Below are 288,358 nucleotides of genomic sequence, written 5' to 3'. Positions count from 1 at the left end.
TATGACCCATTTTATACAAAGAAATTGATATTATAGGTCAGCTGGTTGATCTCCGAGGCATTCTTAGTCGATCGCCAAACATTCCTGTAAAAAACTAACGCTAAGCCTTGCGTTCCTAATTTTTTTAATTTGTCTCATGCTGTTGGCAGTAGGTGCACCCGATTCAGCTGCCCTGCCCGCAGGGTAAGCTACGTGTTCCCATTTTGAACCATTTCAAATGTCTGAAGGTACGAACTCTGCCTTCCCGGGGGGAGAAAATCAAGTGCACTATAGGCCAATCGGATGGCTCAGATTACCGGGTCTTCAGTAACGTAGCAGGCGTAAAGGAAAGCTACAGCAAAGTTGATACTGTGAGATTTCAAAACTTTTAAAACCATGTCTAGAGACTGTCAACGAATACAGCAAAGAGATGCTGTTTGTATGAGTGAGTTCATGTTAAGTTTTTACTCAGCACTGTCAACACTTTCTATTCAACACTTTTTCTTTAAGCCATAAAATGCGTGTTCTCCCTACGTCCACTCAAGCTACAACCAGCACTGCAGCTGCAATGAATCAGTAGGAATGTGTATCAATAGGCTTGCGTTACTATTAGCGGCATGACAGTGGTGTAAAGTATTTAAGTAAAAATCCTTGAAAGTGCTCCTTAAGTCGTTTTTTTTGGGTAACTGTACTTTACTTCACTATTTATATTTTTGACAACTTTTACTTTTATTTCACTACATTCCTAAAGAAAATATTGTACTTTTTACTCCATACATTTTCCCTCACAACCCAAAGTACTCGTTACATTTTTAATGCTTACCAGAACAGGAACATTTTGAAATTCATGCACTTATCAAGAGAACATGTGGTCATCCCTACTGCCTATGTTCTGGCAGACTCACTAAACCCAAATGCATCAATTGTAAATAATGTCTCAGTGTTGGTGTGTGCCCCTGGCTATCCGTAAATTAATTTTTTTTTTTTTAAATGTTGACATCTGCTTTGCTTAATATAAGAAATCTGAAATGATTTATACTTTTACTTTGATACTTAAGTATATTTTAGCAATTAAATGTACTTTTGATACTTAAAACCAAATTATTTTAGACCTTTACTCAAGTAGTATTTTACTGGGTGACTTTCACTTTTACTTGAGTCATTTTCAAATAAGATATCTATACTTTTACTAAAGTATGACAATTGGGTACTTTTTCCACGGATCATTTTTCCACAGGTCATTTTTAATATTGAGGAATATTTAATTTTCTCTGCTCATAGGAGTAACAACATGAATTTGTGCATGAGGCATAAATAATGCAGTGCAACTCACGTTTGGCCATCAGCTGGAAGACTGTGTCCCTTTTTGGTCAGTGTCAGCGGAGGAGAGGGAGAGCGGAGGGACGTTGAGAGGTGAACCCTTAGTGTGCTGCCCACTCCCTCCACCGAGACTGACAATCAGAAGTAGGCTCCATCAGCCCAGTAAAATAAAAATAAAAAAGCTGTGCCTCAAGTAATACAACTGATCTATTACCGGTGTGATCATATAGCCTACCTCAAATAATGAAATACATTTTTTTTTTTTTTATGGTCCGAGAAGAACAACAATGCATTGGCAGGGCAATTCAAGCAGAGTCAATATGCGGTGATAATGTTTTGGGCCTATAGCCTACTGCACAAACTTCTTTACTACAGTACTGTTCTTAATAGGCTAATGTTGCATATGCTTACGTTTATTAAGTAATGTTAAAAAACTGAAATGTACATCTTGGCTTGCATTTTGACTCAAAGTGATCTCAACTCAAAGGTTGGTGACTACTGTTGTAGGTCATTAACCAATCACAGCCCTCCTTTAGGATTGCACATTCAATAAGTCACCAGCAGAGGGAGTTCCCTTTTAATCCAGTTTCCCACTCACTGTGTTGGTGGTGCTCATAAAATTTATTATACTTTCAGAATTAGCAGAGCACCCACTCTGGAAAGATGATGTACTTGTAGAGTATATTGTCCCAAACACCAAGATGTCTGTATCATGTATGGTTCACAGATCATGGGTCTTTCAGGAGGCATGTATAGGTCTAAAAAAAGGGCCTAAAATAGCCATTTTAATCATCAAAAATGATTTGTGATGCAAATTTAAAAAGGATTTCAAACATCCTTCCTGCCAATGAAGTTTCCTATGTGAGAATTGCCGGAACAATCTTAGATGCAAAAAATATTTTCTGCTCCCGCTGGCGTGGCTAAGACATACCTTCTTTTTTTAACTAACATTAGCTTTAAGCAATACATAACTGAATAACATGAATCAATGATTGTCTATTATATTAAAAGGATATTAAGGTGACCGCTCTAACAATGAAAATGCATGTCCTCAAAGATGGGACCACTCTAGCCAAGGAAAGGGCAGAAACGCGTGTGAACAGGCCATAGAGATGGATAGAGGACTCATCTTTGTATCTGTGACATTATAGCATCTGTGACAGCGTGGGCAGCACCATTGAGGCTATCTCAATTTTAAAGTAGTCAACTTTCTTTATTGGCTGATTGTGCATAAATCATAGGAATCCCACCAAGTTCACTACTTTAAAATGGTGGAAGCCCTCAATGACTGTCCATGCTAAAAGGGGTTATACAGTGCATTCAGACAGTATTCAGACCCCTTGACTTATTCTAAAATGGATTAAATGTACACACAATAACCCACAATGACAAAGCAAAAACAGGTTGTTAGACATTTTTGCAACAAAAAAATAAATACAAACAATAAACTGAAATATGACATTTACATAAGTATTCATACCCTTTACTCGGTACTTTGTTGAAGCACCTTTGGCAGTGATTATAGCCTTGAGTCTTCTTGGGTATGACGCTACAAGCTTGGCACACCTGTATTTGGGGAGTTTCTCCCATTCTTCTCTGCAGATCCACTCAAGCTCTGTCAGGTTGGATTGGGAGCGTTGCTAAACAGCTATTTTCAGGTCTCTCCAGAGACTCTGGCTGGGCCACTCAAGGACATTCAGAGACTTCTCCCAAAGCCACTCCTGCGTTGTCTTGGCTGTGTGCTTAGGGTCGTTGTCCTGTTGGAAGGTGAAGCTTCGCCCTAGTCTGAGGTTTTGAGCGCTCTTGAGCAGGTTTTCATCAAGGATCTCTCTGTACTTTGCTCTGTTCATCTTTCTCTCAATCATGACTAGTCTCCCAGTCCCTGCCGCTGAAAAACATCCCCACAGCATGATGCTGCCACCACCATGCTTCACCGTAGGGATGGTGCCAGGTTTCCTCCAGACATGACGGTTGGCATTCAGGCAAAAGAGTTCAATCTTGGTTTCATCAGACCAGAGAATCTTGTTTCTCATGGTCTGAGAGTCCTTTAGGTGCCTTTTGGCAAACTCCAGTGGGCTGTCATGTGCCTTTTACTGAGGAGTGGCATCTGGCCACTACCATAAATGCCTGATTGGTAGAGTGCTGCAGAGATGGTTGTCCTTCTGGAAGGTTCTCCCATCTCCACAGAGGAACTCTGGAGCTCTGTCAGAGTGACCATCGGGTTCTTGGTCATCTCCCTGAACAAGGCCCTTCTCCCCCGATTGCTCAGTTTGGCCGGGCGGCCAGCTAGGAAGAGTCTTGGTGGTTCCAAAATTCTTCCATTTAAGAATGATGGAGGCTACTGTGTTCTTGGGGACCTTCAATGCTGCAGACTTTTTTGGAATCCTTCCCCAGTTCTGTTCCTCGACACAATCCTGTCTCAGAGCTCTATGGACAATTCCTTTGACCTCATGGCTTGTTTTTTGCTCTGACATGCACTGTCAACTGTGGGGCCTTAAATAGACTGGTGTGTGCCTTTCCAAATCATGTCCAATCAATTGAATTTCCCACAGGTGGACTCCAATCAAGTTGCAGACACATCTTAAGGATGATCAATGGAAACAGGATGCACCTGAGCTCAATTTCGAGTCTCATAGCAAAGGGTCTGAATACTTATGTAAATAAGGTATTTCTGTTTTTAAGTTTTAATACAATTGCAAACATTTCTAAAAACCTGTTTTTGTTTTGTCATTATGTGGAATTGTGTGTAGATTGATGAGGAAAATGTGTTATTTAATCAATTTTAGAATAAGGCTGTAAAGTAACAAAATGTGGAAAAAGTCAAGGGGTCTGAATACATTCCGAATGCACCGTATCCATGAGTCCTCTATCTCTATGACAACAACTCTGATATAAAATAGTTTTTTTTTCTCCAAAGTTGCAGAAATGCCACGTGCGTTACTTATATCAGTGCATCTGTAACAACCTAACCATTATGAAACGTCTATTATATCAAATAAGCCTCACGTAGCAAATTAGCAATTACATTTGTTGTTGACCAAATTTTACATTATCTCATTGACCGATTTTGGGCGGAGTTAAACCTTTTGCTTCGCCTCCTTCTCTCTGCATTATCTAATGGTCTGTTATACCTTCTTCCTGTTTAGGGGACATCCACAGCATGAACCATGCCCTCTTGTTCTATAGTTCACAGTGCATCTGTCTTACTGTGATATGATGTCACCACAGGTGGAATTTAAAGCTGCTGCCTCATTTCTTTTTGATGGGGGAAAGAGGTGCTCTTCTCTGTACTTACCATAACCTATTTCTGGAGGCAGACAAAAGTATTTTTTGGTACAATGGCTGTGCGGTTAGGGACTGTACGTTATTTATAATGAGACATACCTGGAAAAAAATCAGACCTCTCTGAAATGAAAATGGGTGGTCCTCACATCAGTAAAATATATTTTTACCCAACCCTCCATGGATGCTTGAAATAAAACGATTGACACTCTCCTATACCCAAAATAATAATTAAAACAAAGTGGATAGCAGAGAACATGTCTACCGTTTACCCTCACTCCTAGGACAGACCAGGGCTGGGTTTCCCAAAAGCTTAATTCCATTGACACTAAATGGACAGAAGATTATCTTAGTGAAACGATGCTTTTGGGAAACCCAGCCCAAAGCTTTAGATGTGCAGTTTTAGAAACTGCTCTTCGTTTTGTAAGCATTACTTGGCAAAGTAGCCAGAAGGTTGTGGATTCGCAGACCGCTGCGGACAAGGGTAGCGGTGAAAAGATATCCATTATAATAAAAGCACTGCATGAATCTATAATCTTACAGTGGCTTGCGAAAGTATTCACCCCCCTTGGCATTTTTCCTATTTTGTTGCCTTACAACCTGGAATTAAAATAGATTTTTGGGGGGGATTTGTATCATTTCATTTACACAACATGCCTACCACTTTGAAGATGCAAAATATTTTGTCTTGTGAAAAAAACTAAAAATAAGACAAAAAAACAGAAAACTTGAGCATGCATAACTATTTATCCCCCCCCCCCCATACCACAGATACTCAATTGGATTGAGGTCTGGGCTTAAACCACTCAAGTGTTGCCCCCTTAAACCACTCAAGTGTTGCTTTAGCAGTATGCTTAGGGTCATTGTCCTGCTGGAAGGTGAACCTCTGTCCCAGTCTCAAATCTCTGGAAGACTGAAACAGGTTTCCCTCAAGAATTTCCCTGTATATAGCGCCATCCATCATTACTTCAATTCTGACCAGTTTCCCAGTCCCTGCCAATGAAAAATGGATGGTGTTCTCGGGGTGATGAGAGGTGTTGGGTTTGCGCCAGACATAGTGTTTTCCTTGATGGCCAAAAAGCTAAATTTGAGTCTCATCTGACCAGAGTACCTTCTTCTATATGTTTGGGGAATCTCCCACATGCCTTTTGGCGAACACCAAACGTGTTTGGTTATTTTTTTCTTAAAGCAATGGCTTTTTTCTGTAATTGGTTGCACCAGATCTTATTTAGGGGCTTCATAGCAAAGGGGGTGAATACATATTCCACTTTTCCGTTATTTATTTTTTAGAATTTTTTGAAACTAGTAATTTTTTTAATTTCACTTCACCAATTTGGACTATTTTGTGTATGTCCATTACATGAAATCCAAATAAAAATCCATTTAAATTACAGGTTGTAATGCAACAAAATAGGAAAAATGCCAAGGGGGATGAATACTTTTGCAAGGCACTGTCTTTGCAGTCAGAGGAAAAGAGTGCCTTTTATAAACGTGTTTCATGTAATTCTACGTCATTTTAAATGACTGGAGACAAGCAGAATCATTTTTAATACCACAACAGAGCATGACAACGAATGAGTTCATGCTGCAGCACTGGAGACATTTCGATTTCTATACAGGCTATTGTTAAAAAAGAGGAGTCTATGTTTGAAAGAGTGCTAAAGTTGTCTATCAACAAAAAAAAATTGTGCAACAGAACCAGTTACAACTGAGGTATCTGAACATCAATGAAGTCGAGAAAAAGCCATTTGTTGTGTAACACAGCAGCCGCATATCATCAGGAAGGCCTATATGCACTTGTAACCTTTTTTCATTTGGGAAAATATCGTTTTCTAATTTATTCTATTTTATTCCATGATGTTGTTGTTACAAAATAGATTTGTGTTGACTGTGATTAAGGCATGGGAATATAAAAGCATCTGCTAGGCTAAATTAACAAACTAGTCATGCATAGCTCACCGCATGATCCTCAAACCAAAGAATGGCCAAACTTGTGTTTCTAAAAGTGAATTTAAAGGCACTGTAGAATGACTGTATAGCCTAAGTAGGCATTTTTCCCCCCATTATTATTTCATTCTAAGTCATTATTATTATTGTTGTTTTTTTATACAGCCTAAATGCGACATTCAAAGGCATGATGTTGATGTGCTGTTGTTGAATTGCTGAGCACTCCTGCCAGCCTGTAGCATGTCACAAATGCTTCACAATTAATTTCTTAAATGGCACGCTAAAGCCTTAAAATAAAAATAATAATATAGCCTAAATATTTCATTTTCATTCCTCCTTAGGAGTCCTGACAGATTTTAGAGTTAGTATGTTGTTTAATAGCCTGTTGAAATGTTGAACGTCAATTGATAGTGACAGGATCATACATTACATCCCAAGCAAAGTCATTTTTTATCTCCTTGGCTATAGAAGGTTGTAGCGCAGCGTCTGAATATCATAGATAAACCAAAGATATCCCATATGCATTGGAATCACATATTTTCCCGGCATTTTACAGCATTGTGGACTAAAGCGTTGTTATAGATCGCTCTATATAGTCAGGTCCAGTTAACGTTTTTCTAAATCTTAAGCTAACAAGGGGTAGGCCTATGCTTTTAGCCATTTTCTTTAACAAAAGCCACAATATCCTCTCATACCCTCTCAATTTGAGCCACGGTTTTAACTTAACACACCAAGCTCTTCACTGACACAGATATTTAAGGAGTGCATGGTGACTGAAGGAATTGGCTGACAAAAAGGAAGGAATTGGCTGACAAAAAGGATGGATAGTAGATTATAATTTCTACCTCTTATTTCTTGAAAAGGGAGAAATAGGCTCCAACACATAAAAATTAAATAAAAAAATCCAATAAATAAAATTGTTTGACTTCATAGGCGGCGTGTGAGTTTCAAGTTTGGGGAAGCTTACGATTTATCCTACCATTTCTACCGTTCTGCATGCCAGTTATGATTTTCATATGTGCATTTTCGTGGAACAGTTTCATTTCAACAATAACGTTTTTGTTTCTCAAAGTCATTATCACGTGGTTAATCATAAAAATATGAATTAAAATGATAATCTAAAAGTTAAGTCAACTAATGCGAGATCACCAGCCTCTGCGATATGGACACATTGATACACCATGATCCATTAGCAGCTAAAGAAATGAGCGCATGGAACTCATGGCCTATAGGCCAATGCAGCAGTAGGCCTATAACTTCCATTGCTCATTCACACCGAGGATTGGTGATTATCGAATGGATGTTAAAAAAACACTTTCCTACATTTCAGCGCAGCATGCCAGGTACTTCTATGCATGCTCAGGCACGCACGCTCCCTCAACATTATCAGGACAGAGAAACCAGACACATGCTCATTGTTCACATGGAGCACTCCAAACAAAAGACATTGAAAAAATTGACAATTCTCGTAAATGATGGTTATGAAATAAACCAAAACATGTTTTTTCACAAGTGTAGCAGGTTGTGAACTCTTCAAACAACATTTCCACTCCAAGAATGAGCGGCGAATGACTGTAATTAGACACACCCAAATCTAACTGCCTGTAGGTCAGGACCTGAAGCAAGGATATGCATATTCTTGATACCATTTGAAAGGAAACACTTAGAAGTTTGTGGAAATGTGAAATTAATGTAGGAGAATATAACACATTAGATCTGGTAAAAGATTATATAAACAAAAAACATTGTTTTTTTTCATCTTTGAAATGCAAGAGAAAGGCCAGAATATAATATTGCAGTTTAGGCTCAGTTTAGATTTTGGCCACTAGATGTGTGCAAAGTTCGAGATTGATCCAGTGAAGCGTTGCAATACTGGACTATTTTGTATCAAGTCTGCCCAAATGTGCCGAATTGGTCAATTGATAAATTTTCAAGTACATACAGTGGGGAGAACAAGTATTTGATATACTGCTGATTTTGCAGGTTTTCCTACTTACAAAGCATGTAGAGGTCTGTAATTTTTATGATAGGTACACTTCAACTGTGAGAGACGGAATCTGAAACAAAAATCCAGAAAATCACATTGTATAATTTTTAAGTAATTAATTTGCATTTTATTGCATGACATAAGTATTTGATACATCAGAAAAGCAGAACTTAATATTTGGTACAGAAACCTTTGTTTGCAATTACAGAGATCATACGTTTCCTGTAGGTCTTGACCAGGTTTGCACACACTGCAGCAGGGATTTTGGCCCACTCCTCCATACAGACCTTATCCAGATCCTTCAGGTTTCGGGGCTGTCGCTGGGCAATACGGACTTTCAGCTCCCTCCAAAGATTTTCTATTGGGTTCAGGTCTGGAGACTGGCTAGGCCACTCCAGGACCTTGAGATGCTTCTTACGGAGCCACTCCTTAGTTGCCCTGGCTGTGTGTTTCGGGTCATTGTCATGCTGGAAGACCCAGCCACGACCCATCTTCAATGCTCTTACTAAGGGAAGGAGGTTGTTGGCCAAGATCTCGCAATACATGGCCCCATCCATCCTCCCCTCAATACGGTGCAGTCGTCCTGTCCCCTTTGCAGAAAAGCATCCCCAAAGAATGATGTTTCCACCTCCATGCTTCACGGTTGGGATGGTGTTCTTGGGGTTGTACTCATCCTTCTTCTTCCTCCAAACACGGCGAGTGGAGTTTAGACCAAAAAGCTCTATTTTTGTCTCATCAGACCACATGACCTTCTCCCATTCCTCCTCTGGATCATCCAGATGGTCATTGGCAAACTTCAGACGGGCCTGGACATGCGCTGGCTTGAACAGGGGGACCTTGCGTGCGCTGCAGGATTTTAATCCATGACGGCGTAGTGTGTTACTAATGGTTTTCTTTGAGACTGTGGTCCCAGCTCTCTTCAGGTCATTGACCAGGTCCTGTCGTGTAGTTCTGGGCTGATCCCTCACCTTCCTCATGATCATTGATGCCCCACGAGGTGAGATCTTGCATGGAGCCCCAGACCGAGGGTGATTGACCGTCATCTTGAACTTCTTCCATTTTCTAAGAATTGCGCCAACAGTTGTTGCCTTCTCACCAAGCTGCTTGCCTATTGTCCTGTAGCCCATCCCAGCCTTGTGCAGGTCTACAATTTTATCCCTGATGTCCTTACACAGCCATCTGGTCTTGGCCATTGTGGAGAGGTTGGAGTCTGTTTGATTGAGTGTGTGGACAGGTGTCTTTTATACAGGTAACGAGTTCAAACAGGTGCAGTTAATACAGGTAATGAGTGGAGAACAGGAGGGCTTCTTAAAGAAAAACTAACAGGTCTGTGAGAGCCGGAATTATTACTGGTTGGTAGGTATGTCATGCAATAAAATGCAAATTAATTACTTAAAAATCATACAATGTGATTTTCTGGATTTTTGTTTCAGATTCCGTCTCCCACAGTTGAAGTGTACCTATGATAAAAATTACAGACCTCTACATGCTTTGTAAGTAGGAAAGCCTGCAAAATCGGCAGTGTATCAAATATTTGTTCTCCCCACTGTAACTACAGAGAACATACAAAAATGATATGGTAATACAAAATGTAAATTTACACACTCCCAGGAATGTCATACATGATGGATCTTTATCTTATACACTAACTTTAACACATCTAGATGGTGTGGAGCCAGAGACAGCAGGGGTTCAAACTGTAGAACCCAGTTTCTACATTTGAATATGGAAATTGATTTTATCAAACAAAACAATGCTACATTTTATCTCTGGGACCCTTAGGATGACAAATCAGAGCAAGATTACTGAATGTAAGTACATTATTTACCTTCAGAGGTGAATGTATCAACCCAGTTGCATTGATACTTATTTTGTTGTTGTGCACTCTCCTCAAACAATAGCATGGCATTTTTTCACTGTAATAGCTACCGTAAATTGGACAGTGCAGTTAGATTAACAAGAATTTAAGCTTTCTGCCCATATAAGACATGTCTATGTCCTGGAAAGTTTGCTGTTACTTACAACAGTCATGCGAATCACATTAGCGCACTTTAGCTCAAACGTCCCGTATACGGGACAACGATCCCGTAGAGGTTAACAGAAATTAATATATCCAAATGACGGGGATTAACGGTATATTTACTACTGGTGATATATGTAATAGGGAATTAACCCAAAAAGTCAAAGGGCAAACAATTCACACAATTAATCAATGAATGCGCAAGAATTGGCGGTAAACAGCTGAGCCATTCTGGAGAAAGGCTCGCATATATCTTCGCCACACACCCTTCCCCTTGTCTCAGCATTTTAAATTATACTCAAGACGCATTATCTTCACACATATTTTAGATGCTTTTCACTGATAGCCGCAACTCAATAGTCAGCTAGGCCTATTGCCACTCGAATTGCCCAAATTGTGAGATTCCCAAATAGGCATACAAACTTGATTTGAAACAATCCACAGCAATTTTTTAAAAGAAGCTAATGGTCCTCGATTCCTCTGTGGCTAAGTCATGCTTTCTGGTGAAGTATTTTGAATGATTTTATTTATATCTGTATAGACAGGGGTGGTTATATAATTTTGGCAAATGTATTTCCATTCACTTCCCTATTGGACCCACCACTATGCCATTTCTCTCCTGTTCTACTAGTTTTCATAGCCACTTTCTTTCGTTGTCCAGAAGCCAAAAGCACAATCCTTGTCATATTAGCAACCCATCCTAGTTGTTCAATCTTTAAATTCCCCCTCTTTCTAAGTTTCTAACAGAGATTTGAATCTGTCACGTATGAAACTGCTATCAGGTGTGCTGTTTAGAATGGTGTTTTCCCAGGTTCGCTGTTTAGAATGGTGATTGCATTTTGGCAAATGTTTGAAAATGCTGTTTTATTGGCTGCTTCATTACGAGTTGCATGTTCTGTTACCATGCATTACCATAATCTAAATGTGATTTCTGTCATTCTGAGCACTGTGGGTGGATGCCCTAATGGGTTATGCACCCAATGTATATGGGTCCGGTAAATTTCTCAAATGGCCAGTAAATTTAAATATCCCCGGTCACGTTATCCTGCGCCACATTATCCTAAAGGAAACACTGGCACAGATATTGCATTTTTTGGACAAATAAACAAATATATTTTTGGAAGAAGCTTTTGACTCACCTCCTGAAGTGCCACCAGCACAGTCATTGGTTAGGCAAGACAAAGGGTTTACCTCAGCAAGAGCAGGGCAAGCCGGGGCTCATGATTGAGATAGCCTATCCATTGCAGTGTAATGCAGTGTAGCCTAGTTTTATATACACCATCCCAACAGCACAAAAACTCGGGAAGGAAGTACATTTTGTTCGAAATATACCTTGACCTGTGCTTCTCCAAGCATGCTCTTCATATAGCCTAGGCCTATAGCCTATAGTATAGGCTATGGATCATTTTATTGAAGCCACACTAGGCACATTTGATATTGCTCGCCCAGCAGAGAATCAGGGATGAGGGGCATCATCAGGCACACATGAGATACTATAATAAGCAACTAATTCTCAAACCCTGAGCAATATGACATTGAATCGATTATAAATTATATGACCCTGCCTTGGACTAAATAAAAAAATACTGAAATTGAAAAAGCATGACCCTCCCCTAGTTTACTCCGGGTAATAATTGTGTCAATTCCGGCTGCTCCCTTAGCCAACTGAATGTTTTTTGCATATCCGATTCGAATCTGTTCTTTTTCCTGCAGTCTGAACAGCAGGGGCGGTGTGTTCATTAGGGCGATATGGGCGACGCACTGCCAAACGGGAAAAGGAAGGGATTTTTTTCCTAATCAATTATATCACGGCAACAGTAGTTATCAGTGTTCTAATCTAGACCTCTGATCTGCCACTAAATGTCCAATCAGGCTAAAGTCGTGCTTCAAATGGCCCCGCCCCTTTTGGGGCGATTTCAGTCAGGTTGAAAATCGCCCCAGAAGTCTCTCATAGACTCTCATGTAAAATCTTTTTTTTTCAAATATCAGAGCTTTCAATACAATCTCTATGGGTTCCGGGGGGGGCTTGCACTTACGCGCTTTCGTCATATGTAACATAACCATGAACGTAACTAAGAAAAGAGCGGGTAGCAGCGTCAATCAATTCACGTACTACTGTCAAGATGGCTAGCGTTCAGTGCAACTCGATTGTCTCTTTGAAAGAAGTTCCTTTTTGTCGGCGAACAAATCAAGATAAATTGGCAACGAAACAATTAGGACCTCCCAGACCAAATTTAATAATTCAACAGGTTTCTACTAAAGGGGGAAAGTCCTACACCCGAGGATTTTCCAAAAATTGGTACGAACGAAAAACCTGGCTAGCAGGCTGCGATGTAGCTAATGCAGTCTTCTGCTACCCCTGCTTACTCTTTCACCCTGAAGGCGGCACGGCAGACAGCACCGCTTGGACAGCGACTGGTGTAACGGACATGCACCATCTTTCAGAAAAGATTAAGAAACATGAGCTGTCAAAGACCCACATGGATAGCTGTTTGAGATTGTCTGCTTTGGGGAGAGTGAACATTGCCACTCAACTGGATGAGGGATACAGGCTAGCTGTCCGCCGTCACAACGATGAGGTTAGCAAGAACCGCCACATCCTCAGCCGGCTAATCCAGTGTGTGAAGTTTTTGCGGAGTGTTTGAGTTAGCTTTGCGAGGCAAAGATGAAACTGAGGGCTCCACCAACCCTGGTATTTTTCTTGGACTTGTCAACTTTGTGGCACAATTAGATGAGGTGTTTTATGGAAATGCATATTGTTTATGCAGTGTTGAGGAATGTGAAAGAACACCCTTGATTATTTTTACTGTGATAACTTATTTTGCTTTGTAAGCCAACACTTTTGAGATCAGTCAATAAATGCTTCTGGTATTGACTTATATGCTGCCCCTGTCTTCATGTTGTTGCTGGACATATCTTTTTTAAAATGTGTGTAGGTCACCTAAATCATCAGAAAAATTCCCCCCCCCCTGAGAATTTTTTCAGGACACTGCTGAACAGCCAAAAAGCGCATGGAATCAGATATTTTAAGATACAAATCTGATTCCTGGCCATGCGTCTGAACGGTCAAATCTCATTTATTTGCCCTCAAGTGGTTTTTAGACTATTTGGCGTACAGTATCTTGTTGCCAGCTACTCTGTTGACAGTTTGACAAGAACATGTGGCAGCTAACTAGCTTGTTATTGTTCACAAACAAATTAGTGAATGTGCTAGAAAGCTAAACAGCTACCGAGCTAGCTAGTTGACTGCTGTGGTTAGCCAAAAGGGGCTTGTTTTGAAAGATTTGTGTTTTAAGTGTTCTTACACTACAATTTTGACCATTCAAAGCAACTTGGAAACATCCATGGCAGGAATTTATGTCACGTTACCTTGCTACATAACCTCTGTGTGATAGGAAGCATGAGCACCACCACCAATCAGCCTACACAACTGCGGACACACCCATCATTACTATGACAATTTATGTAGCCATGTCAGCAAATTACTGCTGTCTGAACACACACATATCCGATTTGGTCACTTGTAAATTGCTGTTTTTGGACAGTCAGTATTCCTAAACGGATTTGAGCATTAAGGTCTGCAGTGTGAACAAGGCTTTAGAGGCTGACAGTCATTGTATGGTCATATATAGACCTCAGGATTTACCCACACTTTATCTTCATGAAGCTCCAGAGTTGAAACCACCGGTGTCCCTGTGCACTCAGGTCAGTCCTGGGTAAGCTAGGTGTGAGGAGACACTCCTGTTACCGGTGGCAACTTGACCCTCCTCCCTCACCTCCAATCCCACTGTGAGCCAGCAGGCCATTATTCATTCAAACCTTCCTTTCACAGTGCTGGCTTACTTCCTCCTTAAGCTGCAGAGTTTCCTGACATGGTTTCCAGGTCATAGGATGGATGACAGTGACTCGGACTGTTGGCAGCTTAGTCACTTACAGTACGTATATAAGGGGGTGGAAACATGTAGTAGTATTTATACAGAATTTAATCAATTGCAATCTTTTTCCATTTGAGACTCAGTTTTCAAGGTCATAAAGATAATGTGTGCTGTGCATGTACTTGCAGGGACAATATAATGTGTATGACATTGTAATCTTGTGTAAAAATACAAAACAGAGATGATTGGATGTAATATCTGTAATCTGAAATGATTAATGTCGGAGTATCTACTGATATGTGTGGCAAGAGAACTAGAGGTCAATAGAGGCAGAAATACCTAATGCTTAATCTTGCAGGATTTACTATTTCTCTAATGCCAATATGGCACCAAAAAGACTGATGCCAAAAAAGACGCAATGAAAAAATGACAATTTTAGAGCCTATTTAGATGTTATATTGTAGAGGAGTCAGAGATTTGCAGGAGGTATAGTAGTTTGAGGCAGGAGTCAGAGACCAGCTCACAGAGGCATAGTGATTTATGTGGACTTTTATAAAATGCCAGGTCCAGTTAGATCAGTGGGAGAGGGAAAGGCAAGGCAGACATGCTGAGTGCCATGCTTCCCCACATCTCTCCCTCTCCCTCTCCCCTCTCCATTCCCGCCTCGCATTCCAAGAGCACCGGCCTCTGGCTGTGTAGCCATGGCAACCAAATTAGGTAAATGTTTGCAGGAGAATCCTCATCACCACCACCTTCCCTGGACTCTGATCATTGGCTCACACTTGGGTGATATACACACTGCATACTATTAATGCCTCTTCCTCACTTTTTGGAATTTTGGTTTTCCTATTAACAGACACACCCCCTGCTGTGTCTCTGGTTGGGTTTATGTCCTCTTTGCCTATTGGGTAATCTTCTTTTAGTCAGATTACTCTCCAGCCCTGTTCTTTTGTTGAAGACAACCTCTGACAAACACTATAGGACATAACAGTGAGATACCTTTGTACGTGCCAGACACGTGGAAAAATCTTCAAGGGAAAAAACCCAATCCTTTGCCCAAAAAGTGGTTTCCCCTAAAAGAGACAGACGCAAGGCCTGATTTCAGCCAACTGCCATGACTTATGTTCACCTGAGCAATCTGCAAAAGCAGCCCCGCTGTCAGATGTGAAAGTGAACAATTTACGTGTGCCATTCATTTGGAATTGTGAATTTCCTTCTGTGTGTTAAACTTTGCCTCATAATATGTTTGCATAATAACAGTACATCAACCTTTTTTCATCATAAATTATTTAAATACTTTTGGAAAATTATATCAGGACCAACCAGATCAAATACAGAATGGAGAGAGATACATAGATTTGGTAAAATATCTTACTTCTCTGTTTCACAATTGCCAAAAATAGAGCAGCATTTGCATACCCACTGTGCCATAACAGTGTTGTGCTAGGTAACAAAGTGTGCAGTTACTACAGGGATGTTTACCGCAGAACACAGCAGGGCTCAGTGAATGACTGAGCCCATACAACAAACTATTATTGGTATTCTTGGTATTAATGACTGGTATCAGGAAATTGACCCTGTACTAGCAAATTATCATCACAAGTTTAGTCCGTTAAAGTTAAGGTGGAGCAGTGAGTTGAGAGTGGTTTTAGTTGACCAAAGTCAGATGCTGCCTCTTCCTTCACCTCTCCTCTGTGGAGTGTGGGATGCTGCATTTAATCTATTTTTGTATATTGCTTAGTACGATGATTGCAACAGGGGAAGAGAGTGCACCTCATTTAGGGTGTTATAGAAGAGTGTGTGAGATTGTGTGCATGTATGCCTGTGAGTGTGTGTGTACCTACTGAAAGAGGGAAAAAATAAGACAGATCATTATTTCAAAAATGCACTTTTTCAAGTGTTTTTCTTTTACTAAACATGGACACATATATGTACATTATACATCATGCTTTGACAATGACGTTCATAGCCTTTGCTGTTGGAATTGCAAATTTAGCAAAACATTTATGCTGAAAACATCATTTTCCTAAATGCTGCCAACTTAAACATTCCGATTGCATATAGCCTACCATCAGATGTACAGCTGTATGCCACATTTGACTGCATATGCCATTTGAAGTGTGACTAATTACCAGTTAATAATGTATTGATGCATGTCAAAGAATAAGAGGATGTCCAGGCCATGCAAATGCTAATGATTTATGTAGTTAACAAGATTATACAGCCTGAGAGAAATATGTAATGGCATGATCAAAATAGTATGTCCCTATGTGTGAAGGCTTACAGGTCTGGAAACGTTAGAAATACAGAAGAAGCCTAATTGACTTTATCTCGTATGGTTTTAGACAGTTTTTACGCTGACAACCCAATGGTACTATCTTTGTGACATGGATTCACACAGCTCACACCTTCCAAATTTGTTTCCAAACATGGTAATTGTTTCAACAGCCTTGATCCCTTTTTCAACTTTTTATCATTGAGTGGAGTGACAAACACATAGGAGAGTATCCATCGATGACGTGTTCTTCAAGGTTAAAAAAACATTGTTAAGGTGAACTGGCACGGACAGCCAGGAGACCTCCCACGTGATTTGTGAAAACACAGAAGAGTGGCATCCCATAAACTTTAATAGAAAAATATACATATGAATCCGGAAAGCAGAATTAAAAATGAGGGTTACATGCTTCTTTGCTCCACGCTAACTAAAATATTTGTAATGTAATTTCACTGTAACTACATAGTAGTTAGAAGTAATATGCTGTACTTACAAGGTGTATTTCTGTGGCTCTTAGGACCTGAACTTCCAGTATTCTAAGGATTGTTATTGCACATTGTTGCTTATTCATGGTAAAAACCAATACCTTTCACATTGCACACTGTGGTGGATGATTAGTCAGGATAATTAATTGCCTTTATATTGAATATTTTGAATGACACATATGCTTGACAATTAATAGATTGCTATTATCGTTACTTCATAAACCAGGCTATGTTCATAGGAAACTGCCTAAACGGACATATTTGGATCTCAGTGTCTTCATTATGGTTACACGTATCTATGTTATGCTACAAGACGTATGATGGTCATATAACAGGTTATCAGAAACTAACGATAATAAGCAATTAATGTAGCTGTCCATCTTATGCAGTGTTGCCCCCAAAAATTATTAACTTGATCTCCCCTGTAGTCCTTGACAACCAATGTTTGATATGCATACAACACTGATGATAGGAGACATCATATTCAGAGGATGAAAAACTATCATCTGTGGGCTGTAATATAAACTATAATATATGTAATGAAATGTTCATTGTTCATCTATTGATCAAACTAACCCATTGAAAATGTTGGATGAAATTCAAAACCAAACAATATCCAGTAAATAATCAACAACCAACGGTGGTATTTGAGAGCTCTTAAGTATACATTTTATATCACTTCTCTGTGCTTAAACTGTATGGTGCACATTGATTCCAATGTAAGGCCACATTTGTCTTATTCTTTTCCCCGTTACAAAACACATCACTGGAAATGCTGCACATGATATTTCACATCAGTTCATAATTTTTATTTTATCTTTATTTAACTAGGCAAGTCAGTTAAGAACAAATTCTTATTTACAATGATGGCCTACAGCGGCCAAACCCGGATAAGGCTGGGCCAATTGTGCGCCGCCCTATGGGACTCCCAATCACGGCCGGTTGTGATACAGCCTGGAATTGAACCAGGGGGTCTGTAGTGACGCCTCAAGCACTGAAATGCAGGCCTTAGACCACTGCGCCAATACCTCCACAGAAATCTTTTGGGTTCCAAGTGTTTTTTTTTCCATTGTGGATGTTATTCTTGCTCAGTTTTTTTTGCATTTTGCAGCTTGATATCCTCTCTGCTTAATATCTCCATTGAATTATTCATGCTTTGCTAGAATGTGGAGACGCTACACAATCTCTTAGCTCTGAAGGAAAAACGTAAACCTCAAAACCCTGAATCCTTAAAGAAGTCACTCAAACTCACTGCAAGGTGCTATGTATTATAAGAATCATAATACAATGATTAGTGGTGAATATATATAATGTATATATACACTACCGTTAAAAAATGTGGGTTCACTTAGAAATGTCCTTGTTTTCCATGAAAACATACATGAAATGAGTTTGAATAGGAAATATAGCAAAATGAATAGGAAATGAAGTCATTGACAAGGTTAGAAATAATGATTTTTAATTGAAATAATAATTGTGTCCTTCAAACTTTGCTCTAATCAAATAATCAATTTCCAGCAATTACAGCCTTGCAGACCTGTGGCATTCTAGTTGTCAATTTGTTGAGGTAATCTGAAGAGATTTCACCCCATGCTTCCTGAAGCACCTCCCACAAGTTGGATTGGCTTGATGGGCACTTCTTATGTACCAGACGGTCAAGCTGCTCCCACAACAGCTCAATAGGGTTGAGATCCGGTGACTGTGCTGGCCACTCCATTATAGACAGAATACTAGCTGACTGCTTCTTCCCTAAATAGTTCTTGCATAGTTTGGAGCTGTGCTTTGGGTCATTGTCCTGTTGAAGGAGGAAATTGGCTCCAATCAAGCGCCATCCACAGGGTATGGCATGGCGTTGCAAAATGGAGTGATAGCCTTCCTTCTTCAAGGTCCCTTTTACCCTGTACAAATCTCCCACTTTACCACCACCAAAGCACCCCCAGACCATCACATTACCTCCACCATGCTTGACAGATGGCATCAAGCACTCCTCCAGCATATTTTCATTTCGTCTGCGTCTCACAAATGTTCTTCTTTGTGATCCGAACACCTCAAACTTTGATTCGTCTGTCCATAACACTTTTTTCCAATATTCCTCTGTCCAGTGTCTGTGTTCTTTTGCCCATCTTAATCTTTGATTTTTATTGGCCAGTCTGAGATATGGCTTTTTTTTTGCAACTCTGCCTAGAAGATCAGCATCCCGGAGTCACCTCTTCACTGTTGACGTTGAGACTGATGTTTTGCGGGTACTATTTAATGAAGCTGCCAGTTGAGGACCTGTGAGGCGTCTGTTTCTCAAACCAGACACTCTAAAGTATTTGTCCTCTTGCTCAGTTGTGCACCGGGGCCTCCCACTCCTCTTTCTTTTCTGGTTAGAGCCAGTTTGCGCTGTTCTGTGAAGGGAGTATTAGACAGCGTTGTACGAGATCTTCAGTTTCTTGGTAATTTCTCGCATGGAATAGCCTTCATTTCTCAGAACAAGAATAGACTGAAGAGTTTGAGCCTGAAATCGAACCCACAATTGCTGATTGTCACGTCTCCTCCCGTTGCTCCCCTCCAGTGCTCTGATTCGCCAGTATACTGAGCCACCGGTCTGAGCGCACCACCTCAGCAACACTGGAATGGAAACCCAACGCACCCTAATCACCTCCAGCGCACCTGCAAATCACCCAATATAGCCCTGGACTGTTCCGTGTTGTGTTGTGTGTGTGATTGTTAGTGTCTTGTCGTGTACTCGCTCTTTGTTGATCTCTTGCTCAGTGTTAAGTAAACCTTTACATTGTTGATTCCTGCGTCTGCGTCCTGCCTCTTCGTATCCTCAGTACTCATCACACTGATGCTCCAGATACTCAACTAGTCTCAAGAAGGCCAGTTTTATTGCTTCTTTAATCAGCACAACAGTTTTCAGCTGTGCTAACATAATTGCAAAAGGGTTTTCTAATGATCAATTAGTCTTTTAAAATGATAAACTTGGATTAGCAAACACAATGTGCCATTGGAACACAGGACTGATGGTTGCTGATAATGGACCTCTGTATGCCTATGTAGATATTCCATAACAAATCAGCCGTTTCCAGCTACAATAGCCATTTGCAACATTAACAATGTCTACACTGTATTTCTGATCAATTTGATATATTAATGGAGAGAAAAAAATGCTTTTCTTTCGAATACAAGGAAATGTCTAAGTGACCCCAAACTTTTGAACAGTAGTGTATATACAGTTGAAGTCGGAAGTTTACATACAGTGGGGGAAAAAAGTATTTAGTCAGCCACCAATTGTGCAAGTTCAACCACTTAAAAAGATGAGAGAGGCCTGTAATTTTCATCATAGGTACACGTCAACTATGACAGACAAATTGAGATTTTTTTTCTCCAGAAAATCACATTGTAGGATTTTTTATGAATTTATTTGCAAATTATGGTGGAAAATAAGTATTTGGTCACCTACAAACAAGCAAGATTTGTGGCTCTCACAGACCTGTAACTTCTTCTTTAAGAGGCTCCTCTGTCCTCCACTCGTTACCTGTATTAATGGCACCTGTTTGAACTTGTTATCAGTATAAAAGACACCTGTCCACAACCTCAAACAGTCACACTCCAAACTCCACTATGGCCAAGACCAAAGAGCTGTCAAAGGACACCAGAAACAAAATTGTAGACCTGCACCAGGCTGGGAAGACTGAATCTACAATAGGTAAGCAGCTTGGTTTGAAGAAATCAACTGTGAGAGCAATTATTAGGAAATGGAAGACATACAAGACCACTGATAATCTCCCTCGATCTGGGGCTCCACGCAAGATCTCACCCCGTGGGGTCAAAATAATCACAAGAACGGTGAGCAAAAAATCCCAGAACCACACGGGAGGACCTAGTGAATGACCTGCAGAGAGCTGGGACCAAAGTAACAAAGCCTACCATCAGTAACACACTACGCCGCCAGGGACTCAAATCCTGCAGTGCCAGACGTGTCCCCCTGCTTAAGCCAGTACATGTCCAGGCCCGTCTGAAGTTTGCTAGAGTGCATTTGGATGATCCAGAAGAGGATTGGGAGAATGTCATATGGTCAGATGAAACCAAAATATAACTTTTTGGTAAAAACTCAACTCGTCGTGTTTGGAGGACAAAGAATGCTGAGTTGCATCCAAAGAACACCATACCTACTGTGAAGCATGGGGGTGGAAACATCATGCTTTGGGGCTGTTTTTCTGCAAAGGGACCAGGACGACTGATCCGTGTAAAGGAAAGAATGAATGGGGCCATGTATCATGAGATTTTGAGTGAAAACCTCCTTCCATCAGCAAGGGCATTGAAGATGAAACGTGGCTGGGTCTTTCAGCATGACAATGATCCCAAACACACCGCCCGGGCAATGAAGGAGTGGCTTCGTAAGAAGCATTTCAAGGTCCTGGAGTGACCTAGCCAGTCTCCAGATCTCAACCCCATAGAAAATCTTTGGAGGGAGTTGAAAGTCCGTGTTGCCCAGCGACAGCCCCAAAACATCACTGCTCTAGAGGAGATCTGCATGGAGGAATGGGCCAAAATACCAGCAACAGTGTGTGAAAACCTTGTGAAGACTTACAGAAAACGTTTGACCTGTGTCATTGCCAACAAAGGGTATATGACAAAGTATTGAGAAACTTTGTTATTGACCACATACTTATTTTCCACCATAATTTGCAAATAAATTCATTAAAAATCCTACAATGTGATTTTCTGGATTTTTTTTCCTCATTTTGTCTGTCATAGTTGACGTGTACCTATGATGAAAATTACAGGCCTCTCTCATCTTTTTAAGTGGGAGAACTTGCACAATTGGTGGCTGACTAAATACTTTTTTCCCCCACTGTACATCTTAGCCAAATACATTCAAACTCAGTTTTTCACAATTCCTGACATTTAATCCTAGTAAAAATTCCCTGTCTTAGGTCAGTTAGAACCACCACTTTATTTTAAGAATGTGAAATGTCAGATTAATAGCAGAGATCATTATTTATTTCAGCTTTTATTTATTTCATCACATTCCCAGTGGGTCAGAAGTTTACATACACTCAATTAGTATTTGGTAGCATTGCCTTTAAATTGTTTAACTTGGGTCAAACGTTTTGGGTAGACTTCCACAAGTTTCCCACAATAAGTTGGGTGAATTTTGGCCCATTCCTCCTGACAGAGCTGGTGTAACTGAGTCAGGTTTGTAGGCCTCCTTGCTCGCACACGCTTTTTCAGTTCTGCCCACAAATGTTCTATAGGATTGAGGTCAGGGCTTTGTGATGGCCACTCCAATACCTTGACTTTGTTGTCCTTAAGCCATTTTGCCACAACTTTGGAAGTATGCTTGGGGTCATTTCCATTTGGAAGACCCATTTGCGACCAAGCTTTAACTTCCTGACTGATGTCTTGAGATGTTGCTTCAATACATCCACATACATTTCCTTCCTCATGATGCCATCTATTTTGTGAAGTGCACCAGTCCCTCCTGCAGCAAAGCACCCCCACAGCATGATGCTGCCACCCACGTGCTTCACGGTTGGGATGGTGTTCTTCGGCTTGCAAGAGCCCCCTTTTTCCTCCAAACATAATGATGGTCATTATGGCCAAACAGTTCTATTTTTGTTTCATCAGACTAGAGGACATTTCTCCAAAAAGTATGATCTTTGTCCCCATGTGCAGTTGCAAACCATAGTCTGTCTTTTTTATGGCGGTTTTGGAGCAGTGGCTTCTTCCTTGCTGAGCGGTCTTTCAGGTTATGTCGATATAGGACTTGTTTTACTGTGGATATAGATACTTTTGTACCTGTTTCCTCCAGCTTCTTCACAAGGTCCTTTGCTGTTGTTCTGGGATTGATTTGCACTTTTCGCACCAAAGTACGTTCATCTCTAGGAGACAGAACGTGTCTCCTTCCTGAGCGGTATGACAGCTGCGTGGTCCCATGGTGTTTGTACTTGTGTACTATTGTTTGTACAGATGAACGTGGTACCTTCAGGCTCCCAAGGATGAACCAGACTTGTGGAGGTCTACAATTTTTTTTCTGAGGTCTTGGCTGACTTCTTTTGATTTTCCCATGATGTCAAGCAAAGAGGCACTGAGTTTGAAGGTAGGCCTTGAAATACATCAACAGGTACACCTCCAATTGACTCAAATGATGTCATTTAGCCTATCAGAAGCTTCTAAAGCCATGACATACTTTTCTGGAATTTTCCAAGCTGTTTAAAGGCACAGTCAATTTAGTGTATGTAAACTTCTGACCCACTGGAATTGTGATACAGTGAATTATAAGTGAAATAATCTGTCTGTAAACAATTGTTGGAAAAACGACTTGTGTCATGCACAAAGTAGATGTCCTAACCGACTTGCCAAAACTATAGTTTGTTAACAAGAAATTTGTGGAGTGGTTGAAAAACAAGTTTTAATGACTCCAACCTAAGTGTATGTAAACTTCCGACTTCAACTGTACATATATATTGTAATTTTTCTTGGCATTTGAGGGGACACCAAATAGCTGGAATGATCAATTTGAATAAGCAAGCTATCCAAGGTTTGAAACAAATTGCAATCTGCATGGAGACCATATATAAGTGATTTTACAGTTACATCGATTAAATGTAATTTGACTATACTGCAGATACCTTTTAAGGACCAGCTCTACTACACTGTACACAACATAATCCACATGGAAGTCCCTAATACCCATTTCCTCTACCTAATCTTTGGCAGATATAGGTAACACTAGTCCACTCTGTGAAGTTAGGGGCCAAACTCAGGTACAATGGTCACCATTTAAAGTGCAGTGTTTGACACATCGATTCTATTAAATTATCATTGTTTATGAGCCTATATGTGTGGACTTTTACACAATTCACAATTCTCAATCTAGGGAATATTTATCCTCTGGAAGATGTATATCATTGTCTAACATTTTGTTATCTATATTTCCATCGATACAGACATTTGTGGATATATACTGTATATAAAACCATTTGTTGACCTATACCTCAGAGTCTATCAGCAGCTGTCAGATTCATTATATTTTCCATCACAGCACAGCCCTCTTACCCAGGCTGCTGCCCTGAATCAATCTTTCATGCTGCAACAGCAAAATCATTTTTGAAGAAAGCTGGCTAACTTGTGACGCAGTCCCAAAATAAAACATATTGAAGACCTCCTTGAGAATGTAGGACACTCCATATAGTGTATAATGTGTTTTACCTGGCTGGCAGTCTAAGTACTAAGGCCCTGGTTCAATATGACACATACAGTATCCTCCTACAAACATTTTAACTTGGCCAATGCTCAGTGCATTCATTGTGGGCTTTTAGAGCCTGCTGCTACTTACAGATAGTTCTGTTAATACATTTCACAATTATTTATAGTTTGATGACTCTATCTAAACATCTTTAAGATGTAAAAATGTCAAACCTAAAATGTAAATAGTTTTCCCGCAAAGTCTGTATTATTTGCTTTTCTCTTCTGTTCCTCCACTGTTGATTGGAGATGTTTGAGTCTGGGCTGGGCACCGAAAAGCTAACTGCAAAGTATGCAATTCTTTCTAAACGTTGTTTGATATTTTTTCTACATCTTGGTGTTTCCCGAAGGAATCATCAACCACCAGTGAATTTGTTTGTATAACGGAGCTATACAGTATGCTTTCAAAGAGCAACCACACTACACTCTTAGAATTAGTGGTGACTCGAGGAACCCTGGAGATCCCCAAGGAACCCTGGAGATCCCCAAGGAACCCTGGAGATCCCCAAGGAACCATTGCCTTTTTGAACTGGAAAGGTTCCCCCTATGTGGCATACATACAAAATGTGCCACTAAAACAGTCTATCCCTCTCCCAGTTCTCCACCAGTGTGAGGCGGCAGGTTGAGCAGCATGTTAGGTAGCAGCCTGGTCTCACGGTTGGGCCAGATGAAGTGTCAGTTCAGGCATGCTCTGGGGCTAAGTCAGTCTCACTCCTCACTCTCCTCCTCATCTCCCTTAGAGGTTTTGCTCGTGCGCTGGAAACAGTGGACAATGGAGGCTAGGAAAAAGCTGGTCATGATTGCCACTACAGACACAGAGATGCCAGAGAAGATGATGATGAGTAAGTCTGTTAAGGTAAGGGTGATCTGACACTCCCGGAAGCTGTCCTGTGAGAGCTGGCTCAGGGACACCCGTCTGCCGTCCATGGGTAGTGAACACTCTATGCCCTCCACTCCTACAAGGGGACAAAGAAGGGGGATATGTTTAGGACCAGACAGAAAACCCAGCCATAGAGCCCCCATTATCATTATCATTATGTAAAACAAACTGTCCCTCTGGCAGAAACTATTATATTAACCTTCACAAATAACAGAAACTCTCAAGATTTTGACCTCTAGATGCAATAACTTAGAAATAGCTTTTGTTATTCCAAGACACGTTTTATTACGTCTTCTTTATTAAATGGAATGTCTGGATTATTTTCAAATTCTATGAATTATGATCCTTGAGGGTAAATAGAAGTCAATTAACCAGACAAATCACTTGGAATAACCTCTGGTTTTTATTTACTGCATTGCTGGAACAGCCGGAGGCAAGGAGCACCTTCACTGAACTCATCTCAAGATGTAAGCATTATAAATCGGTCTGTCATGCTCGCCAGTGTCCCAGTCACTTCAACATATCGTTTACCACTCCTGCAGAATCTCTATGAAAACATCAATGACAACCATAGCCGCGGGAAGTAGGGGTGCTGGGGGTGCTGCACCCCCTGATAAATTGAAATACTTTTGCCAAAATTAGGCTGTAAAAAATAATTACTCCTGTCTGAACAGACATGAATAAAATTATTCAAAATACTACATCAGAGAGCGTAATTTAGCTACAGTTGATCAATAGTTTCTAAGAAATAGTTGTGGATTACATTTTGTCAGAAGCACTTACAGTCAGGAAGGCTGCAATTTGGGCAGCATGCGTGCCAAATATAGAACAGCTTGTTGCGTTGTGGTCACATATATAATCCATAGAAGGTTTTTGGAACCTCTAACCCTGGCACTTTGACACTTAAACTCATGGGTACACTAGCAATGGCAGCCAGTCCTGACTTGAATGGGAACTGCAATCTATGGATTATATTTCTATGGTTGGTTGCGGATGTCAGGTTGCCTCTCACAAATATAGGCCTACTGTTTGGAAAGCAAATGCCTACTGCTGAAAAGAGAAGACTAATCTGTCTGTAGAAGCTAAAAATAGAGAAATTCTGAGCAAACAGCACTGTTTTTCAAAGTAGCTTATCTCACGCCCATCAGCCATCATGGGTGAGTAGCCTATGCTTCATCTTCATCATTGGGTGAGTCAATGTCACTGGAAAGTTTATTTTGTAGCCAGGGTTTCCGTTAGGTGCTGGACAAGAAAAAAATGAATTGATCAGACATTTGAGAAATGTACCGGTCATCCATGACTTATAAGGGTGTCAACCCACGTAGCCAGCACCATCAATAAACGAGAGCTATTGGCCAAATGAGCCACATTTAATGTCCTTAAAAACAGCCTATAACAAATGTAGCATATGCAAAACTTTATAGCCTATTGTTTCATTGGTTTTTAATTTCCTGAAACAATAATTGTCCACTTTACAGTTCAGCTGTCAGAGATTTGAGCACTAAATGTATCAGGGCATTGTATGCATAGGTATTGGGTGTCCGCTGTATAATATTAATATAAAAAAAGATAAAGTACCAGTCAAAAGTTTGGACACACCTACTCATTCCAGGGTTTGTCTTTATTATTACTATTTTCTACTTTGTAGAATAATAGTGAATACATCAAAACTATGAAATAACACATATGGAATCATGTAGTAACCAAAAAAGTGTTAAACATATATTTGAGAATCATCAAAGTAGCCAAATTTTGCCTTGATGACAGCTTTGCACACATTCGCTCAACCAGCTTCATGAGGTAGTCCCTGGAATGCATTTCAATTAACAGATGTGCTTCTTAAAAGTTAATTTGTGGAATTTAATGCGTTTGAGCCAATCTGTTGTGTTGTGACAATGTAGGGGTGGTATAGAGAAGATAGCCCTATTTGGTAAAAAACCAAGTCCATATTATGGCAAGAACAGCTCAAATAAGCAAAGAGAAATGACAGTCCATCATTACTTGAAGACAGGAAGGTCAGTCAATACGGAACATTTCAAGAACTTTGAAAGTTTCTTCAAGTGCAGTTGCAAAAACCATCAAGCGCTATGATGAAACTGGCTCTCATGAGAACCGCCACAGGAACGGAAGACCCAGAGTTACCTCTGCTGCAGAGGATAAGTTCATTCGAGTTAATTGCACCTCAGATTGCAGCCCAAATACAGTGCCTTGCAAAAGTATTCATCCCCCTTGGCGTTTTTCCTATTTTGTTGCATTACAACCTGTAATTTATATGGATTTTTATTTGGATTTCATGTAATGGACATACACAAAAAAGTCCAAATGATTGAAGTGAAATGAAAAAAATAACTTATTTCAAAAATTTCTAAAAAATTAATAACGGAAAAGTGGTGCGTGCACATGTATTCACCCCCTTTGCTATGAAGCCCCTAAATAAGATCTGGTGACACCAATTACCTTCAGAAGTCACAAAATGAGTTAAATAAAGTCCACCTTTGTGCAATTTAAGTGTCAGATGATCTGTCACACGATCTCAGTATATATACACCTGTTCTGAAAGGCCCCATAGTCTGCAACACTACTAAGCAAGGGGCACCACAAAGCAAGCGGCACCATGAATACCAAGGAGCTCTCCAAACAGGTCAGGGACAAAGTTGTGGAGAAGTACAGATCAGCGTTGGGTTATAAAAAAAATATCTGAAACTTTGAACATCCCACGGAGCACCATTAAAAATTATTAATAAATTGAAAGAATATGGCACCACAACAAACCTGCCAAGAGAGGGCCACCCACCAAAACTCACGGACCAGGCAAGGACGCATTAATCAGAGAGGCAACAAATAGACCAAAGATAACCCTGAAGGAGCTGCAAAGCTCCACAGCGGAGATTGGAATATCTATCCATAGGACCACTTTAAGCCGTACACTCCACAGAGCTGGGCTTTACGGAAGAGTGGCCAGAACAAAGCCATGGCTTTAAGAAAAAAATGTGGGAGACTCCCCAAACACATGGAAGAAGGTTCTCTGGTCAGATGAGACTAAACTTTAGCTTTTTGGCCATCAAGGAAACGCTATGTCGGGCGCAAACCCAACACCTCTCATCAACCCGAGAACACCATCCACCAGCATTGTGGTGGCAGCATCATGCTGTGGGGATGTTTTTCATCGGCAGGGACTTGGAAACTGGTCAGAATAGAAGGAATGATGGATGGCGCTAAAGACAGGGAAATTGTTGAGGGAAACCTGTTTCAGTCTTCCAGAGATTTCAGACTGGGACGGAGGATCACCTTCCAGCAGGACAATGACCCTAAGCATACTGCTAAAGCAACACTTGAGTGGTTTAAGGGGAAACATTTAAATGTCTTGGAATGGCCTAGTCAAAGCCCAGACCTCAATCCAATTGAGAATCTGTGGCATGACTTAAAGATTGCTGTACACCAGCGGAACCCATCCAACTTCAAGGAGCTGGAGCAGTTTTGCCTTAAAGAATGGGCTTAAATCCCAGTGGCTAGATGTGCCAAGCTTATAGAGACATACCTCACTTGCAGCTCTAATTGCTGCAAAAGGTGGCTCTACAAAGTATTGACTTTGGGGGGTGAATAGTTACGCACGCTCAAGTTTTCTTATTTCTTGTATGTTTCACAATAAAACATATTTTTCATCTTCAAAGTGGTAGGTATGTTGTGTAAATCAAATGATACAAACCCCCCAAAAATCAATTTTAATTCCAGGTTGTAAGACAACAAAATAGGACAAATGCCAAGGGGGGTGAATACTTTCGCAAGCCACTGTAAATGCTTCACAGAGTTCAAGTAACAGACACATCTCAACATCAACTGTTCAGAGGAGACTGCTTGAATCAGCCCTTCATGGTCGAATTGCTGCAAAGAAACCACTACTAAAGGACACTAATACGAAGAAGGGACTTGCTTGGGCCAAGAAACATGAGCAATGGACATTAGACCTGTGGAAATCTGGCCTTTGGTCTGATGAGTCCAAATTTGAGATTTTTGCTTCCAACCGCTGTGTCTTTGTGAGACGCAGAGTGGGTGAACGGATGAACTCTGCATGTGTGGTTCCCACCGTGAAGCATGGAGGAGGAGGTGTGATGGTGTGGGGGTGCTTTGCTGGTGACACTGTCTGTGATTTATTTAGAGTTCAAGGCACACTTAACCAGCATGGCTACCACAGCATTCTGCAGCGATACGCCATCCCATTTGGTTTGCGCTCAGTGGGACTATCATTTGTTTTTCAGCAGGACAATGACCCAACCCACCTCCAGGCTGTGTAAGGGCTATTTGACCAAGAAGGAGTGTGATGGAGAGCTGCATCAGATGACCTGGCCTCCACAATCACCCAACCTCAACCCAATTGAGATGGTTTGGGATGAGTTGGACCGCAGAGTGAAGGAAAGCAGCCAACAAGTGCTCAGCATATGTGGGAACTCCTTCAAGACTGTTGGAAAAGCATTCCAGGTGAAGCTTGTTGAGAGAATGCCAAGAGTGTGCAAAGCTGTCATCAAGGCAAAGGGTGGCTACTTTCCTAAAATCCTAAAAACTTGTCTGCTCAACTGTATGCCACTTCGCAAATGCGCCCCCAACTCAAAACATCTACCCGTGGCTATGATGACAACATATTCTGGATTTCAAGGTTCATTTTCACTCATCACACTAATTTTTAGGAAAGATGAAATCATTGGTATTTTTCCATTGTAACGTCATTATTCTTAAGTCTGAGTCCCAAGGTTACATGAGCTGTGGATCATCGCCTCACTGAACCAATTTGTTAACAGTGAGTAAATATTTAAAGTGCCGTTGACATGCCCTTTGCTGTGCTGATGGGATAACATTACGTGAGACGAGAGAGCTGGCTAGATTACAGGCTGTAGTAGTTCCGCTGATTCTACCTCCGCAAATGGAAGGCTTTCAGCTCTGTGCTGTGTGAGAGTGATTTTCAGGTGGCTTGGCTACACAACTCCCAAAGCTGAACAGATTAAAATGCTATAATGTATTTTGGCAACTTCAAACAACCTTATCATACTACAATATGCACTTGCAATTCAGGATTTCATTGCCAGCTGAGCTAATACTGCCTTCATTCCTCTACTACCTTGTTGCTTCTTATGCTGTCTAGAATAGCAATGTAAAGTAATGAACAAACAAGCCTCTTGACATTTGTTGCTGCAATAATGTTGGTTGACAACACTACATTGTTAAACAGCTGATTAATTGGTCTAATTAGCTCCTGTATTGTGTGCTAAATTACAATCATGGCTGTTTACGAAGGAGCTGATCACGGACTACAGGAGACAGCAGAGAGAGCACGCCCCCATCCACACTGACAGGGCTGCAGTGAAGAAGGTAAAAAGCTTCAAGTTCCTTGGCGTGCACATCACTGAGGACCTGAATTGGTCCCTTCACACCTACAGCGTGGTGAAGAAGGCTCAACAGCGCCTCTTCATCCTCAGGAGGCTGAATAAATTTGGCTTGGCACCTAAGACCCTCTTGAACTTCTACAGATGTACCATCGAGAGCATTCTGTCGGGCTGTATCACCGCCTGGTTTGGCAAAAGCACCGCCCGCAACCGCAGGGCTCTCCAGAGGGTGGTGCGATTAGCCCAACGCATCATCGGGGGCACACTGCCTGCCTGCCCTCCAGGACATCTACAGCACCCGGTGTCACAGGAAGGCCAAGAAGATCATCAAGGATCTCAGCCACCTAAGCCACGGCCTGTTCACCCCGCTACCATCTAGAAGGCGGAGACAGTACATGTGCATCAAAGCTGGTACAGAGAGACTGATGAACAGCTTCTATCTCCAGGCCATCAGACTGTTAAACAGTCATCACTAGCCTGCCCTGAACCTTAGACACTGTTACTAGCCGGCTACCACCCGGTACTCTACCCTGCACCTTACAGCCTGCTGCCCCATGTACATAGAGTCATTGAACACTGGTCACTTCAATAATGTTTACATACTGTTTTACCCACTTTATATCTATATACTGTATTCTAGTCATGGCTCATCCTTTATTACTACTGCTGTACACACCTTTTCTATTCCTATACTGTCCATACTGTCAATACACACCATTACATATACTGCATATTTATATTCCGGACTCTGACATTGCTCGATCTGATAGGACTCCATTTCTTGTTCTTTAAAAAAAACGTTTGGATTATGTGTGTATTGTTATTGTATTGCTAGATATTGCTGCACTGTTGGAGATAAGCATTTTGCTGCATCTGCGATAACATCTGCAAAACTGTCTACACAACCAATAAACTTTGATTTGATTTGTTAAACTTGTAGGGAAACATATCTGACTAAAGTACACATGAGGTTGCAAACTGATTTGATACAAAGTGGCTGTTTTGCTTGAAATGCATTTTTATAGTTGTCTAAAACAAGCTCTGCAGGGCACTGGTTAGTCACCGACACTGACACTCTTATTGACCTCTGACCTCTACAATGTCATCGCTGTATAGTTGACCATATCCCTTTCTCCCCTCAATATTGTTGCACAGCACAGACTATTATCAACACTGTTTAAGAATGAGAACCCCTAGCAAAGGTATAAAATTACATGGTTGGCCACTTGGGAGGACAACCGTATGTACAGTAAATAAATTGCCTCTTTACACTGGGATGAAAAAGCTAGACATATCGATGCAAATGTTAACTCACAGGTGGGCAGAAAGGAAACCTAGTGAAGGTGGGTGGATACTTACCGTTGCCACATGCCAAAGCATGCATGGACATACGTTTTCCCGCACTCTCTCATAAACACACACACACGCTCTCACACACAGACAGCCCAGATTGTAGCAGCATGTTCTGCTGTCAACATTACAATCCACTCTGCTTTAGAACTTGCCATCCATGCAGTGTGGCGTAATGCTGTTTTAAAAAATATGTTTCATAAACGTAAGGCTCAAATGAATATGTTACATCATCCACCATATGCTCCACTCATTTAAAAGTGTGTCAATGCTGTTCTGCATAACTCTTTGAAGTGCAGGACCCCAGTAAGACTAGCTGTCACCATTGGTGTCTGCTAATGGGGATCCTAATAAATAAAATAAAATAAAATGACAACTTACACCTAACCATGTTGTAAACTTTTTCACTACAGTATAGTACAGTACCACCTAAACATTATAGGTGTTTAAAATGGGATTACATGGTCAGATGGAAAGTTCACCTGGACAGCCCAATACATTTATAAAGAGGCTGCATATCAATTCAACTCAAAGTTGAGAGGAGTTGGGTATAGTTTTGGGATCGTATACATTGCTAAGACCAGCTGTGTTGTCCACTTGAGTAAGAGATGAATGGCCTCTATTTATATTCACACTGCACTTTGCATGGCAAACTCATCACCCAGGAGACCCAGCCTTAGGCTCTAAGATTGGCCTGTCTCTCTGGCCACTCTTCCCTAGCATCAGGCCACTCTGTACCAGCATCACCCTACACATTGATTAATGAGATTGGAGATCAATTTTTGCCTGTTTAACAGGGTCCTGTTGGAGTTACTGATATTAACTTGATCCTGCTCCCAGTGGGGCAAGACGACCATTTTCCCCCAGCACTATGAATCCCTGCTCAGATGACAGCGGATATTTTTAACCTGTACTGATTATCTCGTGGTTAACACGTTATTTTATACATTATGCAGGAAGCCACAGACACTTTTTTGGTATGTGGAAATGACTGAAAATGGGTGAAATCAGTTTAAACTGAAATGATAGGCCTTAATTATTTTGCAAATGGAGCAGTATTATGGTATTACCATTTATTTCAAACAGCAATCAGCAGTTGAAACCATAACAAAACGTACTCTGTCGTAGCCGGCCGCGACCGGGAGACCCATGGGACGGCGCACAATTGGCCCAGTGTCGTCCAGGGTAGGGGAGGGAATGGCCGGCAGGGATGTAGCTCAGTTGGTAGAGCATGGCGTTTGCAACGCCAGGGTTGTGGGTTTGATTCCCACGGGGGGCCAGTATGAAAAAATTAAAATATAAATGTGTGCACTCACTAACTGTAAGTCGCTCTGGATAAGAGCGTCTGCTAAATGACTAAAATGCTTTAACAGAAATAAAATCCAATATTTGAACACTGCCCACAGTCAAATATTAGTGTGATTTCCTGTACATACACTAAGCTTCAGTAGACACCTGTTACACAGATCTTCCCTGTTATATAATTCTGACATGATAATTCTGACTGGGACGATCTCCAAAATACCATCTGTCTCTGAGACAAACATCCTAGTTTGATCTCCTATAAATGACAGACAGATCCCTTAGTTCCTGTCTCTAACAGGCTCTGTAGTTTCTTGTGACAGACTGATGAGATTTGGTTCTGGGTGCTAGGATTACAGTCTCTGTAAATGGCCTCTATACCTTAAGCCACAAAGTTATTATGTGCAGATTTTACGAGACAGAACAGCTAGCCTCTTGAGCTGACATCCGTTTTGCACTGTTTTGCTATGGCTGTATTAATCAATATAGCAAGGAGGCTTATGGACACTGGCTTTCACCTGGAATTATTTATTTATGTCTGAGAAAAAAACACTTTTCAACCCATATGATATAGTACAGAATAAAAGTATGATAAACCATATACAACTTTGATGATATCATAGTGAATTCATGACATGCGAATGAACGAGCCATTTCGAACGTTATAGTATGTCTATATATAGTTACAATCAGTTTTAGGAAAATCTACCAAAAATATTGAACCTTTTTATTACTTTACCCAAAATATCACGACATTAGTGATAGTAAAAATGTGTGACATTTGTGAACATCTAAATCAACATTTGGCCATTTATTCAGTGTGTCCACCCTATCGACAAGGAGACTTAAAATATTTTTTTGTTGTTGCCTAAATAAATGTTTTACGTATTTTAGGTTTAGGTCACGACTGTGTAGGTGGCATTCTTTATCGTACAGCTATGAAAGTTATATATTTAGAAACGCCTGTTCCATAGAAATCCAGTGTCTAGTCTGTGTAATGAGTGAGTCAACCTAAATAGCTGCTTTTCTAAGGACGTGAAGTAGCAAAGAGATAACAAAATTGATTGTAATGACGCAGCCAACCACTAGATGGAGCCAGATATACTTTATTCAAATCAAATCAAATTGTATTTGCCAAATGCGCCGTATACAACAGGTGTAGACCTTATAGTGAAATGCTTACTTACAAACCCTTAACCAACAATGCAGATTTAAGAAAGAAAAGGGCCTTCCTCAGACACCTCCTGGTATAGAGGTCCTGGATGGCAGGAATCTTGGCCCCAGTGATGTACTGGGCCGTACGCACTACCCTCTGTAGTGCCTTATTATCGGAGGCCGAGCAGTTGCCATACCAGGCGGTGGTGCAACCAATCAGGATGCTCTCGATGGTGCAGCTGTAGAAAGTTATGAGGATCTGAGGACCCATGCCAAGTCTTTTCAGTCCCCAGAGGGGGAATAGGCTTTGTCGTGCCCTCTTCACAACTGTCTTGGTGTGTTTGGACCATGATAGTTTGTTGGTGATGTGGACACCAAGGAACTTGAAGCTCTCAACCTGTTCCACTACAGCCCTGTCGATGACAATGGGGGCGTGCTCAGTCCTCTTTTTTTTCCTGTAGTCCACAATCATCTCCTTTGTCTTGATCAGGTTGAGGGAGAGGTTGTTATCCTGGCACCACACGGCCAGGACTCTGACCTCCTCCCTATAGGCTGTCTCATCGTTGTCGGTGATCAGGCCTACCATCGGCAAACTTAATGATGGTGTTGGAGTCGTGCCTGGCCATGCAGTCATTTTTAAACAGGGAGTACAGGAGGGGACTGAGCACACACCCCTGAGGGGCCCCTGTGTTGAGGATCAGCGTGGCAGATGTGTTGTTACCTACCCTTACCACCTGGGGGTGGCCCGTCAGGAAGTCCAGGATCCAGTTGCAGAGGGAGGTGTTTAGTCCCAGGATCCTTAGCTTAGTGATGAGCTTTGAGGGCACTATTTTGTTGAACGCTGAGCTGTAGTCAATGAATAGCATTCTCACGTAGGTGTTCCTCTTGTCCAGGTGGGAAAGGGCAGTGTGGAGTGCAATAGAGATTGCATCATCTGTGGATCTGTTGGGGCGGTATGCAAATTGGAGTGGGTCTAGGGTTTCTGGGATAATGGTGTTGATGTGAGCCATGACCAGCCTTTCAAAGCACTTCATGGCTACAGACGTGAGTGCTATGGGTCGGTAGTCATTTAGGCAGGTTATCTTAGTGTTCGTGGGCACAGGGACTATGGTGGTCTGCTTGAAACATGTTGGTATTACAGACTCAGTCAGGGACATATTGAAAATGTCAGTGTAGACACTTGCCAGTTGGTCAGCACATGCTCAGAATACATGTCCTGGTAATCCGTCTGGACCTGCGGCCTTGTGAATGTTGACCTGCTTAAAAGTCTTATTCACACATTGGCTACGGAGAGCGTGATCACATAGTCATCCGGAACAGCTGATGCTCTCATGCATGCTTCAGTGTTGCTTGCCTCGAAGCGAGCATAGAAGTGATTTAACTCGTCTGGTAGGCTTGTGTCACTGGGCAGCTCGCGGCTGTGCTTCCCTTTGTAGTCTGTAATAGTTTGCAAGCCCTGCCACATCCGACGAGCGTCGGAGCCGGTGTAGTACGATTCGATCTTAGCCCTGTATTGACTCTTTGCCTGTTTGATGGTTCGTCGGAGGGCATAGTGGGATTTCTTATAAGTGTCCGGGATAGAGTCCCGCTCCTTGAAAGCGGCAGCTCTACCCTTTAGCTCAGTGCGGATGTTGCCTGTAATCCATGGCTTCTGGTTGGGGTATGTACGTACAGTCACTGTGGGGACGACATCATCGATGCACTTATTGATGAAGCTAGTGACTTATGTGGTGTACTCCTCAATGCCATCGGAAGAATCCCGGAACATATTCCAGTCTGTGCTAACAAAACAGTCCTGTAGCTTAGCATCTGCGTCATCTGACCACTTCTTATTAACCGAGTCACTGGTGCTTCCTGCTTTCGTTTTTGCTTATTAGCAGGAATCAGGAGAATGGAATTATGGTCAGATTTGCCAAATGGAGGGCGAGGGAGGACGAGACAGAGCTTTGTACGCGTCTCTGTGTGTGGAGTAAAGGTGGTCTATAGTTTATTTTCAACAGAGAAGCCTCTGTTTGTCCTGGAACTGTCTAGTTTTTATTGTTCTGACTTATAAAACTGTGGGAAATGAATCAAATACGTCATGTAAACATATTATCAGTAATTACCAGTAAATCTGGTGCCCGAAATCGGCCACTGTAGTCTTAAGAGGCTAGTGGACCAAATTCTCAATCATTGCCAGAGCAATATCTTATTTCCACCAATAGCCATAGTCTATGACTGCTATCACCATACATATGGGCCTCAAGAGTAAGGTGCACCAATATAGTGTAATCCAGAATATGATACAGCTAGAAACCAATCCGGTTGGCCAGCAGGTCCAGGTATGGGCAACCACATGGTTGGTTACAGCTAGTGTCGCCTCGTGATGGATTACAATCAGGATTACAGCGCCTTGCCTTGGCTGTCCATTTGTAACCCACTTCCTGTCTCCTGGGTGATTGATCTAGCTGGCTGTCGCAGGCTGATATCGGAGGATTGTCTCCTCCCACTTCAACACCACAGTGGCTGTCGTGATTTATTCCAATGTCGATAGCAGAGTGAGAATTATTACATGGACCCGTGGCATGAAGGCAATTATCTCATAATTCCCAATTAAACTATGGAATGGGCTTTTTTACTTTCTATACATGTTTTTGCAATTTCCAGGGATTACAAACAGATCAGGGAATCCAGTGGTTGCAGATGAATTATAGGATGGTCCTTGCTTTATGGTAGCCTTTTGTATCAGGTGCACAAGCATCCCAGAGTCCCTCATTTGAGTCTGACTGATTGTAATTCAGTAAAAAATGCAGCAGAGAGAAAGAGACATTATCACTCAGAGGGGAGAGAGCGGAGAATTACTCAAAGACAATCACAGAGAAGAAATCAAAGAAAAAGAAGAACAGAGAGTCAGAGGGAGATAGAGAGTGGGAAGAGACAAATAGAGATGGGGTAGAGTGTCTGAATGCACAAAGTGACAACCCTTCATGTGACAGTGAGGCCAAGTGTGAGTCATTCAAATCAGGAGTGGTTTACCTTTTGCACAGGGACTCAGTGATCTCATAGTCACATGGGGATACTCCCAGCACAAACATCTAGCATGGCTCATTCAACACACACAAGCACACACAAGAACAGACACAAAATCCACAGCTGTATAAAGCTCTAGCTTGATATTTCTTTGCTCAGAATGTTACGCTTGCCATTTAGACATGTATTACTCATAACGTAGAACTTTTTTGATTGCTTGCTAAGCTAGACACTTCATAGTCAGCTTGCATTATTTTTTCAATGTTAAATAAACATTAAATGGCCAAGGTCAAATACACTCTCTTCTCATGTAAATGAAATAATACATTTTCCCTGACGTCCATGCCCGAGGCAAAGACAGTTGATGATTTTGTAATGTAATGCAATGTTAACTGCGTACTGAATATAATATGAGACAGTGATGTGGAAAGCCAGTGAATTCACAGTGACGTCATATTTACAGATCTGCTCATGCAGTGTGGTAACAGCTCTCTGTGGAGTTACCTGATAGGCTGTGAAGGAAAATGTAGACATTGACCCAGTCACATGAGCTGTGGATCATGAACAGTGTTGATAGCTGTGTCACATTAGGCCTCAGACACTGGCCCATGGGACCCATGGGAGCTAAGCCGCCCTGCCCTGCTATGCCCTGCTCTGGCCTGCCCTGTGAATGGCTGTGGCTCCTGTTACCCAGCTGGCCACTGTGGTGTCAGCCTGGTCTCATAGACTAGACGTAACATAGTAAATATAAATCCAGGGCACTCAAATTAGTATGATATGTTACGTTTGGTATGGTTACATAAGACAGAAGGTTACTTAAAGGGATACATCGGGATTTTGGCAAGTTGGAGTCAGATGAACTGGTGGATACCATTTTTATGTCTCTGTGTCCAGTAAGAAGGAAGTCAGAGGTAGTTATGCGAGCCAATGCTAACTAGCATTAGTGCAATGACTGGAAGTCTATGGGTATCTGCTAGCGCTAGTTAGAAACCTCCTTCAAACTGCATGCAGAGACATAAAAATGGTATCCACGAGTTCATCTGACTCTGGGGAAGTAGATCCCGAAGTATACCTTTAAGGCAAAAACTAAAGTAGGGTGGTTGGTTGGTTGGTTGGTTGGGTTGGATGGGTAGACATATAACGCGAACATTTAGCAACCAAAAGGTTGCGTGTTCAAATCTAATCTTGGACAACTTTAGCATTTTAGCTAATTAGCAACTTTGCAACAACTTACTACTTTTTAGCTACTTTGCAACTACTAAGAATGTTAGCTAACCCTTCCCCTAACCCTAACCCTTTAACCTAACTCCTAACCCTAACCTTAACCCTAACCTTATCCCCAAGCCATAAGATTGCTACACAGAGTATCTGAGTTGACCCTTGTATATTATTTTAGTTTTTGCACTGTCTTTATGCACACTCACAGGACTCTACACACTCACGCACACTGACATTCCAACATGCACATAACATGCACACACATTTGTACTGACTCTACACTCACACACACACACACTCACATACAATCATCATTTACGCTGCTGCTACTCTGTTTATCATATATCCTGATGCCTAGTCACCTTACCCCATACATATCTACCTCTATCAGTTCAGTATCCCTGCACAAACATACATTTGTTGACCAGTGTACAATTCATAAATAAAAAGGGGGAAAAAAACAATAGGTAGCTTGTAAATGTGGTATTGGAACTGACCCTGTATATAGCTTCTTACTTTCTTGTGTACTTCTTATTTCTTATTTTTATTTATTGTGTGTTTTTGTTCTATCTTATGTTACATTTAGTGCTACATTGATATTGATTACTGCATTGTTGGGTTTGGAGCTTGCAAGAAAGGCATTTCACTGCACTTGTACAGAACCCCTAACTCTAACCCCTAGCCTAGCTAACATTAGCCACCTAGCTAACGTTAGCATTAGCGTTAGCCACCTTCGTCACCTAGCTAACATTAGCCACAACAAATTGGAATTTGTAACATATCATATGAAATGGATCATACGAAACAAATCAATACTTACCATACAAAACCGAACATATCATATTAATTGGAGTGCCCTGGATTTACATTTACTATGTTACGCCTACCCCTGAGTCTAGGTTGGTGCTATAGAACTGTGTTTCTCTAAATGATACATGTTCATCCTTAACCCAAGAGCTCTGGAGACAGCAGTGGATCATGTTGACACTCATTCCCTAATGAAACATTTAGGCACCTGATTTGTGGCAGACAGGCAGACCTGCGCACAGGAACGTCCCCTCAGAGGAGTGTACTGACAGATATCTGATTACAAAGACTGTATCCTTGGCAGGTTTATGGAGAGAGGTTGTCAATTGATATGCAAGGTTGGTCATCAATACATATTATGCAGATGAGATCAGTTATTACTCATTTTGCAACAGTCACATTATCTACTGACTGTCTATGGGGATCCACAGTCAAGAGGGACTCTGAAAGAATACATCAATAGGCATAATTAGATAATATGTGTCTTGGGCATCTGTCAATTTGGTAAAAACTGTCATCTGGACAGTGACCCTTTCAATCCATAAAATCCCAGAATATTTGGCATTCACAACACACTCAGCACAGTTACCCAATAAGAGTTATGCAAACAGCGTATGCACAACATATGCTGTGTGCAGTGCAGTGGACTGGTACAGTATGTCTATCACATGGGGAATCAGCATGTGAGAACAGGCACAAACGGGTCCAGAGCATGTCTACACTGCTGCTGCTAAAGTAATGCTAAACAGGGTCTAATCCATGATAACAGTATTATGACAGAAGGGGAGATTCATGTCTGGTGAGTTGGGAATTATTTGATGGGTGGAGGATTTTGACTATGTTTTCATTATTCCATGTTTCCATGTTCACTCTATGGTAATATAAACTGGCTGTTGATGCTGTTTGAGCATCAATCCTAACCATTACCATTTTAGCTCTGGATTAAAGGGTACCATTATTCTGTGACAAATCATGCACCCAAGGAGGATGCTGATGATGGTTCTGTGAAGTGTTGATACATGTTGAAGAGCTTATCAAGTCAGCCTCGTTCTATAAATGACTGTCCATCTGCTACTGCAGGAAAAGTGGTGGTCAACAGACCTACCCCAAACACAAAAACACATGCACGCATGCATGCAAGCATACACGCACGCACGCATGCGCACACACACACACACACACACACACACACACACACACACACACACACACACACACACACACAGAGAGAGAGAGAGAGAGAGACACACACACACTCACCACTCATGAATCAGGTCCTTTCATAATACTCAATAATATTTTGGGTGGTTTGAAGTTTTCACACCAACACATCTGTTCAGCAATACCAACTTGGTATTGTTAGCAGTGTGTAGGTGTGTCTGACTCTATAATCTATCCTTTGGAACAGTTTCTGTATGTATGGTTCACAACAATTCCTCTACAATGTGAGCAGTTGAGAAGAGACTGGTTGAATCATGCACAGATTTTCAGAAAACCTTCTGTGGAAGGATTATTTGACTTCTCATACCCTAGACCCATGAGAAATTACATTTACTTGAAAATGCCTTTGGAGCTGCAGCCAGGGATTTCAAATCATAAGTTCTCCTTTGATTTCAAATGTACAGCTTTGTTAATTTTACCGATATGCATCAGCAACATTTCCTCTTTTTTATGAGCACAGAGGGAGTCCCAGAATAATACTGTACCACTGTGCTATACGAATTTCCTACTTGCAAATGCATTCATCAGTATATACTGTATCATGTATTTGTCCAGTGCTGACGCAAACAGCATAGTGTTCTTCAGGTCTACTGCTAAATAAAGTGATCAAGTCTGTGTGTGAGTGTGTGTATGTTTGGTTGATGGTCACAATGGTTTATTAATGGTTAGCAGGTGGTTTTGCCTCCTAGCCAGGCCACACAGTAAACACTCACTGATTTAAATGTAAATGCATTACATGAGGTGAGACGCTGCACAGTCAACTCAATTTGAGAGTGCATCTCTGGGTCCAGTTGGCAGGTATGCCAGAGGGGTTGGCTGGCTGGGCCAATGGCCTGTTGTTTGTTGCTGCTGATGTGTGCTTTGGCCAGCATCTCTAATTCATTACAGCCTGCAGTAGATAACACTGAGGACAAGTGATGAATGCATTTGCAGCTTCTTAACACGGGGAATGAGGTATTCCTGCCAATTTATCAACTTCTATTTCTCTCGCAGACCCAACTTTTTGCGAATGCTTTATTATTGAGGAGTAGGAGGGAGAGGAAGAGGGGTGGCAATTGCATGGTAACTAACTAAATGTGTGAGGATGATTTTGTTAGTTGTCAGCAGTTTGCAATGTCCACCCACTGCTTGTGTCCACACAAGCCTCTACAAAACATAACTACTTGCATTCCTATGATAAAAAAATAAGATAGAAGTAAGGTTATGAGGGCCTGCTGAGTGGCGCAGCGGTCTAAGGCACTGCATTGCAGTGTTGCGGCATCACTACAGCCTGGGGTTCGATCGTGACCGGGAGTCCCATAGGGTGGCGCACAATTGGCCCAGTGTCGTCCGGTTTCTCCTGAGTTTCTCCTCAGGTTTCTCCTGAGTGGCGCAGTGGTCTAAGGCACTGCATCGCAGTGCTAACTGTGCCACTAGAGATCCTGGTTCGAATCCAGGCTCTGTCGCAGCCGGCCGCGACCGGGAGACTCATGGGCGGCGCACAATTGGCCCAGCGTCGTCCAGGGTAGGGGAGGGAATGGCCGGCAGGGATGAAGCTCAGGTGATAGAGCATGGCGTTTGCAACGCCAGGGTTGTGGGTTCGATTCCCACGGGGGGCCAGTATAAGAAATATATATATATATGTATTCACTAACTGTAAGTCGCTCTGGATAAGAGCGTCTGCTAAATGACAAAAAATGTAAAAATGTAAAAATGTTTAGGGGAGGGTTTGGCCGGGGGGGCTTTACTTGGCTCATCGCTCTCTAGCAACTCCTTGTGGCGGGCCTGGCGCCTGCAGGCTGACTTCGGTCATCAGTTGAACAGTGTTTCCCCAGACACATTGGTGTGGCTGGCTTCCAGGTTAAGCGAGCGAGTGTTAAGAAGCGTGGTTTGGCGGGTCATGTTTCGGAGGACGCATGACTCGACCTTCGCCTCTCCCAAGCTCGTTGGGGAGTTGCAGCGAAAAGATTGTAATCACAAAAATGGGGTAAAAAAAGAACTTTATGTGAACATGACGTCCATATCCACAGGGTAATGTTTACAATATCTAGTCACACAGACATAGTGGATAGGATACCTGGGCTGTTACCAGCTTTACCCACTACCCACTGAATTATCGATTGTATTAGTTTATCTTAGTAATCCTTTCTCCATATTTTTAAAAGGATAGAGATAACATGAGATAGCTATTTAGGCTTTTATGGGACGATGTTTGTCTTTACAATGTGTTGATGTCCCATGTTTATGTGGATCGTCATGTAATGTCCCCCGTGGAACGACCTTGGCTCGGAGACAGTGACAGCTGCGCACGCTTATTTATGTACTGTATCTATTGGTTCATATGCCGACTTATGTATTCATGATGTTTATGCTGTGTATCTTTGCCTTGGAATTGAATACAGTACACATGTACAGTAAACTGTACATCCACAGATGTCATCATAGTGTTTTACCACATTCATCTGGGGTTATTCAGCAGACCTGAACTATTTGACTTGTACAAATATTCAAACATAGTGTGCTGTATGTTAGTGGATTCTATATTAACTGGTGGTCTATACACAGTCTTGCAAAAATGATTATCATGAATAGATGTCCTCTGCATTTTCAAGGACAATATCTAAATAATATTAAAATGTGATGTCAAGCAAACAACATGTGGCTCTCCTATTGTTAGTAGCTCCAAATACAATGAATGGTGATTGGAGTAATGTGGAGTAAATTCTGAAAGTAAAGAAGTTGTAAAATGTGAAACTATTGAATTGCTACAGAGTATTTACTTAGCAACCTACTGTGAATCCCAAAGTCTGGGATTTGTTATGTTTCTATCTTGAAAGAGTGGAAGAAATGAACATCTCCACAATGGGGCTTTGTTTCCCTCTGCATTATTAACACATGAATCCCACAACAATAACCTCTGGGTTTGGATGTTCAGTCTAATCATCTCCATATAAGCAGATGTTACCCTTTGTGGGATACACACTCCTGTGGGAGAATTGTCATCCCCTTTGTCTTTTGTTGTTTTCCAGAGTTTCGTGCCTGAGACACAGAGAGGGAGAGATAGAGAACGAGAGAGACGGGCCCCCGCCAACACACCAGTGCCGTAACATTACCTAACTCACCCAGGCAGAAACACAATGGTGAAGGACCCGATGGCCTACAGCCTCCACCACCAGGAAGGATACAGGAAGTGTTTGGTTACATTGGTCATACAAACAGCACTCACTAATTGATTGATTTAGCACAACGTTAATAGACCACCGGCATGAGGGGAGAGGCAGGTGTTTGGCTTGGACGGTACACTACGCACACAGCCATGGCAACATCTCATGCTCAAGCAGAATTGTAAACGTGAGGTGGTTTTCTGTTGTTGTGTTTGTTTTGCTGCTGTGGATGAAGCTGCAGGCAGTCTGTAGTGAAATTAACCTGAGACCATGCCCCTGAAGGTCTCCCCCAAGAGCTTGTTTCTCATTGTCTTTCATTACTCTCCCTGGCACTGTGGGTTCGGCCAGGAAAATAATGAGGGAGACAAAATTAGAACAGAGGAAGGGGTTCCTCTTTCTACTGGGAAAATATAAATAGAACACACAGCAATAGCATGGCATAAGATTTGCTAAGATAATATCATCTTAGTATTGCACGGCTTTCCTTTTTTTTAGGTCACGCAAGCTGTAAGCAAAGTAGCATCCCCCTGACGAAGCCACTTACCATTCGGAAGCTTGTGACTGTTTTCCTCCAGCCATGCAAACAGGTTGGCAAAGTTGCAGTTGCACACCCAAGGGTTGCCCTCCAGTCTCACCACCCGTAAAGAGGGCAACTGGCTCAGCGCTCCCACCTGAAGGCCAGACAGGGCATTACGCTCCAGCTCCAGTTCACGCAGGGAGGTGAGACCCAGGAACGCGTCCTCATTGACCATGCTCAGATAGGGGTTGTTACCCAGGCGGAGTTTGATCAGGCTACGGGACTGCCCAAAGGTGCCCGAGGGGATGTCAGTCAGGTTGTTGCTGCCCAAGTCCAGAAACACCAGCCTGGAAGAGGTGCTGAGGGTGCCCGGCTCAATGTGGGACAGAGAGTTGTTCCGCAGGTCCAGGTAGACCAGGTCACTGTAGAGCACAAGGAAGTCAGAGGGAATGCGGGGGATCCAGTTGTCAGACAAAAGGAGCCTGCGGATGTCCAAAGGGATCTCATCAGGAAGACGGGTGAGTCCACGACCGCTGCAGTCCACAGTGTGGGGATCCGGGCACAGGCAGCTCGCTGGGCAGTTTTCCCCCTGAGCCCGTAAGACAGAGGACAGAAAGACGAGGAGAGGCTGGATCCAGCAGACACATGGCAACATGGTCAACAGCGTAAGAGCAGAGAGGAGGAGTGGAGGTTTGGGGTGAGGAAGAATGGGAAGGGGTGTCAGGAAGGAGAAGGGGCGTGAGGGTCAGAGGTCAGGAGATTAGGAAAGGGGAGGGGAAGGGGAGAACGAGAGGGGAAAAGGGGAGATCAATCCCTGTGCAGGAACATCCTGCCGTTCTTGAGATTAAAATCTGAGAGAGCTCCGGCATCGAACAGCGAGAGAGCAGCGTCGAGCGCTGTTTTCCAAGAGATCATGTAGGAAGCAGCCTGGAGAGAATAGCAAGCTGCTGGCTTTGAATGAAGCTAGGGGAGGGAGATAGCAAGGAGTGAGAGGGAGACAGCAAGAGAGAGGGAGAGAGAGCTTAGCAGGGGTAAATAGAAACTTGCGAAGCAGGAACCGAGCAACACTGGAGGCACAGACAGGGAGAGGGAGGCTGAGGAGGGGGCTCTGTTAACCCACAGTCGATCTTGGGGGATTGACTGAGGAGGACGCATGGGTCTCTGACACAAAAGGATACGCGCTGGAGTGATTCAGTCTCAGACAGAAGAGTGAAAGAGTGAAGAGTGAAATTGTTGCATCCCTCCATTTGTCTCTGGTATCTGCTTGGGAATGCTTGTCAATCTGCCTGCTGATCTAAGAGAGACAATCGCACAGTAACACAGTTGAAGTGAATGCACATTTTTTTTTTATTCTGTCTCTACCTCCCTGTGCTCTGCTCTGCCATTCGCCGGCAGAGCAGAGCTAGACAAAACACTCCCCAGCTGGGTCCCGACGCTCTGTTGCTATGGAGAGAGAATCCAAATATCCGTGGAGGAGTCATATTCACACAGATGACAATCCTGAACTTAGCACAGTAGCAGTCAATCGAATGTCTGTCTGTCTCAGAATGTGCTACCAGGGTTTATGTTATGCCCTCCTCCTCATTGCTATGAAGGAGGCGTGCCTTTACCATGTTGACAACACGTGATGTCACTTCCTACTGTGAAAATATGAGGGTCCTTTCACTCTGAAAAATGATACCAGTTTTTCCCAATCATTTATGTTATTGATGAAAATAAATGCATGATTAAATTATCTGGATTATTTGGGCGATTTAAAAAATTAATAAATATAAATGTAAACCAAATTTAGCATATCTGTGTTAGCAACTTTTTATTTGTATTTTGCATATTTTATGCTTTGACTTTTTGTTATCACAGACTATAATAAAGCACTATAACCAATTCAACAATTCAACATTTATTTCAAGATAAAAAATCACTTATCGTTTATATTTCACTAATGAATCTGTAATGAATGTTATATTTTTTTATTCGTCCTACCTCAAACACAATCTTACATATCTCTCCTTACAGTCTTATAATTGCTGAGTCTCTCACAATGACGATAAAAGGCTTTGATAGACAGCCTCACAGTTATATCACCATTTCCGAGAAGATCTTGTCCCGGAGTGACAGACAGACACCATTACACAACCTGCCCACGGCACAGTCAGACGGAGGCTTCATTAGTTATTCCTGCAAATGGAAAATACCTTTTCAAAAACTGCACATAAAACCTTCGCCCTTATTTGTACTGTGAGCCAAACATCAGCACTTTTAGTCAGCTCAGGTTATACAATTATCATTTTGATGCACTGGCACAGTAGATTAGGCTACAACTGCCTGATGGGAACAAAGACATTTTCTTCATACAGCCATCAATCCCCTTTGTGTCTACAGTCTATATCCTTCATAGTAAAGCACAAAGGGACCAGTGACTGCCTCTCAAACCACAACTGTGGAACATATTTGAATTCAGACTCTAAATTAGACTTCCCCAATGGGATCTGTAGCAAAAGGGAAATGGAATTAGACCAAGGTTGTAGCACAGGGACAGAGTGGAGTGGAGGAGCGGGGTCCTGAGAGACGTGGAGGGAGTTGGAATAGTAACAGGCTCAGTCTGATGGGATGTAATGTGAGAATGTGGAGTATATTTCAATGGGTAAATAGAAAAACTGCCTGAGCCATTATTACCAGTAGTGACCCATAACATACATTGTGTTTGGAAATGCAAACAGCTCCAGTTGTCAGTGAATAAGAGCAACTCATATACAGTGTACAGAACCTCATCATCTGTAAACCAATATCTTACATCCCTGCTTTAGGGTGTGAGCTGAAGTGAGATGTGTTTGCTGTAAAGTACACCTGTGATTTTGACAGATTGCCCAGGGCAGGACAGCAGCTTCTTCATCAAAATAACTTATATTTCTACCTATTCCAGCACCATGATGTAATGTTTCAAATGTTCTGCGAGGGAAAAGCACATCTCTATTATACCCTAACAGCCAGGCTTCATGGCGGCTGGGCATTCTTTCATTACTAGACTGGTGATTTGTGTGAAGACTTGCCAGGCAGAGGATCTACAGTGAGGGAAAAAAGTATTTGATCCCCTGCTGATTTTGTACGTTTGCCCACTGACAAAGAAATGATCAGCCTATAATTTCAACGATAGGTTTATTTGAACAGTGAGAGACAGAATAACAACAAAAAAATCCAGAAAAACGCATGTAAAAAATGTTATAAATTGATTTGCATTTTAATGAGGGAAATAAGTATTTGACCCCTCTGCAAAACATGACTTAGTACTTGGTGGCAAAACCCTTGTTGGCAATCACAGAGGTCAGATGTTTCTTGTAGTTGGCCACCAGGTTTACACACATCTCAGGAGGGATTTTGTCCCACTCCTCTTTGCAGATCTTCTCCAAGTCATTAAGGTTTCGAGGCTGACGTTTGGCAACTCGAACCTTCAGCTCCCTCCACAGATTTTCTATGGGATTAAGGTCTGGAGACTGGCTAGGCCACTCCAGGACCTTAATGTGCTTCTTCTTGAGCCACTCCTTTGTTGCCTTGGCCGTGTGTTTTGGGTCATTGTCATGCTGGAATACCCATCCACGACCCATTTTCAATGCCCTGGATGAGGGAAGAAGGTTCTCACCCAAGATTTGACGGTACATGGCCCCGTCCATCGTCCCTTTGATGCGGTGAAGTTGTCCTGTTCCCTTAGCAGAAAAACACCCCCAAAGCATAATGTTTCCACCTCCATGTTTGATGGTGGGGATGGTGTTCTTGGGGTCATAGGCAGCATTCCTCCTCCTCCAAACACAGCGAGTTGAGTTGATGCCAAAGAGCTCGATTTTGGTCTCATCTGACCACAACACTTTCACCCAGTTCTCCTCTGAATCATTCAGATGTTCATTGGCAAATTTCAGACTGGCATGTATATGTGCTTTCTTGAGCAGGGAGACCTTGCGGGCGCTGCAGGATTTCAGTCCTTCACGGCGTCGTGTGTTACCAATTGTTTTCTTGGTGAATATGTTCCCAGCTGCCTTGAGATCATTGACAAGATCCTCCCGTGTAGTTCTGGGCTGATTCCTCACCGTTCTCATGATCATTGCAACTTCACGAGGTGAGATCTTGCATGGAGCCCCAGGCCGAGGGAGATTGACAGGTCTTTTGTGTTTCTTCCATTTGCGAATAATCGCACCAACTGTTGTCACCTTCTCACCAAGCTGCTTGGCGATGGTCTTGTAGCCCATTCCAGCCTTGTGTAGGTCTACAATCTTGTCCCTGACATCCTTGGAGAGCTCTTTGGTCTTGGCCATGGTGGAGAGTTTGGAATCTGATTGATTGATTGCTTCTGTGGACAGGTGTCTTTTATACAGGTAACAAACTGAGATTAGGAGCACTCCCTTTAAGAGTGTGCTCCTAATCTCAGCTCGTTACCTGTATAAAAGACACCTGGGAGCCAGAAATCTTACTAATTGAGAGGGGGTCAAATACTTATTCCCCTCATTAAAATGCAAATCAATTTATAACATTTTTGACATGCGTTTTTCTGGATTTTTTTTTTGTTATTCTGTCTCTCACTGTTCAAATAAACCTACCATTAAATTTATAGACTGATCATTTCTTTGTCAGTGGGCAAACGTAGAAAATCAGCAGGGGATCAAATACTTTTTTCCCTCACTGTATGAGCAGTATTACCAGCCTGTGGTCGGCAAACCATCTCTGTATTCACGGCCAAGCCAGAGATTGCTTATTAATAGTGCTTTGTGTTCTATTTAGGATTTAGCAGCGCTGTTATGAAAATAAAATAATAACACTGACCGGTTTAAATCATAGACACTGAATGAGCTGACTTGTTTTGTGTGGATTTTTTAGACCAGAGATTTTGTATTAGACAGACCCAGGACTCAAATTGATTTATTTGTCTAAATTGCAGAATCCAAACACCATAGGCTGTATGAGTGTCATTTCCAAGTGTAATTTATTTTAAATAATTGTTTTGTATTACTATATTATATTCATGAATGTGTTTAGGATATTCCTTCCTCCCATCCTGTTGTGGCTGGTTTGTGCCAGCTGAGTAATTACCAAGCAGCTCAGAATAAAATGGACTGAGAGTAGAGGGAGATTTAATGCTCTATTCAATCTGTATCACTGAAGCGTTACAGGTTGTAAAGAAATGTAAAGGTAATTTTCTAACTGACCCGACATATGCAGTGCTTACCGTGAATGCAGTCTCTGCTAATGCGGGAACATTGCCTTTAAATTTCAATAACGCTGTAACGCTGAACTTCAGTAATACAGATTGAATAGAGTCCTTAGTTTTCCACATTGGAATGCATCTGGAGCAGCACTCCTAGCAGGTATAATGGCCTCTATCTCCCTGAGGAGAGCCATACTGTTTATGCTCAATCATAAAATGTTATCTTTTGCTTTTCAGGCAAATGCCAGATGGGCTGGTTCATTTTTAGCCTATTGGGCATGTCTAACTTGTGTTTTTTAGCAAAATGTTCATTATCTAGCTAATAAAGGGGGAATAAAATGGGCCGGTGTAGGGCCCTAAAGGACAAAAATGGGTGTGTTTGAAATGCCAGAGCCGATTTCTGGTCCCAGTCCGCCCCTGTTGTGTGTAAATTCTCCTGGCTGTCTAATGCAGTGTAAGAGCCAGGCTGAGTAATAGGAACCTTTGAAGGATCCTTGATTTTGGTTTTAAATGAGGCCTGATTATCATAAGATATCAGCAGAATTAGCACTAGGCATAAACAACACCATCAAAGTGGTTGTTGAGGCTCACTCCTCCATGACCCCTGGGACAGTGGTCTCTTTTTCTCAGTGTGATAATGGTGGTGCAGTGTGGTAACTAGAGAGTGATGGGACAGAGCTTGACGATCTTCATAAGGGCTGCCAGAGGGAGGGAGATGCTGGGGGTGTATTTGGGACAAGTCTACACCATGGGCTTTTCAGCACTGTTCTGCTAAGGCACAAATAGGCCATTCAATTAAGTCCCTACTTATTTTTCACACTATAAGTTTATTGCTATTCCAACTCCACTGTATCTCTGTATTATGCAGTGTGTACCTTGTGTACAGTACAGGATTATTTACGTAAGACTTTTTATCTAAAAACTGTGAGAGGGTATTTAGTGTGTCAAAAGCAAGGCTGTACGAAACATCCCTTTCCTGACAGCTACTAGCACAAATTGATCCATCAGTATTTAGACCAATGTCGAGTCACTGAGGTGTTCAAGGTAGTGTAAATGCAACATGAGAGAGAAATATCAGCCTGGGTTTCAGCAATCACTGACCTTATCTGCTGAGCACCAGCATTGATCCAGGTTTACCTCGCTCCTCATCCTGGGGGATTCATTTAGAAGAATAACAATCAGTGTGGCTATCAAGGACCTTGCCATTAATGCAGCAGCCACAGTTGCGCTACTCAAGACTCAAGGCTCAATATATCATTGCTTTTGCTGATTATGCAGATACATGAATCCCAGTCCAGATATAGATTTAAACAGAAAAGCCATATTGGAGTGGTTATGAGTCAAAACAATGTGTAGCTGTCTGTACTGAATACAGCACAAACAGTGAAAAGACAATCTTGCCCATACTTGATCAAGATTGCATTGTCACCTTGACAAATATGTGTATCTCTTTGCTCTTGTAGTGCAGCATCTCCCACAATGACATCTCACTATATCTCTCACTATCCAAGGATTAGACCAGAGGTTGTGCTTGAGGGGATCTTCAATCAGTCGCACACCAATCAAAGCCCTCTTCCACCCCACTCCAAGTTAGTGGATAATGACTGCACTTCCTCCCCCTCAGCCTATAGAGCAGATAGCAGAGACCAGAGAGTAGTAAGTAGGGAGTAACAAGTAGGGAGTGGTAAGTAGGGAGTAGTAAGTAGGGAGTGGTAAGTAGGAAGTAGTAAGTAGGGTGTAGTAAGTAGGGAGTGGAAAGTAGGGAGTAGTAAGTAGGGAGTGGTAAGTAAGAAGTAGTAAGTAGGGTGGGTAAATATGGAGTAATAAGTAGGGAGTAGTAAGTAGGGAGTAGTGAGTAGCGTGTGGAGAGGGAAATTATAGAAAACCCCAGTAAGGCGAGAGGCAGGCAGCTGTACAGTGCCTTGCAAAAGTATTCATCCCCCTTCGTGTTTTTCCTATTTTGTTGCATTACAACCTGTAATTTAAATTGATTTTTATTTGGATTTCATGTAATGGACATACACAAAATAGTCCAAATTGGTGAAGTGAAATGAAAAAAATTGCTTGTTTCAAGAAATTCAAAAAAAATAATAACGAAAAAGTGGTGATTGTATACGTATTCACCCCTTTGCTATGAAACCCCTAAATAAGATCTCGTGCAACCAATTACCTTCAGAAGTCACATAATTAGTTAAATAAAGTCCACCTGTGTGCAATCTAAGTGTCACATGATCTGTCACATGATCTCAGTATACATGCACCTGTTCTGAAAGGACCCAGAGTCTGCAACACCACTAAGCAAGCGGCACCATGAAGACCAAGGAGCTCTCCAAACAGGTCAGGGACAAAGTTGTGGAGAAGTATAGATCAGGGTTGGGTTATAAAAAAATATCCGAAACTTTGAACATCCCACGGAGTACCATTAAATCCATTATTAAAACATTTAAAGAATATGGCACCACAACAAACCTGCCAAAAGAGGGATGCCCACCAAAACTCATGGACCAGGCAAGGAGGGCATTAATAAGAGAGGCAACAAAGAGACCAAAGATAACCCTGAAGGAGCTGCAAAGCTCCACAGCGGAGATTGGAGTATCTGTCCATAGGACCACTTTAAGCCATACACTCCACAGAGCTGGGCTTTACGTAAGAGTGGCCAGAAAAAAAGCCATTGCTTAAAGAAAAAAATAAGCAAACACGTTTGGTGTTCGCCAAAAGCCATGTGGGAGACTACCCAAACATATTAAAGAAGGTACTCTGGTCAGATGAGACTAAACTTGAGCTTTTTGGCCATCAAGGAAAACGCTATGTCTGGCGCAAACCCAACACCTCTCATCAACCCGAGAACACCATCCCCACAGTGAAGCATGGTGGCAGCATCATGCTGTGGGGATGTTTTTCATCGGCAGGGACTGGGAAACTGGTCAGAATTGAAGGAATGATGGATGGCGCTAAATACAGGGAAATTCTTGAGGGAAATCTGTTTCAGTCTTCCAGAGATTTCAGACTGGGACTGAGGTTCACCTTCCAGCAGGACAATGACCCTAAAATCCATTTTAATTCCAGGTTGTAAGGCAGCAAAATAGGAAAAATGCCAAGGGGGGTGAATACTTTCGCAAGCCACTGTATAACCCCAGCATTGAGCAGAGGCCAGTGTGCTGAGTTAGTGTGGGGCCGAGGCAGGAGGGCCTTCCTTCCCCACGGTTCAGCCACTATGAGAGGCTCTGCAGCTGCAATAAAAGCAGGGCATATCAGTAAATTATGAATGTCAAGTGCAGCGTGTTATTTGGCTTGGCAGGTGCCTCACGTTGGGTCTTTGTCATTGCAGAGCAGGGAGGCAGGGGAAATGGGGTAATGAGGAACAAGGACAGGAGGTAGGGGGTTTATAGGGAGCACACACCAAATGTCACCTCCCTTTGAACACTTCTGGGAATGTAATAGACGAACATTCAAGATGCAGGGGCAGCTGTCACGTCTTAAGCTATCCGTTTGCATTTGGGAATCTGAGACGCTTGTTCTGTGCCAGGCCAGGAACGGAAGGGAGTAGGGAGGCAAGGGCACAGTGGACAGGGAGGCCGGGTACGTCTGACTTCCCATCATGGTGTTATGAGCCAGAATCACCCTGACATAACCTTTGTCCTCAACAGTGTCAGCACAAGCTACCCCTGGTCAGCTGTCTGTCATAAAGAACCCACAAAACCTAGGGCAGAATACAACACAGAGCATCACCTCAACTAACATGCAATAAGAGATTATCAGAAGGCACGTGCACAGATAGAGGTCTTTTGGCCTCCTATGAGAAAAGTGCCCTTTCACATAGGTAGCATTTTTATGATAATGAGCTATGGACATACCAAAGTCCCATACATTAAACAAAGTGTTTTGGCTTATCTGGACTGCCAAAAGAAAAGTGATTTTGAGTTTTTGACTGGACTCTTGCGTGACTGGTGATCATCGTGGCTGTGTGGTTACTTCTTTAGACACATTACCCGACAAGCCACAGACGTGGGAGACGACAGCCCAGCCACAGTTATTAAGCTGATTGTTTCAGGCTCTTTATAATGAGCTCAGTCAGTCTATGGATCTCGATCTACTCTTTCAGATTGGTGGTACAATAATATCCAGTCAGTCCAGTGCATATCAGAATGGAAAATCTGATTAGTCTATGCATGCAGGACCTCCAATCAGATTGCTCAATGACTTAACAAATGCTTTATGTTACTTTAACATGAAATCTTGAGTTGTAGATAGGAAGTAGAAATGTGCTACGTACTTGTCTTGCATTTCACTGGTGCCTTGAATCTGTTTTCTAACATGCATAAAATATGCTATACTCTACATGTTCTATGTTGATCTGTTATGCTGAGCCCCATGGGTATTGCAGTTCTTGTTACATCACAATGTAGATGGTAGATGTGCATACACATCTATTCACATGTACAGATGTAGGTTCTTACATTGATCACTCTTTTGTTGCTGAGAATTTTCCTGTACAGCAGGAAATGCAAACTTGTAGTGTATTTGAGTTTTAAAAAGGCTTCTAAAGTTTGTAATTTCCACTTTGTAAAACTGGCTCATATTAAGATCCTACATGGTAAAAAGGCACACCATCTAGTACATTCAGTACTTCTAGACTCCAGTCAAGTGGAAGCAGGATGAGATGTTTACTGTAAGTGCCAGTTTGACACCGCTGTACACAGGGGCGTTGGAGCAACTCTGACATTGGGGAGTGATACAGACCAATCTTGACTTACAAATGGGCAAATTTACAAGGCTAACGGGGGACTTGCAGTGGGGCACTTACTCTGGTACAGTCCAATCAGTCTTAGGGCCATGGCGATTTATACTGTACTGAATACCATTGTGACTGTTAATGTGGATATATTCAGTTAAACAACCATTTTGTACTCTTTCTCTGCTACTGTATGATTAAATTCCTAGTATTTTTCTCACTTCCCCTGTCAGGTTGTTAGTACTGCTGCCCTACATACACAGTTAAAAACTGATTTTATAAATCAAAAAGTAGGCATGAAAGGTCAAACTGAAATTAATCAATCTCCACAATTATCAAAAATAAAATGTTATCATGGCTGCCTCTCTATTGCATGAAGTTAACACCCTCTGCTATCATTTCATCAGAGATCATATATGATAATTCAGATGGATCCACTATCTTACATGTTGGTTTATGGACTCTCTCTCTCCCTCTCTGCCTGTCTGTCTGTCCATGACTGTCACTCTCCTGCCATGATCATGATAGTACAAAAAAAAGTCTTAACACATGGAACACACCTTCATGACCCATAATCACTGTGATGATATTAAAGACTTTTAAGCTGTAGGCTGAAAGTAAATTTGCCAGCTAGTTTGCCAGCGGTTATGTGCAGGCAGTTGCCAAGAAACTTACTTACAGTCCTTTGCACTCCTTTGAAAAAACCTATTTTATCCTCTCTTTTTTACTCTTCTTGACTGGTGGCACATCCATTGCTAACCTGCTGACCCTATGATGAAGACTAAGACAATGATTGTAATTCTGTAGCTAGCAAGTATTATTGGCTTCAAAACATTCACTATCAGTTTTACACACAGCCAGAACTACCCAGCGTTAGCTAGTTAGATCAAACCTGACACAGGTAAAAATGACTAAACTGTAAATGTAAAGCTAATTAGTTACTAGCCAGGAAAAGCTTGTAGTTGCTCACATTCGTTCTATCAAAGTGTATTCCCATGTACACTTTTTACTTAAACTTACTTTGTTGTTGCCAGTGGCGACCCATCATTCAGGGTAGGTGGGGCAGAGCCTACCTGTTTTGCAAGTAATTCTGGCATTAATTCATATCAGTTTAGCAAACAATAAAAAAAAAAATTTAGTTAATAAAGCAGCATACAAACATGGTACAGTATCTTCCTTTGAGTAGGGCAGCTCCAAAATGCAGCTGTTACAGCCTAGCTCAGTACTTTCTGTGGTGGAGGGGCAGCCTTCTTCTCTGGTTGTGCCATGACTGGATCAAGGTTCTGTCACTCATGGGGACACTAAGTCACAACAGAATCAACGGGAGAGCTAGACAGTTCAAGCCCCCTTGGGTGCTGCCATATATTTAGAGTAAAACTGCCCATCCAAGAAGGTCATTGGCCACAGATAAAATGATGTCAAATCACGTTATATCTCCTGTCACGGAATCTGCCGAGGCTGCTCCTCCTCCTTGCTCGGGCAGGTTTCAGCGGTCGTCGTCCCCGGAATACTAGCTACCACCGTTGTATGTTTCTATGTTCGTTTGCTTTTGTCTGATTGTTGTACACCTGTGGTTAGTTAGCGTTGATTATGTGTCCTATAAGTTCTCGTTTTGTTAGTCATGTGTTGTGTGTTATTGAGCTTCCTGTCTTCGTGTCTGTATTGGTTTTCCCTCCTTGTGTTTTAGGAGAGGTTTTCGCACTTGTTGTGCGCGTTAGTATTTTTCCTGTTCGTTTACGCCTGTGTGCGTATCGCTCGTCTCCGGGCACTTTTGCTCGTATTGATTCACTAAAGACTGTTGAACGAAGCTTCTGTGTCCTGCACCTGATTCCCGCACCTTCCACATACAGCACTCCTGACAGAATAACACACCAAGATGGAATCAGCAGGAGCAGCACTAGCATCCGAGTCCCTGGAGGAGCGCGTCCGCGAGCAGAACGACCAGATCAACCGCATCGGGACCGCCCTTCAGGACGTAATAAACACTCTGCACCGATGGGAGAACAGAGGGGCACCCACATCTCCCCCTACCTTGCCATCACCATCGGCCAGTCCGCCCATCCAAGCTCCGGAACCCAGTGGGATTCGGCTCTCGCTCCCGAGGGCGTATGATGGTACCGCTGCCGGGTGTCAGGGGTTCCTCCTGCAGGTGGAACTATACCTGGCCACCGTACACCCGGCGCCCTCGGGACACGAGAGCGTTTCCGCCCTCATCTCCTGTCTCACCGGCAAGGCGTTGGAGTGGGCCAACGCCGAATGGAGGAGGATAGATGCCGCCACGATCACATACGCAGAGTTCTCCCGCCGCTTCAGGGCTGTGTTCGACCATCCACCTGAGGGGAAAGCGGCGGGGGAGCGTCTATTCTACCTCCGGCAGGGGAGGAGGAGCGCCCAGGAATTTGCACTGGAGTTCCGGACTCTAGCGGCTGACGCAGGGTGGAATGAGCGGGCCCTCATCGATCATTATCGTTGTAGTCTTCGGGAGGACGTCCGTCGAGAGCTGGCCTGCAGGGATACCAGTCTCACGTTCGACCAGTTGGTGGACATGTCCATCCGGCTGGACACCCTGCTGGCCACCCGCGGACGTTCCGAGTGGGGTTCGTCCATTCCACCCTCCAGCACCTCCCGAGCCGAGCCCTATGGAGCTCGGGGGGTGCTGGCGCTAGAGAGAAGAGGGGAAGGAGCACGAGGGGGGCCATCCCTTGCACCAACTGTGGCCGTGGAGGACACACCGCGGCCAGGTGTTGGGGAGGGTCTCCTAGGGGAGAGGACGGCAGGCCCTACACTGGGGAGTCCTTCCAGGTGAGTAGGCGTCCCACTTACCCAGAGCTCTCTGTTGTGCACTTCTGTATACCTGTGCGATTTCCACAGGTTGCACCTCATTCCCAGCATAAGGCGCTAGTAGATTCAGGCGCAGCTGGGAATTTTGTTGATCGTAAATTTTGTTTAGAATTAGGGATTCCCCTACTTCCTGTTGACATCCCATTTCCTGTTCATGCCCTAGATAGCCGTCCATTGGGATCGGGGTTGATCAGGGAAGTCACAGCGCCACTTAGGATGTGTACGCAGGGGGGTCATGAGGAGACTATCCAGCTATATCTTATCGACTCTCCTTTGTATCTGGTGGTGCTGGGAATTCCCTGGTTGAGTACCCATGATCCTTCTATTTTGTGGCGAGAGAGGGCTCTTAAGGAGTGGTCTGCCCAGTGTGAGAGGAGATGTTTGGGTGTTTACGTGGGGGCGACCTCGGTGGAGAGTCCAAACCAGGTGTCCTCACTGCGCATTCCCACTGAGTATGAGGATTTGGCACTTGTGTTTAGTAAATCGAGGGCGACGCGTTTGCCTCCTCATAGACAGGGGGATTGTGCGATAGACCTCCAGGCAGGAGCAGCGCTTCCGCGGAGCCATGTGTATCCTCTGTCCCAAGAGGAGAAGAGGGCTATGGAAACTTACATAGCCGAATCTCTAAGACAAGGATACATACTGCCCTCCACTTCTCCTGCGTCCTCAAGCTTCTTTTTTGTGAAGAAAAAGGATGGAGGGTTGCACCCGTGCATAGATTACCGTAGTCTCAATCAGATCACTGTGAAGTACAGTTATCCACTCCCTCTGATTGCGACTGTGACTGAGTCTTTGCACGGAGCCCGTTTCTTCACGAAACTGGATCTCAGGAGCACATATAACTTGGTGCGCATTAGGGAGGGCGATGAATGGAAAACGGCATTTAGTACCACCTCGGGTCATTGCGAGTATCTCGTCATGCCATACGGGTTGATGAATGCTCCTTCAGTCTTCCAATCCTTCGTGGATGAGATTTTCAGGGACATGCAGGGGCAGGGTGTGGTCGTGTACATAGATGACATCCTGGTTTACTCGCCTACCCGAGACGAGCATGTAGCCCTGGTGCGTCGTGTGTTGGGTAGGCTGTTGGAGCACGACCTGTATGTCAAGGCAGAGAAATGTCTGTTTTTCCAGGAGTCGGTCTCCTTTCTGGGTTATCAGTTGTCCGCGTCAGGGGTGAAGATGGAGGTTGACCGGGTGTCAGCCGTGCGTAATTGGCAAACCCCAACCACCGTGAAAGAGGTGCAGCAGTTCTTGGGTTTTGCGAATTACTACCGGAGGTTTATCCTGGGTTTTGGACAGGTGGCAGCTCCCATAACGTCTCTTCTGAAGGGGGGTCCGGTGCGATTGCAGTGGTCAGCGGAGGCGGACAGGGCATTTGGGAGACTGAAGGCCCTGTTTACCTCGGCTCCAGTGCTTGCGCATCCGGATCCCGCCTTACCATTTCAGGTTGAGGTGGACGCGTCTGAGGCCGGTATAGGGGCCGTGCTATCACAACGGTCCGGCACGCCACCTAAACTCCGCCCCTGTGCTTTCTACTCTAAAAAGCTCAGTCCGGCGGAGCGTAATTATGACGTAGGAGACAGGGAGCTGTTAGCTGTGGTTCAAGCCCTAAAGGTGTGGAGACATTGGCTTGAGGGGGCTCAACACCCTTTTCTCATTTTGACTGACCACCGTAACCTGGAGTACATTCGGGCAGCTAGGAGACTGAACCCTCGCCAGGCTCGGTGGAACATGTTTCTAACCCGGTTTGTATTTAAAATCACGTACATCCCTGGGTCCCAGAACGGTAAGGCAGACGCCCTGTCCCGGCGGTATGACACAGAGGAGAGGTCCGTTGAGCCCACTTCCATACTGCCGGAGTCTTGTCTAGTGGCACCGGTAGTGTGGGAGGTCGATGCTGAAATCGAGCGGGCGTTGCGTACCGACCCTAGCCCTCCACAGTGTCCGGTGGGTCGGACGTACGTTCCGCTCGAGGTTCGGGATCGACTTATTTATGGCCAACGTTAGCCAGGGATGTGAGGGTTTATGTCTCCTCCTGTTCGGTGTGCGCCCAGTGTAAGGCGCCCAGACATCTGCCCAGGGGTAAGTTACAACCCCTGCCCGTTCCACAACGACCCTGGTCTCACCTCTCGGTGGACTTTGTTACAGACCTTCCCCCCTCTCAGGGGAATACCACCATACTGGTCGTTGTGGATCGGTTCTCTAAAGCCTGTCGTCTTCTCCCAATGCCAGGTCTTCCCACTGCCTTACAGACCGCTGAGGCACTATTCACCCACGTCTTCCGGCATTACGGGGTACCCGAGGATATAGTGTCTGATCGAGGTCCCCAGTTCACCTCCCGAGTCTGGAGAGCGTTCATGGAGCGCCTGGGGGTCTCGGTGAGCCTTACCTCGGGGTACCACCCGGAGAGTAATGGGCAGGTAGAACGTGTTAACCAGGATGTGGGTAGGTTTCTGAGGTCGTATTGCCAGGGCCGGCCGGAGGAGTGGGCGAGGTATATTCCCTGGGCAGAGATGGCCCAGAATTCTCTTCGCCACTCCTCCACCAACCTAACCCTTTTTCCAATGTGTGTTAGGTTACCAGCCGGTTCTGGCACCATGGCATCAGAGCCAGATCGAGGCCCCTGCGGTGGATGAGTGGGTAGGGCGCTCGGAGGAGACGTGGAACGCTGCACACGTCCATCTGCAGCGGGCCATCCGTCGACAAAAAGCGAGCGCCGATCTCCACCGCAGTGAGGGGCCGGTGTACGCACCAGGAGATCGAGTCTGGCTCTCGACCAGAAACCTACCCCTCCGCCTGCCCTGCCGGAAGCTGGGTCGGCGGTTTGTAGGGCCCTTTAAAGTCCTGATTGAACGAGGTGTGTTACAGGTTACTACTACCTATTGAGTATAAGAATATTAACCCCTCGTTCCATGTGTCTCTTCTCAGGCCGGTGGTAGCTGGTCCACTCCAGGAAGGTGAGATAGCAGAGACTCCTCCGTCCCCATTGGACATCGAGGGGGCTCCGGCGTACACAGTTCGGTCCATCTTGGATTCGAGACGTCAGATGGGGGGTCTCCAATATCTTGTGGAGTGGGAGGGGTACGGCCCGGAGGAGCGGTGCTGGGTGCCGAGGAGGGACATCCTAGACCCGTCTCTCCTGACTGAGTTCCACCGTAGTCACCCTACGCGCCCTGCACCGCGTCCTCCTGGTCGTCCCCGAGGCCGGGGTCGGCGCACGGCTGGATCTGCGCGTCAAGGGGGGGGTACTGTCACGGAATCTGCCGAGGCTGCTCCTCCTCCTTGCTCGGGCAGGTTTCGGCGGTCGTCGTCCCCGGAATACTAGCTAATACCGTTGTATGTTTCTATGTTCGCTTGCTTTTGTCTGATTGTTGTACACCTGTGGTTAGTTAGCGTTGATTATGTGTCCTATAAGTTCTCGTTTTGTTAGTCATGTGTTGTGTGTTATTGAGCTTCCTGTCTTCGTGTCTGTTTTGGTTTTCCCTCCTTGTGTTTTAGGAGAGGTTTTCACACTTGTTGTGCGCGTTAGTATTTTTCCTGTTCGTTTACGCCTGTGTGCGTATCGCTCGTCTCCGGGCACTTTTGCTCGTATTGATTCACTAAAGACTGTTGAACGAAGCTTCTGTGTCCTGCGCCTGATTCCCGCACCTTCCACATACAGCACTCCTGACATCTCCCTTAGCTTTCATTGGACTGATCATGTCAACATCATAGTCTCAAAATCTTGCCTAGCAAGCCAGTTAGCTAGATAAATAGTCATCATCATGACCCACATCGACAATCTACGGGAAAATCCTTTTCAATCCGTGTCATCTGAAGATACATTTTAGATAAAACGTGTGCAAATTCAGCAATGAGTGGCTTGGAAGGAAGCAGTGGCTAACTGCAAGCGTTGCCAAAATAATCAGTATTTCACTTCCCCTGCCTGCTATTCGGTGGAGATAGTGTGTGGTTGAAGTCTAGTTTTAAGGATTTAAAACATTTGTCTGAAAGGGTCTCAAAACATGAGAATTGTGCATCACATTTAGACAACGCTGTTAAACTGGGATTACTGGGGAAATCAAACGTTCTGGCTCACCTTGACACCGCACATAGAGAAGCCATGACCTTCACAACCAACAAATAATATAATTAGCTCGTGCTTTTCTCCATGAGGAGGGGATACTATATAATGTTGTTGGGTCTGCAACCATTTTTGCCAGTGACAGTTTCTTCCCATTCAAATATATTTGTTCAACAAAAAGTTCAGTAATGGAAGAATGGAACATGGCATTCGATCTGTATCAATTTAGCTTGTATTCTATAGCTACTGTACAGCACACATAGTTCAATATCAATATTGCAGCTAAATGAACAGCCAGTGTATGTGGTTCTGTGCATACTGCAAGCATATGCATGTGTGATCTGTTGGAAGTGCCTTTTGGACGTCTCTGCAAGATGTAATCTGTCATTGCTCATCCTACAGAGGTCACAGCCCATGTCAGGTGTGTTCAGGCCAGTTGCAATGGAGCAGCTCAGGCATGCATGGGGAGCAGACTAAACACTGGAGCCTCACTAACAGATGCACAGAGTCTAAGGATTATGGGATGTTGAATTGACAGCCATCACAAACATCTTGTCATATTCAACCATGGTGACAGACATACACATGCAAGCGCATACACAGACACACACAGACACACACAGATACACACATACACACATACGCACATACCCGCAAGAATGATGAAATGTGTACGTTAAACACATATAGTTAAACTCTTTTCTGAAAAGGGTGTGGGTCAGTTGGTACGAGCGTGGAGCTGACAATGCCAAGGTCGTGGGTTTGATTCCTACAGGGATCACATACACATACTGAAAAAGGAATGCAGTCACTATACTGTCAGTCACCTTCGATAAAACCATATGCTAAGTGACATAAATCATTATCTTACACTAGTTGAGTGACTTGCTGAGTCACAGCATTCTGACAATCATGATGTGTTCAATATTTTCTATCACCTGGGAAAATAATGTTTCAGTTCATGTGTCTTACGGGGTCAACACAAGCTCTGTAACACAAGCAACACTGCAGCTGTGTGGCGAAAACGTTGTGTGCATATGGTACTGAGTAAGAATAATTACCCAGGACTCCATCAAGAGGTCCTGATCCTTTTGGAATCAGTGGTCGGGGATGGACATTAGTCAGGGGAAGCTCACAACACTCACCTATCCCTCTAAAACATCCCTCTAACCTAGGGACGACCAGTTAGTAACCAGGGCTTTCTAAGTGTGTCGTATCTCAGCATGTATAATAATGGGAGTGGTGAGAGATAGTGACACTAGCCACCTACAGGAACCCTGAATACAGTGAGAGCTGATGCCATGGACGTCATACTGTAAGGGAGAGATTACATCTTAGGTCTGCGAATCTGTGAGTCTATTACAACTTTCCTTGCTCTCAACTCTGTCACGTTGTTTGCCACCTGTGGAAGTGTGCACAGAGCGCCTGTCAACCTATGACTCTATCGTGACTTGTCAACAGCCAACACACACCTCCCTCCCTTTACCAACTGCCAGGGCAGATGAGATGGTTGGTTGGTCGCAGGGTTGTATTACCCCTACACAACAGAACGTGCCTCTCACTCCCTCTCAGCTGTTCTATTGGTGGATGTGTTTATGTGGTGATGATGTTTAGCCTCAGGCATCAGTTTGGCCAATTTTCTCCTCGCTGCATTTTGTTACCATCTGTACATGGTGTCAGCACGAACAGAACATTTTCTGCAATGTCACAGTAACACTATCAGTTAGGTAATGTGTCATGTCAATCCTGAGGTATTTTTAGTTCTCTCTCCCTGAAATAAGTTGTTATTTGAACAATGCTGGGCATACACTACACGACTTCTAAAATCTTAACAACTTGGACGTGCTCACCGATTTCCTTGTTCCAAATGTTTCATTCCGTCCATCCTCAACCCCAGGACATGGGTGCTAACATTACACTGTGATTCCATAGTTGGTCCTGCCCTGCATTTGTCGTAGGAAAAAAAATGCAGACACAAACAGCGAGCTGCTTTATTAATGTGCACATTATGTGCAGAAACATCCAAAAAGTGACAGAGGCGCAGAATATGGAGCCGCAAATGGTTGGGCAGATGTGGACAATATGGACTTTCTATTCTACAGAGGGGCTACAGGGAGGTAATATAAAACATTTAATATTGAAAAGGCTGCTGCTTTCTCTCTACAGCTCCACCAATCTTTTGTTCACTTGGATGAACAGGAATGTCTTCCATCACCTCAGTCCACACAATGCGTGTTGTTTGTTGCTTTCCTATTCACCATCATAGTTTTGGTCTCACATGCTGAGTGCTCATTGGCTATTGGCAGTAGTCCTTGCCCAATCACGTCCTTGCCCAATTGCCTGTTCTCCTGGAATTTGAAGTGCAGACTTACTTTGCATGTGGTGTTTCTAGGGATGGTGGTTATGCTGGGTGACATTTGGAGGTGATAGTGACAGCCTGAGGCAGGCAATCACCTTTATGCATCTTTTATGATGGTAGTATGCTACAATCCGAGCCCCTGTAGCCACTTTAACCTGTAACCCAGCAAACACTGACACACACACACTCACGTACAAGCATATGCGCTTGCACCAGCACCTGCACACAGACAGTTCCTTTCTCTGAATCTAATATTCAAATTTGTACTGGTGCAATCCTTTTTAGTTTTGGGACTTTATGAATAGCTGAGCCACAATGTCACATTGTCGTTCATTCCCTCAAACAATGGAATTAGAGAAAAAACCTAAGGGCAGCTCTACTCCCATTTTCCTCAGAACCAGTGGACCCCACCCCTGGCATGGATGGGAACTGGCTGTCTACATCTGAAGATTGATCTAAGGTTTTACAGAGAACATTCAGCACAACTGTCAGTATCACATTTCATCTCAAGACTTCAAGAGGTTGCAATAACCTTTGACAGACAGAGATAGTAAAGGAGAGAGAGAGAGAGAGAGAGAGAGAGAGAGAGAGAGAGAGAGAGAGAGAGAGAGAGAGAGAGAGAGAGAGAGAGAGAGAGAGAGAGAGAGAGAGAGAGAGAGAGAGAGAGAGAGAGAGAGAGAGAGAGAGAAAAAACATTACTGATGTGTGCCCTAACTGACAAAAGGGTCAAGAGGTCCACTGAGAGATGGCTTAGAATTATGAAATCTTTAGCGTTATGCCACAAGTGATTCAGGCGGGCAGAGGGCATGCAGGTCCACTCTGTCTCACTGACCATCCCCACCAGACAGAACACACTGCTCCTTGGGCATTACAATGGAGATGTGATCGGCAAGAATACGATATGTATTTTCCAATACAAATACATGCTCCTGTTTCAGATCTCTGTGAACAAAGAAAGCATTAGAGAGGGCTCAGTATATCTCACAGAATACATCATTAACTTTGAAGCGGCTAATGGAAAAAACATGTTCTCAACCATGGAAGTTGAAGCAGGGAGATAGTTGCTACGGAGATAAGTCCTCTGAGCGCGAGGTGTGACCTACATGTCGCAGATTTCTTCATTTATGTAGTATTCCTCCCTCTATCCCCATTCCGCCTCATTCCCTCTTTCCACCGGTCTTAAAGCTAGTTGATGCTGAGGTCACATGACTGGGCAACACCAGCCACACTCCTCCTTCACTGCCTGTCAAAGAGGACGGAGATGACGAGTGGGAGACACTATTTGTGAGTGACACCAAAGAAGTCTCCCTCCTGTTCGCAGCTAGTTAGCAAGTGTAAGGACGTTCTGTCAGCACATGCAGTGGCCAGCATCCTTCCAGACACTTGTGGAGAAATGTGATGACATTTAAGCTGTGTGTGGCATGTTGCAACTTCTCCAACAGGGCCTGAAAGCCCCATCCGAGCAGTGATGGACAGATTCAGTCCAGGGTGATATTCAGATAGACTACCCCTCTGAGTGGTTCAAACACCGACATACACACACACTCACACGTGCACATGCATACATACAGTAATTGTCTTTATCAGATGACTTAAAGCTAGTTGATGTCTTATATATTATCTCTCTCTCTCTCTCTTTCTCAACATGGTCTCTCTACACCTGCTCAATCAGTCTGCTGTTCTTCTCAATGGGAAGGCCTGATGGAGATGTGTGGAACAGATCAGGATTTTTGCTATAAGCAAACTGCAGAAATCCTGATTACTCTACATATTTTGATTTTTTAAGGCCAAGTTACTCCCTGTGTATGAACCCCATCCCACCTCGACAACAGTAACCTAACTTCATCACAAAGTTGCCCGGGCAGTGAACCTCCTTTTTGGAGAGGCTCCATAAATAAGACAAAATGTCCTCATCAATTCCCTTCTGATCTAATGAATGTCTCCAATGCATGAAGCACTCGACAATCGTTCATGCACCTCCTTATCATCCCTCATATCACCATCCTTCCAGACAAATGTCACCAAGAGATCACCTGCAATAGCTTCTCGCTAACAGAATCAAGTGTAGGTGTGTACGCACGGGTGTGTGTACATATGTGTGTGTGTTGTGGCATTTAGCCATGAAGAGGAGAGAACATGGTGCAATTTTCTAAAACATTTCATGCAATTCTACACGTTTTGCCATGTTAATGATATCTGAGTGAGAGTGACTAACAAAATGTGTGCCCAGTCGATATTCGGCCATGATTACTCTAAGTTTAGATAACTGGCTAGACTAACTTACCAATCTAAAACAATTTAGCTGACATGGCTAATTGAGTGACCGTCAGTGAATGACAAAACAAGAGAAAAACTGCTGATGCACAGCCAAATTTCAAACTTGCACCTTGTGTATTCTACTATTCTAACTATCAACAGTAAGTTGAGACCCCGACCCTGGTTGTCTTTCTGAGAGAAGGGGCATTGAGGTGTGTGAGTATGAGATAGATTGAAGCTGTGAAATAGAGGCAGCGGGATAGCAACGGCAGAGAGGAGGACTTCCCTGGAAACTTCTCCCTCTGCCTAGATCAGTCAAAGCAATTCAATCCATCACATTCTCCTCCCCTCATCCCCTCCGCTCCTTCGCCTCTCTCTATCCATTCTGTTTTAAGGGTGTGATGGATGGAGCAGGCTAGGCATGCTGTTCATTCCTGCTCGACACAGGCAGGAAAGTAGGGAGGAAGACCCCTCGCCACCACCCGCATGGCTCTTGGTCTGACTCTGTCCTCATCACATCCCCTCTCCTCATGCTGCAATTATGCATGCTGGGAAGGACCTCTGGCCAACAGCCTTTCCTCATCAACCTTCCTTCTTCTTGTTTGTTCTTTTTAGTGCCGTAGGAGAAGCATGGCTACTTTTTCATACAATTATCAAGGTACCATGTCTTTAAGGTATTATTCTGTTGTTCTGTCCCTGTTCTGGTTTCACAGAGTTAACCTAACATCATCTGTTTCTTGAGCTTGATACTACTAAAGATTGGCTAGTCCATGGACCAATTCATCTCACATGGCTACTTTTTGATATTCAATAACTCAACATCCTCTGTAGCTCAGCTGGTAGAGCATGGCGCTTGTAACGCCAAGGTAGTGGGTTCGATCCCGGGACCACCCATACACAAAAATTGTATGCACGCATGACTGTAAGTCGCTTTGGATAAAAGCGTCTGCTAAATGGCATATTATTAAATACATGATTATCTGCTGGGTAGTTTAAAGATTGAGATAATGAATCACCTGATAATCTGATATCCACCTGATATAACACTTGTGGTCAAGGATGCTCAGATGGGTGGCTTGAAGTGACTGTCATTTCTCTAATATTCTCCTATTAATCATTTCACTGTACTCAATAATAAACGTCCAGGCAATGTCACATCGGAGGAAATGAAATATGACCTGTGACCTTTGTCAAATCATAGACAGGAACAATAATCTACTGGGACTTCAAGATACATCTCAGTGTCTGCCAAAAGATTCGACCAGTGTCAGCACATGTCCAGGGGGAATAGGAGTTGAGGGGAGATATTACCTGGGTGGCTCTGACATTTATTGCAATGTTTGATGTATGTCCACCCACCAATATTTGCCTAATTTAGTTTAGGCAAAAATCTCATCAGATCAAACTTGACAATAGCGGCTAAGCTGTAAAATGTTCTGGATAAGCAAGTCAAGCACAAATGGCTGTGTGCAGAGAGCGAGAGAGAGAGAGAGAGAGAGAGAGCGAGAGATAGAGAGAGAGAGAGAGAGAGAGAGAGAGAGAGAGAGAGAGAGAGAGAAGGGATATACTGCCCCCTTGTGCTCTATCAATCACTGTACGGTTTCAGGCATGTACTGTACAATAAACCTCTGTAGAATCTAATCTAATAAAACATGCTAACACTAGTCATAACCCTTAAATCCCTAATTTAACCCCTGGGGTATCCCATATTCAGGTGCAAGATGGCATGGTTTGAGGTTTTCATTTATTTCTTTGTCTCATTTAAGGCATGCCATCAGCACAGGAGTTTGCATCCTGTCTCCGGACATTTTACATACATGGTACTTTTATACACAGTGAATACATTAAACATATATAGTTTTTGGACAACAGATCATGAGCTTTTCATCCCACCCCCCTCAGCTAGTATTATGTTGGTTAAAATGGTATTTGGGTGTTAGTTACCAGACGAGCAATGCTGAATCTCTGCCACTAGAGGGCGTGCAAGCCTTTCTTTTCAAATAGAGCAGCCTTAACCAGTAAGTAGTAAGTCTTGCAGTGATTGATTGGATACATTACATTTATTTTTTTATACTGGCCCCCCGTGGGAATCGAACCCACAACCCTGGCGTTGCAAGCGCCATTCTATTCCTCAGACAAATCCCCTGTTCACCACTAGCATGGATTTGACTTTGCATTTCACACACAGTGAAATCTCAGCCTTCCACTCTTCCTTATTATTTTTCTTCAACCAACGAGAGCGTGCAGAAAATGGTGTTGGTCTGTGAATAAGCTAAACTGAGGCTGAGCTCGGCCAGGCTGTGTCTGTGTGCTACCAGTGAGGTGTCTGGGGTTTGAGAGTTCACAGTGTTATATAGGTCACACCCAGCAGGTCAGACTCCCTCCGTCCTGTCATCTCCAGAGTGCCTCACTTTCAATTATGCACATAGCCTCCTCAGGCATCTTCCTTAACACATCCCCAACCCTGCTGTGCTTTAACAACAGTATGCCCTCTTCCCTTTCCTCTCACACTGGAGAAATGTTGCCTACAACAAGACTGATGTTTCAGTGCTACGGGAGAGATAGTCCCTTTTCTCCATGCAGCCCATGACCCAACATAACAGCATATGTGTTTTACTGTACGAGACAAACGTATGGTACACATAAAACAGAGGCCAGATGTTTCTGGGTGACCTGAAAATGCTCTGTGTGTATTTGGAGGTTTGAATTTAAGGGTGAAATGTTGGCAGCACTAAGTGCTGAGCTCCCGGCTCTAACACGAACCCTCTCCGTCTTCTGTACCTGCTGGGACCGATTTACAGTTGTTCACCGCTGTCATTCCCTATGAGAATGAGCCCCCCCACAGACAGGTCATACAGAACTATCCATTCCCTACCCCTTGTTACCTCAGATATCCGGAATCCTTGGACGCATAAATTCATTATTTCAAAATAAAAGTTTTTTGGGCAACCTGTACTGCATTAGCCACTGTATCATAACTCAGTGAAAATCTGGTTCCTGGTTGAAGCATTCAGTTTGTTGTTGATTAGGAGCAGTTGTGTAGTAATCAGACCCAGCTCTCCCTAGCCCAGCGGAACCTTGATGTCCTATTTCATTTTAATGCCACATTCTATCATTCTAACATGTCCTCAGGTGGGCCTGGGTTCACAACTCGTCCCCCTTCCACACAGCCAACCTTTGAACTTTACCCTATAGACTCAGAATGACCTGGTGACCTGAGAAGAGCTTTGTATCTGCACAAGGCTGTGATCTCTTAGACATCGTTATGGAAACCATGCACTACATGATCCCCTGGGACCGCCTCAGGAGTAGTGACATTTGCAGCGAGGCAGGTACAGCGGTAACAAACAAAGTGATGATGAATGATCATTAAGCTACGTACTGACACAGAGAGAGAGAGAGAGAGAGAGAGAGAGAGAGAGAGAGAGAGAGAGAGAGTGAGTGAGTGAGTGAGTGAGAGTTAGAGAGAGAGAGATAGAGGGGGGGGAGAGTTAGAGAGAGAGAGAGAGAGAGAGGGAGGGGGGGAGTTAGAGAGAGAGAGAGAAAGAGAGAGAGAGGAGAGAGAGAGAGAGAGAGAGAGAGAGAGAGAGAGAGAGAGAGAGAGAGAGAGAGAGAGAGAGAGAGAGAGAGAGAGAGAGAGAGAGAGAGAGAGAGAGAGAGAGAGGCTGGGTTGGAGGGATATTTGGCCTGCAGTATTAGTGTATTGATTCCATTGATCCCTATACTGCTGCTGCTGTTTCAACTAATAAACACACAACATAAACTCAAACTTTGTTTTGCTATTGTGTAAAAATGTAGTCTTCACACGTTACGCAGTGGTAGTGAAGGACACATTTCTTCTCCTCACTACAATGTTTCACTACCTGGGCAGACAAGATGTGCAACATCAAACAAGTACAAATACTGTCCATTTCTTTACAAATTAAGCAATCATTCACATTACTTTTCCTCTCTACAATACCACCCACACATACTCTCCCCATTTTTCTGCTGCACGATTCTGTCCATACATCTGCACAAGGCTGTGCCTAGTCACCTATACCCCTACCTATATGTGCATATTACCTCTATTACCTCAACTACGTCGTACCCCTACACGTTGACTTGGTACCGGTACTCCTTGTATATAGCCTCTTTATTGTTATTTTATTGTGTTACTATTTCCTTTTTTTATTTAGCAAATGTTTCTTACTTTTTAACTCTGCATTGTTGGGAAAGGGCTCGTAAGTAAGCATTACACAGTAAAGTCTCCACCGGTTGTATTCGGCTCATGTGACAAATAACATTTGATTTGACATCTGAGATGACTGCTGGGCCCAAAGTCATCACAGTTAACGGTGTGTAAAGAGAGACTCGCGGGTGGTTGAGATTAGAGGGAGAACGGGTTTGGTGTGCCAGCGGGGTCTCACCACTGAACTCCTGAACTCCGTCTCCTACTCACGGGGTAAACCTTTTAACACACACGCCAGTCTCAGTGAGGTCACACCGAGGTCTCTCGCCTTTCACACGTCAACTTCTAATGAGGCCTCTAAAACTGAGAGGAAGGTGAAGAGAGTCTGACCTCCATTCAGGAACCTCAGCTTGGGGGGAACTGTACAGTACTTTGCCCAAATGAATATAGACATGGAAACCGAAAAAAATGTGTGGCTGTGTGAGTGAGGGATTTGGACACACTGTAGATTAGTGATGCGTGAGGTGGCCCAAACATTTTGGGTCAAAAACATTAGCAAAAACAAAACACTGTCTGGCAGTTGCATGTTAATATTTTCATATGGAAGACATTTTGCCAAATCTGTTCCCTCTGACTGAATTTTAAAATAGAGTCCTTTTGCAGCTGCATTTCCAGTAAATGAACCATAAATACCATAAAATAAGTCCAATTTGGGTTGGAATTTTGTAATTCTTACACTGTCAGGTCAATGTGATTAAAAGTATAACTAACCCCCTCATCATACAGTATTAGAATGACATAAGTACTATGAAGAGATGTCCACTGTAGCTGAAATGATTTCACAGGGTTATAGAGGAGGACAGTAAGAACATCATAAATACCATAATACAGTGGTATAACAGATCTCATTTTTTATTGAGGAGAGTCGAGTTGGGCTTTCCATTTTTAGAAAATAAAACCAATAACAATATTACAAATAATGAAATTGTTACATCATTCACAGGATTACAGTCAATGTACATTTATACAGAAATACAGGACCTCCCACATCAGTCACAGTGGTCAGGGCCGGCACTGGTCTACGAGGGCTACAACAGGCCAAGAGAGACAGGCCCATTCTCAGCCTGTCTTCACCAACAGCTAGAGAGGTGGGGAGATGGGGGAGGAAGGGGGAAGAGGGGGGATAAGACAACGCAAGGAACATAAGGAAATCTGTCACAACTAGACTGCTATTAGCCACAGTGTCAGCAGAGGGAGCTCTGACGCTTTACGTAAAAGAGTTATCCACAGGAGCCATTTTCTATACACGCTGAACTGACTGCCACAAAGACAGGCGGGCAGGCAGACTGCTGCTCGGGCCATATTTGGATGGTGCACAAACACAGACCAACGAGTACGAGCCGGCACAGCTTGTGTTTATGCACAATGTCATGTAATTCTAACACTGAGACATAACGGTTTCCGTCCATCCTTCAAAAATTGGCACACAGCAGGGAAAATGTTCTTTGCGTCCAAAGTGCATTTAATCAACATCTCAGATACATTGGTTTTGTTTTGATTCATAAATAAAAGAGGGGGGATTGTTATGTATTACTTATCATGACATTGACAGTGAAACATCAACAGTATCTGCAGATACAAGCCATTGAAACAAAGGCAAGAGTTTTAGATGTACAAAACAGAGTTCTGTAATACTAGCAAGTTATCTGAAATTCCAAACAAAGAGCCTTACTGTAACAAACATATGTATTCTGGTCTCAATGCTGTTAAAACATTATTATGCACCTTAGACATCATTCCTCCATCTGTCTCATGAGCCTGGCCATTGAAAAAGGAGAGAACGAAGGAGATGCCCTGCACTGTTAAATCATATGCAATGATGGTAGCCAAATGTTTGTGAAGCACACAGTAAAAATGTTACAACTACAGTATATATTTAGTCTTTTTTTTTTTACATAAATGAAGCAGACGTTTGAGACATTTTCCTACTCATGAAAAATGGAAACAGAAACATCGGTAAGTGGTTTGAAGAAGTGTAAATCTACTGTCTTTAAAATACCTGTTATTTCAGTGGCCTTGGGGGAGAAAAAAAACACCATAATTCAACAAAAAGCTATATGTGCGGTTTTAATTATATTTTAGCTTATACTCATCTTCAACGAGCTGCAAAATCTCACCAATGCAAAAATGTCCTTGATGCCATCTATGTGTAAAGTAACCCATTTACAGTACTTAGGGTGGTACTTTAAAAACTTTATTTGTACACCAGAGATAACTATCGAGTGAGACATCACATGAGATATTGTGGCATAATGACCATCATGGATTCACACAGCAAAGTCTAAACCTCTCAATGTGAGCATAATTTATTCTGAACTAAACCCATCATAATCACAGCAGATTGATCAATCACTTACTATAGGTCCATTACAACAGGCACTCTGTGCCAAGGGGTTTTATCAGAAGGTCTGGGCTATGAAACAGTACCACTGAGCTGTCCTGTTCTTAAAAGGATGCTACAAATGTCTTCAAAATAAAAGAAAGAGGGATGACAGCTTTTTATGCGGCCAATAGCAAAGGATAGCTCTTGATGAACTATCGGTATATAAACAGGGTTTCTTTGTGCCATTAGGTTCAGAGGCAGAATAAATAAATACTTTACACAGTGCTTTCAGCAGTCTCAATGGTCCCACACTGTGCAACCAATAAACACGTGTTGACTCAACTCCTTATGAATCTAGCTTCTCTGAACAGAAGTAACACACCAAACCTACCCTTCCAAGAGTAATTCAATAAAAGAAAACCACTTTCTTAATACCTATATTTATGTTCCTATCACTCTAAATACGAGTCCACCACTACTGAATGTTTAAGTTCATCTCATCATAACAACATTTCCTAGTACTGTATTTTGATTGAACGTCACATGTGGAAGCACACTTTGTTTACACACTGCTCTTTTAATCACTTGATAATCACCTTAATCACCTTCCTATGACTATCACGTCTTCAGCACAAATTCTACTGCTGTGCTGCTGGGCCTGCTTTCTTGAACAGAAATTGCCACTGCTTGCTCTGACAGTGGGATATCTGTCTATATCTTGGGAAGACTGACTCAGGCTGCCTGGGCTTTACTGAATATCACTGAGGTGCCCTTAAATATTAAAGTGTTGTGCAATGGAAAGGAAGAAAGTTCTTTTTGAGCTCTTTTTGAAAGGAAACTGCATGGTGGCATCAGTGACAGTTGGGTCACAGAATCGCTTCCCCTTTTACTCTGGCCAGTAACTAATAGTGAGAGTGATGCACTTCCTGCTGTTTCATCTGTCATGGAGTCTGCACTGGAATATGCATGGTGACGCACGGGACTGTCAACAGAAAACTAAAGGGAGGATGATGTTACAGAAGCTGGATCAAAACCTCAATGCTCCTGCCCACGTTTATTAAGACTCTGGATGGCCATGTGGGTTAGTGGGTGGTATGAGATGGGGACTAACTGACGAGGGCAAAGGCGGGATTTCACTCATTCTGTGTTTAGGGGTCTAATGCTAAGGCCTATATAGGACACCTCTCCTGTTCTGCTCAGACAGCAAAGTGCCTCAAAATGGACAGCGAACACCTGATAATGTATATGGAAGGATGACCTTTTGTGGAAGAACCTCTGCTTACATAGCCACCTGCTGTGAAACCAATACGGGGCCCACAGGTTGTGTGTTATCTACATAAATTCAGTCTGTTTTTTAAACAGACCTGGTCTGTCAACATGACAACATGCAGAGTCACAAAGCAATGGATCTGAGAAAACAGAGAACAGTGGGAGGAGAAGAGTGGTAGATCTGAGGCATGTGTTTAGCACTGAGGAGAGATGGAGGGAACCACTGTCTGGCCAGTGGGGCTGTGATCAGGCTGTGGACCCCCACTAGGTATGGACATGTCTGACCAGCTGGAGCTCCATGTCTGGCTCCTCAGTCTGTATCGAGTACTGGGCCTGTCTAAGTGGATCTGCCCGTTAGGAGCTCTGCAGTACTGATCGTTTGCCTTAGTTTGTAAACTCTGTGTTTTACCATCTCTGTGGGAATCCATGGGTTTTGACTAGCACAGACCCATCAGGCTCCCTAACACCTCAAACAACACATCGGCCACAACAACAAAGACAATGACAGACAGCTCTCCGTTCATCAGGCAGTTTCTCACAGAAGCCTTACAGTAAATGCAATATGTATCTATAAAATGAAAATAGAAGTCTCAAGGACTCCAGTTATCTACAATTTGTGTGCACCAACATAATAATCATTTCCTAAAATTCCAAAAGAGCATGGAAGATCCAGAGAGTCATCGGGTTTGAAGTCCATTGTCCAGTATGATCTGGGTTCACATACCCTTCCAAGAGACTACTTGGAAAAGCTGTCACAAGTGCTCCCAATCATCCATGATGTACAATAATAATAATAATAATAATAATAATAATAATAATAATAATAATAATATGCGTAAAATAATCCACTATTCCATGCTAATGTTACTGCCCTGTTGTGAAAATATTTGTCCGTGACCGTACCAACGTGAGATAACCATCAGTGGTGTTAAAACCCTAACACTTCAATATAAAATTATTTAAAAAAGAATACAATCTGGAAGAAAAATGCTAAATATAATGTAAGCGCATTATATTTTGTAAAGTGTAACAAATCAAAGCTCTGTGAAATCAATAATTAACTCAGCATGCTATCAAACACTAGCCCCTCAGCTTTGGGAGCCGTTGCTTTGTGCCACAGAGCACATTTAGCCACACGCACACACACACAAACAAACACACACACACACACACACACACACACACAAACAAACACACATGCACGTGGGGAAGCTGTAAAACACGGGGAAACCTCAAGATAATGTGAGGACCAAAACATATGTGCACTCCTTCCCCATGTAAACAGTATAGGGAAAACACCCATATGATGTTCTTTTTTTCTATACATCCATGGAGGAAGTACTGTATGTTTGCTGTTTATGACACTGATTCTTCAAAATCCACAACTACCATTTAGCAAAAAAAATCGAATCACAATAACAACAAATTAAAAACTCCCTATAGTCACCTTAAGAAAAATGTAAATCCATCACTTCCAGGTATTAGTAACTATGTCAGGCTCATAGTGATCACATCACAGTCCCAATGTCAAGTGCATCTGATATGTACAGGATCATGACATCATCTGAGGTACATAGGGAGGATGTTCCATTTGGCAGGTTATGTTTATATTGAAAAAATATAAATTTTCCCACAGTAAGAGGAAGCATGGTGAGAGAAAGTCTTCATCACAATTTTCACACAGAAAACGAAATGACTTGATATGAGAAAATGTATTTTTGTTGTAATTATTTCTACTGTTGCTTTGAATTGGTAGATAACTGAATGTCGGAAATTTGTTCATGGCAGTAGTTTCTGCCAAAAGAGGTCCATTTCATTGTGCTCACACCTATTTTATGTCCCAAATCAATGATAGGGGAATAGATCAAGTTCCTCAGACTCTTCTGTTGTTTGCCTTCGGGAAGGCAGCAAAGAGTTAAGTTTATTTTCTGAAGTCAGTTCACCTAGTTTACATAGAATATTTCAGATTAATTTTGAGACTGTTGGTCTTAAATCACCCAGTTTTCATCATCGTCTTCTTCTCTGTGGCCCTTTTGAAAGGGTAGCCTTTCTAGTCAGTTCACCTAGCTTACAATTGTATACCGTCTATACTTGTATTGACTCCATGAATTTTCCCAACTTTTTTTTATTTACTAAATTCTTTACTAAATTCTTAAAACAAACAAAAAAGTTCAACGTAAAAAATAACAAAAACATGGGTGGAAGATGGAAGTAAAAATGTGTCTCTGGTCAGTAACCTCTCATGATCCTGGTTCCAAGATGGACGGTTGTGAGCCACGTTGATTGACGTCTGGTCATTTAGACATGCTGGCCACAACCTTCCAAAGCTGATCCCGAAGGTTGAGGGGACTTTGGATGAGGGCATAGAGGAGGACAGGAGAGGGATTGGAAGGGGGGACCGGGGATGGACGGTAGTCTGGTAGGAAAGCCAGGTTCAAGCAAAAACACATCCACTCCATCCGTGCACCCAGAGCCCTGCATCCCAATCCCCTCTCCTCTGCTCTGCTCTCCTCTGCTCCACTCTGGATGGTCAAACTTCTACAGACTGGATCTGGTTCATGGAGGCACGCATCATTTGCACACTGTTCAGGATCTTCTTCTGGTGGCCTGCTAACGTTACACCCACGCTCAGGATGTCACTGTGGCAGGAGACACAACCACAGGAGTCAGGAGAAAGCCATCACAGAAGACAAAACAGGTTTAATGGCACAAGTCACATTGCATAAGCCCAGGTAAACTCAACAAGTTAGATCAAGGTTAAATTCTGGGCCCCAGTCTGCCAAATTCCTAATTCCGTCCCAGACATGACTGCTCTGTTGGTTGAACAACTTCTTCCATTCAGGAAACAATGTAATGTCTTTTTTATTTTATTTTTTTCTTTACTAGGAGATAGATCAGCTTTAATATTGCAGATAGATTGTAACTGTAACTTCCATCAATGTAATTGTCTGCATCACTTCCAATCCCCCATATGTTTTTTTTTCTCTCACAAATATATATATATATATATATATATATATATATATATATATATATATATATATATATATATATATATATATACACATACATACATACATACATACATACATACATATATACATACATATATACACATATATATACATTTCCTTTATGACTTTCCAACCCCACCACCCCTTCCCTAACTGGAGTAAACTAGTCAACAACAATGCTTAGGCCTCTACTCCCAGCTTATATACTATATACATTTTATGGACACAGTCAATTTTACAATAATTATATTTTGTTTGTTTTTACTTCTGAACTTCCTCTACCCTCAACCTCTCCGATCATTTTCTTGATGTCCATCCGATTTGCTTCTATATGCCATATCGTTCTAACTGTGCTCTTTCACAAAAGCTCTCAAACTATAACCTATATACTGATTATGGACACAGTATGCTTACATTATTAGTTATCTTGTTGTTGTTGGTTGTTATTAGTCCCATCCTTCATCTCCATTCAACACCACCCATCTATCTCTTAACACCATCCACATTGGATTTCTATTTGCCATATATTTTTCAACTGTACTGTGATGTTTTACAAAAGTTCTAAACCTTTCTATTCTCATTGTTTCTACAGATTGTAAATTGAAAACAAATTTTTTTGCTAAAAGTATTATTATATTATTGATTGATTGACTATGACTTTTCAGATCACCCAGTAATGCTATCTGCAGGGTTAGCTCCAGGTAAATATTGCAATCCTTTAGCCATTCCTGGACATGTGTCCAAAAACAAGCTACAAATGGACAGTCCCAAAACAAATGATCTAATGATGCTGTCTCTTCGCAGCAAAATCTGCAGAGCTGGGAAGATTGTATCCCCCATATAAATAACATTCTATTGGTAGCAATAATTTTATATAATAATTTAAATTGAAAAATTCGAGGTTTTGAATACCGCGTCGTTTTGCTTATCAGTTCATAAACACTATGCCATGGGCTCGGTAAGTCAGAAATCTCTTCCCAACTATTTTGCAATCTATATGGGACGGCTGTCAATCCTTTGGTCCTTAAATGAAACTGGTATACTTTGCTATTTATCACGGTTTTCTTTAACCAATTATGTTCTTTAATGCAAGGCCGACAGACAAGTTCCTTACATTTTCCCCCTTCCACTTTCCTCTTTCATTTTTGCGGTAATGCTGCAATTATTTGGTTGTAATTTTGGGTAGAGCAGACATTTCATATGTTTTTGTTAGCTGCATGTGTGACATAACTCCACCGATGATATCATTTACGAAGATTATACCTTTTTTAAACATTTTGTCAAGAAAAAACAACAACAAAAAAACGGTGTTTCCTAACCTTAACCCTATGGACTGATGTGTCGTATTGGTTTAAGTATTGTAACCAGAGATGGACTGATGTGTCGTATTGGTTTAAGTATTGTAACTAGAGATGTGGGTGGACATATTTTTTTCTCCAAACAGACTTACGTGGCTTAGATTTCCAATGTGACTTTAGGAGGATATTAAGAGATATAGATAAATAAATTGGTCAATTTAGCAGACGCACTTATCCAGAGCGACTTACAGGAGCAATTAGGGTTAAGTGCCTTGCTCAAGGGCACATCGACAGGTTTTTCACCTAGGAGATTAGAACCAGCGACCTTTCGGTTACTGGCACAACGCTCTTAACCACTAAGCTACCTGGCGCCCAGGAGACAATAAGCAGAGTAATGTGTACCTTATTTACTAAACAGACCTTGAATAGTCTCTATCTGCTAATAGATGATGTCTATGTCTTTATTAAGTCTACTGAGGCAGGAATGTATTCCTAAACATCACTATGCATGTTCATTCTCCTATATCTATTATTTCATTTAACTGTTGTAGAAGAAACCTGGCAGCCACATGGCCAGAGTCTGTACACTCTGTTCTAGCTCAGAGCAGTTGTGCTGAACTGTTATTATCTCCTAATGACATACAGTGAGAGACAGATTTATGATGAGCCAGGGGCTGAGTGTTACGAATTCAGCCGAGGCTGCCCCTCCTCCTTGCTCGGGCAGGTTTCGGCGTTCATCGTCACCGGCTTACTAGCCACTACCTCTCCATTTATCATCACTCCATTTGTCTTGTCTTGTCTTGTCAATCACACACACATGGTACTCATTCCCTCATTAGTCTGTGTATAAGTGTTCCCTCTGCCCCCTTGTCCTCGGTTGAGCTACTCTTTCCTTGTATGTATATGTATGTGTATATATGTAATCTCCCGAGTGGCGCAGTGGTCTAAGGCACTGCATCGCAGTGCTAGCTGTGCCACTAGAGATCCTGGTTTGAATCCAGGCTCTGTCTTAGCCGGCCGCGACCGGGAGACCCATGGGGCGGTGCACAATTGGTCCAGGGTAGGGGAGGGAATGGCCGGCAGGGATGTTGGTGTGCTGTGCCTTTTTTTCTCCACACATAGTGTTGTGTGTTCAGGGTAGGGGAGGGAATGGCCGGCAGGGATGTAGCTCAGTTGGCAGAGCATGGTGTTTGCAACGCCAGGGTTGTGGGTTCGATTCCCACGGGGGGCCAGTATGAAAAATTAAAAAATGATGTACGCACTCACTAACTGTAAGTCGCTCTGGATAAGAGTGTTTGCTAAATGACAAAAATGTAGCTAAAATGGATTTTTCCCTTGTGCTAGATTCGTTTTGACGCTTGCTGCGCTTTATTCATGTACACTGAATAAACTCTGGATTTCGGTGTTTTACCTCCTGCGCCTGACTCCGTCATTCACACCTCATCACACTGAGCCTGGCAGTCATCTAGATTTTAAGGTATGAGACTGTCCAGGAACAGCCCACCTGCCTCGCTTCAACCTCATCCTTATCATCCTTATTAGAAACACAGGTCTGGGATCAGTACTTACTCCATAGTCATCTGGGAAACCACATCAAAGCTGGTGAAGTCAGCGTTGGCAAAGTTGTCTTTGTACTGGCCCATCTTGATGGCATCCAGCCACTCGTCCACCGTGCTGAAGCTGGAGAAGTCTGGAACACTGCGGTCCAGGAGAGGAAGATGGACACTGGGGAAGATACATACACTAAGAGTCAAACACAGCCCTAGAGACAGTGTCATAACTCTCTCACCTCTATGATGGCAATCAGTACGTTTGGAACAGACACAATAATGGAGAGCCTACACTAGATTAGTTTTAAGGACAAAACTAAGTAGCCTTGGCTTCATGTACTGGAAGCCATTTTCCGAGTTGACTTCTTAGAAAAATTTATTTACAAATGGAGTGACAGGCTTAGAAGAGCCAGCCCACTGGGAACAGACGTCAATTTAACATCTATTCCACGTTGGTTCAATTTAATCGAAATGACGTGGAAAGAACGTTGATTCAACCAGTGTGTGCCCAGTGGGAGTATCCGCACAGTTTCAGTGGAAAATCTATGTCTCTATTCTACACAGCACCAAAAATGAAAATATAGCATAGGATATATGGAATGAAATATATTTTAGCATTCATAGGAAACTGACACCCAGGGAAAATGTACTTTTAAATGTTTTTTTTATTTTTTTATTGTGCAACTGCTTCAAATCATAACTTGCCTAAAGCATTCATGGAAATGACTTGATCTATGAAACCAATGAGGTCTTATTTACATAACCACTCGGCGCCAAAAGAAACAGGAGACAGTGTTTGGTAGAAATAAATTGTACCATGAATGTCAAAAGTGTAACCCAAAATGTTAAACATTGAAGGAATCATATCCTTTGAAATGTGTAATTGTTTTCCCATATTTGAAGTCAGATGCACGACATCCTATCTGTGGAAATATGAAAGTAGTACTTGAGCCCAATCCTGGATATTATCATGACTGGCCAGGAGAGACAGAGGGACACTTGCATTCAAACACACTAATATACAGACAGACAGACTAAAAGAAAGAAAACCCCACAGATAAACTGACAAAGATCTAAGGAGAGTGTTCCACTCACCCTGATGACAGAGGGGTCATGGCCTTCAGACTGTTGGGGTTGCGGATCATCTTGTCCAGGTTGTTGACGATCTGGCTGAACTTGGGCCGGTTGTTACGGTCCTTCTGCCAGCAGTCCAGCATGAGCTGGTGCAGGGCACTTGGGCAGTCCATGGGAGGGGGCAGCCGGTAGTCCTGCTCTATGGCATTGATCACCTGCAGGGGGAGACACAGATCTCTAAGGGTTGCTATGAGGCTCTACGAGGAGGAGGAGGAGGAGGAGGAGGAGGAGGAGGAGAGAGACGACAATCCCATTGTAGAGCATCCTCTCACAAATCTCAGTGTTATACAAGTCAAAACTGCAGCACACATGCCCACACACATACATAATCCTGCACACATTATTGCATTAACACTAAGTAGGAAATGACCACCATTACCATTTAGACATTGTTTTGTCTTGGCTGCATACTTACTGTACCAGTTAAGTGTCACAGTAAAGTAGCAGTCTAATACCAATGGCTCCTCACATCCATGCAGTCTGTGCCAGCAGTGACTCCTCCTCAGTCAGTCTGGCATCAAGAGCCTTTAGAAACTATGTACAGTAATGTTCCTGCCATACACATATCTAAGTGAGAGCCTGGTCCCAGATCCATTTGTTCTGTTTTGCCAACTCTATGGTCATTGTCACGCCAAAATGGTCTAGTCTGAGACTAAGAGTGGCCAGTGGTGATGTTGGTGGTGGGCGAGGGATCAGGGAGTTGATGCCTGGCTAGGAGTGGGGAACGACCGGCCCAGAGGAGGATTCTGATGAGGACCCACGATCCTCTGCTCATTATCACCACCATTATGGAGCTCCATTCAGGCCCAGATTAAGCTCATTCAGAGGCCTCCCTCCCAACCAAGATGCTGATGGAGTAGAAACACTATCTGAAGCCGCTAATAAGATAACCGTCAAGCTCCTCAGTCCCTCTTAGGGCATTAGTGTTCACACTTTCAATTTGAAACTATTTTCATTATCTCTCTCACCATAATTTGCTCTCTTCTCCACCACCCAGAGGGAGCCTGGAAACAGAGGCTCCAGTCAAGAGCAGGAATAGTCTGTGGAGCACTGCCTTGCATTCCAAATCATCTTATTATCTCTCTGTGGTAACTGGGGGGCTTTCATATTAAACCCAGGTTAGAAAGTTGCTGTTAAGCCAGGGGAAGAGAACCACCATGACAAAATGAATCTCTACGGGGAGGTAATAACATTCAGGAACAATTGTCTGTTTGAATAAAATGTGAACATTTGATGCCAGGCTTAGAGTGGTTCTGCTTGATGAATGATACAAATAATATATAAAGGACTATAAATACATACGTCTTGATTGGTCATGTCCCAGTAAGGTCTCTCTCCATAGGACATGACTTCCCACATGACAATGCCATAGCTCCAGACATCACTGGCGGATGTGAACTTCCTGTACTGGATGGCTTCAGGGGCTGTCCATCGGATAGGGATCTTCCCTCCCTGAGAAACACAACACAATGAAGGAGCAATCTTATAGAGGGAAGTGAGATGGAAACCTGATCGTCACAGTGTCCTGGCTCTGCAGAGAGAGATTATTCACAGCAACAATACTCTGTAATCCCAACTCTGAGATGGATATAACTAAACTCCTGAGAGTGGATGTGTGTGATATGGAAACCCATAAACCGGAGGAAAGGGACAGGTGAGGGGGCTCTGTTATGATGGGGAGTGTGGTGTGTGAGGTGAGTGTGTGTGTGTGCGTGCAGATGTGTGTGAGCGTGCAGGTGTGGATGCATGCACACGTGTATGTGTGTGGTGTTTGCGGTAAGGTCATGGTACGCACCAGGGCGCTGGTGTAGGTGGGGTCTGACGTGTCGTCCTCCAGGAAACGGGACAGGCCAAAGTCGGACACCTTGCAGACCAAGTTGCTGTTGACCAGGATGTTGCGTGCGGCCAGGTCGCGGTGGACGTAGTTCATGTCGGCCAGGTACTTCATGCCAGAGGCGATGCCACGCAGCATACCCACCAGCTGGATCACTGTGAACTGACCGTCGTTTTGCTGCAAAAAAAAAGATCACATTAGATCACAATATGATACATCCCCAGGGGCCTCTGTGGGCTATGGTTGAATAGATGTGGCTATAGGATAGGCTGGGCTAAACTGGGTCTGGTTGGCTGCAGCTGTTCTCCTTCCTGGATTGGCCAAGGCATTACCACATACATGGGGAGTGTCTGGATCTGGCATGCAGCTGTGCCTCCAACTGCGCACACCTGCACCCTCACCACCCACCACGAGGACCAGAGATCAACTAGGGAATATCCAGGAGGATCATGACGAGAGATGAGAGAGCATGAGCATGGACAGACAGGCCCAGTATCATGGCCCAGGGATGGGGTGGGGTGGGGACACAGATAGACCACAGACGGACTAGGCCTGGCTGTGTATTCCTCTGGGCATGTTCCTGGCTTATGGTTAGCCAGATCCTCTAGCCTGTGTCTCTGTGTCTCTTCCAAACACTTTTCTGCTCATTAGCAGTGCAGGAACTTCTCCACCAGCTCCTCATGTACCACAGCAATTAAGTGTTATGCATTATTCATGAGGCTGAAATGTCTCCCAACTACGCAGCTCCTCCTGATCTCTGCATCACTGCACTGTGTTTGCATATACTGTACTTTAAATGGGAAGATTCTTCAACCCAAGTCATTTGGATCTGATTAGCAGATAGAGGTATAATTTATATATTTGAGTTCTTAGGGTAATACATGCTCTGCGCAATTTTATGATTCTATCCCAATTCTAGTCATAATTGAAGAAAGCTTTTATATGGATGGGGAGAGTGGGGTAAATTGGGCAATTTTTTACATTCTGCATCACTCTGTCAAGGGAAATGTAGTCTTTTTTCTAACAAAAATATCTACATATACAGCACATTCGGAAAGTATTCAGACCACTTTACTTTTTCCACATTGTGTTACGTTAGAGCCTTATTCTAAAATGGTTTAAATCGTTTTTTTCCCCTCATCAATCTACACACAATATCCCATAATTACTAAGCAAAAACTGTTTTTTTTAAATGTTAGCAAATGTATAAAAAATATAAAACTGAAATATCACATTGACATAAGTATTCAGACCCTTTACTCTGTACTGTTGAAGCACCTTTGGCAGCAATTACAGCCTCAAGTCTTCTTGGGTATGACGCTACAAGCTTGGCACACCTGTATTTGGGGAGTTTCTCCAATTATTCTCTGCAGATCCTCTCAAGCTCTGTCAGGTTGGATGGGGAGTGTCACTGCACAGCTATTTTCAGGTCTCTCCAGAGATGTTCGATTGGTTCAAGTCCGGGCTCTGGCTGGGCCACTCAAGGACATTCAGAGACTTGTCCCAAAGCCACTCCTGTGTTGTCTTGGCTGTGTGCTTAGGGTAGTTGTCCTGTTGGAAGGTGAACCTTCGCCCCAGTCTGAGGTCTTGAGCGCTCTTGAGCAGGTTTTCATCAAAGATCTCTCTGTACTTTGCTCCATTCACCTTTCCCTCGATCCTGACTAGTCTCCCAGTCCCTGCCGCTGAAAAACATCCCCGTAGGGATGGTGCCAGGTTTCCTCCACACGTGACGCTTGGCATTCAGGCCAAAGAGTTCAATCTTGCTTTCATCAGACCAGAGAATCTTTTTTTGTAGTCTTTTTTTTTGTATATATATATATATATCATTATTATATTTTTTAGGGGGTAGATCAGCTTTAATATTGCAGATAGATTGTAACTTCCATCAATGTAATTGCCTGCATCACTTCCAATCCCCCATATGTTTGTTTTTTCTCGCAAATACATATATATATATATATATACAGTTGAAGTCGGAAGTTTACATACACCTTAGCCAAATACATTAAAACTCAGTTTTTCACAATTCCTGATATTTAATCCTAGTAAAAATTCCCTGTCTTAGGTCAGTTAGGATCACCACTTTATTTTAAGAATGTGAAAGGTCTGAATAAAGAGAATGATTTATTTCAGCATTTATTTCTTTCATCACATTCCCAGTGGGTCAGAAGTTTACATACACTCAATTAGTATTTGGTAGCATTGCCTTTAAAATGTTTAACTTGGGTCAAACGTTTTGGGTAGCCTTCCACAAGCTTCCCACAATAAGTTGGGTGAATGTTGGCCTTTTCCTCCTGACAGAGCAGGTGTAACTGAGTCAGGTTTGTAGGCCTCCTTGCTCGCACACACTTTTTCAGTTCTGCCCACACATTTTCTATAGGATTGAGGTCAGAGCTTTGTGATGGCCAATCCAATACCTTGACTTTGTTGTCCTTAAGCCATTTTGACGCAACTTTGGACGTCATTGTCCATTTGGAAAACCCATTTGCGACCAAGCTTTAACTTCCTGACTGATGTCTTGAGATGTTGCTTCAATATATCCACATAATTTTCCTTCCTCATGATGCCATCTATTTTGTGAAGTGCACCAGTCCCTCCTGCAGCAAAGCACCCCCACAGCATGATGCTGCCACCCCCGTGCTTCACGGTTGGGATGGTGTTCTTCGGCTTGCAACCCTTCCCCCTTTTTCCTCCAAACATAACGATGGTCATTATGGCCAAACAGTTCTATTTTTGTTTCATCAGACCAGAGGACATTTCTCCAAAAAGTAAGAATCTTTGTCCCCATGTGCAGTTGCAAACCGTAGTCTGGCTTTTTTATGGCGGTTTTGGAGCAGTGGCTTCTTCCTTGCTGAGTGGCCTTTCAGGTTATGTCGATATAGGACTCGTTTTACTGTGGATATAGATACTTTTGTACCTGTTTCCTCCAGCATCTTCACAAGGTCCTTTGCTGTTGTTCTGGGATTGATTTGCACTTTTTGCACCAAAGTACGTTAATCTCTAGGAGACAGAACGCGTCTCCTTCCTGAGCGGTATGACGGCTGCGTGGTCCCATGGTGTTTATACTTGCATACTATTGTTTGTACAGATGAACGTGGTACCGTCAGGCGTTTGGAAATTGCTCCCAAGGATGAACCAGACTTGTGGAGGTCTACCATTTTTTTTCTGAGGTCTTGGCTGATTTCTTTTGATTTTCCAATGATGTCAAGCAAAGAGGCACTGAGTTTGAAGGTAGGCCTTGAAATACATCCATAGGTACACCTCCAATTGACTCAAATTATGTGAATTAGCCTATAAGAAGCTTCTAAAGCCATGACATCGTTTTCTGGAATTTTCCAAGCTGTTTAAAGGCACAGTGAACTTAGTGTATGTAAACTTCTGACCCACTGGAATTGTGATACAGTGAATTATAAGTGAAATAATCTGTCTGTAAACAATTGTTGGAAAAATTACTTGTGTCATGCACAAAGTAGATGTCCTAACCGACTTGCCAAAACTATAGTTTTTTAACAAGACATTTGTGGAGTGGTTGAAAAACAAGTTTTAATGACTCCAACCTAAGTGTATGTAAACTTCCGACTTCAACTGTATATATATATATATATATATATATATATATATATATATATATATATATATATACACATACATACATACATACATACATACATACATACATACATACATACATACATACATACATACATACATACATACATACATACATACATACATACATACAGTTGAAGTCGGAAGTTTACATACACTTAGGTTGGAGTCATTAAAACTTATTTTTCAACCACCTCCCTGACCAAGGCCCTTCTCCCCTGATTGCTCAGCCAGCTCTAGGAAGAGTCTTGGTGGTTCCAAACTTCTTCCATTTAAGAATGATGGAGGCCACTGTGTTCTTGGGGACCTTCAATGCTGCAGAAATGTTTTGGTACCCTTCCCCAGATCTGTGCCTCGACACAATCCTGTCTCGGAGCTCTATGGACAATTCCTTCGACCTCATGGCTCGGTTTTTGCTCTGACATACACTGTCAATTGTGGGAACTTATATAGACAGGTGTGTGCCTTTCCATATCATGTTCAAGCAATTGAATTTACAACAGGTGGACTCCAATCAAGTTGTAGAAACATCTCAAGGATGATCAATGGAAACAGGATGCACCTGAGCTCAATTTGGAGTCTCATAGCAAAGGGTCTGAATACTTATGTAAATAAGGTATTTCTGTTTTTTATTTGTAATACGTATGCAAACATTTCTAAAAACTTGTTTTCAATTTGTCATTATGGGGTATTGTGTGTATATTGATGAGGATTTTTATTTATTTAATCCATTGTAGAATAAGTCTGTAACGTAACAAAATGTGGAAAAGGTCAAGGGGTCTGAATACTTTCCGAATGCACTGTAGTCCCGTGTAGCTCAGTTGGTAGAGCATGGCGTTTGCAACGTCAGGGTTGTGGGTTTGATTCCCACGTGGGGCCAGTATGAAAATGTATGCACTCACTAACTGTAAGTCGCTCTGGATAAGAGCGTCTGCTAAATGACTCAAATGTAAAAATGTATTTCAGGATGTTGTGTATCCATCGAATATCTGAATGAATGAATTAATGTAAACATTACAGTTTGGAAAACATAGCTTGTCCAAAGAAAGTGGTCCTTTGGCACAACTTACCCCAGGTATGAGGAAAGATGCCTCGCGAAACAGGGTAAGTTAACCGCTACCTTTTTAAAACCATCTATCTTTATTTCCAAAACACAATTCAACACAATCACAATCGGTCTTTTAATCATCTTTTAACACAGGCTTATCACCTAACAAACACGTTGTACTTTTTAAAACACTTTTAACAAAGGCTGGGCCATGTTGTTACCTCTTATCCCAGCGATAATGCCTTGCATTACACCTGGGAAGAAAGCACTTACATTTGCTCAACTTGCCATTGGCTCAACCATTTGCTCAACTTTCCCCAAGGCAAACATTTTGACTATATTAGCCCACACAACTACAATGATGCACTTTCATGCTAGGTTTAGGACCTCATATTGAATCTTATAGACCCCAACTGATGTATACAACAATCTTAAAAGTGTCTACTTTGGTTTAGATAGAAGCATTATGAAACCTCTAGCACAATAAATTCATTTGAAAATCAGTTTTTTGGACCTAACTTGCTTTCCACTTTTTCCGTGTGGTTTCTTCCTTCACAGACTCCATGAAATGATGACCTCTTCCTAAATATTTGGTCAAATTATTCATTTTGTGTACGGTTTCCTAGAAACAAGGGTGGCTCAACTTACCCCTTTGGCTCAACTTATCCCACCCTCCTCTACCATTTGTTATGGTCATTACATGGCCCTCAACTTTTGCTACTTTCTCTGCTTGTTGTTGTCTCCATCCATCTATTAGCTGTGATTGATCAATTTGTCTCATTTTCTCACTTTAGCTCTACCTTGGAGATGCAACACAGCAGTGGGAGCTGCACCAGGAGCTGTAGGGGAGCTGATCCTTCAGCTGGCAGCTCCTATCTAAGGCGGTCGTCTTCACTAACCCCCTGCTGGCTGACCCTCCTTCACAGAGCGCCACGTTCTAAAGCACTGACGCTGTCAGCAAACGTTGTCATATAGTGAGGTGCCACAGTGGTGCTGTGTTGTTTGGAATCCAATGTGCTGTCAAATATGCTTAACACACAGAGACAGAGACACAGACACACAACCCTGTCAAATTCAAGTGAGTTGGCATACCGTGTCTCGGAGGTCTGAAGCAGAATGCTAATAAAGTTCATGTTTTGCACCTCCAGCAGTAGACAGAGCAGCAGTCTGATGACAGGAGGATGGCTGCCAGCAGACAGGGAGGATTAAAGGGAGGATTTTGATGTGTATTTTGATCCACAGAGGAAGAGTTTTAAGTCTCAAGTTTATAATATTCTCGAATAGCTCAGAGCTGATACTCGTCAGTGTGCTCTCCTGCCCTGAGTCGTGAAAGCCTTACTCAGTATGATCCATACAGAGGCTAACAATGTGACGAAACTAAGGCTATAACAGAGGTGGTGGAGGGGGGCGTTATCCACATAGACTGACTAGTAGCAACATCAGACATATCTAAAGATGAACATAGTGATTTATATCAAACAGCAGAAATAGTTGGCTCTTGTTAATTATATATGTTTTCCATATTTTATAATGATGGTGTTTTCACTCACAATTGATTTAAAGTGAAGTAAAACTAATTGGTGGAAAAATTCTATATATTTGTGAAGATTTCCATAAATCACTAGTTTTTTCCCCCTTACTTCTAACCCACGATGAGTCCAATAAGAGATTAAAGCTTTTGGACACCCAGTCACATCAGGAAAAACATGCTCCCATTTAGCTGACATGCTACAGACAGACGGCACAGGACTGGCTGACAGCTGACAGCAGCCTCTCATCTACAAGCCAACTTAATTCTCTGAGAGCTGACATGTTTTCTTCTTAACTCTCGCTAATAATTTGAAACCCTCCCAAGGTGAGGTTAGATATCTGGAATGTATTTTCTGAGATATGAGTTCTATGAGTTCTGCAATTCATGCAATATGTTTGACTAAATGTTAAGGTGCTGAATAACATGTTAACAGAGGCATTTTGTGGCATAAGTAGAAAGCCCTATAAATTCATAGGTCCTTTTCCTTTTATGTGACTCAAACAGGAGGACTTACTGTGGGTTAGTATGACAAATACAAAATGAGAGCATGACTAACTTCACTGAAATGCTAACCTCACTCACCAGCAGCTAGTGAGCTACTCTACTTAGACTCCATTTTACTGTAGTCAAACATGGAGATCAAGGGGAAATACTGTATAACAGCCAGCGCTAGTGGCAGCATAACATAAATCAATAATTGGACCAGACAGACACTCAGAGAACATTAATACTGCAGCTTGATTGGGTAGAAAATGCGCGCTCTAAGGACTCGCTCTAAGGCTCATTGATGGACACTATGCTAAGTAAAGAGGAGTTCCACATGATTAATGTTCTGCATATTAATGTTCACTTGAACCTAGATGGGTTAGCATTAGGATGTGTATTTAGCAGTCATTTCCCAATGTGTGTGTGTGTGTGTCTGCATGTCTTTGTCTACCTGTCTATCTGCATAGCCATTAGTATTAATATTTGACTCAGTAGGACAAAGACAAACAGTGCGTAACTCACTCTGAGGAAGGAGTCCAGTGATCCATTCTCCATAAACTCAGTGATGATCATGACGGGGGTGCTCTTGGTGACCACACCCTCCAGGTGGATCACATTGGGGTGGTCAAACTGACCCATGATGGACGCCTCAGACAGGAAGTCCCGCCTCTGCTTCTCTGTGTAGCCCGACTTCAGCGTCTTGATGGCCACAAACATCTCCCTCTTGCCTGGGAGCCTCAGGTTCCCACTGCACACCTCCCCGAACTCTCCTACAAGACACAACATAGAGGCAGAGGGACAGTTAATGATAGGAGATGTCTGACAGAGGTTACAAACATTAACATTATGAGCCAAAATGTAGTCCCTAATTCATTGGAATACAGACAACATTCAAAATATTTAGTTGTAAAGAATTACTGGCCTTTCTCTTTACCTGCACCAATGACTTGCTCAATCTTCACACAGGAGATGTCAATCTCCTTAGCAAACTCCCTCACAGCCTCGTTGGGGTCCTCATATGTAAACGGATCGATATATATCTTCATTCCTGGAGTCACTTGGAAAAAGAAGAGGCCGATATAATTTTGTAGTCTGACATACACACACACAAACTCTGCAACAGTGTCTGTATTTAAAATTCAGAGTGTGAGTAGCCAATGCAGTATATTAATATGATTGAGTCAGAGAGGTTAGTGTTAGTGCAAGGTAGGAATGGTAGGATTGGCTGGGGGCCTCAGGACTATAATAATCAATGGGCAATGACATGATATTCCCAGTGAGTTGTTGGCAGTAATAAGGCAGGTTAATGTATGTATCAGCTCCAGAGAGTCATAGCAGACCATTAACACCCAGGAGAAGCAGCCGGTCACTATACTAGTATCGCTCTCTGCTCTAGAAAATAAATTGGCTCTCTTAAACTCTGATGCCAGGTAAATTGGCTTAAGGTGGCCTTTAAGTGTTCAGTGACTTAAGTGTCCCAGGTTTCAAATCCGATTATTCTGGCTCTTACTTCCACATCTCGCCTGAGGCTTTTTGAATGGATATTGTGATCATGCACAGACAGTCAGAGAAGCTGAGAAATATGCATGGAGTAGAGTCATGAAACCTGCATAGCAGACTAAACTGAAGAAGTGTTCAGGAACAGATGGCGAGCCCCCTGAAAGTCCCCAGTCAGAACCCTCCTATCTCTTCCCAAACTATGGAGCGATCCAAAGACCACCCACCAGAGCATGGCAGAGACCACCTGACACAGGGGAGGAAAGCCAGGAAAACTGTGACCATCAGTGTGGGGATAAAGACACACACAGGGGAGTGGAACTGTATTATTAGCTGTGAAATGCCCTCAGTCTCTCTGGCATTACTCCCCACTGAATTTCACCCGGGAAGAAACAAGTTCTGTAAATACAGCATTTACTGCAATCTTTATTGATTACACATGGGAAAGCTGTCTCCATTGATAAGCCCGGCAAGCGGAAGAGCTAAATAGAAAAATATAGAAATAAATAAAACTGAAATAAGCTCAGGGAGGAAATATTTCAGACCATTTCTGTTTAGCTGAGTGACGGAGGGGAAAACGATAAGCCAAAGCTCCCAGAGAGAGCCAAACTAGTTTAAATTACGGCTCCTGAGCTCCAACTTGAAGATTTATTTCTGTATCATGGAACGATCCAACTATAAACCCCACCTTCACAACATGGAAAACAAAATAATTAATAAAGGCCATTCCTTCACAATCTCCTTAGAATTTTTCAGCAAATGCAAATGGTGTGTGTGGTATTAGCATGTTAATGGACTTAACTAGCTAAGAGAAGGCTAAATGCTATTTCCACAACAATGGAATTAGTTGACTATGAAATGAGACCATACAGCCAACACACACTTGTACACGAGTTATGTTGGGATAAATCCTAGCATTAAGATGGTTGAAGAAAACAAGAGACAAGACTACACATGGAGAGGTGAGAAGAAGCACAAGGTTGGGAGGTAGCCAAGGACACTAGTGTCAGGTGGTAGCCATGGAGACAGGTGTGTGAGGCAGCAGAGGGTTGAACGTTAGCCATGGAGACAGCTGTGTGAGCCAGTAGCCATGGAGACAGGTGTGTGTGTGTGTTAGCGAGAGTGTGGGGGAGGTGCAAACAGTCACAGAGTGAGAGCGAGGGCTGGGTTACTCACTGTGGCCGCTGGTGTAGTGCTGCAGCTTGTCTGTGTACTCTGAGTCTGCCCTCTCAAAGCCACGCCTCCTGGGAGAAAGACAAAGAGCTATAGCGCTGGTCCAGAGAGGGGCTGTGGTCTATGTAGCAGGCCTTCCCGCTCCACAGCTAGCTAATGACCACTAAACACAACCAGCCTATGAACTATAAACCCCACCTTAACAAGCTACAGCACCCATTAAAGTACACTAATGAAGTAGTGGGGAAAACAACCACTAAAGCGAATGTGTCTAATCTGGCTGGCTTGTTTGACTGTTTGTGATAGGTCGCAGGCAGCATTGGTTGGCTGCTGGAGCATGAATGACTCACCGGTTGCAGACGATGACGATGACAACCACTGCGATGAGGAAGACCAGACCTGCAGCTGCAGAGCCGATAATGAGAGGCAGCTTCTCCTGAATGCTGGTGTTGTACTCCTCTGTGATTAGACAAACACACACAAACACACCATCACACACTGAAACATATGGGCCGGTATATGAGCGAATGCATATGGAGCAAGCAGTTGGTGACAGACAGACAGACGGTTGGGGAGACCAATGGTCATCTTGGCTGGCAGCACAAGACCTCTCTCCAAAGCCCACTGAGTGGGCTCAGATGCCAGCGATATGGCCGCCCGCTCGTCTATAACTGAGAGAGTGTGTTTGGGAGAGACCCAGCTCCCTTCCCTCCAGAGTGCTGCCAAACACAGGGAATCCAGCATGGCAGTAGGCACATAATCTCCACCTCAGGTCCTGACTGCTCTGTCTGGGCCGGAGACTGGGGAGGGCTGTGTCATGGGTTGTGTCCCAGGGTGGTACTGTATGCATTATACTGTGATGCTGGGTTCTCTTTTGTCTGGCGGCATGCTGGCTGCTTTCCGTGGAGGAGAAGAGAGCAGAGGAGTGATCAGGCTAATGATGGCCCTCGGCACTCAGGTAATGAGATGTTTAGAGAACACCCAGGTTGCTGTGCTAACATTAGATGGGCTGCTTAGCAGCCAGGGGAGAAGCTAATCTGCCAAGCAGTGTCCTTCTATACAGATTAGACACTTTAACCTGATGTATGTTTTACATTAACCCACATTCATTGGGTCTATGTTGTCATGGTCCAGGTTGGGTTGATGGGCCATGCATGGGATGTGATAACTCTACATCTCTCTATGCTCTATCTGACTTGAAGGAATGTTGGCTGCACCCTCACCTTCAGTCATGGTTTGGAAGTAGAGCTTGCCGCTGTAGCGGCCAAATCCGGCCACAGTCCGGGCACGAACCAGGAACACATAGATCGCGCCTGGTTTGAGACCGCGGATGACCACTGTGTTGGTCTGGCTCTTTATGATGGTTGAGTTGTACTCGGTCTGGTCCTGAGAGAGTAGGAAAGACAGAGGGAGAAATATAAATCAGTGCCTTCCACAGAACAATTACCATACGCATGCATTAATTTAGTGCCTTAGAAGAATAGGCTGATGAGCAAAGTAACTAAGATACAGACTCAAATGTTTCTAACACTGATGTATCTATTTGATCAATCAGAATGAACAGAGAATGAAAAGCAACAGCCGGAGGCAGAAGGGAGGCAGTTTCAGGTCAGCTAGAATTAGTTTGTTTGAGCTGTGAGTTCTGACGATCAGTGCAACCTTCATTGCCACACCGCTTCTCTCTCCCCACAAAGCTGACAGGTCTGTCTGGAAGAGGAGACTAAAACTGTGCCGGCTGCTGCCTTAAACCAATCACTCAGCAGCATGATTACAGTTGTGAGTTCTAAGCCACGGCAGGGGCCGGAACAATTGTTTTGACAGCTCTCCTCAGCAGTGTCTAAGAAAATAATTAGACTAAAAAGTGGATCAGCATGGCGCGCAATCACAGAGGAGTCCTCAATGAACGTTGTGTGTGTGTGTGTTCTGGTCTGGTCTGCTCGTATCTGTGTGTGTGAGCAAGTGTTTGTGTGTGGTAGTGTTTATTGTGAGAAAGTATGCTGATTTTGAGGAGTCTGTCTGTTGAATACTATTTTTATGGCAGTCAACGCTCCATTGTTTCAACCGCAAATCTCTCTGGCGGGCTGAGAGCGTTTCCCTTTCCCATTGACTGACCGTGATTATAATTGAAAGGGATCAAGCAGAAGTTGTACGCGTGATTCAGAAGCTATGTCTGCCTGCCTCAGAGAACACACTGTACACCAATAGGCAAAGACATTCTGAATTTCAATTTGATAGAAAATGAGAGATTTGTTTTGCAGTCAATGCATACCCTTATTTGGCCCTTCTGAGGTGAAGGACTGGCAGACTCAATGATATCTTTATGTGTGTCTGTGTACATGGAGGTGAGATAGCGCAGACTGTTTGTTAATGGGTAGTGTGCAGTGGGTACCTACCTTCTCATAGTACTGCAGTTCATAGTCCAGAATGACTCCATTGGGCTGGTCTGGTTGAGACCAGGACAGAGTGATGCTGTCCACGGTACGACTGACCTGGTGCATAATGGACACTGTCGATGGAGCTGCAGAGAGAGTCATAGATAGAAAGAGAGTGATATACAGACACAGAGGGAAAGGAACGTGCATAACAAATAAAAATGTAGCTTCACAACATTCAGTCACTACGATTAGCTCTGAATCATATAATTAGTTCAGAATCATATATCTGAGTCATAAAATCTCATCAAACAGATATCAAACAGATGCCTACTTCACTGAACTATGTAACGCCATAGTGATAGTGATATGTTGATAGTTGGTCTCATCGTGACTAGACATGCACTGTATGTAGACAAGTCAAAACACACTTCATTTGAGGGGATTTTCCAGCACTGACTCAGTATTATTTCCATGATTAATCCGTGCTTCCCACACTGTCAGGGTGTGAGCGCAGTGTCTGTCTGGCTGGCTAGCAATCATTCCCCTGGCCGCATCCTCCTAGCAAGACAATTTGTGGAGCAAGCCCATTTTGTAAGGCACATAAAACCAGAGAAAATCACCAGAACCACAAGTATGCAATACACAATTGTCATTTTGTTTTTTAAGCCTTCTATTTGTGTAATTGCAGTCTATGTTTACGAATATTTCTTGTGGATGACAACTTAATACACACTAGTAAACGGTTTGAAAGTGCAAGGACAAAAGTTATGGTTATGGTGGACAGATATAGAGAAGTATAGCATTTATTTTGATCACATAATATGTGGTAATCACTGTGTAGAAATAAGCCAGATCCTTTCAGCAGTAGTTGAGCCATAAAGGACTGTTGAATGGGTAGGGTTGTTGGCTGCCTTTATTCGAACAAAACCAAAGGCCAAAACTTGCTACTTTCTTTTTAGTAAGGCTAAAGGGTCATGGAGGGGCATGCTATCCATGCGCCCTCATACAGCCATTAACATTAGTGCAGGGTGCTGTGGGTCAAAGTGAAGATAATGCGGAAGATGAACGCACTGTCTGGGGCTGGGAGGGCAGGATTTATTGGCCCCGGACCCCAGCCTTGGCTGCACACACAGCCCTCAGTCAGCAGCACAGTGGCTCCCCAGAGCCCCAGCCATAAAGACAGAGGCCGCTCCAGCGGCACGCGCTCTCCATGGAAAATCCACTGACTGGAAAACCCTCCCATCCTCCCTCCCTCAGCCCCACCCACCATTATCTCGGAATCTGGGGGAGTGTGTGTAGTTAACATCTCATTATAAATCTCAGTGTTCATTTATTTTGTTGTAGTTCATGCAACAAAATGCTGCTAATTGCTGATGCTATCTACCACGCCACAAAAGAGCATTTCAGATGGGGTTTGGATTAGAATGCACATGTTCAGTACTGTAGTGTAAAGCCCATAGCAGCTCCCAGTGACCAGTGTGCTGTAAGACATGATGATGGAGAGGGCATTTCATTCTCACCAGCATGTGAGCCTTGCCTCACATGCCCTCTGACCCCAACAGAAGCCTTCATACAAGGACACTAATCATGAGATACTGTCTAAACAGGGATGTCCCCATATGCCATCGGCCTTAGATAATTAATAGGCAGCCTGTAGTTTCATCTCCTGCAGCACTTGCACAAAGACAGCCTGTGATTCTGCCATGAGCATACATAATCCTCTTCAGAGAGACCCAGAGGAAACTGGACTACTCACAGGCATTTCTTCAATCTCACTGTCCACTGACTTTGTTTGCAGTCACAAGACAGCCTAATAAGACAAATAGTCACTCTACTGGGAACTCAGGAGTATCGCATTACAGATGTACATATATTCAGGACTGCATGCCACTTGCTTTTTTGTCCATAGCATTTCCAGTAGACAGGCGGTGTAGCCATCTCTGGTAACCTAATCCCAGGCAGGGCAAACAGACAAAGGCAGCATATGTCTTCATATACAGAGGATGGACACATGCCAATTTAAAAGCTGTCCAAGAAGGACATTGTGGTTTCCTCCGATGGAAGGACGTCTTCCGGACTTCAGCATGACAGACGAAATGTCTGTATCTCACCAAAAATAACTATTGAGGAAAAACTAAACAGGACAACAGAGACCAAAGAAGACGGAAGCCCTACTGTTACTGCTGATATGGGGAAAATGTGTGTGGCATGTCGACTGTACTGCAATAATTGTATAATTTTCCACTTGATACGCCAGAGCATAGAGAGGGCTAACAGCAGAGTCTCTGCCATGAGGAGGCTGATAATCACCAGCTAGTAAAATATATAGTAAAATAGTCATGGTGGAGCATTCAAGCTTTCCAAATGATTGCTGCTTGCAACGGTACAGCGATGAGGACTATTTATCAAGAATCCTAGGCGTTTAACTTTTTCCTGGCAAGCCTTGTGTGCTGACACATTAGAACGATCATCCAGCACAAAAGAGGGCTCAGAGGGAGCGTGAGTCTGCGAACAAACTCATCAGGAACAGATAACGTTTGCATTATCTCAAGTATATCCAGGCCCAGAGTTTCTGAATAACATCCCAACATTTTGGGAAGGTAAACCAACAATACTGTGCTATCTCTAGATGGGAGGGTTTAGAAGAGAGGGTTTACATGAGAGACCCTAAGGTGACATGCTGAACGCGGAACGAGAGAGCTTGTTTCCTGGCAAAGTTTGGTTTATATCCTTTTTTTGGATCCCGCAATGCGGTTAGCCTCAGTTGCTGTGACCGCTACTTTCTGTCCAGACCAAAAAATCTGAAGTTGTTTGACGTAGCTAGCTACTAGCCTAGCTGGTAGCTATCAAGCTAGCAGGGTTTTCCAAGAATACATCCAGAGTCCAATGGCAGCGAGTTTTACACCACTCCAGCCAACGCTTGGCATTGCGCATGGTAATCTTAGGCTTGTGTGCGGCTGCTCGGCCATGGAAAGCCATTTCATGAAGCTCCCGGCAAGCAGATATTATGCTGACGTTGCTTTCAGCGGCAGTTTGGAACTCTGGAGTGAGTGTTGCAACCGAGGACAGAAGATTTGTACGCGGTACGCGCTTCAGCACTCGCCGGTCCTGTTCTTTGAGCTTGTGTGGCCTACCACTTTGCGGCTGAGCCGTTGTTGCTCCTAGACATTTCCACTTCACAAGAACAGCACTTACAGTTGACCGGGGCAGCTGAGTTACAAACTGATTTGTTGGAAAGGTGGCATCATATGATGGTGCCACGTTGAAAGTCACTGAGCTCTTCAGTAAGGCCATTCTACTGCCAATGTTTGTCTTTGAAGATTGCATGGCTGTGTGCTCGATTTTATACACCTGTCAGCAACAGGTGTGGCTGAAATAGTCAAATCCACTCATTTGAAGGGATGTCCACATACTTTTGTATATATAGTGTATTTCTCTTTGGACAAATTAACAACAGACTTTCAGCATGTTTATAGAGAAGGGCACTCAAAATGTCGGCCTACTGCACTGACACAAATAACTGATGATTGGCTGAAAGAAATTGATAATAAGAATATTGTGGGAGCTGTATTTTTAGACTTCAGTGCAGCCTTTGATATTATTGACCATAATATGTCATAGGAAAAATGTATGTGTTATGGGTTTCCATCCTCTGCCATATCATGGGTCCAATAGAACACATGTCATCAACCACAGCTAGTGAAATCACTGCAACCCTAAACAAAGAGTTGCAGTTCGTTTTGGAATGGGTGGCAAGTAATAAACTAGTCCTGAACATATCTAAAACTAAAAGCATTGTATTTGGTACAAATCCTTCCCTATGTTATACGTTCTAGACCTCTCAATCTGGTAATGAATGATGTGACTGTTGAGCAAGTTGAGGGGACTACATTTCTTGATGTCACCTTAAGACTGTAAGTTGTCATGGTCAAGGCATATTGATTCAATTGTTGTAAAGATGGGGAGAGGTCTGTCTGTGATAAAGAGATGCTCAGCATTGTTAACACCACAGTTGACCAAACAAGTCCTGCAGGCTCTAGTTTTATCTATGTAAATACTGACTATTGCCTGGTGATATTGTCAAGTGCTGTCAAGAAGGACCTAGAAAACCTGCAGCTGGCCCAGAACAGTGCAGCACGTCTTGCCCTTCAATGTACACAGAGGGCTAATGTCAACAGTATGCATGTCAGTCTCTCTTGGTTCAAATCAAATCAAATCACATTTTATTTGCCACATCGGCCGAATACAACAGGTGTAGACCTTACAGTGAAATGCTTACTTACAAGCCCTTAACCAACAATGCAGTTTAAAGAAAAATAAGTGTTAAGTAAAAAATAGTTAAGTAAAAAATGAAAATAACAAATAATTAAAGAGCAGCAGTAAAATAAAATAACAGTAGGGAGGCTATATACAGGGTGTACCGGTACAGATTCAAAGTGCGAGGGCACAGATTAGTCGAGGTAATTGAGGTAATATGTACATGTGGGTAGAGGAGAGACATACTAGCTCTGACAGACATACTTACCCCACCATACATGCCATACATGCCACAAGGGCGCAGTCCCCAAATCCAAAAAGAATTCAAGGCAACACACAATATTAGATAGAGCCATGATCACATGGAACTCAAATTACTCAAGCAAACAGCAAAATTAACTTTAAAAAAAACAAATAAAACAACACCTCACAGCACAACTATCTGACCTAAATAACTCTTAGACATATGGATATGTACTGATGTGTGTGGGTAACTGTCAGTAATGAGGGTAACTGTCAGTAATGTGGGTAACTGTCAGTAATGTGGGTAACTGTCAGTAATGTGGGTAACTGTCAGTAATGTGGGTAACTGTCAGTAGGACCTTTTTTGGTCCTATTGTTCTTATTTTAAATGTGTGTAGTTCAGTCCTTGAGTTGGTCTTGTCTATTCATGTTCTGTATTATGTCATGTTTTATGTTTTGTGTGGACCCCAGGGAGAGTAGCTGCTGCTAAAAGACATTGGGGCTTCGGGCTCTATTCTAGCATGACACTCCGGTTGGGGCCCTATTTTGTGCAACATCCCAATAGAAGTTTTACTGTTGTGTTTGAACACCTACTGTAGTAACCTCCATAATCAATCAAAGATGGACTTTACAGAGTTATTTCCACTCATGTAAATCCATGCCAATTTAATGGGGCATGCTTTTGCAAACACAGAGAAGCAATTTCAATTTACTCAGGCCACTGATCTATCCCATGTACATCCTCTACCCAGTCTGTAAATAAATATCTCTACTGCTTGTTCTGTACTCTTCTATTCTGCTACATTCATTTGGTGGGCTTTGCCTTCCTCCCTCCCCTGCATGTGCCCCTCTCTCCCTCTCTCTCCCCTCCTCCCCGTCTTCCCCCAAGAATGCTGGTCCCCTTTCAGCTCAGCCTATTGATTCTGTTCCCTTCTGAGCTTGATGGGCATCTTCATTAAGCGAGCTGGTGGACTGAGACCAGGCTGGCCTTTGATGGCTGAAAGGCATGCAGGATGGGAGAGGCACAGGAGAGGGCCCCCTGCCCATCACATCTCACCCTGCTTGGGCCTGAACAGAGCCTGGGTCTGGGTGCAGGACCACGTGGGCCAGCTGGAGCTTCAGTCACCAGAGAGACAGTGAAGCAGCAGCCATTACAGAGCCATGCTCCGAGGGGTGAGAGGCACAGTCATTATAGTAATCACAGTTGCAGTTTGTGGTTGGGAGAGACAATGCCACTTCAAGTGATTTCCCCTTTCTCCCTTTGTTCCCCTTCTCATCTTTAAAACCCTGCACTATTACAATAAAATCTAGTGAAATGCAAAAAAAACATGGTTGGAGAGACAGAACAGTCAACCTTCTATCTTGGTTGTTGAATATGGGAAAGTGACTTGGATTTTGGACTTCTCTTTGAATATCTGACTTGCCAATATGCAGCATGGTCTATGACCATGTGGCTTTGATTTGATTTGAGGTTCTGGTGCAGGGAGCAACGCTATGATTTGGGGGAGGATGGGGGAGGTAGCGAGAACAGGTCAGCCCTCGTAAATCCCTGTCCCCTTTCACAGTAAAAATCAGTTTCCTCCACGGCACCGTCTCTCCCAATGGGCCGACCAGCTGCCCCTCCACCATGCAGTCAGACAGCACTCCTAAACAGGCTGTTGGTGCTGCCTGCACTCTCTCTCCCTCCGAATGCTCTCCGTTTACGAGCCGTGCTTCGAGAGCTCTTAAAGGGGGAGGCCTGTATTTGCATATACTTTTAGCACACTGGCAGCCGGCCCTGTTTCCCCATCTGCAATGGATTGTGGGTTTTTACATCTCCAAAGAGTTTCCAATGTAGTAAAGCTACATAAGCAAGATTTCAGTTCATCAAGCTTTAAACCATCTGCGCTGGAAAAGATTGTGGCCTTAATGCACTCGTACACAAAAAGCTAATTCTAAAATAGGCACTCCAGGGGCTTAAAAAGATTTCAGACGCTTACAGGGAGGTTAGATCTAATCTAAGCACACTACGCCACCAAGTAGTTCTGCTCATCCAAGACCTAAAGCAGAGACTGGAGAGGAGTGAGGGGACAGTGTTGAGAGGCAGGGTGGGGACTCTCTCTGCAGTTACTTGGCAGCCACTGGTAGTAATACAGATTTACTCTGCTGGGCTTGGCCCTGATTGGTTATTCAGTTTGGGAAATAGTTTTAGCAGTACGCTACAGGGATGGGCATCAAAGCTCTGACTCACAGGCTCTAGACTAGCCACAGTTAGTTCATTCAGCATTCAGATTAAAAAGGTGTAGGCCTTCAGAAGAGCCTGAGCAGATGCTATAATACAAAACCATTGTCCTGGATAATCTACTGTGTACCGGACATCGAAAGACTGGATGCAGAACATTTGCTGTAGTTACACTGCACATCAATTAACTTTTGATACCCGCTGATACATTGCTTATCTGCATTTACAGATAAGGATTTATTATATGACACACAATCGCCAGGATTTAAAAAATAGGATCTCAGCTTAGAAAGGTCCTGAACTCAATTTACATAAAACCTCATGGGAAAGACACGTGCGTGTAACTCATGATCTTAGAGATTCATGCTTTTGACCTCACCAATGTCACACTGAAAGGGAAGACAATATTTGAAAGGACACCAAGGTTGTTGAGGCAAAGAATGCGGTCCCTCAGATTCCAAGAAAACTATTTTAAAGTTTAAAGTTTAAATTAAACAATAGTGACTTTGTTTTGTTCCAGTGTGAATCATTATGTCAATATTGTATTTTCTACACTTTTCTAGGTAGTCATCACGCTTCTGTAAACAAAATAGATAATTGCTTCAACATATTTTACAGTGGTGTGTCAGTGGTGTGTCTGAGTCGACACAGACATGCGCTTCTTTGTGTGTATATACAGTTGAAGTCGGAAGTTTACATACACTTAGGTTGGAGTCATTAAAACTTGTTTTTCAACCACTCCACAAATTTCTTGTTAACAAACTATAGTTTTGGCAAGTCAGTTAGGACATCTGCTTTGTGCATGACACAAGTAATTTTTCCAACAATTGTTTACAGACAGATTATTTCACTTATAATTAACTGTATCACAATTCCAGTGGGTCAGAAGTTTACATACACGAAGTTGACTGTGCCTTTAAACAGCTTGGAAAATTCCATAAAACGATGTCATGGCTTTAGAAGCTTCTGATAGGCAAATTGACATAATTTGAGTCAATTGGAGGTGTACCTGTGGATGTATTTTAAGGCCTACCTTCAAACTCAGTGCCTTTTTGCTTGACATCATGGGAAAATCAAAAGAAATCAGCCAAGAAAAAAAATGGTAGACCTCCACAAGTCTGGTTCATCCTTGGGAGCAATTTCCAAATGCCTGAAGGTACCGCGTTCATCTGTACAAACAATAGTATACAAGTATAAACACCATGGGACCACGCAGCCGTCAAACCACTCAGGAAGGAGACGCGTTCTGTCTCCTAGAGATGAACGTACTTTGGTGCGAAAAGTGCAAATCAATCCCAGAACAACAGCAAAGGACCTTGTGAAGATGCTGGAGGAAACAGGTACAAAATTATCTATATCCACAGTAAAACGAGTTCTATATCAACATTTACATTTGAGTCATTTAGCAGACGCTCTTATCCAGAGCGACTTACAGTTAGTGAGTGCATCATTTTTTTTTTTCATACTGGCCCCCCGTGGGAATCGAACCCACAACCCTGCCGTTGCAAGCGCCATGCTCTACCAACTGAGCTACACAAGGCCAATATATGTGGATATATTGAAGCAACATCTCAAGACATCAGTCAGGAAGTTAAAGCTTGGTTGCAAATGGGTCTTCCAAATGGACAATGACCCCAAGCATACTTCCAAAGTTGTGGCAAAATGGCTTATGGACAACAAAGTCAAGGTATTGGAGTGGCCATTACAAAGCCCTGACCTCAATCCTATAGAACATTTGTGGGCAGAACTGAAAAAGCGTGTGTGAGCAAGGAGGCCTACAAACCTGACTCAGTTACACCAGCTCTGTCAGGAGGAATGGGCCAAAATTCACCCAACTTATTGTGGGAAGCTTGTGGAAGGCTACTCAAAAAGTTTGACCCAATTTAAACAATTTAAAGGCAATGCTACCAAATACTAATTGAGTGTATGTAAACTTCTGATCCACTGGGAATGTAATGAAATAAATAAAAGCTGAAATAAATCATTCTCTGTACTATTATTATGACATTTCACATTCTTAAAATAAAGTGGCAATCCTAACTGACCTAAGGCAGGGAATTTTTACTAGGATTAAATGTCAGGAATTGTGAAAAACGGAGTTGAAATGTATTTGGTTAAGGTGTATGTAAACTTCCGACTTCAAATGTATGTGTGTGTCTGTGAAGTGTGTGTATGTGTGTGTGTATGAGTCAGTAAGTACCCACATACAGTACCATCTCTCAACTGTAAATTTGCTAAGAGCAGACACTTAAATCCTCCTCCATTCCGGCACATAAAAACACTCATTCCTGTTAAATGGCTCCAGAAATAGAAGAGAAAGCAATTCCAAATGTAATCAAAGTAGAACTAAAAGACCAGCCAGAAAAACGTAACACATAAATATTCCAGAGAGCATCTTTCCCCCTGATATTTCAAAAACCAGGAGATTACTTAGAGACCAGAGGTGGAGAGGGATGGAGGAGGGAAGGAGAGGTGAAGGAGAGGTGAAGATAACACAACAACCTTCTTCTTCCCACTTTGCTCTTACAGTGCCTTCAGAAAGTATTCACCTCCCTTGACTTTTTCGACATTTTGTTGTGTTACAGCCTGAATTTAAAATGTATTACATTGAGAGTTTTTGTCACTGGCCTACACACAATACCCCATTATGTCAAAGAGGAATTATATTTCCATTTTTTTTTCAAATTAACTAAAAATGAAAAGCTGAAATGTCTTGTGTCAATAAGTATTCAACCCCTTAGTTATGGCAAGCCTAAATAAGTTCAGGAGTAAAAATTTGCTTAATGGCTCCTACAGTGAGGGAAAAAAGTATTTGATCCCCTGCTGATTTTGTACGTTTGCCCACTGACAAAGACATGATCAGTCTATATTTTGAATGGTAGGTTTATTTGAACAGTGAGAGACAGAATAACAACAACAAAAAATCCAGAAAAACGCATGTCAAAAATGTTATAAATTGATTTGCATTTTAATGAGGGAAATAAGTATTTGACCCCTCTGCAAAACATGACTTAGTACTTGGTGGCAAAACCCTTGTTGGCAATCACAGAGGTCAGACGTTTCTTGTAGTTGGCCACCAGGTTTGCACACATCTCAGGAGGGATTTTGTCCCACTCCTCTTTGCAGATCTTATCCAAGTCATTAAGGTTTCGAGGCTGACGTTTGGCAACTCGAACCTTCAGCTCCCTCCACAGATTTTCTATGGGATTAAGGTCTGGAGACTGGCTAGGCCACTCCAGGACCTTAATGTGCTTCTTCTTGAGCCACTCCTTTGTTGCCTTGGCCGTGTGTTTTGGGTCATTGTCATGCTGGAATACCCATCCACGACCCATTTTCAATGCCATGGCTGAGGGAAGGAGGTTCTCACCCAAGATTTGACGGTACATAGCCCCGTCCATCGTCCCTTTGATGCAGTGAAGTTGTCCTGTCCCCTTAGCAGAAAAACACCCCCAAAGCATAATGTTTCCACCTCCATGTTTGACGGTGGGGATGGTGTTCTTGGGGTCATAGGCAGCATTCCTCCTCCTCCAAACACGGCGAGTTGAGTTGATGCCAAAGAGCTCCATTTTGGTCTCATCCACGAGGTGAGATCTTGCATGGAGCCCCAGGCCGAGGGAGATTGACAGGTCTTTTGTGTTTCTTCCATTTGCGAATAATCGCACCAACTGTTGTCACCTTCTCACCAAGATGCTTGGCGATGGTCTTGTAGCCCATTCCAGCCTTGTGTAGGTCTACAATCTTGCCCCTGACATCCTTGGAGAGCTCTTTGGTCTTGGCCATGGTGGAGAGTTTGGAATCTGATTGATTGATTGCTTCTGTGGACAGGTGTATTTTATACAGGTAACAAACTGAGATTAGGAGCACTCCCTTTAAGAGTGTGCTCCTAATCTCAGCTCGTTACCTGTTTAAAAGACACCTGGGAGCCAGAAATCTTTCTGATTGAGAGGGGGTCAAATACTTATTTCCTTCATTAAAATGCAAATCAATTTATAACATTTTTGACATGCGTTTTTCTGGATTTTGTTGTTGTTATTCTGTCTCTCACTGTTCAAATAAACCTACCATTAAAATTATAGACTGATCATTTCTTTGTCAGTGGGCAAACGTACAAAATCAGCAGGGGATCGAATACTTTTTTCCCTCACTGTATAGGAGAAAACTTAGAATGGATCAACAACATTGTAGCTACTCCACAATACTAACCTAATTGACAGAGTGAAAAGAAGGAAGCCTGTACAGAATACAAATATTCCAAAACATGCATCCTGTTTGCAACAAGGCACTAAAGTAATATTGCAAAAAATGTAGCAAAGCAACTAACTTTTTGTCCTGAATACAAAGTGTTATGTTTGGGGCAAATCCAATATAACACAGTACCACTCTCCATATTTTCAAGCATAGTGCTGGCTACATCATGATATATGTATGCTTGTAATCATTAAGGACTGGGGAATTTTTCAGGATAAAAAAATACATGTAATGGAGCTAAGCACAGGCAAAAGTCTAGAGGAAATCTAGTTCAGTTTGCTTTCGAACAAGACACTGGGAGATGAATTCACCTTCAGCAGGACAATAACCTAAAACACAAGGCCAAATCTACACTGGAGTTGCATACCGAGAAGAAAGTGAAGTGGCCGAGTTATAGTTATGACTTAAATCTGTTTGAAGAAATCTAAGACCTGAAAAGGGTTCTCTAGCAATGATCAACAACCAATTTGACAGAGCTTGAATATTTTTTTAAAGAATAATGGGTAAATGTTGCCCAATCCATATGTGGAAAGCTCTTAGAGCTGGGTTTCCCAGACTCGGTCCTCGGGACCCCAAGGGGTGCACGTTTTGGTTTCTGCCCTAGCACTACACAGCTGATTCAAATGATCAAAGCTTGATGATTTGTTGATTATTTGAATCAGCTATGTAGTGCTAGGGCAGAAACCAAAATGTGCACTCCTTGGGGTCCTGAGGACCGAGTCTGGGAAACCCAGTCTTAGAGACTTACCCAGAAAGACTCTGTAATCGCTGCTAAAGTTTTTTCTACAAAGTATTGATTCAGGGGTGTGAATACTTATGTAAATGAGATATTTCTGTATTTCATTTTCAATACATTTGCAACAATTTCTAAAAACATGTTTTCACATTTTCATTAAGGGGTATTGTGTGTTGATGGGTGTTTTTTATTTTTTATTTAATTTTTTATCCATTTAGAATTCAGGCTGTAACACAACAAAATGTGAAATAGGTCAAGGGGTATGAATACTTTCTGAAGGCACTGTAAATGAAAAACGCACGCACTCACTAACTGTAAGTCGCTCTGGATAAGAGCGTCTGCTAAATAACTAAAATGTAAATGTAAAAACCAGAAATACGACTGAAAGAATATACACAATAACGTCAGAACGAGCATGATCATTTATGAGCACACTAAACTAGCTTGAAGAAGGGTGTTTACCAAAGCACTGTAATTTGTATTACAGATTTATAATTTGGTCTTTGCATGAATTTTTATTTACACCCAACTGTGGTTGTCTTAATAAAAAAATAGATATGTCCCCTTTCACTCGCAAGACACATTACTTATCTATGTTTGTTTAACCTGAACTTCAACGTGAAAATCTGAAAGCTCTTCAACCAGAAAATCTGATTGTGCACTACCTCTTTTGCTTTACTCACCATCTCCACAAACACACTGTGGGCAATAACAACAGTGAATAAATGACTGCATTAGCGCAATTTATTTACGCATTTCAGAATCAATCAGAGCTAATGTAGCCTAAAACAATTAGTTCCATCCTCACATTATACAACCCTTTACAGTCCACTGGGCCAAAAGGGCCTGATCTTTTAACCCTGCTTGGTACTCATGCAATGTCTATCGCCAAGTTCTTAATTCTTTCAAAAAATGTCGTATTTAGTTCAACTTCAGACACAGTATATGACCTTTGTTTTTATATTTTTGTCTTGCCAAAACATAATCAATAGGTTATTCATACTATTTACATTTTGTCTGAATAAAATATGTAGCACTGTACAAAACATTGCTTTATGAACGTGGAGGGGGAAAAGGCTTAATAAAGTGCCAATCTATGCTCTAATTCTCTTAGGGCAGGAAGTAATTAAATGCATATTGAATGCATAGGTTATCTTGCTAAAGTCATCTAACCCTACAGTCAGCTAGCTCCGCAGTCTGCATACCTAACGCCATATGCAAATCAAAATCACACAATCTCTGCTTCCACTAGTTGGTCCTAAGTAGTAGCCACAGTATGTGCGTACCGTGCTGGCTGGAGCCCCAATGTGTAGAGCTGTGCCACTCTGTTAGGGCTGTGCTCCAGGTGTCTACAGAGGCCTCCTGTCTGTCTGGTCGCCTGACCCACACTGGCACCTTCCATATGTGCCCTTCCTTACACCTTCTGTCACTGTCACATTGCACACCCTGCGTCCTACGCTGGCTAGCCTGGCAGCCACTCTCTGCCCACTTCCCTCTACTACTGAATGCTGGACACGTTAGCAGCACTGAAGCACAACAGAGGAGTGGAAAATCCTCCCTTTATTCAGAGCTGTAGTTTAGAAGGCATGAATATAAAACCCAAGCATAAATTATTAATGGTGAGGAATTAACCTATGAAGAATCAAGAGTATCAAATTTGACGTTAATGGGCTATTTTCATTGTTTTAGCGTGCTTTCATTTAGTTTTGGTGGCATTGGACAATGTTTCTACACTGGATAGAGCATTAACATTTCTTGGCAGAGGTTTACCTGGCCTTACACCAGTGTTCCTCAGCGATGCCCATTGGAGCAGCCAAGCCATCCCTAGTGGCCTGGTTACAATTCATCCCTAGTGGCCTGGTTACAGTTAGTTGCTAGTGGCCAGGTTAAAGTTTGTTCCTAGTGGCCTGGTTACAGTTCGTTCCTAGTGGCCTGGTTAAAGTTTGTTCCTAGTGGCCTGGTTACAGTTTGTTCCTAGTGGCCTGGTTACAGTTTGTTCCTAGTGGCCTGGTTACAGTTTGTTCCTAGTGGCCTGGTTACAGTTCATTCCTAGTGGCCTGGTTGCAGTTCATTCTTAGTGACCTGGTTACAGTTCGCCCTGGTAATTTAGGGGATAATTAAGTGGTACATTTTCCCCAGCTGTATGATAGTGGTGCACCAGATTACAGCAGCGACCCTTGAGCTGAGTAATGGGATTCAGTCCCACAATGAGCTGCTCACCTGATAAGAAACCAATTCAGTCGGTCTCCTTCCTCCCTGTATTAGCAGCAGCTTCCCTGGCTCACCTTGGGCTAATGAAACGCCTAAACAAACATGTCCTCTACAATTTAATAGAGCTACACACGGTGTAGAACATAGTCAGAAGCATTGATGGGTATATGGACTATGGAGGTCTTATTCATTGACTGCAGAGCTCCATGGAAGTCCCAGGCAGAATGATAATAGTTTTGATTGAGGGAGGAAGGAATATTGTTGCATCTACCACACGTACACTGCAACTATTGATAACCAGGGTAATCACTATTGAGCAAAATATGACTATCCTCGCACCTACTGTAGAATCAATGTGATTCACTGCCTGTAAGGCAACACAAAATGGGACACTATCATTGATCATCTATACCATTCATTATCTATTTTGTGAGTCACCCCCAAACACATATTTTGATTGGTGTAAAAGACTTCCCCGGTAGACATGACTGACATGGTGATAACAGTAATTACTCTCAGAACCACAACATTTATCGGTCACTCACTGAAAGCTCTGGCGTTGGGCTTGTGTGTGTTCCTCCTTTTAATCAAACAGCCCTTCAGTGTGTGTGTGCATGCGTGTGTGTCGGACCAGAGAAGTGAAGTGGACTTAGACTAGCGGTCCCAGTGAGATGTCAGGGATGTGTCTGATTAAACACTTAAAGGGGTGGTGGGATTTTAGCAACCATTTTATCCCCTAGCAATGATGAGAGAGAGAGAGAGAGAGAGAGAGAGAGAGAGAGAGAGAGAGAGAGAGAGAGAGAGAGAGAGAGAGAGAGAGAGAGAGAGAGAGAGAGAGAGAGAGAGAGAGAGAGAGAGAGAGAGAGAAACCCCCATTAACCACTATGAAAGAAAGCTAAAGGCTAGCTTTGTCTTCAGCCATTTGTCACCTATAACCCCTAGCCACTCTACATGTGTGTGGGTGTTTTCTGTGCATTCCCACAGACTAGGGGTGTCATCCCAGCCCCAGAGCAGACAGCCAAAATAAACCATCGTTTTTTTTCTGAATAAGGCCTTGTTAAGGCTGCTCCGTGCCACACAACAGATGAATCACTAAAGCAATTTAACCTAGGCATGTATGTGCTAGGGGCTCTAATAGTATTACCAGAGGGTTGCAGACAGTATTCTGTGTCTGTTGGTGGACTGAGGCATCACTACTCATCTCAGGGCTTGTCTCATCACTTCCCTCCTCTCTTCGTCTCTTGTCCTAACTCATCAAGTCATCATCACACCTTTGTGTCTCACTAAAAACACTCCCACTCTGTTCTGCCGCCCCTCCTCTGCCACAGACATGCTGCCTCAGGGTCACATCAAATTACCTCTCTCTCACCCTCTCCCTATCTTCACTCTCCCTACCTCTCTCTTCTCTCAATTTTTTTCTGTCTTTCTCTCTCTCTTTCTCTCTCTCTCTCTCCCTCTTTTCATTGTAAATATTATGGAAAACATTGCGTTGATCATCTCTTTTCAATATTTGATGGAGGAGAAAAGCTGATCATTAGTGAATAGTTTGGTTGTGACTCATCATTATGAGGATTTCTGGGCTATTTATCAAGGCCAAAATCAGAACACTTTCCACATAATAAGAGTGTGTGGGAATTAGTCATATCCTCACAAAACAAGCTTCACTTTATTATGTGACTGACTCTACAGTATGACATGAAATACTGCACTATTAGGCAACCATGCACGTCCTCAGTCACAGGAACACTGTTGATGAGCATAACAGAGCGTAGTTGGTGTTATGTGCAATGTGTTGATTGGGGGTGGTGAATGAGAACTTACCCTCGTCTCCTCACACCCTGTTTGTTTACCCCTCGTCAACAAGTCCTAGCAGCCGAGGACGGGAGTCGTTCACATGAGAGGAACACTTTCACGCCAGTCACATCCAATTTACTTATTTGTTTCTTTCAAGCCCCCAGCACATAGCTTTAGGTTCCAAACGTGTCTGATTAACTAAAATACACACACACTCACACCCACGCACACACACTCACGCACACACACAAACTGAAGCACACATGCACACTTTCTCTCTGTATAGTAAGGGGGAGGTACGGGGCCGGCTCTGCTAATTAGGGGTGACATGATGTTTATGTAACCTCCAAACCTCCCAAACCAGACGCAATTACGGGCCCCTGGTCCCACTGACCCCGGCCCCAGCCCACTGTGGAACCACACAGCACTGCCCCGCTGTCCCAGGCAGGACCCAGGCTGGTCACAGGGCAGGGGGAGTGAGCCAGAGTTCAGTTTCTTTAACAGCTCTCTCTGATGGGAGCCCTGGAGCTGTAATACGATGTGACGGCCACTTCAGTGCAGAGCCCCCCAATTTCCGCCAGGACTCCATGGCAGGGGGAGGGGGAGAAGGCTGGGGCAGGGGTGGCAGACTTATTGTGGCCCAGTGAGGGAGAGTTAAGGCAGGGGCCTCATTAGAAGGCTTTACTGCACTCTGAGGCCCTCATTACTCCCCCGCCCCCACACACTAACCACTTACTTCAAAACACACCATCAAAAAGAGGTGGTTCTTTCAATTCAAGCATCCAAGTTATATTAATAACTCAGAGATACGTTTTTAAGCATTATTATTTGACTGACTCTAACGGATGCAACCTACTAGTATTGCATGCTGCTTTAAAAACAAATCTGATTCAAATGTGTTGAAATGTGCTGTATGAGGCCCATATACTGTATTCCACACTTCAGAACTGTATCCCACAGAATGCATAACTGTTTCTTCCTTTTCACTGCATTTTATCTTATCTTACTTTTCTCAAACTTCCTCGCTTGAATCATAGTGAGTCACATCCACGTAAGAACTTAAGTTGGAAGTAAAGGAGGGAGAAGTTTTATATGTCCACTTTATTAATCCACAGTAACACAGGGCCTTGGGGAGCTCAGACATAGAAGGCCAGTCAGATGAGAGATGACAGGCGCTTACTCATACTGCCAACAGGACACAAAGCCCTGGCGTAGATAAAGCCTGTAGCCCGTTTCCCTGCTCATCAGTGCTCAGGCAGAACAGCCTGGCACATCAAATAATGCGTCTCATACAGACAATTAAAGAGCAAATCAATTCTGCTAGTTGGATTAAATAATGGAGGCGCAGCCATCTACAACCATAAAGCACACAGTGGAAAACATGCACAGCTACCATAGTTACAGGAGACAGCCATTGATTGGAGCATGTTTCTCCAAGATCCCACAGATGAAAAAGTTAGGCCAATCACAAACAGACCTGTTTTTCATTAGAGGTTATTATTCACTGAAAAGGCAGTGGCCTCTTACTAATCTTCCCATTACTATTTTGGATGCAGTTTACAAGGTAGCTAGTAGAACTAAGTGGCTGGATGAAGCAAGGGCCTGAGATGTTAGGACTGTAATAACCACGCAGCAGTCAGGGGAGACAGGAGTGAGAGTAGTGCTCACTACGCTGAGCTACTCTGTCTGAGAGCCCTGATGAGGTCACACTGAGGACCAACAGGCCATCAAACCCTGGCTGTGACATCATCAACAATCCCCTCACTCCTGTTTTAGAACAAATCTGCATACTTACATCACACTAGAGGAACATGAAACTGTGTCATTGTGTGTGTGTGTGTGTGTGAGAGTGTGTGTGGGTGTGTGTGCGTGTGTGCCTGCGAGAGAGACAGAGAGAGCATAAGGAAGAGTGTACTCACCAGCCTGGTTGGTTGTGATGTTAACGGAGGAGTACTGTGGTGAGTAGGGGCTCTGCTCGGAGACCCCATTGACGGCCTGCACTTCGAAGGTGTACTGTGTGTGGGCCAGCAGGTCACTGATGTAAACACGGGGCTCTGTCAGACCCAGCTGGCGGGGTACAAACTGTACGTTGTCCCCACATCGTGTGCAGCCTCCCCGGCCCCCTCCACAGCTCTTACAGATGATGTTGAAGACCACATCCTCACGACCCCCCGACTCCCTAGGAGGCTGCCACTCCAGCATCAGAGATGTCTCGTTCACGATAGACAGAACGTTCTGAGGAGCCGACGGCACCGCTGGAGAAACACAGACAATAGACAGTCAACTGGGACAGTTTCTGTTTGGAATATGAGAAGCATTTAGAGTAGTCTCATACACTACATGACCAAAAGTATGTGGTCGCCTGCTCATCGAACATCTCATTCCAAACTCATGGGCATTAATATGGAGTTGGTCCCCCCTTTGCTGCTATAACAGCCTACACTCTTTTGGGGAAGGCTTTCCACTAGATGTCGGAACATTGCTGCGGGGACTTGCTTCCATTCAACCACAAGCGCATTAGTGAGGTCGGGCACTGATGTTGGGCAATTAGGCCTGGCTCGCAATCGGAGTTCCAATTAATCCCAAAGGTGTTCGATGGGGTTGAGGTCAGGGCTCTGTGCAGGCCAGTCAAGTTCTTCCACACTGATCTCGACAAACCATTTTTGTATGGACCTCGCTTTGTGCACGAGGGCATCGTCATGCTTAAACAGGAAAGGGCCTTCCCCAAACTGTTGCCACAAAGTTGGAAGCACAGAATCGTTTAGAATGTCATTGTATGCTGTAGCGTTAAGATTTCCCTTCACTGGAACTCAGGGGCCTAGCCCGAACCATGAAAAACAGCCCCAGACCATAATTCCAACTCCACCAAACATTACAGTTGGCACTATGCATTCGGTCAGGTAGCGTTCTCCTGGCATCTGCCAAACCCAGATTTGTCCGTCGGACTGCCAGATGGTGAAGCGTGATTCATCACTCCAGAGAACACGTTTCCACTGCTCCAGAGTCCAATGGCGGTGAGCTTTACACCACTCCAACCGACGGTTGGCATTGCGCATGGTAATCTTAGGCTTGTGTGCGGCTGCTCACCCATTTCATGAAGCTCCAGACAATCAGTTATTGTGCTGACGTTGCTCCAGAGAGAGTTTGGAATTCGTTAGTGAGTGCTGCAACTGAGGACAGACTATTTTTATGTGCTACGTGCTTCAGCACTCGGCGGTCCCGTTTTGTGAGCTTGTGTTGCCTTCCACTTTGCGGCTGAGCCGTTGTTGCTCCTAGACGTTTCCACTTCACAATAACAGCACTTACAGTTGAAATTTGACGAACTGACTTGTTGGAAAGGTGGCATCCTATGACGGTGTCACGTTGAAAGTCCCTGAGCTCTTCAGTAAGGCCATTCTACTGCCAATGTTTGTCTATGAAGAGTGCATGGCTGTGTGCTCGATTTTATACACCTGTCAGCAATGGGTGTGGCTGAAATAGCCGAATCCACTAATTTGAAGGGGTGTCCACATACTTTTGTATATATAGTGTATGTGGAGTGTGGTTTACCTACCTACAGACTTAAGGTGTAAGAAAAACAAATGGACTCAAAGTACTCTAGTTAGTTCAAAATAACTACTTCATGACATTTCAGTCAGATGTTGGCAGGGGAATTAAGTGTCTTGTGTCCTTGGAGTTCTTGGGGGTAGGAATACCAGATGTAGTATCACTCTACTCAAATAACCCCTTCACTGGAGGAGAGAGAACCCACACGCCCACAAATACAGTACAGTCTCTTTGAGGTCTTTGCCTGGTATGCTCAACTAAATCCTTCCCCCAGGAAGCCCATTTAAACACACTGGACTTCAACATGAAGATAGGATGACTTTTCATGTCCATGTTGGCACATATTTGTTTCAATCTGTTGGTTATGTATAGCAGAGCATCATATAGAAGTACTGCAGGACAGAGAAAGTGACTGTTCCTCATACACAACCACTACGTATAGAGGCATTACTGGTTGAAAGTAACATTCCCCATGGCATCACATTTGACTGACAGCCCAAACAAACACACAATGAGTACTGTTGATCTTTTACGGGCATGTGCAGCTAATTAGGGAGGATGCCCTCTCCAGGGCTAATGAGATAAACAACAAAATTCCCCCAGCCCACGAACTCCTAAACCTGAATTGATCACTTATTTAACCGCCCTTTTAATTGGCTCCCATTAAGAGACCTCCAGGCCTGGAGCAGTGCCCATCGAGGCCCTCTGTGTGTCTCTCTCTCTCACGCAAAACAGCCTCCTAAACATCATCTCCTTCCTGGGGAGGGCTGGAATGGGCGGCTAATGGCCCCTGTTAGCTCGAGGGCCACTCAGATGGGCCCGTTTCCCTCCTTTAATCAGCCCGGGCCCGCTGCGTTTAATACCAGCGACGTGACGCTGCTTTCTCATTCATAACAGCTGCTCTGCTCCCAGAGCCGGGCTTATGCAAATCTCCTTTGTTGGAAGCTCTCAAATATTTCTGTCCCTTCCCCTTTCACAGAGGAGGGAAGGAGAAAAAAAACAGCCACAGTGGTGAAAGGAGCTGGCTCTCTCTTCTTCTCTTCTCTCTCTCTCTCTTCTTCTCTTCTCTCTCTCTCTCTCTTCTCTTCTTCTCTTCCCTCTCTCTCTCTCTCTCTCTCTCTCTCTCTCTCTCTCTCTCTCTCTCACTCTTCTCTTCCCTCTCTCTCTCTCTCTCTCTCTCTCTCTCTCTCCCCCTTACTCTTTTCTTAGCACACTATATATACTGCATATTCCTCTCTCTCCCGCTCTGTGTTCATGTCTTCCTCTTAATCTTTATCCCGCCTGTGTTCTCTTTCTCTTTTCTTAGCCCCTCCGTCAATCACAAATTCTAATTCAAATGGCTTCATTGGCATGACAAGAGGAATCTTGGCCCAGTCTATTCTCCCTGCCTGTCCCGCTACAATGCTGCATGGCCTGGCCCAGTAACCTCTGCTTTGGCTGAGGGCAGCAGGGCACAGTGATGTGAGAAGGGGAAGCTGGCCTGTGTGTGTTGGGCCAGACCTGTTGGCATGGGCTCTATGAGCATGTCAGTGCTGGGTGTATGTGAGGGACTGCTCTCTGACAGGCCTCCTCTGTTTCTGCTCAGAGAGGCTCTTGTGTCCTTTGATCTTTGATTCCTCTCAGTTCCTCAGGACCAGGGTGTGAAATTAAAAGAGTGTGTTTGTGTGTGTGTCTGTGTGTGTGTGTGTGTGTGTGTGTGTGTGTGTGTGTGTGTGTGTGTGTGTGTGTGTGTGTGTGTGCGTTTGGTCGATAGTACATACTTGTGCAGGGCATCTGGAAGGGATCTGAGTCTGAGCGATAGTAACCATTGCGGCACACACAGTTAGTGGCTCCTTCGTTGGTGGTGCGGCTGTTGATTGGACACTGCATGCAGGATACATCACCCTGTATAGGCTTGAAGAAGCCCGATGGACAAGCTGGGGAAAAAAACAGAAGAGAGAGAGATGAGATATGAACATATAGCCATTGACAGATTTCATGTTTGGTCAGTTTTATTCCCTGTTTGGCTTCATCTCACTTTACGAGACATGCGGTCCAGCAACCACAATGCAAAAGACACATAAACACAGAACAAAGAGTCAGAGCATAAATATGCATTAGTGCATCCTCCTCGCATGTGAGGGTTTCTCTGTGGGGATGACAACATGGTATGTACAGTACTGTGTTTTACTTTCATTATTCATTGTGCTCACAGCGCACTAGTTGCCTGAGATCCTCTGGAGTGGTCTACTTCCTGTTAAGTGCTCTTTAAAGGTCCTCTACTCTCGCTGGGAGAGTGGGAGGAAAACTTACAGCCATGGATAGGGATGATGAGGATCACACACTACTGCATCAAAACTGTGTGTGTGTGTTTGTGTGTGTGTGTGTGTGTGTGTGTGTGCGTGTGCATGTAAAAAGCAGTCAAGCACTACCATTTACAGTGAAACATCCTTACCTCAGTTAACCCCCCCCACACACACACATACACACACACACACTCATACACACACGCACACACACACACACACACACACACACACACACACACACACACACACACACACACACACACACACACACACACGCACACTGTGGAACCCTTCCCAGAATGCACAGCAGCCCCTGCTCAAGCACCATGTCAAGAGCTGTTTTTGTACTTGGGCCAAACCAGCTGAGGTTGGTTTAGCTTGAGATAATCACCACCCACCTCCCTCCCTGTCTCCCCATCCGTAAGAGGAGGAAATGGAGTGGTGTGGGGACTCGCTACGAGCTAAAGCCACACATGAAAAATTCACACACAGGAGGTGCCACACTTATGAATGACCTTCACAGAGTTATGAATGTCCTTATACTAATGCTACCTGAGAACGATCCCTGTGATACATTATGCAACATTGGGATTGCAAAAAAATAAAAATATCTGGAGGGATCCTTATCCTGTTGAATACTCTGCACCATATCCCATCTCACAAACCCCCACTATGTTCCATATCTAGGAATAATAAAACCGTCATTTCCCTATCATCCCTGGTCTGAGCTGCCAATTACAGATGGATTAAAGTGTGTGCCATATGGAAACGTCTGCAGCTGGAACTTTATTTGGAGAAGGTCAAATCACAAGGCAGGATAAATCCAGGTTCAATCCCACTGTTTATACTAGGAAGATAGATACCATTGCCCAGTGATCATGCTGGAACACCATGTTGGAGCAGGATTACTGCTCTTTTCCAATTCCAACTCCCCACAAACTCCCTGTAAAACACATCTCAATCATCATCCTCCGTCCAAAACTGTTGCACACACTATAGCACTGCTGTGCTTTAGTAACCCAATCCCTGGCCCTGTCCCTTGTCCATCAAACTCAGATTCCTTAGAAAAAAGTGTTTCACACACACACACACACACACACACACACACACACACACACACACACAGAGGACAATGTTCAGTGAGGCTGATGCATCCTGTAGAAAGATCATAGTCATAAATGTCAGTCGCAGGAAGCAGTATTGGGGATAAAATCTGATCAAGCTCTTCAATAAATATTAGTCTCAACATATTTTTCTTCTCCTGTGATTGATGGGGGAAATCAACCTGGTACAGAGTAAAACATGATGCCGGCACATTCACACTGCCAGTCACCAGAGTCACTGAATGAGGTCCCAGCTACAGATCTGTGGATTGGGACTGAGACTAAAGAACACAGTGGTCTATGGCAGTGAAGAGCTCAGAGGAGCGCTACCAAAGACAACAGCAGAAAGAACCAGCGAGAGGGAAAGGAGAAGGGGTGGAGCAGAGGAGAGAAAAAGAGAAAAACAGTAGGCGGTGCTTAGGATTGAGTGAATGGGTGTTTAGGCCAAGCATTCTGTATATGGAAGAGGGAGTTGGGAAGGGGGCGCAGTGTCAACAACTAGGCCTATTGTCTATTGTTTGGTATCCGGAAATGGCCAGGTATGGCTTTTTCTGTCCTTACTGTTCCTACTATCCTGTAGCATCCATGACAGACAGACAGAGAGACAGACAGACCAACAGGCCGGGCTGGTGGGGAGGAATTCCACCAGTCTTTCAGGAGGCTGTGTTAGAGGGCTGAGGAGCTGCTTGGTGTCAGATGTAGCCTGCAGACGAGAACACAGCTCTGATTAAAAAGCAAATCAGCGCTTTGATTCCCTCCTCACTCAGATTGGTACTGTTGAGCTGTTTGATCACAATCTCCCTCGACTCCCTCAGTCAACATGCAAGGATGTAGCTTACAACTCTGGCAAGGAGAGGAAATTATGAGGGGAATATTCATTGCTGTAGTTTTATTTTCCCTCCTCTCTTTTATTCTTTTTAAATATATGTCTCTATTAATATCCTTAAATAAATAAGCACGTTTTCTCAGCTCTCTGGATTTTGACAGAAGTGATGAAACACTGCATTAAGTCAAGAAAAAAAGGCGCACAGAAACATTCTAATGGAATTTATAAACACTTCGGATTTAATTTAGTGGCAGCCATGTCAAAGGGTCCAGATCACCTCAAAGCGGTTCCAGGCACACGCCAGGAAAGGAAAGGCTTGGCTGTCACATCTCAATGACTGCTGTTCTCTGGAGCAAAGGCAACACAGTGACTGGCTAGAGCCCAACCCTTTCTGTGTTATGACCTTTAATAACACGTCCTGACATAAAGAATTTAATTGGGAGTACTGTTGACTCACTGTATAAAAAGGGTATTGTGAGAGGTAAATCCTCGTGCCAGGGAGCCAGTCAGGTTTTACAGCAGGTAATTTGCTGGTTGTTTCAAAGGCTTCCTGGAAGTTTCAGACAGGCAGATTTATGTTAATGGGAAGAAGGAACCTGCAGCTCAGAGCCACTGTGTCCAGCCTAGTCTGTGTGAAAAGGTGGGGCTCCATTGTTTTCAGTGGCAGTGCTGATGATGAAGCCAGCCACTCTACTGGAAGCATTCTGAGCTGACAGTGCATCTGGCTTCTCCAGCTCAGTTTGAACACACACATATAGAGACACACGCACGTACGCACAAGCACACACACACACGTACACGTACAGACACATACAGTACATGCACATACAAGCACACAAACGCACAGACGCACACGCACGCACACACGCACATGCACACACACACACACACACACACACACACACACGTACACACACACACACAGACACACACAGCAATACATGCAGGCAGCACAGCAGCAGAATGGTGTGCCCAGACAGCCAGGAAGAACCCAAACAAAGGCTGGGCATTTGACATTTCCATCATGGTTGTCTGAGCTGTGCAGTGCCTCACCATGGCCATGGAATCATCTGGCTGATAACAGCCACTAATCCAGCCAGAGGCATGTCTATTGAGAGAAACCCATGACCTGTTCCACACCTCCCCGTCCCCCCGTCCCCCAGCAACCCCGCCCGACAGAGAGGTCCTTTGTCCACACCCCCCACCCCCTCTCCTGTTTCCCCATTCCTCCTATTCAGCTGCTTCAAAATCCCCCCCCAAAATGCTGAATTTAATGAAAGCAGCATTAAAAAGAGACAAGGGAAAGAAAGGGGTAAGGTGTGTGTGTGCGTGCTTGCGTGTGTGAGTGTTCATTACGTGTGTGTGTGAAAGAGAAAAGGCTGGAGGGGAAAGAACTGGAGGTGTGAGGTTTTGTTAGCGCAGCAGAAAAAAGTGCTGAAAGCGGTGAAAACGGGCAGGACGTTTCCTATTGTCACAGAGAGAGAGGGCCACTGTAGGGAGCAACGGGCTTGGTATCATGGCACTTCTGCTCTCTGTCTACTGTATAAACTATTTGGATGAATCACTGGGAAATAGAGATCAGATGTTATCCCTTAATAAGGATAGACCATAAAGAGAGAGGGGCTGTTTTGTGCCATACTCACTGTCCCACAAGGGAGCCAATCAGATCCAAATTAGATGAGCAAAAACTGTTAAAGCTATAATATGGACAGCTTGCAAATATTAACACTAGTACTGTTCTGAATCCTAAGATGTTTACTCTGCAGTGGTCACATGTGAGGAGAAGCGAACCTTGTGATGGGCCAGCCAGCTGGGCCAGCCATGGCCACAGGTTAACCTAAGGAGAGCATCCATAGTGTAGGTAGGGGGTGTAAGTAAAGCCAGTCTGTCCCCTTCATGCCGACCCTTCCATAGGGAACACACTTCTATTTGGCTGAGCAGTGACACACAGGGCTCCAGAATTCAATTAGGGCCTGGGCCGTGCCAGCTAATTCAATCAGGGCGGTGTGAAAGCAATTAGATGACTGGCATTCGCTTCACCCCACACACGGGCACAAATGAGATATTCACTTCCCTCTCTAGGTTTCCCTGTCTGATGCAATTAGCATGCCTGTATCTCTGCATGGCTCGCACTGGGGAGCAGGGTGTGAGGGTGACCAATGACCTACTGGGCGTAAATTAAGCTTCTCTCCACCTCGGACGCCCTCCTGCACTACTAAGGAGAGGAGAGAGCTGGACTTCTCAGTGATTCAGAGCCTGGGGTCAGAACAGCAGCCTTCACTGGTTGTGCAGTTCCCTCAAGGCCCAGTGAGTGATGTCTGCTTTCATCTTACATTATATCCGTGTGTGAAGACTGCATATGTATGTAGGTCTATGTTGTCGTTGTGTATTAATTATGTATGAATGTGTGTGTATGTGTGTGTATCTGCAGAAGGATCTGGCAGGTGGGAGGTGACTCATCGTCAGTGCCCCTGCTCTAAGCCATGTCTCCTCTACAGTTGTCAGTGAGCTCTCCTCAGACAGCATCCAGCCCAAACCCACCCAGCGGGCGCCATGGAGACAGATTAGGTGCTACGGCGGAGCCCGTGTGAGCGGTAGATTAGTAGGAAATGTGTGAGACACCTGGGAAATGGCCTCTTAACAGCTGGAGAAGGGAGGGCCCAGGCTCACAACACAGACTAGAAAGCTGGCACATGTCCCAACACACACACGCACGCACGCACACACACACCCACACACCCACACACACACACACACACACACACACACACACACACACACACACACACACACACACACACACACACACACACACACACAATGCTGACAGCATGCATTTATAAACAACCCCTGGCCACAGTCCAGAGGACAATTTAAGCTATCTATACATTTCCTAGGTGCCAAATACCAGGCTCAGATGTACTCTGTACCCCAGTGTCAGTATCAGAGGTTTCTCTCACTGGGGCACAGAGTACATGAGTATGGCACAAAACAACCCTCAGTATAACTGTGCTATGGGTTAGCGTTCAAGGACAAAAGGCACATGGGACAGGTCAACATAGCAGCGCACTAAAAATAATCTGTTGGTGGATTAAAGGTGTTGTAACCTGATAACAGCAGTAAAGTTATTTCCAGAAACCCAATGTCCTCATTCATTATCCCCATTCATTACACGTAAGATGCAAACACAAACCAACACATACCTCTGCACACCCTTAGACCCTCTCCCCATACTGTATTGTCACATGTGGCAAACATTATCTGTCTCATTCAAACGACATATCCATAGTGTTCCTTGAGTTGGAACACAGCGCAGTCATAATGATCATCAGGTCATGAATACCCCAAAAATGTATAATCAGCAAAGGGAAAAGTGTCTTAACCACAGTATTTCCATAGTGTCTGATAACTACCATGTGTCAATAGAAGGGGGAACAAGATGAAAGGGAGAATCTCTGGAGCCATACATGCAGCACAGTAATAATGTCTGGAATTTTCACTGCTGCTTTTTTTTCCCTTCCTCATTTTTTTCCACACTGAGAAAAGAAACAGAAATGGGGTATGGTAAAATTACAGGCATTTGAGCCGACACAAAAAATTGTGAAGGGTCATTTCATGCAGGCAGATCACTTCACAGCTTGCTCTCTGGAGGGTCCAGGGGGCCAATCAGGTTGGAGGTAGACCCCCGGGCCCCGGCCTCAGTATATAGGGCTGCAGATGGTTGGGGTGTGGCCAGAGAGAGTCAGGCAGACCCCTGTAAGAGAATTAATCTCCATTAAAGATGCCCTGTCAACCTCAACCTGCTACGTCTCCTGCCTGCAGTCACAGGAGCTACCTCTGAAACTCCCCTTATCTCCCTACTGATGATTAGGATGATCACAAGAAATAGCAAAACAGGAAGATACATACAGTTTATGCACTAAATAGCCTGTAGAGATGACCATTGTCAAGCATACAAAAACCCATATTTGTCACATTGAGTTACACAATGATACGTCAAGTGGAATGTAGGTGTTATTACTCCCCAACTAAAGAGAAAACAAATTATACATCATTATGGAATGACTCCAAGATGGCGTAGCAGTGCGGTCGTGTTCTTTGTTGTGTGTCCGTGTAAATAGCCTGTTTAAAAAAATGTTTTTTTTATTTGTCGTACATATTTCCCTATCACACTTTTCATCCTTCTACTCATCATCTCTTGCACATCTATCATTCCAGTGTTAATACTAATTGTAATTATTTTGCACTATGGCCAATTTATTGCCTTACCTCCATAACTTGCTACATTTGCACACACTGTATATATATTTTCTGTGGTATTTTTGACTTTATGTTTTGTTTTACCCCATATGTAACTCTGTGTTGTTGTTTTTATCGCACTGCTTTGCTTTATCTTGGCCAGGTCGCAGTTGTAAATGAGAACTTGTTCTCAACTGGCTTACCTGTTAAATAAAGGTGAAAAAATAAATAAAAATAAATAACATTATCGTCACTGATGTTATCAGTGGTAAGGAGGACAAAAGAGACTGCTCCTATCTTTATCCACACCAGGCCTTTCAGACAGGTGCTAACAGGAGCTAATGTATTCATCATCTCTACTGGCTTTGTACTGCAACACTTCACACTGTGAATGGTTTACATAAAGCACATACCTGTATCTCCCAGACTGATTCAACGTGGCACTGCAACAGGACACATGGCCATGGTGGCTATTGTACTGGGAGTGTTACAGTGATCCAGGATGGGGAGAAAAAAATGACTTTCTCCATCAGCACTTAAATGGGCATCCTCTGTTGAGAATTTGAGACGTAAGGGCCTAGTAGGAAATGGGACGATGTACTGTAGAAGTGATCCCATGTCAGAATCTCTCCTGTCATTGTGAGGGGGACAAAGGACATGGACACATACCCCCATCACCCCCTCCCATGGGAACAGCTTACCTGCCAAACCTCAGGACACACCCAATAACATGGGGATTAGGGTTGTATAAAGCACTTGGTCATGACATTACCCCCTTATTGGAACATTCATATCTTGGATAATGAAATTATGCTTTTTGCTTTATGAAATGTATTGCGCCTCTGGGATAGGGGGAAGGGAGGGCAGACAGCGCACACACACACACACACACACACACACATACACACACACACACACACACACACACACACACACACACACAAAATACACACAAACACAAACACAAACACAAACACACACCATGCTGTGATTCATAGGTTTATTTTAGGGAGTGTGTGTGTCTCCACTAAACCATCCATATCATTGTGTTTGGAGTCTTTATGAGTTTTGACGGCGACTGTCAGAGCCCTGGCCCCTAATCTCCCAAATGTACCCTTTTCTCAAGGACAGGCTGTTGCCTGGGAAACAGGAGTTCCTACCATGGAGCACCTCACTGTTCCGCATGCTGCACCCAGAGCTTCGAGCTGTGATCAGACACTGTCTATAACAGGAGGAGGAGGTGGGAGGGGAGGAGAAGAAAGAGGAGGAGGAGATGGAGCACCTCCTGCAGACAACCAGGGTGTTAAAGTGGAACTGACAGCGTTTTAGCAACATTAAATAGTATTAACATTTGTTCATATACACCCCCAGGAAGAATATTATGCATTTTTTGTCATTTTCTGACAAGCAAGCACTCATTTTCACATTTTCATACATTCATAGAATGTTTTGGAATGACGTAGAGTAAGGCATGTGAAAGTTCTATAGTTATATAGAGTGGGAAAGCGGTCGTGCGTTTGGACAATTAATAGACACTGCAGTAAATAAAACCTAATAAAAATATCTGTCTTGTCCAGGACCGGAGTCTACACAGTGTGCCATAGCCAATCAGAGTTACAATAGGCCTATATGCAAATAAGCCATTTGCAACACAGGCAGTGTTGCCAACAATATTTAGCAAGTTTTTAGACCCCTCTAGTGACTTTTATTGGTAAAATATTCTAGCGACAAATTCAGCTACTTACACGAGCCTCCCATCATTCAATTTGAACTGGACTGTGTATTTACATTTTACATTTACATTTTAGTCATTTAGCAGACGCTCTTATCCAGAGCGACTTACAGTTAGTGAATACATATTTGTTATTTTTTATACTGGCCCCCCGTGGGAATCGAACCCACAACCCTGGCGTTGCAAACGCCATGCTCTATCAACTGAGCTACATCCCTGCCGGCCATTCCCTCCCCTACCCTGGACGACGCTGGGCCAATTGTGCGCCGCCCATGAGTCTCCCGGTCGCGGCCGGCTGCGACAGAGCCTGGATTCGAACCAGGATCTCTAGTGGCACAGTTAGCACTGCGATGCAGTGCCTTAGACCACTGCGCCACTCAACAGCGCAACTTTAGATTATTAGAAAGCATTCACCAAAAGCCAAAAATACACCTGAATGGATTTCTGCAAATATGTAAATACCACGGGAGTCCTCTTACATGTGGGAACTTTCCAGTCCTATTGATCAAACAACCATGAAAGGCTAACTCTCTCTCAGTTGCCTATGCACATCAACAACAACAAAATCAACAACTAATGTTAGCCAAAGTGTCAGAGTGTGTTGATGTGGATGCGGTGGTAGAGTCAAGCGCAGGACACAGAGGGTAAGTCAAAACGACTTTACTATCACTTGAAAAATAGAATACAAAATAAACGGCCTCAAAACACTGGAGGCGAACAATTACGCGCAGTGCGTAAAACACGAAGAGTCAAAATACGCGGAGTGCGTAAACAACTACATGGAGCCAAGGCACCGAACCTATCTAAACACGACAGGTGGAAAAAAACATAGAAAATCACACATAGAAAATCCACACCCTGGCTCAACATATAAGAGTCCCCAGAGCCAGGGCGTGACACAACGTGAGATAAGCTCAAATCTAACGAGGGAACAGTAGATAAACCCTCTCAAAGTTGACCGTCAAAATTGCACTGATAAACGATGTGGAATAGTAGCCTGCTTGCCCTTCTGCAGCTTGCCTGCCAATGCATGCTTGTCCTAACCCACATTTTGACAACTGAATGGGAACTTGCCTGCCTACCTGCCCATTTGATCGATGCCATATACATTTGATTGACAACTAAGAGACATGCTAACTGTGGATAACTGTCGTTCAAGTTCAGCAAAACTAGCTAGCAAAGTGATTCAAATTTCTTGCAAGCTAACCAAAATTACCTACATCTCTAGATGTAGCCACAGAAAAACGATTTGGGGGGGGGAAAGTCAGCCACTTACTCACTCGTCCAATGACAACATCCTCCCAGCAGCAGCTAACATTAGGCTCCGTTTTTTTTTAGCTTGCTAAATAAATAGCTGCATAAATAGATAAGCTAGCCCATTAGCAACGTTATGACTGACTTGTGATAATTGCCCTTGCTAATTTGATTGTACTGACATTCCCAGCATTGGTTACATTTGTCAGTTTTTGTCCAAAATATTGAGTCATTTAAACTAAAACAGTGCATCCCGAATAGCTGGAGGAAGCAAACAATGTACTAAGCAAACAATGTACCAGGCCAGCTGTAATTTACAACCTGATAGCAATATTTGTTGGACTACCAAGAAATGTATTGATGAATTATATTAATCATGCATTGAACTGCATCCATCTATTCTGCCAACAATGCCTTACTCTACATCATGGATTTTTTTGTCAAATAGAACCTATTTTTAAAACATCTTATAAAGACAGTTTTGTAGCAAAACTGAGCATTTTATATTTTTGACTGATATTATGATTTTATTTTTGTTTCATATCTGCAAAGTAGTTAAAACACTGTCAGTTCCACTTTAAGGTGTACATGACAATAAGAGGATTATTTGAATTACAGTCAATGATTTGTTGATTGAAATCATCTGTATTAAAATCACTGGGCAGTATCTTTCCACCTAGCACAAAACAACAAAGCCCCGGATGGCTGTGGGTATCCCGGGTAGGTGAGAAGCATGCAGTGAGGGATGTTTTGTTGCCCAGAGGCAGATGCAGGAAATAGCTGATAAAGGCTGTCTGTGCATGGAGGAGGGGAGGAGGGGCCTCTCTCTCTCTCTCTCTCTCTCTCTCTCTCTCTCTCTCTCTCTCTCTCTCTCGCGCTATCTGTCTCTCCCTCTCTCTTTCCCTCTCTCTCTCTCTTTCTCTCCCTCTCTCTCTTCAACCAAACAAAGCCAGTGAGCAGTACTAGCCCGGCCCTCAGTGACAGAGGCTCCCCAAGGTGTGGTCTGCATGATGGACAGGAGGCATAAAGGGAATGTGTTGCCCGTCACTGGAGACAAGGAGGCAACATGGGGTAGTGGGATGGGGAGGGAGCATTGCAAGCAGCAGCTGGCATTGAATCCTGTCACTGTCCCTGTGTAACCCTCTGACGTACAAACACACACACACGTACAAGCACATACACACACACATACACAGTAAGATAAACAGTGCCATTAACGAAACCCTGGATATCATATTCATAATCTGTGTCTCATATCTGAAGCCTCCTATCCCTAGAGTGTATTTATTAGAGATGATATCACTTCTGACCACAAGGATTTAATGAGACGATGGGGAGTCTGAATTCTATTATCCATTCAATCTTCAACAGAAAAAACAACAGCTGCACCGAGCCCACCTAGTCGCACACACACAAACACACACACACACACACACACACATGCAAGTGCGCACATGCATGCAAAGTATGTCCCATAAAAAAAATGCCAAGAGAGTGCAAAGCTGTCATCAAGGCAAAGGGTGGCTATTTGAAGAATTTCAAATATAAAATATATTTTGATTTGTTTAACTATTTTCTGGTTACTACATGATTCCATATGTGTTATTTCATAGTTTTGATGTCTTCACTATTATTTTACAATGTAGAAAATAGTACAAATAAAGCAAAACCTTTGAATGAGTAGGTGTTCTAAAACTTTTGACCGGTAGTGTATATATATATATATATATATACATATACAGTTGAAGTCGGAAGTTTACATACACCTTAGCCAAATACATTTAAACTCAGTTTTTCACAATTCCTGACATTTAATCCTCGTAAAAAGTCCCTGTCTTAGGTCAGTTAGGATCACCACTTTATTTTAAGAATGTGAAATGTCAGAATAATAGTAGAGAGAATGATTTATTTCAGCTTTTATTTCTTTCATCACATTCACAGTGGATCAGAAGTTTACATACACTCAATTAGTATTTGGTAGCATTGCCTTTAAATTGTTTAACTTGGGTCAAACTTTTTGAGTAGCCTTCCACAAGCTTCCCACAATAAATTGGGTGAATTTTGGCCCATTCCTCCTGACAGAGCTGGTGTAACTGAGTCAGGTTTGTAGGCCTCCTTGCTCGCACACACATTTTCAGTTCTGCCCACAAATGTTCTATAGGATAGAGGTCAGGGCTTTGTGATGGCCACTCCAATACCTTGACTTTGTTGTCCTTAAACCATTTTGCCATAACTTTGGAAGTATGCTTGGGGTCATTGTCCATTTGGAAGACCCATTTGCGACCAAGTTTTAACTTCCTGACTGATGTCTTGAGATGTTGCTTCAATATATCCACATCATTTTCCTTCCTCATGATGAAATTTTTTTGTGAAGTGCACCAGTCCCTCCTGCAGCAAAGCACCCCCACAGCATGATGCTGCCACCCCCGTGCTTCATGGTTGGGATGGTGTTCTTCGGCTTGCAAGCAACCCCCTTTTTCCTCCAAACATAACGATGGTCATTATGGCCAAACAGTTCTATTTTTGTTTCAACAGACCAGAGGACATTTCTCCAAAAAGTACGATCTTTGTCCCCATGTGCAGTTGCAAACCGTAGTCTGGCTTTTTTATGGCAGTTTTGGAGCAGTGGCTTCTTCCTTGCTGAGTGGCTTTTCAGGTTATGTCGATATAGGACTCGTTTTACTGTGGATATAGATACTTTTGAACCTGTTTCCTTCAACATCTTCACAAGGTCCTTTGCTGTTGTTCTGGGATTGATTTGCACTTTTCGCACCAAAGTAAGTTTATCTCTAGGAGACAGAACGCGTCTCCTTCCTGAGCGGTATGATGGCTGCGTGTTCCCATGGTGTTTGTACTTGCGTACTATTGTTTGTACAGTTGAACGCGGTACCTTCTGTCACGAGTTACAAAGCCAGAACCCAGAAGCAGACCAGGACAAGGTAAGTTGAAACGAAGGTGAGTGTTTATTTACAAAGTCAAGAGTGATGCTGAATAATCCAGGGAACAGAGCGGGCGGCGTTGATTAGTTGTTGGGGGTGCAGTGGTTGATCCAATCATGGCTCGGCAGCCGCCGACCACCAGGCAGAGGTTGGATGAAGGTTCCGGACGAGTGACTGCAGATGGAACAAAACGGAGGTAAGTAAACAACAAACCAACAAGGTGCAAAACAACAAAACTAACGCTAGAAGCTCTAAGACTGATACTCTGGTAAACCTACTGTTCATGGCTAACGATCCGGCAGGGAATGGATGTTAGGCCAGAGCCTAAGAAGGGTGATGATCAGGACCAGGTGTGCAGATTGCTGATGGGATGCAGGTGCGGAACTCAAGAGAGCTCCCCGGAGCGTTCCAGAACCCTCGGGAAACTGGAGATCACGAGCAGAAAAACTAGTCCACAGACAGGACCCGACTCAGACTGCCGGGATCGTTACAGTACCCCCCTCCGACGAGACGCCACCGGGCGGACTCCCGGAGCGCCAGGATGGAGGCGGTAGAAGTCACCGAATGAGGTCAGCATCTAGGATCTGTCGCCGCGGAATCCAACTCCTCTCTTCAGGACCATACCCCTCCCAGTCCACGAGATACTGGAAACCCCGGCCCCGCCGTCTGGAATCCATGATGCGTCGCACCGTGTAGGCAGTTCCACCTCCGATCATCCGAGGAGGAGGAGGAGGAGGCGGAGGAGGCAACAGAGGACTGAGGAAAACAGGCTTGAGGCAGGAGACATGAAAGGTGGGATGGACTCTGAGCGTCCTCGGTAGTTTGAGTCGAACTGCCACTGGATTGATCACCTTCTCCACCACAAACGGACCAATGAACTTCGGTAACAACTTCCTAGACTCAGTCCGTAAAGGGAAGATCCCGTGTGGCCAACCAGACCCTATCTCCGATGGTATAGGTGGGAGCGGGGATCCGGCGACGATTCGCCTGGAGCTGATACCGGTCCGAAACTCTAAGAGTGCCTTTCTGGCCCGATGCCAGGTCCGGTGGCAACGACGAATATGGGCCTGAACAGAAGGCACTGAGAGCTCCTTCTCCTGAGAAGGGAACAAGGGAGGTTGGTAGCCATACAGGCACTGGAAGGGAGACATCCCAGTGGCAGATGTAGGGGAGAGTATTGTGGGCATACTCAACCCAAGGCAACTGAGAGACCCAGGAGGTGGGGTTGGAAGAGGCCAGGCAGCGTAGCGTGGATTCCATCTTCTGGTTGGCTCTCTCCGCCTGACCATTAGATTGGGGGTGAAAACCAGATGTGAGACTGACTGTAGCTCCAATGGCCAAACAGAAGGACTTCCAGACAGCAGAGGTAAACTGAGGGCCACGGTCGGAAACGATATCACTGGGCAAACCGTGGACCCTGAAAACCTCCCCTAACCAGGATCTCGGACGTCTCCGAGGCAGAGGGAAGCTTGGCAATTGGCACAAAGTGGGCGAACTTGCTGAATCTGTCCACGATAGTCAGAACGACCGTGTTCCCCTCAGAAGCGGGCAACCCAGTGACAAAGTCCAGGGCCAGATGCGACCATGGTCGCGGGGAATAGGAAGGGGGTGAAGTAGTCCAGAGCTGGGCCGATTGGTACCCTTATTCTGCGCACACACTGGACAGGCAGCAACATAACCCCGAGTATCCTCGGCCATGGCGGGCCACCAAAAAGCGTCTGCGAAGAAACGCCATCGTCCGAGCCACGCCAGGGTGACAAGCCATCTTGCTGGCGTGGGACCATTTGAGGACCGCAGGACGAACCGACTCAGGCACAAACAACCGACCGGGTGGACCGTTACCGGGACCGGGCTGCGTCCGAAGGGCCGCCATCACCTCCTCCTCAATCCTCCACCTAACAGCTCCCACGACGCAGTTCCGGGGGAGAATTGTCTCGGTCTTGGACCCACTCTCCTCCGTCTTGGAGAACATCCGAGACAAGGCGTCCGCCTTGCCGTTCTTAGATCCAGGTCGGAACGTCAGGGAAAAATTGAATCGTCCGAAAAACAACGACCACCTGGCCTGACGGGAGTTGAGACGTCTAGCCGATTGCACGTAAGCAAGATTCTTGTGGTCAGTCCAGACAATAAACGGTTGCTCCGCCCTCCAACCAGTGGCGCCACTCCTCCAAGGCAAGTTTCACCGCGAAGCTCCCGGTTACCCACATCGTAATTCCTCTCCCAGGCGAAAGGCGACGAGTAGTAGGGCGCAGGGATGGAGTTTACTGTCCGTGGAGCATCGCTGCGACAGGATGGCGCCAACTCCCACATCAGGCGCGTCCACTTCAACGACGAACTGACGGGCCGTGTCCGGTTGAGAGAGAATCGGTGCGTTGGTGAATCGCCTCTTCAAATCCAGAAACGCTCGATCCGCCTCCGGATTCCACTTGAAGCTCCTGATACTGGAAGTCAAGGCAGTTAACGGAGCGGCCACACGGCTGTAATCCCGGATGAATCTGCGGTAGAAATTCGCAAACCCCAAAAATCTCTGGAGCTGCAATCTCGTACCGGGCTGGGCCCATTCCAGAACCGCTCTAACCTTCTCCTGGTCCATCCTAATCTCCCCCCTGGAGATGATGTACCCGAGAAAGGATGTCGTGTGGGCGTGAAACTCGCACTTCTCGGCCTTCACGAACAGGCGATTCTCCAACAATCGCTGCAGAACCTGCCGGACATGCTGGACGTGGTCGGAAGGTTCCTTCGAGAAGATCAGAATGTCATCCAGGTAAACAAACACAAAGAGACCGATCATATCTCTCAGGACGTCGTTCACCATACTCTGGAATACCGCTGGAGCATTGGTCAGTCAAAGCGGCATCACCTGATACTCGAAGTGACCCATCGGTGTATTGAAACCGTCAACCACTCGTCTCCCTCTCTGATCCGGACCATGTGATACGCATTGCGTAGGTCTAGCTTGGTGAACACCGTAGCACCCTGTAAGGAGTCGAAGGCAGAACTCATCAAGGGCAGGGGATACTTGTTCTTGACCGTGATGTCATTCAACCCCCGATAATCAATACACGGTCAAGAGAGCCATCCTTCTTACCCACAAAGAAGAATCCTGCCCCCAGGGGTGATGACGAGGGCGAACGAGACCAGCAGCTAGGGACTCCTTGATGTAGGTCTCCAAAGCCTCACGTTCAGGGCGGGAGATACTGTATAACCTTCCCTTGGGGTAGACAGCTCCAGGGAACAGGTTGATGGCACAATCATATGGTCGGTGGGGAGGGAGTGACAGAGCCTTCTGCTTACTGAACACTTCCCCCAAATCGTGATATGTCTCGGGAACCAGGGACAAATCTGGGGGTTTAGCCTCAATCACCTGACTGGGAACCGAATGGGGACAGGCAGTCTTGAGACAGTTAGCATGACAATCAAGGCTCCAACTCGTTACCTTGCCCGTCACCCAATCGAACGTGGGATTGTGTTCCTTCAGCCAGGGGTATCCAAGGACCAGAGGAACATGGGAAGACGGCAGAATGAAGAATGAAATCATCTCCGAATGATTCCCCGACAACAGCATCTTAACCGGTTCAGTCCTCATCGTGATACGTGCCAGACTACTGCCGTTCAGAGTGGTCGCTTCAATGGCTTCCGGCAATTGCTCCTTGGAGAGCCCCAGCTGTTCCACCAACTCGGCATCAAGAAAGCTTCCATCGGCACCTGAATCGATAAAAGCGTTAATCGCTAAGCTCTGATTCCTGTTCACAAGGGTAGCCGGGAAACGGGGTCTGACAGAGGTATTGAGAGGTCGAAACTGGCTCGCTAAAAGTCCTCCCAACTTTAGCGAGCCGCGCAGTTTGACGACCGCCGGGAACAGGTGGCGAGGTAATGTCCCCGAACCACCACAGTAGAGGCAACAGTTAGTCCTACGTCTGAGTTGGCGTTCCTCCTTGGTTAACCCGTGCCGCCCCTACTTGCATTGGTTCAGAATCGGAGACAGGACCTCTCCACTAATCCTGTGTGGTGGACGATGATCGACGTATTCTGGTCCAATCCCGACCCGACTGGAACCTGAGAAGCTGATCGATTGGGCCGGGCCCCATTGCTTCTCCCTCCTTCGCTCACGGACTCGATTATCCACCCGAATAGACAAGGCTACCAAGCTGTCCAGGTCACTAGGCTCCGGATAGGAGATCAACTCATCCTTGAGCTGCTCCGACAGACCCTGGTAAAAGGCCGCTTGCAGAGACTCCTCATTCCACCCACTCTCCACAGCCAACGTCTTGAACTCGATCACGAAGTCGGCCACGCTACGAGTTCCTTGGTGAAGCGAAAACAGGCGCCTAGCTGCGTCCCTCCCTCGGACGGAATGGTCGAAGAGCTTCCTCATCTCGGCCGTGAACCCCTGGTATGAAGCCATGCAGGGGTCTTGTCGTTCCCAAACGGCTGAAGCCCACTCCAGCGCTCGACCACGCAGCAACTCAATCACAAAGGCTATCCTAGCCTTGTCTGTGGCATAAGAGTAGGGCTGTAGATCGAACACTAACCCACACTGCATAAGGAAAGAACGGCATCTTCCCAGCTCCCCCTCATATTTATCCGGCGTCGGAACCTTGGGCTCACGGAAGGACACAGCTCCAGACGCGGCAGGCGAGATGGGTGAAACCGTAGTGGATCCTCCACCGGAAACTTGCGCTGGTTCTGGACCTCCCGTCAGACCGGTAGAAAGGTTCCGAACTGCCATCGCGATCTCCTGTAGCTCCGTGCTATGATGGCCCAACATCTTCTCCTGATGGGTAATGGCATGGCGAACAGAGTCCAGGTCCGCTGGGTTCATACTGGCCGGATCGTTCTGTCACGAGTTACAAAGCCAGAACCCAGAAGCAGACCAGGACAAGGTAAGTTGAAACGAAGGTGAGTGTTTATTTACAAAGTCAAGAGTGATGCTGAATAATCCAGGGAACAGAGCGGGCGGCGTTGATTAGTTGTTGGGGGTGCAGTGGTTGATCCAATCATGGCTCGGCAGCCGCCGACCACCAGGCAGAGGTTGGATGAAGGTTCCGGACGAGTGACTGCAGATGGAACAAAACGGAGGTAAGTAAACAACAAACCAACAAGGTGCAAAACAACAAAACTAACGCTAGAAGCTCTAAGACTGATACTCTGGTAAACCTACTGTTCATGGCTAACGATCCGGCAGGGAATGGATGTTAGGCCAGAGCCTAAGAAGGGTGATGATCAGGACCAGGTGTGCAGATTGCTGATGGGATGCAGGTGCGGAACTCAAGAGAGCTCCCCGGAGCGTTCCAGAACCCTCGGGAAACTGGAGATCACGAGCAGAAAAACTAGTCCACAGACAGGACCCGACTCAGACTGCCGGGATCGTTACACCTTCAGGCGTTTGGAAATTACTCCCAAGGATGAACCAGACTTGTGGAGGTCTACAATTTTTTTCTGAGGTCTTGGCTGATTTCTTTTGATTTTCCCATGATGTCAAGCAAAAAGGCACTGAGTTTGAATGTAGGCCTTAAAATACATCCACAGGTACACCTCCAATTGACTCAAATGATGTCAATTAGCCTATCAGAAGCATCTAAAGCCATGACATCATTTTATGGAATTTTCCAAGCTGTTTAAAGGCACAGTCAACTTAGTGTATGTAAAATTCTGACCCACTGGAATTGTGATACAGTTAATTATAACTTAAATAATCTGTCTGTAAACAATTGTTGGAACAATTACTTGTGTCATGCACAAAGCAGATGTCCTAACCGACTTGCCAAAACTGTAGTTTGTTGAGTGGTTGAAAAACGAGTTTTAATGACTCCAACCTAACTGTATGTAAACTTCCGACTTCAACTGTATATTTCAAGTTGTCGTCGTCATTTGATGTACTTCATGTAGAGTATTTCAACAAGCAGAGGTTCCCTGTCCACCTATCCCTCAACCCCCTGTGTTTTATCACTGGTTGATAAATACTGCCACACCTGTACAGTTTAAACATTTCATTTTTAAGTATTATGTTGGCAAGGACCCATCATGGCCTTTTTGGAGAGCGAATCTAGTTCTCAGTCATGGATTAACAACTTTCAGGAATTAACCCGTTCTCGCCTGTACATGATATTGCATAAATGTTTTGCAATATAGCCAATTTGGACTTTGCAGCTGGCCTATCTAAGGGGAAATCGCTCAGTTCTGCCTCCAGGACAAGACTCATGACAATAAACATCAACCTGCTATTTCACCACTGCAGAACTAAATATGGGAATATGTCCCATATTAATTTACACAGACGCTCTTATCAAGAGCGACTTACAGTAGTGAGTGCATACATTTTCATATTTCTGTTCAAACCCACAACCCTGGCGTCGTAAGTGCCATGCTCTACCAACTGAGCCACACCGTCCCCTATCCTGTGATCTACATATAATTCATCAGATACTTTCATTTGTCAACTGGGTGTTAAAAAGATCCACTGATTCATGAAAGTGCGTGTCAAAACAAGCCGCACAAGAACAAACCACCAGAACACGATTCCACCTGGTATCTCATCTCACACAAACTCTAAACAAACTGTGCAGCAGGAGAGACACACACATACTCTTTAATAACAGCTACCATCCCTAGGCCACTACACCTGCGCCTGTCTGAATGGCAAAGGATTGTTCCCGAGGTGATTCAGTTGAAAGGTTTAATGGCGCCTAAGTAGGGGTGGAATACATAAAACGGCCCAATCATGGATCCAGAGTGAGGTGGGCCCCCGGAACATTTACACTGAATGAATGGATCGAGCAATTAGCATTTAAACATGTCATTGATTCATCTAAAACAAGGGAAGCCTCTGCTATTCATCTTGGTGCTCTAAATGTCTTCCACCCTCCATGACTATGTCCTTAAACCTGTTACAGAAAGAGGCTAGCCGGGCTTCCCTCCATTTGTCCTAATCAATGGAGCCTGTTCAATCCAGACCCGGGGGATCAGTGAAATTAAGTACCCACCTCACACTGCAGCGAGTTGGGGCCAACACAGCCTGGGCATGAGGGAGATGAGCATGGCCTCTGTTGCCGTGGTAACGCTGGCTAGCCGAGCCACCACTGCCACTGCTGCATCTCCCTCCCTGTCCCTGTCCCCTCCTTATTTATTTGGCAGATCCAAAATGGCAGCGCAGTGGAACAATGGTGCTCCTCCATGACACTGTAGCAAATGTACTCCAAAATGAAATATACACATTTTCACCCTTCATTTTCTCAGAGAGAGGATAAAACCCTGGTGGAATGGGAGAGGGTGTGTCCTTGTTGGAATTGTTTCCACAGACAAAGCAACCCATATGTCACAATTATAGCCAACTCTTACGTAAAATAGCAAGCACCAACAATGCACGCAATCAGTGGTTTGAGGTTAGTGCAGTAATCACCTGGGAAACAGAGATATGATCCAGAGGTACCGTTCCCCAGGGCATAAATAAACAACATGTATTGTATTGTATCTAGAGATAAACCACTGCATTAATGGGTGTAATAAATAACCCACACCGCTATAGGACACTGTAGATGGTCAGATATTGCATAATAGAGAGTGGGAATGAACTTCAGGCCGGCATGAAAGCCTCCATTTGCACCTGGGTGCCTCAGTGATGGGGGAATGGAGAACTGGGAGTAACCATGCCCAGCAGCCTATCCCCTGGCATCACCATAGCGACTGGTGGTGGATGATGATGTCTATCATCATAAGACAGAATATGGCTCATTACCGAAACAAACACATTACCTCACCCGACACACACAGTGTAATATCCTATGTTTCTGAACAAGGACATGGAAAATATACAACTAGCTGGACACTCCTAGTGGCCGGTGATTTTAATGCAGGGAAAAAACTATTGCTCACTTTTACTCCACACACAGAAACGCATACAAAGTTCTCCCTCGCTCTCCATTTGGCAAATTTGACCATAACTCTATCCTCCTGATTCCTGCTTACAAGCAAAAACTCAAACAGAAAGTACCAGTGAGGCGCCCAATACGGAAGTGGTCCGATGAAGTGGATGCTAACCTACAGGACTGTTTTGCTAGCACAGACTGGAATATGTTCCGGGATTCATCCAATGGCACAGTTTACCACATCAGTCACCAGCTTCATTAGTAAGTGCATCAACGGCATCTCCGCCACTGCAATCATACGTACATATCCCAACCAGAAGCCATGGATTATAGGCAACATCTGCACTAAGGTAAAGGCTAGACCTGCCGCTTTCAATGAGCGGGACACTAATCCGGACACTTATAAGACATCCCGCTACGACCACCGACAAGAAATCATGGGCCCTCATTTATATAGCTGCACCATTGAGAGCATCTTGACCGGGTGCATCACCGCTTGGTATGGCAACTGATTGGCATCCGACCGCAAGGCACTACAGACGGTAGTGTGTACGGCCCAGTACATCCCTGCCATCCAGGACCTCTATACCTGGCAGTGTCAGAGGAAGGCCTTAAGAATTCTCAAAGACTTCAGCCACCCAAATCATAGACTGTTCTCTCTGCTACTGCACGGCAAGCGGTACCGGTGCACCAAGTCTGGAACCAACAGGACCCTGAACAGCTTCTACCCCAAAGCCATAACACTTCTAAATAGTTAGTTAAATAGTTAACCAAATAGCTACCCGGACTATCTGCATTGACCCTTTTTCCACTAACTTTTCTGACTCATTACATATGCTGTTGCTACTGTTTGTTATCTATCCTGTTGCCTAAACACTTTATAACTAGTTATACAGTGCATTCGGATCCCTTGACTTTTTCCACATTTTGTTAAGTTACAGCCTTATTCTAAAACGGATTAAATAAATAAAAATCCTCATCAATCTACATACAATACCCCATAATGACAAAGCAAAATTTTTTGCACATTTTATTTAAAAAAACTGAAATACCTTATTTACATAAGAATTCAGTCCCTTTGCTATGGTGAATCCTGTTTCCATTGATCATCCTTGAGATGTTTCTACTTGATTGGAGTCCACATGTGGTAAATTCAATTGATTGGACATTATTTGGAAAGGAACACACCTGTCTATATAAGGTCCCACAGTTGACAGTGCATGTCAGAGCAAAAACCAAGCCATGAGGTCGAAATAATTGTCCGTAGCGCTCCGAGACAGGATTGTGTCGAGGCACAGATCTGGGGAAGGTCCCAAAACATTTCTGCAGCATTGAAGATCCCCAAGAACACAGTGGCCTCCATCATTCTTAAATGGAATAAGTTTGGAACCACTAAGACTCTTCCTAGAGCTGGCTGCCCGGCCAAACTGAACAATTGGGGAGAAGGGCCTTGGTCAGGGAGGTGACCAAGAACCCGATGGTCACTCTGACAGAGCTCCAGAGTTCCTCTGTGGAGATGGGAGAACCTTCCAGAAGGACAACCATCTCTACAGCACTCCACCAATCAAGCCTTTATGGTAGAGTGGCCAGACGGAAGCCACTCCTCAGTAAAAGGCACATGACAGCCCGCTTGGAGTTTGCCAAAAGGCACCTAAGTGTGTCTCAGACCACAAGAAACAAGATTCTCTGGTCTGATGAAGCCAAGATTGAACTCTTTGGCCTGAATGCCAAGCATCACGTCTGGAGGAAACCTGGCACCATCCCTAAGGTGAAGCATGGTGGTGGCAGCATCATGCTGTGGGGAAGTTTTTCAGTGGCTACTGGGAGACTAATCAGGATCGAGGGAAAGATGAACTGAACAAAGTACAGAGAGATCCTTGATGAACACCTGCTCCAGAGCGCTCAGGACCTCAGACTGGGGCGAAGGTTCACCTTCCAACAGGACAATGACCTTAAGCACACAGCAAAGACAACGCAGGAGTGGCTTCGGGACAAGTCTCTGAATGTCCTTGAGTGGCCCAGCCAAAGCCTGGACTTGAACCCGATCGAACATCTCTGGAGAGACCTGACAATAGCTGTGCAGTGACGCTCCCCATCCAACCTGATAGAGCTTGAGAGAATCTGCAGAGAAGAATGAGAGAAACTCCCCAATTACAGGTGTGCCAAGCTTGTAGCATCATACCTAAGAAGACTCAAGGCTGTAATTACTACCAAAGGTGCTTCAACAAAGTACTGAGTAAAGGGTCTGAATACTTATGTAAATGTGATATTTCAGTTTCTTATTTTTTATAAATTTGCTAAAAAATCTAAAAACCTGTTTTTGCTTTGTCATTATGGGGTATTGTGTGTATATTGATGAGAATAAGGCCGTAACGTAACGGAATGTGGAAAAAGTCAACGGGTCTGAATCCTTTCCCGAATGCACTGTATTTACATATCTACCTAAATTATCTCATACCCCTGCATATCGACTCGGTACTTGTACCCTGTGTATATAGTCAACTTATCGTAACTCATTGTGTATTTATTATTACTTTAATTATTACGTGTTTAACTTTTCTATTATTTCTCTATTTTCTTTCTCTCTGCATTGTTGGGAAGGGCCCGTAAGTAAGCATTTTACTGTTGGTTTACACCTGTTGTTTACGACGCATGTGACTAATAAAATCTGATTTGATTTGAGTACTGCACCCATACCCTGCCACTGTGCTAGGGTTAGCTAGCTTCCCCCTGGCACTCCTCTGAGCTTTCCACTGCCACATACCTGACATATCCATACAGGCTGATACAAATCTCATCTCTTACATTAATACTGAAGTGATGAAAAGGTTATAACACAAATAGAATGCGGATGTAGACTGTTGCATTTCCCAGAGGTTGGCCTACTGTATCTTTGCTCTGTACTGGTGATGCTGGTACACTTACATCAGCTACAGTATGTCTCTCTTCTGAGGAGACGAGCATTATGCATTTTTTTGTCATGTACCCCCAGACACAGACACACAGACACAAAAAACACATATACAAACAAACTGCATTAATACAAGTTTGCTTCTAAAATCCTGTTTTTGCAACAGCGAAAGGTCAGTAAACCCAAGTGGGGCGTAATAGAACTCTGGGCGATTAGGAACTCAGCGGTGGCCTGCCTGCCTGCCTGTGCCGAGGAGACTGGGTGGTTGATTAGTCTTGGGTTCCTGGAGGCAGCAGGATTATATAAGAGACGCTGGTGGGGGTCAGGAGACCGTTGGGCTCAGAGACAGATCCCTGTCCGGAGTGTGAGAAAATATGGGAGGGGCTCAGGCGCGGGGAGGCGGGGTTCATGACAGTTTGACGAGGAAACGTGACGGGATTCCATCCAGGACACACAGACACAAGCACTGTGAACCCTTGCCAGCCAAGGTCACAGACAGGAAAATACAGCAGGAATGAAGAAAAAAAAAAAACATACAAGAGCAAATCCCTCTTACAGACAAGCTCACAGACACTTTCATGGGCTCTTTCCTTAGATTGCATCAGCAAGTTTTCATCAGCGTGTCAGAACATTAAAGAACCACTGAACATGGCGATTGGCACGTGTGTTTTTCTGTTGCTCATTAGAAAAAGATTTCAGTCTTGGAGGTGTATTTCCTGACCGATTCTGCATTTGGTTAAGGATGTTTGTCCCCCATGAGACACTGTAGACACAGAAGCCTATTTCACTTCCTCAAAATCGCCAGAATGAATCTAAGATAACTCAAGAAATCTGTAATTAATTTTGACGTTTATGCAGAGGATGTTTTAGTTGCGCAATTTTACATCTAACTAAGGTGTTTGATGCCGTATTTCTCAAGTTTAAAAAATGTGCGACATGTTATCTTGTGTAAACAAAGTTGGGCTGCTGGGCAGGTCTGTCTCACTGTCTATGCTATTGGATAGAGAGCAATCACCATAGCTGTTCTCTCCATGTTAGTTGGCAAATGTACATTGTCAAATCAAAACCCAACCTTAATTTACCCGTTGTGACGCACGGATGTTCCAAACTCCGTTTTAGACGAGACTGACTTTATTACCTAAATTATCCTATTTGGACAGAATGGTGCCAGAGCAGATGGCTGACGTTTTACGGGCTCCTAACCAATTGTGCTATTTTGTGTGTTTTTTCAAGTTTTTTGTAACTTATTTTGCACATAATGTTTCTGCCACCGTCTCTTATGACCGAAAAGAGCTTCTGGATATCAGAACAGCGATTACTCACCTCGAACTGGACTAAGATTTTTTCTTTAACGAGTCAGACACAAAGGATTTACTTGAGATACCCGACCAGGCCCAAATCCCCGTCATTCACATGAAGAGAAGACGCCGATACAGGGGACGCAGGTCGGGGTGCATCGTGAGAATTAGTCGGCGAGTGGGTAACCCACCTCTACCATCCGTCCTATTGGCCAACGTGCAATCATTGGAGAATCCAGAGTGGCGCAGTGGTCTAAGGCACTGCATCGCTGTGCTTGCTGTGCCACTAGAGAATTTTGTGGTCCTCTGTAGCTCAGCTGGTAGAGCACGGCGCTTGTAACGCCAAGGTAGTGGGTTCGATCCCCGGGACCACCCATACACAAAAATTTATGCACGCATGATTGTAAGTCACTTTGGATAAAAGCGTCTGCTAAATGGCATATTATATATTATTATTAGAATAAACTGGATGAGCTCCATTCAAGACTATCCTACCAATGGGACATTAAAAACTGTAATATCTTATGTTTCACCAAGTCGTGGATGAACAACGACATGGATAATATACATTTGGCTGGTTTTTCCGTGCATCGGCAAGACAGAACAGCTGCCTCCGGTAAGACAAGGGGTGGCGTTCTGTGTCTATTTGTCAATAACAGCTGGTGCACGAAATCAAATATTAAAGAAGCCTCAAGATTATTCTCGCCTGAGGTAGAGTATCTCATGATAAGCTGTAGATTACACTATTTACCAAAATAGTTTTCATCTATATTTTTCGTAGCTGTCTATTTAGCACCACAAACCGATGCTGGCAGTAAGACCGCACAACGAGCTGTATAAAGCCATAAGTAAACAAGAAAATGCTCATCCAGAGGTGGCGCTCCTAGTGGCAGGGGACTTTAATGCAGGGAAACTTACATCCGTTTTACCTAATTTCTACGAGCATGTTACATGTGCAACCAGAGGAAAAAAAAACTAGACCACCTTTACTCCACACACAGAGATGCGTACAAAGCTCTCCCTCGCCCTCCATTTGGCAAATCTGACCATAATTCTATCCTCCTGATTCCAGCTTACAAAGCAAAAACTAAAGCAGGAAGTACCAGTGACTCGCTTAATTCGGAAGTTTTCAGATGATGCAGATGCTAAGCTACAGGACTGGAATATGTTCTGGGACTCATCCGATGGCATTGAGGAGTATACCACATCAGTCACCGGCTTCATCAATAAGTGCATCGATAATGTTGTCCCCACAGTGACCGTACGTACATACCCCAACCAGAAGCCATTGATTAGCCACTGGTTCGAATCCAGGCTCTGTCGTAGCCGGCCGCGACCGGGAGACCCATGGGGCGGCGCACAATTGGCCCAGCGTCGTCCAGGGTAGGGAAGGGAATGGCCGGCAGGGATGTAGCTCAGTTGGTAGAGCATGGCGTTTGCAACGCCAGGGTTGTGGGTTCGATTCCCATGGGAGGCCAGTATGAAAAATAAAATAAAAAATAATGTATGCACTCACTAACTGTAAGTTGCTCTGGATAAGAGCGTCTGCTAAATGACTAAAATCTAAATGTATGGCAACTGCCCGGCCTCTGACCGCAAGGCGCAACAGAGGGTAGTGCATACGGCCCAGTACATCACTGGGGCCAAGCTTCCTGCCATCCAGGACCTCTATACCAGGCGATGTCAGAGGAAGGCCCTAAAAATTGCCAAAGACTCCAGCCACCCTAGTCATAGACTGTTCTCTATGCTACCGCACGGCAAGCGGTACCGGAGCGCCAAGTCTAGGTCCAAAAGGCTTCTTAACAGTTTCTACCCCCAAGCCATAAGACTACTGAACAGCTGATCACATGTACATATTACCTCAATTACCTTGACTATACCCCCTGTATATAGCCTCGTTATTTTATTGTTGCTCTTTAATTTTTTTACTTTAGGTTATTTAGTAAATACTAAATCAACTCTTATTTTTCTTAAAACTGCATTGTTGATTAAGGAATTGTAAGTAAGTGTTTCACGGTAAGGTCTACCTGTTGTATTCGGAGCATGTGACAAATAAAATGTGATTTGATTTGATATTTACATTTTGTAGTCAATTTTGACACTAGAATAACTGTTTCTGACTCATATCAATGCCACATAGGCTGTTTTCAAAGGTATTTGTTACTTTTTAAAAGGCAGTCACTCTTTAATACAGAGAGACTAATCTAATTGTTGTCACTATGATAATTTGAGTGTTCTGCATCCAAGTAATACCCCACCGCCTGCTCTCACTGTCATTTTGTTGCTCGAGAATAAAATATTGAAGTAAATATTGAGAAAGGCTGAATAATGTTGCAATGTCAACACACTGTTTATTGCATTATATTACCTTTGAGCCGTAACAACATATGGTCTCTTCCAGGATTGAAATGCTTTCCGCTGAAAGGCCCAGTTCTAGAGGGCAGAACTAGGGGCCTCCTGAGAGGTCAAATACCTGCTTATCAGCACATATACAGGTTCTGCCCAGACAAGCTCAATTAGCCAGCACTTAGGCTGTGTATGAGAGGGCCACGTTCTCAGCATGGGGCCCATATCAACAGAACCAGGGCGATGACAGACAGGCCCACAAATACCTGATTGTGACCTGAGTGTGGCCAGAGAGGAAAGAAGTACTTATTAATATGGGACTTGAAGAAGAGAGATGGATCTCTGTCCCCTCAATATCCTTAGCTGATAGCTGATAACAAGATACATACAGTAACTGCAGGTTTAGGTCAAGATTCAAGATTCAGATGAGGAAGAGATTACAGTTAGATGATATAATGCATGTAAGAGATGAATATACTACAAATATTACTTCAGCCTGTGAGAAGAACCAGTCCTCATCCATCGCACCACACACACATACACACAAACAAAACTACAGAGCAAAAGCCCAAACTCTCTTCGCTTCACTGTCAGCTTCACTGTCAGAAAAGTCAAGTGCTTCCCAGACAGCTTCCAGTAGTCCTTTCACAGGGCAGCTGCTTTTCAGATGAGCAGAGAAGGCTGAGGTGTTTGACGTGTCTGGGCTTGTATGTCTCTATTGCTTTAATATTACGCTCATCTTGTTGTCTGTATTCATATATCTCAGGTGCTTAGGATGGCATATTAACATTTGTGTTGAAGCTTGTCCCTACTTCTATGATCTCTAACATAGCCAGCAATGCAGTCCCATGGGAAGCACGCCTGCTGGCGTTATGTATACACAGATGGAATTCAAGCCTGCATTTGCCAACCTTTCATTGGCCTTTTCCCTATTGCCACACTTTAATACCACTGAAGTAAAACACTGTAAATGATCCATTCTCAGTAAGGCTGCTTGCAGACGCTGTTGGTTTCTGGTAATCTCAAAGCTTTGCACCGTGTCGAGATAAAACATGGCCTGGTTGCTTGACAGTGTACACCAGCCTTCAGTGCTAGGATAAAAGCTTCATAAAAGCCCTGCTTTAAAATGAACTCACACAGAGGCACTGCAGAGAGGAGACATGCAATCACTGTGTTGTCAAGAGACCATGAGGTATTCATTAGAGGAATTAACTGTACATAAACAGCCATTGCTACACACACAAGGTATGTCCACTCCTGTCATGGCCACTGCTCAGTCTCTTTTTTTTATACAACCCTTATTTTCCCTGGTAAGTTGACTGAGAACACATTTTCATTTACAGCAACGACCTGGGGAATAGTTACAGGGGAGAGGAGGGGGGATGAATGAGCCAACTGAAAGCTGGGGATGATTAGGTGGCCATGATGGTATGATGGCCAGATTGGGAATTTAGCCAGGACACTGGGGTTAACACCCCTACTCTTACGATAAGTGCCATGGGATCTTCAGTGACCACAGAGAGTCAGGACACCCATTTAATGTCCCATCCAAAATACAAAACCTCCTCCCCTAGTCAGGGAGCTGAGTTTGCCCAAAGGCTCCTTTTCTGGACCTGATGGTAAAAAAGGTCACTATGTGAATAACGTGGTTAAATCAATACGTGACATGCTATATCTGGTAACAAGGTCACAAGGAGGAGTTGTTGAGGCTGTATTGGAGAGAGAGTGACATCATCCCAGTCCTGTGCTCGAGTCTAGGGTGCTTATTTTAGATGAAGATGACTTCCAAATGTCTTCTCGGGTGAGAGCTTTTTTCCATGAAGAGTGAGATATCCCCTGCTGTATTTGAGAATTTCACATTCTATTCAGTGTCAAGGTCACATGAGCGCCCTCCGAGGCAACACACACGACATGATATTCATTGTAATCAAATATTCATAGAATGTAGGCCATGTATATTTCAACTAACTGAATGATATGTTTAAGCTCTAGTAGGGAGATTGAGCGATGGAGAAAACTTTTCAGTCTTGTCTTGTCTTAGCAGTGTGTGAGGCATCAGATGTACAGGTACGAGTCCAGACATTGTGTTCCCAGTCTGATTGTCCCTGCTGTGCTCTGTGATCAATAATGTTAACATGTCTATTCTTGAGTTCAGCAAACACATCCATCAAAGCCCTTCATTAGTGCTGGACAATAGTGTGTGTGTGTGCATGTGTGTGTGTGTGTGTGTGTGTGTGTGTGTGTGTGTGTGTGTGTGTGTGTGCGCGTGAGTGAGTGACTGTGTGTGTGACTGTGTGTGTGTTTGTGACCATGTGTGTTTGTGAGTGTGTGTTTGTGAGTGTGTGTGTTTGTGAGTGTGTGTTTGTGAGTGTATGTGTGTGTGTGTTTGTGAGTGTGTGTGTTTGTTTGTGTGTGTTTGTTTGTGAGTGTGTTTGCGAGTGTGTGTTTGTGTGTTTGTGAGTGTGTGTTTGTTTGTGAGTGTGTATTTGTTTGTTTGTGAGTGTGTGTGTGTTTGTTTGTTTGTGAGTGTGTGTTTGTGAGTTTGTGAGTGTGTGTTTGTGTGTGCCCCATTAGCTGTGGATAGCATCACAAGGCTAGGACTGGAGCCATTACATCACAGACTCCAGTTTCTAAGTGTGTTGAGATTGACCCACTTGACTTTTCATTACTGCACCGTGTCTGCAGAGACATCCTACATTCTCAAAGAACACATAATAATGTGTCGCACCATGATACTGTACATGAAACAGTTTAAGGGATGACCAGTCCTATCCAGTATTATCCATTTGACTAATAGGATAATACAACACCCTTGATTATCAACTGAGTTTATCCCACTCTGCATCGTTATCATACTGTTGATAACCTTAAACTGTGGGATACTGAACTCACTGGATCATAGCTCACTGTAAGAGGAGAGGAATCCAGTCCACTGCCAAGTGCATAGCATCATGTAGTGTGGTTTAAAGATACATCTATCATGGGCTCTTCCTCAGCAGACTCCCCCTCAGAGCTGACTAATCTAAGTCTAGCCTGTCGGTTTCACCAAAAACCTTAGCATCACAGTCATTTTTATACAGAGGGGAAGAAGAGAATCAAAACAACCTCATTAATAACTAGGACTAATGTCTTCCAGATGCTAGCTGTTGTAAGCCAGGTTATTTCACAAAGAGAGGATGCCCATCTCCTGACAAGAAGCAGGGCAGTCGTGGTGCATCGAGACGGTGCCACACAGTGTCTGCTGGCACTAGGAGGAAACAAAACAACCCCCCAATTGCCAGTTAACACGCAAAGAACCTCGCCCATGTATGCTGCCCAAATAACTCAACAAGGACAGCAGCCTTGTAGTTGACCACAATGCACAATACTGCACCAATCTCGGCAGGAAGGCAACAGCTCCCAGGCACCAATACAGTGACTGGCCAATCCTGGCTTGATGGTAAACAGTGGTGGGTGGTTCATGTCCTAATGTCATGGCAGTGTGGGAGCGGGGGAGAGCAGAGAAATGAGTGTGGTAGTGTTTCCCAGCAGCCTCTCTGGCTCACCTCTGAGACTCTGTCTCTCCTCAGCCTGGAGCCACCACCCTGTGGCTGTCACACTTTACACGCCACAGTGTTACACCATACACATTAACACGCAGCACGACACAATGGCTGGGCTGGCTCGGCGGTCACAGCACATCATCTATTCCTTAGACTCATTCTTCTAAGGCACTGTGTTCTTCTAGGATGCATTCCAAACTATCACCATTCTGCATCTGCTTTTATTCAGAGCTGTATTGGTGCTTGGAATGCTTCCTTTCATAAAAGATAAGTATTGGTTTGTATGGGGTATCGATTGGTATGCAATAAAGAGGTAAGCTACCACAAAGAGGTATTGTCCCATTTCTTTGTTGAGATTATCAGTGCATTGAAGGTGTATGGAAAGCATCAGCTATGGACAATGTGTAAACACACAAAGGTATTTTGAATGTCCTGGAAAGAGGAGAATAAAGTCAAATGGACACCCAATATTAACAGCATTGACACAAATAATTCATATGAAGGATTACCCCTCTCTTAAATTAATTAAAGATGCTGTAGGCTAATGTGAATTTCAGAGGTTTATCTAATAAACAAAGGCAAATTTTTTACAATTATTTTATGGGCATGAAGAAACGCATACTGTCCCAGCATTGCATTTAACTCACCCTGAGAGGAACATGGAAAACAGCTTTATTAACTTCACACAAGGCAAAATATCACACTATTTATGTCAAGTAGCATATTTATATCATACTTCCTGTTATGTAGGTTGTATAAACAGAGAATCCCAAAAGGCTTACAAACTAGACCTGTGAAAACATTATACACTGAACAAAAATATAAACGCAACATGTAAAGTGTTGGTCCCATGTTTCATGAGCTGAAATAAAATATCCCAGAAATGTTCCATACACATAAAAAGCTTATTTCTCTCAAAATGTGTGCAAAAATTTGTTTACATCCCTGTTCATTACACAGGTGCAGATTGTGCTGGCGACAATAAAAGGCCACTCTAATGTCTCAAGTTTTAAGGGAGTATGCAATTGGCATACTGACTGCAGAAATGTCCTCCAGAGCTGTTACCAGATAATTTAATGTGAATGTCTCTACTATAAGCTGCCTCCAACGTCATTTTAGAGAATTTGGCAGTATGTCCAAGCAACCTCAGACCATGTGTATGGTGTCGTGTGGGTGAGCAGAGTGCCCCATGGTGGCGGTGGGGTTATGGTATGGGCAGGCACAAGCTATGAACACAATTGCATTTTATTGATGCCAATTTCAAAGCACAGGGATACTGTGATGAGATCCTGAGGCCCATTGTCGTGCCATTCATCCACCACCATCACCTCATGTTTCAGAATGATAATGCACGGCCCCATGTCGCAAAGATCTTTACACAATTCCTGAAAGCTGAAGATGTCCCAGTTATTCCATGGCCGGCATACTCATCAGCCATGTCACCCATTGAGCATTTTTGGGATGCTCTGGATTGACGTGTACGACAGCGTGTTCCAGTTCCCGCCGATATCCAGCAATTTCGCAACAGCCTGATCAACTCTATGCAAAGGAAATGTGTCACGCTGCATGAGGCAAATGGTGGTCACACCAGATACTGACTGGTTTTCTGATCCACGCCCCTACATTTTTTTAAGGTACTGTATCTGTGATCAACAAATGCATACAGTGGGGAAAAAAAGTATTTAGTCAGCCACCAATTGTGCAGGTTCTCCCACTTAAAAAGATGAGAGAGGCCTGTAATTTTCATCATAGGTACACGTCAACTATGACAGACAAAATGAGGAAAAAAAAATCCAGAAAATCACATTGTAGGATTTTTAATGAATTTATTTGCAAATTATGGTGGAAAATAAGTATTTGGTCAATAACAAAGTTTCTCAATACTTTGTTATATACCATTTGTTGGCAATGACACAGGTCAAACGTTTTCTGTAAATCTTCACAAGGTTTTAACACACTGTTGCTGGTATTTTGGCCCATTCCTCCATGCAGATCTCCTCTAGAGCAGTGATGTTTTGGGGCTGTCGCTGGGCAACACGGACTTTCAACTCCCTCCAAAGATTTTCTATGGGGTTGAGATCTGGAGACTGGCTAGGCCACTCCAGGACCTTTAAATGCTTCTTACGAAGCCACTCCTTCGTTGCCCGGGCGGTGTGTTTGGGATCATTGTCATGCTGAAAGGCCCAGCCACGTTTCATCTTCAATGCCCTTGCTGATGGAAGGAGGTTTTCACTCAAAATCTCACGATACATGGCCCCATTCATTCTTTCCTTTACACGGATCAGTCGTCCTGGTCCCTTTGCAGAAAAACAGCCCCAAAGCATGATGTTTCCACCCCCATGCTTCACAGTAGGTATGGTGTTCTTTGGATGCAACTCATCATTCTTTGTCCTTCAAACACAACGAGTTGAGTTTTTACCAAAAAGTTATATTTTGGTTTCATCTGACCATATGACATTCTCCCAATCCTCTTCTGGATCATCCTCTAGCAAACTTCAGACGGGCCTGGACATGTACTGGCTTAAGCTGGGGGACACGTCTTGCACTGCAGGATTTGAGTCCCTGGCGGCGTAGTGTGTTACTGATGGTAGGCTTTGTTACTTTGGTCCCAGCTCTCTGCAGGTCATTCACTGGGTCCCCCCGTGTGGTTCTGGGATTTTTGCTCACCGTTCTTGTGATCATTTTGACCCCACGGGGTGAGATCTTGCGTGGAGCCCCAGATCGAGGGAGATTATCAGTATGTCTTCCATTTCCTAATAATTGCTCCCACAGTTGATTTCTTCAAACCAAGCTGCTTACCTATTGCAGATTCAGTCTTCCCAGCCTGGTGCAGGTCTACAATTTTGTTTCTGGTGTCCTTTGACAGCTCTTTGGTCTTGGCCATAGTGGAGTTTGGAGTGTGACTGTTTGAGGTTGTGGACAGGTGTCTTTTATACTGATAACAAGTTCAAACAGGTGCCATTAATACAGGTAACGAGTGGAGGACAGAGGAGCCTCTTAAAGAAGAAGTTACAGGTCTGTGAGAGCCAGAAATCTTGCTTGTTTGTAGGTGACCAAATACTTATTTTCCACCATAATTTGCAAATAAATTCATTAAAAATCCTACAATGTGATTTTCTGGAATTGTTTTTTCTCAATTTGTCTGTCATAGTTGACGTGTACCTATGATGAAAATTACAGGCCTCTCTCATCTTTTTAAGTGGGAGAACTTGCACAATTGGTGGCTGACTAAAGACTTTTTTCCCCCACTGTATCTGTTTTCCTAGTCATGTGAAATCCATAGATTAGGGCCTAATTTATTTATTTAAATTGACTGATTTCCTTATATAAACTGTAACTCAGTAAAACCTTTGAAATTGTTGCATGTTGTGTTTATATTTATGTTCAGTATAGTAATTATAGTGCACAGACCGAACAGGGAAGAAAAGTTTAACAAAGAAACCTAGTGAGAGATAATTATCATTCATTTAAACCATGGACATTCAATGCACTGGCTAGACTATCCTCACTGACTAGATAAGGATTACTGAATTCCGCAATTTCTTTCATCTTTCAAATAAGGGGTGAAAAGATTCCTCTATCCTTTAGATCAGTGGTCACCAACCGACTGCTCGATCTTCAAGGCATTCCTAGTCGATCACCAATCATTTCTGTAGAAAAGCCAACGATAGGCATACATGTTTGCAGTCCTCTTTTGTAAAATTGTTTTGCTGCTGGCAGTAGGTGCACTTGATTCAAAAGCCCTGCTCACCGAGTATGCAAATTGTTCCCATTTTGAACCATTTCATTTGGCTGAAAAGACAAACACCCCTCTGACCCGGCAGAGCGGGAGATCTGTGGCTAAATTGAGTGCTCCTACTGCGCTGGCCAATTGGATAGTACAGATCCCCATGCCTACCTATAGCTTCCACGACCCCGGCCACAGCAAAGTTTGATTGTAGCCTACGTGAGATTTCATAACTTTTAAAACCATGACCAGAGAGAGACTGTTAAAAAATACAGCAAAGACCTGCTGTTTTTATGAGTGAGTTCATGTCAGAGCTTTATTCAACAACACTGTCAACACTTTTTTTATTCAACACTATTACAAAACATAAAACACGCTTCTGTCTAATTCCACTCGCGCTGCAGCTGCGACTCGAGTTTTGCCATCAGGTGGAAGACTGTGCCCTCTCTCTGGTCAGCCTCAACGGAGGAAAGGTAGGAGAGAGCAGGGACCGTGAGAGGTGGACCCTCTGCTTCTCTCTCCCTCCCTCCACTAAGACTAATGCCGTGTTCAAAACAACTGGGAACTCGGGAAATCTCTGACATCCGACTTCAGAGCGTTCAAGACAACTGGGAACTCTGAAAAAAACGACATCCGACTTGGAAAAATAGTTTTGAACATTCATCCAACTCGGAAACATCTTTCTAGAGCTCCGACTTTTCCGATCTGAAGTTCACTGGCGTCATGATTTGACATAGTTTTTTCCGAGTTCCCAGTTGTCTTGAAAGCACCATGACCATCAGATGTAGGTACCATCAGTCCAGTAAAATAAAAAAGCAAATTATTTACAAATTATTTCAATTTATGCTTAGCTGTGCCTCGCAAGTGATACACCAACTGATCTATTTTGATATCAAAGCTCGAGTTTTGAAAAATAATATGGTCTGAGATGATCAATATTGGCAGGCCAGGCATATATCCAATATGCTGTGATAATTTATTAGGCCTACGGCACAAACCACATTCATACAGAACTGATTTTTTTAGGTTAACGTGAAACATTATGTTTAAAAAAGATTCTGACTGGTAGATTTGGCTTGCTTTTTGACTGCAAAAGTGATTTTGACTCAGAAAAGGTTGGTGACCACTGCTTTAGATGAACCAATTTCTTCACCAGAGTCGTAGGACACAAAATGTGGAGCAGTGTTCTACCTTTCAGCCAGCAGCTACAGGTAAGCACAGAGGAGTGGAACAGCTCATTACATTGGGTAATTTATTTGCTTAGTAGATGCCCAAATTTTTATTTTTTTTTACATGTTGAATATTCTGTAACTAAAGCATTTACACAGCTGGGTTGTCCCCCAGAGCAACTGCAGTAGGACTCCCCTCAGCGGGAGGCTGAGAGCTCAACCAGGCTACTTTCCCAAATGGAGCCCAGGAACACGTAGACTACCAAAGTTCAGACGAACACCCATTGCTCTTTACACAAAGATAGAGTAAACCCTAGACTCGCTGTGCCATGCAGAAAACACGGCCAACTCTGCCTGTGCAATACAGCAGGCCTATGTGCTTGAGAGTGTCAGAGTGTAGGCATCTCTACCTGCCATGGCTAAGTGGAGCAAGCTGAGGCTGAGGGGGAGAGAGACGTTAATACACCCTGTTGATCAGAGAGTAATCTGACAAAGCAAACATAGTGTAATCCTCCTGAGGTGTGTTTCTGGGAGATAGGAGAGAGCTTAACTTTGCACTGGAGGATTTTAGATGAGTGTGTTCAATTTCGAACTCAAACAATGCCAGAAAGTGTCATAGGAGTGATGACAAAAACGTTGATATCGGCACTTCATTCCAATATCATGCTAGTGTAAACTCTAACTTTTAAGTTTAAACTAGCCTATGAAACACTAAACATTTCGGAATCTTTTCAGAGGGTTTTTCAAACACTTGGATAAGCCAAATCTGTTGTTAGATAAAAGATGTGGAGGCCATGATCACCACAGAGAGATTCAGTGGGCTTATGGAGAGATAATGCCCTTGAAACCAAGGATACTACTTTCTGTCTGTTGTTTTCCTGCTAGGCTGTAGCAGTGAAATAAAATTGTTAGGCCTTCTGCTGCTAGGTAGCTCTCTCTCTGCTCTCCCCCTCCCCTCTGTCTGTTCTTGATTGCAGGAGTGAAGTCTGGTGTGCGGGAGTCAGGGTTCCAGCTGCAGCTCATTCACCATAATCACCTCAGCCTTAAAGACCCGGTCAAACTTGCCACTCATCGTCAGATCATAGTCAAGACGACCATGTTAGTCTCGCTGCTGACTCAACCTGCTTGTTTTCGCTCTTTGTGTTTTTGGCCTGTTCTATTTACTTTTCTCCTGTGCCACAGATTATTGGAACCTGACTCCTGCCTCCGCTTCACTCCTGCCACCACCATCCTGCTTTCCACTACTGGACCTCCCTTTTGGACTCACCACGGACACTAGGACGTTACGGTACCACTCGTGCTCAGAACCTGGATCTGTTACCCTCCCTGTAGACCTGGACTTGCTCTTCCCCTATTTTTGGAAACCTGGACAATTGAACTTTGTAAATAAACCTGTTAAACCTTCTCTGGCTCGGTGTAGTTGTCTGCATTTGAGTTCATATCCAGTTAAATCGTAACAAAAATGTTATAGGCACATTCTCTTTTGGTTTTCCTTTGGGTATAGCTCCGCTTTCTACATTCCATCTCTGTTCTCTGACAACATATTACCAAATATACTGTAGGTTCAGGCGGTCAGCATTGTTTGGTTGTATACTGCAAACAGGATACACCTCTCAGCCCTCAGTGTCAATAGTGCACTTAACTCTATAGTGGAGAGGAGTAGCGTATGCTCTCTGTCTGTATGCCTTCCTTTTAGCCTGCTCTCCAAGAGAAAAGTGCTTTGTTGCTCTGGTTATTAGTGCAGTATGTCATAGAGCAGTGAGGCGTCTAGCACTGATAACCCAGCCAGGAGGAGTGAGCCATCCGTAGCTCTATGTCTCCCCTCTCCCCTCACTCACTCCTCTGTTTAATCTTTAAACACCTCTTGAACTTTAAAAGAGGGGAGATCGTTGTTGGAGGGCTGGCTTTCTAATTTCAGAATCCATTATAGTTTGACAAGTGTCTCCTCCACCAAGGAAGAAATACTTATTCTCTGCTCTACAATACTGTACTCCACGGCCCACTCCACCCCATAAGTCACTTATCTCTATCTTCCAAACGCAATCTCTAAATCAGTACTGCAATCTGTTCAAGAATCATATCCCTTTGTCTTTACCACTCTTTGTTAGGCAGCACTCTAAGCCTCCCATGTACGGGTCCATGCATGCCTCTACATTAAACGCCTTACTGTTTAGTGTAACATCATCCCATGAATGATGTTCCATGAGATTGGATGACAGCGCGGGGTGAAACACGATCTGGGGTTTACCCTTCAGTAAGCGACTGGGGGTAAATTGTGTGAGAACAACTGGGCTCGTCTCTGGGACACTATGTCCACATAACACACATGGTACATTCATTCACCCTACGCCAGGAATGGAGAGCAGCTCTCTCTGTGCACTTTGTTTTAGAACAGACCGACTGAATACAAAGCATACTGCATGAGTTACTGTATACAGTATGTCTACAGTCTGTTAAAATGTTGACCCATGTACTTATATGTCAATGACAAACAAGGTCGCTTCAACTGTAGCTCTTATTTTCATGTTTTGTCAGACAGACTCGCAATCCATCCTATTCCCTGGCCATTCGTTTGATGATGGAATGCAGTGAAGCCTCTAACAGGACATGAATGGAAACATCTGAAGGAGCTTGTTTGGAGAAGGCTCCGGTCCCATCCCTAATGAGAAAAAGAGGGACGGATTTCATTCTGCTTGCGTGGCTCTCACCCGTCCAGTAACGGAATGTCCTGCCCAGAGGGATGGCTATCTGAACCAGGGGTTACAAGGGTCATTGTCCCATACCTCTCTCACACAAGACCACCAGACTACTGTCTGGAAAAACAGGGAGTCTTGATGGTCCGAGGCGGCACGGCGGAGACACGGCATTCCATAGAGATGGCGTGGGATGACAAGGAGACAGACAGGGGACTGGACCCAGCGCACAAGGAGCCATATGGGGTAGGACCCAACACAAGCACGGCCATATGCAGCAGGTTTACACAGTAAACAGGCCGTGATCTCTGAGCTGGAGGTGATTCGCAGACATCTCACCTCACGTTATCACATTCCAATGTGATGAATTTGTTGGGATAAAAGGGATGATATGTTCTGTGTTTGTGTGGGTGTGTGGAGGGGTGGGGGGTTGGAGTAATGGTTACTGCTCTGGGAAGTCTGTTGTTTAGATGTGTGCTATGCTCAAAGACACAGAGACAAAGACAGAGAAAACACCTGGTCAGGCTGAAATCCCATCACAGTTGAGAACAAGGAATAAAGGAATGTGACTGCTCCCCAGAGTCTCTGTGGTTGGCTAAAACGTCCCACATCTCCAATTTTCCCCTTCTGCTGCAACACTATTTATTAAGGTTCACAGACCACACCATTAACCTACAGTTATGGTCAAACGTTTTGAGAATGACACAAATATTAATTTTCACAAAGTCTGCTGCCTCAGTTTTTATGATGGCAATTTGCATATACTCCAGAATGTTATGAAGAGTGATCAGATGAATTGCAATTGATTGCAAAGTCCCTCTTTGCCATGAAAATGAACTTAATCCCCAAAAAACATTTCCACTGCATTTCAGCCCTGCCACAAACGGACCAGCTGACATCCTGTCAGTGATTCTCTCGTTAACACAGGTGAGAGTGTTGACGAAGACAAGGCTGGAGATCACTCTGTCATGCTGATTGAGTTAGAATAACAGACTGGAAGCTTTAAAAGGAGGGTGTGCTTGAAATCATTGTTCTTCCTCTGTTAACCATGGTTACCTGCAAGGAAACACGTGCCGTCATCATTGCTTTGCACAAAAAGGGCTTCACATGCAAGGATATTGCTGCTAGTAAGATTGCACCTAAATCAACCATTTATCGGATCATCAAGAACTTCAAGGAGAGAGGTTCAATTGTTGTGAAGAAGGCTTCAGGGCACCCAAGAAAGTCCAGCAAGCACCAGGACCGTCTCCTAAAGTTGATTCAGCTGCGGGATCTGGGCACCACCAGTGCAGAGCTTGCTCAGGAATGGCAGCAGGCAGGTGTGAGTGCATCTGCACGCAGTGAGGCGAATACTTTTGGAGGATGGCCTGGTGTCAAGAAGGGCAGCGAGGAAGCCACTTCTCTCCAGGAAAAACATCAGGGACAGACTGATATTCTGCAAAAGGTACAGGGATTGGACTGCTGAGGACTGGGATAAAAGTCATTTTCTCTGATGAATCCCCTTTCCGATTGTTTGGGGCATCCGGAAAAAAAGGTTGTCCGGAGAAGACAAGGTGAGCGCTACCATCAGTCCTGTGTCATGCAGTAAAGCATCCTGAGACCATTCATGTGTGGGGTTGCTTCTCAGCCAAGGGAGTGGGCTTACTCACAATTTTCCCTAATAACACAGCCATGAATAAAGAATGGTACCAACACATCCTCCGAGAGCAACTTCTCCCAACCATCCAAGAACAGTTTGGTGACGAACAATGCCTTTTCCAGCATGATGGAGCACCTTGCCATAAGGCAAAAGTGATAACTAAGTGGCTCAGGGAACAAAACATCGAAATGTTGGGTCCATGGCCAGGAAACTCCCCAGACCTTAATCCCATTGAGAACTTGTGGTCAATCCTCAAGAGGCGGGTGGACAAACAAAAACCCACAATTTCTGACGAAGAACTTAATGTAATTGTCAATAAAAGCCTTTGACACTTATGGAATGCTTGTAATTATACTTCAGTATACCATAGTAACATCTGACAAAAATATCTAAAAACACTGAAGCAGCAAACTTAATGAAGACCAATACTTGTGTCATTCTCAAAACTTTTGACCACGACTGTACAGTATAACAGCCCCTCAAATCATGAGACAGAACTTCAATTGAAGCATCTATTTAAAAGCTAGTATTTAGCATGATATTTGTCAGTCATATATTGTGATGATTTACATACTGTGTGGATGTAAATGTGGACATCCTTATGTGCATATTAAAATGATTTAATCTGTGACAGTATAATCACTTTACATTACATGTATAGGATTAGCTTCAATGTGAATTTCTTGTGTCTACAGTATGTAATGATTCTGAAGGAGGTTTTCTCTTGTCTCTCAGAATTCTCCTTCATGTGCAGTGCAGCAAAAGCCTTGAGGAGGTGTGTTTGTTTTGCTTTTGCCTGGTTGTAGAGTGCAGGGGTTGGATGTCTATGTGTATGCATGGCTGTGTATGCTCCATGTTTGCTGTTAGTCAATTAGAGCTATAATTAAAGGCAAGGGCATCCTGGGAAATAAAGGCAGCTGCAGCAGAAATGTCAGTGTTTCCCCTAGGATTTTTTTCAACAGTGGTGGCAAGGGTAGCGGGGAGGGGGGGCAGCTCCCCTCCTCCTCTCCATTTCTTTTTCCATGCAATCATGCCATGGCCAGCCCATCCCAGGTCACACCTTCCCAATTAATCCTCTCTAACTCCCTTTATCTACCATTACATTTGACTGAAGGATTACTAAAGCTCTCCTCGTTAATCTTCTTGCCTTAGATGTGCAACAGCAGAGCTAGCACCAGGCAGCTCAGCCCACACCACTGACAGATACCTCACCACATCTCACCACATCCACGAGGAGGAGAGAAACACATTGATGTTTCTCCACAACCTGACCTAGAATACTCTTCATCTGACCTGGGTCTGTTGTCATATCTTCAATTGTACGGGATACCAGAGAGAGAGAGAGCAACCAAACCAGTAATAAACTGGTTTGTGGACCATAGAGAATGTTTGCTATGATTGGAAATGGTCCATTTTAATATTCATTCTTGATTCTTTCTAATGGTGCATTAGTGAATGCTTTGAATCTGTGAGCTGTGCAAAACGTAGCATTCCATCCCGTTCCCCCATGGCCTCTCTCAGGTAACAGTCTGTGAGCTGTCAGGCTGTCTCATGTCTCACACTGGGCTTTTCTTTGCATGTCAGTAGGAAAGACCATGCAGTCTCCTGTTCCTCACATTCTACACCCTTAACTGTCATGGATGTCAAGCAGAGGAATTTGATGTGGTGTGCTGAATGCTTTCTTTTATATCTGTGCAGCGGGACATGCCTGTGTAAACTATGGTGGTGATTTTACAGAATTCCCCTTCCTCAAACGGCACTAGTTAAAGAACTACTGTACGTGCATGGGTTACTTACTGTAAATGTGACTTTTGCGTCTCTGTCTGAACATTCATTACTCCATAATATGAGACACACTCCCACAGTCAAGACCCTTAAAGCCACAATAGCATGGGGTTAGATGATCAGATTACAATAAAAAACACATATGGGCATTGTTAGGGAGTTTGCATTTCCACCCCTGAACATGGCTCTCATTGTACCCTTCTAGAGAGAGAGAGGGCTTTTATTTCAACTGAACGGCAAGGATGAACAGGACCCCATGTGTGTGTCTCTGTGGTACACCATCTCCGCGGGCTCGAACGATAATCAGATCTCTACTTTCAGGGCCCTTTCTGTTCTGAGACCCTGTTGCAGCTCATTTGCCCCTGGCACTATGAGAAGTAACTTAATCTGGTTAGTAAAACGATCACAGAGAAAAGCCCTGCAATTTAAATTGAAACAGCGCTGTCCATTGTCAATATTTTGACAGATTTCATGTCAAAGTGTAATTATTTGTGGAGGGCCGTGCCAAGGATTTAATTGATACATGTGTAATTACGTTTTGTTGCCGATGTGTTGGAAAAATTGTCACTTGCATTATTAATAATATTGGCGGAAGACTGCTCTTTCATATTTGCTGTTATATTATGTTCTGTCTGTGGTTCCATAATCTTCTCTGAAAGAGGATACTGAAGACTCCCTGAGAGGGCATCTTTCACAAATCAATTAATTACCCAAACATGAGAGGGCAAAGGCGCATCTTTCATAAATCAATTCATTACCCAACCACTGGCAGTTAAAAGGCACTTACCACAGTCTCACACAGTGATATCAACTTTCAATGTGGAGAAAGATAAATCCACAAATGCCAATTGATGACATGCCTCGATCAAAAATCGAATCAAACAAGCTTACCATATAATGGGCCAACCGCAAGCAATAACCTTTTTCATCTTTAATGATTTGATTTTCTTATTTTGTAGCACACACATCTCCCCTTGTTTGCACTGAGTCTCATAACTATTGTATGGGCCTATAAAATCCATCTCTATGCCAGTGTTTTGCTGCATGCCACAGCTCCACTCTAAGATAATGCATCCTGCTCATAAAGGTTTGATAGTCCGCTGAGTGTGTCTATGTGATCGCTGAAGACCTAGCAACACTGAGAAAAACTTTAAAAATGTCTGCTTGTACACACTGGGAAGTGGTGTATGTGTTTGAGCCTTGGCCTTGCTGACGCAAACCACTCTCTCTCAGTACAGCAGAGGTGCTGATGAAGATGAAAGGACCTTGGATGGCTAGCCTCTGTAATTAAGGCAGATTTTTCCCCTGTTGGAAAAATAAACAGGAGGGTGATAAGGGACTGGAAGGTGAAACGGTACACCCCAACATGTGCCAAAGGTGAAAAACTGCCACCGCCCAGCCTTCTAGCAGTGAGTGATTGAAAAATGTGCCTTTCAATTGAATGGCCATCAATTTAATTGTATAATCCAGTTTCACACAAAAGCACTGTGATTGAGGATGCCCATGGGATGTTTCAATCCGACAGCGCAGTGAATAACATGTAGGTCAAAAAACAACCAGATTTGTTTAATTATGCAGGGCTTTCAAATTATAGCAGCTATCCTCCATGCTCCTCTTATTGGCGTGTATGCCTTAAGGAGGGCCTTTGCCTGACCTCATTAGCAGTCATTGAGCGGAGGTACTGTTTTGAGGAGCAAGGCAAGGAGCAATAGCGCCCATCGCTTTCCGTCCTCTCTGCAGAGCCAGAGCCAGAGTTGCTGGGGGCTGTGGGATAATTACAGGCAGGCTTATGACAGAGGCAGCAGTACACAGGCGGCTGGAACACAGGTGGGCGGTTTGTTGTGCCTGCCGGCTGGCTGCCTGGCTGTGTCAGCGTGGGTCCTGTCTACAGGCTGCAAGCTGCAGGCTGATACTGCCCTGTTCTGCTGTTAGCCATCAGGCTCTCTGAGCACGTCCAGCCAATATCACCTGCCGCACAGTGGACGGGCGTAGCAGCACAGGTGAGGCTGAGCACACTGATGTTGTGAAATGGTCAATCGATCTGGACCACGAGGGATTCTAGTCAAAGAGAAGAATGGTGGGTGGTAGGCGTTTGGCGCAAATCCTCTCTTGTCCTTGAAATACTGTACATTTTGGTGTACCCAGTGGGTGTGTGCGTGGTAGCTAACTGACTCAACACTGCAGTGCAACTACAACAATAGATCTGATGCTCCTATTCAGCTTTGATCTTATTTTGGTTGTTTGTGTTTTCTTTAGAAAAGATATCATGGGCTTAAAATCAAATCAACTTCAGCCTTCACTGTGAGAAACTGAAATAAGAACCTCTTTACAGCCTTTGCCACCAGAGCTGGAATATGGAATGAGAAGACCCATGACAAAATGTTCAAATGTAACATATTCACACATCCTACATGCATTAACATTACAGCTTGCCTTGCGGTAAAGTCATGCATTTAATAGAATTCTCCCAGTCAGGGAAATTATTTCCTTTCTACAGTGGAGTGCGAAAGTATTCACCCCCATTGGCATTTGTCTTATTTTGTTGCCTTACAACCTGGAATTGAAAAGGATTGTTTGGGGGTTTGTATCATTTGATTTACACAACATGCCTACCACTTTGAATATGCAAAATATTTTTTTTGTGAAACAAACAAGAAATAAGACAAAACAACAGAAAACTTGAGCGTGCATAACTATTCCCATCCCCAAAGTCAATACTTTGTAGAGCCAACTTTTGCAGCAATTACAGCTGCAAGTCTCTTGGGGTCTGTCTCTAAAATCTAGCCACTGGGATTTTTGCCCATTCTTCAAGGCAAAACTGCTCCAACTCCTTCAAGTTGGATGGGTTCCGCTGGTGTACAGCAATCTTTAAGTCATACCACAGATTCTCAATTGGATTGAGGTCTGGGCTTTGACTAGGCCATTCCAAGACATTTAAATGTTTCCTCTTAAACCACTCGAGTGTTGCTTTAGCAGTATGCTTAGGGACATTGTCCTGCTGGAAGGTGAACCTCCATCCCAGTCTCAAATCTCTGGAAGACTGAAACAGGTTTCCCTCAAGAATTTCTCTGTATTTAGCGCCATCCATCATTCCTTCAATTCTGACTAGTTTCCCAGTCCCTGCTGATGAAAAACATCCCCACAGTATGATGCTGCCACCACCATGCTTCACTGTGGGGATGGTGTTCTCGGGGTGATGAGAGGTGTTGCGTTTGCGCCAGACATAGCGTTTTCCTTGATGGCCAAAAGGCTCAATTGTAGTCTCATCTGACCAGAGTACCATCTTCCATATGTTTGGGGAGTCTTCCACATACCTTTTGGTGAACACCAAACGTGTTTGCTTATTTCTTTCTTTAAGCAATGGCTTTTTTCGGACCACTCTTCCGTAAAGCCCAGCTCTGTGGAGTGTACGGCTTAAAGTGGTCCTATGGACAGATACTCCAATCTCCGCTGTGGAGTTTTGCAGCTCCTTCAGGGTTATCTTTGATCTCTTTGTTGCCTCTCTGATTAATGCCATCCTTGCCTGGTCCGTGAGTTTTGGTGAGCGGCCCTCTCTTGGCAGGTTTGTTGTGGTGCCATATTCTTTCCATTTTTTAATAATGGATTTAATGGTGCTCCATGGGAAGTTCAACGTTTCTGATATTTTTTTATAACCCAATCCTGATCTGTACTTCTACACAACTTTGTCCCTGACCTGTTTGGAGAGCTTCTTGGTCTTTGTGGTGCCGCTTGCTTGGTGGTGCCCCTTGCTTAGTGGTGTTTCAGACTCTGGGGCCTTTCAGAACAGGTGTATATATCCTGAGATCATGTGACAGATCATGTGACACTTAGATTGCACACAGGTGGACTTGGTTGCACCAGATCTTAATTAGGGGCTTCATAGCAAAGGGGGTGAATACATATGCACGCACCACTTTTCCGTAATCTATTTTTTAGAAATTTTTGAAACAAGTAATTTTTTTCATTTCACTTCACCAATTTTGACTATTTTGTGTATGTCCATTACATGAAATCCCAATAGAAATCTATTTAAATTACAGGTTGTAATGCAACAAAATAGGAAAAACGCCAAGGGGGATGAATACTTTTACAAGGCACTTTATGTGGATTTGAATGTGTAAGATTACATCCATTACACCATGTAATGAAGTAATAAATAACTTTCTGAAAAAAATCTCTTCCAGCTATGACAGACCTATGTGACTGGAGTCCAAACACCTGTGACCTGACAGTCCTCTTCCTTTATAGTGCTTTAGAAATTGACTAGGCATGTTCTATATCTGCCCACCTCAACAAAAAATACATCTTCTGCCATATATACTGTATAACCCAAAGCACATCTGTTACATATGTGAAGTAATATTCACCAGTTTATTACTGGAAAAGCTTAGGAGTGATCATTCATATGAAAATATGACCGTAGAGCCAAAGTGTACTATCCAATGTGATGTGTGATGATCCCATCCTCCTGTTTACGTAGACTGTCTGTTCATATGGAATAACCTGATCCCTAGAGCAGCAAGAAGTGCAGTATGCAGACAGGTATGGTACTAAGTACCGTATGTATGCTCTGCTGTCTGGATTACTCTGTTATGAATGTACAGCTGACCGGCTCTGTAAGGTTAGCGTTTTCTTCTAGTCTGGCTAACAGAGTTGAAGAGAGAGGGATGAGGGTGGCCCTTACCTCTACACACAGTCCCGTTCTCTACAGCCTCATGGCCAGCCTTGCACATGCAGCGCCCGATGGGCACCATCCACTCCCCATCCCCGTTGCAGTACAGTTTGATGGGCACGTCCACCTCCTCGCCGTTGGGGATACACACACCCCGCGCTGCCACCAGAGAGGTGCTCTCCGCCCCAGACAGAGTCTCCTGAAACATGGCTCCGTTCTGGATGACGCGGGAACACTTCCTGTAGAAGACGCGCACGGCGATGAGCGACATGCAGCCGCCGTAGTCCTGGAAGGCCAGGTAGAATCCGTGTTTGGACACGGGGCCGAAGCTCCGCACCTCTGTGTTGATCTTCATCACCCGGCCGCCCAGGTCCACCTGGGAGAAGCTCTCATCGGCCGCGATGGTGTCCACCTTGATCCAGGGGTTCTCCATCCATGGCGGGGACACCTTGTTGGCCGTGTCCGTGTCTGACTCATAGTAGTACAGGTTAAAAGTCTCTTTACAGGAGCCGGGCACGTTGGGGATGGAGCTGCAGTCTCGCACAGAGAACTTCATTTCCACATGAATCCGCTGTGCACCCCGGCGCCGAATGTACTTGGTGCGGACCCAGTTGTTCTGGTTGTTGTCGAACACGTTGCACACCTGGTAGGTGCGAATGGTGTTCATGTTCTCATCGTATCCACTCACCTCCTCCCACTGTGAAAAAAAGGACACAGAGGTAAAGGGTTATTCTGTCCTTGTGTTGACCACATGCTGACCATATATATTTTGGTTTAGTAACACATCTATCCCTCCAATTCTTTACCTCTACAGTACCTCACACATATAACCCAAGGGCAATTGTGTACTCAGCATCATGGCTACACTACCACCTAATCATACTCCACATATAAAGACAGGGCCATTCCCAGCAGCAGTGCTCCCAGTCAGGGCTGAAATTAAACGGCAGGAGATGGGGAGGGTATAATATGGGCAGGGTATAATCTGATCCCTGGCATTGTAATGCTCACACAGAGTTAGGGGGGTTGGCATCTGTCAGTGCCCGCTGGAGACCCCACTTGGCTCCCTGTGTGAACCTGGCCTGTTTTTTTCCTCTGCTCTGCTCTGGGACAGGACCATGCATTATTTATCTAGGAAAGGAACAGGTGTTAAACTCTGCTCTTTATACTGCCAGCAAGGGTTTGTAGTGCAGCCTCCTCTCTGTCCTCTGGTCAATGAGAAAAAAATGAAACTATTTGCATAACGTCGCCGTAGGAAGCTCTTCAAGGGTAGCAAATACTGGGAAAACAATCCCCTTGTCTAAATACTGAGAAAAAACTTTTTCTCCAGGGCATTGGCAATGCACCTAATTTTCCTGTTTTTGAATTACAACATGTTATTGAATACTAGAATGGGCAAATCTCTAAATTAGTCCATCACCAACACATCAGTTACTGTAAATCAAACAGGTCAGTCATTGTAACGAAACGCATGCATGACATGAATGTAACCCTAATCTGAGTCACACTCCAATAAAACAGAACTGGGGTAATCACATTACACAGGTAATTATCTGCAAAGGGAGAGCAGATTTGAGTTTCTGTGCTTGGGATACTTTTCATTTCAGCACACACACACAACACACGCACATACACGCACACAAACACCCACACACACACGCACACACACAAACGCCCACACACACACGCACACCTAGACAACAGATTCTACTAGTAGTGTGTCTATATGCAACCTCTGCTGTTACACCGTGACCTTGACCTGACCAGTTCATCTGAGTAAAGTATTTTCTTAACCCCAAAGCCCTTTCACACCAGCCAGCTGCACCCCGTGCTGCCTCTACCCCTAACTCTCTCACCCCCCTCCCCCCTTCACTCTCCACTTCACAGCTGACATAATTTCACAAATTAGTGCCCACTTAACAAGGATTTTGACAGAGTTTTGACGGGTAAGGAGGAGACAGTCAGCCCTCATGTTTAAGACCCACGTTCTATCAAACACTCACAGACTAATTAGAGCTTTACTGCTTTATTCCCGTGTCCCAATTATTCTCTACAGACAGACATCATGCCAAATATGTACAGTTCATTAATAACAGTTGTTAGATGTAAAACCTTTAGTAACTGGAGGGATTTGAAGGAGACAAGTATGATTAAAACTTGTAAGACTGTGTTTGCAGACAACGATTAAAGAGGCCTTGGATGTGATTCAACCAGATGGTAGCTATATGTCTTCATTTTGAGGACACACATCTACAAATCCTTAATAATTCACAGAATGCAATAGATATGGTCCATTAATGTGCAATAAAAGCAACACATTAATAAGTGTATGAATGTTAATGTTGACAAGTGTATGAATGTTACTATTGATTGATGGGTTGGAGATATCCTGGGGTAAATCTGTTGGTTGGCCCACTTCTCCACCTATTCAAATGGACACAGCCATCCAGGGTCATGGGCAGCCATTGACCTTTCCACCTCCCTTCACAGAGTGACGCTCTTTTCAGACAGAGGTCGTGGACCGATTAAACAGGAAAGGACAGAGTGTGACGTCCTCTTGTTCTGAGTCTCAAGCATCGGCCAATCAAACTGAAATAAAGTGAACTGGGGTTGGGAGTGGGGGTAGCCACTAATGAGAGATAGAGACTTGGGGAAGGGAGAAAGGGGAAGGGAGGTGGGGTAGGGCCAGGCTAAAAAGACCCCAAACAAATGTGTTTTGATGGAGGGCCCCTTTTAGTCCTGTCACAGCTTTGCTGCCCTGCTTTCATCAGAGCCAGTGGAGGGAAGCAAATGGGACATAACAAGACGCCAGCGATCAAGCGCTGAGTGTGAAATAAGAAGAAACGTCTTCATTTTCACAGCTTTCCCCCCAGTACTAGAGTGGGAATGCGGCTGCAGGTCAGTCATGTGTTAGGTAAGGTGGTGGAGTTGGTGGTGGAGGCTGAGAATTACAACACTAACTCTCTCTCCTTTGAGATCGTTTTTTTCCACTCCAGGACACACAGACTTGTTTATGTGAGTCCAGATCTATTGAGTGGGGGATCCATCACGACCACCATGTAGAGTATCTTGACTGGATGTAGACTAGGTAGCAGGATGCTATAAAGCAGAAGATACTGTACAGTACAGTAGGGCCGGGACGATAACTGTATTGCGATACTTGTTAGTATCGTGGCAAGGAAACAAAACACAAAGCGTTTTTTTAACTTCTTTAGGAAAACAGCCCTAATGTTGGAAACAAACCTCATTATGTTGTCATCCAGAGTCACATTTATTTATTTTCAAAGCTATAGCACACAATATTTTACATACAGCATGTTTTTAAAGGATCAAAGAGTCATGTTTTATTTTTTGCCATGGAAATACATATTGCGATATTGGTATTGTCCCAGCCCTACTGTACAATGTATTCAACAATCTAATACATTCTTGGGGGCCCTAAACAAAATTGTGTTTGACCATGATTACTACAAGTTTAGATAGCTGGCCACTAGACTAACTTGCCACTCAAATTTTTTTTTGCTGACATGGGCTAATTGAGTGACTGTCAGTGACTGACATAACAAGAGAAAAACTGCTGATGCACAACCACATTTTTAAATTCAAAATGGCATTTTACAATTCTAACTCTCAACAGTAAGTTGAGACCCTGACTGAGTCCCCCCCCCCCTCCAAAAAAAATATATGATTGTATTTATTTTTGGGAAATTGATCCGTGGGCCTACAAAAGGGGGGCCAGTTGCCTGTGGCTGATCTATGGACATAAAGAGCTCGCAGACTGAGACAGAACAAGTGAGCGCTTGCAATCAACAACATGCCAGAGGAGTTGCTCTCTTCAAGGTTCTGTGTTCACATAAAGGAGGTCCTTCTAATGGTCTGTCATCGGCTCAGATGATGGCACCAAAACATAAAGAGGACCATCATAAGTGGGGCGTCAAAGTGTCTGGGGTCGCAGCTATGGCTTTGAGGGTCGTACCCAAATATAAAGACAGCCATCAGGGCGCTAGCGGTGCAGAGCACTGTGCACCCTGCTGCACCGCTCTACTGAGTGGGAACGGGATGTACAGTGGGTGAGGCAATTGTCAGCCATCTTCTAATTACAGCTAAATGAATGAGTTTGAACACCACTTATCCACTTGACTCACATTCCTATCCCAAGTGTATTATGCTGCATGGTGACACTTCCAGTAGATCTCACCAGCTAAAATGTGTTGATATATGACCTTTCAATTCATGATAAATGGCCTTATAATTCCATGAATGTGGTCTGTATAAGCTATGAAGTACATAAGTATTTCGCTGAACCCACCTTAACATCTGCTAAACTGTGTACGCCACCAATAAACTTTGATTTGAAGTTCTACTGAGTATGGAGTTTGGAAAAGTACACAATAGCGACTGCCACCCACCAGCCGCTTACTGTAACTATATGAAGTGATAGAGCATAATGGTCTCTGAGAATGAGGTTCGCGATCAATACCTCACAGGGCTGCTAGCCACTCCAGGAGGGAGTGAACGTTCAGCTGACCTGCAATCTATAAGTCTCCCTGACAATGTGTCTCTGCTTTATCTGTAAAGCCAAGCGGAACACACTGTCAGGGTCATAGAGGACACTACCTCCAAAGCAGAAACTATCACCAAAGGCAGCTTTTTGCTACATGAGACTATCAGAAATAGAGTCTATCTGGTCTCTAGGATGGACTTCTGTGTCTAACTGAACCTCCTTTCTGTGGTGGAATGGGCTGGCAGGGTGAGCTGTAATTTTCTCCTGAGACAGTTTAAATCATTCAAAGGCCACAGTGGCATGTATGACACAACATGAAATGTGTACTTCAGTTCTCACGTCTTATCATTACAGTGTGAGGATCGACCTGGGGTGGCTGGAGCATCAGAGAGCTATACACATACAAAACATTCCAGCACTCCATCACTGACACAAGTAAATAAATAATTCACACAAAGGAGAAAGAAGCTGATGGAAATCTCTTGGGGCTGAGTTGTCCAATTTACAGTTGTGGGAAATCTGTCAGAGTAAGTGTGCTGTGCCCTAAGGGGACAGGGGACAAATGACACCCAGTCTCTGCATTGAGTTACAAAGAGGGGAACAAAACAGGCCAAGTACTGTAGGAGTCCCCGCCACATGGAGAGCACAGAGAGAGACACACACAGGGATACATAAGTAGAACTGTCTGATGCAGTCAACTTCAATTACCACTGTCTACTCGTAATGTACAACATGTGAAGTTAGACAAGCAAGCTTCCTATTGCCTCTTTAACCTGCTTCCACCAATCTATATGAGGATTATGTTCACATTTTTCCTTTGGAGTAAATCAACATGACAATAGAATATATGCCAAGTTGACAACCCGGATTGTCAGTGCAGTGCTCACATAAAATCATAACCACACAAAGATGTTTTCGTCCATGATGATTCTAAAAAAGCGGAATATAGTTTTACAGACCCACTTTAATTGACAGTCATACTAAATTAGGAGTAACTCTATTCTACAATGAGTTCCATACACTAATATGCTCTAACAAATTACCATTTAGGGAAGGAAATGCTATATGCAAAGTTATAACCAGGCTCTTTCATAACCAGACTTTTTTTATGCTGTATGAACTCTTTAAATTACAAAACCTGCATTTGAATGCACTTGTGATTGACTCAGACACATATTTGGGTCAAAGTCTCATCGTGAAACGTATTGTAAGTTACAATACAAAAGATTTAAATTGCTGTGACACTAATTATGCACAGCCTTATGTGGTGTTTGGTATTCAAGACTTGATATTAGCCCAAAAACCTTCCCTGAGAACTTCAGCGGATGTTGCTCTAAAATGTTGTGAACTGACATGAATATGGAATAATGCATCTTATATAAGACATCTATATTCCCCAGTCACTGAGTTCATTCCAGCCAACTATAGAGAACGTACAGATCTATAGATCCCTCAAACGTCTCTTAGAGGTAGATTTTAACTAGTGCCAAATTAATCAACCTTACATAATAATGTCTTATTAATCTGAATCAAGTCACAAGTTGGCATAAAATGAAATACATTTTTCATTGCTAAAGCAGAATATTAAATGAAAGTACTACACCTAGGGCTAGAATGTGCTGTGGCCTACACACATGCCTTTACCTCGACTATCCGGTTTTATGTCCTGAAGTCACACAGAGCATTTCCTTACTTGTGCTTACAGACCACATCATTAGTCCTTAATATATGGAAGATCTCAACATCCTCTCCACAGAATGTGTCTGGGTGTTTTTAGTGCAATGACTACATTCATTTGCAACTGCCTGCAGATTATACTACCCACATAAAAAAATATATATATACAGTTTACTATAGAATACTATAGTACTTACTATATAATTCTGTAGTAAACTGTAGTATATTGTAGAATCCTATATTCTACACTGTAGTATACATTGATCGCGTAGTGCTTACTATAGACTTTTGTAGTATACTGTAGAATGTGACGTTGATTTCAGAGGCAGTTTGAAACTCGTTAGTGAGTGTTGCAACCGAGGACAGACGATTTTTCTGCGCTACGTGCTACAGCACTCGGCGGTCCTGTTTTGTGAGCTTGTGTGGCCTACCACTTCGCGGCTGAGCCGTTGTTGCTCCTAGATGTTTCCACTTCACAATATCAGTACTTACAGCTGACCGGGGCAGCTCTAGCAGGGCAGAAATTTGACGAACTGATTTGTTGAAAAGGTGGCATCCTATGACGGTACCACGTTGAAAGTCACTGAGCTCTTCAGTAAGGCCATTCTACTGCCAATGTTTGTCTATGGAGATTGCATGGCTGTGTGCTCGATTTTATACACCTGTCAGCAACAGGTGTGGCTGAAATAGCCGAAACCACTAATTTGAAGGGGTGTCCACATACTTTTGTATATACAGTGTATTTTGTAGTATACTGTAGAATACTATACTACACAATGTAGTATCCCTCAATCACGTAGTGCTTACTTTAGAATTTTTCGATCGATTGGACTGCTAGCTAGCTTTACTGCTAGATGCTAGCTTTGTCAATGCTGTTTTGATTTGAATGTGCTGTCCTTGGGGAGGTCATGCCAAGGATTTCCTCTGAGGTTCCCCCTCTATCGTGTAGCGCTTACTATAGAACAGGGTTATTCAACTCTTACCCTATGTGGTTTGGAGGCTGCTGGTTTTCTAGTCTACCTGATAATTAATTGCACCCACCTGGGGTCCCAGGTCTAAATCAGTCCCTGATTACAGGGGAACAATGGGAAAAAAAGCAGTGGAACAAGCTTCGAGGTCCAGAGTTGAGGGCTATAGAATGTTGTAGTATATCTTCGAATACTATACTCCACACTGCAGTATCCCTTGATTGATTTTTATTTGACTATTTAAAAACACAACATAATCACAAATGTAGATACAATGCATTTAGAAATTTGTCGAGAACAACAAAGTAAAACATTTATTTCCATTGTGGTCCTAGTTGAAACATCAAACATGTTAGACATTTAAAGCTAACCCACATGGGATACTATAGTATACTGTCTATGGTCTAAAATAACTGTATATACTACAGTGTTCACTGTAGTTTTTTTTACAGACTTTACTGTAATATTCACTGTAGTGATTTTGTGGACGACTGTAGTATACTATAGTATTCACTAATGTTTTTGACTAGTATACTGTAGCTTTCACTGTAGAATTTTTGCGAACATGACTAGTATACTGTACTATATACTGTAGTGGTTTTTCAGACATGACTGTAGTATATTGTAGTAACACCTTCCGTCTTCAAGAGAGCGAGAGTTGCACCCCTCCTCAAAAAACCTACACTCGATCCCTCCGATGTCAACAACTACAGACCAGTATCCCTTCTTTCTTTTCTCTCCAAAACTCTTGAGCGTGCCGTCTCTAGCCAACTCTCCTGCTATCTCTCTCAGAATGACCTTCTTGATCCAAACCAGTCAGGTTTCAAGACTGGTCATTCAACTGAGACTGCTCTTCTCTGTGTCACGGAGGCTCTCTGCACTGCTAAAGCTAACTCTCTCTCCTTTGCTCTTATCCTTCTAGACCTATCCGCTTCCTTTGATACTGTGAGCCATCAGATCCTCCTCTCCACCCTCTCCGAGTTGGGAATCTACGGCGCTGCTCACTCTTGGATTGCGTCCTACCTGACAGGTCGCTCATACCAGGTGGCGTGGCGAGAATCTGTCTCCGCACCACGTGCTCTCACCACTGGTGTCCCCCAGGGCTCAGTTCTAGGCCCTCTCCTATTCTCTCTATACACCAAGTCACTTGGCTCTGTCATATCCTCACATGGTCTCTCCTATCATTGCTACGCAGACGACACACAATTAATTTTTCTCCTTTCCCCCTTCTGATAACCAGGTGGTGAATCGCATCTCTGCATGTCTGGCAGACATATCAGTGTGGATGTTGGATCACCACCTCAAGCTGAACCTCGGCAAGACTGAGCTGCTCTTCCTCCCGGGGAAGGACTGCCCGCTCCATGATCTCGCCATCACGGTTAACAACTCCATTGTGTCCTCCTCCCAGAGTGCAAAGAACCTTGGCGTGACCCTGGACAACACCCTGTCGTTCTCCGCTAACATCAAAGCGGTGACCCGATCCTGCAGATTCATGCTCTACAACATTCGCAAAGTACAACCATACCTTACACAGAAAGCGGCACAGGTCCTAATCCAGGCACTTGTAATCTCCCGTCTGGATTACTGCAACTCGCTGTTGGCTGGGCTCCCTGCCTGTGCCATTAAACCCGAACAACTTATCCAGAACGCTGCAGCCCGTCTGGTGTTCAACCTTCCCAAGTTCTCTCATGTCACCCCGCTCCTCCGCACACTCCACTGGCTTCCAGTTGAGGCTTGCATCTACTACAAGACCATGGTGCTTGCCTACGGAGCTGTGAGGGGAACAGCACCTCCTTACCTTCAGGCTCTGATCAGACCCTACACCCAAACGAGGGCACTACATTCATCCACCTCTGGCCTGCTAGCCCCCTTACCTCTACGGAAGCACAGTTCCCGCTCAGCCCAGTCAAAGCTATTCGCTGCTCTGGCACCCCAATGGTGGAACAAGCTCCCCCACGACGCCAGGACAGCAGAGTCACTGACCACCTTCCGAAGACACTTGAAACCCTACCTCTTTAAGGAATACCTGGAATAGTATAAAAGTAATCATTTTACCCCCCAATAAAAAATAAAAACATAAAAAAGTGGTTGTCCCACTGGCTATCATAAGTTGAATGCACCAATTTGTAAGTCGCTCTGCTAACTGATGTAAATGTAAATGTAAATGTTTAGCTAAAATGGCACAACTAACAGACAATAACAGTTACCGTTTAATGAGGGGAACACCTCAAACAGAACATAAGACACACAGGTTCGTGACAGGCCCCCTATTGAGTTGAGTCAACAGTTCTGAGCCAGTGGAGGCTCCTCAGAGGAGGAACGGGAGGACCATCTTCCTCAGCTAATTTAGGACTCCTAAGTATTTATGATTGTCTGAGTAAAGCAAGCCACTATCTGGGTATTTATTACTGGTTGTCTGATGATTGTTGATGATTTATACTAGTAAAGCCAAAAGGAGCTGCCAGTTGGTTTTTAATTGTTGTACAGAATTTCCTGCTCGGTGATGTGGAAGTTGTGCTTTCCACATCACTGTGGCAGGTGTGCCCTCTACCCATCTCTATGATCACGGGAGGATGGAGGGCAATTGTGGCAGGTGTGCCCTATATATACAGTAACTCTATGGCAAGGTATTTATACGGGAAGGTTCGAGGGCGCCTCCTTTCAATCTGGGTCCTTCACCCAGACAGAGCTGAGTAGTTGAGCACGACAAACAACAACCACCAGTTTGCTTCATTGATATTTGAGTAGAAGTATTTCATCTTATTAAAGAGGACTCTCTCACCATTGTTTGTTTTGTGGAGATGATATTGTATGCGAAATGTAAACAGCTCAGTCAAACAGCCACTTTGAGTCTACTAAGCTGTTCTATTTGGTACTTGTAGTGTCAATGGCCAAATGTTAATAAGTTTTGCACTTCTTGTGCATTGCCTTACGTGAGGTAGGCCTGCTTTAAGGCTATGCTTGTTACTTTTGTTAGCTTTATATTTATTTGTTTGCCATGCATGTACCCATTTCTAAATTAGCCTGCTATAGTATAGCTCCAGCCTACCATGCCACATGCTATTGCACCCCCTTTCTGGCAATTCACTGTTAACTACTGCTATATTTATGAACAACTACCAATTTATATGCTTCTTGCATTTGCTTATTGTCATTAACAGCCGATTCATATACAGTACCAGTCAAAAGTTTGGACACAACTACTCATTGAAGTTTTATTTTCTTTTTTAAAAACTATTTTCTACATTGTAGAATAATAGTGAAGACATTAAAACTATGAAATAACACATATGGAATCATGTAGTAACCAAAAAAGTGTTAAACAAATCAAAATATATTTTTGATTTTTTATTCTTCAAAGTAGCCACCCTTTGCCTTGATGACAGCTTTGGACACTCTTGGCATTCTCTCAACCAGTTTCACCTGGAATACTTTTCCAACAGTCTTGAAGGAGTTCCCACATATGCTGAGCACTTGTTGGTTGCTTTTCCTTCACTCTGCAGTCCAATTCATCCCAAACCATCTCAATTGGGTTGAGGTAGGGTGATTGTGGAGCCCAGGTCATCTGACACAGCACTCCATCACTCTCCTTCTTGGTCAAATAGCCCTTATACAGGCTGGAGGTGTGTTGGGTCATTGTCCTGTTGAAAAACAAATGATAATCCCACTAAGCCCAAACCAGATGGGATGGCGTATCGCTGCAGAATGCTGTGGTAGCCATGCTGGTTAAGTGTGCCTTGAATTCTAAATAAATCACAGACAGTGTCACCAGCAAAGCACCATCACACCTCCTCCTCCATGCTTCACGGTGGGAACCACACATGCGGAGACCATCCGTTCACCTACTCTGCGTCTCACAAAGACACGGCGGTTGGAACCAAAAATCTCACATTTGGACTCATCAGACGAAAGGACAGATTTCCACCGGTCTAATGTCCATTGCTCGTGTTTCTTGGCCCAAACAAGCCTCTTCTTCTTATTGGTGGCCTTTAGTAGTGGTTTCTTTGCAGCAATTCAACCATGAAGGCCTGATTCATGCAGTCTCCCCTGAACAGTTGATGTTGAGATGTGTCTGTTACTTGAACTCTGTGAAGCATTTATTTGGGCTGCAATTTCTGAGGCTGGTAACTCTAATGAACTTATCCTCTGCAGCAGAGGTAACTCTGGGTCTTCCATTCCTGTGGCGGTCCTCATGAGAGCCAGTTTCATCATAGCGCTTGATGGTTTTAGCGACTGCACTTGAAGAAACTTTCAAAGTTCTTGAAATGTTCCGTATTGACTGACCTTCATGTCTTAAAGTAATGATGGACTGTCGTTTCTCCTTGCTTATTTGAGCTGTTCTTGCCATAATATGGACCCCCCACCTTGTCACAATTTTTTGGTTACTACATGATTCCATATGTGTTATTTCATAGTTTTGATGTCTTCACTATTATTCTACAATGTAGAAAATAGTACAAATAAAGAAAAACCCTAGAATGAGGAGGTGTGTCCAAACGTTTGACTGGTACTGTATGGTCATTGCTGTTATTGCCTGTTATTTGCACCTTTGTCTCCTTTTAGATCAACCATACTCCATACAAAGCCAACCAAGTCTCAAGTCAACAACTGTCAATTATTCTCTTCCATGCATCATCTCCATTACCTGAATCTATAAAGACTTAAACTGAACTTCATCTCTGCCTCCGCCTGCGTCATGGTGCCAGCGATTTTGTATCCCTATTAGGGCTGGGTGGTATAACGTATTTGACTATGTACCGGTATTGATGCACGGATCTGTTTGGGTTTTTACTTTACCTTCTATAATGGTATTTCAATGTTTGGTTCGTTAAATGTGAAATGCAGCTCCGGCACGTGTCAGTTTTTATAGTTTTCTCCATTTGCTACTTGAGTCGTCTTTCTCCCTCCTGCATGCCCCTTCACACACCAAGCCCTGACCCCTGTCACTCAAGGAGAGAGCAGTAGCTCAACCACAGAGTCACAAGCACTTTCTTGCCATTCACTCTGCAGTCTGCATGGTCAGATAGATGCATTCTATAATTACACTATTAGTTTATGTGTGTTAATGTCTGCAAACTACTGTCTGATAGTTTGTCTTTTCTTAGCAATGTCACGCCCTGACTCAGGGGACGGTTATTTGTTGAGTCAGGGTGTGTATATTTCGTGTTGTGTTTATTTCTATGTTTAGTTTCTAGATCGTTTAGATCTATGTTGGCCAGGGTGGTTCCCAATCAGAGGCAGCTGTAGCTCATTGTCTCTGATTGGGGACCATACTTAGGCAGCCTTTTGGCACCAGTCAGTGATGGGATCTTGTTCCGTGTGAGGTATGTTATTTTGTCTACCTTGGACTTCACGTTTCGTTTGTTGTTTTGTCGTGTGTTCAGTACGTAAATAAATATGAATACATATCACGCTGCGCCTTGGTCCTTCTCGTTAATGAACGATCGTGACAAGCAAGTTGTGGTTAAAATAAAATTATGTTAGCCACTAATGCTAATTTCTACATAGCTGGCTAGCTAGCTAGCTTGCTAAATGTACTAAGAGTCAGAGCAAACGTAACTAGTTAATACAGCCTGATACCAGTTCTGGTTTAGGCCTAGATAAGCATGTTTGTGCAACCGTATCTTCTAAATCAGAGAGGAATAGGCAAAGCATTAATGTTAGCTAGCTAGCTACATGGGAGAGGCTATATAGGCACGCCTGGTAACTTTATTTATAGGCACGCCTGGTAACAAATTTATGACGTATGTCACACAGCTGAGAGTCGAGTGGAAATGAATGGATTAGGTTCAGTCAGTTCAGTCAGTAGTCCTGATGAGCCCTTCCCAGCTAGCTAATTTATGCTGGCTAGCTGGCAACAACAGCAGCGTGGCACTGATGCTAATTTTGATGGGCAAGGGAGAAATAACTTGTAGTATTGGTCACCATCTGGAATCTGGATGTCACCTTGACATGCCAATTAACTAACGTAATGACAAGCCGGTGTGAATGACCAGTGCAATGATGTTGTATCAAGGTCCGACCCGCTTCCTTACAGCTGCACTAGGGTCGGACAGCAGTCTGTGTATATTAACTGTGAGATATGGCTCAGAAAACGCACCTCAATCCAGTGATGAAAAATTAGTTGTACTCCGAATTGTCCCAACTGTTACACCGAGAAGATTGATCAACATTTTTAAGTAAACAGACGTTTCACTCCTCATGCTAGCTAGCAGTAGCAACAGCAGCCATTATGGAATGGCATGTCGCGTTGAACAACAAAAGGAGCAGATTGGCTGACACTGCTATTCCAAAATGGCTGCTGTGGATTACGCTACCTAGCATGAGGACGAAAAGGATAGTTTTTCCAAAATAACTACACTGAACAAAAATATAAACTCAACATGCAACAATTTCTAAAATGTTACTGAGTTACATTTCATATAAGGAAATCAGTCAATTTAAATAAATTCATTAGGCCCTAATCTATGGATTTCACATGACTAGGAATACAGATATACATCTGTTGGTCACAGATACCTTTAAAAAAAAGTAAGGGCGTGGATCAGAAAACCAGTCATGCTCAATGGGTGACATGTCTGGTGAGTATTTCCATCCATGAAAGAACTGGGACATTTTCAGCTTCCAGGAATTGTGTACAGATCCTTGCGACATGGGGCCGTGCATTATCATGCTGAAATATGAGGTGATGGCGGCAGATGAATAGCACGACAATGGGCCTCAGGATCTCATCACTGTGTCTCTGTGCATTCAAATTGCCATTGATAAAATGCAATTGTGTTTGTTGTCCGTAGCTTATGCCTGTCGATACCATAACCCCACCGCCCCCATGGAGCACTCTGTTCACAACGTTGCCATCAGCAAACCGCTCGCCCACACGACGCCATACACGCTGTCTGCTATCTGTCTGGTACAGTTGAAACCGGGATTCATCCATGAATAGCACACTTTTCCAACGTGCCAGTGGCCATTGAAAGTGAGCATTTGCTCACTGAAGTCGGTTACAATGCCAAACTAAAGTCAAGACTGGTGAGGACGACGAGCAAGCAGATGAGCTTCCCTGAGACGGTTTCTGACAGTTTGTGCAGAAATTCTTTAGTTGTGCATATCCACAGTTTCTTCAGCTGTCCGAGTGGCTGGTCTTAGACGATCCCGCAGGTGAAGAAGCCGGATGTGGAGGTCCTGGGCTGGCGTGGTTACACGTGGTCTGTGGTTGTGAGGCCATTGGACATACTGCCAAATTCTCTAAAATGACGTTGGAGGCGGCTTATGGTATAGAAATGAACATTCAATTCTCTGGCAACAGCTCTGGTGGACATTTCTGCAGTCAGCATGCCTATTGCATGCTCCCTCAAAACTTGAGACATCTGTGGTATGTGTTGTGTGACAAAACTGCACATTTTAGAGTGGTCTTTTATTGTCCACAGCACAAGTTGCACCTGTGTAATGATCATGCTGTTTAATCAGCTTCTTGATATGCCACACCTGTCAGGTGGACAGATTATCTTGGCAAAGGAGAAATGCTCACTAACAGGGATGTAAACAAATCTGTGCACAGAATTTGAGAAAAATAAGCTTTTCGTGCGTATGGAATATTTCTGGGATCTTTTATTTCAGCTCATGAAACATGAGACCAACACTTTACATGTTGCGTTTATATTTTTGTTCAGTGTAGCAGTGGTTCAATCTTCTCGATGTAATAGTTGGGATAATGGGACAATTAGGAGTACAACGCATTTCTCATCCCTGGATTAGGGTACGTTTTCCGAGCCATATCTAGCGCCGACTCCGCAGTCTCTTAATATACACAGGAATGCTGTCCGACTCTAGTGCAGCTATAAGCAAGCGAGTCTGATCTGCTGGCTATATCGAGGTGCTTCCCACTCTTGCTTCCTACCTGGCAGCAGTTGAAGTTGCTTCACTGAGCAGCAGTATCACTTCGCTGGCGGTAGCTAAAGCGGCCAATTTGTCCCATCCCACCTGATTATATTTCAAGAAATGCACACGTGCCCCCTCTGATATTTCTGTAATACTTCTAGCCGATTTTATGAAGTTGGCTTTAGCTAGCCCAGATAAGTTCCCAATCTTCCAACCTCATAACTAGCTACCAAGAAGCCATTTCAGGCTATCAATCAAGTTAGAGTAGCTAGCATGTCTAACTATCTTAGCCGGCATGCCTGCTGGCAAGGTTGGTAGCAATAACTAGCAATAACTAAATGTACTGAATAAGACTCAAAATCCTTTCAATCTTTTACCCATTTTTCAGAGATGCAGAGAACCACATTTCTTTTTTTTTTTTTTTTATAACCTCAAGTCAGGATGATCCAGACAGCTCAAGAGGTATGCTTATTTCTGCAGAAATATGTACACTATAAGTCAAAAGTTTGGACACACCTACACATTCAAGGGTTTGCAAAGCTGTCATCAAGGCAAAGGGTGGCTATTTGAAGAATCTCAAATATAAAATATATTTTGATTTGTTTAACACTTTTTTCGTTACTACATGATTCCATATGTGTTATTCCATAGTTTTGATATCTTCACTATTATTCTACTATGTAAAAAATAGTAAAAATAAAGAAATACCCTTGAATGAGTAGGTGTGTCCAAACTTTTGACTGGTACTGTATATATATTTACTTATAATTAAGCATGATTATGGCTCTAGATTGCAGGAAAAAGTGGTTTCAGGTGTTTAAAAAATGCAAAGCCCCACTATGCCATCCTCACATACTTTGTGCCCCCTCAGATTTTTGAAGGGCATGAAACACCTGCTTTTAATATTCGTAGTAACCATCTGAATGTCACCGTGATACAGTCTACTGCTCAATTGGGAGAGTCTGTGCTGCAAGCCGGCAACACAACAACACAGTTGTGTCCTTCGCTCCCAAGTCCCGATTGCTGAGCACTGCTGTCCTGGAGGGAAGTACTGCTAGATAGTGTAGTTAATATCAGGCCAGGGTGACGGCTAAAGCACATTTATTACTTTTGTATTCTGATAAAAACTGAATGATTCTGAACACTCCCAAGTTCCTAACTTCGGCAGACAAGTTTAAAGTTCTCACTGAATTTTCTAGCCACAAGCATAAACTAGCTGGGGAGGGCTAAATAGAACGACTGACTGAACCGAATCTGTTCGTCCCTACTCAACTCTCGCTGTGTAAGATACGTCATACATTTTGGGCACCAGGCGTTTCCGTATAGCAGGAATCATCAACTAGATTCAGCCGCGGGCCGATTTCTTCGTGAGCGGATGGTCGGGCGGCCGGAACATAATGACAAATAATTTGTAGATCGCAAACTGACCGCAAGAGTTGTCTACTCTTGCAGCTTCAGACAGGCTTACAAGTGAGGGGCACACTTCTACATAACACCCTGGGATTTGACTTTGATGTGAGAATCGAAACCCCTAAAACTTTGATGCTGATTAATAAAAGTAAACAGGGCAGATTTTTCATCACTGGCATTTTCAAATGTTTGATTTTAAAGTCTGAAGTTACAACTTCTTATTTACATAGATAATGAAATATACTTTCCTGATTATTTTGCTAAACCTTACATTTTGTAAATATGAATGGGAGACGTGATGCAAACTGCCTGTAAGATTCCCAACCTCGTTAATGGGGAAATGGCAGCGCTGGTTCTGTTTAGATTGAATCCAGAGCTGGGGAGAGGAAGACACCAGGCCTCTTTGTTCTCTCAAATTAGCAGACAAGAGAGCATGCCCTCAGGTTGACGGAGATGATGTTGAGCTAAATTATTGCAGAAATCTTTGAAGTTACACCAGTGGACTGTTGGGCTCTTTATTCGTCTTCGTCTTCCTTTTTTCGTGCTTAAAGACAACAGCATGATTGAGTATAATTCAAACCACCCTTGATGCCAACCACGGAAGCATTAATAATTGAATAAAATAGAGAGTGGTTTTGTGAAATGCACCATCAAATAAGTATGCAACATATTTCTCTGTGTTTTGGACCCAGTCTGAGGATTCTGGATCCTGTGGTGGGGGAAGAAGTGAAGGAGGCTGAGGTTCTGGTTTCAGCTGGCCCGGAGAGGTCTCGGCTTGTGTATGGCTAGATAGAACAAATGCCTTGGCGCACCATGTGGAAATACTGTGCATCAAACACTGCTGGAGCCAATATAACACATAGATTCATGCCTCGCATATGAACATATGTATTTAGCAATAAAGTTTATGATTGTACAATATGACGTTCATAAGTCTAGTTTGTGTGGTGCAGTGGGGGCAGTTTAGTATTTTAGTATTTGATTAGGATCCTCATTAGTTGTTGCTGAAGCAGCAGCTACTCTCCCTGGGGTCCACACAAAACATAAAACATTACATAATACAGAACATTAATAGACAAGACCAACTCAAGGACTGAACTACACACATTTAAAATAAGAACAATAGAACCGAAAAAGGTTCATAGTGAAAGTTACCCTCATTACTGACAGTTTCCCAAACTGAGAGTACAAAACATTAAGAACACCTTCCTAATTGAGTTGCACCATCCCCCCTTTTACCATCAGAACAGCCTCAATCCGTCGGGGCATGGACTCTACAAGGTGTCGAAAGCGTTCCACAGGGATGCTGGCTGGATGTCCTTTGGGTGGTGGGACATTCTTGATACACACGGGAAACTGGCACCTACTACCATACCCCGTTCAAAGGCACTTAAATATTTTGTCTTGCCCATTCACCCTCAGAATGGCACACATACACAATCCATGTCTCAATTGTCTCAAGGCTTAAAAATCCTTCTTTAATCTGTCTCCTCCCCTTCATCTACATTGATTGAAGTGGATTTAACAAGTGACATCAATAAGGGAACATAGCTTTCACCTGGTCAGTCTATGTCACGGAAAGAGCAGGTGTTCTTAATGTTTTGTACACTCAGTGTACATATGCTTAAGAGTTATTTATGTCAGACAGGGGAGAGGCGTTGTGCTGTGAGGTGTTGTTTTATTTATTTATTTAAAGCTAACTTTGCTGTTTGCATGAGTAATTTGAGATTGAAGGGAGTTCCATGTGATCATGGCTCTTTGTAATACTGTTGCTTTGAATTCGTTCTGGATTTGGGACTGTGAAGAGACCCATGCATGGAGCGATTTCAGTGCCAACACATTGTATTTGAATTCCATAATTTTGAATTTGTATTTCATGATTTGAAACTGAATTGAGTGAATATTGCATTCAGTTAAAAAATTCTATTTCAGTTTATTTATGAATTGTGCCTAACTATATTATACATTTTACATTTGCATTTTAGTCATTTTAGCAGACACTCTTATCCAGAGCGACTTACAGTTAGTGAGTGCATATATATTTTTTCATTTTCATTTTTATACTTATGCAAAAACATTTATTATATTTTACTACCGTTTACTTTATATTCATATTATTATCTTTTATTTCTTATTGTTGTTGCATTGTCAAAAATGTAGGGAACTGAATGCAAACTTTGATGAACTTGAAATGATAGTTTGTATACTTGATAAACAGAAAATGAATGCTAAATCTACCACATTGAAACTGAATATATCAATATTGAATTTGAATATTAAAATTACATAGAAATTTAGTTATAAAACTTAATGCAATATTCACTCAATTCAGTTTCAAATCATGAAATACAAGTTCAGTTTATGAATTCAATGATTCAATTTGTGCATTAGAAATTCAAAAATATTAAATTCACATTTTGGAATTCAAATACAAATTCTGTTGGCACTGAAATTGCTCCATACCCCTGGTGGCATGTCTGGTGGAGTAAGTATGTCTGTCAGATATATACTTTATGTAAGTTGATTATACAGACAATTTGGATTTTTCAACACATTCATATTTCTCACAAAAACAAGAATTGATACAGTCAATCTCTCCTCTACTTTGAGCCAAGAGAGACTGACATGCATACTGTTGACAGCCCTCTATGTACATTGAAGGGCAAGATGTGCTGCTCTGTTTTGGGCCAGCTGCAGCTTTTCTAGGTCCTTCTTTGTAGCACTTCACCATATCACCAGGCAATAGTCAAGATTAGATCAAACTAGAGCCTGCAGAACTTGTTTGGTCAACTGTAGTGTTAAAAATGCTGAGCATATTTTTATCGCTGACATACCTCTCCCCATCACTACAACAATTTAATCAATATGCCTTAACCATTCCAATTTAAAATCTAAGGTGACACCAATACGTTTAGTCTCCTCAACTTGCTCAACAGCCACAATATTCATTACCAGATTCAGCTGAGGTCTAGAACTTAGGGAATTATTTGTACCAAATACAATGCTTTTAGTTTCCCATTCCTAAAACTGACTGCAACTATTTGTTTAGGGTTGCAGTGATTTCACTAGCTGTGGTTGCTGACATGTATGTTGAACAGGTTTCCCTCAAGAATTTCCCTGTTTTTAGCACCATCCATCATTCCTTCAATTCTGACCAGTTTACCAGTCCCTGCCGATGAAAAACATGGTGTTCTCGGGGTGATGAGAGGTGTTGGGTTTGCGCCAGATATTCCTTGATGGCCAAAAAGCTCAATTTTAGTCTCATCTGACCAGAGTAACAAACGTGTTTGCTTATCTTTTTCTTTAAGCAATGGCTTTTTTCTGGCCACTCTTCCATAAAGCCCAGCTCTGTGGAGTGTACAGCTTAAAGTGGTCCTATGGACAGACACGCCAATCTCCGCTATGAAGCTTTGCAGCTCCTTCAGGGTTATCTTTGGTCTTTTTGTTGCAACTCTCTGATTAATGCCCTCCTTGCCTGGTCCGTGAGTTTTGGTGAGCGGCCCTCTCTTGGCAGGTTTGTTGTGGTCCCATATTCTTTCAATTTTTTAACAATGGATTTAATGGTGCTCCATGGGATGTTCAAATTTTCTGATATTTTTTTATAACCCAACCCTGATCTGTACTTCTACACAACTTTGTCCCTGACCTGTTTGGAGAGCTTCTTGGTCTTCATGTGGACTTTATTTAACTAATTATGTGACTTCTGAAGGTAATTGGTTGCACCAGATCTTATTTAGGGCCTTCATAGCAAAGGGGGTGAATACATATGCATGCACCACATTGTAGAATAATAGTGAATACATCAAAACTATGAAATAACACATATGCAGTCATGTAGTAACCAAAAAAGTGTTAAACAAATCAAAATATATTTTATATTCTTCAAATAGCCAGCCTTTGCCCTGATGACAGCTTTGCACACTCTTGGCATTCTCTAAACCAGCTTCCCTGGAATGCTTTTCCAACAGTATTGAAGGATTCCCACATATGCTGAGTACTTGTTGGCTGCGTTTCCTTCACTCTGTGGTCTGACTCATCCCAAACCATCTCAATTGGGTTGAGGTCGGGGGATTGTGGAAGCCAGGTCATCTGATGCAGCACTCCATCACTCTCCTTCTTGGTAAAATAGCCCTTACACAGCCTGCAGGTGTGTTGGGTCATTGTCCTGTTGAAAAACAAATGATAGTCCCACTAAGCCCAAACCAGATGGGATGGCATATCGCTGCAGAATGCTGTGGTAGCCATGCAGGTTAAGTGTGCCTTGAAATCTAAATAAATCAGTCACCAGCAAAGCACCCCCACACCATAACCTCCTCCTCCATGCTTAACACTGGGTCTTCCATTCCTGTGGCGGTCGTCATGAGGGGCAGTTTCATCATAGCGATTGATGGTTTTTGCGACTGCACTTGAAGAAACTTTCAAAGTTCTTGAAATTTCCGGTATTGACTGACCTTCATGTCTTAAAGTAATGATGGACTGTCGTTTCTCTTTGCTTATTTGAGCTGTTCTTACAAATATGGACTGGGTCTTTTACCAAATAGGGCTATCTTCTGTATACCCCCCTACCTTGTCACAACACAACTGTTTGAATCAAACGCATTAAGAAGGAAAGAAATTCCACAAATTAACTTTTAAGAAGGCACACCTGTTAATTGAAATGCATTCCTGGTGACTACCTCATGAAGCTGGTTGAGAGAATGCCAAGAGTGTGCAAAGGTGTCATCAAGGCAAAGGGTGGCTATTTTAAGAATCTCAAATATAAAATATATTTTGATTTGTTTAACACTTTTTTGGTTACTACATGATTCCATATGTGTTATTTCATAGTTTTGATGTCTTCACTATTATTCTATAATGTAAAGAATTGTCAAAATAAAGAAAAACCCTTGAATGAGTAAGTGTGTCTAAACTTTTGACTGGTAGTGTATATGCCCTTATTTGGAGCTTGACGTAACATATGTTAGTTTTATGTGGGGGAGAAGGAACTGGCGCAAAAGTTGAAATACCTAACACAGGTAGCCTAAAGTTAGTTCTGAAAAGTAAAAATCTGAAGAGATGGCAGCAAGAGCAAGTTGGTGTTCTGTCCCTGGCTGCACTTTATATAAGACATCTAGGGAAGAAGGCACAAATGTCACTGTTTTCCATTGAAAGATACAGACAGATGAAGAAGATGGCTAGTGGCGATAAAAAACAGGAAATATGATGACTATTAAAAATATATACAATCGGAAATGATGGAAACTCAAAGACACAGCTGTACCTGTATTCCCATGGACGGGATCTGGTGCTGTGCCAAAATAGAGGCATTTTTCAGAAGAGAAAGCGTCAAAGCAAGCGTGCGGAGTTATGTAGTCTAATCATTGCAGTTCGAGTTGATCTTATTGTGTTGTAGCCTAGGCGATCTAATGGTTAGCATATGTTGAGGAGATAATAGACAGTAATTGTGTCACCTTACATTGTAATAGGCAGTAATTGTGTCATCTTACATTGCAGAATAGACAGAAAAAAAATGAAAAGTGTTGTTGCATTTTAATTACTTAGGATCGGGTCTACTCGCATTTTTTCATAATCATATTCTCCAATGTCTGATGTGTTGGTTAGCAATGGTTTATTTGCATGACAACATTTCATGCTTTTAACTGTACAGCCTTGCATGAAATACATGGCCCCAGGAACCACCTGGGGTAGACCTATTTGATTGCATGTATTGTGGTCTACCGTGTATTCATAACCCCCACCTTCCCCTGTCGATAGTGGCCATGAGTATCCTAACAATAGATTACTTTTAGCCCCATGGTCATAAAACATGTATTACAGTTCACAAACATCAGCGGCCCTCCAGTAGTTTTCTTCATCACTCACAAGTATTTCGTCGTGGGGGAATCCCTTTACGTAAAAACTGCACGTCAGACAACCAGTGTTGTTTACTTCATATAACTAATCTGTAACGCTACGCTACTGTCTTCACTACTCCCGTGAAAAAAAATAGCATCTGTGATTGTGAATAAGGGCCTTACCTGCAGTTTTTACGTAAAGGGATTCCCCCACGAAAGCGCACATGCACAGTTGTTACCTATTTCCCTGGTGTTGCAGTCGGCCACATGAAATAATGATCTAAAATAATTGTTTTAAGTGGAAATTGTTTTAGGTGGAAAAGTACACATTTCCTGATTCAAAACCGATAGTACTTTTGATAGAAATAGCGTGGTGCACATTAATGTAAAAAATGTATCATATTATTTAGAGCTGGGATGATAAACCGAAAATTATCGACACCGACCATATTGATCACTTATCGCAGGCATTTTGCAGATATTGTCCATTATCAAGTTTATCTATAATGAACTGAAATTAACTGAAAATGTGGCGTACTGTAGTATTGCTGCATCTGCATGCAAATTACTTAATTAGCAATCAAGTTAATTAAGCAGCTCAAATAAAAATGTAATTATATCAAGTAGATGATGAGGTTACACTCACGCTGTTGTCACTGGACCCTGACACAGGATAGACTGTCCAGCCCAACTCAGCTGTCGCTGTGGTGGAGTCCATTAGTGTCTCTGTGGAGAAGAGAGAGAGGGCGGTCAGACAACATCAAAGTCATAGAGTACCTTCAAACAAATAATATACAGTAGCAACAGTGCACATTTACAGCAAGTGAGCATGGGAGGAGATGGAAGTCCATTTATGAGCTAGTAATTCAAACCCTGATAAGATATGATTTCAATTCATAGTAATTAAATGATATATTTAATCAAAAAAAATACTGCTATTGTAGATTGTATATTTCCTGATATCGCCATTATCCCCTCTCTTAAAGTTGGCAATGCAACTGTTTGAGACACAGGCATATTTGGCTACATGCTGTAGTAGTAAACAGTGTGACCATCCACGTGGTAGAGAACAGATCACTGGATTCACTGGAACCTGGTCAACTCTACCACAGCCACCAAGCTACTCCATCATAGGTCAACTTCCACTCAACAGGCACATGCTTCTTCAGTTCCACCCCCTGGCTTTGAGGGGCAACCGCCCGGCTGGAAAAGCAAAGCTCCTGGGGTAGTGAGAGGGGCCACTCTGGATTAGCTGGTGGAAAAGAACACCTCTGGTAATTGGGGTTAAAGAAAATATGTCTCCTGTTTGTCATGAGGTCCTCTCTGGCCAGCCAATGCCATTCCAGCGGCAGGCAAGGCAGGCTGTCTGTCAATGCCTTTTCTCTGAGGGACGGGGGTCTCTGAGGGATGGGGGACGGGGACGGGGGGACGGGGACGGGGGGACGGGGGGGCAGAAGGCAGGTCCTACAGGCCTAATGAATTTCCACTGGTTATTAGCCCAGGAGCACTAGTGTTGAGCTGGAGCAGATGGAGACAACATTCATCAGGTGTTACGCGCCAGCTGCAACTCCAAAAGAACAGAGAAAGATGTATGTAACTCCCCTTGACAAGCCAGCTACTAATTATAAGTCACTTTTGGCAATTGGTAGTCTAAAGTTATTTTTCAAATATGTATTTATTATTCAGTATGCGTTCTGTATGATGAGTTCCCTTTCAGAAATTGGAAAAGCACTATTGGGCTAATGATCCGGATGGCCTGATTCTACAGTACAGTGCAGCTAAACTCACACAAGAGAGCGAACAGCATCCAATATATTTTACAACGATCCAGTATTTCATAACACATGGATTTCCTCTGATTTATATTCCAGAGGAAACCAAAGCTTTTAATTAACAGGCTCCACATGCCGCAAATGTATTTTTAGGAACTTGCCGAATCTAAGAGCCTCACCAATATACGCAAAGCATAATAGCACATTTCACATCCCATTCAGTTATCACAAAGCCCAAATCGTATAATTAGGCAGATGAGGCTGCATTTCTGCTGTCGTTGATAACCTTGTGCGACTCCGGGTTGAGCAGTCTGCATGAGTGTTAGGCAGTGAAATTGTAATTATTCCCCGTAATGATAATTAGCTGAGTAGTAAAGTGAGAATGATGAACCCCCTCGTGGTGGTTTAGGGAGTGTGGTGGTGTAGAGAAAAGGGAGGAGGGAGTGAAATATGTGAACACAGACGGTCCTCCACTCCCTCAGTCAGGCTCACACAACCTTTTGCTTCCTGCTATTAGAGTTCTGCACGCTGGACAAGTAGTACCTTGCCCTGAAAGAATGATCACCTTTCTCCCTCCTGCTGACTAGACTTCATACCAGGCAGCCACACCAATTCATTACCTACTGCAGTGCCAAGCATACCTCACTGAGTCACAACCAGCACTGTTCACCCCCTCCTCAATCCTCAGGCTCCCAGCAGGCAGCACAGTGGCAGGGCATGACTGCTCAGTCAGACACACTGTCAAGAGAGAGAGAGAGAGAGAGAGAGAGAGAGAGAGAGAGAGAGAGAGAGAGAGAGAGAGAGAGAGAGAGAGAGAGAGAGAGAGAGAGAGAGAGAGAGAGAGAGAGAGAGAGAGAGAGAGAGAGAGAGAGAGAGAGAGAGAGAGAGAGAGAGAGAGAGAGAGAGAGAGAGAGAGAGAGAGAGAGAGAGAGAGAGAGAGAGAGAGAGAGAGAGAGAGAGAGAGAGAGAGAGAGAGAGAGAGAGAGAAGGAGACCAGGACTGACTGTTTACACTGAGGTCTCGAGGTGACGACACATTCCAGCCTGGGCCTCTGGCTCAGCTGGGGGTCAAAGGGCACCAGCTATATTTCAGTTATATGAGCACACAAAGGACAATGAGCACACGGAGGACACGAGAGCTTAAACTTTTCAACAGGGCTGTCTTTTTTTTACTACTAGACAGGCTCAGCCTGAACAGTGAAGGTGCATGAATATGCAATGAGACCTTGGAGTTTTAGAAACGCTTACAGGCCTAAGAGCGCTTCCTAGAACACTTCCTGAGAGTAAGCAAGGAGGGTTTTGTGCTGATCCTAAACCTCCGCTGAGAGGGTTGTTTGAAGTTACAGAGGGGCCAGACGGGAGGGGCCAGCAGTGCTCCAACAACACTCAGTCTTCTCTTAGAGCTAGGGGTAGATGCAGCCGCAGCCTCTCAGCTTTCCAGAGAATGCCATCACATTTTAAATGAAGGTTAGAGAGAGCAGCTGTTCACAAGCCCATAAACAAATTGAGCCTCAGAACACATACCAACATTAATTGACATGGATCAATACACTTTTAGGCCTGGGATTATTGTAGCGGAAATTGGTTGGTCGGCAGCCACGTTCTAAATACCAAAAAGTAGGAGCAACTCGTATAACTTCTATTTCTAAGAAGTGCAGGAGACAGTTATATGCAGAGCAGTGTGTTCCAAAATGATTGCCGGCCTCGTTAGCAGATGGGTAATACACAATGGTGGAGGACGAGCCAAGCTACCTGCACACACTATAAAGTGCTTTGAGACCAAGTGAAAATTCAATTCATTTTCATTCATAGAGTCGGTATTCAAGGTATGTGATTTTGTTTTGTTCAGAGCTTTGGGTACATTGCCAGCCCTTTTAATCGAGGCACAGTGATTCTCCTCCAGGTCCAAAGAGCAGGGGATGCAGCAGAGGAGGACAGGAGAGGCAGCCTGCCATAGAGCACGTGTGTGTACGTGTGTGTCTGTTTTTGACCGCACATGTGCTTGATTTGTGTGGGTACTGTGTGAGTATGCTTTGGCTTGAGGCGAGGAGGTCAGGCTTTGAGAGATTGATGGCCAATTAATGTGTAGGAATGAGCAGGGCAGAGTCTGATGGATGTACACACTGTCTCCTCCAGGGTGGAACATCTGATCTTCCAGCTCCCACTGCCCTCCTCCAGGCAGGAAACAGGCAACAAGTGCAGCCTTCCAAACAGATGCACATCCCTGTCTCTATAGCAGCACACAGACACACAGGCAGACACATACACACAGTCACAGATTCACTGATTATACTGTAAAAATGTATAAAGCATGAATTTTCAGCAAATGATGTGGTAGTGTTCTGTCTAAATAGTGCAGAACAACAGTGCAGAACAGCCGTGTAAAATAAATACGATTATAGTATCTAGCCAGCTTCAACATGGGCAAAACTGGGCTTGTATCAAATTTTGTCTATAGTTTAATGAGGGTATTTCTGAAGAAGCGATTGACCTCCAAAACACAGCATGTAATGGCTTGCAAGCATGATGTTCTTTTATCCTCCTTACCAGTAGCAAATTCCTCAACATTGACTCCTACATCAAAGCATCCACTAACACTTTTTTTCAGTGTGGTGGAAATGGCAGGTTACACCACCACAGTGTTTTTCTCACCAAATCTGTGGTGTGTATAACTCAATGAACTTCCATTTCCTTAAACACCTGGAATCATAGGCTATATTAAATGGGAAATGTGGATTATAGATGGCGGTACAGCTATAGCCTGAACAATCTGTCCATAAGCTAATACCATAGACCAGTGGGCAGTCTTCTTGTGGACAGAGCTAAGAAATGTGCCTACAGAAAAACTGCCAGTGCCGAGGTAAGACTTATGCCCATAATGATGTATGCACAGAGCTACTGTATGGCATTTTGGACAGAATAACAAGTGGAGTGCTCTGTTTCATTTAGGGAGGGTGCCCCCGAACCTGAGCCGTCTCAGAAATCTTTCAACTCCATGAGGGTCCATTAGGTGGGGCTCCCACCACCACCACATTACAACATGTCCTTGTGCGGTAAATGAATCAGTAATCCTGCATTTACAATGAAACATGGGCTTTGTGGATGAGGTGGCAACGGCCCAAACCCCAACAGCATGGGCTTTTTTTCAGAACATCAAACTGGGCTTGGCGTGCTGCCCTGGGTATCTGGTGCACATTAACATGTGACTTTGGAGAGACATCACTCTATCAGGAAGATTTATGGGTAACCGGGGGTTATTGTTCGTTCCTGCAAGGCCCGGTTCTGGGGTTCTGATGATGATGTAGGGGCTCGAGGAGTGATGAGGTGGGACTGAGTGGGACACGACCAAGGCTGAGGATCTAGGCCTGCTCTGAGGGAAAGAGAGGAAGTTGGGCAGTTGATTTTGGCAGCAGACGATGCCCTGTGAAATATGCTACCACACACAGTACGTGGAGCACTCTGACTGCTAACAGAATGATACAGCAAAGCATTTCCCTGGGCTACAAGCAGGATGTTCTACAGTAATCCTTACAGAGCCCACTGTGTTATCATTCAATATAACTAAACCTGTCAGCCTGGACAAGGAGAAATGACCAAAAACAAAAAAGTAAATAAATCAAAAGTCCTCTATGTACTACTTTGAATCGCTCAAAGACACTCCTGTCTTCACCCTTTTCTGAATCAGCCAATTTTATCACAAGAGTATCTAATCCATAATAGTAGATTATTTAGGTACGTAAATGTGTCAAACTACTGTATCATAAAAATAGTAGCTACTCCTGACCCTTATTCATGATTCCACATACAGATGTTTGATCAACATGTTGCAGAACTTTCCTGCAATGCAGGACATTTAAAACCTGTAGTGTATTTGAGGTTTAAAAAGGCTTCTGAAGTTTGTAATTTCCACTTAGAAATTTGAGACTTGATTTTCCCTTACAAAAAATGTATCACCCACTACAAAAATGTCCATTAAAGGAGTAGTTCACTATTTTACAACAACTTGATGTTAGATGGTTCCCCACCCTGAAAGTTGTCTATAGGCCAGGAGAAACCGTAATCCATGGTTCAGTTTCTTTAAACAGCCACTACAAACTTCAAATGGCCAGATCACCTTTAAGTAACATCAAACCAAATATGGAGTTGATTTCAGGTGATTTGGACATTAAACATACTCACATGACCCCATCACTTTCATTGATTGTTAGCTTGTGGTGGCTAAGGTTAGCTGAAGTTTGTAGTGGATGTTTAAAGAAAACTGAACCATTGATTACAGTTTCTCTTGGCCCATAGACTACTTTCATCAAGTTGTAAAACATTTCCTGTTGCTGCAAGATTATTGTCCTGCTGTAGCAAACTGGCTAATATTAAGATCCTACATCTGTAACTTTTCCAACAGATCACTATTCCAAAATAATCTACGAAGTCATTTTCCAAACCTGGCTTACATTATCGTGGATTACAACACCCCTGTGCGCTGGCTTGCCAATCTTTTCAACTTTTGGAATTCACACCAGGGCTTTGGGAGAAAAACCTCAGCTTGGCTGCAAGGCTAGATCCTTATGAAATCCTCATTCAAACATCCTAACGGAGGATAATGTTTTTTTCCTTGAGTGGTTAATGGAAATTGCTGTAATAATGGGTCTCATAATTTTAAAGAGTTCAATCTTCAATAGACAGAGAAAAGCCTTCAGTCCGATAATCTTTCCCTGAAATGTGGAGATCTTCCATCATGCTTGAAATACCTGCAGGAAAGTCATGCTGAGATGCACAAAGCACCCTACATCAAACTAACAGCTTTTCAGATATCATTACTAATTAACTTGATGGAAATCATAATTGCAAGCCTCCCACACCTTGCCTACAAGCCATAGGGAGAAAGGCGGGTGATAAAAGAATGTATACAGACAGCACATGCACAAACATGAAGCGATCCCTTGTTCATGGATGTGTGGTCCCGGGTTTCGCATGACAGGCGCTCTCTCCTAGGTCAGGCTGAACAAGGCAGGCTGTACCAGAGCCCAACACCCCTCAGGACCCATGATGGCGTGGGAGTACCAAGGGTAGGAGGCATTCCTCCCAGGCAGAGAACACCGAACTTGGGGGAAGGAAGGGCTCAGTCTCCCCTCCCAATCCCAGTATGTGCTGGGATAATGAACACGTCTTAGAGTTCAAGGAAAACCAATCTCTGTTCCAGAATTTCAGATCCATAGCCCTGCCAGAAAGTCAGCTTTGTATGTGCAGGCCTGAGAGGCATCACATCAGTGAAACGGCTCTGAAACTGTCTGTGTATGTGACAGAGAGATGGGTAAAGTACTCCAGATTGACTGATAAGTGCTCTTTATTTGTCAAGTGATGTGCTGTCCAAGCTTGACTCAAACAGGCAGCACTTTCCAATCATTCTGTCAGCAAAAATTTAGCTATAAAGACAGAAGAAAAAAGACTGATGTTTCTGTTTATTGCCAGTCTGACCTTGTTTGTCTATATAAGGGATCACCCTCTGTTTGACCCCTGTAAAATGCCTTCATATTAACCAGTCAATGCCACTCCATGCCATTAGACTGCCAAACAATTGAGTTTACTGCCTATTCCACATCCTTTAAGAGCCTTTAAAAGTAGTCATAAATTATATTTCTGAGCACCAGGTTTACTCCTGATCCTTATCAGTTAAAGGGTGGCTGGTAAAGGAGACCTGGTGACCTGTCCTTCATGTCACTGGGCTGGGGCTGGAGCTTGCCCACTGGGAAAAAACTGCTTGAATTAGCGTTTTGTCCATGTCATTTCAACCCAAAACTTCAATGTGATGACATTGACTCAACAGTGAAAACTGATTGGATTTGCAAAAAGTCATAAATGTAAGGGAATTTCATATTTTTTTCACCCAACTTTTAACCTAAATCCAATGACAGAATGACATTCTTGGTCGATTTTACATTGAACTCATGTTAGTTGACAACTCAACCAAACGTAAATCCAAACTAGACATTGAACTGACGTCTGTGCCCAGTTGGGGGGCTGTTATGCCTGGTGGATGGAGAGCAGGAAGTCCAGTCTGACCATTTCTCAGGCTGTCAGAGAGTAAACGCTGTGCTACAACACAGCTGTCTGCCTGACCTGAAATATGCATGAGATGGAAATGTGTGAGACTGAGCTTCTCAGCTTCCACTCTCCTCATATCATGTTGAATATCTAAATATGGCCATGGGGTGAATCACTGTCCTTGATGTAAAGGGTTCAACTTGATTCATGTATGATATGCTGATGTTTGTCTCCAGGCACAAGTCACTTATTTATTGATTGGCTAAAGCGATTGAAGCCGGTAATCTAAAGAAATACACAGACATCACATGTATACAGCATGCTGTGTATGCCAAATACTTTCCTAGATTCAGTATTGATAAACCAAAATGGTGTATCATTTCTAGGTTAAGTGCTACAAGAACTGTAAATGGGGCTTCTGACATTATATTGTTTAATGATTCATTTGGCTCATCCGGAGATGTGAATGATTCATGAAATGTAAATAAGTCTTTGCCTCTCACGCAGAGACAAGCGTGCTTTAGTGTGGGCATTTATCATTAGACGTGTTTATTATTACATTACAAAATTAAGTGGAAAATAAGGCCACGTGAAAATAACATTGTAATGAAAATGACAGTAACTTAACACACTGTTAGGCCTCCTAACCCAACATTATTTCAATCCCAAGAACTGCCATTTCCTCATATTTCCTGTGCCTTCCCTGGCATGTGCTTAGAATGGGCACGGGGGAAACTGCTTCTCCAATACAAATCTCCAATCACGCTTGTAGGCAATGTCATGGCGACGTTGGCTAGATAAACTCATGCGCAGAAACACTTAATCGAGTCTAACGGTCGTCTCATGCCAAACTGCGCATGTGCAGGCCGTCAAATCAAAGGCACTCCTTCGAAAATAAAGTTGTTTTTGACGAAAGGTTAAACGTGTCAGTTTGTAAAATTTACGAGGTTGGAGTAATAACATATTCAACTACTTAAGACATTGGCTGGAATCTAGGTTGTGCCTTTAGATTTGGAGAACATTTAAAACTAAGGATGAATTTTTCACTTCTCTCATTGACTTCTCAAACCCCAGCCTGGTCTGCTTAGTCTTCTTCGCAAGTGTTCTCAGAAGTCTCGTGATGTTGCGCCTCTGGGTTTATAAACTCTGCGACCATAACGTCACTGCATGAACTACTGTTATGTGTGTCTAAAATATTTACCAAATGGAGGGGATACAGGCATTGGCACTGTATCCTCCCAGGAGGACTCAAAAGAACAAAAGGCTTGATACAAGACTGGTGGTTATATCATAATTACCAGCACATTGATATCAAATACTGTCTACTCACTGTTTTAAACATTGGCAACAAACCAAAACATTGGTATCTGGATCCATGAAAGGAACACATATCAGAGAACAGAGACTAATACGAACTCTTGCGTCCTGCCGTATGAAACCCCTATGTGTGTTTGTGCCTGTGTGTGTTAGGGATTGGCAACAGCTATCCTCGTCTCTAGTAAAGCAGATCTTTCAACCAAGGAGCCTCCAGAAAAATGTCAAAGCTTAATATCACAGGGGATGATTAGTGAGATCTGATCCATTCATTTTCCATAACCACCCCATCAAGTGTAACTAATACAATATGGAAGCACAGCTATTACAAGATAAATGATACAATACCTCACCAGTCTGCATCCTTATTACATTTCCTCTCAGTAATATGAATCACAAGAATTTCAGATGCCCTAGATTGCCATATTAAACCATCAGCCCTTTTTTGTAGTTTCTGTGCTGAGGAATTTGAGCAGTGACATTTGATGTGTGAGCATCACAGGGTCAAACTAGGGGAGTTGATCCATTGCCAGTCAGTGCAGTCTGTCTGCCAGGAAAGTTATAAGCTGTAGATCTCTGTCTGCACAGATATCCCCATCCCCACCCTCCCCGCTGCATAATCAATAGCATGGTCTACTTATCCTATATAGTGTATATGTGTCCAGATTTCTCTATTGAGGCTAATGTCAAATGTAAGTGATTACAATTTATAAAAGTACAGACTCAGAGCTTCAAAATGGTATATCGTACACTGTAGTTGGAAGAAACATGGGAAAGTTTTGATGTTTTGAGAGTAGACAAACGTGTTATCCCACTTAACAGACAAGCAGGAGAAAATACCCTTTGATGAGATTTTGACACTTCCTAAAGAGCTCTTCTTTGTTTATGCCCATTCAGCATCTTTCCCACCCATTTAAACCTTAGCTCCTCTACTTAAACCCAGGGCAGCGATGTTTTTGAGAGCTGTAGCATCACTTTTGCTGTTGTCCATACTGTGAAGTAGGAACCAGTGTCAAACGCCTCACATCCTGTAACCAGTCACATATTTGCTCACCTCGGTGTGGCGTAATTTTCAATCGAAGCATGTTAATCAGGACTTTAATCAAACATGTAAAAAAATAGTAAAGATGTTGGGAGGCCTGTATGAATCACCTGACAGACAAATGGCTAGAGACGGATAATTATCATACATCCTCCTATGGAGAGAGTGTCTGTGGGGGGTGTGTCTAATGGATTTCTGTGTGAGTGTGTGCTTGTGTGTGTGTGTGTGTGTGCGTGCCTGCGTCTGTGCGTGTGTGTTTTTGAGTGCATACCTTTTGTATGAGCATGGCTGGTGTAGTGACTGAAGGATTACGCCATGCACAGCAGTAGACAGCAGACTCCAGCAATGCCAGGTGGGTAGCCCTTCCTCCCTCCCTCCCTCCCTCCCTCCCTCCCTCCCTGCCTCCTAACACTCAGGCTTGTTACGACTCTCTGAGACGTTCCATATCCAGCCCACCTCCCTTAAGTTCCCTGAACCGAATAGGAGATGAGTGTACCTCCTCACGGCCGTGACTGTTTTACCAGGACCCCCTGGACCTGGGGACCACACGTATCAGGGAACAGAGGAATGGCAGACCTGCTTCAGATTCCTGGCCTATGAGCTAGTCGTCCTCTTGCCTGTGGAAGAGTTATGACCGGTCACAGCCCCCTGGGGTTCTATAAAGCTCAGGCTCTGATGCAGGCTCCACAGTGGGTCTAGCCCTGCACTGCTGGGACCATTACTCCTGTCTGAGGAGCCTAGCGTAAAGACACACAGCCAGGACATGCCTCTGCACTAACCCAAATATCACTCCACTCATTGCCACCTCAAATCCCTGCCTTCAACATGCTCTCCATCACTGAATGCACATCACAATGGAAAGTGTGTACCAATAAAACACTTTTAAGGCCCTCTAACACCAAACTAACTACAGCTATCCGGAGACATTGGACACCTGTGGGCCAGAGATGGAAAGCTAATGGTTTCATGGTGGCAAGCTCTGAATGGTTATAAACAGGGTTAAGTTGAGCTGCCTGGGACAGCACAGCAGCGTTCCCTTCAGCTGGACCAGGCTATGTTTACAAGAAGCAATACTCACCAGACACATTTCCAGAAAGCCCTGTCCACAAAGACTTAAAGGGTATGTACTCCCTCACATTACCCAGAGCTCCAATACACCTACACACCAACTGGAACATGGTGCTGTACCACAGCAGGATAACAGAGAGGGGTCATCCCAGACCAGAACACCCACAATGCATTTCTCAATAATTCTACACTCCGGCCCCTCCACAAAACCAGCACAGAGAGGCATTCTCCTTGAAATCCTCATTTTGTGCAAGCATGCATGTTTTTTCTATATAGCTCCTAGAATTGGAGAAGGCAAAGCATGACTACGGGAAATAATATAGTCTGTAGGTCCTTGTCAATTGTAACAATCAGAGGGCAGTCTACTCAAACCAGAGCATACTCTGAGGGCAGACCAGACGTGGAGTGAGGTTCCTGTACAAAAACAGGCATAGCCCGCTGTTAGCCTGTGGAACAGCCCCTCTGTCATCTGAAATTAGCTTTGGAAAGGGAAGGTGGAGACCAGACATTGCTATTGGCTTTAGAATGTAGATAAATGTTTATTGTAAAACCTGTGAGGTATACAAACAGAGCCTGGCTTGTCCAAGGTCCGTGGTTTTTGCATTGTTTCTGTTTGGAATGTGGAATGTTCCTTTAATGTGCAGAGCCCTGTCATCTGTTTGCTTTCAGTCATTACAGTCACTTAAGACGACAGAGCAGTTTGCTTTACTTATATCCCAAACAGCTCAAAAACATAAGTGTTGAGTTTGGGCTTTTATTACTGTGTTTACTTCCTGACTCAGATCAAAGACTGATTGGTTTAGACTGTGTAACCAGAACAGAGTGCAGGCCAGTGATTACAGCCCCGCTCTCTTCGTAGAGGCATCTCAAATCCAGACAATTGTCCTGTGGAGGGTAAAGGCCAGGGACGTATTTCACACAAAAGCTTGACTCTGATAGGTGAGCTCAACAGAGACATCTGCTAGTCCACACTGCTGTCTGAAAGCAATGACATCAGGATGTGTTGGCCGAGAGAAAGTGTTCATCTGATTGATCGATCTGTCCAGGCCTCTAGACGGAGGACAGTTTGGAGTTCTAACAAGACAAACACAAGTTCCTTGTACAATCAACATTTAATAACGCTAATCAAAATATTTACAAACATAATGAGAGTGATCATGAAAAGGTAGGAAATAGAATAAAAGACAAGAAAGACACCTCAAGATCTCTGAATATTAAAGATGTGATACTCAGTCTGTGAACAAAGTCTGTTGTCCTTGGCTTTGGTTAGGCCGCATGGAGTTGAACAAAGGAAAGATGGCGGTGTCCTTCTCTGTCCTGAGTTGAGCGGTTCCTTGGTGGTGGTTTCTTGCTGAGTTTGGATGGTTGCTCTGTCTTCTGGTTCTTCCTTTGAGTTGCAGAGGCTGTGATCTAAATTGTCTTCTCCTTCTTTCCTTGAAGAAGGTTAGCGTAAATGTACCGTTCAGGCTACATTAGTTCTTTAAAGACTAAGTCTCCTTCTGAGACTGTTTAGTGTATGTGCTCTTCCGTCCCAATTTATGTACTGTATTTCAGGTACTATTCCCTAAAATGTACTTTCCCTAACTTATCAGTTCACCAGTTCTTGCCATTAAAGGCCAAGGTCCAGGTCCTGTGGTCAGCCTACTGAAGATGGAGGGTATTCTTCCTCGAGAGGTCCAGCTTGAGAAGTCCAGCAGGATAAGAGGCTAAAGGTGTCCGCATGCTTCCCATCCGAAACAGTTCGGAACAGTTCATGCATATATTATGACATTGTGACATTTTTGTTTGCATTGGTCTTCGGCAAGGATTTTTTGGCCACTCGTGCACACAAACAAATTCAGTAGCCGAAGTCGATGCCCCTTTGTCGGTGATTGGTCAACAGTAGGGATTCTTCAATTAAGTGTTTGCTGTCATTCAGCGAGAGGCGACTCGTTTTCATGCAAATGTTTTCACTTACTGCACCAAACATCTTAGTTGGATGTAAAATTACGTGACTAAGATCTCGTCGCCAAAAACATCCAAATTAATTACAGATTTCTTGAGTCATCTTAGGGAGTACGCGAGCACACTCGTTTGGTTCGCCTAGCCCATTTCGGCTAGGCGCCAGCCAAACCAAAGCATGCGGAAGCCTTAACCCTCCCGTTGTCCTAGGGTCAAAATGACCCGCCACTGTGTTGAACCAACTTTATTTAATTTTTATATTTTTGGGATCATTTGTGAGAAGGAGGCAGTGATACTTTAAAGAAAGTATCACTGCCTCCTTCTCACAAATGATCCAAAAAATATAAAAATTAAATAAAGTTGGTTCAACACAGTGGCGGGTCATTTTGACCCTAGGACAACGGGAGGGTTAAGAGAGTGAGGGGGAGACAGCAGAGTCCTTTTGTAGTCCTGTGAGGTCACATGGTATTGTAGGCCACTTTTATGACCCTTTGTCTTAGAGAGAGACCTTCCCCTACTTATCTTCCACTACTATTCATACTATAATTATTAGCATATTGTTAAAAACACTGTACATAGCTGATAATATACAATTTGAAACGTCTTTATCCTTTTGAAACCTTTATGAATGCAATGTTTACTGTACATGTTTGTGTTCTTATGTTGATGTTGTTTTTTGTTTCTTCTTTATTTAACTTGCTTTGGCAATGAAAACATATGTTTCCCAAGCCAATAAAGCCCCATTGAATTGAATTGAGAGCTTGGAGGAACTCAGTAGTCCATAACAGTTCAGCATTACAGACAGACAGCAAAAGTATGTTCAAAATTGTTCAACATACACTACCGGTCAAAAGTTTTAGAACATCTACTCACACAAGGGTTTTTCTTTATTTTGACTATTTTCTACATCAAATAATAGTGAAGACATCAAAACTATGAAATAACACATATGGAATCATGTAGTAACCCAAAATTTGAGATTCTTCAAATAGCCACCCTTTGCCTTGATGACAGCTTTGCACACTCTTGGCATTCTGTCAACCAGCTCCATGAGGTAGTCACCAGGAATGCATTTCAATTAACAGGTGTGCCTTCTTAAAAGTTAATTTGTGGAATTTATTTCATTCTTAATGCATTTGAGCCAAACAGTTGTGTTGTGACAAGGTAGGGGTGGTATACAGAAGATAGCCCTATTTGGTAAAATACCCAGTCCATATTATGGTAAGAACAGCTCAAATAAGCAAAGAGAAATGACAGTCCATCATTACTTTAAGAGTGCAATCGCAAAAGACATGATGAAGTGCTATGATGAAACAGGCTCTCATGAGGACCGCCACAGGAAAGGAAGACCCAGAGTTACCTCTGCTGCAGAGGATAAGTTCATTAGAGTTACCAGCCTCAGAAATTGCAGCCCAAATAAATGCTTCACAGAGTTCAAGTAACAGACACATCTCAACATCAACTGTTCAGAGGGGACTGTGTGAATCAGGCCTTCATGGTCAAATTGCTGCAAAGAAACCACTACTAAAGGACACCAATAATAAGAAGAGACTTGCTTGGGCCAAGAAACACGAGCAATGGACATTAGACTGATGGAAATGTGTCCTTTGGTCTGGAGTCCAAATGGGAGATTATTGGTTCCAACCGCTGTGTCTTTGTTAGACGCGGTGTGGGTGAACGGATGATCTCTGCATGTGTATTTCTCACCATAAAGCACGGAGGAGGAGGTGTTATAGTGTGGGGGTGCTTTGCTGGTGACACTGTCTGTGATTTATTTAGAATTCAAGGCACACTTAACCAACATGGCTACCACAGCATTCTGCAGCGATACGCCATCCCATCTGGTTTGGGCTTAGTGGGACTATCATTTGTTTTTCAACAGAACAATGACCCAACACACCTCCAGGCTGTGTAAGGGCTATTTTACCAAGAAGGAGAGTGATGGAGTGCTGCATCAGATGACCTGGCCTCCACAATCCCCCGACCTCAACCAAATTGAGATGGTTTGGGATGAGTCAGACCGCAGAGTGAAGGAAAAGCAGCCAACAAGTGCTCAGCATATGTGGGAACTCCTTCAAGACTGTTGTAAAAGCATTCCAGGTGAAGCTGGTTGAGAGAATGCCAAGAGTGTGCAAAGCTTTCATCAAGGCAAAGGGTTGCTACTTGAACTTTGACCGGTAGGGTATGACATTAAAACGACATGTCGCAACACTATCTACACTTCACCAGCGGGACAATACTGTAGTCAATGGTAACAATTTAATCTGTGGTTGTTCCACCTGGTTTAGCTTTGGCACAGATGAAAAATCTAAAATCATGTCTTATTTTAGAGATAAAAACCAACCATTTTCTTTCTGTCTTAATTCCAACCCTCAAGTAAAGGCAATTAATTGTTACTCACCATCTACAAATTCCATCCCACACAGACTTATTTCATCTTTTAAAAAAGGCTTTCCACAATAACTAGAGGAAACGGTATACACTCTGTCTTGGGATGGAAGCACATACTGGGCCTTTCAGAGAGAGGATTTCTGTAAAGCACGTCTCTAGTCATTGTCCCCATGAAGGGAAGGGAAGCCTTGACACAAGCAGACAATACTGCACAAGCAAAACATTGTTACTTTTTTTAAGACACACGGAAGCCTTCTTCCACAGCCATTTCAAAGGTGAAGGGTTCCTTAAAAGTCCTCAGTGCCAACATTCAATGAGAGAGATACAGAGGGAGCTGTGTGTGTGTGTGTCCATTAATTGCTCCTCTGTCGGGTGTTCTGTCGTTTCACGCTGACAACCTTTCTTACAAAGGACACACAGAGTCCTGATAGAGGGGCATCAACAGGTGCCAAATTAAGGCTGGACATGTTTTTTTCACTATGTACAAACTAAACCACACACAGACAAAAGCACAAAGAAAGCTAATGTCCTGTGACATAAAGCTACAGGACATCCTGGTATCAAGAATAGAAGTCAGAAGCTGGTAATATTATAAAAAACAACAAGCTGCTTATTTGATAGAATACATCTCATGAATCATGTGCAGGTACTCTATCCACCAGCTGGTGAGAAAGAGTGACAGAGAAACAGAGATGCAGAGAAAGGGGAGGGAGTGGGGGCAGGAAGAAAAGGGGAGAGGAGAGAAGAGAAGAGCAACAAGGAGAAAGAAAAGAAAGTGAGCTGGACATACACAGGAGCTGATTCACAGGCATACTAGGCACTGCCCTGGGAAAAAGACTCAGAGCAAACGTGTCGATTGGCATGCAAATTACACCGGTATGTGGACGCAGGGGGGAGGGTCTCTCTGGGCTTCAGAGGCAGTAATTTGCCGGCGTTCACCTCCCATCAATATCAGGGCCGATTAATGAGAAGCTGGGGGAAGAGAGGGGGGAGAGCAGCGGCCAGGTGTCGGAGCAGTCACAGAATGGGAATAAAGAGGTCGAGGGCAGTGATCCGCTAGGAATTCCAGCAGAGCGGCAAGCAGTTCAGGGGGGTCGGAGGGGGCTGCTGGAACACAGGGGAGGGAGGGCTGGATGCATAAAGCCTTGAATGTTTGAGACAGAGGATCAAATCATGTTTAGACCATGGAGAGTGTCCTCCCAGAAAAGGGTATCTCTAAGGATGACAAAGACTCATGTTCAAATAAGCGTTTGTGGTTGTTTGTGCAGGTTGTGTGTAAGCATTTCTGGGAGCGTTAGCGTGTATATGTGTGTGAGGGGGAGTTCCCCCTTGTGTCTCTCACGTTCCGTGACTGGCCTGGTCATGTGACCAGCGGTTCTCACAGGGGCACTGGGCCATCAGAAACAGGAGGTAATGTATTACGGCTGCATGCCTATGTCATTGTTTGTGCCGGGTGCCTCTCTGCTGAACACAGGCAAATCAATCCTGAAACATCAGCACCAACCCATAAGAACAGGCTGGCCTGGATGGGAGAGAGGTACTATTGTGTCAGTTTGTCACAGGCAACAACTGACTGAATCAACCACTATGGAGTCTATTTACTCCTCATTTATCCCACTGTTCTCTCAAAACATGCCTACTAGAAAACAGCTCACAATTTGTTTCTGACTCAATGTTAGTGTGTGGAGGATGCTGTAAATTCAACATTGACTGAAATGTAAAATGTGAAATGGAAGTGTAGTGTACTAATTTTATATCTTCTGTTACAAGCATCTTTGGTCTGTTGCCCAGGCATTCCTTCTGTGACAGAGCGCACAAGGTGCCACGCCCTGGCTCTGGGGACTCTTAAATGTTGAGCCAGGGTGTGTAGTTTCTATGTTAAGTTTTTCTATGTTTAGGTTCTAGATCGTTTAGATCTATGTTGGCCAGGGTGGTTCCCAATCAGAGGCAGCTGTAGCTCGTTGTCTCTGATTGGGGTCCATACTTAGGCAGCCTGTTTGGCACCAGTCTGTGTGGGATCTTGTTCCGTATAGGTATGTTATTAGTCTACCTTGGACTTCACGTATCGTTTGTTTGTTGTTTTGTTCGTGTTGTGTACTTTAATAAATATGTACGCTTATCACGCTGCGCCTTGGTCCGTCTCATCCGTAAACGGTCGTGACAGAAGATCCCATCAAATGAGGACCAAGCAGCGTGTCCAGGAACAGACAGCCTGGACCTGGGAGGAGATCCTGGACGGGACCAGTGGTGGGTGTTCCCAGTATGGTTCGGCCCGTTCCTGCTCCTCGCATCAAGCCAGTGGTGCGCATCGCCAGCCCGGTCCGGCCTGTTCCTGTCCCTCGCACCCAGCCAGTGGTGCGCGTCGCCAGCCCGGCCCGGCCTGTTCCTGCTCCCCGCACCAGGCCAGTGGTGCGCGTCGCCAGTCCGGTACGGCCCGTTCCTGCTCCCCGCACCAAGCCAGTGGTGCGCGTCGTCAGCCCAGTCCGGCCCGTTCCTGCTCCCCGCATCAAGCCAGGGGTGCGCGTCGTCAGCCCAGTCCGGCCCGTTCCTGCTCCCCGCACCAAGCCAGTGGTGCGTGTGTCCAGGCCGGCACGGCCCGTGCCTGTTCCACCTGTACCTGGCATAGCAATCCGCTCCACCGGGGTCCGGTCCAACTCCAGTCAGCGGATCCACTCCGGAGCCAGAGCAATCCGATCCACCGTCGTCGGGTCCAGCTCCAGTCAGCCGTGCCAGTCCAGACCCAGACGTCAGCCCCTCTCCAGGTTCGGGGTCTCCCACACCAGGGTCCAGACAGGGCTTGGTACTTAGTGGGAGGAAGGAGAGGGGAAGCAGCGCGCCGAGGTCCAGACCAGACCAGGGGCGCAACAGGGAGGTGGAGAGAGAGTGGTGGTCAAGCCCGGAGCCGGATCCGCCTCCGAGGCGGAATGCCCACCCGGCCCCTACCCTGTTATGTTTATGTTGCGCGGTCAGAGTCCGCACCTTTGGGGGGTACTGTCACGCCCTGGCTCTGGGGACTCTTAAATGTTGAGCCAGGGTGTGTAGTTTCTATGTTAAGTTTTTCTATGTTTAGGTTCTAGATCGTTTAGATCTATGTTGGCCAGGGTGGTTCCCAATCAGAGGCAGCTGTAGCTCGTTGTCTCTGATTGGGGTCCATACTTAGGCAGCCTGTTTGGCACCAGTCTGTGTGGGATCTTGTTCAGTATAGGTATGTTATTAGTCTACCTTGGACTTCACGTATCGTTTGTTTGTTGTTTTGTTCGTGTTGTGTACTTTAATAAATATGTACGCTTATCACGCTGCGCCTTGGTCCGTCTCATCCGTAAACGGTCGTGACACAAGGACTGAATACTAGATGGAATCTCAGATGCCAAGTCAGAGATGAAGAAACCTCGGAGGTATATGGTAACATACTGTCTGTTTTAAAACCACTGGGTTAGTTCAAAAAAGGATTAGAGTTAAATAATTATTCAACTGAAAAACACATAAGAAAAAGTACTTTACATTATAACCCGCTTATAATAGAAAAATCATTTTACACCAACAACCAAGGCCAGAAAAATAAAAAGACAACAAATCAAGGCCAGACATTATTCTGTAAGTCGCTCTGGATAAGAGTGTCTGCTCAATGACTAAAATGTAATGTAAATGTAAATGTATCAGTATGTATCCATGCATGATCCATCAATGATAAATAGTATGTTGCGAAACGTGATGAGAAAGGGTGGGGAGAGATGAGAGGGCCTTGTCAAACTCATGGACTAGGCCTTATATCCAGGATGCCTATTATTGTGAGGCTGTGAGCTCAGTAGCAGAGGAGAAAACTGATCTATCAGATCCTGGTCTTGATGCTGCTCATCCCATACCCACACAGCCCTGTTTAGTCCTGATCCACACACAGAGCAATCCTTTGCTATGATACCCAGCACTGCATTCTGATTCTCCTAGGAGAGGCTGTGTTGGTGGGTAGGGGACGGGGTCAGCTACAACCTTAAACTGATTAAGGAAAATAAACAGGGCCATTCTGAGACTGTTCCTTTAGAAAAATTCTACAACAGCTGGGGGTTTCTGAAAAATCTGTGAGAAAAACACCAGACACAAAGGATTCGTTGATTTTCCATTTCTGAGGGTCAGGCTAGGCCTTGTAAGATGAATAGGGGGGGGGACACGGGTCTCTAACACGTCTGCCTTTGCACCGGGTGCCACGCTCTCCCCGGTGACCTGAGAGGGTGTCGGGCCCTCTTCTGAATAACCAGCACCATCCGCCACATTGAGAGGGAGGCTAAAAGGTTAATTGAGTCTCTGCGCTGCGCCTTCCTCTGTGTAATTTACTGTGATTAATGCATGGAGGTTACTGTCAGACTCATTTTCTAATTGTCCAAAACACCTAGTAATTAACCACATCTGTACAAATGTGTGTGTCTCACACTGTAGCATGCTCAGAGCACTGGGGGCGGTGTATGTTAGTCAGCAGATGTTGATGGGAAAACATGAGAGGACCTCTGATCTCTCATGGTGTTGTCAGCCAGAGCATATAGATTGAGTATTTCATATCTCTATTGGACAAGTAGTCTCTATGAATCTGGCTTTGAACCTTGTTTTCAGTTACACCTTTACTATGCTTTTCTCTAAGAAATGGAGCTGCTGAAACAGGAAGAAAAGGCTTGCCTTGGCCACAGCTAAGAGCAGGTATGCCAAAGGTTGTTCATTAGACAGAATGTATCTGGGTGAATTCTCACTGCAACCCAGAACCTTATCACTCCTGTGACCTGCTCCTTCTACAAGTTTCCACTTGAAACTTTCCTGACAAGAAAAACTTCAGTTCAAGAGAAAATCTTAATGCACAGAGATCACAGTGTGCTCAATCCAAATGTGTTCCTGAGTAACAATGTGATATCCAGGGTAAACATTTTAAGTTTCCTGTCAGTCTCAGGCTGTCTACCTGCCAGTGTTCTCTCCGTCAATTATTTCCTGGGAAACCCTTGCCAGGTTGTCAGACAGCTCTTATACTGAATTTGACAGAACATAACCAAAGGGAATATGTTATGATAGAATGAAGCCTCCACCAGCTACAGTTCATAAATTGCTATAGTATACCTATAGTTGATTGTTGTAAAAATGTTGGCATGCTCTTTGGTATTGCCTTTATTTTTGAAAGGATTATATAAACATTAAATCATTGGAGGGTATCATTTTCTGGAGCTAATAAATATGAATGGGCTATGTGTTTTGGGGTGGCCCTATGGAGAATCTTCAGTTGTAGACAGACTCCATTTTGTGGGCCCTTCTTTGATAATATGGCTGGCCACATTCCCCTGACGACGTGCTTCCACAGCTTATCTCTGGGAGAGTGTGTTGGCGCATTCATTTCCCTGTCTATTCTCCCTGTCGGGCGTGTGCCTGCATACGATGGACACATTTTGTCAGCCCATCGCTGTGACCATGTGTGCGTATGTCTGTGACTGCGTATGTGTTCACCACTCAGGGCGTCAGACTTTTTTTCTCTATTTTTGATAATAGGTGAAGTGTACATTTAAATCTTGGATTACACTAGTCTAACCCCTAGGAGGTTTTTATGTCAGATGGTCTCAGGCTGCTACATGCAGGTGGTCTGTGCCAAAGGACTGATAGTGGGTAAAACTATCAAAACTCCACACCATTTCCCCCTTTGTACTTCTGACCTCATTTCACTTTCCTAGCTACCTACAAGGAGCGGCACAAGAAGAGAGAGAGGAGAGAGAGAGAGAGAGAGAGAGAGAGAGAGAGAGAGAGAGAGAGAGAGAGAGAGAGAGAGAGAGAGAGAGAGAGAGAGAGAGAGAGAGAGGGAGAGAGGGAGAGAGGGAGAGAGGGAGAGAGAGAGAGAGAGAGAGAGAGAGAGAGAGAGAGAGAGAGAGAGAGAGAGAGAGAGAGAGAGAGAGAGAGAGAGAGAGAGAGAGAGAGAGAGAGTGAGAGTGAGAGTGAGAGTGAGAAAGAGAGAGAGAGATTGTTGTAGAATTGATAGACTGCCCTCATTACACTAATGGATAATTACAATTACATCAATTATAAAAATTATTTTACCTTTACACTACATTCATGTTGTTAAAAAATAAATCTCTACCATTTCTAGGGACTATTTACTGGTGCAGGTGTCCTTGCCATACATTGTTATTTACAGTATGAGGCCGAATACATTTTCAGGACAGTTTTACTGCAAAACTAACCATGTCAAGTGACCTTGCTTATAAAGGAGAATAACACATTTCCAGAGTTAGCATATTCAGATTTTATGCAAGCACATTGCAGGTGCAACTGAATGCTTAATATGGTTTGTCACAGTCAAGGTGAAAGGATTCTCTGGGAGGAAGCTATTATCTTGGCAACTCTTGGCAACTCCGACTTATTTGGAATGGCTGTCATGTTGCTCAAAATCCCCAGGCATGATATCATCAGTGTAAATGCCATCCATCCACATAGAAAGAGGAAGCTAGTTGGAATGTTCATAAAAAGCTTTTAAAGTGTCTGTTTGAGAAATGTTTCTGAAGTGCCTTTATTGTGTAAAATTCACAATTTCCTACATTCACACTGTAGATTTACCAGAGACGTTTGAAAGTATGGATATATCATTCTAAATAGAAGGAAGAAGAACCCTTCGATTTAAAATGGTGAAGTCCTTCCGTCTCAAAGTGTCAGCTCCCTCTATATTTGGCATGGTGAACCTGGCAAGAGGCACAGTGCAACCATGGTCGTTTCCTCAGGGACTGCAGAGAGGGTAGAGGAGGACTGTGGTTTGTAATTCATTTACTGCTAGATTACACTGGATAAAGCCCATATAATTACAAAATTAAGTTGACAGTGGTTCTTGGTGCGGATGCTATTTGAGTATGTCTGTGTGCGAAAATTCGATGTGTACTTGTGTGTGTGTTTGTGAGAGGGATGTTGTGCACACACATTGAGTTTTGTGTCCCTGGGGACTTGTGTAAGTGGACAATGATGGTTAATTACACACTAACAGATGTACACAAGGCCAAGTGGCCTATTGCATAAATCATGGAAACAAATCAAGAAAACTGAAGGACCATTCGTATGAACAACATGTAGCAGACATATCATGACAAATACTGGGTACAATGTCATGTTTCTATTGCTTTGGCTACATGTAAACCTAGGTAAAATGGACTAATCCTTACCTAAGCTAACCTATCAGGTTACATGTATATGAACATATTGCAGTGTGTAACATGAGAGAGGAGATAATCAATGCGCTATGGCAGTGTTAGACTTTAGCAGGCAGATATTTCCATGAGGTAGAGGCTCTGATGCAGAGTGCTGGTAGTAACCAAACCCCTGGTCGTTACTCCATTATCAGGGGTTGAATTGTTTGCCCTTTAACGCTCAGTGATGCAGAACTACGCTGTGGGGTATTGGCTCCTGATGAAAAGTGGCACATGGCGCACATTCTAGCAACGTCACCACAGTTCCTGTCATTCCCAAGTGGAGAATTTTTTTCAAGACGAGCCTCCCAAAAACGCTAACACTTCTTTGCATTTATTTTCTCTCCCTGTCTTTTAATTCGCACAAAGGCGATCAAAATGCAAAATGCTTGACCATTCCACAGGCGTTCCCCCTCTGTTCAAACTTTCAGTTACCCCTTAATACCTTAATGTCTTTCAGAGTCCCTCACCCCCCTCCTCCTCCATCTTCCTACCAGACAAGCCTTACCCCTCATTAAGATACACCAAGCTTCCACTCTAGTTCCCAAGATTAGGCAAATGAGCTCCACAGCACAGTCTATATAGATTGCGCCCCAGCCCAGACCCCGCACCCTTTTCAATCTCCAGTCTGACTAACACTGAAAAAATAACCAGTTAGATTTTCTTACATACAGTACCAGTCAAAAGTTTGGACACACCTCCTCATTCAAGGGTTTTTCTTTATTTTTACTATTTTCTACACTGTAGAATAATAGTGAAGACATCAAAACTATGAAATAACACATATGGAATCATGTAGTAATCAAAAAAGTGTTAAACAAATCAAAATATATTTTATATTTGAGATTCTTCAAATAGCCACCCTTTGCCTTGATGACAGCTTTGCACACTCTTGGCATTCTCTCAACCAGCTTCACCTGGAATGCTTTTACAACAGTCTTGAAGGAGTTCCCACATATGCTGAGCAATTGTTGGCTGCTTTTCCTTCACTCTGCTGTCCGACTCATCTCAAACCATCTCAATTGGGTCGAGGTCGGGGGATTGTGGAGGCCAGGTCATCTGATGCAGCACTCCATCACTCTCCTTCTTGGTAAAATAGCCCTTACACAGCCTGGAGGTGTGTTGGGTCATTGCCTTGTTGAAAAACAAATGATAGTCCCACTAAGCCCAAACCAAATGGGATGGCGTATCGCTGCAGAATACTGTGGTAGCCATGCTGGTTTGAGCTGTTCTTGCCATAATATGGACCCCCCCACCTTGTCACAACACAACTGATTGGCTCACACGCATTAAGAAGGAAAGAAATTCCACAAATTAACTTTTAAAAAGGTACACCTGTTAACTCATGAAGCTGGTTGAGAGAATGCCAAGAGTGTGCAAAGCTGTCATCAAGGCAAATGGATGCTACTTTCAAGAATCTAAAATCTAAAATATATTTTGATTTGTTTAACACTTTTTTGGTTACTACATGATTCCATATGTGTTATTTCATAGTGTTGATGTCTTCACTATTATTGTACAATGTACAAAAATGTAAAAATAAAGAACAACCCTTGAATGAGTAGGTGTGTCCAAACTTTTGACTGGTAGTGTAACTTAATTTTTTTTTAAATGTAAGTAAAGCTCTATGGCTGTCAGCTACCAGGTATTCCTTCAAATGCTTTAACACACACCTTGCATTCACTCGCACACACACATGCACACACTAGCATAATTACTATATTCCTACCTGTGAATAACAATAGGACATTCTTAAACTTTGGGGCACATTCCTTAATAAAACCTTGAATAAGGGTTAACAACAGCAAATAACATTCAACACAACTATCTGAACAACTCAGTGGGTAAAGGTGCTTTGAGTCAGTGCAAGAAGAATAGCATTATTTCCAACAGGCTCCTGCAGTGGTTGATCTCAAACTTTTCTCAAAATCAAAGTAAAAACAAAACATAATTTGAGGGTGGAGACCTATCTGGAAGGTTATGACTTTATCTGTCAACATAAACACAATCCTCATCTCATTCCATCTGTTTCCAAGTCTATGATTCAGAGGAGTGCAACCAATGCACTGACTGAAAGTAAAATCTGGTCGGAGCGGAAAATGAAATCCCATGGTGGGCCGTATCCAAATCCAATCCTGCTCAGTCACAGTTCCTGGCAAAGACAGACAGATAGGCCCAGCCCTCAGCCAGCAGCGTGGACAAGATGATGCCGACAGACACTGTTTCTAGCTCCCAGCAAACTTTCTTTTCATGTTATTTCTTACATTATTTGCTCAGAAAGTTTATTGAATTATTGCTTACAGCCGAAGTAAACTTTTGGACATTAGATCGTCAGTCACTCACCAGAATTCCAAGCAGAAATGTGACTTCCCTGTTATTAAATGTACAAGCATTTTGCTGCACCTGCGATAACATCTGTGTACGCGACCAATAAACTTTGATTTGATTTGGTGTGAAACCACCAGATTATATATGCTGCTTGTCTCCTGGCATCCCAGGCCTTCCAACCAGCCAGCCGCCTCATCCCTACCCTCCCCACCCCCTTCCCACCGGCTTTAGTCAGACTACAGCAGGCCACCCTCACGTCAGCTGAGGGGACGGGTCAGAGGTCAAGGAGCAAACCCGTGTGTGTCACGCCACCTCTGGCTGCAGGCAACTTGGCTGAGAGAGAACCAGAGGAGAGGAAGAGCTGCAAGCATGAGGGCCATGAGGAGCACAGTGAACATGGGTTGTGTAGTAGGCCTAACGCATTTTGTAATAATATAAATCCCCGCAGACCCTCAGGCTTTGCCTCTTCACAAGAGTTCATAGTTCATTCAATATCTTACCCCTCTCTGCTCTCTCAACCCCCATGGGCACTAGATCTGTGCTCACTAGATCATCCACATCATTGATAAAAATTGTTATTGGTTCTTTGGTGATCCATGACCATCATAGAATTTGAATTATGTTACAGTGACTGGAATACTCACTGTTTGGTTTGAATATTCATGTACAACATGAGAAATAGAATGCATTTCAAAGATGCCATGGTTGAGAAGGGCCAGAAAATACAGTGAGAAACCCTCTCTAGTGTTGTTTGGGGAAGCACCCTTTTAATGGTCTCTCCTCTATCCAGGCATTCTTCTTGGCCTACTTTCCTTCATTGCCCACACGTGAGAAGGACCTGCGAGGAGAGTGAAAATTGTTGCTCACCCGGATAAGTCTCACTTCTTGACACTTGCTCTCAATGTATTCTGCTTGCGTGAGCTAATCTGGAGAAAAAACATCTCACTTTGTCTCACAAGTGTAGCTAATGGCTTCGGGAACACCACACTGGAGAAGAGATGTGGTGAGGAAAGGGAGGACTATAGGGAAGATTGAGAGAGGGGGTGTGATGGATGTGCATAGACAGTTGAAGTCGGAAGTTTACATTACTTAGGTTGGAGTCATTAAAACTTGTTTTTCAAACACTCCACAAATGTCTTGTTAAAAAACTATAGTTTTGGAAAGTCGGTTAGGACATCTACTTTGTGCATGACACAAGTAATTTTTCCAACAATTGTTTACAGACAGATTATTTAACTTATAATTCACTGTATCACAATTCCAGTGGGTCAGAAGTTTACATACACAACGCCTTTAAACAGCTTGGAAAATTCCAGAAAATGATGTCATGGCTTTAGAAGCTTCTAATAGGCTAATTGACATCATTTGAGTCAATTGGAGGTGTACCTGTGGATGTATTTCGAGGCCTACCTTCACCCTAAGTGCCTCTTTGCTTGACATCATGGGAAAATCAAAAGAAATCAGCCAAGACCTCAGAAAAAGAATTGTAGACCTCCACAAGTCTGGTACATCCTTGCAAGTAATTTCCAAATGCCTGAAGGTACCACGTTCATCTGTACAAACAATAGTATGCAAGTATAAACACCATGGGACCACGCAGCCGTCATACCGCTCAGGAAGGAGATGCGTTCTGTCACCTAGAGATTAACGTAATTTGGTGCGAAAAGTGCAAATCAATCCCAGAACAACAGCAAAGGACCTTGTGAAGATGCTGGAGGAAACAGGTACAAAAGTATCTATATCCACAGTAAAATGAGTCCTATATCGACATAACCTGAAAGGTCGCTCAGCAAGGAAGAAGCCACTGCTCCAAAACCGCTATAAAAAAGCCTACGGTTTGCAACTGCACATGGGGACAAAGATTGTACTTTTTGGAGAAATGTCCTCTGGTCTGATGAAACAAAAAAAGAACTGTTTGGCCATAATGACCATTGTTATGTTTGGAGGAAAAAGGGGGAACCTTGAAAGCCGAAGAACACCATCCCAACCGTGAAGCACGGGGTGGCAGCATCATGCTGTGGGGGTGCTTTGCTGCAGGAGGGACTGGTGCACTTCACAAAATAGATGGCATCATGAGGAAGGAAAATTATGTGGATATATTGAAGCAACATCTCAAGACATCAGTCAGGAAGTTAAAAGCTTGGTAGCAAATGGGTCTTCCAAATGGACAATGACCCCAAGCATACTTCCAAAGTTGTGGCAAAATGGCTTAAGGACAACAAAGTCAAGGTATTGGAGTGACCATCACAAAGCCCTGACCTCAATCCTATAGAAAATGTGTGGGCTGAACTGAAAAAGCGTGTGCGGGCAAGGAGGCCTACAAACCTGACTCAGTTACACCAGCTCTGTCAGGAGGAATGGGCCAAAATTCACCCAACTCATTCACCCCCGAAACGTTTGACCCAAGTTAAACAATTTAAAGGCAATGCTACCAAATACTAATTGAATGTATGTAAACTTCTGACCCACTGGGAATGTGATGAAAGAAATAAAAGCTGAAATAAATCATTCTCTCTACTATTATTCTGACATTTCACATTCTTAAAATAAAGTGGTGATCCTAACTGACCTAAGTCAGGGAATCTTTACTAGGATTAAATGTCACGAATTGTCAAAAACTGAGTTTAAATGTATTTGGCTAAGGTGTATGTAAACTTCCGTCTTCAACTGTAGAAGCTGTCAAATAAATCCTTAATCCCCTCTTTGCATTTAGGGAGTTTATGTTTGTCAGATTTGATCTTGGAGGACTAAAACATGAAGCCAGAAGTTTAATCAGCTCCAAGGATGGAAGATTCAAGCCTTGAGAAAGCCAAAGCGTTCAGCCTTGAGAGCAGTGAATGCTAAACAGGCCGGGAAATAACTATTCATCATGTGTGGTTATTGGTCAAAATCTGAGATGGAAGATAGCCAAGACTGCACTTTAAGAAGAGAAAAGACACCTTTGCCTTTTCAAGCAGGCATAAATCCAGTTGATAGGAGTTAAATGCTTTCATTCTGTGGACACATTCTATTATGTCACATGATGTGTAAAAAGGGGGTAAAGAGCATTCTGAAATAGCACTCTGAAGTAGCACTCTGATTTCCAAGCTCTAGGAAGTCAATATAGGACAATATGTGTGGTACCATGGGTCAGTGGCATAACAACTCTGAAGGGAGACCACACCATTGTCTACCACCACACATAAACTGCCAGAGATAACATTACACTGCAGAAACAAGTGTTGCAGTTACTTTATTTTGCAATTATTTTGTTCTACATATGTTTTCCATCTAAGTAGAATACATGCAAACGGCCACTTCACCTTTTACCCAAACAGATGTAACAAACACCAACGTCTCATGTCACTCAGGGTATACTCGCTCACTGTCGCTTTAACATTTATTTAAGGTCAGGGAACATACACAACGCATGCAGGCCAGGCAAGCAGAGACATCAGCATCAGCATTCTCCTAACGACCCACCATCCGCCAAAGAGGGGAAGAATAAAGAGGGAGAGCATGTTGCAAACACAGCCCTTTCACTGGAGTGAGGCAAGCAGCATTTCTTGGCTGGGCCATCCAGGCTATTTTTAGCATCTGGTTATTGTACAGCGCTCCTGCCACAGCTTCAACAGTGTGAAATATGGCTTTTCAGAAACCCTGCTGCACCGGTGGGCTCTGCCTCACCAATGCCCTTATGGCTCTAGCATTAGGGATGGGCATGAGTAATCAAGTACACAAGTACTCGAACAGACGTCAAAACTCGATCTTTAACCAGAGATATTTTTTTTGTACAAATACTGTAAAACTATTTGGTGAAAAGTTTGTCTTGAAGACAACGTTCATTTGCTTTGACTCTTGTGTTCCATTTGTACATGTGCATTTGCGGGGAACAACAAACAAGAAACCAATCAAATAGTTATTCTCCCTAAATTCCCTTTCCCCTCCGTGTCTCACTACTCAATTGCGTTCCGACCGCTCCCTATACACGCTCCTGTTAGGCCTACAGAAATAAATGCCTATAAAAACGTATCTAACTGATGGGATACACAAGCTACATTCCTTGCCAAATGACCAGGAAAACCTGGTTCAGTCTGCTTTCCAACAGACACTGGGAGACAAATTCACCTTTCAGCAGGACAATAACCTGAGAAAAAATAAAACCTAAAACACAAGGCCAAATATACCCTGTAGTTGCTTACCAAGATTACATTTAATGTTCTTGAGTGGCCTAGTTACAGTTTGACTTAAATCGTCTTGAGAATCTATGGAAAGACATGAAAATGACTAGCAATGATCAACAACCAACTTGACAGAGCTTGAAGAATAAAAAAATAAATAATGTAGGGCCTCCCGAGTGGCACAGCGGCACTGCATCGCAGTGCTTGAGGCGTCACTACAGACCCGGGTTCGATCCCAGGCTGTGTCACAACCAGCCGTGATTGGGAGTCCCATAGGGCGGCGCACAATTGGCCCATAGTCGTGCGGGTTTGGCCCAGGGGGCTTTACTTGGCTCATTGAGCTCTAGCAACTCCTTGTGGTGGGCCGGGTGCCTGCAGGCTGACCTCGTCATCAGTTGAACAGTGTTTCCTCCATCATTGGTGCATCTGGCTTCTGGGTTAAGTGGGCAGGTGTTAAGAAGCGTGGTTTGACGGGTCACTTTTCGGAGGATGCATGACTCAACCTTCGCCTCTCCCAAGCCCGTTGCAGTGATGAGACGAGACCAAAATTGGGGGTAAAATAAATAAAAATAAGAATAATGTGCAAATATTGTACAATCCAGGTGTTCAAAGCGCTTAGAGACTTACCCAGAAAGACTCAGCTGTAATCGCTGCCAAAGGTGATTTTAACATGTATTGACTCAAGGGTGTGAATACTTATGTAAATGAGATATTTCTGTATTTAATTTTTAAAAATGTGCAACAAATTCTCAAAACATGTTTTCACATTGTCATTATGGAGTATTGTCTGTAGATGGGTGAGACATTTTATTTATTTAGCTGTAAAACAACAACATGTGGAATAGGTCAAGGGGTATGAATACTTTCTGAAGGCACTGTAGATAAATGCGCACATATTTTTTTCCAGTGCAGGCCTTGTGTTCTAGAAATAGCAATTGTTTCATTAGTGCACTCGAGTACTCTAACTCGAACAGACAAAACATTTCAAATGCCCTTCACTAGGAATTAGCACCGGACAAATTTTTCCCCTCTGAATCACTGAGCAGACCGTAGCACATGACTAGTACGCGGAAACACACACACATACACATCCAATAAGGAATTATATTAATTCCCCTAGCACCTACCTTAACAGGCTCCCGAGTGGCGCAGCGGTCTAACGCACTGCTTGTCAGTGCTTGAGGCGTCACTACAGACCCCCTGGTTCGATTCCAGGCTGTATCACAACCGGCCGTGATTGTGAGTCCCATATGGCGGCGCACAATTGGCCCAGCGTCGTCCAGGTTTGGCCGGTGTAGGCCGTCATTGTAAATAATAATTTGTTCTTAACTGACTTGCCTAGTAAAATAAAAAGTTTCTTCATGCAAACTGTTACTATGAGCAACTAGTAGTACTAAACTGCTTCTGACTGAATTAACAAAAGGAAAGAAAACATTAAACTGGGGACATGCAAAAGCCAGATTCTTGATTTACAGTGAAAAAAGTTATAAGACTGAGGAGTACTTGTCTGTGTGCCCAGGTGTGGCCTCTGACGTACACAGTCATTTTGTGTCGCTCTAAAATACTCACTTCTCAGGTAATCCATTAACCATTTTTACAACCAAAAATGTATTAGTCTCAGATGTGCCTCACTTCAAACGCACCTTTCTGATTCTCAAATCCCATCAATTCACAGCGTGTAATCTATCACTTTACCTATTGTTGACTTGATTCCTATAAACAAGATGTTGATTGTGACCCGTTAAGGTCAGATGGCAGTTGGTATGTCACAAGACCAGCTATCAACAGCATGCTAGGGATCACATCATTCTCCACGGCTACGCTCCCATCTCCCATCTCTGGCTGGCTGTCCCATCATCCAGAGGGTCACTAAAGTACTTGGATTTCATTCAAGCCACCCATGACACAGTATGCATTGCTGAGCCTTTTAGGTTATCGAGGTGAGAAGACTGCCCTGAAATAATGAGCAATGTATTTGCAAATGACACTATCAAATAGTGGGGTGGTGATTTACATAGAAAAAATATATACAATGTAATCAAACCAGGCCCTCTGCTGCTTTCAAGGCAGCCATTACGTTTTCTATCTAAGCACCAAACAAAATCATTTAAATGCTATGATCCAACAATCAGCACTAAAATGGGGTCAGAATGCCACTTCCCACAATCTATCACGTGTGTGTGTGTTTAACTCAATGTCTTACCTGCCATCAGGGACCACATCTGACTGCTATTGAGTCCGACTGAGTGTGTGGTGGGTAATGTGTTTCTCTCTCCAAAGCAAGGCTGATTATGTGATTATTTTATGTAAAGACGTGGCTTACATTTTCACCCTTGAAACACAGCAATCCAATTGAATTAGGCGTTTCTCCCTAAAGAGTTGTGCCATACAAGGCACTGTAGATTCACATGGTAGGGCGGTGTAATCGACTGTGCTAAAGCAATGCTACTTACATAGGTAGGACAATCTAGCTGATTATGAATTACAGTATAGCTAGATTATGGTGGATATTCACATGCACAACAGGCCATTATCTATTTAGAGATGCACATTTAAACAAAGAACAACATCCAGTCATTAGCGTACAAGTACTTTAACCACTCTACGTCATTCAACATCCCAAAAGCCAAAGTCCCATGCCTCTTTAAGGCCTGTTATGGACATGAATCTGGCATGTTGTGTCAGGGGCATCTCAAAATATGATTTTCAGACAGTAACCCATGTGACAGGGGCAGCAGCTTCCAGCAGGTGACCTCTGACCTGGGGCTCCACCTCCCTGACAGGCTGAGGGAGGGGAGGACATCCTCTGGAGGATGGCCAGGGGCAAGTGCAGATGGGCTCTGGGTCAGGCCTGACAGGAGACACCCGGGGGGATAGTCAGAGAGAGAAGGCCCCGGCTACACAAGCAACTTATAAGATCCAGTACCACAGCACACAACTCTTGATTTCCCCTTCCGTTTTATAAAAGAAGCCATTGAGGCTTCTAAAGATCAAATCTGGGCACTAATCTGTAGATGAACTAGATTTTTCCTCGGAGCATAAGAGTGTTCGTGTTTGTGTGCGTGTTTGCTTCAAGTTGTGGGTAATGTGAAGTGATAATTATGCACAGCAGACCAAATCCCCAGCCAATCTGGGAGTGGTTGACATAAAAGTAGCTCATGCTCTGAACAATCCTTACGTTAACCGACCAGACATGTCACTTAAAAAGCTAGAGGAAAGGACATATCTAGAATATGCTGAGAATAAATTATAGTGTTATCTTTCTTGTGGGTTCCGTATTATGCCTTAGGATCTTCCAGCCCTTGTCATATTCACATTCACCCGCTTTCTCTCATTCACTCTCTCTTATAAACTCAGCAAAAAAAAGAAACGTCCCTTTTTCAGGACCCTGTCTTTCAAAGATAATTAGTAAAAATCCACATAACTTCACAGATCTTCATTGTAAAGGGTTTAAACACTGTTTCCCATGCTTGTTCAATGAACCATAAACAATTAATGAACATGCACCTGTGGAACGGTTGTTAAGACACTAACAGCTAACAGACGGTAGGCAATTAAGGTCACAGTTATGAAAACTTAGGACACTAAAGAGGCCTTTCTACTGACTCTGAAAAACACCAAAATAAAGATGCCCAGGGTCCCTGCTCAGTACAGACATGCTGCAAGGAGGCATGAAGACTGCAGATGTGGCCAGGGCAATAAATTGCAATGTCTGTACTGTGAGACGCCTAAGACAGCGCTACAGGGAGACAGGACGGACAGCTGATCGTCCTCTCAGTGGCAGACCACGTGTAACAACACCTGCACAGGATCGATACATCCGAACATCACACCTGCGGGACAGGTACAGGATGGCAACAACAACTGCCCGAGATAAACCAGGAATGCACAATCCCTCCATCAGTGCTCAGAATGTCCGCAATAGGCTGAGAGAGGCTGGACTAAGGGCTTGTAGGCCTGTTGTAAGGCAGGTCCTCACCAGACATCACCGGCAACAACGTCGCTGAGAGAGGCTGTACTCTGGAGCGGGATCGATTTGGAGGTGGAGGGTCCGTCATGGTCTGGGGCGGTATGTCACAGCATCATCGGACTGAGCTTGTTGTCATTGCAGGCAATCTCAACGATGTGCGTTACAGGGAAGACATCCTCCTCCCTCATGTGGTACCCTTCCTGCAGGCTCATCCTGACATGACCCTCCAGCATGACAATGCCACCAGCCATACTGCTCGTTCTGTGCGTGATTTCCTGCAAGACATGAATGTCAGTGTTCTGCCATGGCCAGCGAAGAGCACGGATCTCAATCCCATTGAGCACGTCTGGGACCTGTTGGATCGGAGGGTGAGGGCTAGGGCCATTCCCCCCAGAAATGTCTGGGAACTTGCAGGTGCCTTGGTGGTAGAGTGGGGTAACATCTCACAGCAAGAACTGGCAAATCTGGTGCAGTCCATGAGGAGGACATGCACTGCAGTACTTAATGCAGCTGGTGGCCACACCAGATACTGACTGTTCCTTTTGATTTTGGCCCCCCTTTGTTCAGGGACACATTATTCAATTTATGTTAGTCACATGTCTGTGGAACTTGTTCAGTTTATGTCTCAGTTGTTGAATCTTGTTATGGTCATACAAATATTTACACGTTAAGTTTGCTGAAAATAAATGCAGTTGACAGTGAGAGGATGTTTCTTTTTTTGCTGAGTTTACAATCCTACAGTATCAGTGGTGGAAAGTAGAGCAGTGAAACAACAAGTGCAGCATATATAATCCTTGCAGACCAGTAGCCCATACAGTGCTTGTGCTGGATTACCTCCAGTGGAAACATAGACAGTCCTCCAGGACACACAGTCGAGTCAACTAAACTCCCAGTCCAACATCCATTCCAGCCCTACATGGATTCAATAATCTCTACTTTAGACTCTGGCATATTACCTATGCAAGATTTATGCTGAGTAGCAATGTTGCTGAATTCCCCCTGGTCTGTTGTGCTAGCACACAACACAGTCGTGCACAATGGCACAGCATGTATTTTTCAGTAAGATCAAGGAAGCTGAATGTCCATGACATGTTAATTGAACTTAACATACAGGCACATCATGTTTAAGTGTAAAGGTTAAGTGTGAAGTGAACCCTCCTTTCTGTCCTCACCCGACTGCCTGTAATGTTGATGATTACAAATAGTGATGCACTTCATATTCTCTGATAAAACATTTACATCTGCTTCCAATGATCAACTATGACCTAACACAGACCTATTGTGACATCTGGCAAGATAGCTTGAGTCTCCTGATGTGTTAGTAGACCATCATTAGAACTGTATGTGAGTATCAGATGATGCTGACTTCTCTGCACAATGAGAGGATTAGACATGATTTTCCTGCACACAGCTCTGGTACCAAACATCCTGGGCCTGTGTAATGCATTGCTGGACTGCAGCCTGCCAAGAACCACATGAATAATGAGAATATTAAATGCCCTGCTGACAGGGAAAGGCCGTTAGTTACATCCAAAACAGGATTGTGCTTTCCAAACAAAACATTTGATTATTGTTTGCAGAGAGTCCCCCTGTTCCCAGACCTGAGTCTTGTATATACAATCTGCCTTGAGTCGACTGGTTGGGACTGAGGCTAATGGCCCTGATGGAGAAGGAGTGAGAGGGGAGAGAGATGGAGAGAGAGAGGGGGAGAAGGGAGAGAGAGGCATGGGAGGAGTAAAGAGATTTAACCCCTGTCAGATAGTTTTGACCAACATGGAGGACAGGGTTAATTTACTCAGGGAACGCATGCGTTCACCAGCTCCATCATCCACACAAAGACCTATGTACTTACACGAGCAGAGAGCCTCCCTGTACAGATGGCCTTCCTTGAAAATCACATTAGACTCCTACTCACCCGTGTAAACTGCTGTTGGCAGTGGCTGCAGGGCCCGCCAAGCCGCCCACGTTTACAGTTATAAATGAGCAACGGCATTGCTGTTATCAACTTTGACTGGATTAGAATGATAAAACTTCAGTCAGAGGACTGCGGAGAGAATAATCCTCTGTGCATTCTCTGTCAAAGGTGTATGGTGCTGACAGAAGAGAGCACAGCTATAAGCAACACTTCTTACCCATCGCCGAGCCCTGATCACAACAGTCGTTAAGCCCCATATAAAGGTGACTGTGGCTTGTCGCTATGGAGACTAGTGTTGTCACGATACCAGAATTTTGACTTGACACCGATGCCAGGTTTAGTATCACAATAGTCAATACATCACGATACTCGATAACAAAGCGATACCAAAGTGATAAAACAATACCACGGCAAAAAAAGAAGGCATATTAGCCAAAGTCACAGAATGGATCCAGACAGATAAACTCAGCTACTGCTCTGTTCAATAGTTGGGCACGTTTTGAGTTCAATATCATTACATTTTAATTGTTTTACATCAATTTTACACAGATACAGCCATATATGCATTAATTAATCAATTATACAATCATACAATCAATTTGACTTTGTTTTTACCAATCTAACTACATAATGGTCATAATTTATTTGAATGGTAAATCTCTATTGATAAACTGGGTAAATCAAGATGTAGCATAGGCCTATCTACAATATAGGTGAATGCATATTCAATAGGTGTGTGCATGCATTGAGTTATTGAGCTTGTTTTGGCTGATTTTATGGGGCTACAGATGACAAACAATCTGTTTCCCTTCCATTTGGGATTTGTTTTATTGTACTGATCAACTAAATGTGCATAGAAGAGCTTCTTTTATAAAAAATTAAAAAATGTGCGCTGTCTCTTTAACCAGTAATGATGTCATTTAGGAGGCAGTCAGTTCACTGAGGCTAATAATAATAATAGGATCATCTTTGAGATAGAGTGAGAGAGAGACCGAATAAGTGAATGAATCAAGTTGTTGGTGGCAATCAGCTTTGAAATCAGCATATTTTGCGTTATGGTTTGCAAACAAAATACTAGGGTAGTGAACTGATGTTAGCTTAAGCTTTTAGCAAGCAAGGAAAGTTACCCTACAAAGCTGGAAGCTACCGGTATTTTATTCCAGTGTAAAGTGTTCTAGCCATTGTTTTACGAACAATAATTAACAGTTTCAACATTTCTACATGCCGTGTCACATTATTCAAGACTGTGTTAACTTCTGTGCAGCATGAGTGGGGAGCTAACATGATGCAGCCCAGACTCCCAGTGCAGGCTAGCAATGAGCAATTGGAGCAGGCACGGTGCTCAATAAGGGGTCGGCTGCGCTGATAGACAGGCTTGATCCGTGAGACACATTTGACAAAAGTACAGAAAGTTAAAGAAATTCTAGTATCGAACCATTATTCATTTTCTATCGAAGAAGTACAGAAGTTTCGGTACACCGTGCAACCCTAATGGAGACCTACCGCAACGCTGATTTTGTCTGTAATTAAACAGAGTAAAACAAATGCAAATAAACCAAATAGAGATTCCCTAATATAGTAATTTCCTCTTGAAATTATATGAATGAGCAGGGAACCCTTAGGCACTATTCATCCACTATACAAGAAGCTTATTGGAAAATTAAACCTAGTGCCTGGGTCTCGTTTGAAACTGATTAGAAGAAGAATAGGAGGAAGAACCTGTTGAATCTGTTTTCTTTTCATTTATAAATGGGCAGTAGGCTACACCTGGTACAGAATCCAGACATCACTATCATTATAGAACTAGCTACAGTGGGGGAAAAAAGTATTTAGTCAGCCACCAATTGTGCAAGTTCTCTCACTTAAAAAGATGAGAGAGGCCTGTAATTTTCATCATAGGTACACGTCAACTATGACAGACAAAATGAAAAAAAAAAATCCAGAAAATCACATTGTAGGATTTTTAATGAGTTTATTTGCAAATTATGGTGGAAAATAAGTATTTGGTCAATAACAAAAGTTTCTCAATACTTTGTTATATACCCTTTGTTGGCAATGACACAGGTCAAACGTTTTCTGTAAGTCTTCACAAGGTTTTCACACACTGTTGCTGGTATTTTGGCCCATTCCTCCATGCAGATCTCCTCTAGAGCAGTGATGTTTTGGGGCTGTCGCTGGGCAACACGGACTTTCAACTCCCTCCAAAGATTTTCTATGGGGTTGAGATCTGGAGACTGGCTAGGCCACTCCAGGACCTTGAAATGCTTCTTACGAAGCCACTCCTTCGTTGCCCGGACGGTGTGTTTGGGATCATTGTCATGCTGAAAGACCCAGCCACGTTTCATCATCAATGCCCTTGCTGATGGAAGGAGGTTTTCACTCAAAATCTCACGATGCATGGCCCCATTCATTCTTTCCTTTACACGGATCAGTCGTCCTGGTCCCTTTGCAGAAAAACAGCCCCAAAGCATGATGTTTCCACCCCCATGCTTCACAGTAGGTATGGTGTTCTTTGGTTGCAACTCAGCATTCTTTGTCCTCCAAACACGATGAGTTGAGTTTTTACCAAAAAGTTATATTTTGGTTTCATCTGACCATATGACATTCTCCCAATCCTCTTCTGGATCATCCAAATGCACTCTAGCAAACTTCAGACGGGCCTGGACATGTACTGGCTTAAGCAGGGGGACGCGTCTCGCACTGCAGGATTTTAGTCCCTGGCGGCGTAGTGTGTTACTGATGGTAGGCTTTGTTACTTTGGTCCCAGCTCTCTGCAGGTCATTCACTAGGTCCCCCCGTGTGGTTCTGGGATTTTTGCTCACCGTTCTTGTGATAATTTTGACCCCACGGGGTGAGATCTTGCGTGGAGCCCCAGATCGAGGGAGATTATCAGTGGTCTTGTATGTCTTCCATTTCCTAATAATTGTTCCCACAGTTGATTTCTTCAAACCAAGCTGCTTACCTATTGCAGATTCAGTCTTCCCAGCCTGGTGCAGGTCTACAATTTTGTTTCTGGTGTCCTTTGACAGCTCTTTGGTCTTGGCCATAGTGGAGTTTGGAGTGTGACTGTTTGAGGTTGTGGACAGGTGTCTTTTATACTGATAACAAGTTCAAACAGGTGCCATTAATACAGGTAACGATACAGGTGGGCGAGCGGTTTGCTGATGGCAACGTTGTGAACAGAGTGCCCCATGGTGGCAGTGGGGTTATGATATGTGCAGGCATAAGCTACGGACAATGAACACAATTGCATTTTATCAATGGCAATTTGAATGCACAGAGATGGCATGGCATTGCTACTAGCTAGCGGGCTAACCAAACACACCAGACGACAGGTTTTAGGGTGTCCTCCCACGCTTCCCAGAAGGAGTTTGGCTTTAGTGATGAAATGTTACTTCCTTATGTTATAAAATAAAATTTACCAAGAGAAATATGAGTATTCATGTTCTGAATTATTCAGTGGGGTCTTTCTCTAAAATATCATTAACATTATATCCCAAAAGTTGAGTTTCGTAACCTAATACATCAGATAATAAGCACCGAGCTCTGTTGACATAGCGGTGCAGGTTTCTCATAACAACTTTTGAGGATTATACATTTTGTGGTCGTCATCTTCAAAGTTGTTTCCACGGGTCCGGTATACCAATCATTAGCATTACACGAGCTGAATTAAATGTAAAAGGCTTTGAAAAGAACTAAAATATGAAAATACTACATGTCATGTCTCAAAATGTATATCCATCGTACGTCTATATTGTTTTATGTCCTGCGGATTCGAGAAGAAAGATGATGAGTTTAATGGGAAATTGAGCCTGTCAGCTAGCCAGTAGCCTTAATTCTTGCACAGAAACCAGCCTAGCTGACGCGATGCAATTTTCCAGATTTTTTACCTCCATTGATTTAGACACACAAATTCTGGCCATCCTACAAGGGTAAAAACTCCAATAACTTTTGAACTGAGTATGATAGAGACACGAGGTTTGGACCATTGTTTTTCTTAGAGGGTTATCTACACAATTCTACCCATTGGTCAAAATATGTGTTTTTTATTTTACACCCTACAGGTTTGATAGGATGAAGCTAGCTAGCCAGCTTTCAATACGACCTGGCTAACTAAAATCCCTGCTAGCTCACTTTCGAAGGCTGAATGTGCTCATAAATGTTTATTGTGTAGTGCAAAAATACATGAGGGATCCAACTATGTTGGTAATTCGTGTCATGTCTGACTACTGCAGTATTGCTTGTCCATATGCTAGCTAACAGCAACAAACCCGGACAAGCTAAACGTGAACGCATCCAGGAGATTAACTTCTCATTACTTAACTAATGTTAACTATATTATAGCTATAAAGCATAATGTTTACTGTTAATGTTTTTAAATAACATGATATATTTAAAAAAACTGTATACAGTATATTCTGATTAAAAATATAAACTAGTCATTATCTGGCGTGACCACCATTTGCCTCATGCAGCGCAACACATCTCCTTCACATAGAGTTGATCAGGCTGTTGATTGTGCCCTGTGGAATGTTGTCCCATTCCTCTTCAATGGCTGTGCGCAGTTGCTGGATATTGGCGGGAAATGGAACACGCTGTCGTACACATAGATCCAGAGCATCCCAAACATGCTCAATGGGTGACATGTCTGGTGAGTATGCAGCCCATGGAAGAACTGGAACATTTTCAGCTTCCAAGAATTGTGTACAGATCCTTGCGACATGGGGCTGTGCATTATCATGCTGAAACATGAGATGACGGCAGCAGATGAATGGCGCAACAATGGGTGACCTTTTCACTGTACCTCTGTACATACAAATTATCAGCGATAAAATGCAATTGTGTTCATATGCTTGCCCATACCATAACCCCACCGCCACCATGGGGCACTCTGTTCACAACATTGACATCAGCAAACCGCTTGCCCACACGACGCCATACATCTGCAGTTGTGAGGCCGTTTGGACGTACTGCCAAATTCTCTAAAATGACGTTGGAGGAGACTTATGGTAGAGAAATGAACATTCAACTCTCTGGCAACAGCTCTGGTGGACATTCCTGCAGTCAGCATGCCAATTGCACGCTCCCTAAAAACTTGAGACATCTGTGGCATTGTGTTGTGCGACAAAAGTGCACATTTTTGTGGCCTTTTATTGTCCCCAGCACAAGGTGCACCTGTGTAATGATCATGCTGTTTAATCAGCTTCTTTATATGCCACACCTGTCAGGTGGATGGATTATCTTGGCAAAGGAGAAATGCTCACTAACAGGGATATAAACAAATTTGCGCACACATTTTGAGAGAAATAAGCTTTTTGTGCATATGGAAAATTTCTGGGATCTTTAATTTCAGCTCATGAAACATGGGACCAACAATTTACATGTTGCGTTTATATTTTTGTTCAGTGTACGTTATATGCATAGTCTGAGTAAGTTCTTTGGCAGCAAGCGAAGCTTTTTTAGCTCTAATATTTAGCTACCTAGCTAGCTAGCATTGCAAATGTTAGCTTAGCTAACAAGCTAGCATCAAGTGTAGGCAATAGAAAAATGACCATAAAAACAGCTCTAGCGTAGTTTAGAAGAAAGACTGGCGTTTATTTTAGATTGAACATTGCATCCACCCTCTCAGAGTAAATCCCTGAGGAGAACTTCCCCCTTCTGGTCTTAAACTCCCTGGCAGGGGGGTCGGATGCTCCCCCCTTTCACCACCCTCCCTCCTCTGCATCTCTCCCTCACACACACACACATAGAGGAGGGACTGAGGTTAGAGCTGGAGTTGGAGCTGGATCTGGAGCTAGAGGTTGGACTATAGCTGGTGGAGGCAGAGGGGGACTGTCATCCTACACCTGTAAGCCCCACTGCATGCAGCGTTTCCTACAGTAAATCACAGCCGATGCACTTCTGCCAATAGTATCTGAATATACTATTAAGCAATTTTTTCCTTTACAGAACCTCCATATTTTCTGTAGTTTTGTACTGCTCTCACTACTAACCTAACACTAATAGGATGCATAAGAGCTTACCTTTATCACGGGTAGGGATGCTTGCTGACAGCACATTAACCAGCTCACTCACTCTGAGATAGCCTGACTAACTCTTCAGTCTTCAGACAGCTGTACACTGGCTTTGACACACGTTCAAGTGTGAGAAAAGCACACCACTCAACCCACACATCTGGCCCTGCATGCTGCCTTTAAACTGAGCACATATGTTTCCCTTTGGCCACAGGCGCAATCATGTCTGCCTGACAACTGAGCAAAAGCCCTTAAACCGTTTGGCACTGATGAAGTCCTAATGCAAAACAGAGTGACAGGTAATGCTTTTCTCTGGGGTGAGATTTCCACCCCACTTCTAAGCTATTCATATTTCACATTTGCATGAGGATGACAGGTGGAGGAAGAAAATACTGTTTCAAGGAGAGTGAAACTGCTGTTTTCACTGAACAGACTTGGGACAGAAGGAGAGAAAGATGGCAGCCAACGTGCTGTTTTGAAGTGTAGATCCTTGTGTTCTGAGAGTGGGCCATTGAGAAGTGCCCTTCAGCTAGCCAACATGAGTGGGACACCAGAAGAGTTTTATACACTCCTTTTGTCGAATGAAGGATTAGATGTTGTGATTCTCATCATTCTCTAAAACTTACCACAATTGGGCAATGAAAACCTACAAACCCATATCTTCATCTTTCTTCTCTCCTTGAGTGAAACGCAGTATCTCAGATTCAAATGGAAACTTGAGTCAGAGTGCCGGTTACAGGGCACGTAGTACTTTCCCAACAAGTTCCAACCTTGATTTATCCAGTTTTCTGAAAACCTTCCTTTTGAAAACATTCCAAGAACTCCAGTGTGATGTTCCAGGAAAGTTGAATTACTAGTAAATTAATGAACACAATTCCTTTGTCATTGTCAGAACATTTCTGGACATCAGGGTTAACTAAAAGTGTTCAATAATGTTATCATCCAGCCAAATGACAACCTGATCAAAAGCTCCCTTATGTTCAGGACATTTTTTTTCAACTGGGTTACTGAAATGTTTTAGCCGCAAGACTAGACTTCTTGAAATCATTATGAGGTTTGTAAGACCAGTAATGATTACATACAGTATGTCTTAAAGTGTAACATGTTGCTTAATAAATCAGGCATACTCTCATTTAAGCGTGGCTGCTGATGGAGAATCTAGTTGTACAGCTGCCTACTGCATGCATGTCCAACATACACATTATTTCAATAAAATCCTGAAGAGTTTGCAGCCAAAAAGGCTTTGGCATCAATTAGACAAATACATTAGGAACATGATCCATTAACTTTGTTGATCTTGGAAATATACACTGTTTTGTGTAAGCTGTAGTCATAGCTGAAGCTGAATAACAGACACCACTAGACTACTTCATACCAGGTACATTTTAACCTTGACACTGTTGTATCAATACTGTATTTAGCAAGTTGCCATAGTACTGTACATGGGATGTCAAGACACTTCACATAACTGACATGTCTAATCTAATCCATATGAGGCTGTTTTACTACATAGGCTAAGTGGCATATATGGCTGTGTAGACAACGTTTTTAAATTAGCTTTTCCAAAGAGGCTTTGAATATCTATGTCAAATGTCTCATGTCCCCGATCACTGAGAGTGCTAACCTTTAACCAGCTCAAATCCTCAATCTGATACTCTCAATCGAGCCGCAGAATCATTATTGTCAAGTCTATTCAGTAACGTCAACATTCAGAAGAGTCTGGGGAAAGCTAAGTCGACAACTAAGTGGGCTGCTGAATCAGCCATATTCCCAGTCTATATGTTGGTGACGTTCTCACCATGCAAGTAATTATGGTATGTATGTCGTTCAATATTTCATGAGTCTCTCCATTTGCTATTCAACTACGCAACAGTGGTTCCTCAGATCTACAGCTCAGACTCACACTAGACTGCAATTACACGCAATTACACTGCATGGATAAAACAACATATAAATTCCTGCAACGATGTTTAGATAATTTATATAACTGCATTTACATATCTACTAAAATAAAACAAAATGTGTTGTCAGAGAGAGAGAGATAGGGAGAGGAAGAGAGAGAGAGAGAGAGAGAGAGCGAGAGCGAGAGAGAGATAGAGAGAGAGAGAGAGAGAGAGAGAGAGAGAGAGAGAGAGAGAGAGAGAGAGAGAGAGAGAGAGAGAGAGAGAGAGAGAGAGAGAGAGAGAGAGAGAGAGAGGGACTGTGTGTATGTACTTATTTAAGGTCATTACAAAATGGGCATTGAAACTGGCAGTCTATCGCACAAATTGACAGATTCAGGGCCTGTTCGTCATGGTTTTTAAAAGCTTTCTGTGAAGACATATCCAACAACAATCCACTTCAACAGTATGTTTGTAGACTGAGGCAGAAATCTTTCTTGGATCTGAAATAAACAAAACATACAACCAAGCATCATTGCAAAGTCTCAAATGATGTAGATGGTATTCACATTTGGTGAAAGATATATTTTTTAATTGAGTCACTCACTATTCAGTGCGTGGGGAGTGTGGTGACTAACCAACCGGTGAAAGTTAGGTGACAAAATATGAGATAAAAGAGCAGCTTTGCCCCAGCCTTGTGTTCACACCTCCTAGTCTAATCCTGCTCCAGGCCTCTTGATTTCCATGCTAATGCCATAATGCCCCAAAAGCATTGTATAGACACAGGCTGCAGGTGTTGAGTTAGTCATAAGGAGAGTGTGTGAGTGTAAGAGCGTATGTGTATATTTGTGAGCATGAAAATAGGCGTGTTGAGTTTGTGCAAATGCCAGAAGTTTGTCTGTCCACAGGAAAACCACCATAAGATTTAGAATGTCTATTTTTAAAAGGAGGACAGCTTACCATAAACACCAAGACCAAAAGGAAAGCACTTTTGCATAATCTACTGGTTTGTACGTTTATGTTGTGGGCAGCAATGCTAAGTCACATGACAATAAAGTATTCAACCATGCTTTTCCATACTCCCTGAGGCGAGGCATCATACTGTAATAAAGTGAAGTAACATTCTGAGGTAACACTATATAGAAAACAGTTGAATATGTCCAGCGAGTTGTGCTGCTGCCGGAGTAAGGGTTTAAGCCTGGTACTCTCTGAGTCTCCACTCATTGCTCTTACTTGACAGCAGGGTTGTGTTCAGCCAGGGGTGGGAGGAGAGAGGGGGAGAAGGAGCTATAATGCTACCTATATGCCATCAGTCGCCGCGGTGGCAGGTACGGAGGGGGTTTAGCCAACCCCCCTGACATGGGGGCCGTGCGGGGACGGGGATGCAGGTCTAATCCCAAACATGTTTTTTCAATCACTCCAAGAGGCAGGCTTCTAACAGCAAGTCCATCAAGGGACTCATACAGTCACCAATGGCTTGTGAAAAAAGTGACTTGAATTGTGAACATTTACTGTTTGGGTAGAGGCAAGGTTAAACTATTTACAGTAAGCTTTACATATGCAGGACTCTTGGTAGTGAAGCTCTGTTGAGACATGAGAAAACAATATAATTATTATAGTAAAAAAATATAAATTTAAAAAAGCATATTTGTAAGGAGATATTAGCTCCACGTGTGTATGCTACGAAATTGATAAACATACCGATTCCCTGACGGGATTTGAAGAGAAAAAATTAAATACACTGTCAGTGTTAGTCAGATGTATGCGAGTGCTCTGTAAATAGCACAATGATATGTCTCTAGGGTACAGAGTTATGCAGTACTTACACAAAACAAAATTAAAACCAGTTGTTTCCTGTTTGTATGATATCCTTTTTTTAATAAAAGCTTTCTGCAAGAGTTGTTCCCTTGTCATTCGGTCCACAACTCAACACGTAAGAGCCATGGCTATTGTTATCTTAAAAAGGTCTGATGGATGGTGAGTATAAGGGGTGCGAACGACAAAGAGATATAAATGTCAGCTTGCCTTATCTGCAGATAAAAAGTCATTTGGTCCACATGAATAATAACATTCTACACATTTAACCATATCATATGACTTATTCATTTCATTTAACGCTCTCAGCTGGATCTCTGCATTGATTTCACAGCCACAGCAGGTCTCCTGAGATTCTCTATGGATTTTCCAGCTGCCCTTCCAAATGATCCACCGTGATTACTATCTGAAACATTGTGCCTGAGGAACGTATGGAAAATAGTCGTCACTCCTCAAATCCCTATTTTGTGCTCCTGTTTCGGTGAGCTGTGTTACCTCATGGCTACAATGATCCCTAGACATGGTTTCATCAAGCTCAGTGTTTGGCTTCTCTCAAAACGTGACGTGGGTTTTAGGGGTAGTGTTTCCTACAGCGTAGAAATTATGGTAAATAACAATGAATAGAGGGTTGGAACAAGTGCAAGACATTAATATACTGCCTCAGTGGGAGGCATTACAACTGCACGTCTGACAGATCCTGCTGACTATCGGCTCCATCCTGAACCTGCTTACTGAGAGGTGATTATGCAAATGCACATGTGCTTACTCTGTCGAATGGAGTGTTTATCATACAAGCTATTAAAAGAGAAATTGTAATGAGCCCTCATTGATGTTACTCCTTATAATGTTGCTAGGGGTTAAATCTTTGCTAAGCTTGTGCTATTGATTAGGGCTCTAAGCCTTTGCAGATTGATGAGGGAGCTTCATATGGGGTTGTCTGGAGCAGTCTGAGAATTCTAAAGGAGGTGATTACCTCGTCTCAACCCACAATAATGACTCCCATTTCTGATTGTGTTAAATATATGAGAATTATTGGTAATTGCAGATCAAACTCAGCTATTCCTATCAATATGAATAGCTTTGCAGTAATAAATACAGGGGGAAAGAATAACAGTAATATTGAGCGAGAGAGAGAGATAGAGAGAGAGACACATATTTCCCTCATATTACACAGACCTACAAAGAATTCGAAAACAAACCCAATTTTGATAAACTCCCATATCTATTGGCTGAAATACCACAGTGTCCCTTCACAGCAGCAATATTTGTGACCTGTTGCACACAAGAAAAGGGCAACCAGTTTAGAACAAACACCATTGTAAAAACAACCCATATTTATGTTTATTTATTTTCCCTTTTGTACTTTAACTATTTTCACATAATATGACATTTTGGAAGTTTTGTGAGTGTAATGTTTACTGTATTTTTATTTATCTAAACTTGGTTATTTCACTTTTGTTTATTATCTATTTCACTTGCTTTGGCAATGTAAACATATGTTTCCCATGTCAATAAAGCCCTTAAATTGAATTGAATTGAGATAGAGAGAGATAGAGAGAGAGAGAGAGAGAGAGAGAGAGAGAGAGAGAGAGAGAGAGAGAGAGAGAGAGAGAGAGAGAGAGAGAGAGAGAGAGAGAGAGAGAGAGAGAGAGAAAGAGAAAGAGAGAGAGAGATTGTTGTAGAATTGATAGACTGAGTCTCTCTTTAAGCTCCGATATGTCTGACTGTTTTCCTTCATGGAAGAAAAACTACAATCTTAAATCCTCAAAGCAAAACTGCCATAAAGTCCGTCACACCCCACCTGCCACCCCTAGGTAATGGGAAAACCCTTGTGTGCATACCAGGGCTAAATCTATGCAGAAAATTAGCCCCTCTGGCCTGGGACAGTCCTGAGTAATTGGAATACAGCCGATTAACTGCTAAGAAGAAGTGCAGTTACCACTCTGTCCATTTTAGCACTTTATTTCTCTCCTCCTGGCCACTCTCGTCTATTACTACTCCACGTTATCAAAATGGCCCCTGCTTCTTTAACTGTCTACAGTACAACACGCCTCTGTGGCCACATCTAACACCGTGTAATTTCAGCCAAGAGCTAGGTTGATACCCCTGATGTTACAGTACCTTTGACCAATCTGACTGTCTGAACTGTAGCTACTCTAGAGCCCTTTGAGAATCTGAGAGGTTTTACAATTGATTTATGCTGTATCTGAATTAATCTGGGAACAACAAAAGATTAGCTCCTGCTCTCTGAATGCAGTCAACTCACAGCCACGGGCCAAATCAGTTCATTATCTACGTTAATTCCCTTTGCACTCGGCTAATGCAATTAGATACCAACAAAAACCTCCCGTATCACACTTAATAAAGGTTTTATAATAATGTGCTATCTTTTTCTGCCTTTTAAATGTCATGTCCTCAGATTAGCTATTTATAATATTACAGGTATTTGATTCAGAAAAATCAACAATTATTGCATGACCATAGGGGGTAGTTATCATGTGTGGTACATATGTAAATATTGAGCATTAGGTAGAGTTGTTGAGTCTTCACAATAGACCTACATGTACAGTTGAAACTAGAGTGCTGATCCCACGAGAAGGCAATGACCCACAGTACATCTGCTCTACTGTTTACACCATTACACATTGGTGCTCAACCTCCCTGTACATTAACTAAAGACAAGCATCATCTGTTACAGGACACCAGGTCCTTCCCAGCTAACACTAATCAGATAAAACTCAGTCAGCTCGCTGGAAATCACATCAGGGTGCTCTGTCTGTACCAGAGAATGAGACGGATAGGTCTGTTCTGGCTGGACAGGAGTAGAGGAGGACCTTTGTCTGTGTGTCTGCATATTGGCGCGGAGCAGAGCAGAACGAGCAGCTCACCGTGGCCAGCCAGCCAGCGAGGGCGAGGGCAGGGGGGAGACCCAGTGTGTCAGTGTGCTTCCCTCGGCAGAGGAAAACGATGAGCCACGCTGGGCCCATTACTACCGACGGGGGCTGAAATTGGTCATGTCTGCTGCAGCTTACATAAAGGCTGGAGTGCCCAGTCCCCACTGAGGGAGGCGTCACTCTGCTGATATGGCGACCGCTGGAGAGATAGCGGGGACAGAGAGAGAGGGGTGAGAGAGAGAGAGACAGTGAGAGAGAGAGAAAGAAAGAGAAAAACAGAGATATAGAAAAAGAGAAAGAGACCTAGAGAAAGAGACATAGAGAAAGAGACATAGAGAGAAAGAGACATAGAGAGAAGGAGACATAGAGAGAAACAAAAGGCAGATGTCATGTGGGTCCAGAGACGTTGATAGATGGGATGTGCAGCACAGCAGAGGCAACGGTTCAGGTGGAAAAGGCTTCACTTTGTGATGCAGATGACAACGCAATCAGCCTTTCTTTGTCTCCGCCGATAGGTTTTGCTGGGCTTGTGTTCTGTGGGCCCGTTCAGCGAAGCAGTGGCACTGTACCTGGGGTGTGTATGGAGAGCAGCTCGGAGACCAGGTCTGACCTCTCTTAGGGTATGCTCCTCCTCACTTGGCTTGACACCAGATTTACCCTCTGAGCTCAATTCAAACTAAGGTATAGAAGCTGTGAGATTAATGTTTTCAAATATGCATAACGATGCAGGCAACAAGGAGGGTGCTCATCATCTTGAGTTTTTAATCTAGCATGTGACATGCTGGGGGTTTGTAATTTGTCAATCAAGATGTTGTGATTGAAACATTTAAGCTATATATTATCATAATCCTGAATCTAGGTTCCTGAACAATTGGTATAACAATGTTACACCTGTAAAGGTACACATTAGGTTGCTTTTGTAGTTTAAATTGAATTTATACATGTTTACAGACAGTTCAAACTGTTGTTGTTTCCTATCAGCACAAAATAACAAGATATAGCCCACGGGGATGAGGTACTGGCCAGAAACTGTGCTCTCATTGAATCAACTCCTTACCTCTGTGTAGCAACTCTAACATCATTAGCTAAACTAATTATCAACCACATTCTGTCTGACATTCAGTGTTGAGCAGTATGAAGCTTGGAAGATAGATACAATTATCATGTTGGATATAATTATATTATCTGTCTCAGAAATTTTGCAATCAATCTGACTAATGTTCAATATAAGCCCTAACAGTGCCATACAATGTTAGATTGAAAAAAGGGGCATTAGTCTTAGTGTCTAGCTTGTCTCACTTTTAGACCAAACATGTTTTCTGACCACAGGCTAAAACAATTATAGCCCTAGGGTAGAACAACACACCTATACTTTAACCACAGCTAGAAAAACAAAACCCAAGACCCATAATTCAAGTGATCCTCAGTAAAGAATACAATTTAATGTAACGCATAGGTGTTCAATTGTCCCCATTCCACAGTACCTTTAATGTTAACAAACCTGTTGGTGTTGAAATTCTACACTTAGAGCTATTCCATTGAGAAACGGATAGCATTTTCCAAACTGAGCTTATGTTGTGCACAGTTGTCCGTCCTGAGGCAAGCCATAAAAAAGCATATTGGGAATAGTTTGGGTGCCTTTGAAAATAAATGTTTCCATCTAAACAAGGTTTCATGTAAACTTAAGAAATATCAAAGTATGACTATAAATCAACAGTTGTTGCTTTTCATTATTTTGATCTAACAAAAGACTGAAATGAATGACTAGTGTTGAAACTTGTTTTAAATGGTATGTTACCAAAGGGGGCAGGCTCTTACTGACTGGCTCTTGATGAACAAATGGTGTAGTGAACATGGATGGTGAATGAGGCACGTAACAAAAGACTGCAGTTCAAAGTTTTGCCACAATGATGTCCTGCCATGTAGAGAGAACATGTTTTTGTGAAACTGGCATCCCCTCTCGACATCGGCCAACATCTCTGAGCCCCTCGGCTACCCCTGCATTAAACTCATCCTCAAGGTAACCCATGGATGTCCCCATAATGTGACACATTTTTTTTTTTCATACTGGTCCCCCGTGGGAATCGAACCCACAACCCTGGCGTTGCAAACACCATGCTCTATCAACTGAACTACATCCCTGCCGGCCATTCCCTCCCCTACCCTGGACAATTGTGCGCTGCCCATGAGTCTCCCGGTCGCGACAGAGCCTGGATTCGAACCAGGATCTCTAGTGGCACAGCTAGCACTGCGATGCAGTGCCTTAGACCACTGCGCCACTCAGGAGACAACTGACACCCTACCTCAAGTGAAACAACTGGTACCAGCACTAATTGAAATTTAGCATGCAAAGTGACAATGCCTGGGCCCTGGGCAGCATGGATTAGGTCTTGAATAGAGGCAGATTCTGTTAAAGTCTACTGTGGTTGTTGGTGTACAGATGAGCTCCCTGCACCTGCTCATTGGGTAGAATGAGAAAACACAGGATTGTGTATGGTTGCTCATTTTACCTTGATTTAATCCCATTTCAGAGCCCCCCTCTCATAGCCTTTTGTTACTATTTCAAAAACCATAACGCCTCCATGTTAGGCTAACACGTCTAGTCCCCACACAAGTACAAATGAAATGGGACTTTAGAATTTACATTTGATAGCAGGTTTACACGAATTTGGCAGACTCAAAATACACATTCTCTATTCAAACAACACACAACAAAAAGACATGTTAAGATAAAACAGAACACCATAGAATTAAATACTGAAAGCACATTGTTTTCTCTCATGTTTCCACTGTAGCCTATTGGAGGAGGCAACTGCATTATGGCCGACAGACCTCTGGGGCTGCTTCCTATCTCTAAGGGCGTTTTCACATATGAAATTCAGCACCCTGGTTCGGTTTCCTGTAGCGTTTGTGAGAATTCTACAGAATACATTTTGATTTCACAAGACCTGAAAATAACAGTTTCATGGTACGATTAGCAAGACGCACCTTCTACATGACGTTAGCAAGCTAGCTTGTTTACAAAGGGCAAAACAGTTCCACGCGATTCACACTGCCGCATCACAATACCTGGTACTCAGGATTCGCTTCAGCCAGGGTTCATTTGCGTTTCACACATGCTTTATTGTGCGGATCAGGGTAACAAACGCTCAAGGATTCGGATCATAAGGGGATATCTGAAAGCTCCCTAAGATATCGCTCTGACATTTTTACTAGATACTAACAAACAACAACTCCCTTCCTTAGATATTTCATCTGGATCTCAAGTTATTTTACAGTACCTCATCCATGGAGTCATGACTGTAAGTCGCTTTGGATAAAAGCGTCTGCTAAATGGCATATTATTTTTATTTATTATATCTCTACAACTGTGAGTTATCTAAACCCGCAAATTATTGAGGCACGAGTTAGAGAGGTGGTGGTTTATACTGTTCATTTATTGTGCAATTTTAAATGTTGTGTGAAAATTGAATTTAGATAAAAATCATGATTTCACACTGCATTAAATGGCTTCACTTTGTTACAATTATCATAAATCCACAAAAAAGCTAGTCAATAAACCGTGTTTATTCAAACTTTGGTTACTTTATTTTACAGTCCATTATTTACCCAGTCCAGAGATAGGAGAGCCAAAGGTCTAGTACAGCCAAAAGCTTTGTGTTCACTAATTAAATCAATGATTGACTAGATTTTATAATACTCTGCCCGACCTTAAATGGCATCAAGAGTGAATGGGCTTACACATACTTTCATAGTAACACCTTTTGGCAGCTCTGGTAAGATTTGTGAAATAAATGTTGTTGTTGTTGTTGTTGTTGTTGTTGTTGTTGTTGTTGTTGATGATGATGCTTTCCATAGATACACCTGGTATGAGGTAGGTAATGTACCTGCAGCTGATGCAAAGGTAAACAGAATGAGAGGATAAATACACAGGCCTGCCTGGCTCAGCTGGATAACAGGAGTTATCTTACTGAGCACCTCGATTCCATTTATCACAGCTTGCCTGAAAAAATTTACCATAGGCCTACCAAGAAGATTTCATATGGGCTTGCATTAAATCCACAATCCACAGTGTTTTAGCCCAACAGCATCCCTGTCTTTTGGTTTTGAGCTACATCACTCTCGAAATTTGACCACTCTGAAATCCATATACGAAGCTATGGATGTTAGAGCTGTAGCTGAAAGAATATCATCTGTCATTAATAGAAAGTTCACCTGCTATGTCCAAGAAACGCTAAACAACAGATAAAACATTAAACAATGTATGTTTTCCAAATACATTAAAAGATACGTTAGGGCTAAATAATTAGCCTAACATAAACATAAAAGTATAGCTATGTTATTCTCTTCGATTGCTAGGCTATACAATTACAGTACATATATATACTTATTAGCTAGCTATTAAAATGATACTTCAAAACACCCAAAAATATATGTTCTTTTTTTAAATCATGATGCAATGACCAACATTAGGGTTGATCTCAGAGATGTGCCGGAATGACTATGGGAGTACTTGGACGTTTATTTTTATAAAACCCGACAGAAGAACCTTCGCCAAAGCAACCATGTTCTGACGTCATGACATCAGAACCGTCAATACGATTGACTTCAATGTTCCTCTCTGTTGCGTGTTGTTTTTTGGATTAAGGCTGCAGTGACCTCTTTTTCAACTCTCGATTTTTCATACGTGGCCTACTCCTGCAACTTCATTGGATGATTGGCTAGGGTGATACAAAGGGTAAGATGGGGGGCCTGTGACGGGTTGGGGAAGAGACCAACCAGTCACGATACTGAAATACAATAAACATAACAATAGTGTTGCCAGCTAATATTGCTTGAGAAATATGGGTTCGGCAAGCAATAGTTTTAGCGTCAGTGAAGTTGAATAGTAATGAATTACAATTCAATTATGTAAACAGAAACATGAAAAGGAGTAACTATTAGCCTAATTGCCTCTCCAGAAACAAAACAGCCTTTTCTTCCATGCAGCCTTTGTCTGAAAGTGCAAATATTGTTTGTATTACATTGTAAATTACCAATAAATAAATTTATTCTGAAAGAGAATAGCCAAATAAATGGCTTCATTAATGACATATACTGCTTACGACACAAATAAAATAGAAAACTCTTGGTAAAATAGGCCTATTAAATGACATCATAGTATGTGTATTTGCCTGCCACATTGCACAATACAAAACAAAGGCCTGTTTTTCATTGCTGTTTCTTAATATCTTTTGCAGTCTCGTACGTCATCTAGCCACGTTTGCATTCCAGAAAGAGAAAACAGCATGCCACTCTATTCAATGCAATTGGTTGAAAGACATTGGTCTGTTATTATTTGTCATGAAGCAGCTTCTATCCTACGGTCTGTGGTTCCACCTCACTCATGACAATAGAGCCCGAAGACTGCTAAGAGAGAAGAACTACATTCTATCACTAACCTTCTAAAGGCGAACACCCATACGTTTTTCCCATTCAAACTTTATCCTTCATTTCAAGTGAAAATGTAAATGAACAACTATGATGAACAAACCCAAACCGGAACATGTATAGGAAGAGTCTGACCTTAGCTGATTTACCTCCAGTAAAATGTAGAAAACAATCCTCACTGAATTAAGATTAGCTTATATAGTAAACAAAATAATAATAGTGTAACTCCAGTAACTGAAATAATAATAATAATATCAATAATGGTAATTAATGATAACAATATAGTTAACATATAATCGAAAAAATAGCAGCTCAAGACAGGTTTATATACACATTTTTTTCTAATAATACCCCCAAAATAATATATATACTGTATATATCTCTATCTATATCTATATCTATATCTATATCATATATATATATATTTGCTAGGTCACAAAGCCATTGTTTATAATATTCAAATTATTTTATTAATTGCTTATGAGTCTGTTTCCTAGACTCTGGGTCTTGCAAACAGTGTTTCTCTTATAGGTTAAATTATTATTTTGAAATAAGGACAGAACAAAATATTTTCAAATGCACAGCATCGTCAACTACAAATTACAGTGAATGTTAAAAAATATACATATACATTTGTATTTTATGACAAGCAAAAGCACCTACTCTACTATTTTCATTGAAATAATGGAATCAGACAACTAAACAATTGTAAACATAAAAAATATTGCCTTTTACAATTATTATGTATAAATGTTCAGTGTGAAAATTCTTACGCTCATACACAGAGGCCTAAACACTACCATATAGTGGGCAGCAGGTTAGGAGCATTGGGCCAGTAACCGAAAAGGACGCTGGTTTGAATATCCGAGCCGACTAGGTGAAAAATATGTCGATGTTCCCTTGAGCATGGCACTAAACCCTAATTGCTCTTGATAAGAGCTTCGGCTAAATCACTAAAATGTAAATATTGATGTATTTTGCCAGTGGAACACGACATTGGATATGTGTATGGGCCTACCTACTCTACAACTATAATGTCAACTGGAAAGTACAAATTCCCAGGCTTATTTAGGCCTGCCTATGTAACAATTTAGGCAACATCATTTTCCAATATCCCAATTAAATGATATACTGTTTGAAATATACCAAAGTTGTATTTATCAACTCTAAAGGACTATCAAGGTTTGTGGAGCACACTTCTCTTCAAAAGCTACAATAGGCTACATGAAGATAGCCTACCAAGTGAATAAGAAGCTGATGCTAAGTACAGTAGGGTTTACCGCAGGGATCATCAACTAGATTTAGCCGCAGGTGAATTTTTTCTTGAGCAGATGGTCGGGGCCAGAACATAATTACAAAAAAATTGTTGACTGAAAATTGACTGCAAGAAGCCCAAAAGTATATAATATTTGACTAGAACATCTTCATTTCAACCCTTGTGTCTCTCTATTATACGTGGGAATACTTGGGAACATATTTCCCAAATTAAAATCACTTGGAGCTGATGTCCTGGTGTTTTCAGTCTTTTATGTCTTAACAATAAAAATAAAAATAAATACAATATATATATATATATATATATATATATATATATATATATATATATATATATATATATATATATATATATATATATATATATATATATATATATATATATATATATGTGTGGCTCAGAAAACTTTGGGTGCCAAATAAAACCACCCGCTGGCCCGCCAGTTGGGGAACCCTGGTTTACAGTATGTACATGTGTATTTGCTGGGAATGTATTTACATTGTGGTTGTTATCCTACGGTATGTAAGATGTAGGGTCTACTCATTCTAACCGGCCAACACTCATCCCTTCAAAAGCAATCACAAGACTCGTGTTCTGTGACAAATCATCACACCAAAATAGCACATTAGCTGAAATGTACATAATCAACCTACCGCCCTATTTTCAATGAAAAAGGGATAGCGCTTGGTGGTTAAACATTGGTAGGCTACTGTAGCGCTCTGCTCTCATGAAGTCTGTTCCATTGTGCCACTGAACACGCTGCTCATCATCATTCACGAGACAAGCCTGTGTGCTCCGGCCAGTGCACAGTACAATTAGATGTTTCCATGTCCAACAAAATGATTAAGTTAAACAACAGATACCTCATTAATCAAATACAGAACTGTCCATACTAGACCCAACATCTTCAGGAAATGTATCGCCCACTGACTGTTGTTGGTTGTTCATGCTGCTATTTTCAAATTGCAGACAAGAGGAAAAATCCATGCTCCATCATAATGTAGCCTAACACGTTTACTTTAGTGTTGAAGATTGAACTGTTAGAAATTATATAAACCTAGAGATGTATTGACTTGGCATGTATGAAATGACATACAGTAGCCTAATAAGCATATGGTATGTCCTTCATAACAAGCAATAACCTACGTTCGGATACCTGAGAGGAAGAGGGCATGTTCGGTGCAACCCTCATTATAGCTATTGTTAATTATTTCAGTTAAAAAATCAAAGAAGCGCCTTGCCACAATGTTGGTCCCGGAACGTTCTATGACAGAGTTGTGATTTTTGTCGTTACAACCAGTCAACCACTCAACGTGCTGTGATCAGAAACTCTATAACCCGTTCGGCAAGACGTTATTTAATGGGATTCAAACATGCTCTTACCTTCTACAGCTATAACGGTGGGTATTATCCATAAAATCCATAGAATATCCATTATTGGTTTCTTTGGACGAAAGTGTAAAAAGCCCAGACATTCAAATAAAATAAGTCCTGAAAGCCATTGACAGCGAATGCTGGCGTAGATGAGCGGACCTTCACCTTCAATAGAGTAACCCAGAAGCCATAGAAAATAACTCAAATCTGAACGAAGTTTGGGCGAAACCAAAAACAGCAGACAAAGGGGTGCCGTGTATATTACAGCATTATCCATGCTACGAAAACTGCTCCAGATCTCAAATTTATGACATGTGCATGTTAGAGATATATATGATCTAAACCCTAAAATATAGCATAAATAGCCTATGACTTTTGTTTATGCTTGTAGTTGTTGATCATGTCACGCTCTCCCCCTGCCAAAAGAAGTTCCACTATCCCTACTGTCAATCATAAAGATAGAATCGCCTAACTGCCTCATCTATGTCTGATAATCAACGATTTTAGAATCACGTGGAAGAGTGATAGTCGAGCAATAAGTTTTCTGCCTACGACTTTTATGTAGATTTTGTTGTCAGTAATGTATTTTATATTAGTGTCTTGACACTCTTGGCAGGTGACAATGAGCATGGATCAGATAATTCAACAAATCGTTTTTTTTATTTTTTCTTATTTCACCTTTATTTAACCAGGTAAGCCAGTTGAGAACAAGTTCTCATTTACAACTGCGACCTGGCCAAGATAAAGCAAAGCAGGGCGATAAAAACAACAACAACACAGAGTTACATATGGGATAAACAAAACGTACAGTCAATAACACAATAGAAAATCTATATACAGTGTCTGCAAATGTAGTAAGTTATGGAGGTAAGGCAATAAATAGGCCATAGTGAAAAATAATTACAAATATAATTTAGTATTAACACTGGAGTGATAGATGTGCAGAAGATTATGTGCAAATAGAGATACTGGAGTGCAAATTAGCAAAATAAATAACAATGTAAATAACAATATGGTGATGAGGTAGTTGGGTGGGCTAATTACAGATGGGCTGTGTACAGGTGCAGTGATCTGTAAGCTGCTCTGACAACTGATGCTTAAAGTTAGTGAGGGAGGTAAGTGTCTCCAGCTTCAGAGATTTTTGCAGTTCGTTCCAGTCATTTGCAGCAGAGAACTGGAAGGAATGGTGACCAAAGGAGGTGTTGGCTTTGGGGATGAGTAAGTGATGTTGCAGTCATTTTTTATGTTCCAGTAAATACCAATCATTGAATCATGAATTATAATTGTTTGATTAGGAGGATGTCTTCTTGATAGGAAACCCCACTATAAAAGTGTATGTCTGTTAGTTTGTGTAGTAGTAGTATTTACTCAATAATTTTGCCTTGAGTGTAATTAAGATAAGGTGTAGAAGGGCTGAGTGATATCTTTCGAAGTAATTGAAATAATAGGATGCGTGTTCAATACATGAGCCATCTATTGTACACTCTTAGAAAAAAGGGCTCCGAAAGGGTTCTTTGGCTGTCCCCATAGGAGAACCCTTTTAGGTTCCAGGTGGAAAAAGGTTTTACATGTAACCCAAAAGGAGTCTGGAACCAAAAGGGTTCTACCTGGAACCAAAAAGGTTCTTCAAAGGGTTCTCCTATGGGGACAGCCAAATAACCCTTTTTTTTCTGAGTGTACATGTGTTTGAGCCATTTGGACCAATATGGAAGAAAACATAGCCAAAATATAGCAATAGTATCAGTGATAAAAGGTACATTTAGTATAAATCCTGTCTTTCAGAAGTTGATTTCTAATGTTTTGCTCAAATCCCCTGCTGTAGATATTCCACTAAAGTAGTAGATAGCGTTAATTGCAGTAATAGATGTCCCATTCAGATTACTAGATGGAATAGTCCTATGTGCTTTTAAAATTAACTGTAAGCAACAGGGCACAGGCTTTCACTGTGCCATTTTATGGGATGCTGCTGTGTTTTTCACGAGTCATTGTGAAGGAATTGATCAAATCAACTAATTATAATTATCCACTATCTCTGGATGATATAATATAGTTGATATAAATGATGTATGATATTCATGAAATGTAATTCATGTTTTATAGATAGTAATGTTTTATAACACAAAATAATCATGAATAATGTATCATACAAATCTGTTGTGTTCTATGTGGTTACTGTAATTACAGTGGTTGTTTTCTACATATACTGTATATATTACAGTAACATAATTTATATCAACCATATTATATCCTGAGTGGCGCAGCGGTCTAAGGCACTGCATCTCAGGGCTAGAGGCGTCACTACAGACCCTGGTTCAATTCCAGGCAGTATCACAATCCGGTCCCATACGGCGGCGCACAATTGGCCCAGCGTCGTCCGGGTTTGGCCGGGGTAGGCCATCATTGTAAATAAGAATTTGTTCTTAACTGACTTGCCTAGTTAAATAAAGGTTAATTATTTTTATTTTATTTTTTAAATATCATCCAGAGATAGTGGAGAATTATCATTGGTTTATTTTATCTGTGTGTGTGTGTGTGTGTGTGTGTATATATATATATATATATATATATATATATATATATATATATATATATATATATATATATATATATATATGTGTGTGTGTGTGTGTGTGTGTGTGTGTGTGTGTGTGTGTGTTGTGTTCTATATGGTTACTGTAATTACTGAGCACAATAACATAAATGTTTTATTGAAGAACAATAGAAATGTGTTTGTAAGGCAAACATGTGAACATCAGTTTGTTATCATCATAAACATCATCACAAGCATGATGTTTTCAAACTGATTAGTGGTGTTCACTGTGCCCTAGTGCTTCCCCTCTGGTTTTTGGAGACATATACCGAAATCCCCTGAAAGTATTCAGGTATGGATATCAGGTCCTAATAAAGTGACTGACTGGTCCTGGGTATAGATTCAATCATTCAGCTCTTTTTGTTTAATAGTTCATACAATTATGTGGTGTGGTGGAATTTGGAGAATAAGCTCCTCATCCTATCTAGAAGCTACTGTGGACCGATGTTGATTAACTGCATGACCATTTTATTCAAGTCATGTATGCATGATGATTAGGCACAATTGTGTCATTCAGAGTTCACAAATCATTAAGACTGCCAACAATGGCAGTGAAACATCAAAACCTTTATAGCGTTACAGTACAGAGTTAATTGCATTTCAACTTTTGACCCTGATTGTACTATGGGCATAATATTGTCTAACATAAGTAATAGTAATGGTCTATACAGTTATAGTTGTTATACTTTAACTTAAAATCCAAAGGGTCGTCTGTGAAACCTTAGGCAACAAATATTGACTGTCAACAACAGAATTAAGTAAATATTCCCCCCCCAAAATCACAGCATTAATCTTCTTCATGCGGAACAGTATTTAGCTCAAAGTATGAATGCAGCTTGAAAACAAGCCATAATTGATCCCCCCAAGATATTAAGATCAAACTAAGCCCTGAAATTGGCACATTAGGTTGGCACATCAAAGACTAGTACTGCCATCATTGGCAACACTGCCAATTACGTTCCAACTCTGTCTTTCTATTATACAAAATCTTAAGATTTTTGGGGGGGAAATATGAATCATTTGAATATGAAAATTCTGTGCTGTAACTTCTCTCCAACTTACTGTTGTCTAAACAATTCTAAAATGTAATTGTTGGTTGGCGGAGAAATTACATCTACATTTATGTCACTCATGTGCCAAGCCACAAACTGAATTTTAGAATTTAAAACAGTATAAAACCGATTTCCTGTTTCAGCAGCTGGTAGTGTAATCCAAATGACTGTACTGATGCAGAGGCATGATGGGTAAAAAAGAAACAGATCAGTTTCATATGAGGAGATGATGGACACTGGGAGAGATGCTGTGTTAAAATGGAGCTCAGGACTCTTCTAAGCAGCCATACCGCAATGGAGCCATGGAGCCAAATCATTACATAGCATTTGAACTAAATTGTTTGTTTTACAACATTACGTAAACAGGCCTAAGGTCCTTTATGATATGTTGGTCATATATACAGTGCCCATGAGCATAACAATGTGGATTGAATTCCATTTAACAGCTTCTGTAGTATTAGACTGCATTGGCAAATACAAAGCGTGGGATTGTAGGTTTAGCTCTCTACCATGAATAACTCAGAAAAACCCTTGGCCAATCACAATAATATCTTGCATATTTAGCAGTATTGGATTTTAAGATATGTAATGCCAATCAATCAAAATGAGAAAGATACATTGTTAGTGTAATTACAGTGTTGCTACAATAGCAACTTAATGTAAAGTGTTACCCATACATTTATTAAAACCTAAATATGTTACTTTGCTAAAAATAAGGGTGCTTTGCCATACATGAAACGAGCAATAGTAACCTTTTTGGTTCTATATAGCACAATTTCTTCTAGCAGTGTATGATATAGCTATATATTACAATTTGTTTTACAGTTTACCTTCATGGGACAATAAAGCAAATTCTTCCTCATTCTGGTCTTTTCAAATCTTTATGAATGAAAATATCTGTGTGTGTGTGATACAGTACACCGATGTATAATAATAATAATATAATATGCCATTTAGCAGACGCTTTTATCCAAAGCGACTTACAGTCATATAAATTGATTAGCCACGCATTATTGGTTTTCCAGGAAAGGACTTTTAACTCAACATTCTTAGTAGTATAGCTAGCTATTCTGTAAAATAATCAAAGGATGTAGTTACAATGTAATGTACCTGCAATGTATTCAGCCCAAAACATTTACAAAGTAATTAAAGTAACTTTTAATCTTCTTACAGACAGGACGTTATCCCACACCGATCCGTCAAGGGTATACTATCTCACCCATCCAATTGCAGGGTTTAATTTTCCATGTTTTAAAATGTACAATGGGTCCGAAATTATTGACACCCTTGATAAAGATGAGCAAAAATGACTGTATAAAATAAATAATTAAAATACTGAACTATGTTGTATGCTCCAAAATGGAGAAATTATATTATTTTCTACTAATACAATTGCTCAGAGAAAGAGATTTTGTTTAATAAGTAATCTTTCTTTTTTCTCAAAAGGTAGGGGTCAAAATTATTGACACCCCTGTTTTCAAAACCTTTCAATACCTCACTTTGCGAGGACAACTGCACTGAGCCTTTTTATAAAATGTTTTATGAGTTGAAGAACACATTGGGAGGGATCTTAGACCATTCCTCCATACAGAAACCTTCCAGATCCTTGATATCCTTAGTCTGCGCTTATGGACTGCCCTCTTTAATTCAAACCAAAGGTTTTCAATGGGTTTCAAGTTCGGAGACTGAGATTGTCATTGCAAAATTTTGATTTTGTGGCCAATTAACAATTTCTTTGTGGATTTCGATGTGTGCTTGGGGTTGTTGTCTTGCTGGAAGGTCCATGAAGTTTCAGCCTCCAGGCAGAGGCAACCAGGTTTTTGGCAAAAATATATTGGTACTGAGTAAAGTTCAGGATGCCGTTGACCTCAACAAGGGCCCCAGGACCAGTGGAAGCAAAATAGCCCCATGACATTAAAGTTCCACCAACCATATTGTAAAGTAGGAATGGGGTTCTTTCTTGCTCATGTATTCTCATTTCGACGCCAAACACACCACTGGTGTGCGTGGCCAAAGAGCTCTATTTTCATGTAATCTGACCCCAAGCACACATCAAACAACCCCTAGCACACGTCAAAATCCACACAGAAATGGTTAATCAGCCATAAAATAACCCTTTGAATAACCCTTTTTGGTTCAAAAAAGGTTCTGCCTGGAACCAAAAAGGGTTATCCTATGGGGACAGCTGAATAACCCTTTCAGATCACTTTTTTCTAAGAGTGTTTAATTTCTTTGTCTTTTTTACTTGAATTTGATAATAACTACAATTGAGCATGCTTGGGCTTTAAGACAGGCATTGTAATCAGTTCATCTCAGAAGTGCATTTTGTTTCTTTGTTTTGTGTACTAAAGCTTTGTTGTGAATATTATAATTAAGATAAAAGGTCCTTGAAAAAGATAGAAAATGAAACAAAGTAAATATTTAAGTATATACATGATAATCACAGGTATAAAAACTCAATGTACTGGTTTTAAGCAAATGTACAGTGTCTCAGTCCAACTAATATAGATATGGATTTAATGTAGGTGAGAGTTGTAGTTTCATTGTACTCATAGTAATATGTTACGAAGGTGTGCAAGGTAAGATCATGTAAATTCATAGAAGACATAAACAGAGAACAGGAATTTGGCAGGACTCAATAAAAGGCTTTCTCTTGCTGCCTGTAAGATATAACTTACCTTAAGATCATGAACCATTTCTCCTCAACTGTGTTGCTAAACACAGCATCAGTCTGATTACATCAATAGTGCCATCTAGAGTTTAAAAATAGAGCATTTCTGCACTTGAAACTTGAACGGTACTATAAGTCAGGGTAAACATTTTGACAAACAAGTGTGCATGTTTCATTAACAAGTGCTGCATTGCTACAGCTTTATATTAAATTAGTTTTGTTCTCCTTACCATGGATGGGTCATTCCTACTATGTGGTGCCTTTTCCTGTCCCCAGAAAATATCCAATCAAATCAAAATCCAATCTAATTTTATTTGTCACATATGCCAAATACAACAGTTGTAGACTTTACAGTGAAATACGTACTTACGAGCCCGTTCCCAACAATGCAGAGGTAAAAAGTAAGAACATAAAAATAAAAATAAATAAAAATAGTAACACAATAAAATAACTAAAAAGAGGCTATATACAAGCAATACCGGTACCGAGTCAATGTGCAGGGGTACGAGGTAGTTGAGGTAATTTAAGTAATATGTACAGTGCCTTCAGGAAGTTATCACACCCCTTGACTTTTTCCACATTGTTGTGTTACAGCCTGAATTTAAAATGGATTAAATTGAGAGTTTGTGTCACTAGCCTACACACAATACCCCATAATGTCAAAATGGAATTGTTTTTAGAAATGTTTACAAATTAATACAAAATGAAAAGCTGAAATGTCTTGAGTCGATAAGTATTCAACCTCTTTGTTATGGCAGCCTAAATAAGCTCAGAAGTACAAATGTGCTTAACAAGTCACGTAATGAGTTGCATGGACGAACTGTGTGTAATAATAGTGTTTAACATGATTTTTTTCATCTCTGTACCCCACACATAAAATTATCTGTAAGGTCCCTCAGTCGAGCTGTACATTTCAAACACAGATTCAACCAGGGAGGTTTTCCAATGCCTCGCAAAGAAGGGCACCTATTGGTAGATGGGTAAAAAATAAAATGAAAAGCAGACATTGAATATTCCTTTGAGCATGGTGAAGTTATTAATTACACTTTGGATGGTGTATCAATACACCCAATCACTACAAAGATACAGGCGTCCTTCCTAACTCCATTGCCGGAGAGGAAGGAAACCACTCAGGGATTTCACTATGAGGCCAATGGTGACTTTAAAACATTGAAAGAGTTTAATGGCTGTGATAGGAGAAAACATTGTAGTTAGTCCACAATACTAACCTAAATTACAGAGTGAAAAAAAGGAAGCCTGTACAGAATACAAATATACCAAAACACGCATCCTGTTTGCAACAAGGCAATAAAATAATACTGCAAAGAATGTGGCAAAGCAATTCGCTTTTTGTCCTGAATACAGTTTTATGTATGGGGCAAATTCAATACAACACATTACTGAGTACCACTCTCCATATTTTCAAGGATAGTGGAGGCTGCATCATGTTATGGGTAGGATTTTAATCATTAAGGACTGGGGAGTTTTTCTGAAGAAAAAAAAACAGTGGGAGACACTGGGAGATTAATTCACTTTTCAGCAGGACAATAACTTAAAACACAAGGCCAAATCTACACTGGAGTTGCTTACCAAGAAGACAGTGAATGTGGCCAAGTTACAGTTTTGACGTAAATCTACTTGAAAATGTATGGCAAGACCTGATAATGGTTGTGTAGCAATGATCAACAACCAATTTGACAGAGCTTGAAGAATTTTTTAAAGAAAAATTGACAAATGTTGCCCAATCCAGGTGTGAAAAGCGCTTAGAGAATTACCCAGAAAGACCTACAGCTGTAATCGCTGCTAAACGTGCTTCTGCAAAGTATTGACTCAGGGGTGTGAATACTTATGTAAATGAGATATTTCTGTATTTCATTTTTAATCAATTTAACACGTGACATCAATAAGGGATCATAGCTTTCACCTGGATTCACCTGGTCAATCTATGTCATGGAAAGATTAGGTGTTCCTAATGTTTAGTACACTCAGTGAATGTTTGATATAGAAGTTTAACAGGGTTGACATTTTGTTAGTAAAGATAGTAAATAAATTACTAGTGTCAATATTTATTTCTGTTTGTATAATATATACATTATTTATGTATATTTAGATAAACATTTGTTGCTAATTACATTACAATTACTAATTACAGTTACATACGTATCTATAGCCTAATATAAGTAATTGTAATGAAATATATATATAGTTGTAATTAGTAATTGTAATGTAATTATCTAGCAACAATATATATAAATAATAATATATTTTCATGTTGTTTTACAAACTCAGGTTGACGATGTTATTAAAAAGACAAATAAAAAAATATTAGAAATGAAATCAATAGAAAGTGATGTAATATTCATTCTTATTATAGGTGTACTATTTTTCATTCATTTCACAGATGTAAAAGTTAATACAAATGTTTAAATCATTATTGGTGTTAGTTCCACCCTGTTATTGCTTATACCCTGTTATGCTTCATTCCACTCTGTTAGGTTGGTATTTTTAAATCATAATTGAACAATACCATCAAATGTTAGGCACATTTTTGTGGTAACTTGAAGAAATAGGGATCAACTAAACATGTAAAAATGTTGACCACATTCTATTGTTATTCAATCTTATTTGGAAAAATAGGGTGCAAATAAAGCACTGGTTCTGAAAATAACACACATTTCATTCAATAATCATTGTTTTATAATTATTTGAAGAAAAACATTTATGTGATAGAATAAGGGACATTTGATGTCTTAGAAAATCTAAATCTAGATACAGTATGTACATGCAACATGCATTGTTAACACTTTCAGATAGTTATGTATATGTCCCTAACAGGGTGGAAATATGTCATGGTCCATGTGTGAACAATCAACCTATAATTATTAGGACTTAAGTGCCTGAGCTTGACCAATATGTTTTTCTGAATGTCAAACATGTCCTTTTTCTGAGAGAATAGGTCCGATCCTTAAGAGGTTCATTTATAAATCGACAGATGAAAAGTGTTAATTCATATCTATTTATTTTACCACCAAAATGGGCATGCTGTGGTTTGATTGTTTTAAAACAGAATAAAACATTTGGCAATTGCAACAAGTACTGTACAGTGAGTGTATGGATGTTCAGTAAGTAAAAGCCCATAAATCATTATGTACAGTGGATGGACAGATAACCATGGTAGCATAACATCATTTTAATATCTTCCCTAATAGTGGAACAAAGGGACCTAGCCTGCTCAATAAAGCCAGATTGACCAAACATGACAGCAACCATTTATTTGACTGTGAATGCTGTTACTGAATAGTCCAAGGAGTAACAAGGGAGATTCGGTGGGCAAAGTAGGACGATTAATTGCATTAGCACAGTAAATAGTAGCCACATAGTAAAGAAGGAAGAATAAAAGCTCTGCAGGAGAACTGAGGTATAACAATACCGATGGAATGAGTGGGGTGTGTGTGTGTGTGTCTGTGTCTGTGTGTGTGTGTGTGTCTGTGTGTGTGTGTAGACTTGTATGATTGCACGCGCTTGTGTGTACAGTATGTATGTGTGTGTTTGTGGGAAAGCAGAGGGAGCTGAAACTGTAGAGAAGAGTGAGGAAATGGAGCAGAAGAATATGGGACTGACATAAAGGAATCCAGGATAATTCTGCCTCAAGATGAGTGAGGGCTGGAAAACAGCAGACTGGAAGATCCAGAGGTCGTTCCCATGGAAACCTTTGCCCAGGGCTATCGCTGACCCTCCCGCCTGCCAATACAAGAGGAGCACAGATTGTAGGTCACATATGGCACCAACGATCCAATCAAGCCTAATCTGGCTTGACTCAAGGGTCATATATTAAACTGCAAAGCTGGTTTCCACTCTGACTTATCTCACCGGCAAGGCTCAAGTCTATGATAATGCCCATGTTTAGGTATGACAACAGGGAGGAGCCAACAATGAAATGTCTATGTCAACAAATCTATACAATTATACCCCCCAATAGGAATACACAAAGTGACATCAATTGGCAACTTTGTAATACATGACACCAATGTCAATTATTTAAAGGGTTAATTCACAGTATTCACAGTGCATCTTCCTATTCACAATATCAAATTTGACATAAAATGTATACTTAAGCAATAAGGCCCGAGGGGGTGTGGTATATGGCCAATTTACCATGGTTAAGGGATGTTCTTATGCACGACGCAACGCATACCACAAACCCACAAGGTGCTTTATTGCTATTATAAACTGGTTAGCAATGTAATTAGAGCAGTAAAAATACATGTTTTGTCATACAAGTGGTATACGGTCTGATATACCACGGCTGTCAGCCAATCAGCATTCAGGGCTTGAACCACCCAGTTTATAATATTACTTATATGTTCTTATATATTTGATATCTTACCCATTTATGTCAGTTTTACTAATTCAATAGCGTCCTTAGATGTTGATATAACTTGTATAATAGTCATCTGTCGTCAATAAAGTGACTGTGACTTTAAGAATACCACTGTGGGGTGTTGAATCATGGATGGCTCATACTGTACATCCTCTCACATAAAGATGAAGAAACAAACTGCAGCTGACAGCAACTGGAATTACACATTAAAGGCTCAGTACAGAAATAAATGTGACTTTCCTGTACTTTATATATATTTCCACTTTATATATTTTTTATGATAATACTCTTTTAGTGTAAGAGCTGTTTGAAAAGACTGCCTGAAATGTCAGCCTGTTTTGGTGTGATGGTTTTTTGGCCTAACATCACCAGGCAGTAAATTGGGTAATAGACCAATAAGAAAGATACTGTAGTTCCAAACCTCTCTGCCAATAACAGCTAGTTTTCGGTTTTGTCACGGTTTACTAAGCCAGAACCCAGAAGCAGACCAGGACAAGGTAAGTGGTGTCAAAGGTGAGTGTTTATTTAACTGATCCACGGGTGATGTTGAATAATCCAGGGAACAGAGCGGGCGGCGTGGATGAGTTGTAGAGGGTGCAGTGGTTGGTCCAATGATGGCTCGGCAGCCGCCGACCATCAGGCAGAGGTTGGGTGAAGGTTCCGGACGAGTGACTGTAGGGAGAACAAAACGGAGGTAAGCATACAACAAGCAAACAAGGTGCAAAACAACAAAACTAATGCTCTAAGCTCTAGGACTGATCCGCTGATAAACATACTGTTCATGGCTAACGATCCGGCAGGGAATGGATGTTAGGACAGAGCCTAAGAAGGGTGATGATCAGGACCAGGTGTGCAGATTGCTGATGGGATGCAGGTGCGGAAATCAAGAGAGCTCCCGCCTAGCAACGTTGCCCGGCAACCAGGCAGGGAGCGTTCCAGAACCCTCGGGAAACTGGAGATCCCGAGCAGAAAAACTAATACCCAGACAGAAACCGACTCAGACTGCAAGGATCGTTACAGGTTTTCCCGTCCCCACTCAGACCACAGTCCTGGCAAAATGATTTTAATTGAATACAATCACAGTAAGGTTGTTACCCAGAAATGATTTGATAGTGAGATAGAAACGGCAGCATTGGACCTTTAATGGTAATTCTTGATAAGTGCTATATTCATATTTTAGAATTTGAGTCTTTGAGAAAAAAATTTTTTTTCATCTATTCAATATCAACCCCTCTGTCAAACTGTTGAGAACCACTTCATGTATTTTATAACACTGATAAACAGGGCAAAATGACAGAAGAAGAGATATAAAATACTACACGTGTCCCATGGTCCAAGAGACATGTTGCCCCTGGCCCTAGCAGTTAGTCAGACTCATTCTGTTCCTTCTCTGTCTACACTACAGTGCTCCGTTCAGGTGCACTTTAGGGAATTGGTTGAATAGAGTTGTTTTTTATTATTGTACAAAGTGCTTACATTTACATCTCTCCATCTCTAAGCAATAGAGGAATGCAGAGAAACAATTGAAAGGGGTAGAATGATGACAGATATGACACTATACTCTGCTGTGTAGCATTTAGCAGACATTTGATCAATGCAATCATTATTTTGTAGCATTGATGTCCAGAACCATCAGGGTTAGAGACTAAGGTAGCCTATACAGTACTTTATAAAAATTATTTGCAAACAGCAAGACTGCAGAAAAACAGATGTGAATTATTTATATGTCATTTTTCTGGAACAGAATCATCCTGCAAACAGCCAAACTCTGAGGGCCCATGGTTTTATGTGAAGTCTACAAAGAGGTTCCAGATCCACTATGTAGGCTCGAATACAGGCTCCCTTTCTCTGAGGTTCACATAGTCGTTAAATCTCACTTTTAGGTTAGTCAGCTTCATGGTCTGTATAACCTAAGGTCTTAATTCTGAGCAATGCATGAATAAAATGGATTTCTATGTAGAAAGAGTATTAATTTGTTTCAGCTACAGGGTCAGGTCCACAGAGGGAAACACATGGTCACAAGCATGCAACACACAAACACCCCGTTCATCCGCATGTACAGCTACTGTATAGAAAGTAGCATAGATAAAGATGGCTGATCTAATCCGGATGTAATCACAAACACAAAAACTAAAGGAAATGGATCTCTCAGAGAAAGCCCAGGCAGCTCAGGGGAATGTACATATTTAATACAAATTAAAGCGACAAATGGTATTAGTTGTGGAGGGTAAGCAATGTTCAGCGACTAATGCTCTGACGCAAAATGATTTTTTTCCAATTTACAAGCAATTAATATATATTTCCCTGATATTTGTCTGCCATGTTCAGTCTAAACAAGTGGCACTCTACTAGGGCAGCTTCGGTCAAATGAAAAAAAAAGGTTCCAAATCTCTCTCTGTCTCTCCTCGTTCCATCTCTGCCCCGTGGTCGGAGATTTCATGAGTGAGCTGGTAATAATCACAGGTGACTGGATTCTCACCTTTTCCTGAGAATTTACAGAGAATAGGAGCCAAACGGAAATAAAACACAGTGAGTGGTGGCTACAGTAGAGAGGCTTTTAATAGCCAGATGTGAATGTCTCTTGGCACTACTCTGAAGCTTGCTATATTTCTCTGGAGGAAGAGAATGTGAGAGAGAAGGAAGAGAGGGGTTTCAATGAATCTTATGGTACATTAATGTGGTTAGAGGGGGAGAGAACTCTGAATAACAAATTTTGCAGCAGATATGAAGTAATTAGGTTACATTTTGGAGGAAAGTGAATGTCATAGATTTGTCAGACTTATCTGGTTTAGACATTTAAAAGTTATTACATTTCCCTAAAATAGAGGTGATAACTGCCTTAGGAACCCAAAAAGCTCCATCATACACGGCATTCTTGAAGTTAAAGTAATTTTATTTAAATGATAACAAATTACTTACCTTCTCATATACTCTATTTTACTTATTCAACTTAATCCAAGGACTGTTATTATAATATACAGATATTGTTATTGTTTCAAAACAAGCTTATGTTCAGACGGTTGTATAATTTTACAGTGTAATTAGTTGTTTTTGTTAGTACTTCTGGAAATGTTGACCTGTTGTCACATTTTCACAAGTGCCAGGGTAGCCCTTTCCTGCAGTCAATGACCAAAAGCGCCCTATTTGGCCTCATGGGTGGAATATTATTCATATTTTTCATAATCTCTAAAGATTATTTTAACAAACCTGATGAAAATCCGGTGTTTCTATGTGAAACAGTTTTGCTATATTGCTGTCTTCAGTGATGTATAGAAAGTGTAATATTGGGATGTAAACTCAAAATGGAATACATTTCAACTTTATATCTGACATGGTACAGGTGTCTTCTTTGTTTAAGCCCATAACCATGTGTTTGAGGTGTATATTTTTGTTTCAACGTAGATTTGTTTAAGACCAAGAATCACTCTGTGTGCCACCGATTTAGCCCACTACAGTAAACGGTTAAACACAGAGCCAAAGCAGGCTAGAAGTGCACTAATGAAATTAGGCACAACCTAAATGTCTTCTCACTCTATGGTGCCTCTCTGAACTGTGGGTCACTGTGTCTTTAAAATGTATCCGAGGTTCAGTGATTATGATGGAACTTTCTGGTACAGTCAAGAGCACTCAACGTGAGGGATAAAATTGTGTTATTTTATTTTTACATAATCATGCAATGTTCAACCTTTCAGACCCCTTGTTTTAGGAGACCGTCTCTCCACAAAGTTGTTAAGGAAGAGAGGTAAAACTGAGTTAGAAGAAAAGGTGGCAAGAGCGCGACTTTGACGCTAATGCAAACTGAATCGTCCTGGAATGCCTCTGCTTTAAATTGGAAAAAAGTACCTTAAGTGGAGAGGTGACACAAGCCTGCTCTCTGAGACATTTAAGTGATGTCTTCTGAGCAAGCTGCAGCGGAGCCTGGAGGCCAAGCAAATATTTCAGTAATTTAATATCTGGAACATGAGTGCGGACCACTCAGGATTCTGGCCCGGAAACAGACAGTGATCCGGGAGGCGGGCGAGGGACGGGGGAGAGAGGAGGACGAGGGGTCGGTTAGTACATAACTCCGGCCTTGCTAGGGGCACAGCACCCACCACCCTGATCGCCCAACTCACCTTCTCTGGTTCAATGGTCAGGCTCAATCTGTCCATCGCTGATGTGCCCCGAACTGAAACAGTGTGTCAGCTCTGGAGGCTTAGGGCCCATGCATGCAACTACCACCTGTATCAGAGGAACTCTTTATATAGGGCATGTGAATGATGAGATGACTACTGTATCACAGTGTTAGCTGGCTGGATAAAGTACTAATGTGCTACTTTAAAGTTTAAAGTACCATACAGTAAATGAAAGCAAACATGAAAGTAAACACCTATTTTGGAGAAATAACTAATATACTGAAACTAGACTGATCAAAACAATCATATCATTAGGATGTACAGTAATGTACAGTGTATAGCAGACCTGGGTTCAAGTTTCAGACCTGGGTTCACCTGGGTCTATTTGATTATTTTCAAAAAATGTGGTCCAAATCAACTACTTCTATTGGAAGTATTTGAAAGTATTTTCAAATAATGTCCTAGAAATAGCCTACTATTTTCAAATACCTGGGTTAAATGCATGGGAATGCCAATACTTTCTAAGTGTATTTCCAAATTAGATTGATTTAGAGAGTGATTACAGAGTTTAATTGTCACATGTACAGGGTTGCAGATGTAATTACAGGGTACAGTGAAATTGCAGGACAAGTGAAGAAGCAATGTAATGTAAAGAAGTGAAATAAAACAATACAAACATACGGTAATAAAAATAGATCATAATAAAAATAAAATAATAATATGTACAACTGTAGCAATGATAATTGTCCATTGGGGGGGGGGGGTGGGGGGTGGGGGTGGGGTAATTGTCTACTGGGGGGGGAATGTCCATAGGGTAGTGGAATGTAGTGGAGTAAAAGTAAACATAGAAAGTCTGGGGGGGGGGGCAGGAGGGGGACAGGGGGAGTAGGTAGCTGACTAGTGGTGGCTATTCAGCAGGCTGATGGTCTGGGGGTAGAAGCTATTGGCCAGTTTTACAGTTTTTGCCATGTTGCTCCTATACTGCCCACGTCTGAGTGATGGAAACGGGGAGAACAGGCCATGGCTTGGGTGGCTGGCGTCCTGATGATCTTGTTGGCCTTCCTGCGGCACCTGGTGTTGTAGGTGTCTTCGGCTGAGCCTATCACCCTCTGTAGTGCCTTGTGGTCCGCGGTGGAGTTGCCGTACCAGGCTGTCATGCAGCCCGACAGTATGCTCTCGATGGTGCTCCTATAGAACACTGTGAGGGCCCTTGGGGACAGGACACATTTCTTCAGCATCCTGAGGTTGAAGAGTCGCTGTCATATCTTCTTCACCACAGTGTCCGTGTGGCTTGACAATTTCAGCTCCTCTGAGATGTGTACGCCGAGGAGCTTGACGTTTTTGACCGTCTCATAGGGAGGAGGACCAAGTTGCATAGGGAGGAGTTCAGTTCCAGGGCCGTGAGCTTTGTGGTGAGCTTACATTTACATTTTAGTCATTTAGCAGACACTCTTATCCAGAGCGACTTACAGTTAGTGAGTGCATACATTATTTTTTTATTTTTTTCATACTGGCCCCCCATGGGAATCGAACCCACAACCCTGGCGTTGCAAACACCATGCTCTATCAACTGAGCTACATCCCCTGTCGGCCATTCCTTCCCCTACCCTGGACGACGCTGGGCCAATTGTGCGCCGCCCCATGGGTCTCCCGGTCTCCCGGCAAGCTTAGAGGGCACTATGGTATTGAAAGCTGTAGTCGATGAACAGCATCCTCACATTTGCATTCCATTTGTCCAGGTGGGTGATGGAAGTGTGCAGTGCAATGGCGATTGCATTGTCCATGGATCTGTCAGGGCGGTGAGAGATTAGAGAGGCTCAAGTGTGTCGGGGAGGGTGGAGGTGATGTGGTTTTTGACTAGCCTCTCGAAGCACTTAATGAGGACGGAAGTGAGTGCTACAGGTTGGTAGTCATTCAGTTCAGTTACTTTCCCTTTCTTGGGCATGGGGATGATAGTGGACATCTTGAAGCAGGTGGGGATAGCGGTCTCAGGTAGAGAGAGATTGAAAATGTCCGAAAACACAACTGCCAGCTGGCCTGCACAAGCTCTGAGGGCATGGTTAGGGGATGCCGTCTGGGCCAGCAGTATTGCCAGGGTTAACATGTTTGAAGGACTTACACACGTCCTCCATGGAGACCGTAAGTACATAGCTCTTGTTGTCCTCAGGGGCTATCCTCGGCCGCTCAGAGTCGTCATTGTGTTTAAAACGTGAGAAAAAAATGTTTTGCTTGTCCGGTAGGGCGGCGTTAGTGTCCATGACGTGGCTGGCTTTCTTTTGTAATACATTCCAATATTCAACTACTAAAAAAAAATATCTGAGTACTTGCTTCGAAATGTATGTGAAAGTAATTCAGATATTTGAAATAGTATTTGAACCCAGGTCTGGTGTACAGTACAGTACAAACACTATTTCAACTATGATCACTGAACGTTTGCGTGTTGATTACATTTTCTGTGTAATGCCAAGGCAATGAATGAATTACTTCTGAGAGAGTGGCTCTTCACAAACTGTGTTCATTGTCCCTGTGGCTAATGAGGCATTGAAAAGTCTGTGTGATTGAGGAGAGTCAGAGCACGCTGATTAGAGTCAAGGGTTCTCAGACCTAGAGCAGCATCTGTTACAGCTCGTACACACCAGCTCCTGAATGTTTCAGGGAGCCCCTGGGACACCACACCAGGGCAACCTCATGCCTTGTGAGAGATAGCACTGTTTGCAAACTAGCAAGTCTAATGGGAATTTAACTGCATATAACAATATATGACACTGCAATACAATGGTATAAAATGTAGATTAGGGTAGTAATGGGATGAGCCTCTCTGAAGAAAGAAAGAAAGAGGTCGAATAGAGTGTTTGCTCTTTGGTAGTCTACTGTATGCAGAGTTATTGGGTGATTCACATTTTGCAGTTACTTTTACTTTATTTACGTATAAGCATATAAGACCAAATGTTCAAATGAGTGAATTTCAGTGAGCTTATAACTACTACCCTGAATGTATGTCAAGCATAATAATTTGTCCCTTGAAGGTTTCCAGTTATCTCAACAAACGTGACAAAAGGCACACGGATGGGCAGGAGGCTGGGTTGCCATGACCCAAAAAGTTGTCACACGCGTTTGTTGATAAGTTGTGATGTGAAAGTGAAGTTCTATTATGTGGATCACTTTAATGGAATAAGCCCTGGCTTATCCAGCTACAGCAAACATTTCCCTTGGTTAGATTTCCTTTTCCCCCATGGACCGCCACTGAACCAGTGACTCCCTGTGAACAATATCTTTCTCTCCCTCAACATGATGATCCAGTGAAGCCGCTGACAGCAAAATCGATGGCTGTCAACGCGCTGTCATCTCCACTGCCACCAGGGGCCTTGATGACTGAATATGGTGGGAAGATCCACAGACGATGCGACCTGTGTGGGGAGGAAAGATAGCGTTATTAAGAACGTTGGAGGTGAAGAGAGAGAGAGAGTGTGAGAACATTCACAGCTCCTGGCCCACTTGTATGGATATTTTCTGATTACATTAATTTGACTATATTGGGTACCTCCTAAGAATTGAGATACATGAAAATATAATTAATTAATAGCTGGATCCCATCTTGATGGCTCTCCGAATGACATAATGATCCAATGTTTACGTAAATGACAGAAGTTAGTTGTTTGGTGAAGTGAGCATAATGAGTCAGTTGAACATGATGCTAAAAGCAAGGCAAAACCTAGATTCAATGACATAATTATTTTGAGAAACACATACATTTAACATTATGTCATACTGTTGTACTATTGGAGGAAATTATAGAGAGGGAAAAAAGACAAGTGCAGGTAAATTGTCCTCTTGTGCTCATAATTGGAATGATCTATAGGGAGGAGGTCAGAGACCTGTCTGTGTGGTGCCAGGATAACAACCTCTCCCTCAATGTGATCAAGACAAATGAGATGATTGTGGACTACAGGAAAAAAAAGAGGACTGAGCACGCCTCCATTCTCATCGACGGGGCTGTAGTGGAACAGGTTGAGAGCTTCAAGTTCCTTGGTGTCCACATCACCAACAAACTATCATGGTCCAAACACACCAAGACAGTTGTGAAGAGGGCACGACAAAGCCTATTCCCCCTCAGGAGACTGAAAAGATTTGGCATGGGTCTTCAGATCCTCAAAAAGTTATACAGCTGCACCATCAAGAGCATCCTGACTGGTTGCATCACCGCCTGGTATGGCAACTGCTCGGCCTCCAACCGCAAGGCACTACAGAGGGTAGTGCGTACGGCTCAGTACATCACTGGGGCCAAGCTTCCTGCCATCCAGGACCTCTATACCAAGCGGTGTCAGAGGATGGCCCTAAAAATTATCAAAGACTCCAGCCACCCTAGTCATAGACTGTTCTCTCTGCTACTGCACGGCAAGCGGTATTGAGCGCCAAGTCTAGGTCCAAAATGCTTCTTAACAGCTTCTACCCCCAAGCCATAAGACTCCTGAACAGCTAATCATGGCTACCCGGACTATTTGCATTGCCCCCCCACCCCACCCCACCCCAACTCCCTCATTTACGCTGCTGCTACTCTGTTTATTATTTATGCATAGTCACTTTAACTCTACCCACATGTACATATTACCTCAATTACGTCGACTAACCGGTGCCCCCCGCACATTGACTCTGTACCGGTACTCCCTGTATATAACCTCCCTACTGTTATTTTATTTTACTGCTGCTCTTTAATTATTTGCTATTTTAATTTTTTTCTTAAACTGCATTGTTGGTTAAGGGCTTGTAAGTAAGCATTTCACTGTAATGTCTACACCTGTTGTATTCGGCGCATGTGGCAAATAAAATTTGATTTGATTTGATCTATTGTCCGTTTTAAGCTTCTGTTAAAAAACGAGCTCATATTGAATAACAGATTTGCTTTGGTTAATTGTTTTTTAATCACTAGTTAGGCCTCTGGAGAGAAGCTTGAGATACATCATAATAGCAAATCCCCATATTTGGGAAAAGCCAGCTTTCAATTACCCATTTACATTTCACTAATAAATTACTTTTCATTACCTTGCCCACAAGAACAAAAATGTTTTGTGTCAGTTTAAATGCTTGGCTTCATTTACATGAGATAATAACAGGAGAAAGGAAACATTAGGCCATGTTAATTAATTTGAACACTGAGCCCTGAAAATAGCCTTTTAACAGTGGCACTCCTAATCTATAACCAGAGTGGTAATGATCAGTCCTGGTGTGAGGGCTGGTATGCAGCTGTGGGGTGTATCTATCTGTTTAGATTGGTGGGGCGTTTGTGCCTCCCTGGCACTGACCCTGGCCAGACTGGATCAGGGGTGTGAGACAGAGGTCAGGGAGAGTTGGCCCTCTGAACTGGCTGATCAGGGCAGAGCAGAGTGCATCAATCCTCCCATACCCCTAAGGCATCCCACTGCTGCCTGTTAAATCTGTGTCAGAGAGGCAGTCCCAACACACCAGGCCCTCTCCTCTGGAAAGCTAAACTGTGAGGTGGGTCAGACCACTGGCCCGGTCTGCAGGCACAGTCAATGGACCAACAACAGTTAATAAGTAATTAACAATCTACTAAACTAATAAGATAAACATTCTACCATATGTGTTGACTTGAGTTTCATATTGAAAATATTTTTTTTATTGTGATTGATCATCATAATATTGAAAAACATAAAAATATATTAGTTTACATTTTTATACGATCCCCTATGGGTGTTGCCAATCTTCTTTTTTTATTACAACAATCTGCTTTTAATAACAATATAGCTACTTATCAGGCAAAATGTTTTATATAACTATTCATGTTTTTAATGTAATGGAACTGTTACATCAAACTACGTATCCACTCTTTCTAGCATGTAAACGTTTTGGCCTCTGTTGCTTTCCTTAATTATTCAGCAGAATACTTTTCCACTATTGATACTGATATTGTTTATTAAAAACCCTCAGTGCAATATGAGTATATTCATATATTCTGCCTCAAACAAACTAATATGGTAAAAACAAAATATGTTGACTGTTTAATGTGTGGCTCAGTTGGTAGAGCATGGCACTTGCAACGCCAGGGATGTGGGTTCAATTCCCACGGGGGACCAGTATGGGAAAATGTATCCACTCACTACTATAAGTCACTCTCGATAAGTGTGTCTGCTAAATGACTAAAATGTATCTTTACTAACGTGATTACATTCTTCTTTTGTGTTATGGACATAATCTGCAAGCAAGGGTGCCATGGCAAAGAACCATGTATTGCATGCATGTCAAAAGCAGAATATGATTTGGAAACCTTAAGTATGAAACTGACAAATGGGAGAACAAGTGTGAAGCATGAAGGAGCACTAGCAACAGATGGAACTTCCTCCTATTTGCATAATCTATTAATTGCACGTCGACCCCACAATAAGGACTGTGGACTGGGGCACACACATACGCAACATACTGTGCTTTGTGGTAGAAGTTGACAGGCCTTAGCTGACCTACATAGACCACAATGTAGTATCAGCGCCTAAAGGGTAGGCTGTGTCCAGATGCCCTCTCTATACTCTGGGATGAAAATAGGTCAGAGGTCAGTCGAAACAAATGAAAAGGAGGCATAGGAAATCAACAACATGCCTCATAGGAGAACAAAATGATCCCCAGTCTGTTTACACCACATATGCATTGGGATAGGCTGAGCCTTTTTGTGCTGGTTCACATTAGACACTGCAGGCAACAACCTGGTATGCAAAACAACATGTTAGGGGCATGGAGGGGGTAGGGGGAGAAGGGTGGAGGGAGGGGGGGCTTACATGTGTGAGAATTCTGGAGCAGAATGTTCCAGTCTTCCTCATTTAGTACAGTAGATCTTCACTGGACCGAGCCTAAAAAAGCCTTATTAGCTAGTAATTTGTATAGGCTCAGCAGCAACTGATTTCAAAAGAGTTTAGAGGAATGCACTGTACTACATTATGTGTGTGAGATGTTCATAGGAAAATTGTATCATCAATATATTGTAGGACATTCAAACTGAAAATCATAGGACTGTATCCTACATGAATTGTGAGGTCTCACAAGCCGTATTCATTAAAAGGAACCTTCCTCATGTCAGAATTCTAACTATATAATTAATGTCTACATCGCTATAAACATTTCCTGGATCAACATGCATATCCTAGAATTATCACAGTACTACTGTGTATACAATGACGTAAGGGTTCTGGCACCAGTTAATTTCCAGCTCCCCTCTCTAATACTCCTGGCTTGTTAAAGGGGCAGTGAAGTCAAAAACTACAGTATTTCCACACTATAAGGTTGGAATAATACTGTGAAATTGTGAAAATTATGATAATGCCCTTTTAATGTAAGAACTGTTCGAAAAGACCGCCTGAAATTTCTGCTTGTTTTGCATTGTTGGGGATTTGGACCGCCTGGCGACATCATCAGGTGGTATAAGTTAATAGACCAATAAGGTTCCTCCAATTAGGCCCCTCACTCAGACCACTCCCAGACAGTCCTAGGAAAATTATTGCTTGAGAAATAGCTTTTTGCTAAGAAGCTATTTTTGTTTTCTTTTTGACCATTTAGATTTTAAACAATCACAGTAAGGTATTTAATTTTTACCCAGAAATTATTTGATATTGAAATAAAAATGGCTGCATTGGAACTTTAAGATATTGGCATGCAACACAATGGTATGTTGCCCTTTGTGGATCATCACAAAATTAGATACTGCATCCTGACTTCCCCTGGAGGATCTGTCTTGATTGCTAATTTTCTATCTGGGATGGAAAATCCTGTGGGGTTTATGTGGGTGGCAACGGTTGGCAAGGCTGCGAAGACTTGGCATGTAAATGCCAAATAAAAGAGTTGGAAGATGGCTGAGGGGCAAACACAAGGAACCAGCTCTGTTTTTGTTCAACTTCGGTCCTCCTTTCAACAAGGGAGCACAGGGGCAGACCATGTCATAGATGCATTTTTCTTGATGAGGCACAGTGACTACACAGGGTTCTACACAGGGTTAACTTTGTGAGGGTTGAGCTTGCCCACATTCTTTTCCAATGTTCAAATATGGATGTGTAGCTCAGGCTTTATTGTACCCATCGGTTTATAATGTTGGATTTAGGTCTTAACTTCACCACTGATTGGACACAAGGATGAAGAAAATGATCAATGTATTTCAGACTCCACCCACTGCTTGAGTGTCAGAAGGTGAAACAATGTGCCAATAATCTCTCTTTTCTCCCCAAGTGTGCACTTGTTCACCTTCCTTGTTCACCTTCCAATTAAGCCTGGCTTGCAGTTGGCGCTCCAATTCATTCCAAAGGTGTTCAATGGGGTTGATGTCAGGGCTCTGTGCAGGCCAGTCAAGTTCCTCCACACCAATCTGGATAAACCATTTCTGTATGGACCTCGCTTTGTGCACGGGGCATTGTCATGCTGAAACAGGAAAGGGCCTTCCCCAAACTGGTGCCACAAAGTTGGAAGCACAGAATCGTCTAGAATGTCATTGTATGCTGTAGCGTTAAGATTTCCCCTTCACTGGAACTAAGGGGCCCAGCCCAAACCATAAAAGACAGCCCCAGACCATTATTCCTCCTCCACCAAACTTTACAGCTGGCACTATGCATTGGGGCAGGTAGCGTTCTCCTGGCATCCGCCAAAACCAGATTAGTCCGTCGGACTGCCAGATGGTGAAGTGTGATTCATCACTCCAGAGAACGTGTTTCCACTGCTCCAGAGTCCAATGGCGGCAAGCTTTACACCACTCCAGCCGACGCTTGGCATTGCACATGGTGATCTTAGGCTTGTGTGCGGCTGCTCGGCCATGGAAACCCATTTGATGAAGCTCCCGACTAACAGTTATTTTGCTGACGTTGTTTCCAGAGGCAGTTTGGAACTCGGTAGTGAGTGTTGCAACTGAGAACAGACGATTTTTACGTGCCTAACACTTCAGCACTCGGCGGTTCCGTTCTGTGAGCTTGTGTGGCCTACCACTTCGCGGCTGAGCCGTTGTTGCTCCTAGACGTCATTTTATCTAGAGTTTTGATTATATCATATAAGGTAGCCATTCTAGCCTTTACAGTAATTGCCAGTGATTGATCCAAAATAGATTTCATGGGGTAGACTACTTTACAGCTCTATATTCTAAAAAAAATTGTATTTCAGTAGGCTGGAAGTTGGCTACTTTTTTTTGCAAAGCAACCTCGTCCTTTATGTCCTGTGCCACATAGCTGACTATGTCTTACTTTAATGTTTAAAATAGATGTGTAGCCTATTTGTCACGCCCTGGCTCTGGGGACTCTTATATGTTGAGCCAGGGTGTTAGTTTCTATGTGTAGTGTCTATGTTTTGTTTTCTATGTGTCCTTTTCTAGATCGTGTATTTCTGTGTTGGCCGGGGTGGTTCCCAAACGGAGGCAGCTGTGTCTTGTTGTCTCTGATTGGGAACCATACTTAGGCAGCCTGTTGTGCACTTGTCATTTGTGGGATCTTGTTCCGTGTAGGTTTGTGTTTATGACCGAGGACTTCACGTTTCGTTTTGTTGTTTTGTTGTAGTGTGCAAAGTACGCATTAAAAGATGTACGCATTTCACGCTGCGCCTTGGTCCACTCATTACGACGATCGTGACAGAAGATCCCCAAAAAAACAGGACCAAGCAGCGTTTCCAGGAGCAAACGCCGGAGGTAACGTTGGTAGATGTCCTCCTCGGTTGGGGGAGGATAATGGAGGAGGAGGCCGTCCGTTACCGGAGGGCGATGAAGGGGGAGACCCAGGCAGGAGAGGAGAAGCGGCGCCAACCGGGCCGTCGTCGGACAGGCGAGAGGCAACCCCAATAAAACATTTTGGGGGGGCACACGGCATGGACGACGGGGCTGCTGGAGGCAGCTACAGGGCGAGTTTGTGGATTAGGAGAGGAGGCCACCGGGTTTGGGGGGCTGGAAGGGAGGTTGGCGGAGCCTAGAGGTAGAGCAGAGCCAACTCCCCGTACTCAGGCTAGGCAGCGTGAGACTGGGCAGGTTCCGAGGTATGAGGAGCTGCGTACTGTGCCGCGAGTGGTCCGGCACAGTCCTGTACGTCCTGTGCTAGCACCACGCACGTGTCGTGCTAAGGTGGGCATACAGCCAGGACGGAGTGTGCCGGCTCAACGCTCGTGGCCTCCAGTACCCCTCCTCGGTCCCGGATATCCTGCGCCAGTGCCACGTGCTGTAGTGCCAGTACGAGTACACAGCCCTGTACGTCCTGTGCTGATGCCTCACACAGAGTGTGTAAAAATAGGCATTCAGCCAGGACGGGTTGTGTCAGCTCTTCGCTCCAGATCTCCAGTCCGTCTCCACAGCCCGGTCCGGCCTGTTCCTGTTCCCCGCACCAAGCCTGTGGTGCGCGTCGCCAGCCCGGCCTGGCCTGTTCCTGCTCCCCGCACCAAGCCTGTGGTGCGCGTCGCCAGCCAGGCCCGGCCTGTTCCTGCCCCTCGCACCAAGGCTGTGGTGCGCGTCGCCAGCCCGGCCTGTTCCTGCCCCTCGCACCAAGCCTTTTCTATGTAGAAAGAGTATTAATTTGTTTCAGCTACAGGGTCAGGTCCACAGAGGGAAACACATGGTCACAAGCATGCAACACACAAACACCCCGTTCATCCGCATGTACAGCTACTGTATAGAAAGTAGCATAGATAAAGATGGCTGATCTAATCCGGATGTAATCACAAACACAAAAACTAAAGGAAATGGATCTCTCAGAGAAAGCCCAGGCAGCTCAGGGGAATGTACATATTTAATACAAATTAAAGCGACAAATGGTATTAGTTGTGGAGGGTAAGCAATGTTCAGCGACTAATGCTCTGACGCTAAAATGATTTTTTTCAATTTACAAGCAATTAATATATATTTCCCTGATATTTGTCTGCCATGTTCAGTCTAAACAAGTGGCACTCTACTAGGGCAGCTTCGGTCAAATGAAAAAAAAAGGTTCCAAATCTCTCTCTGTCTCTCCTCGTTCCATCTCTGCCCCGTGGTCGGAGATTTCATGAGTGAGCTGGTAATAATCACAGGTGACTGGATTCTCACCTTTTCCTGAGAATTTACAGAGAATAGGAGCCAAACGGAAATAAAACACAGTGAGTGGTGGCTACAGTAGAGAGGCTTTTAATAGCCAGATGTGAATGTCTCTTGGCACTACTCTGAAGCTTGCTATATTTCTCTGGAGGAAGAGAATGTGAGAGAGAAGGAAGAGAGGGGTTTCAATGAATCTTATGGTACATTAATGTGGTTAGAGGGGGAGAGAACTCTGAATAACAAATTTTGCAGCAGATATGAAGTAATTAGGTTACATTTTGGAGGAAAGTGAATGTCATAGATTTGTCAGACTTATCTGGTTTAGACATTTAAAAGTTATTACATTTCCCTAAAATAGAGGTGATAACTGCCTTAGGAACCCAAAAGCTCCATCATACACGGCATTCTTGAAGTTAAAGTAATTTTATTTAAATGATAACAAATTACTTACCTTCTCATATACTCTATTTTACTTATTCAACTTAATCCAAGGACTGTTATTATAATATACAGATATTGTTATTGTTTCAAAACAAGCTTATGTTCAGACGGTTGTATAATTTTACAGTGTAATTAGTTGTTTTTGTTAGTACTTCTGGAAATGTTGACCTGTTGTCACATTTTCACAAGTGCCAGGGTAGCCCTTTCCTGCAGTCAATGACCAAAAGCGCCCTATTTGGCCTCATGGGTGGAATATTATTCATATTTTTCATAATCTCTAAAGATTATTTTAACAAACCTGATGAAAATCCGGTGTTTCTATGTGAAACAGTTTTGCTATATTGCTGTCTTCAGTGATGTATAGAAAGTGTAATATTGGGATGTAAACTCAAAATGGAATACATTTCAACTTTATATCTGACATGGTACAGGTGTCTTCTTTGTTTAAGCCCATAACCATGTGTTTGAGGTGTATATTTTTGTTTCAACGTAGATTTGTTTAAGACCAAGAATCACTCTGTGTGCCACCGATTTAGCCCACTACAGTAAACGGTTAAACACAGAGCCAAAGCAGGCTAGAAGTGCACTAATGAAATTAGGCACAACCTAAATGTCTTCTCACTCTATGGTGCCTCTCTGAACTGTGGGTCACTGTGTCTTTAAAATGTATCCGAGGTTCAGTGATTATGATGGAACTTTCTGGTACAGTCAAGAGCACTCAACGTGAGGGATAAAATTGTGTTATTTTATTTTTACATAATCATGCAATGTTCAACCTTTCAGACCCCTTGTTTTAGGAGACCGTCTCTCCACAAAGTTGTTAAGGAAGAGAGGTAAAACTGAGTTAGAAGAAAAGGTGGCAAGAGCGCGACTTTGACGCTAATGCAAACTGAATCGTCCTGGAATGCCTCTGCTTTAAATTGGAAAAAAAGTACCTTAAGTGGAGAGGGTGACACAAGCCTGCTCTCTGAGACATTTAAGTGATGTCTTCTGAGCAAGCTGCAGCGGAGCCTGGAGGCCAAGCAAATATTTCAGTAATTTAATATCTGGAACATGAGTGCGGACCACTCAGGATTCTGGCCCGGAAACAGACAGTGATCCGGGAGGCGGGCGAGGGACGGGGAGAGAGGAGGACGAGGGGGTCGGTTAGTACATAACTCCGGCCTTGCTAGGGGCACAGCACCCACCACCCTGATCGCCCAACTCACCTTCTCTGGTTCAATGGTCAGGCTCAATCTGTCCATCGCTGATGTGCCCCGAACTGAAACAGTGTGTCAGCTCTGGAGGCTTAGGGCCCATGCATGCAACTACCACCTGTATCAGAGGAACTCTTTATATAGGGCATGTGAATGATGAGATGACTACTGTATCACAGTGTTAGCTGGCTGGATAAAGTACTAATGTGCTACTTTAAAGTTTAAAGTACCATACAGTAAATGAAAGCAAACATGAAAGTAAACACCTATTTTGGAGAAATAACTAATATACTGAAACTAGACTGATCAAAACAATCATATCATTAGGATGTACAGTAATGTACAGTGTATAGCAGACCTGGGTTCAAGTTTCAGACCTGGGTTCACCTGGGTCTATTTGATTATTTTCAAAAAATGTGGTCCAAATCAACTACTTCTATTGGAAGTATTTGAAAGTATTTTCAAATAATGTCCTAGAAATAGCCTACTATTTTCAAATACCTGGGTTAAATGCATGGGAATGCCAATACTTTCTAAGTGTATTTCCAAATTAGATTGATTTAGAGAGTGATTACAGAGTTTAATTGTCACATGTACAGGGTTGCAGATGTAATTACAGGGTACAGTGAAATTGCAGGACAAGTGAAGAAGCAATGTAATGTAAAGAAGTGAAATAAAACAATACAAACATACGGTAATAAAAATAGATCATAATAAAAATAAAATAATAATATGTACAACTGTAGCAATGATAATTGTCCATTGGGGGTGGGGGTGGGGGTGGGGGTGGGGTAATTGTCTACTGGGGGGGGAATGTCCATAGGGTAGTGGAATGTAGTGGAGTAAAAGTAAACATAGAAAGTCTGGGGGGCAGGAGGGGACAGGGGGAGTAGGTAGCTGACTAGTGGTGGCTATTCAGCAGGCTGATGGTCTGGGGGTAGAAGCTATTGGCCAGTTTTACAGTTTTTGCCATGTTGCTCCTATACTGCCCACGTCTGAGTGATGGAAACGGGGAGAACAGGCCATGGCTTGGGTGGCTGGCGTCCCTGATGATCTTGTTGGCCTTCCTGCGGCACCTGGTGTTGTAGGTGTCTTCGGCTGAGCCTATCACCCTCTGTAGTGCCTTGTGGTCCGCGGTGGAGTTGCCGTACCAGGCTGTCATGCAGCCCGACAGTATGCTCTCGATGGTGCTCCTATAGAACACTGTGAGGGCCCTTGGGGACAGGACACATTTCTTCAGCATCCTGAGGTTGAAGAGTCGCTGTCATATCTTCTTCACCACAGTGTCCGTGTGGCTTGACAATTTCAGCTCCTCTGAGATGTGTACGCCGAGGAGCTTGACGTTTTTGACCGTCTCATAGGGAGGAGGACCAAGTTGCATAGGGAGGAGTTCAGTTCCAGGGCCGTGAGCTTTGTGGTGAGCTTACATTTACATTTTAGTCATTTAGCAGACACTCTTATCCAGAGCGACTTACAGTTAGTGAGTGCATACATTATTTTTTTATTTTTTTCATACTGGCCCCCCATGGGAATCGAACCCACAACCCTGGCGTTGCAAACACCATGCTCTATCAACTGAGCTACATCCCCTGTCGGCCATTCCTTCCCCTACCCTGGACGACGCTGGGCCAATTGTGCGCCGCCCCATGGGTCTCCCGGTCTCGGCAAGCTTAGAGGGCACTATGGTATTGAAAGCTGTAGTCGATGAACAGCATCCTCACATTTGCATTCCATTTGTCCAGGTGGGTGATGGAAGTGTGCAGTGCAATGGCGATTGCATTGTCCATGGATCTGTCAGGGCGGTGAGAGATTAGAGAGGCTCAAGTGTGTCGGGGAGGGTGGAGGTGATGTGGTTTTTGACTAGCCTCTCGAAGCACTTAATGAGGACGGAAGTGAGTGCTACAGGTTGGTAGTCATTCAGTTCAGTTACTTTCCCTTTCTTGGGCATGGGGATGATAGTGGACATCTTGAAGCAGGTGGGGATAGCGGTCTCAGGTAGAGAGAGATTGAAAATGTCCGAAAACACAACTGCCAGCTGGCCTGCACAAGCTCTGAGGGCATGGTTAGGGGATGCCGTCTGGGCCAGCAGTATTGCCAGGGTTAACATGTTTGAAGGACTTACACACGTCCTCCATGGAGACCGTAAGTACATAGCTCTTGTTGTCCTCAGGGGCTATCCTCGGCCGCTCAGAGTCGTCATTGTGTTTAAAACGTGAGAAAAAAATGTTTTGCTTGTCCGGTAGGGCGGCGTTAGTGTCCATGACGTGGCTGGCTTTCTTTTTGTAATACATTCCAATATTCAACTACTAAAAAAAAAAATATCTGAGTACTTGCTTCGAAATGTATGTGAAAGTAATTCAGATATTTGAAATAGTATTTGAACCCAGGTCTGGTGTACAGTACAGTACAAACACTATTTCAACTATGATCACTGAACGTTTGCGTGTTGATTACATTTTCTGTGTAATGCCAAGGCAATGAATGAATTACTTCTGAGAGAGTGGCTCTTCACAAACTGTGTTCATTGTCCCTGTGGCTAATGAGGCATTGAAAAGTCTGTGTGATTGAGGAGAGTCAGAGCACGCTGATTAGAGTCAAGGGTTCTCAGACCTAGAGCAGCATCTGTTACAGCTCGTACACACCAGCTCCTGAATGTTTCAGGGAGCCCCTGGGACACCACACCAGGGCAACCTCATGCCTTGTGAGAGATAGCACTGTTTGCAAACTAGCAAGTCTAATGGGAATTTAACTGCATATAACAATATATGACACTGCAATACAATGGTATAAAATGTAGATTAGGGTAGTAATGGGATGAGCCTCTCTGAAGAAAGAAAGAAAGAGGTCGAATAGAGTGTTTGCTCTTTGGTAGTCTACTGTATGCAGAGTTATTGGGTGATTCACATTTTGCAGTTACTTTTACTTTATTTACGTATAAGCATATAAGACCAAATGTTCAAATGAGTGAATTTCAGTGAGCTTATAACTACTACCCTGAATGTATGTCAAGCATAATAATTTGTCCCTTGAAGGTTTCCAGTTATCTCAACAAACGTGACAAAAGGCACACGGATGGGCAGGAGGCTGGGTTGCCATGACCCAAAAGTTGTCACACGCGTTTGTTGATAAGTTGTGATGTGAAAGTGAAGTTCTATTATGTGGATCACTTTAATGGAATAAGCCCTGGCTTATCCAGCTACAGCAAACATTTCCCTTGGTTAGATTTCCTTTTCCCCCATGGACCGCCACTGAACCAGTGACTCCCTGTGAACAATATCTTTCTCTCCCTCAACATGATGATCCAGTGAAGCCGCTGACAGCAAAATCGATGGCTGTCAACGCGCTGTCATCTCCACTGCCACCAGGGGCCTTGATGACTGAATATGGTGGGAAGATCCACAGACGATGCGACCTGTGTGGGGAGGAAAGATAGCGTTATTAAGAACGTTGGAGGTGAAGAGAGAGAGAGAGTGTGAGAACATTCACAGCTCCTGGCCCACTTGTATGGATATTTTCTGATTACATTAATTTGACTATATTGGGTACCTCCTAAGAATTGAGATACATGAAAATATAATTAATTAATAGCTGGATCCCATCTTGATGGCTCTCCGAATGACATAATGATCCAATGTTTACGTAAATGACAGAAGTTAGTTGTTTGGTGAAGTGAGCATAATGAGTCAGTTGAACATGATGCTAAAAGCAAGGCAAAACCTAGATTCAATGACATAATTATTTTGAGAAACACATACATTTAACATTATGTCATACTGTTGTACTATTGGAGGAAATTATAGAGAGGGAAAAAAGACAAGTGCAGGTAAATTGTCCTCTTGTGCTCATAATTGGAATGATCTATAGGGAGGAGGTCAGAGACCTGTCTGTGTGGTGCCAGGATAACAACCTCTCCCTCAATGTGATCAAGACAAATGAGATGATTGTGGACTACAGGAAAAAAAAGAGGACTGAGCACGCCTCCATTCTCATCGACGGGGCTGTAGTGGAACAGGTTGAGAGCTTCAAGTTCCTTGGTGTCCACATCACCAACAAACTATCATGGTCCAAACACACCAAGACAGTTGTGAAGAGGGCACGACAAAGCCTATTCCCCCTCAGGAGACTGAAAAGATTTGGCATGGGTCTTCAGATCCTCAAAAAGTTATACAGCTGCACCATCAAGAGCATCCTGACTGGTTGCATCACCGCCTGGTATGGCAACTGCTCGGCCTCCAACCGCAAGGCACTACAGAGGGTAGTGCGTACGGCTCAGTACATCACTGGGGCCAAGCTTCCTGCCATCCAGGACCTCTATACCAAGCGGTGTCAGAGGATGGCCCTAAAAATTATCAAAGACTCCAGCCACCCTAGTCATAGACTGTTCTCTCTGCTACTGCACGGCAAGCGGTATTGGAGCGCCAAGTCTAGGTCCAAAATGCTTCTTAACAGCTTCTACCCCCAAGCCATAAGACTCCTGAACAGCTAATCATGGCTACCCGGACTATTTGCATTGCCCCCCCCACCCCACCCCACCCCAACTCCCTCATTTACGCTGCTGCTACTCTGTTTATTATTTATGCATAGTCACTTTAACTCTACCCACATGTACATATTACCTCAATTACGTCGACTAACCGGTGCCCCCCGCACATTGACTCTGTACCGGTACTCCCTGTATATAACCTCCCTACTGTTATTTTATTTTACTGCTGCTCTTTAATTATTTGCTATTTTAATTTTTTTCTTAAACTGCATTGTTGGTTAAGGGCTTGTAAGTAAGCATTTCACTGTAATGTCTACACCTGTTGTATTCGGCGCATGTGGCAAATAAAATTTGATTTGATTTGATCTATTGTCCGTTTTAAGCTTCTGTTAAAAAAACGAGCTCATATTGAATAACAGATTTGCTTTGGTTAATTGTTTTTTAATCACTAGTTAGGCCTCTGGAGAGAAGCTTGAGATACATCATAATAGCAAATCCCCATATTTGGGAAAAGCCAGCTTTCAATTACCCATTTACATTTCACTAATAAATTACTTTTCATTACCTTGCCCACAAGAACAAAAATGTTTTGTGTCAGTTTAAATGCTTGGCTTCATTTACATGAGATAATAACAGGAGAAAGGAAACATTAGGCCATGTTAATTAATTTGAACACTGAGCCCTGAAAATAGCCTTTTAACAGTGGCACTCCTAATCTATAACCAGAGTGGTAATGATCAGTCCTGGTGTGAGGGCTGGTATGCAGCTGTGGGGTGTATCTATCTGTTTAGATTGGTGGGGCGTTTGTGCCTCCCTGGCACTGACCCTGGCCAGACTGGATCAGGGGTGTGAGACAGAGGTCAGGGAGAGTTGGCCCTCTGAACTGGCTGATCAGGGCAGAGCAGAGTGCATCAATCCTCCCATACCCCTAAGGCATCCCACTGCTGCCTGTTAAATCTGTGTCAGAGAGGCAGTCCCAACACACCAGGCCCTCTCCTCTGGAAAGCTAAACTGTGAGGTGGGTCAGACCACTGGCCCGGTCTGCAGGCACAGTCAATGGACCAACAACAGTTAATAAGTAATTAACAATCTACTAAACTAATAAGATAAACATTCTACCATATGTGTTGACTTGAGTTTCATATTGAAAATATTTTTTTATTGTGATTGATCATCATAATATTGAAAAACATAAAAATATATTAGTTTACATTTTTATACGATCCCCTATGGGTGTTGCCAATCTTCTTTTTTTATTACAACAATCTGCTTTTAATAACAATATAGCTACTTATCAGGCAAAATGTTTTATATAACTATTCATGTTTTTAATGTAATGGAACTGTTACATCAAACTACGTATCCACTCTTTCTAGCATGTAAACGTTTTGGCCTCTGTTGCTTTCCTTAATTATTCAGCAGAATACTTTTCCACTATTGATACTGATATTGTTTATTAAAAACCCTCAGTGCAATATGAGTATATTCATATATTCTGCCTCAAACAAACTAATATGGTAAAAACAAAATATGTTGACTGTTTAATGTGTGGCTCAGTTGGTAGAGCATGGCACTTGCAACGCCAGGGATGTGGGTTCAATTCCCACGGGGGACCAGTATGGGAAAATGTATCCACTCACTACTATAAGTCACTCTCGATAAGTGTGTCTGCTAAATGACTAAAATGTATCTTTACTAACGTGATTACATTCTTCTTTTGTGTTATGGACATAATCTGCAAGCAAGGGTGCCATGGCAAAGAACCATGTATTGCATGCATGTCAAAAGCAGAATATGATTTGGAAACCTTAAGTATGAAACTGACAAATGGGAGAACAAGTGTGAAGCATGAAGGAGCACTAGCAACAGATGGAACTTCCTCCTATTTGCATAATCTATTAATTGCACGTCGACCCCACAATAAGGACTGTGGACTGGGGCACACACATACGCAACATACTGTGCTTTGTGGTAGAAGTTGACAGGCCTTAGCTGACCTACATAGACCACAATGTAGTATCAGCGCCTAAAGGGTAGGCTGTGTCCAGATGCCCTCTCTATACTCTGGGATGAAAATAGGTCAGAGGTCAGTCGAAACAAATGAAAAGGAGGCATAGGAAATCAACAACATGCCTCATAGGAGAACAAAATGATCCCCCAGTCTGTTTACACCACATATGCATTGGGATAGGCTGAGCCTTTTTGTGCTGGTTCACATTAGACACTGCAGGCAACAACCTGGTATGCAAAACAACATGTTAGGGGCATGGAGGGTAGGGGGAGAAGGGTGGAGGGAGGGGGGCTTACATGTGTGAGAATTCTGGAGCAGAATGTTCCAGTCTTCCTCATTTAGTACAGTAGATCTTCACTGGACCGAGCCTAAAAAAGCCTTATTAGCTAGTAATTTGTATAGGCTCAGCAGCAACTGATTTCAAAAGAGTTTAGAGGAATGCACTGTACTACATTATGTGTGTGAGATGTTCATAGGAAAATTGTATCATCAATATATTGTAGGACATTCAAACTGAAAATCATAGGACTGTATCCTACATGAATTGTGAGGTCTCACAAGCCGTATTCATTAAAAGGAACCTTCCTCATGTCAGAATTCTAACTATATAATTAATGTCTACATCGCTATAAACATTTCCTGGATCAACATGCATATCCTAGAATTATCACAGTACTACTGTGTATACAATGACGTAAGGGTTCTGGCACCAGTTAATTTCCAGCTCCCCTCTCTAATACTCCTGGCTTGTTAAAGGGGCAGTGAAGTCAAAAACTACAGTATTTCCACACTATAAGGTTGGAATAATACTGTGAAATTGTGAAAATTATGATAATGCCCTTTTAATGTAAGAACTGTTCGAAAAGACCGCCGAAATTTCTGCTTGTTTTGCATTGTTGGGGATTTGGACCGCCTGGCGACATCATCAGGTGGTATAAGTTAATAGACCAATAAGGTTCCTCCAATTAGGCCCCTCACTCAGACCACTCCCCAGACAGTCCTAGGAAAATTATTGCTTGAGAAATAGCTTTTTGCTAAGAAGCTATTTTTGTTTTCTTTTTGACCATTTAGATTTTAAACAATCACAGTAAGGTATTTAATTTTTACCCAGAAATTATTTGATATTGAAATAAAAATGGCTGCATTGGAACTTTAAGATATTGGCATGCAACACAATGGTATGTTGCCCTTTGTGGATCATCACAAAATTAGATACTGCATCCTGACTTCCCCTGGAGGATCTGTCTTGATTGCTAATTTTCTATCTGGGATGGAAAATCCTGTGGGGTTTATGTGGGTGGCAACGGTTGGCAAGGCTGCGAAGACTTGGCATGTAAATGCCAAATAAAAGAGTTGGAAGATGGCTGAGGGGCAAACACAAGGAACCAGCTCTGTTTTTGTTCAACTTCGGTCCTCCTTTCAACAAGGGAGCACAGGGGCAGACCATGTCATAGATGCATTTTTCTTGATGAGGCACAGTGACTACACAGGGTTCTACACAGGGTTAACTTTGTGAGGGTTGAGCTTGCCCACATTCTTTTCCAATGTTCAAATATGGATGTGTAGCTCAGGCTTTATTGTACCCATCGGTTTATAATGTTGGATTTAGGTCTTAACTTCACCACTGATTGGACACAAGGATGAAGAAAATGATCAATGTATTTCAGACTCCACCCACTGCTTGAGTGTCAGAAGGTGAAACAATGTGCCAATAATCTCTCTTTTCTCCCCAAGTGTGCACTTGTTCACCTTCCTTGTTCACCTTCCAATTAAGCCTGGCTTGCAGTTGGCGCTCCAATTCATTCCAAAGGTGTTCAATGGGGTTGATGTCAGGGCTCTGTGCAGGCCAGTCAAGTTCCTCCACACCAATCTGGATAAACCATTTCTGTATGGACCTCGCTTTGTGCACGGGGCATTGTCATGCTGAAACAGGAAAGGGCCTTCCCCAAACTGGTGCCACAAAGTTGGAAGCACAGAATCGTCTAGAATGTCATTGTATGCTGTAGCGTTAAGATTTCCCTTCACTGGAACTAAGGGGCCCAGCCCAAACCATAAAAGACAGCCCCAGACCATTATTCCTCCTCCACCAAACTTTACAGCTGGCACTATGCATTGGGGCAGGTAGCGTTCTCCTGGCATCCGCCAAAACCAGATTAGTCCGTCGGACTGCCAGATGGTGAAGTGTGATTCATCACTCCAGAGAACGTGTTTCCACTGCTCCAGAGTCCAATGGCGGCAAGCTTTACACCACTCCAGCCGACGCTTGGCATTGCACATGGTGATCTTAGGCTTGTGTGCGGCTGCTCGGCCATGGAAACCCATTTGATGAAGCTCCCGACTAACAGTTATTTTGCTGACGTTGTTTCCAGAGGCAGTTTGGAACTCGGTAGTGAGTGTTGCAACTGAGAACAGACGATTTTTACGTGCCTAACACTTCAGCACTCGGCGGTTCCGTTCTGTGAGCTTGTGTGGCCTACCACTTCGCGGCTGAGCCGTTGTTGCTCCTAGACGTCATTTTATCTAGAGTTTTGATTATATCATATAAGGTAGCCATTCTAGCCTTTACAGTAATTGCCAGTGATTGATCCAAAATAGATTTCATGGGGTAGACTACTTTACAGCTCTATATTCTAAAAAAAATTGTATTTCAGTAGGCTGGAAGTTGGCTACTTTTTTTGCAAAGCAACCTCGTCCTTTATGTCCTGTGCCACATAGCTGACTATGTCTTACTTTAATGTTTAAAATAGATGTGTAGCCTATTTGTCACGCCCTGGCTCTGGGGACTCTTATATGTTGAGCCAGGGTGTTAGTTTCTATGTGTAGTGTCTATGTTTTGTTTTCTATGTGTTCTTTTCTAGATCGTGTATTTCTGTGTTGGCGGGGTGGTTCCCAAACGGAGGCAGCTGTGTCTTGTTGTCTCTGATTGGGAACCATACTTAGGCAGCCTGTTGTGCACTTGTCATTTGTGGGATCTTGTTCCGTGTAGGTTTGTGTTTATGACCGAGGACTTCACGTTTCGTTTTGTTGTTTTGTTGTAGTGTGCAAACGCATTAAAAGATGTACGCATTTCACGCTGCGCCTTGGTCCACTCATTACGACTGATCGTGACAGAAGATCCCCAAAAAAACAGGACCAAGCAGCGTTTCCAGGAGCAAACGCCGGAGGTAACGTTGGTAGATGTCCTCCTCGGTTGGGGGAGGATAATGGAGGAGGAGGCCGTCCGTTACCGGAGGGCGATGAAGGGGGAGACCCAGGCAGGAGAGGAGAAGCGGCGCCAACCGGGCCGTCGTCGGACAGGCGAGAGGCAACCCCAATAAAACATTTTGGGGGCACACGGCATGGACTGACGGGGCTGCTGGAGGCAGCTACAGGGGCGAGTTTGTGGATTAGGAGAGAGGCCACCGGGTTTGGGGGGCTGGAAGGGAGGTTGGCGGAGCCTAGAGGTAGAGCAGAGCCAACTCCCCGTACTCAGGCTAGGCAGCGTGAGACTGGGCAGGTTCCGAGGTATGAGGAGCTGCGTACTGTGCCGCGAGTGGTCCGGCACAGTCCTGTACGTCCTGTGCTAGCACCACGCACGTGTCGTGCTAAGGTGGGCATACAGCCAGGGCCGGAGTGTGCCGGCTCAACGCTCGTGGCCTCCAGTACCCCTCCTCGGTCCCGGATATCCTGCGCCAGTGCCACGTGCTGTAGTGCCAGTACGAGTACACAGCCCTGTACGTCCTGTGCTGATGCCTCACACAGAGTGTGTAAAAATAGGCATTCAGCCAGGGACGGGGTTGTGTCAGCTCTTCGCTCCAGATCTCCAGTCCGTCTCCACAGCCCGGTCCGGCCTGTTCCTGTTCCCCGCACCAAGCCTGTGGTGCGCGTCGCCAGCCCGGCCTGGCCTGTTCCTGCTCCCCGCACCAAGCCTGTGGTGCGCGTCGCCAGCCAGGCCCGGCCTGTTCCTGCCCCCTCGCACCAAGGCTGTGGTGCGCGTCGCCAGCCCGGCCTGTTCCTGCCCCTCGCACCAAGCCTTTTCTATGTAGAAAGAGTATTAATTTGTTTCAGCTACAGGGTCAGGTCCACAGAGGGAAACACATGGTCACAAGCATGCAACACACAAACACCCCGTTCATCCGCATGTACAGCTACTGTATAGAAAGTAGCATAGATAAAGATGGCTGATCTAATCCGGATGTAATCACAAACACAAAAACTAAAGGAAATGGATCTCTCAGAGAAAGCCCAGGCAGCTCAGGGGAATGTACATATTTAATACAAATTAAAGCGACAAATGGTATTAGTTGTGGAGGGTAAGCAATGTTCAGCGACTAATGCTCTGACGCAAAATGATTTTTTTCAATTTACAAGCAATTAATATATATTTCCCTGATATTTGTCTGCCATGTTCAGTCTAAACAAGTGGCACTCTACTAGGGCAGCTTCGGTCAAATGAAAAAAAAAGGTTCCAAATCTCTCTCTGTCTCTCCTCGTTCCATCTCTGCCCCGTGGTCGGAGATTTCATGAGTGAGCTGGTAATAATCACAGGTGACTGGATTCTCACCTTTTCCTGAGAATTTACAGAGAATAGGAGCCAAACGGAAATAAAACACAGTGAGTGGTGGCTACAGTAGAGAGCTTTTAATAGCCAGATGTGAATGTCTCTTGGCACTACTCTGAAGCTTGCTATATTTCTCTGGAGGAAGAGAATGTGAGAGAGAAGGAAGAGAGGGGTTTCAATGAATCTTATGGTACATTAATGTGGTTAGAGGGGGAGAGAACTCTGAATAACAAATTTTGCAGCAGATATGAAGTAATTAGGTTACATTTTGGAGGAAAGTGAATGTCATAGATTTGTCAGACTTATCTGGTTTAGACATTTAAAAGTTATTACATTTCCCTAAAATAGAGGTGATAACTGCCTTAGGAACCCAAAAGCTCCATCATACACGGCATTCTTGAAGTTAAAGTAATTTTATTTAAATGATAACAAATTACTTACCTTCTCATATACTCTATTTTACTTATTCAACTTAATCCAAGGACTGTTATTATAATATACAGATATTGTTATTGTTTCAAAACAAGCTTATGTTCAGACGGTTGTATAATTTTACAGTGTAATTAGTTGTTTTTGTTAGTACTTCTGGAAATGTTGACCTGTTGTCACATTTTCACAAGTGCCAGGGTAGCCCTTTCCTGCAGTCAATGACCAAAAGCGCCCTATTTGGCCTCATGGGTGGAATATTATTCATATTTTTCATAATCTCTAAAGATTATTTTAACAAACCTGATGAAAATCCGGTGTTTCTATGTGAAACAGTTTTGCTATATTGCTGTCTTCAGTGATGTATAGAAAGTGTAATATTGGGATGTAAACTCAAAATGGAATACATTTCAACTTTATATCTGACATGGTACAGGTGTCTTCTTTGTTTAAGCCCATAACCATGTGTTTGAGGTGTATATTTTTGTTTCAACGTAGATTTGTTTAAGACCAAGAATCACTCTGTGTGCCACCGATTTAGCCCACTACAGTAAACGGTTAAACACAGAGCCAAAGCAGGCTAGAAGTGCACTAATGAAATTAGGCACAACCTAAATGTCTTCTCACTCTATGGTGCCTCTCTGAACTGTGGGTCACTGTGTCTTTAAAATGTATCCGAGGTTCAGTGATTATGATGGAACTTTCTGGTACAGTCAAGAGCACTCAACGTGAGGGATAAAATTGTGTTATTTTATTTTTACATAATCATGCAATGTTCAACCTTTCAGACCCCTTGTTTTAGGAGACCGTCTCTCCACAAAGTTGTTAAGGAAGAGAGGTAAAACTGAGTTAGAAGAAAAGGTGGCAAGAGCGCGACTTTGACGCTAATGCAAACTGAATCGTCCTGGAATGCCTCTGCTTTAAATTGGAAAAAAGTACCTTAAGTGGAGAGGTGACACAAGCCTGCTCTCTGAGACATTTAAGTGATGTCTTCTGAGCAAGCTGCAGCGGAGCCTGGAGGCCAAGCAAATATTTCAGTAATTTAATATCTGGAACATGAGTGCGGACCACTCAGGATTCTGGCCCGGAAACAGACAGTGATCCGGGAGGCGGGCGAGGGACGGGGGAGAGAGGAGGACGAGGGGTCGGTTAGTACATAACTCCGGCCTTGCTAGGGGCACAGCACCCACCACCCTGATCGCCCAACTCACCTTCTCTGGTTCAATGGTCAGGCTCAATCTGTCCATCGCTGATGTGCCCCGAACTGAAACAGTGTGTCAGCTCTGGAGGCTTAGGGCCCATGCATGCAACTACCACCTGTATCAGAGGAACTCTTTATATAGGGCATGTGAATGATGAGATGACTACTGTATCACAGTGTTAGCTGGCTGGATAAAGTACTAATGTGCTACTTTAAAGTTTAAAGTACCATACAGTAAATGAAAGCAAACATGAAAGTAAACACCTATTTTGGAGAAATAACTAATATACTGAAACTAGACTGATCAAAACAATCATATCATTAGGATGTACAGTAATGTACAGTGTATAGCAGACCTGGGTTCAAGTTTCAGACCTGGGTTCACCTGGGTCTATTTGATTATTTTCAAAAAATGTGGTCCAAATCAACTACTTCTATTGGAAGTATTTGAAAGTATTTTCAAATAATGTCCTAGAAATAGCCTACTATTTTCAAATACCTGGGTTAAATGCATGGGAATGCCAATACTTTCTAAGTGTATTTCCAAATTAGATTGATTTAGAGAGTGATTACAGAGTTTAATTGTCACATGTACAGGGTTGCAGATGTAATTACAGGGTACAGTGAAATTGCAGGACAAGTGAAGAAGCAATGTAATGTAAAGAAGTGAAATAAAACAATACAAACATACGGTAATAAAAATAGATCATAATAAAAATAAAATAATAATATGTACAACTGTAGCAATGATAATTGTCCATTGGGGGGTGGGGGTGGGGGTGGGGGTGGGGTAATTGTCTACTGGGGGGGGAATGTCCATAGGGTAGTGGAATGTAGTGGAGTAAAAGTAAACATAGAAAGTCTGGGGGGGGGGGCAGGAGGGGGACAGGGGGGGTAGGTAGCTGACTAGTGGTGGCTATTCAGCAGGCTGATGGTCTGGGGGTAGAAGCTATTGGCCAGTTTTACAGTTTTTGCCATGTTGCTCCTATACTGCCCACGTCTGAGTGATGGAAACGGGGAGAACAGGCCATGGCTTGGGTGGCTGGCGTCCCTGATGATCTTGTTGGCCTTCCTGCGGCACCTGGTGTTGTAGGTGTCTTCGGCTGAGCCTATCACCCTCTGTAGTGCCTTGTGGTCCGCGGTGGAGTTGCCGTACCAGGCTGTCATGCAGCCCGACAGTATGCTCTCGATGGTGCTCCTATAGAACACTGTGAGGGCCCTTGGGGACAGGACACATTTCTTCAGCATCCTGAGGTTGAAGAGTCGCTGTCATATCTTCTTCACCACAGTGTCCGTGTGGCTTGACAATTTCAGCTCCTCTGAGATGTGTACGCCGAGGAGCTTGACGTTTTTGACCGTCTCATAGGGAGGAGGACCAAGTTGCATAGGGAGGAGTTCAGTTCCAGGGCCGTGAGCTTTGTGGTGAGCTTACATTTACATTTTAGTCATTTAGAGACACTCTTATCCAGAGCGACTTACAGTTAGTGAGTGCATACATTATTTTTTTATTTTTTTCATACTGGCCCCCCATGGGAATCGAACCCACAACCCTGGCGTTGCAAACACCATGCTCTATCAACTGAGCTACATCCCCTGTCGGCCATTCCTTCCCCTACCCTGGACGACGCTGGGCCAATTGTGCGCCGCCCCATGGGTCTCCCGGTCTCCCGGCAAGCTTAGAGGGCACTATGGTATTGAAAGCTGTAGTCGATGAACAGCATCCTCACATTTGCATTCCATTTGTCCAGGTGGGTGATGGAAGTGTGCAGTGCAATGGCGATTGCATTGTCCATGGATCTGTCAGGGCGGTGAGAGATTAGAGAGGCTCAAGTGTGTCGGGGAGGGTGGAGGTGATGTGGTTTTTGACTAGCCTCTCGAAGCACTTAATGAGGACGGAAGTGAGTGCTACAGGTTGGTAGTCATTCAGTTCAGTTACTTTCCCTTTCTTGGGCATGGGGATGATAGTGGACATCTTGAAGCAGGTGGGGATAGCGGTCTCAGGTAGAGAGAGATTGAAAATGTCCGAAAACACAACTGCCAGCTGGCCTGCACAAGCTCTGAGGGCATGGTTAGGGGATGCCGTCTGGGCCAGCAGTATTGCCAGGGTTAACATGTTTGAAGGACTTACACACGTCCTCCATGGAGACCGTAAGTACATAGCTCTTGTTGTCCTCAGGGGCTATCCTCGGCCGCTCAGAGTCGTCATTGTGTTTAAAACGTGAGAAAAAAATGTTTTGCTTGTCCGGTAGGGCGGCGTTAGTGTCCATGACGTGGCTGGCTTTCTTTTTGTAATACATTCCAATATTCAACTACTAAAAAAAAAAATATCTGAGTACTTGCTTCGAAATGTATGTGAAAGTAATTCAGATATTTGAAATAGTATTTGAACCCAGGTCTGGTGTACAGTACAGTACAAACACTATTTCAACTATGATCACTGAACGTTTGCGTGTTGATTACATTTTCTGTGTAATGCCAAGGCAATGAATGAATTACTTCTGAGAGAGTGGCTCTTCACAAACTGTGTTCATTGTCCCTGTGGCTAATGAGGCATTGAAAAGTCTGTGTGATTGAGGAGAGTCAGAGCACGCTGATTAGAGTCAAGGGTTCTCAGACCTAGAGCAGCATCTGTTACAGCTCGTACACACCAGCTCCTGAATGTTTCAGGGAGCCCCTGGGACACCACACCAGGGCAACCTCATGCCTTGTGAGAGATAGCACTGTTTGCAAACTAGCAAGTCTAATGGGAATTTAACTGCATATAACAATATATGACACTGCAATACAATGGTATAAAATGTAGATTAGGGTAGTAATGGGATGAGCCTCTCTGAAGAAAGAAAGAAAGAGGTCGAATAGAGTGTTTGCTCTTTGGTAGTCTACTGTATGCAGAGTTATTGGGTGATTCACATTTTGCAGTTACTTTTACTTTATTTACGTATAAGCATATAAGACCAAATGTTCAAATGAGTGAATTTCAGTGAGCTTATAACTACTACCCTGAATGTATGTCAAGCATAATAATTTGTCCCTTGAAGGTTTCCAGTTATCTCAACAAACGTGACAAAAGGCACACGGATGGGCAGGAGGCTGGGTTGCCATGACCCAAAAGTTGTCACACGCGTTTGTTGATAAGTTGTGATGTGAAAGTGAAGTTCTATTATGTGGATCACTTTAATGGAATAAGCCCTGGCTTATCCAGCTACAGCAAACATTTCCCTTGGTTAGATTTCCTTTTCCCCCATGGACCGCCACTGAACCAGTGACTCCCTGTGAACAATATCTTTCTCTCCCTCAACATGATGATCCAGTGAAGCCGCTGACAGCAAAATCGATGGCTGTCAACGCGCTGTCATCTCCACTGCCACCAGGGGCCTTGATGACTGAATATGGTGGGAAGATCCACAGACGATGCGACCTGTGTGGGGAGGAAAGATAGCGTTATTAAGAACGTTGGAGGTGAAGAGAGAGAGAGAGTGTGAGAACATTCACAGCTCCTGGCCCACTTGTATGGATATTTTCTGATTACATTAATTTGACTATATTGGGTACCTCCTAAGAATTGAGATACATGAAAATATAATTAATTAATAGCTGGATCCCATCTTGATGGCTCTCCGAATGACATAATGATCCAATGTTTACGTAAATGACAGAAGTTAGTTGTTTGGTGAAGTGAGCATAATGAGTCAGTTGAACATGATGCTAAAAGCAAGGCAAAACCTAGATTCAATGACATAATTATTTTGAGAAACACATACATTTAACATTATGTCATACTGTTGTACTATTGGAGGAAATTATAGAGAGGGAAAAAAGACAAGTGCAGGTAAATTGTCCTCTTGTGCTCATAATTGGAATGATCTATAGGGAGGAGGTCAGAGACCTGTCTGTGTGGTGCCAGGATAACAACCTCTCCCTCAATGTGATCAAGACAAATGAGATGATTGTGGACTACAGGAAAAAAAAGAGGACTGAGCACGCCTCCATTCTCATCGACGGGGCTGTAGTGGAACAGGTTGAGAGCTTCAAGTTCCTTGGTGTCCACATCACCAACAAACTATCATGGTCCAAACACACCAAGACAGTTGTGAAGAGGGCACGACAAAGCCTATTCCCCCTCAGGAGACTGAAAAGATTTGGCATGGGTCTTCAGATCCTCAAAAAGTTATACAGCTGCACCATCAAGAGCATCCTGACTGGTTGCATCACCGCCTGGTATGGCAACTGCTCGGCCTCCAACCGCAAGGCACTACAGAGGGTAGTGCGTACGGCTCAGTACATCACTGGGGCCAAGCTTCCTGCCATCCAGGACCTCTATACCAAGCGGTGTCAGAGGATGGCCCTAAAAATTATCAAAGACTCCAGCCACCCTAGTCATAGACTGTTCTCTCTGCTACTGCACGGCAAGCGGTATTGGAGCGCCAAGTCTAGGTCCAAAATGCTTCTTAACAGCTTCTACCCCCAAGCCATAAGACTCCTGAACAGCTAATCATGGCTACCCGGACTATTTGCATTGCCCCCCACACCCCACCCCCACCCCAACTCCCTCATTTACGCTGCTGCTACTCTGTTTATTATTTATGCATAGTCACTTTAACTCTACCCACATGTACATATTACCTCAATTACGTCGACTAACCGGTGCCCCCCCGCACATTGACTCTGTACCGGTACTCCCTGTATATAACCTCCCCTACTGTTATTTTATTTTACTGCTGCTCTTTAATTATTTGCTATTTTAATTTTTTTCTTAAACTGCATTGTTGGTTAAGGGCTTGTAAGTAAGCATTTCACTGTAATGTCTACACCTGTTGTATTCGGCGCATGTGGCAAATAAAATTTGATTTGATTTGATCTATTGTCCGTTTTAAGCTTCTGTTAAAAAACGAGCTCATATTGAATAACAGATTTGCTTTGGTTAATTGTTTTTTAATCACTAGTTAGGCCTCTGGAGAGAAGCTTGAGATACATCATAATAGCAAATCCCCATATTTGGGAAAAGCCAGCTTTCAATTACCCATTTACATTTCACTAATAAATTACTTTTCATTACCTTGCCCACAAGAACAAAAATGTTTTGTGTCAGTTTAAATGCTTGGCTTCATTTACATGAGATAATAACAGGAGAAAGGAAACATTAGGCCATGTTAATTAATTTGAACACTGAGCCCTGAAAATAGCCTTTTAACAGTGGCACTCCTAATCTATAACCAGAGTGGTAATGATCAGTCCTGGTGTGAGGGCTGGTATGCAGCTGTGGGGTGTATCTATCTGTTTAGATTGGTGGGGCGTTTGTGCCTCCCTGGCACTGACCCTGGCCAGACTGGATCAGGGGTGTGAGACAGAGGTCAGGGAGAGTTGGCCCTCTGAACTGGCTGATCAGGGCAGAGCAGAGTGCATCAATCCTCCCATACCCCTAAGGCATCCCACTGCTGCCTGTTAAATCTGTGTCAGAGAGGCAGTCCCAACACACCAGGCCCTCTCCTCTGGAAAGCTAAACTGTGAGGTGGGTCAGACCACTGGCCCGGTCTGCAGGCACAGTCAATGGACCAACAACAGTTAATAAGTAATTAACAATCTACTAAACTAATAAGATAAACATTCTACCATATGTGTTGACTTGAGTTTCATATTGAAAATATTTTTTTTATTGTGATTGATCATCATAATATTGAAAAACATAAAAATATATTAGTTTACATTTTTATACGATCCCCTATGGGTGTTGCCAATCTTCTTTTTTTATTACAACAATCTGCTTTTAATAACAATATAGCTACTTATCAGGCAAAATGTTTTATATAACTATTCATGTTTTTAATGTAATGGAACTGTTACATCAAACTACGTATCCACTCTTTCTAGCATGTAAACGTTTTGGCCTCTGTTGCTTTCCTTAATTATTCAGCAGAATACTTTTCCACTATTGATACTGATATTGTTTATTAAAAACCCTCAGTGCAATATGAGTATATTCATATATTCTGCCTCAAACAAACTAATATGGTAAAAACAAAATATGTTGACTGTTTAATGTGTGGCTCAGTTGGTAGAGCATGGCACTTGCAACGCCAGGGATGTGGGTTCAATTCCCACGGGGGACCAGTATGGGAAAATGTATCCACTCACTACTATAAGTCACTCTCGATAAGTGTGTCTGCTAAATGACTAAAATGTATCTTTACTAACGTGATTACATTCTTCTTTTGTGTTATGGACATAATCTGCAAGCAAGGGTGCCATGGCAAAGAACCATGTATTGCATGCATGTCAAAAGCAGAATATGATTTGGAAACCTTAAGTATGAAACTGACAAATGGGAGAACAAGTGTGAAGCATGAAGGAGCACTAGCAACAGATGGAACTTCCTCCTATTTGCATAATCTATTAATTGCACGTCGACCCCACAATAAGGACTGTGGACTGGGGCACACACATACGCAACATACTGTGCTTTGTGGTAGAAGTTGACAGGCCTTAGCTGACCTACATAGACCACAATGTAGTATCAGCGCCTAAAGGGTAGGCTGTGTCCAGATGCCCTCTCTATACTCTGGGATGAAAATAGGTCAGAGGTCAGTCGAAACAAATGAAAAGGAGGCATAGGAAATCAACAACATGCCTCATAGGAGAACAAAATGATCCCCAGTCTGTTTACACCACATATGCATTGGGATAGGCTGAGCCTTTTTGTGCTGGTTCACATTAGACACTGCAGGCAACAACCTGGTATGCAAAACAACATGTTAGGGGCATGGAGGGGGTAGGGGGAGAAGGGTGGAGGGAGGGGGGCTTACATGTGTGAGAATTCTGGAGCAGAATGTTCCAGTCTTCCTCATTTAGTACAGTAGATCTTCACTGGACCGAGCCTAAAAAAGCCTTATTAGCTAGTAATTTGTATAGGCTCAGCAGCAACTGATTTCAAAAGAGTTTAGAGGAATGCACTGTACTACATTATGTGTGTGAGATGTTCATAGGAAAATTGTATCATCAATATATTGTAGGACATTCAAACTGAAAATCATAGGACTGTATCCTACATGAATTGTGAGGTCTCACAAGCCGTATTCATTAAAAGGAACCTTCCTCATGTCAGAATTCTAACTATATAATTAATGTCTACATCGCTATAAACATTTCCTGGATCAACATGCATATCCTAGAATTATCACAGTACTACTGTGTATACAATGACGTAAGGGTTCTGGCACCAGTTAATTTCCAGCTCCCCTCTCTAATACTCCTGGCTTGTTAAAGGGGCAGTGAAGTCAAAAACTACAGTATTTCCACACTATAAGGTTGGAATAATACTGTGAAATTGTGAAAATTATGATAATGCCCTTTTAATGTAAGAACTGTTCGAAAAGACCGCCTGAAATTTCTGCTTGTTTTGCATTGTTGGGGATTTGGACCGCCTGGCGACATCATCAGGTGGTATAAGTTAATAGACCAATAAGGTTCCTCCAATTAGGCCCCTCACTCAGACCACTCCCAGACAGTCCTAGGAAAATTATTGCTTGAGAAATAGCTTTTTGCTAAGAAGCTATTTTTGTTTTCTTTTTGACCATTTAGATTTTAAACAATCACAGTAAGGTATTTAATTTTTACCCAGAAATTATTTGATATTGAAATAAAAATGGCTGCATTGGAACTTTAAGATATTGGCATGCAACACAATGGTATGTTGCCCTTTGTGGATCATCACAAAATTAGATACTGCATCCTGACTTCCCTGGAGGATCTGTCTTGATTGCTAATTTTCTATCTGGGATGGAAAATCCTGTGGGGTTTATGTGGGTGGCAACGGTTGGCAAGGCTGCGAAGACTTGGCATGTAAATGCCAAATAAAAGAGTTGGAAGATGGCTGAGGGGCAAACACAAGGAACCAGCTCTGTTTTTGTTCAACTTCGGTCCTCCTTTCAACAAGGGAGCACAGGGGCAGACCATGTCATAGATGCATTTTTCTTGATGAGGCACAGTGACTACACAGGGTTCTACACAGGGTTAACTTTGTGAGGGTTGAGCTTGCCCACATTCTTTTCCAATGTTCAAATATGGATGTGTAGCTCAGGCTTTATTGTACCCATCGGTTTATAATGTTGGATTTAGGTCTTAACTTCACCACTGATTGGACACAAGGATGAAGAAAATGATCAATGTATTTCAGACTCCACCCACTGCTTGAGTGTCAGAAGGTGAAACAATGTGCCAATAATCTCTCTTTTCTCCCCAAGTGTGCACTTGTTCACCTTCCTTGTTCACCTTCCAATTAAGCCTGGCTTGCAGTTGGCGCTCCAATTCATTCCAAAGGTGTTCAATGGGGTTGATGTCAGGGCTCTGTGCAGGCCAGTCAAGTTCCTCCACACCAATCTGGATAAACCATTTCTGTATGGACCTCGCTTTGTGCACGGGGCATTGTCATGCTGAAACAGGAAAGGGCCTTCCCCAAACTGGTGCCACAAAGTTGGAAGCACAGAATCGTCTAGAATGTCATTGTATGCTGTAGCGTTAAGATTTCCCTTCACTGGAACTAAGGGGCCCAGCCCAAACCATAAAAGACAGCCCCAGACCATTATTCCTCCTCCACCAAACTTTACAGCTGGCACTATGCATTGGGGCAGGTAGCGTTCTCCTGGCATCCGCCAAAACCAGATT

General features: G+C 43.0%; 2 protein-coding genes across 5 annotated transcripts; both read right to left on the bottom strand.

Annotated features, from left to right (window-relative positions):
- Window positions 1-23,608: 23,608 nt before the first annotated feature.
- Window positions 23,609-46,114, bottom strand: LOC121578557 (leucine-rich repeat-containing protein 38-like). The gene is made up of 2 exons (XM_041892925.1): window positions 44,414-46,114; window positions 23,609-25,365 (listed from the first exon to the last, which is right to left on the bottom strand). The coding sequence occupies exons 1-2, from the start codon at window positions 45,039-45,041 to the stop codon at window positions 25,118-25,120; spliced, it is 876 nt and encodes a 291-aa protein (XP_041748859.1). The 5' UTR covers window positions 45,042-46,114; the 3' UTR covers window positions 23,609-25,117.
- A 24,782-nt stretch (window positions 46,115-70,896) lies between these two features.
- LOC121577725 (ephrin type-B receptor 2) lies at window positions 70,897-239,740 on the bottom strand. 4 transcript variants are annotated; one of them, XM_041891551.2, is made up of 16 exons: window positions 239,580-239,740; window positions 184,405-184,484; window positions 161,500-162,184; window positions 115,220-115,375; window positions 111,833-112,168; window positions 94,222-94,346; window positions 93,052-93,214; window positions 92,179-92,287; window positions 91,832-91,899; window positions 90,093-90,215; window positions 89,681-89,928; window positions 82,446-82,661; window positions 81,953-82,102; window positions 80,612-80,805; window positions 79,536-79,691; window positions 70,897-76,293 (listed from the first exon to the last, which is right to left on the bottom strand). In XM_041891551.2, the coding sequence occupies exons 1-16, from the start codon at window positions 239,629-239,631 to the stop codon at window positions 76,185-76,187; spliced, it is 2,970 nt and encodes a 989-aa protein (XP_041747485.1). In that variant the 5' UTR covers window positions 239,632-239,740; the 3' UTR covers window positions 70,897-76,184. The 4 variants fall into 4 exon arrangements, with proteins under 4 accessions (XP_041747485.1, XP_041747482.1, XP_041747486.1 ...); XM_041891548.2 differs by having other exon boundaries at window positions 80,612-80,847; window positions 91,832-91,896; XM_041891552.2 differs by having other exon boundaries at window positions 91,832-91,896.
- Window positions 239,741-288,358: the final 48,618 nt, after the last annotated feature.

Source organism: Coregonus clupeaformis, chromosome 12 (assembly GCF_020615455.1).
Source record: "Coregonus clupeaformis isolate EN_2021a chromosome 12, ASM2061545v1, whole genome shotgun sequence".
NCBI classification, from domain to species: domain Eukaryota; kingdom Metazoa; phylum Chordata; class Actinopteri; order Salmoniformes; family Salmonidae; genus Coregonus; species Coregonus clupeaformis.
The sequence above is the reverse complement of the archived record's forward strand: the minus strand, read 5'-3'. Positions and strand labels throughout refer to the sequence as shown.

Coding starts and splice junctions, on each gene's coding strand:
- LOC121578557 (XM_041892925.1), bottom strand. CDS start 45,041: ATGTTGCCATGTGTCTGCTGGATCCAGCCTCTCCTCGTCTTTCTGTCC. Junction 25,366..44,413: donor CAGTCACAAGCTTCCGAATG/GTAAGTGGCTTC, acceptor GTCCCCTTGTAG/GAGTGGAGGGCATAGAGTGT.
- LOC121577725 (XM_041891548.2), bottom strand. CDS start 239,631: ATGGATATTCTATGGATTTTATGGATAATACCCACCGTTATAGCTGTA. Junction 91,897..92,178: donor ATCGTCATCGTCTGCAACCG/GTGAGTCATTCA, acceptor TTCTCCCAGGAG/GCGTGGCTTTGAGAGGGCAG. Junction 76,294..79,535: donor GTTTCCCAGATGACTATGGA/GTAAGTACTGAT, acceptor CTCCTGCCACAG/TGACATCCTGAGCGTGGGTG.